The 288,358-nt window shown below is 40.4% G+C and overlaps 5 protein-coding genes and 1 long non-coding RNA gene across 7 annotated transcripts; 2 read left to right on the forward strand and 4 right to left on the reverse strand.

The window, feature by feature from the left end:
* Positions 1 to 247: 247 nt before the first annotated feature.
* On the reverse strand, positions 248 to 129,671 carry LOC109639463 (junction plakoglobin-like). Of its 2 annotated transcripts, none has more exons than XM_020102944.2 (17): positions 129,290 to 129,671; positions 40,488 to 40,542; positions 39,829 to 40,062; positions 29,858 to 30,111; positions 29,533 to 29,771; positions 26,768 to 26,969; positions 26,162 to 26,306; positions 25,971 to 26,074; positions 20,866 to 20,985; positions 19,980 to 20,198; positions 16,748 to 16,900; positions 15,608 to 15,727; positions 14,673 to 14,823; positions 13,921 to 14,042; positions 11,960 to 12,002; positions 5,779 to 5,918; positions 248 to 4,519 (listed from the first exon to the last, which is right to left on the reverse strand). In XM_020102944.2, the coding sequence occupies exons 2-16, from the start codon at positions 40,501 to 40,503 to the stop codon at positions 5,782 to 5,784; spliced, it is 2,259 nt and encodes a 752-aa protein (XP_019958503.1). In that variant the 5' UTR covers positions 40,504 to 40,542; positions 129,290 to 129,671; the 3' UTR covers positions 248 to 4,519; positions 5,779 to 5,781. The 2 variants fall into 2 exon arrangements, with proteins under 2 accessions (XP_019958503.1, XP_069381279.1); XM_069525178.1 differs by lacking the exon at positions 129,290 to 129,671 and adding an exon at positions 128,554 to 128,731.
* A 48,464-nt stretch (positions 129,672 to 178,135) lies between these two features.
* LOC138407659 (modulator of apoptosis 1-like) lies at positions 178,136 to 180,424 on the forward strand. The gene is given in 3 exon segments (XM_069524576.1): positions 178,136 to 179,048; positions 179,050 to 179,326; positions 179,837 to 180,424. Coding segments are annotated over 3 exon segments (1,707 nt in total). The 5' UTR covers positions 178,136 to 178,206.
* Positions 180,425 to 219,232: 38,808 nt separating this feature from the next.
* On the reverse strand, positions 219,233 to 225,392 carry LOC138407660 (uncharacterized). The gene is made up of 6 exons (XM_069524577.1): positions 224,378 to 225,392; positions 224,230 to 224,298; positions 223,563 to 223,697; positions 223,196 to 223,300; positions 220,511 to 220,677; positions 219,233 to 219,241 (listed from the first exon to the last, which is right to left on the reverse strand). The coding sequence occupies exons 1-6, from the start codon at positions 225,390 to 225,392 to the stop codon at positions 219,233 to 219,235; spliced, it is 1,500 nt and encodes a 499-aa protein (XP_069380678.1).
* Positions 225,393 to 225,798: 406 nt separating this feature from the next.
* Positions 225,799 to 230,371, reverse strand: LOC138407823 (uncharacterized). The gene is made up of 8 exons (XM_069525397.1): positions 230,010 to 230,371; positions 229,318 to 229,422; positions 228,950 to 229,112; positions 228,636 to 228,829; positions 227,964 to 228,068; positions 227,035 to 227,139; positions 226,714 to 226,779; positions 225,799 to 226,360 (listed from the first exon to the last, which is right to left on the reverse strand). The coding sequence occupies exons 5-8, from the start codon at positions 228,042 to 228,044 to the stop codon at positions 225,986 to 225,988; spliced, it is 627 nt and encodes a 208-aa protein (XP_069381498.1). The 5' UTR covers positions 228,045 to 228,068; positions 228,636 to 228,829; positions 228,950 to 229,112; positions 229,318 to 229,422; positions 230,010 to 230,371; the 3' UTR covers positions 225,799 to 225,985.
* A 36,675-nt stretch (positions 230,372 to 267,046) lies between these two features.
* Positions 267,047 to 268,172, forward strand: LOC109643438 (uncharacterized). Its single transcript, XR_002203739.2, has 3 exons — positions 267,047 to 267,086; positions 267,611 to 267,666; positions 267,846 to 268,172. It is a non-coding gene; the product is annotated as an uncharacterized lncRNA (long non-coding RNA).
* Positions 268,173 to 282,147: 13,975 nt separating this feature from the next.
* On the reverse strand, positions 282,148 to 283,594 carry LOC138407755 (zinc finger BED domain-containing protein 5-like). The gene is given in 1 exon segment (XM_069525165.1): positions 282,148 to 283,594. A coding segment is annotated over 1 exon segment (1,329 nt). The 5' UTR covers positions 283,496 to 283,594; the 3' UTR covers positions 282,148 to 282,166.
* Between the last annotated feature and the right edge of the window lie 4,764 nt (positions 283,595 to 288,358).

The following is a 288,358-nucleotide window of genomic DNA, read 5'->3' on the forward strand; positions in this document are numbered from 1 at the left end:
AGTTGCAGTTGTCGAGCATTGCTGTAATTTATCTGAGGATGTAGAAAAAGAAATTTTCAACTGACAGTTAGCACACTGCCCCGCCCCCATTGACTTCTACAGAGCACACTGAATGTGTTGTGTCCAAATTGCACCAAAATCTGCACTACACATACTCTGGCAATTTATAATAGACATGCCAAGTGTGAAGTCGATTAGATTAATAGTTCTTGAGATATGCATTCCAGATACAGACAGAAAGATGTTAGTGGAATTAGTAAGTAGATGCTGTCCTCATTTGCTTTTATATATACTTGAACCCTTGTCCCCTCAGCTGTCTGTGCATAGTCTCTCCAGTCTCTGTTCAGAGTACTGCTCTTCCTGCTTGGTGAGAAAACAAGCAGGCATAAGATGATTATCATCAGAAGATAAATCTCTTTGGCATTTATCACTTTCTTCTACCTTTAATTTATCTATTCCTCCACCATTAATTCCTTTTTTTTCCAAAGTAACAGTTTAGCTATTTTGCCCCAAGTTGACGGTGTCACACTGATGAGTCAAAACATTATGACAAGCACGGTCATGGTTACCTGTGTGCAGCTATACAGGCTAAGACGTCCTATTTAGAGTTTTCTGTGGCATAGCAGCCATTCTGTCTGTTTGGGCCTGTGTTGTCCTTGGGCATAATGGATGCAGCGGTTTGTGTTTTTTCCCTCTTCAGGCCAGCATTGATAGTTTTGCACCACTGCTGACCGGGAGCACCCTGCAACCCAGTCGTTCTGACCCCTCTCAAAATCGCTCGGATCTTTACACCTACACATCTAACACTGTGACCGAGAACTGTGTGCTCAATCATTTCCAAAGGCATCATGGACCTTGACATGCACCGTTTTTATGAAACAACAAAGATATTCACTTCATCTGTGAGGGCTCATTCAGTTTTTGAGTGTCTCTTAAAGTGACTTGATACATAATGTATTAATTTATATTAAACTCTGGAAAATGTATTTACCAGCAAAAGAATGTGAATTAGGATTTTCTTCTGTATGAACAGGATCAGCAGGTGGCACCACTGGTAATGCTTCCTCCCCTGAAATGTCTCCCTCCCTTTGTTTAACGGTGTAATGAACATATCAGTGTAACACAAACACACGGACAATGTACTGCAGGATAGCACATCTCTGATTTCATTATGATCTTGTACTATACTGTCTCATCAAGATCTGCTTGTTCATGTCACATGTCTGTGGTTTTACTTTTCAAATGCAACATATAAAGCGCTGAGTCACTTCTTCAGTGAATGTTAAGAATACAGGGATAAGGAATCATCCTCTGGTTTCCATTAATGCATCTCTCCAATTCCTCGACCTTAAAGAAATCATTTTGGTGAGCATGTTCAGTGGAGTGGTTCATACTCTGTCCTGGACTGAAGCAAACCCCAGAATACAGAGTACCACACTGCAGGAACTAAAGTAAATGTGACATAATGTCCATCCATTGTTAACGGCTCCACTTAGTGTTAATCAATCAAGCAGATGTGACATCACGTCACTGAAAGGATTACTAGAACAAACAAAAAACCCTGTCGTGTCTGGGATACGACAAAAAGCCAAACATTGCAGAACACAAAAAAAGAGCAATTAAAGCAAGAGTGAATGAGAATGAACGATTGAAATGCTAAAATGGACACAGAGAAGTAGGGTCATGCACTGATGCATTACAGACAGAACATAAAAACTCTTAGTGGCACACATCAGAAATATTCGGGTGAGCGACAGAGAAAACGAGGAGGAGTAACTCAGCATCAACATCAAGTCCTGTAGTGAAATCCGTTACATCTCAGGTTCTATTCTTGTTGTGCTTGTTACTGCACAGTGACTCTTCCTTCACTTCTCATTCCATCTCAACATAGTGTTTTTAGAGATAGCTCTAGAGTGGGATTCAAATAGCTCTTGGCAACAGTATGTCCATGATATTCAACCAGTACCAACTGGCCTACCAACATTCTAACTTGCCAACAGGCTGAAACTAACAAAATAAAACCCAAATTGTGATTTTACATTTCTTTGGGGATGAGTGAGATGATGGAGATCTAAAATGTTAAATCAGAAATACAATAAAAAAATTTGTATGTCCTTGTATGCATTTACTTTGTTTATTATATGAATGAATAAATTAAATGAAAATGATCATTCAAAGGAAGATTATTTACCCATTTGCATTAAATAACTGGTTTTAATTGCGGCATGACTCCTCCATGCCACAGACAATTTAGTGAAGAGGTGTATTGCATTTTTAGTGAAAAACAATTGATTAGTTAATTCAGACAAAAGGCCAAATAATTATCCTTTAAACAAATGTTTCCATTCAGTTGTGGCAAAGTAAATGTATACACAAAAGTAAATTATGTTTAACGATGGGAACTGCATTTATATCAATGATGTTCAAATTCAAGAATAGCGTACGGTGGTAGATTACCACAGCAATTAATAAATCATTGTAGTTGTGCTTTGTTAGTGAAGGCTGTAAATACAGATGGATCACAGTTCCACTTCCTCTTACACCGAAAACATGAAGCCTCAAACCATCTTGCACTGGTGGTGTCAGAGTCTGTATAGTAGGGATTACGTGGATCGGTTGACGTCCCACAGATAGACCCACCTTTCTCTGTCTATCACATCAATCCATCAGGTCAGATCAGAACAATCACGTCGACCTATTCAGCTGTCAATCGTGACGTCTCTGCTTTTATATCATCAAAAAACGAATTCAAACCAAACCTATGAAAAACATGAACAAAAACAACATTCAACACCTTTTCTAAAATCTCTGATTACACAATAAACTGGAACAGATCCATACTCCCACTTTCTGAAGATGCCTGGGATTCTGCAGGACGCAACTCATTACTTCCACTTTGCATTGGCAATATTACTACACTCCATTGTTAAAATCTGTTGAAGATGACCCTGAACATTTGTCAGTGTGATAAGAGCTACCTTAAATAACAGAAACCATCATTGGGAAAACTGTATTTCACTTTGAGTCTTTTATTTTAGTCATGTCCCATCAGCTAACGTGGAGGGGCCGGATTGAGGACCTATACCCTAGCCAACCACCAGGGGACCATCAACTTACTCTGGCTTCACTTTTGGGGGCTGTCATGTCATCCATCTTTACATACAGTCACTGAATGGAACAACACTGTTTTACTTCAAGCAGAGTAGCTCCTGGTGCACGGAGCATGTTCTGCTGTAGTAAGTGCTGTATGATGGTGAGACATTTACACCTGTCACAGTAGGAATCACCCTGCTGTTCCTTTTTTCAAGAGTCCCAGTGTTTCCTACCAAGACGAGTCAAAATACCATCTCTGAAAAAAGCTTGTATTAGAGCTTCGTCATTGACAGAGTTATGGACGCGTTTCTAAAATCATATCTAAAATCAAAACTGCTTTAACGCAAAAGTAATGTGTGATTATGTCTACAAACAATATGTGAGTACTTTTGTAAATGGACTCTGCAGTATTGTCCATGGCACTCACATAGTTGTGTACAAGCTGATCAGAAGGCTGATGTGTAGGTCGAACTGGGAAGTTACATTTGCAGTCTGATCCTGAATATCACAATCTCATGTTCATTTCCAGCGGACATTCTTACAGAATATCAAATCAGTGCAGAGCAGGACCACAAGTCCGACCGTGTCACAGCCTCACTTTCTTCCACCAAGGTTCTCAGAATGGTTTGACTTAATCCAAAATGGTTTGTAAAATCCAAATCTCACTTGTTTTTTAGTAAAGGTGAAGAATATTTCAATGAGTACACAATATACTACCATGCAACGACCACACATGGACACTCTGGGACATGTGCACTGTTCAAATACACAGAGGAGACACCTAAAAGACAGCAAATTAAGGCTAGGATACACGGGTAGCATTTAGATAGCAATGGTGACTGGAAGTTAATGCCAATAAGGCTGACATCTTGCAAAACTCTCAAAAGAGTCGTGGATAGTTATTACAGTGAGTGTTTTAGTGATGAATTGTGTTTAACTTCTCATTGACGAATATGTTTCAATATGTGGGGCGAATATCTGCACATCACAACTAATATTACAGCTGACTGGTTTCTAAACCTTTCAGATGAAAAGCTAAAACATGTGGTTGACTGTCAGCCCCCCCGTGTGTGTCCTCCATGTCTTAAACTCTCAGGTTAAGGCTGTTTTGCCTAATTTGATTGCTTCAAAACGTTACCCGTGTAACAGTGCCTCAAAACGTCATACAACCCCACTTTCACCCCTCAGTAAAACATTATAACAAAGGTACAATTTTCATTTACAGCAACGATAAACTTTTTTTTAATGAGCGACCTTTTGTGATAGTTCTTGACTGCCAAATGGGATTTATTTCCACCCATCGGAAAGGGCTAAATTCCCTTTGTGATTAAAACTTCTATCTCTATCATCCATCCATTCTTTGAGTCTTTGTTCTGGCGATTTATTCATCTCTCTCTCAGCATTGTTCTCCTGCAGCTTTGTTTTCCTGCAAAAAACAGATTCAAAAAGATAAAAAGAAATATGGATTATCTGCATTCAATGTACGAGTGCAGCGCCTGTTCAAAATGTGCAGTGGCAGCCGTTGATGAAATTATTATTTATGACATTCGTGTTTTCTTTACATCAAGACAACATGTAGTGATGTTCTATTACGACACTGCACTTCCTGGGTCCTCCGAAACGCACGTGCCTAGTTTAAATTGAACACATAATGATTTTTGAGGAAATGGAAAAACAGAGAGAAAGAAGGATATTTCTGGATTTATTTTAGATACTATGCAGGATGTGACCCGTCTCAGTCACCATTTATGGCACAATATATTTGAGTGGCTGTGTATTTATCTGCCTGTATTTTCCTGTTTCCTCTTTATTTTGCTGTGTTCAGGACTTTTCTGGGCTGCCGCATTTTGCAAGTGGGTGTTGGGCCCCGGGCCAACAACAGCACACAAGGTGGGAGGGTGGGACTTTATAAAAACACAGCAACCAGGTTTCATTACTGTCACTGTGTCTCTCTGCTGTCTATGTCATGGATTCATAAAGAGCTGCAGGTCAGAGACTTTTTCACAGAGGATGGAGCTGCACACATGCAGAGGCCACAGTTGTGAGGAATAAACATGTAGGAGTTGACGTGATTACAAGACAAATCAATAACGACACTTAATAGTTAGCTGAAGAAATGCATGTGTCATGATAAGGTATGATGACTGTAGATATCTCAGTGTCCACATTTGTGCTTTTGCTCAAGACTAGGAGAGATTCATAATTCATATTGAAGTTGAAGAAGCAGGATTTCCAGTTCTGCTTAAGTTATCATACTGTGTGAAATTTGCAATTTGCTGTATGAATTGTGTGGGAGAAGTGAAAGATGAAAGCTACCAGAGCTTAAGCACAAAGGAGCTGAAGTTTTTAGTCTTCTCTGTATGTCAGTATTTCCTTTATTTAAATGAACTTTCTACCATTTTGGGCAATTTGCTATAATAACAATAATAATAATAATACTATTCCACCTCTACCACTCATGTATGGTGGCCTTCATGTTATGTAAAAATGCAAAAGGCCCTCTGTAGAGCAAATATTTGGTTTGTCCATTCTGGGCTAATGTAGAGACATTGTGGTGTAACAAGGTGGACTCTGTGAAATGTTTCCCTATGTAGATATTAAGTAATAAAAACACAACACAACCTAATATTCACTCTTTTTTGACATAATGAAGTAATAATAATGTGCGTGTGTGTCTGTGTTCACCTGTTAGAGTGGTTCAGGGTAGGCCTGTCTTGGGTCATACGCCATATCTGGGATGTAGGACTCATGAAGGTCAGGGTCTAGCGGCAGGGTGTCCAGAGGCAGATCAGTGTAGCCGTAAGGAGGGTAAGCGCCGTCTAATTCTGAGACACAAAGACAGATCTGGTTCATTTAAACATCTTGTGCAGGTGCACTTGTGGATTTCACAGTTTATCAGAAGAACCCAGATGCAGCAAGAACATGCAAACATGGGGGGAACATGCCAAAACCACAGGGAAAACCCAGTATTAAAACCAAGAAGCTTCTTGTCGTGATGCAGCACCATCCCTCTATTTATTTTCAGCTCTGTGATGAAAATGAAATGAGTTACAGACATTTTACTAATAAGATATATGTTGTCAAACTGGCACCATTACAAGTTGCCAAATGAGTAATTTGCATCTCCTCGTTGCGGTTTCCTCATAGATGTACAGACAAATGGATGGAGATCAGAGATGAACACATCTCATCGGTGTAAGTTACCCTGAATGATCTCACCATGGCTTTCATGTGGGTGTCTGTGGCTCAAGAGGTAGAGCAGGTTGTCTGCAGACCAGATGGTCAGCTTTTTGATCCCCTGCTCTTCCATTCCATGTGCTGTGGTGTACGCCGATGCACTGCAGTGTAGCAGTGTGTGGGTGTCAATGGGTAAATGGCCAAACTGCGCTGAAGGGCTCTGAGTGGTCAGAACTGAAAAGCACTTTATACACACAGAACATTTACCATGTTCGTGCGTTCAGAGACATCACCTCACCTCAGCCTCTTTGCCTCTCCTGTGCACCTCTGAGGGCCTTTTGTCTGCCTCCTTTGGTTTCGACCAAGTGCTTATTCCCATTTATACCTGGAACACTGTCGATACAATAGGGATCCTGGCCAGACAGATAAACCTGCTGTTTTGTGTTTACCCTTTGTGTCTGCACGCTTAAGACACAACAAGGAACAATGAGATTGGGATTCATATGTTATGCTACAACCAAGGCTGAACAGGATTGCTTAAACGTATACATTGTAACACCTACTTTTATCCTTTTTCGATATATTTAGTCTATGATAGGATAATTTTTAGCCTGTTGAAATCCCATTCTTTCCCAGTGTTTTAGTTTGTAATAATATACTTGTTTTTAACTTGTGTCTGTATGGGGGTTTTGCTACAAACCCCCCCAGTAGAGACCATGATAGCTTTATAGGAACTTGAGAATTGACGCTGTCATCAACCAGTTACTTATAACGGTGTAGATTTCAGGAGATACACACATCCTCACCTCATTAAAAAAAAAATCAGCCATTGTTGTTGAATTATTAATATAGCAAAGGACAAATGTGTAAATCTTTTTTTTACCTGACTCTCATGTGTTGAATGAAACTGTCTCTTGTAGATGGGTAAGTAGAGATAGTGTAACTGAACAAAACGGAACGCTCAATGTCAAACTGATTAGCTACGATGTGGTCGCTGCAACAGTATGCAGTCTGTTTTGGTGCACTGGCAGTAGAAATGAATGTAAATTGAGTCCTTCCATTTTTCAGCTGGAAGCAACATCACCCCCATTTGTTCAGGTGTTCCATATTTTCCAGAGTAGGTGTGCACCTGACCTCATTGAGACATATTCCGTGTGGAAGTTGGAGGTGTGTGTGGAGGTCTGACTGACACTGAACAAATGAGCTCGTCTGGTGCTGACGAGCGCACTGGGAAATCAGCCCCTTCCACTGAACTCTATTACAACTACTGATAGTTTGACAGCTCTCTCTCCGTATGTGTGTGAATGAGAGAGAAAGAGAGAGAGAGAGAGAGAACGGTCAAGCTATAAGTGGAGGAGAGAACTACTGCAGTGGATTACCCCCCCCCCCTTTCCCTTCTTTGTTTAAACAACTTTCCTTCCCTTACTTTTTCTTCTCCCCTCTTTCCAATATGATCATCTTATTTTTCAGTCCTCATATCTGCTCTTTCATTGTCTTCTGTCGCCCCTTTTGTTTCTGCCTCATCTCTTCCTGCCCTACCTCCTCTTTTCCTCAATCTCTCTCTCTGATAAAGACTTTTTTGATATGGGTTTAGTGAGTGTGTGTAGTATCGCCCTTTCTCTCTCCTGCATGTAGACACCCTGTGTTGTTCTGTCGTCATGACAATGTTGTATTCTTGTTCTTGTCTTAATGGCTGCACATTTTAAACGTACCGCTGTTTGTCAACTCATGTCTTTGTGAGATGTTGTTTGTTGCTGCTGTTCTGAACTAACACGAATATACATCTACAGCAAATATTACTGCTATCAATTCAGTGTAGCAGAGGTAGAGGAGGTAAGCCTCCTCGGGAGAGTCCAGACAGTTTCCGAAAGGGGTGAATGGAGGGGAACACACTATAAACTAGTGATTAAATGTGCTTAGTTTGCATTGTCTAAATGTGCAAAACAATACAGTAGTTTGGGGGAATTTTATCTCATGCCACTACTCACAGAATCTGAAACGAATATCTGCTTAGTACAGATCTTTTTTATTTGGTATCTAAAAAAATAAGCTAATAAACTTAGGTGAATTTGGGTGAGCAACACAAAGTCTCAGACTTTGATAAACCCTGCCAAATATTGATTGCATGTATTTTTTTTATGCTGCTTTCACGTCTCTAAACAGCATATTGAGACTATTCCTAAGACTAGTTGAGTCAGCTGTATCACCTTGACACCTCTCTGAATAATGCAATGGAGTTAAAGTGGACCCAATCAATCTGGAGTTTCAGCAGCATTTATTTATAAGCAAATAAATATGATTAGCAATGTCACAATAATCTCAAGGGACTATTTTTCATGTCTGCTGGAGCCTTATGATTCAACTAAGATACTCACAAGTCAGAGAGAAATACAGTTTAAACCCTTTGCCCCTATCAAATATTTTCTGCCAAAAAGTGATTATGCAGCCTCGTAAAGCTGTATTTCACAATTTATAAATCATTTATATAGTATTATGCATAATTATATGTGTTTGGTAGCCTATGTCTCATATCTTTTTTTAGATTTAAAAGCTATACTGTAATAAAGTTATATAGTCATATGATTTTCAGATGGGCTTTATTTAAATATAAAGCAAATAACATTAAAACTCCATGTTTATTTTATTACATTTACATTTAAAACCATATATTTTTTTTAACCAGTTTACATATCTGTATGGTGCCAATACAGTTTGCAGGACACACCCACTTTCCATTGAATCTCTTTAGTGGCTCTCTCTCTGTGCTTGTCATTTTGGGTTTGCATGAGAGCCCCCCCCCCCTGTACTGGTAACATGACTGCATCACATAACACACAAAACTATCACTCCGATAGATTTTGTCCTTGTTTGAGAATTAAAAAAACAATAAATGTTGATGCATCACTAATGACTTTGAATAAGTATTTCTTACATTTAGGGGGGGTTGGTGTTTTGTGGTAAAGTATATAATAATAAAAGTAATAGTAATAATCAGTTACATTCAAACACAGATTTGGATGGTGAAGCATTATTTTGGGCATCTTGGAATCATGACGTCACTTTATTTAATTGTAAGGATCTTTACTGAGGATGATTTCCCCCTCCCTCTGTCAGACACACATCATGCAGCTAAGCCTCTTGCGGTTTTGCATGTGTGTGTGTGTGTGTGTGTACATCTGGCTTGAGGTCATATATGGCAGGAATACTAATCCTATCTATCTGTATGTGTGCAGGCTGGGTGACTGTTATGCATTTTGATGTCCAGCTTTACTGCCATATTGTTTTTTGTTGTTATTCTGTTTGTTGCTCTTTCCTCCCTTGGGACATCTGTCTAATGAGCCCGCGTGGTGTGTTCCAGGATCTTGTTGTGTATAGTGAAGTTGTGAGGGCTAAGAGAAAAGAAGACGCAGGGGGGCCTCTGTTAGACACAGCAGTTGTGTCGGGGAAGGTAGCAGGTAGTTGCGTATGCTAAATTGTAACATATCCCACTGAGAATACACAGTTAATGTTTTAAGGTAAATTAGCAAGACTCTCAGGATGAGCAGTAGCTGTGTCTTTAACTGGTGAAAGGAGCAAACATCCCCAGGGACGGATTATATCAGTTTTAGATTAGATCATGCTGAATACTTCCAAATGAAAATGGAACTGTATGTGGTCTATGTTCTCTTCTGTACAAAATATAGTTTACAATACAAGTATGCAGTATTTAAAATCATTTGGCTAATGGATTTTGCCAATGTCTTACAGTGATGTTCTCAGTGTCATGGGTCCTGTGTTTGGTCCTCTTATATGAAAAGAGTTTTCATTTCGATTATGGACTGTGTTTTCCTTTTAAATTTTGTTCCTGGTGTTTTTCCCTCTCCTGTGTTCCACTCTGTGTTCCTCCCTGTGTTCCACTGTGTTCCTACCTGTGTTCCACTCTGTGTTCCACTCTGTGTTCCACTGTGTTCCTACCTGTGTTCCACTCTGTGTTCCTCCCTGTGTTCCACTCTGTGTTCCTCCCTGTGTTCCACTTTGTTCCTACCTGTGTTCCACTCTGTGTTCCTCCCTGTGTTCCACTGTGTTCCTCCCTGTGTTCCACTCTGTGTTCCTCCCTGTGTTCCACTCTGTGTTCCTACCTGTGTTCCACTCTGTGTTCCTCCCTGTGTTCCACTGTGTTCCTCCCTGTGTTCCACTCTGTGTTCCTACCTGTGTTCCTACCTGTGTTCCACTCTGTGTTCCTCCCTGTGTTCCACTGTGTTCCTCCCTGTGTTCCACTGTGTTCCTCCCTGTGTTCCACTGTGTTCCTCCCTGTGTTCCACTCTGTGTTCCACCCCGTGTGCCTCTCTGTGTCCCCCACTCTGTGTCCCCCACTCTGTGTATCCCACTCTGTGTCCCCCACTCTGTGTATCCCACTCTGTGTCCCCCACTCTGTGTATCCCACTCTGTGTCCCCCACTCTGTGTATCCCACTCTGTGTCCCCCACTCTGTGTATCCCACTCTGTGTCCCCCACTCTGTGTATCCCACTCTGTGTCCCCCACTCTGTGTATCCCACTCTGTGTATCCCACTCTGTGTATCCCACTCTGTGTGTTCCACTCTGTGTGTTCCACTCTGTGTGTTCCACTCTGTGTGTCCCACTCTGTTTCATATTTTATTTTGTAGTTTCTGCTCCTTGTGTGTTTTCCTCCTGGACTTCCTGCCCTCATCAGTTTCACCTGTTCATCCTGTGCCACCTGTCTCTAGCTTGTCATCAGTTCTGTGCAGGCACGTGCACAGACATTTTTGGGGGCAGGTGCTCAAGCCAAAGAAAAGTGCACCCATCCTTAAAATGATTCATAAAATTAATAAAAAACACAGTAGGATATATTTAACTTCAGACTAACTAACACAATCAACACAGTCTTATCAAATAGGGTAACTCAAATTATCAAATTGAATATAATATTCTATCTTAAAACCTATCAAAACTCTGCTCTGGATAAATGAAATAAACATACAACTATTTCCCCAGTAGAAAGGACAGTAAAACTGTCTTTAAATTCTCTGTCTGTCTGCTGCAGCTGTCTGTACCTCTCTCCCCCTCTCTCTTCATTAAACATGACAAACGTCAGTAAACAGCTGGACAAGGATTTGAAAACACAGATTTCATAAGTACAAAGCATGTAGGCTATGTGTTATGCATAGATGCTCTTTGTATGAAAAGGCAAGTGTTTTCAGCGGGTGTGACGCCCTTGATCAGGTCGGGGCAGAATTCTCACAAGAACTCAAATAAATGCCCGTCATTTATATCAAAACACTTTTGGGGGGAACTGATGACAGAGAGGGATGATTTTTATTTTTTAAATATTGATGAATGAAGAAAAAAGTTGGGCTCCAGTAAGTTCTCTAGTGCCTCCTTTTGAGTTACTGTTGATTTTGCATTTTGTTATTATTCCCTCCCTTAATCATTAAAGGACAGTTTTTGTTAAAACCTTTGGTTCTGCCTTTTGGGTCCACCTGCTCCCTCACCCTCTCCCTCCAAAACGTAACACTCAGGTCTCAGTCGTTACTTTGAAGAGGACATTGTTTTGCCTACTTAAAATGACAAAAACTATGAACCCAAATAAACATGTGTGATAAAGACGCACGGATACATGTTAAGTCTATGTATGTGTGATTGAATGAAAACATAGTACTGGGAGTAATTTCCTTTAAATCAGAGTACTCACCATCAGCTAGGTAACTAGGCTCCAAGGGAACTGCAGTATGGGCCTGGAGAGAAACAGACAGAAACAGACATGAACACAATAATGTTCTCAAGTCGCTATGGCAACAAAGCACACATGTCAATAAAGTAGCACTACAGGGGAATTGGAGACACATGTACACACACACGCACACACACATACAAAGGAAACCTTGCCAACCAGCAGAGAGCCACAATTAGCTGAACAAGTGAACAATTGCTATAACTCACATATGTGCATGAAAAACCTGGAGCCAAACTGAAAATGTTGATTCATAGCAAAACCAACGAATGAATGAATTTCTCTAGACCAAATATAAATGAAAGACAAACGAATTAAGAAAAAAACCTCACTGATTTGATTGAACTGTTTTACAGAGGGAAACCAAAATCTGGCAGAAACTTCGAGTCAAGTATGCATGGGTCTAAATGAAGAATATAAATGATGAGGAGAGTTTGGAGTCCTTAAGGATTTGATCATTCTTATGAGAGCAATAATGACAGAGGAAGGTTTTAGCCATGACTGACGATGGCTGAAGGGGACACTGTGGTGTCAGCGGGTGTACTGTTGGAGAAGCCGTACCTCAAGTGGTTTTGCGCCTCAGAATATTAAAACAATTAAATTATTGGTACTCAATTATTTTAATTGAATACAATATAGGTGGCGTAGCAATCTGAATTGCCATCGTACAACAACGTTCAGCCTTTCTGTTATGAGTGTGCATGTTCTGTGAGCCTGAAAGAAAAGTGAGATGTTGGTATATGGGAACAGTCCGTCAGGTTTACAGAGGCTGGTCTCTGTGAACAGGTTGTATTGTTAAGTAGATAACATATAAGGGTTTTGCCATTTAATTTTTATTTTCATTCTTTAAATTATCGGATGAAGGATATAAAAGTTATCAAAGCCCCTACACAATTGTGGTTCACCCACACAGTTGTTTTCATTTGCGTGACTAATTAGACATCTGCTGCCTTGAAATGGCGACGCGCCGTGTACACAAGAAGACGCAATTAACCACTTGAACGCCAAGTACACTGTGTACCCAACCTCCCAAGTTGTATCTACAGGCTCGTGAGTTCCATTTAAAGCAGCAGTCCTCTCAGAAATATGTGGGTGTGTGGCACTGCTTGTGGCAACAGAACACAGTTAGGGTTTGAGGTCCGGCTTGGACTTTCACTTCTCCAGATTGCATAGATACAACGGGAAGTGATAAGTAAATATTTTCTATTCCTGTGTCCGAGCTGACAGGTCGATGCTGGAGGGGCCGAATCAACAGGCAGCAATACGTCTCAATGGGCTTCTGGCTTCATTATCGCCTGGGTTAATGAACATTGGAAGAATGTGCATACTCCATGGCATGGACGGGCAGGAGATGGTGAGGCGAGGGGAGGGATGAAGGGGGTCGAGGAAAGAGATGAAGGGGGTCGACGAATGAAGTTGTGAGAGAACCCGTAGGTTGAGACTCAGGGGGCTTGGGGCTGCTCTTGCACCTGAAAGTGAGACGGTAGGCACCTCTCCACATGTGGTAACATGTAATATTCTGAGATCGGATTGGTATACTGGAGGCTCATCTTCCTTTTCACTTGTTTGGACCAATGAGGACCTCTGTTTGGACATTTCTCAGCTGTAGAAGATTCGATGAGCCATTAGTTGATGGAGGCTTTTTTTAAAGGAGAAAAGGAGACTTTTGTTCTAAGGGCCAATATAGCTATACAGGTTTTAAGTGTTATAAGCATAGCAGTGAAAATCAGTACTCTGCTTATTAACCCCTGTGGTAACACATGGAGTCTGTACAGTGGTTAGCCCAGCACAAAGCCCTTTGGTACTCCTAATGGAATGTCTGTTCTGAGAATTTTGGAAATGAGACAAATCAGTTGCGGTGTGTCAGGTAGAACTGAAACTATGTGTGCCCATACACACACACACACACACAGCATTTTTACCATTTCCCATGCGGCAGGGTCATGTTTGAAGAGCGAGTGTGTTAGCTCCACAGACACTCTCTTCCTGTAGTCCGAACTCTTGTCCTCTGAAATTCGGAACAGCACTGCTGCAGCATAGGTGGCTACAGGGAGACAGTAACATCACAGCCATATAAGCATGATTCAGTTAGAAAGCAGATTTTTTTATATATGTATTTATTTTGCAGAAATGATGTACTGAAAGAAAACGTTTTAATAAAAGAACGGGAAAGTTAAATAAATATCAAGCTTCACTTTTAACAAACCTAAATATAAGAACAGAATGACTCCTTCTCACTAACAAATTCTGCTCCAGGTAAATCTATTAATAATAACAAAACAGTGTAGCACTATTGTGCAGATTGTGTCGAAGCTCTTTATGAGCTGGATTTTCCAATTTCACTCACTATGACTTCCAGCAGATGGCAGTCACGATTCACCAGCTATATATATGCCTTCTCAGTCTCAGGAGCAGCCACACAGGTGTATGTTTCCAATAGTTATATGAAACTTAAAAGAGAAGTGTGCTCGACCAAAAAGTATGTGTTCTAAGTCTCTTCTCTTCTCTTCTAAGCCTCTTTTAGTCTTTTATACCTCTAGTTTTTGATAAATCAAAAACATTTGATTCCAGGTCATGAGAATTAACACAATTTCTCAAAACTAAACAGCATTCAAATCTATAAATTGATAAAATGCAATTATGTGTTGCATAATACTGGATACAAGGGACGTACCTATTCCTTCGTTGCTGGAGTGTAGCAGCTCCATGAGTGGTGCTGATGCTCCCTCTGCATCAATGAGCTCTGCAGACTGTTTGTCCAGAGCCAACTCACACAGGACGCCCGCAGACACTCGTTTCACATTCTCCACATAGGAGTACAGCAGCTAGGCGCACACACACACACACACACACACAGTGAATGCATTTTTAAACAGATTTCTTTCCTTAAACAACCATATGGAAATGCAAATTTCGTGTTGCCTGGCTAGTGACGTGAAATTTGTGGATTGCGAAGCAAAGCAATAGACGCAAAGATGCAATATTCGCATCATTTGCTTGCCAGGGCGAGGCCACACACTGTTACATCCACTGTCAGCCAACACACAGATAGCCCTGATACCTGTCCAGTTCAATATTTCTCAGTCAGAGCGATAGAGTAATAGAGTGATATCCTGCGGCTCCCCAACTCTACGGACGATATGATTATATGAATGATGGATGGATGGAAGTGCAATAGTTAATGCATCCGAATTATGTGTATGTGGAGCTTTGCTCCATAGTTCCAAAACCATTCACTGAGATCCGTGGACAGCAGTGGCAGAAAAGCAACAACTCAAGCTGAGCATGATGCTCATTCAAACCACAATGCTTGAACTCTGGCAGTCGTGGTTATAGCATGCAGGAAATGTTGTATAATCTTGTTACTTAAATGTGCTAGAAATGTGGCTAAAGGAATGACTATGCTGGTTCACGATATAGGATTAATATGAAACTAGGATGGGCCCTAAACTGATCCCTGCGACTAATACCCCAACTTACCTCTAGTGCCATTATCCACTGGCAGAAGGCGGAGTGTGTGTGAGGGTGGAAACGAGCTGACTCCTCACTTCCATGGTGCTGATATCACATCAGCAGCCTAGCATTGTCTCATATGCATTTTGAGTTTACCTGTACAAACAGTGGTATGGTTTGCATGCTGGCGATCTCTCCTCTGTTAATTGGGTCTCTGGCTAGAATGTGGAGGGCTCCCGTGCAGCCCTCGACTATTTCCTCCATGCGAACGCCATCCTGGAAACAGAGAGTGACAGAAAGGCAGAGGCAGAGATGTCGAAGAGAGAAAATAACAAGTTAATTACCAGTTACCGTTCATGAATCTGCTACATTCAGACTGAAATTCTTCTTTTTGACATTTTCACTTTTCCACATGTAGAATTAAACATGCAGCCTAATGGCAACTTTATGGCTACAGATCAAATCTCACCCACATGCACCTCTTCATGGGCACATAGTTCAAAAGAGTGATTAATGATAACTTTGTGTAAAGAGTGTTTTCGGAGCCTGATCTGGCAAAGTCAGTATAGAGGAAAACCTGACAGGAAACAAAACAGAGATTTACGTACAAAACACAAGATACTAACGTTTTGGCCTAATGGTGTTAATGTATTGTCACTGTAACTCTGGTTTTCTATTCTACTCACAGCCTCGCCCACTGTAATTATTATGGTAAATGGTAAATGCTCTGTATTGATATATTGCTTTTCTAGTCTGGATGACCACTCAAAGCTCTTTACAGTACATGTATCATGATGCGGTCAAAGTATTAAAGAATCTTCTCTGTCCCTCCTGATTGAAAACTAACAAAATATTGTTGTTTAGTCATTTGATTCGATTTCTGTCTAATCTAAACATATTTAAATCGATGTGGAGGAATTATCCTCAGTCTCACATAGAAGTGAAGTGATCTACTATTGTCAAAACATCCACAACAATGACTGTGTTTCCCTTTCACAGAGTTTAATTCAAGAGTTTAGCCATCAGTATCACCATGGCATCATCATTACCAGTTAAATCAGTACGCAGTCACATCATTCACTTCCTTCCGTTCATATATTCCCGTCTGCTGCAGGTTAAAAACGTAAATAATCTTATCTGCAGCAGAATGTTCACACAGTGATTGCTTGTGCGGCTTTCTGTTACCTCCGGTGGCTCATGGCTGAGCTGACAGGTGAATATTTATGTGTGTGTGTGTGTGTGTGTGTGTGTGAGTGTGTGTGTGTGTGTGTGTGTGTGTGTGTGTGTGCTCCAGACCTGGTATGTCTGCTGCGTGGAGGAGGCGTGTCTCTGTGTGTCCTGGTGAGCCTTTAGTAGCAGGTTGACCAATCGAGGAATAGCACCTGCCTCCCTCAGTGGCGCTTGATTGGCCGGGCACAGTGCCAGGTTCCGGATCAAACCAACTGTGGCCTGAGGAGAGAAGAAGGATCAAAGAGCTTTCTCAACAGGATGTTCCGTGCTGTATGTGGGTCAGCTTTAAAGGCAACATTAGATGTGGCCCTCCAAACGGCAGCGCTGCCTCCTGTTTTGGAACATCCAGCAAACTGCACTCATGTTTACCAACCAGAATGTGATACTTTATATGAAAGGAAAGCCCAGGGAAGAGAGGGAAAAGATCCAACACTTTTCTATGGAGGGACAGCTCACCCGCTGCCTAGGAGACAGCTGGGTCCACTCCCAGCATATGGGCTGCCTCACTGCTACACCAGCAAAGTGTTCAGAAAAGTTCCGATTTTATAGATTATATAACCCTGCAAATATTTGCAACTTTACTGAACATACTTCTTCTTACTCATCCTCAGTCTCCTTTGTTTATAGGTGTTTGCTGAAAACACGTCTGCATTAAATCAGCATATTTACATTGTGTCATACATGAATCTCATGTTGCATATACCCATGATGTTCTGGATTTTGTTCATTGCATCTTTTATGCACACTCATTTTGGACATTTTTTTATGTTGTTCATTATGATTCTATTATTTTTACAGATATTTTATAAACTGACTTGACAAAATGTCTCAATGTAAATTGGGTAAGTAAGGTGTATTGTTGGGTTGTTGGTGGAAGTAGATTTACACTCTATACTGGAGACTATAAAACGTTCAAGACATCATGTTTGTATGTTTAAATCTCTTTAAAAGGTATGTACAATAATAATGTGAGGTGTAACATGTAATGTTTGGTTTTTGTGACCAGTCTTGCTCTCTGTGACCAGCAAGGTCACTATTTGAGGAAACATGGTAGTTATGTTTCTTACATTTTAAACACCAGCTGTGCAGGTTTTGGGTGAAAAAAAAATCAGTGTTTGTGTTATTGAGTTACATTTATTGTTTGTATTTGGCTGCTTTTACTTTTAGTTCTCCAGTGACACTAATATATCAAAGCCAATGTTGTGACTTTGGATCAACAGCTGCAGCAGTTCAATGATGCCTTAATTCCAAACACCAAAGTGATTTAATAGCTTTCGGCCCAAATCCTGTGCAATACGTGCTTATAGTGTCAGTGACATTGTTGTTAATGAGTTTTGATGTCCACTCCGCAGCAGGAGCGGTGGTGTCATCTCTCAGAGTTTATGAGTCCATTGAAACAAATATTGTTATCTGTGGTATCTGAACCAAAACTCACCAAAAGGTAGGACATTATTGTCAATATCTGGTCCTGGTATTGAACATGTAAGGTTCCGATTCTACGCTGAAGATCGATGAATAAACATAGGGCTGAAAATTGAATGGTTCATTATCATGACATGACATCTGAGGATAAAAAAAAAACATTCCGGTTTCCTTCACTGCCTTTCTCTCTCTCTCTCTCCACCTCTTTTATAAAGTCACATTCTCCATTTCTCTATTCCACATCATTAAACACCAATACCTCACCTCCTTAATATAATGTGTTGGCAGGGCTGTCTGACTGAGTGGGAGGAATGTCTGTGTGTGTGTGTGTGTGTGCGTGTATCATTTCCCACTCTAATCCCACTTTAATGGGAACAAGCTGCAAAAGGTCAGTGGTTCAATTCCCAGCTCTTTCACTTCACGTGCTGAAGGATACTGAACCCCAAATTGCTTCTTATAATTTTAGTCTGGCAATGTGAAGGGAGTTAATTCTCTTTTTTAGTGAATAAACACCATCTCACAGATACAAAATGAATCTGGAATCAGTGGAATCAGTGAATCAATATCTACCTACCAATTGCTCTTGCGAACTTGCGATTTTATTGGCTTCACATTTGGCATGTCTATTGTTGACGACCAAGTGAAGTGCAATGCCAAATTTGATGGGCTTTGGACATGTGATATGTTCAATATTTACATAATGACAAAGACAGACATTCATGAGAGTAGCAGGAGCCTAACTCACAACATTCATCTAATCACTCCCTGTTTGCCAATTTGTCTTCACCTTTATTTTGTGGTTGCATTGCTTTTTATCAAGCTAAATTACAGAGATTTTATTTTGAAAAGATAAAGACAAACTCTACTAACTTTACTGCACCATAGACTGTATAGAAAAGGCCCTGCACACTATGTCCAGCACGCAAACAATACAAATGCAGGATTGTCTGTTTGAGGAGGGCTCATTAATGAGAAGGAATCATTCTGAAGTAGCGCCGCAGTATTAACACAGGCAACGCAAACAGTCCATCCCAAACAGGCATGTTTAGAACAGGTCCTGCACTATTAAAGAAACTACATCCAGTTCCTCTTGTTCTGCCGAAATTGTGTCAGTCAGCCTGGTAAAGAGCCAGAAACTGCTGACAGGCAGCGTCTGAGACTTGTGTCTGGATTTCATTGACTGAATGCTACAGTTACACTTAGAGAAGAAACGCCAAGATACGCTCTCCTCTGTCAGTGTCTACTCAGGATGCTTTCAGCCACAGTACCGCTGTGGGCTCAGGCACTGTTTAGCAAAAACAGTTGATGTTTCGTGTTAAAGATGGGGGTGCAGCTACTGGACATATACATATCTAAAGAATTCATTCTGAAGCATATTTGTAATGTCAGATATGCGTAAGATGGACAATCAGGAAAATGAAACAGAAACATTAGTTGAATTAATGTAATGGCCAAGTATACAAATGTTTTTCAAAGGCATCAGGTTATTAAAATATTATAAATGATTCTGTTAGTACACTACAGGCTAAAGTAAACTGTATCTATGTTGCACATTTCCTCTTATACCTTTTTATTGTATATTATCAAACCTCTACAAGATCCTTGCAGGGCTTCAGACTTCAAGTCTTGTTCATTTTACTTGGGTTAAAAACAACCAGATGTATCTGGAGCTTCCAGCCTGTGTCTCTCTAGCTGTCTGTCAGTGTGTCTCTCCAGGGACCAGCTGAGGTGGTCTGAGAGTGGAGCATGATGAGGGTTGTGTATTTATGGTGTGCTGCGTGACAAAGCATGTCTTTGAGTGCTGTTCGGGCTGTTTTGCCTATAAAATATTTTACACTCCGAGATATATGAGAGAACAAAACAGTGCCTTCCTCACCTTTACTACCGGCCAGTAGTGTGGCTGCCCCAGCAGCTTGACGACAGCAGGGATACCGTAGTGCAGACGCACAGCATTCTGGGCCAGCTCTGCATCTTGGTGCCGGGATGTGAGGTGACGCAGGGCACAGACCGCCGGCTCAGCAACATCCTCCTTCTCCCCTGCTCGAAGCACAGCATGGATCAGTGCTTCCACACCGCCATACTGAGTCACGAGAGTCTGAGGAATAAGGAGAAGAAGAAGTAAAGACCGTCTTATGTAAAATGCAGCAGAAGGGCTGTGAGGGATCATTGACATGGATGGCACATAAATTCATGTTTTAAAACATGGATGAGAAGACAATTATATATCTTAATGGTGTGTGTGTGTGTGTCGAGACGATAAAGTCCTTACGAGGACAAAAGGGAAAGCTGAGGTTAGCTGTAAATCATTACCTTAAAAGCTGATGACATGTTTAAAGGGTTGGTGTTGTCATGTATAAGTCATGTGTTATGTTGAATGTAATGCGCCCTGAAGTGAAGTACAAACAGATGCATGTCGTGACTGTTATCTGTATCGGAAACACTGAAAACTTTATTCAAGCCTCAGACCATTATAAACTAAACATCACAACAAAACAATACATTGGTAAGTCAACTGTCTAAAGCTATTTCAAGAGCAGGAGGACTTTTAGTCTGCACAGATTATTTATTACTTCAGAGTTGAGTGTTTGTGAATAATTAAAGTATCAGTAAAAGCACTGATGCAGCTGATGCCTCTATTGATGAGCTGTAGTTTTGCGGTTATAAAGTACTTGCTTGTCAAAATACCTCAGTGCAGATTTTTCCTAAAATAAGTCGGAGGTTTAACGCCCATGGTTTCAAATTAAATAAATAATTCTGGTTACCTTGTTGCGTGAATTGTTACAGGTGAGGTTGGACAGGATGCCAGTTGCACAGGTCAACATGTTGACATCATCTGAGCCCAGCTGGGTGACTAATATCTGCAGCAGACCATCTAACCCCTCCTTCAAAAAGAGACCAGAAAGTAGGTATTAACACAAAGCATAACAATGCAATCCGTTTATTCCTGTGATTTCTCAGATGACAAAAATCTGTGAGAGAAATATACAGTCATCAAAAGTCATGACAACCTTATCGTGAGCTCTTGCAAAGTGTACTAGTTTTCTTATACCTGGTATATACTGCAGAGGGATATAGTGAACAGTATGAAATAATTTTGTATCCAGAGCAGAACCTTTCAATTGTGTATTGAAGTCATGCTTCTGATATTAAGAGTGTTTTTCTGCAGAGTGTTTTTCTGCAGTTCCATGCCAAAGACTTTGACCTTGCCAAATTGAGAGTTGGTTTTGTTTCCGATTAAAATTCAAAACAAATTTCAGATTTTGTTCAACAAACTTTAGGTAATCTTAATCAGGTAAAGTGATAAAGGCTTAAAACATGGTGTAATTAGCCAATCTAGAGAGAGGAGGATTACTGCTTGAGAATCGTGAGAACGGTGAGATCTAACATGGCAGCACCCTGTCTCCAGCAGTAGGCAGCAAGACCACAGACAACAACGCGGAGGAATACTAAACTTCCAAAATTACTGTACAGCTCTTTTTGTGTTATTTCTTTTTCCTTGTGCGAACGAGACTACTAACACAGTGGATTTATTGGAGTTGTAATTCATCGACCATTGCTACTACCAACAGGACAATGTGGACACTGTCAAAGACAACGCACTCACCCCATCAGCCAAAGGGAAAGAAATCAGCTCATCTACAGAGACAGATGATCTTGAAACGATTGAGGTTGAGGTCAGTATTCTCTCTTCTAACAATTAAAAAAACAAGAATTTGCCCACAACCACACAGCATCCATCGATGAAATAAACCAGACAAATTGAAACATTCACTAAAGAAAAACAAATCAATAATGGAAACTAAACTGGACTTACAAACAAGAAGTAAGCGCAAAAAATCTAATCTTCTCCGGCATTCCTGAAACTACACCCGACAACCCCGAGACAAAGATCAGGGACTTCATGAAAGCACACCTCAAACTATTTCCGGACACTGTCAACAGCATCACCTTCCATCGAGCAAAAGGCATCGGCACAGCATCCTCCAGAGGACCCCGGTCAATCATCGCAAAGTTTGAACATTTCCAACGAAAACAACTGGTCAAGAGTAAAGGCACAAAAGGAAATGTGAAATAAATGAATGCCACAAAGTACTGTATCCATTTATAAAAGAAAACAGAAAAAAACTAAAGTGTGCATACTTGGTGGTTGACTTTACATTGACGGAGACTCTTGGCTCTTCTGAACACTCCATAAACATGACCAAAAAAACAGCATACACCCGTTAACCTCTCCTCAGCTCTCTTCTTTTCTGTAACTCCTTAACAATCTTTTGTCATTCCTCTTCTCTTTCTCCCCTCCCACTACACAATCATTACACACACACGCACACAAAGACTGTTGCTCCCTATACAGATGAACACACACACCAATCCCCCCCTACTCCCATTCCTCATGCCTCTCCTGTCCCTCCTTGTCTTTTTCCTCTGTTTGTTCATCGTGACCTCACACCAGTGCACCTTCATGTTTTGTCTATGCAGTTGTGCGTCACTATATTGTTTTCCCATAATAAGACAGATGTGTTGTCAGTAAGATGTATACACCCCCACACATGCGCAAACAAATCAATCACACACATACATTCAACTCTTACATGACACTTGACTTAATAACTTAAGACAAACAGGTGTATCCATTTTAATTGAGAAAAGAATCCCATTAATCCTCCGTTTCACAACCGCTGATGCTAAAGGACGATAAATCATTCACTGCATTAATTAATGACAAAAAAATGCAATATAGCCAACACATACGGCCCTGACAGCCACGATCCATCTTATTTGACACATTCTTCTCTACTCTACAAGAAGCAACAGATATCATAATTGGTGAAGACTTCAAAACGGTAATCAAACCCACAATCTTCCGTTCAAGTGCACCTGGTAATCAAAGAAATTGGCACTCGACAGAATTATTAAAACAATACATGAGAGATTTTCGTCTTGGCGACAGTTGGAGAATAAGAAACCCATCATCTCGAGAATATTCATATTTCTCTCCACAACACCAATCATTCTCCGAAGGATTCTCTCTTCTTTATGATCAGTAATTCATTTATAACCAAAGTATCTAAAACCATCATACATCCAATCATCATTAGTGACCATGTACCAGTATCCCTTACCCTAAATATTAACTCCAACACTAAAAAACTTTCTCCGTGCTGGTGCTTCAGTACCTCATTATTTAACGACCCAGATTTGACTACTTTGAGAGAGAGTGGACATCCTTTATGGAATTGAACAGCTTCCTAGAGATTCCGTCAACAATACTCCTGTTTTGACAACCTCAATTGACCCAAATAAGATGCAGATAACCTGGACGCCCCATTAACAAACTACGCAAAGCATTACTTCAGATGCCAAATGAATCACCAGGACCCGATGGCTTCCCACCGGAATTGTATATACATTTCTGATACATACTATCCTCACTTTTCTACGGACTAGAAGTAGAAAGAAAACACAGCACAAATGTTTACATCCATCATATCGATTCTAGCTTAACTGAATAAAGATCCGACTCAATTTACCAGCTACCACCCTTTGACTTTAATGAAAACAGACTAAAAAATCATTACAAAAGCATTAGCCATCAGATTAGAAACAATAATTTCCACTTTAATACACCTCAATCAAACAGGTTTCATTATTATCTTAAAACAGAAAGCCAAAAACTCAATAGATACCATCCACTGGACCAAACTCTTTTTAGAATACATATCTATGGACAAATCACCACCCACAATATCAACAATATGAAAGACTTTATGGAAACATGGTCCCCAATTATGTCTTTGACGGGACTAAGCTAGTGCCGCACACATTCCCACACACACATCTTATCCCGAAACACAAATCAACCTGGATACACACAGCCATGACACATCCCACCACACACACACACGTCTCTCTATAGTCTTGAGGACACTGGTGGACATAATGCATCCCCATACCCCTGCACCCTGACCCTAACCAACATTACAAAATGCCTAACCCTAACTGAAACTGCATTCCTTCTACCTACTTGAATTTATAAGGACCAACCAAAATGATGTGGCGTATAACCAAACTGGGTTGGCGGGGGAGGGGGGGGAGGCAGGTTTGGCTGCGGCTCACCTCGCCGGTCGCCTGGTCAGGTGCCAAACCTCATGACTAAAGAGATGTTATATATTAATTATTATGATGGTTTTCAGCATACTATATTATAATATATTATTATATTATTATATTGTACTATATTATAGGGTATATTCAGGTATTTTATGAGGTGTTTGTATTTATTTTAATGTTATTCTATTATTATACATTTTATATATACTTTTATTATTGTTTTGGTAACATATATAAAAATCATGTCATTTTTTTACTACTACAGTCAAACACCACATCCTTTTGTCTCTTTGCTCCGCGCTCCTCACTTCAGGCCACAGCTTGTCCAAACCAATTAAACATGGACGGGGTCCATTTTTTGGTGAACTATCCCTTTAACGGTCACTTTATTCAAATTCAAAATTCAAAAGACTTTATTGTCATTGCACGGTCGTACTTCATACACTAGCCCAATGAAATTGTGGCACAGTCCTCCTCCTTGATGCCAAACATACAATTAACAAGACACAAACCACTTCACAAATTGAAATACAAATAGGGGGATTCCGGGACTAAAGGCATTTAACGAAGTGGATGTACTATACAAAAAAGAATAATTGTACTGATACATGCAGATAATATGCATATTTGGAGAAGTGCAAACTGTGCAGAATAAACACTATATACTATATACCGATAATGTACCGATATATCTGGATAATCTGGGTAATATATAAAGTCTTTTATTGAAAGGACACAGTTGAATTGTTCATAACTAAATGACATAACAACGGTCAATGGAAACCAAAATCATCAACATATTGAGGGCTGGTTTCCAATCCACACCGAAAATCAAAGTAAATGGTAAATGGTCTGTATTTATATAAGCTTTCTTAGTCTTGATGACCACTCAAAGCACTTTCAGATTTTACTTTGAAAAGTTGTGAACTTGATACTGAAAGATACTGTTTAACAGACCTCCGAATTAACTGAAATGCAATGTATGAAAAAGTTTCAACAATTCAGCACTTACATATTAGCCGTACATGTGAGAAACCATTACACTTTATAAAAACATTGACTATAAAAACTTCATGCAGATAAACCAGATATGATAACTTTCCGAACTTCACTCTGAATCATAGACTGTATATTAACAGCTCAGCATACAAATGAATAAGTGACAGTATATTATAGAACTGTTTGAGGAGAACACACTAATGACAGGGAATCATTCTGAAGTAGCTCCAGAGCATAATCAATGGCCAAAACAATCTGCCTGTCCCACACAGGCCGGTTTATTACAGGCACTGCACTAGTTCTAGAAATTGTGTGTGATAAAAATGTTGCTTGTCTTTAAACAGGGACACAGTTCTTTGCTGTGTTTGGCTAAACACGAGTCCTGCTTTAGTAAATTATGTTTACCAATCTGTTCCATTCCTTCCCCTGAGAGTACTCAGAAATTGAATTTTCTACCACCCCCTAAGCTGTGCTCATATTTACAGTAGCTCCAGAATCTCACCATCAATGCAGGCTGAGGAAAATACAAACAGAAGCAGCACTTGTGACACAAGGTCTTTACAGCGGCCTACTGGGATGTCTCCATGCAGGGAGAGAATGAGATAAAATCACTACTTGTCAGGAGCACTGATGTATAACATTGTGAGGTGGGCGGCTGCATAAAGGACTGGTCTGTCGTGCAAAGATAGAGCAGGAAATCCTATGGTGTAGTGGCACTGGTAGTGGTTGTAGGAGCATTCAGTACAGCAATACGTGCCTGTTTAGTCGCAGCATCTGACAGGTTGCGGAGTGTCCACAGACAGTTCTGGATCAGACGCTGGCTTGAACCTGTAAGGTGTTGGCCCAAAGCTTGCATTCCACCTGGACACGGATGTGAAAATACAGTTACAGACTTTACAAACATCTATGCATCAGCATTTGCACTCATGTTCAGTGATGTGAACATACCAGCCTCCACTATGGCTGGCTTGTTGCTGGGACACACAGACAGTACTTTGAGAACACGACTAGTGGTCCATAGTAGCTTCTCATAGTTGTAGTTCCTCATGATGAACACCAGGCCCTCTGGGCCTCCATTGGCAAGGATGATAAGCTGACAAGAAACAGGAAGTAGGAAGTGTACTTATGTTATAAAAGGTGGACACAACATGGGTTTCCTTCAAGTGTTAAAGGTCCAGTGTGTAAGATTTACGTGAAAGGGAACTTTTAGCAGAAATTTCATGTAGAATAATCCTCATGATGTTTTCAATAGTTGGTTTCATCTAAATTGTATGAATTGTAGTTTTCTTTACCTCAGAAAATGCCCTTTATATTTAAATACTTTATATTTACATCAAGGGGACACTCTCTATGGAGGCCGCCATGTTTATTAAATTAGTCCAGACTGAACAAACTAAACACCTTTTGAGTTTTTATGACAACTGAAGCTACCACAGGTTCTTTTTCATGTTTTGAAGGAGAGGGTGAGGTGAGGGGTGTTCAGCTGCAACATGCAACTTCACCACTAGATATCACTAAATTCTACCCACTGTACCTTTAAGGTCCTGTCCTCACCTTGCTCTCCTGGTTGCCGTAGGAAAGGAGCTGCAGACAGTCAGTGGTGATGGCCAGGAACTTGGGATTGCTCTTTTTTAGTAAGGGAACCATTCTTTGCAGGCCATCAGCCAGACGCACCGCCATCTTGGCCCCCTCTTGGTGGAGCAGCAGGTTGTGGAGGGTGGTGATGGCGTAAAACAAGACTGATTCCACTGGTGAACTGAAACAGAGGAGAGAGAGAGAGAGAGAGAAAGAGAGAGAGAAACTAAGTGAATAAGAATAACACTTATTTGGCAAAATAGACCTAAAACCATGGACATTTCCATAACAGTAGGAGGGGAAAAAACCTTTTTGGTATTGACACTATGGAAGTCTTGCACCATGTAATTTGTATTCAATCAAAGGTTTCTGTTTGATCAATTGACCATTTTGTGTTAGGTTGTGTTTTAAAGCTAAGGTCAGCTAGTAACTAATATCCCATCTAAACCTGACATTAAAATGTGTCTTTGGTGATTGGACTGTGATCAGATTGAGGTTGACCACATGCCAGTAGGTGTAAATGCACCCAAAATAGATTTAGGATTCGTTTAGATCTGAATGGCTAAACCACCACCGGGTGGTCAGGGACACATTGTGACCATACTGAATACAAATTCAGTAATGTGGTTTTAGTGGAAGTGCTATAGAAGAAAAACAAAGGGTGAATTGCAAAAGTCTTGATTACATTTGCTTTTGTTTCTGCTCTTTAAATGCCGTGGGCATGCTAAATTCACTTTAGTTTAATTTGGCTCATGTCTGTGTGTCTACATAAAAATGAGAAACACCCAAAGCATCAGATATGTAGAAATAAAATTAAAAGAATGACAAGAACAAACAACAAGTAAAAAGGTTTCATTATGTAGGAGGTTGCAGAAAGTGGCAAAGAACATATGCAAATGTACTCAAAAATCAAAGAGGTGGAGACAAAGTGTGGGAGTGGGCATTAACAGGCAGAGGTAAATAGGAACAGAGGGAGAAAACGTTGATAGCATTAATACAAGTCACGCACACTAACCTAGCTGGTCTCTGTGAAGCACTTTTAGGTTTACCGTATTCAATTCTTTCAATTTCTGTGTGAATTAAGCTCCAAATCAATTAGTGGTATGATTTATTCTGTTCTGTTAAGCCCCTGTGTAAGGGATTAACTCTGCCTGCCCGCGGGTTGCAAAGGCCCTAAATTTAGCATTTAAAGTGAAGGCATGACTGTTAGCCTCATTTGGTACAGTTTTCAGATGACCTCTTATTAGCATATTGGAAGCTGAAAGCTTTCAATAGTTTACCATTGACTTTACAAAAAGTTTTACATTTCTCCTTCACTTTGATCCTCCATTTACTTTGATCAGCAACACAACTCTGCACATGTTGAGAGCTTGGCTTTATTTACTCTGTCTCCTTCCATCATACCTGTGGCTAACTAAAAATACAATGTACTACTGGGTCAAAAGAATCTGCTTGTACAGACGACCTATGGGGAGGAGATCTCTTTTTTTTTGGTTCTAAAAATATATTTTCACACCTAAAGAAATAATTTCGTGTATATTTTTGTATGTATATATAATCATTATAGTTCAATATAACAATTCTGAACCAGATTATCAGATGAATTTACAGCACCCTTCAGCATTACAAAGCATTCAATTAGTTTCAGCACTTGTTTTATCTGCCCTAACGTTCTCTGTGCTCATCTTCCTTTTTAACTGCACTCATCAGGTAACCAGGAGCATCCCCAAACATGAATAATAATGCCGTTGATGTTGTGTTTAGAACATATTTACTACCCCCATAACCAAAAATCTATTTTGGTTTTAGTATTGAAGCCATTCGCTCGTATATTCAAACTACTTCCTCACTTTCTACTTCGATACCTACTGCTGCCATTCTAGTTGTATGTAAACACACAGTTTTATATGCTTTATGCATTATATTTGTATAATATAATTTGGGGTCACCATAGTTTTTCCAAATACTAACATATAATTAAAGGTCCAGTGTGTAAGATTTAGGTGAAAGGGATCTATTGGCAGAAATTTGATGTAGAATAATCCTCATGATGTTTTCACTAGTTCGTTTCATCTAAATTGTATGAATTGTAGTTTTCTTTACCTCAGAAAAGACCCTTTATATTTAAATACTTTATATTTACATGGAGGGGTTCCGCTCTACAGAGGCCGCCATCTTTTTTACATTTGTCCAGACTGGACAAACTAAACATTTGTTTTAGTTTTTATGACAACTGAAGCTACCACAGGTTATTTTTCATGTTTGGAAGGGGAGGGTGAGGTGAGGGGTGTTCAGCTGCAACATGCAACTTCAACACTAGATATCACTAAATTCTACACACTGTACCTTTAAATACCTAATAATTATATATTATTATATATATCATATACGTGTTTAATTTGGTCATAATTATTCAATATTGATTGGTTTTCCCACTTTCTCTGTAGGCTTAGTAGACAATGTGGCATACACATGTGGTTAGGTTGTGAAATTGCAGTATAAGGTCCATGAAGGCAATGTTAAGTGTTGTATGCTGATGATGGTGTCCTGTCACCAGTGTTAGAACATGTCTTATATTAATTGATATGGAGATTTTGAATAAATGAAAAGTCAAATAAAAGTGAATTTGATTTTTCCATATTAGCCCATGATTATTTTAGTTTGATAAGCCCCAACATTATTTTGTCCTGATTACCAAATTTTTTGATTTGATTTGATTTGTCATCTCAATGAAGTATATCTACCTCAGCATGCGGACCAGTGCTGGTATCCCTCCAGACTTAAATATGGCCAGTAGCCCCTCCCTCTGGTGTGACAAGCTGTGGAGCACACTGGCTGCACAACGGGCTGTCTCCATGTCCACTGCTGCTGTCATGGCGCGCACCACTGCACCCACCATGGTCGGGGACTGTACTAGCACCCGCCGACTTGCCTCCTTTCGGGTCAGCTGATTGACTATCATGGCCGCCTTGTTCACCACAACCTAAATGTGTGAGACAATAAAGTGGTGAGCTTAAATATGTGGGTATGTAGAATTGTGGTACAAGTGAGATAGTTGTGGCAGTGTACCGGATCCTCATCTGCCAGCAGCTTGGTGAGCTCTGGCACTGCCCTTGTCGCCAACTCAGCATCATCCTGGTAGTTTATCAGGTGGACGATTGCTGTCTTTAGCAGCTGAGAGGGCTCAGCCAGTCGTTGCACGTTGCTCTGCTGTGACGGATCAGATTGGAGTGGCATGGCTGCCTCCCCCTCCACCAGGGTCTCTGGGAACATTGCGGCCCTGACGCGCTGAGCCCGCGTTAGCGAGTACTGAGCTTCTAGATCTGTCAGAGGGAAAGGGAGACAAAGAGAGAGAGAGAATCAAAGAGTGAGAGACAGTCAGTTCTTTTTTGTTACTACATCAGTTAGTTTACAGGAAAAAAAACACTCTGGACTGTTAAGAGATGAAGTTTGATGTGTGGCTCACTAGTCAACATTCAAATTTTTTGAATTTGGTTTAATCTAGACTAAACAAACTGCATCTGCCTCAGGAGCAGCAGTAACTTTAAAAACGTTTACTATTCAGAAGTATCTTTTTTTTAAACTTTGTCTCCCGGAGTGTTAATATGTTTGTACAAACCATCTTTAACATGCAACATTTCCACCCTGACCATCTCCTTCACGCTCGTTACAAACTAAAAGCAGAGGGGTTCCACTTGCATCACATCACAAAGAGATTATCACACATTACCTTCTTTTCTTTTGTGGCTATTAATAGTTAAAATAAGTTTAAACCCAAACAGTCGAAAAAACTAATTTCAAATACGGGATGTAATGCTGCAAATTAGGATAACAAGTGCTATTTATTGTTTTTAAGCTTTAAAGGTGATAAAGCTGTGGAATAATTGCTGAGATAAATTGAGAAGAATTCCTACATCTGCTACTGAACCTGGAGGGGAGGGTGACTTTTAGTACTTTCTAACTGGGTGGTAGATGATATGTCTTGTTGAGCCGCAGGTGTTATCATCATTAAAGATGATTGTAGTCAGCCTAAAGAGGAATCTTTGTTTGATAGATGGCACAATGATCTCAGAGCTGGTATGAGACCTGATTACCCTCAGCCTTAGAGGGTGATAGTACTTGTGTCTGAAGAATGTTTCTCTGCCAGCAACACTGTGTACAGCAGTTTGTGTACTCAGGTCTGTGATTGATCCTAGAATTACACAGGACTCACACACGCGTTTGAGGCTTCAACTGTGAAAAGGAATTATTGTAAAGCATGATGGCAAAATATTTCCACTACACCATTTGTCCCATTTACACTTAAGTTTTTTATGTAGCATTGCAAACACACACTATCCCAGATGGGTTTGTCTTTTGTTGGTTACCATCAACATTTTTTAATTAAATCAAGATACAGACTATACTTGAGTATTGTCTCAATACAAACTATTAAAGCTATAAGTTTTAAAGATGCCATGAGCAGTGGGGAGAGGCATTATGTTTTGTTTATTGGTAACAGTTTGTTTTATATAATGATTATAAGAGTTTTGTGCTAGCTATGCATGCAATGCTAGACACTGTTTTTTCATATGAATGCTGCTAATGTTATTATTTTGTTGATATGCTCTCTTAATAAGTTTTTGGGTCGTTTTTCCTCACACTATAGTCCCGGTTTAGGAGGAGAGGCCTAAACCCTATGAGGGAAATTGTGATTATGGTCAATACAAATTTGATTGATCGGTTGAATGAGGCTTGTTAGTGTGTACTCAAATGTACCTGTACATTTTTCTAAGAACATGAGACACCTGACTGAAATATCTTCCTTCCTAACTTGTTTCTTCCACAAAAGAAGTATGGTCTGCAGACAGTGATGAGACAGAAACTGTGAGCCTATTGTTCCACTTGACAGAGATTGAAACAAACTGACTGACTGTTAACATTTTGATGTCTTTGAAGACAGACAAATTCTTACACGCAACCTCCTACACTGTCACTTAATCACTAAATCTTGGCACTGGATGACAATAGTGACATTATTCGATGTAGACATGACAGTCTATCTAAAAGCTTAAGGAGTGATTCATATTACGATTTATTCTATAAGTCATGTCCATTTAAAAACACAAATGTGATGCAATTTAAATTCCCTTTTTTGTTAATGTTCATACAATATACTTTTGCTTTTTGTCATTTAAAGGAAAAAACATGAAAACATGGTCATTGATATTCCCTCAAGAATGGCAACATAAATGTAGAAGTGGCACAGCTGTGGGTATTTCTGACAGCATGCTAAAAAGAGATGTTTGGTCCACAAACGGCTCCAGCAGCCTGTATCAGTAGCAGACAGGGCTCAAGAAATTGAAGTTCTGGAATAAGTCTTTCCTCAGGGGGAAACAATGATTAGAAAGTGTCTGGGAAGCAAAGCAAATAGTCCCCTCTGTCTGGTACAGGGATCCTACAGGCTCACCTGTGTCCTCAAGCTTTAAAATAACGTATCATTCCGGATTCAACAAAGAGAAAAGAGTCAGAGGAAAGCCCAGCCGTCTTGGGTGATCCCACCACGACTTCAGACCATCCATGTGTGTTTTCTCTCCAAACTTGCAGGCTATGAGAATCTGTTCAGTTCCCATGGGAGGGAAATGTTGTTTTCCCTTACATTTCTTATGCTTATACAATCTCCGGAATGTTCTGTAGCATTACAGGTGCTTGGCCTTACAATTCATCCAAATATTTTTTAGCACAGCAACTACAGTACTTCTTCATTCAAACCTGTTTCTGTGTACTGAAGTATGTCGAGCCTCTTGACTGGTCAACCGAAGACAGACAAAGACAACCTTATCAGAAGGTTTAGACGGGAAAGTTATACACTACCACAATTGTTAGGGGCCACGGCTGCTTCATACTACTGATTAAAATCTGGTGCAGTGTTTTTCTGTTCTCCCTCAGCTTAACCACTCCTCCACCATATGCACCTCAAGGGGATTCCTCCTGGACCACTGCCCTGCACCGCCCACTGTCAGTAGAATCAAGTATTCCCCAGTTCTAGCTGGGTCCTCCTCCAGTTTCGCTAGCTCCCAATTATGCACCTCTGTACTCGTTGCCGAGAGGATAACAGACCCTGTGCAATGTTGCCAGGGGTGGCTGTAATTGAATGTGATCACTCCGCCTCAGTGCCTCTCATTATCTATGTTAACTCGACTGTGTGTTTGTTAACGGTTGTTGACTTAATCTTACTGAAATTCGGTGAACATTAACTAGCGAGGCACTCGTTCTGTGATCTTGTTGGACTATAGTTTAGTTCACTTCTTCTCTTTACTTCATTGTGCACCTAGCCAGACAGGATTTTCCTTTGCTCTTTTGTTGGGGACTGTCATTCAGGGGAGTAGGGACTGGCAAGGAAGGGATTTTGCCTTTTACTTGTTATATCATTTGGCATCACCCACTGCCGCTCAGCCCATTGTTCCTTCAATGCTGGTCAGTATTGCTGTTGTGGATCTTAATTTGCACAACTACAATTAAAGGCTACTCTTTGGCACTTTGTTGCTTCCCTTACTCCCAAATGCTTACTGGGTTGTAACCACAATAATGCAGGTTTATGCTCATTAACTACAAGGGACTTTTCACACAATTCCTCCTAACACATTTTAAATGTCTCTATTTTCAGTCCATGAGTTAGTCTGTTCATTTCAATATGAATATAAATATTCCACCAACATATTGCTTTTAAAAAGACACAGTTCAATAGCTCTCACAGTGAGCAAACATCTGGTGATAGAGAAGAGGAAAAAAACTTCAATAAAACCAGACTCAGGATAATTACATTACAATGCAAGTGTAGCAAGGATGGTTTTGGTGTGTTCAAGGATGCACTTGAATCCTCTTGACACCTCCAGGCTAGTCTTTGTTCCACTAGCTCCAGTCACTCGGTGCATTGAGAGTTTCTTTCTTCTGTCTTTCTGAAATTTTTCCTGGATTGTTCAAGGCATATTTAGAGATAAATGATATCTAGTACAGCACTTTGCATTATTTTAGACAGATACTTCACAAAAAGTTTTGCTAATGGCATAATTTGTAACACAAAAATAAATAGGCATACACATGGACAACAAATATGCATGTGGTTCTGTTTATGCTACACTGGACATCTGTATACATAATGTTTGTAGGTATATGTGGGACATATAGTCATTCCAAAAAAGCAAAGGTAGGAAAACGTCTACATTGATGGTCAGGAAAATTGCAATTTGGTTTGGTTCTTTGATGAAACACTGCTTCTACTGTATAGTTTTACTTCCTAAAAAGGGTATATGTAATTTAAACCTTTCTTTAAAGACAATTATGAGCTCGCTCATTGATCTAGGGGGTATTTAGGTCTTTTCTTATTAACAGAATCTCCCCCTATGTTATATATATATTACCTGCCCTAACGGGCCCTACTCACTCTCACAGCACATGACAGGAATCTTCAACCAGGGCTACATTCACAGAGTACAGCAATCACTGCTGAAGCAGAGACAACAGCCAGAAGTAAGCAAGCTCGTCACAGAAAAGTCTGCTTCTAGCAGTGCACGTTCATATGGGCGTGTGCTGATAATACTCAGATCTATTCACAATGTCAATATTTGATTTTGGAATGATGTCAAAGGTCTGCTAAATATGTAAAACCAAAATCTTTCTCTCCAACAGAAAACACTATTATTGAAGAGTCTGAAACACCTGCCCCAGTCTTATTTGTAAAGGTGGTTTAGGTCTGTCGGCTGCTTGATCGTAACTTTCAATATCCATCTTTTGAACGGTAGAACCACCACCTTTGTTGCCATGGCTACTGTTGCAGCTACACCTGATGAGGACACCTGGGTTGCGACCTTTCTGACATTTCTTTTAAACCAATGAATGTGATACAACTATGATGTTGCGCTGCTTTCAATGTTGACTGCACAATGAATTGTGGCTGGTTTGGTGTTTCCAATGTTAGATGAGTAAGGAAGCATCAAAGCTTCTTCCACGTCATTTCACTAAGTGAGGAACCTTCCTAAGCAAAACAATCCATTGTAATGCAATGTGTGACTCATCAGACACTATATTGACCTGTGGATAAGTTGAATACTTGGAGGGAGAGTTTCTTCCTCAGTTTTGATAGGCAGCAATATAAATAAGTGATTTACATAAATGTATCATCTCTGTGTAAGTTCTGCAGGAAGGTTGAGAAGTTTGAGGGAGAATATTACAGTTATATAGTTATAGAATATTGTAAATAGTTCAGTTGTGTGTGTAATGAGCGGTTGGCACGGAGAGAGAGAGCAGATGTGTGATGTGAGACGACTGCCTGGAACAGATCATTAGAAGTTAGCAGTTTAGCTGTGAACTAGCAGTGAAAAGTGCAGTTCAGGCCAATGCTACAACTCCTCAACACCCAGTACTCTCACTGCTCTCACATACTCTGGTGCACCTTTATAGATGCTGACAAATGTAACTGTGAAAACCAGATGATGTATTTTGGTGTCATTCACTCATTGACTTACTACTGTTATATTTCAACCTATAGGATGAAAGGACTACTTTTGCACAAAACCAATGGTTTTTAAATGAACATGCTAACTGTTTTGTTCGACAACAAAAAGACAACGATATTTGGTATCTTGTCTCTGATATTTTCTCTCCCCACAAGAAAGTAATAAGACAGAAGACTTTGCTAAAAGTAACTTATTTTGGACAATATTCTAATCATGATTATTTTACAGGATACGGCATTGACTCATCATGCACTTATTGAATTTAAAAGAAAAAATAATTTCTACACCCTCTAAGTGAGCTGCGCGGTTCAGAATTTCTCTCCTGAAGAACTTCTGTCCTGGTGTGTGTGTGTGTGTCTATGTTTGTGTGTGTGTGTTTCTGTCACTCTTCATACACAACAAAGATGATCACATGTATTTAGTTATTAATAATGATGTTGGATCATGAATCCAGATCATTCCAGTCACTTTAACCCTGATGTCCTGGATGTGCACTTCATTTCTTATCTCGTTTTCTGTGTGGCAGGTGACTTTTTTTCCCAATGTGCTTAAATACATGTCTCATCAATTCTAGAGAGAATCAAACCAACCCAAAGCAGCTTCTGATTATTGAAGGTGTTTATTGTTGACATGTAAAGTGAGTGCAGCTCAGCAGGGGAGTTAGGAGGGAGGACAGGAGGGAGGACATGCAGCAGGGTAATCCGGCACAGTAAGCTACAAGGATACCGGGTTTATAATTTGCATTTGCCATAATCCCGAAGCAGCAGACGCAATAATTTTGCAGCGGGGAGCCGCTATAGCGTCCTGGCATTCAGTTGGGTACAAAGCCCAACTTTTATTTGAGGAATAGAGTCGTTACCTAACACTGCTGCTCCACTGCAGACACTCAGCAAAAGCGCTGCCTGTGTGAACAGAGAGACTCATCGCAAAATGAAAAGCAGGATAATAAGTGTTTCATATCGATTACTTTGTTTTCAAAATCGTTGGAAGCTACAGTCCTCATTGAAATTCAATTAATTGCACAGCCCTAGCGTACAGATGATATGTTCAGAATGCATGGTCATAACTAAATGTAAAACCGACCAAATTATCACAATCAGTGGGAGATGATGACATTTTTAAATCCTGCAGCCTAAAATGTGTTAATGTATAATTTAAACATCAAGGATAAGACACAATCAATATTTTTCTTGTTCCTAACAAATACAATGAAAAGAGTCAAGGCGAATTATTATTATTATTCTATCAGAACCAAGAATTATCAGTGAGTCCCTCAGTGCTAAACCTCCCAGCCCTGCATGTTGATTGCTGCCTCAAGCCAGTGATTCCTTCTACTGTCATAATGAAAGGTGGGCATTGGATTTACGATGCAGTGAGAAGAGCATGGTCTCCAGTGAAGATATTTATTTGAATGGGAAGAGAAGACATACCATTTATATAACATTATTGTTGAAAATGTCTGGTCACTTTGGCTTTGACTAGGACTAATGGACCGTCCACATATGGACCAAAATCACTACATAAACAATTTAGTAGGACTGTTTGAAGTAGATCGCCTTGCAATCTCCTCTGAAACCTCACTGCCAGCTCGACATATGTCACCTGGGACAATTTAGTGTTATCTAGTAACCTATCCTGTTTGGACAATCAGTAGTGTGTGGAAATATTTTGGGTTCCACGCTGCAAATGGCAAAGTAACTCATAAAGATATAGTTATGCAAAAGCAGCTGTCTTAATCTTCAACAGCAAAAATCTTACTTGGTGGTCAAGTGGTCTATTGGAGTGGGCCCCCGAATGATTTAAGAAGATAAAAAGAAACTGGAAGGTTTTCTACAATCTGGAAAGTTTTTCTAAACAAATTACTTATAACTAGTTAATGAAGCATTCAAAATAATCTATTAACTATGAATGTAATCATTAATTATACCTCTATAACCATATAAATACTGCCATATCGGACAGTGGTACCATTATTTGCACATGTGTAAAGAGCCCCGATGTCTTTATGGACATTAGGAATGATAGCAAAGAGGGAAATGTGTAATTTGAAAGGCAGGATAGTAAAACAAGCTTCCACACAGTGACTATTCAGCTGCCCTGGGCTCAAAGACACACCACAAAGATTAAGAATGTCGATCCAGTATCATGCAGAGAGCGAAATGATCAGCAAAACCAGGCACAAGCACATTGTTATTATCAAGAACAAAGTAATGGCTTCACATTAGAGGAACATTAGCCGGTTAGGCTTTCTGCTGAGTTTGAATATTTGGCTCAGTGAATATTTGGTAAAATGTTCTCAGCTGTTATTTCATTCCATTTCATGTCAGCTGTGCATTTTTGTGAAAGTAACATCAAGAAATTTAACAAACACAACAACAATCACAAGTCATTTCTGAAGTCGAACCTTCCTTGCTGATAGGCCGGTATGATGGAGGACTGAGGGGCGGCTGGTGTAATGTCCCATCCTTCCAAAGATAGGCTGTTAGAAGAGTTCAGCTTATTATCAACTAATCGATAACAAACTCCTGGATTTTCTTGTGGCGTTTCTCCCCATTCAGATCAGTTTCATTGACATGCTTTGGCTTTACAAGCCCTCAGGGGGAACTCATTGATGTGTAGAAGCCGATTAAGGAAATCAAGAACTTATTTCCTACTCGATGATTCCTCTAATTGAATGAGTCAGAAATAAGCATGTTAGAGCTTCTATTTATTATAATGGGATACATTGAAGTCCTGAGGAAACAGTGTTTTGTGTAAATATGAGTAATACGAGACACACAATGTCGTATGAGCCGCTGTGAGAACGAGGAGGAGAACCACCTGCATCCAACCCACTTTCATACTCATGATAATGTGCAGTCACTTGTCTCACTTGTATACAGCATACAGTACATTCCCTTTGATAAGCCAGTGTAGCAGCAGGAGCTGTGGCTCCTTTAATCCTCAGAATTCATGTCAGTTTGAAGTATTATAACAAGTTTCTGGAATTCAACTACATTTACAGTAGGTGTGAAACAAGGCAGAACGACATCATGTCTCCCTGCGGGTAGATACTAAACCCTCTTATTCCTTTTTCAGGCTTTAGACACTCCAGAATAGATACAGCATACATGCACACCAGTGGCCGCTGGTCAGTACAGGGTGCTGTCATGAATTCAGCGGTGGCGCACATACTTATTTTCTGCGGAGAGTAATGATATTTCTGCGCACATATTAGTGAATGAGGCCCAAGAGGCAAAATGTTTGTGGCAGGCTTAGTATTGCTCAGCAGCTCGATAGGATACAGGGTTGGCTAATTGTGTGTTGAGTTGTTTTTGGTGAGTCTGGCTTCAGCTTGTTTGTCCCCCCCCAAAAAAATACAAAACTGTGCATCCCCCATACATTTTATCACTAGCGGCCACTGATGCACACAGTGGGTTAATGCACTGGGTGCCTGCGCAAATGAGCAGATGAAACACAGTGAGAGCGGCTGACATTTTGGGCTGCACACATCATGCATGAGAACATTTACTGGCACAGAAAGACTATGAAGTGTTTTGTATGTTAACCAGACCCTCAGGGCTACAAGGATGCATAGAAGCGTAAATGACCTGGCCTTACTTTTGTCAAAAGAATCCCATGAAAAGTCCAAAACAAACAATGCATTAGTCTCTCACTCTAATGCATTTTCAGAGACTATTAATCCTCATCTGGTGCTCTGTTGATTATTTGTGTGTATGTCACTCAGTGCGTGTTATGTAATTTAATAATTTCTGGAAAGGCTTTGACACATATAGACACACTTCTTGTTACTGGGGTGTATTTGTTGTGGTTTATTGTCTTGTGGTGGGTTTGGTTGACAATCAAGGAATTCGAGGAGTTAACTTTGGGAGCTAGCTGGTGCCATCTAAGATGTGGGATGCCGTTGCCCACTTATTATTTAAGTTTTGTTGACTTTTTTAAATTCCAAGCACCACTCTGTCAAAATAACGTTGGAAGGGAACATGTCTGTGACGGTTTGTTACACTTTAAATGTCTTCCTGTGGGTGTCAGGTGACTGAGAGGAGGCCGAGCACGACAGAGTAAAATGAGCATAAAACACAAAGAGTCTTCATACTGACTGTGATGGATTATCAGGCACTGTGGAAACTGTTTTCATAGTGAATACCTATAAGGGTAGTAGTAGCAGGAAAGGTTTTGCACTGCAGGAGAAAAACAAACCATGCAAAACTAACTTTACATTACCACTGTGTTAAATACTGATATGTGTATCACACCATTAAAGATGCACTACCAAAAAGTTTTTAACAAAGGATCAAATCAATATCAGATTGTAATCCATTCAGTATTTTCTAGATTAATCATGTGTGTTGGACACGCATACAGAGTTTCACGACTCTTCCTGGTCTTCCCCCCCATTTACACCCATCCCATCCCAACCTGTTCAGCCAGATGGTTGCCTGCTCTGAGTCTGGTTCTGCAAACCCCAGCACCAATAAAGACAAAGACAGTTTCAAGGACTGACATAACAATACAAACCAAATGACTATTGGTGGAACATCTCACCTGAAGGGCTCTCTAGTCCACCAGCTGCTGTGTCCCCTCCTGCTCCAGCAGAGGCAGCGTTGGGGGCAGTGGTAATGCTGGTTGTTGTACTGCCGCCATACTTCTTACTGCCACTGTACTCTGTGTTGCTCTCATCATCCCGCACTGTGGTGGCTCCTGATTGGATGCCAGAATCGGAGGCGTAGTATGTCTGCTGCCACTCGGCCACCTTCACCATACTGTCCGCCTCGCTCACTGCAGAGAACACCACAGGGCTGATGTCAAACACTGGTGATGCAAGCACCGCTCCTACTGTCACTGCTGCCACTCAAACTATGACTGTTTGTAGCAATACTGCCAGTCCTACCTCTTCAACTACTACTGAAAATTGTACTGGTAGTGCTCATACTACACATCTGCATGTATTGCTTCTACTGAGTAGTAGTAGTACTGCTACAGCTACATCTTAAACTACAATTCCTATTTGTACTTTCTACTGCTGTCAGTAGTAATACTAATACTCTCACAGTCCGCACTACAACTGATTTTTAAATCGCTTGTACTAATAATGCTGCTTAATTTGGATAATAAAAACTTCAAGTTAGCGAAGAAGAGGACTTATTCTGCCATGTGTCATAAGTGTTAACAGTAGGTAACAAATAATGCAACACAGCACTCACTTTGCATGGACATCATCTCTGTCCACTGGTACCACTTCCTTCACAGACTTTTGACCTGTAGAGAGAGAGAGCAATCCTTAACTCTGCAATTATGATTATTGGACGATTAATGCCGTCAGGACATTTAGCTGATCTGTACTCATGTAAAGTATTTGAAGTATTTTACTCACGTAAAGTTATTCTCATATTCCTCTAAGAGATCCTGCATGTATGTGCTTAGTGCCTCACATGGGTCCAGCAGGGCTACATTTGCTTGCTCAAAGTAGTAAGCTCCCAGTCACATGACTACCACTACCACTGAGAAGTATGAGAATTCATACAGTATATTATTGCCAACATTTTCAGTCAGTATGCTCTGGTCAGTGATGTCAGCTGCATCGTTATAGCTGCATTTATTAATATAATCATTCAAATGACTGATCATAAAAATTCATTATGAAGTGGTTTAGTGATCATTTTAAAGTGTAATTTCTGTCAGTAATCCCTGTACAGTAGCGAAGTATAACATGTAAAGATCCTGATAAACTTAAAAATGTTTGATAAGAACATCCTCGCTACTGTATCTGCATTGGTAATAGTATTTCTTTCCAGGGCACCAAGAAGTGCCTGAGCAGCAGCTGCAAGTCGCAAATGTCAGTGATGTGAAGCACAGAAAACTCCAGAGAGCACACTTATCTAAGTCCCAGGAGCCAAGGCCACATGAAAGGTCAAAGCTTTTCATCTTCCCTGCCAAAAGCTCTTCACAGACCTCACTGTTTTATGGGAATTCACACTAACACTCAAAAAGAGGAGGTGTGTGTGTGTGTGTGTGTTAATTCACAAGAGATAATAAACAAACGTCCCACACAACTATCAGTTAAACGAATGAAATAACAGCTCTAACTCAGCATGTAATGTATAGGGCACCACTAACCATATAAAGTACAAACTGGACAAGTTGTCATTCTAAGGGCGAACATAGAGACAACAATTACACCTATGGGTCATTTGTGTAAAATGTCTTTGGCCTGTGGAAGGAAGCCAGAATGCTAAGGGAGAACATGCTTGACTTTTCAGTTGAGCTTTATGCTAAACAACAACAACCATTGTTACTGACCATATATCCATACTAGTGCTTGTGCGTGCATGTGTGTGTATGTGGTTGCTCAAATGCGCAGGCGTACTACACCAGTATCAGCAAATGCAATCATGGAAGAGCAATGACACCTTCACTGCTCTGTGTGCAAATAAACAGGACATTTGTGTTGGTGAGTTTACAGATGTGTCCAATGACACCGTGTTTGCGTGTGAGTTAATGTGTCATGTGTATCTGCGTGTCAGCATGAGAGTAAAAGAGGGGAAGACAGCGAGCGACGTCAGGAGGGGCTGGGTAAATAAATGAATGTGCATATATGGAAAAGAATCAGTCATGATGTGGGGATCAGTGTGGATTTTGTGGTGGTGGTAGCAAACAAACTTAAGAAACACAAAATATGTTTGAACTGTACAGTCATACCACTCTGCTACTCTGAGTGTGTCTCTCTAACTCTGCTGTCCTTTTGTTCGGTGTTTAACTACACTTAATAATATGCAACACTTCCTGCACAGATGTTGGCCTGTTGTCATCAGGGTGTGCCAACACAGCTCATTAAATTACATCTTGTGATGTGTCACCTATTTTTATTGAGCGTTGACTATGGGGCCATTATCGAGCGATTAAAAGATGTGAGCGGAGAGTTGTGTATCATATATCATATTGGTAAATGTGAAAAAGAAAAATTCTCAATGGTTTGTCCAGTTTCCGTATCTAGTGTATAGAGATTCGTTAATGTGCAAACCACTCTGTACAGACAAGTCATCAGCTATACTGCTGTATGGTTAGCACCTTTATTCTGTATTTTTTTACTTTCCAAAGCGTGTTGCAGCATTGAAGTCCTCCCTGAAGAGAGGCAATGGAATCTTAATTCTACCCAAGCACAGTATTCTGTGCAATACAATTTACAAATCCAATTGGATTTGGTCACAGTATGGTCAATTTAACTCTGGCCCTGGCATCACCTAATGTCATAAATCTTAAAGCCACAAAGTGCTTTTGATCTAAGTTGACATCCCATGATTTTGGACTATCATTGTTTCTCTGCCTGCCTGCCTCTCCAGCCACACTCTGCAAACCAGTAAGTCCTCCCTTCAGCCAGTCCAGTCAGCATCATTAACTATTTTACACTGGGGCAGCTGTGGCTCAGGGGGCACAGCAGGTCATCCTGCAACCCAGTGGTTTGATCTCAGTCTGCCCAGTCCGAATGCCAAAGTGTCTTTTGGCAAGATACTGAACCACAAATTGCCCTTGACGACCGCCGTTCTCATAGAGACAGTGCTACACATAGATGCACTGTATGAATGTGTGCGTGAATGGGTGAATGACAAAAACTGTACCATAAAGCACGTTGAGTGGTCATCAAGACAAGAAAGAGCTATATGAATACAGCCTATTTGCCATGTACGTCACTTACACACTCTCGACACAGGGGCAATATGGGTTTCATTTGCTTGCCCAAGGACGACCTGCTCTGCGTCCTGAGCCAAAGCTGCCCCAGAGATGTCAGAGAGCACCAAAAGGCTTCACATATCTACTTAAACTGTGAAAACTGTCTTCTCTGGAGAAGAGGCCCCAGGAAAGGTTCAGCTTCACAGCCGTAATCCATTTCATTCCATACAAGATATTACCCTACACTAAATCAAGAAGGTTAAGCCCGGTGTATAGTTTATATTCATGCATATTTTTGAGGGACGTCGAACCTGATTTACCTCCGGCTGCGCTCCACCTGCATTCATCAAATGGTGTGATGACAACTTCCTTGATCTGAATGTCACGAAAACTAAAGAATGAATTATAGATTTCAGGAAGGGCAGTTCCAAACCCAAACCCAGCTTCATACACAGCAAAGATGTACAAATCCTACAGACACACACAGACTCACAACTCAAATCTGATGAGAACATTGCCAAGCGGGGACATCAAAGAATTCATTTGCTGAGGAAGAAGAGGAAGAAGACTTTATGCAATTTTTATAGAACTTTTTCATGTGTGTGCTGGTTCCATGGGTCGTCTGTGAAAGACAAAACCTGTTTGCGCCAAGATCACTGTTCTGTTCAGGGAATCCTCTGTAATGCCCTCAGGCCGGCGTTATTATGCACCAGCACGGAAAAACAAATCGTTATGGAAATTCCTTCATTCCATCTGCAATCGGGCGACTAAATGCTGATAGTAGACAACCTGCAGACATCTAAGCCACCCTTGATATCATGTGAATCGTCTTCTTCCTCAAACTGTTCTCATCTGGCTCCTCTTGATCTGAGCACTTCTCACTGACATGTTGATGCTGATGTTGATTGATAGTTTATTAGATTTTTTTGTTCTGTTTATTCTATTTACATTACTAGGACTGACTGTAAAATGAAATGTCCTTTTGGGAATGATAAAGTTTTCTGATACAGATAATGAAGATGGGAATTCTAACTACTGTGTAACTGCAGTGACACATTAACACCTGTTCTTATGCACTGTCTGTTTCTGAATATCTCCAGTGGACCAGGAAAAATGACCATACAAGTGTAAATGTAGAACACAACAGAAATCTGAATGGCTCCATTCAAATTGGCTCCATCAGAGCACAGCACATCAGGACATGGTCTGGTTCACATTTCATTTCTGGAACTTCATGGAGAACTTTCATTATAAATACAGACATGGTAGTATGGGGAGAGACAGAGTCATATAAACTGTAACAAGCTCCCAGCCAGATTTGAACCTGGGCAGTCACATGGTACACATCTTTACCGCTAGCGACCTGACACACGTGACCACACTCTTAAGAAAAGAAAAATCAAGTCGGATAGTTACAAACAAGGGCTTCCTCTCCCCATAAACAGACACAGTAAACACACTTTCATTTTCTTTTTTCATTTCTATCATGTACGTTGTCAAAATGTGTCCAATTCATTATAAATGTATCACTATCGACTCCTATGGAAACTTATCAAACAGCTTTGATCAAATGTTTTGACATATTTCTAAAATCCTCTGAAGGCCACTGAGTGCCAAGCGACCACAACTACATTTAAATTGCTCGCCCACATGTAAACACAGTCAGCTGTGGTCAGAGGTACTGCTATAATAAACTGCGAGGGGTTTTGGTAGATCTGTAAAATGTGATTTGTGTCACGTAAAGGTCACCTCACTGGGCCAATACACAGACACACCTGCACTCTCTACAGAAGTCGGCACCTAGTAATACAAACTGAGGTGATGACAGTACAGGTACAGTGATGCACCATGCTGTGCAATTTCACTGGAGGTTAAAGTGAACCACCATGATGTGGTTTTGTCTGGCAACACCAGGGTTTGCTCAGGTTGAAGACTCTCTGAACCTTATGTGACACAAAGCAAATTAAGTCCTTTGTTTTGTTTTTAATGTCACTAACTGTTGGCATTATAGTACATTAGTACCACAGATCATTTTAATACAATCTCTGTACTCTGGACTACTACATCTGTCAGTATGGTACATTGGATGTGTGCTACAGCTGTCAGTTGACTAGACTGGATGCTGTTCACGTGTTTTGCACTAAACTGATGTAGTTTCACTGTTAGTCCCTCTGAGGAATATCACAGGGAAGTGGACATGGAAGAAAATGTAGAGCCAGAGACGCATGGCCAAACAGCAAGTAAAGGTATTTTAAATCCTGATTTGATCAAGAGGAAAACTGCAGATCAACATAATTCAGATTAATTAGAAAAAAAAGTCAAATAACATAACATCCTTTTCCCTATTCCCCTTCATATTTCTGTGTAAACTGTATAACCTGTTATTCTCTGGAGAACAGACCCCAGTAAAGGTTCAGCTTCGCAGCCATAATCCATTTGATACCACTTGTGTTCACAAAACCTTCAATGTGGTGCTCCAAGCACCTTCCTTATTTTCAACAGCCAGTCAGCCAGACAGTGCGCTGCTTGGCCTCTTGAGCTGCCTGTCAGTGAGGTGTAAATTGCTCTGGGCCTCCATATGTTTGTTGGAATCCCTGCCTAATTAAAACTGAACAGACTCTGTAGGATGTATGAGGAGTTTAAATGTCATGGAAAGTTTTCTCACTGGATGTTGGAGCATTCCCCCATCGCTGTTTAAGTACAGCAACATTAAGTCTATGAAGGAAAGAACTTGCTTTGAGCTGAGGAAAAGGAGAATGCAAGAAGAAGAAAGGAAGGGAGAGGGGACAGAGGGCAGGTGAAAATGAAGAAGACATCCTGTAAGCTACTTGTGGGTCTGCATCCATTTGTGTGTGTGATAGGCTGCATTTGACAAACTAAATACCATTAAATAAAAGATGCCTTGTCCATTTGGGGACAAAAGCTGTCTTTGCAATTCAGAAAACAGATTTTTGGGTGAGTGGTTAAGGTCAGGTTTAAGTCTCTATCCCTGACTTAGGGTAAAGTTCTTGACAACGTTCTTCTGCTCCATTCTCGGTTTTTAGAAGTTGTTGTTGTGATTAATGGAAATCTGCGTCACAAATGGTGGTTTTGGTTTCTTGTCAGAAAATGCTACCGCTCTGTACGAGATCCAGGAAGTAAGTGAAGACTCTTCTGCAGATTGTTACAAGTGAGGTTTTTGAGTACATTTGTACGTTTGTTGTTTTTTTGGCTTATAACCTGCTTTGTAGCTTTAACTCCTCATATCAACATTATCGTCTTTAACACCACTGACAGCCTGTTGAACTTCAACTGAACTTCTCTGACCCTGTCAATGTTAACTTGACAACTTTCTGTAGTGCTAATCGGCCTGGTCTCCCTGATGCATCTGATATAAAAATACACACAAGACATCATCCATCTCCAGAAAAAACATAATTCCTTCACCCACAACTGTACAGTGCGGTCCACCTGCAGAGCAGCCTCTTATGTTCCATAACTGATTAACATACAAAACTGCAACAATTTTATCATTAGTTAAGGGTCTAGTGTATTTTGGATAAAGGTACGTCTTAAGCTGGAGTTGAAAAGTGAAAAATGAATCCATCATCTAAGTGCATCAGTGGAAATTCAATTGGAATTGAACTTTGAATGTGAAATGGTGAGCAGAGACAAAACAAAAGTGAGGATAGTAGTCGTAGTTCAGTAATAAACTCCTTGATCCTCCTTGACGGCCCCAGACAGTGCTGTCAGACGGAGACTGGGTGGGAGCAGCTGGTAGTTCAGCCTTCTTCACGAAAGTTAAGCACCTGAGCTTAGAGCATCAGAGCAGAAACAGCAACTAATGGAATGAAACTATTCTGTGTCTCTCTGCCCCTACGTTTCTATTACCTCCCATTGCAGTTTGTTTTGTAGCTATGTGATTTAGAGACAACAGTGACCCCTCATGTCCACAGCATCTGGCTGTGCTATTGCTCAGTTATGCCTCAGTCAACATTGTAATGTCCACTTTTACCAAAATCGGTTTATTCAGGACAGAAAAGCATGTACTCAAACACAGAGACACAAGGACGCACAACATGTGGACAAGAGGACAGGGGATCAGCCACTAACCTTCTGGTTAGTGACTGAAAAAGCTCTGGTTAGAATATAAACACACAGAGAGAGGAGTGTGTGTGTGTGTGTGTGTGTGTGTGTGTGTGTGTGTGTGTGTGTGTGTGTGTGTGTGATTGTCAATGGTCTGTATTTATATAGAGCATTTCTAGTCTTTATGATCCATCAAAGCTCTTTACAGTAAAGTTTTACAACCACATTCATATAGTGCAGCTATGTGCAGCAATCATAATAGTATACACAGCCGTCAGAGGCAGTTTGGGGTTCAGTATCTGGCCCAAGAACATTTGGCACCCAGAATGGAGATGGGGTTAGAACTGCAAACTTTCTGGTTAGTGGAGGACCTGCTCTACTTCCTGTGCGTCTTTTGATGATGTATTATTGACACCATGGATCAAACTATTGAGCAGGTTCTACTCAACATTTTTCCCCACTCTCCCACTTGAGTTTTACAGGCCTCTTCCACATTTTAACAGCTCCAGCAGCCATAAAATATAAATAAGTCTTACCCCCTTCATAATTTAATAATTACAGAGCCCTGTATTGCTGTCCACAAATTTGGCACAAATGAGAACAATAAATGAGATGCACCTTTTCAGGCACTCAGTGTTTTGCAAGTATCTCACAACACTATTATGTAAAATCATTCACTCCCCATGATGCTGCTTGTTTACACTGCTGCCTACGATGATTTAATAGAAGTTCACAATATCAAACATCACTATTGTACGCTGTATATAGTCATAGCATCCGCGACAACAATCACTAAAAAAAGATTTTGAGTTATTTAAATAGTAAAGGAACCACATTATTTTATCTTCAAAGGTTGTATCAACCCAATCACAGATGCCATTGCTTACTATGCCCCTCTCAAGGCTGTGTAATATATGGCCACAGTGAATCCAGCTCTGCTAGAGGTGTCTTCCTGTTAAAAGTGAGTTTATTTCTCTGCCCAGTCGCCAAGTACATACTCAGTGTGGGAGCTGTTGTGTTTTACTACAGTTCAATGTCTTTATTTATTCATTCATTAATACCGTAGTATCCAAATCATTTTTGGAAATGTCATCGACAAACATTTTGATGAGAACGTAAATATTGTTAAGTTAACTACTATTTATCCAAAAGACATCTCCAGAACAGAACACAAACTTTATAATGACGAATGTCATAGCATACTGCAATTCAGGTCTTAACTCATTTAGTCTGTTCACCAATGTTAGAGAGGTCCTGTAGAGAGACAACTGTAAAAGTAAGAAGTCCAGAGTGACCTCTTCCTCCTCCTTACCCGATGGGATATATAATCCCATAATACTTATGCAACCATTATTGGCAATACCTTTATCATTACAATGACACTTCTGTCCATCCTGGGAGAGGGATCCCTCACTTATGACATTGAGGTTTCTATGGTTACTTTTCCTCCTGTTAATCTGTGTTTTTTCATTTTTTTCCTGACTCTTGCTGAGAGCTAAGGGCAGAGGATGTTGCACCTTGTTAACCCCTCTGAGACAAATTGTGAGACAAAAGTGCTGCTTGCTGTGAGAACTGTTGGGTTTCTCCATATTAATATGATTTGAAGGTCTTGACCTCCGATGTAAAGTGCCTTGAAATAATGTATATTATGATTTGGCGCTATACAAATAAAAATGAATTGAAAATTGAATTGAATTTATAATATTCCGGGTCTTCTGCTGAGTCTCCTCCCAGTTGCATATGCTCAGCGAACCTCAAGAGGAAGGCATCCTAATAGGACGCCAAAGCACCACACTGGCTCCTGTCAAATGGAAGTAAAAACAATTCTACTCCCAGCTCCGTCCAGGAGTCTGAACTTCTCATTCTTTCCTTGAAAAAATGGATAGGAACCTTTTATCGTAAAACATATGAAGATCATCTCATTTTTGCATTGCTCCTCTACATCGATACCAACTTCAGTTTTCTGCCACATTCACCTGTAAACCAAAGGGCATGCTGGACGTCACATTCTGATGAAGACATCAGTGCAGTCCTGACATTATAAATCTCTTTCGTTGACCCTTGTCTTTCACCGTCTGCTGTGCCCTTTTAAAGGCTGTCCTTTTAACACCCCAGTATTGAAACTCAAATGGGGCCAGCAGTTCTAAAATCTCTGTCCACAAGGCTACTGGTATCAGCATTACTGTGGCAAAAGGTAGGCTAGGGTTGGGCGGTATGACGGTATTATACCGTGTGACGGTATAAAATGTCTACCGGTAGAGATTGTGCAATACCGTTTATACCGGAGAAAGAGCAGATGTCTGCGGCATCTCTCTGAGTCACTGTAGTTACACCGCCTCGACACACGGGGCACTGCAGGCACTGCAACAGACTGCTTGGCGTGGTTGCATGAGCACATGAAGAAGAAACAGCTTTACCGGAGTGATAACAATCATGGCGGAGGCGGAGAGTGAACGGAGGCAGCCCGACCCACTCATGACGAAGAGGAGGAGGAACTCGTTCCGAAAAAGGGCGCTACGTCTGTTGTGTGGAACTTTTTCGGATTTAGAAAATCAGACAACGAACAAAACGTGATACTCTGCAAAGAGTGTCGCGCGACTGTTGCTGCCGGAGGTGGAAACACCAGTAACCTCTTCCACCACTTAAAGATAAAACATGCTAAGCAGTGTTATGAAAGCCAAAAGATGCGTGGCGCACCTGCTGCATCAAAAACAAAAGTTGCAGCAGCTCCTCTCGTCCAAAAGAGCTTGGCAGAGTCTTTCGCCAAAGGCACCCCGTATGACAAAAAATCACGTCGATGGAGGGAGATAACGGAGGCCATACCAAAAGCCATACCGTGATATATACCGTTACCGTGATATGAAATTACTCATACCGTGATATAAGATTTTGCTCATACCGCCCAACCCTAAGGTAGGCCTTTTAAAACTAGTGTATTAATGTGCCTTTGTAACAGAGCCCATTCAGCAGTCTTTCCTTCAGGCTTGCTGGCCCCCCATGACAAACCACGGAGTAGTGTTGTGTTAAGGGGAGTGTTAAAGTGACACCTGCTGGGCCTGGTTTTTAAAGCTTCACCTCACTGCTTGCTTCCATCTACAATCCAGCTTGTTGGAAATTCAAGGTGGCTTTTTGATTAGTTTTCCCATTTTCCTCCACACATTTGGACTATTTCTGTCTTGCCCACACACCAGCTAATCACTAATCTCAATCTGTGCTTTGATGTGAATCTCTACCTCACCACCTCCAGCATCAGACCCCTCTCAGAAAATACTGCAGTGGGAGGCTAATCTGTGGATAAGCAATTTTTAAAACAGGGATTCATTCACACAACGCAGACACACAGAAAAACTGTTGTCATCACTGCAGCATAGAAATACTGAATTTAAAAGAGTGTTTCTGAGAAACACCATTACTATTAGGGACCATCGCTTTTGATATTTTGCAGTAAAGTGCATTATCATGGAGACTGAATTGCAATTCAGTGTGAAATGAAAAGCATCAGAAGTGTGATGCATATCCTGTGTGAACTCTGCCCCAATCATGCAACGCTCACTTTTTCGTATTCCAACAATGCCATTTCATAATGATGTCATCATGATGTCATTTATACCATATGATGGCGAATAACTGGTTAATGAAAATAAACTGTAGATTATGTCTTTAATTTTATTAATTGCATTTCACATTACTGACTTACCACTGTATAATGTAATCTTAAGACATTTGTACCATATGATGCCAAGTTATTTTTCCATCTACATAAGCTTAAGTTTGTGTCTATAGTGGGAATACCTACATCCTAGAGCAGGGGTCACCAACACAGTGCCCGCGGGCACCAGGTCGCCCCCAAGGACCACATGAGTAGCCCGCAGGCCTGTTCTAAAAATAACACAACTCACCAGTGAGCTGCGTCTAAAATTTGATATGCGTATCTAATTAAATTGAATTATTTATTTTCTATACTGTCACATTTTTATTCCCATATTGAAGTTGACTATTGACTATGATTTGTTAGAAGGGTTGGTCAGTGGCCAGTAATAATGGGACATTTTTCTTATGAAATGTTGTAGATGGGATCGTCTGAAAATTTAAACAATTGCTGATATTAATAGAAATAAAGTGTTGAATATTGATATTATCTGTTTCCCATCTTGTTAAGTCATTGTTGATAATTATTGTGAGAAATCATTAACGCGATCATTGTCTTCACAGAGATGAGTGTCATTTATCATTAATAATAATATATAACTAAAGGAAAACTGAGCTAATGTGTTATTGCAGAAGAGTGGATCAAACTGGTAGCCCTTCATATGACTCAGTACCCATGAAGTAGCTCTCAGTTTCAAAAAGGTTGGTGACGCCTGTCCTAGAGGATACAATACCCTGCAGCACCTGTGCAGCACGCTCGGTAACAATTTGTAAATGTTGTTTTGATTATGATATGCTGTATAATGTTATGTAAAATTACATGAGTTACATTGACATCAAATTTATGTTTCCTGCCCAATGTGACCTATTTTTGGTGATGATCTTATCTCTCTCGATCACAAAAACGTGTCTGTGTGTGTGTGTGCGTGTGTGTGTGTGTGTGTGTGTGTGTGTGTGTGTGAGACGGTAAAACATTGTTCTCTACTCCAGAAAACTCACGGTCATAAACCTGCCGAGATATTTCCTGGTGTCTGAGAAGACAGGCTTTTGTAGAATTTATGTTTTTTAGTCAAACATGAACAGTTTAATTCAGCAAAAGACTAACAATGCCTATTTCTGCTTTTTGTTTTCTTCAAGGTCAAAATGACTCTGTTCTTCTTTGCCTCTACACACCCACCAACACACACAGAGCACTGAGAGCGATTTCACTTGACGCATTGACCCTGTCCGCTCTATCGTGATGACCCAACACCTTATGTTTGTTCTTGTCTCTGTGTGAATCATCTGCAGAGCCAAATGTGTTGGCTTTTGAAAGGAACACACACTCAGCTAGTGGACACTCAAGTGTTGATTTGTGCACTGTTCATGCATCGGTGTGTGAAGTGCTGATACATCTATCTTTGTGATGGTCACTCTTCTCTGGGCTAGTGCAAAAATACGGTGAATACCTATGTCTCAGTGCAAGATACTACAAAACCTCTTCACATATGTATGTGTGTACTGTTTATATTGATCCCTCTTGTTGTTTGTATATTAAAGGGGGACACTACATTTCGTTGCACAGCTGTTTAATGACAATAAAGGCATTCTATTCTATTTAAATGGTCTGTATTTATATAGCTCTTTTCCCTGACCACTCAAAGTAGAGTTTTTAAAAGAGTTTTACCATACACACATTCACACACAGGCTCGTACAGAGAATTTAAGTGCATTACATTCTCTATCATACATCACTCGTACCCGCAGCGCTTTCTGCCACCTCTCCACCCTCACTCTGTTGGACTCAACTCTCAGGGTTCTCTCTCTTCAATCATAATAAATGTGTTAAATGTTCTGCGTGGTCTGTGCCACAGTCCAAATCCAGACGCTCTGACAGAAACATCCTTTTCAGCCCGATGACATGACAAGGATAGCTTATAAAAGGTCATTTGTGTGCTGAACCTTTCCTGCCCCGATCTTGCCTCTGATTAGTAAAGAGTGATGACCGGATTGGGTTGATGTAAGAATATCATATATACCAGTCCGCACATAACAGTTAGTTTTTGTTTCCTTCTGTCTTTATGTGTTAGCAAGCTACTTTTGTTGTTTGTAATTTTCCCATTCGAAAATGCTGAGAGGCTATGATGTACATGTTAGCATGTAATAGCTCTAAATTACAATGATAAAGTTTGCTTAAAATTATCAGGCCATCATATTAAGACTGCTACGCAAGACAGACCATCATGACACCATCTTCTACATTTGAACACAGCAGCCTCACTGCAACTCACTCACATACTCAGAAGTTGCTGTAAGAACATGTAAACCCATAAATTGTTGTAGTAGTAGACTCTTATTGCACAACTCAACAACCATTGTTTCTAGCTGACGCAATGCCGTCTTTCTTCCGTGAATGAAAGGGTTGTCGCGCTCGTGGCAGAAATTTGCCAGGAACAAACCTGTGACAGTTTCAGGCCTCTTTGATTTTTCATCAGTAGAGAGAGTTGGGCTCAGAGACTTTGAATATTTGACTGACAGATGAAAAGCAGCATGTGATCATTTCTTCATCAGCATCATGGCTGAGAGATTAAGCGAAGCAGAATATCATCCTGGATCACTGGCAGTGAGATGTAAGAGGGTTTCAGACACACGGACACAAACACATGAGAAAATATAAAAGAGTTGAGAGAGAAGAAAACTGAGGGAAGGGCAAATAAACAGATAACTAGCTCAAAAATGTGATTAAAAAAAGAAAAAAGGGGGAAAGTAGAAAATAAGACCGATATAAAAATGATAAAATAGATGAAGGCTAAGGAAGAGTACATTTACTCTCAGTTACTCCACAATGCTGCTGTCTTGCTGCCTAAAAACTCTGCATAGAACTAAAATGTATATTAACAGAGGGCCAGACATCAGACACAAGACACAGTCATCATCCCTTCTGCTTTTCTTTTCCATTTCCATTTATCTCTCCATGCAGTTCATCCTTTCCTCCATCTGTCTCCAGCCTTTCTTTCTCTTTGTAGCACTTTCTCCCATCAGCTCGCTTCCCCAATGCAAACACGAGGAAAACATTACGATGTGCATCGCCACTTTATCATCACAACACATTAGCACATTTTCACATGTCATTTACCAGGCAAATGATACGACAACCGCCAGTGACACATCACGGCTGTCATGGAATAAAGCTTCGGTTTTACATTTTTAGGATACCATGTATGAAACGGGGTTCCCAGCAAGCCAGATGTAAAATATCATGCAGGTTTCAGTTCACAGCAGAAGAGAAAGCTAAATTGCAGCCGAAAGGTTTTTTCTTTTACAGCAGCAACACTTCCCCAAACCGCCTTCACCCTGCTGAGGAGAGATTTTGATATGTTTGCATATTTCATAAAAGAACTGTGAACTCTTGTAAGAGGACTCAGAATTAAAGGTACAGGAACTATATTATCATATCTTGAGAATAAGATCCCGGTCCATCACTGGTTGTTTTTTTTGGGGGGGGGGGGGGGCATTGTTGGATAATGGTCTGCCTCCTTAAAAAAACAATTCAACTGTATAAATGAACAGATGAATTGGCACTTATTATATATTATATTATATTGATATTCATTCACACTCCATCCTGACTCCGCTCGCTGACTTTTCTCTCTCACTGTCTTTCTCGCGCTGATACACAAACACGTCTCTGACCCGCTACAGTTTAAACATTGTGCTTAGTCACCTTACATCACTTTTTTTGCCGCCGCCAAATCTCTCTTCACATATGCATGCATTCATTCATTCATTCAGCACCTCCTGACTCCGCTCGCTCTATTCCTCTCACTCTCGGGCTGACACGCAGACATCGAGACGCACAAAAGCACAGTGTCATCAGACACATCTGTGAACTGAGCCTGGGTAAAAACAACATAATTTGGTCCTCAACGAGAGTATTCAATGGGGGGGGGGGGAAATACAATCATAATTGGTCACAGCTCTTTCATAATTGTGTTCGCTAATACTGTCATGCACCCCTGCGTGTGCACACACACACACTTGTATAAATCATTCTTCGGTGGTTGTTAGCTGATGGTAGCCAATTGGAACATTTCAGCATATTGCTCAACCCTAGCGGAGGGTTAGCAAACAAGCTGCACTACTTTTTGTGTTTTTGCCCGTGAAAACACCAGTTGTGTAAAATTAAGTACATTTCTTTAGGTACTTACATTTTCTGCTACTTTATATTTTTACTCTACTTTATTTATTCAAAACTAATTGTAACTTAAATAAAGAGTTATATAAACATGTTATGTTAGAAATCGATTCTTACAGTTGATGCACCTCAATCTTGTACCCAATTTAATAAAGTCTTGTGTAATTCATATGTTTATGATTATTCATTTGTTGTGTACTTTCCCTTACTCAAAGTTTGAATACACTAAAGTCATTTACAAAAATTCGACCTTCAGGATATTTTTGAGAGAGACAAATGAATGTTATGGGATTAAAGAAATGTAAAAGCAACAGTATCTCCTGTGTCATTGAGATGAATTGCTGTTGGACAGGAGGAAAGGATGGGAGGAGACAGTGCTCTAACAAGACGTGAAAGGTGAACAGATTGTGGGAAGGAAGAGAAAAACCATACCGTAAGAAAGGATGTATAAAAGGAGCATCAAAAACATGAAGTGATGGACGGCAAGATGGATGAAGTAAATGATGACTAGAGGGACAGATAGAAATATAACAGAGATAGAAGGCTGAGTGAGGGACAATGGAACAGACAGGGAGCATCTTCTGTTCAAGAGCTTTGGTAACTGGATACTTATTTTATTTTAACAGATATTTTTCATATGTAATCATGGTAATATTATATTTAGAGTCAAACATAATCAATAAGAATACATTTTTATATCATGCCTCAAAAGTTGCATTCACACATGGGCACACACAACTCTGTTGTTCATCAGTGCTGAAAGAGAGGTAGGGTACAGCACAACAAAGGCATAGGTTACACATTAAATCACATTTTCAGAACTGTCGGCATGGTTTGCTTTTTTTTTTTTTACATCTGAGCTATAAAACTGATTGAAGATTTTGACATAATTCAAACACATAATAGAATTGCAGAAAATTGCATTGTTATTTGTATGGCCCCCACTCTGAAAAACATAAGGAAAAGGAGCAACAGCATTACCAGTTTCCATGTACTCACAGACAACCACAGTCTAGTATTGAGTGAGCTAATTAGGAGATTGTGTGTGTGTGTGTGTGTGTGTGTGTGCGTGCATATTTGAGTGTGAATCAGTATATACAGAAGTGACAGCCAATCTGACTTTAGAGTCTCTGTAGTAGAAACTATCATCACCCACATCAATAAGAATGACAACATCAAAACACAGCTCCTGCAGCTCAAACCTCAGGGCATCTTTTCTCACTAATTAACTTTGCTGTTCAGGGAAAACACTTGCATCTAAATTCAGCAATGGAGACGGATTATGGATTAACTCATTAGCATTGAGCCACAGGAGAGGGGCTGCTCTGTAACTGTAGACTCATAGATCTCAAGTCCCTGAAAGGTTATGGACATTTGCTGTGCAGGCTCTTAAACAGCTGGTCTGAAAGCAAGCTGTTTATAACGGAGGGTTTTGCTGAAAAAAGACATGGGGGGGGGGTCACTAAAATCAAAGTCATTTCTTCCAATAAAGAGAGAGTTCAATTTTCAGTGATTAACAAGTACAGTTTCAGAGCAATTTAATTCAAAGTCATAATGTCACATTCAGATTCAGTTTAATTGGAAACAATTACTTCAATTCGAAATGATGTTATCCAGTTTTCAATTCAATTATTCACGTCGAGCATTTAAAATTCAAATATTATTTCAATGGAGTTTCTAGGAACACATGCTCAGAGTCTCAGTCCCATATTTAGTTTGAAAAGGGAATAGGACTTTGGGAATCCATCCCATTGGTCTGAAGGTATGTAAAGCAGCTCGAGAACTGTTTGTTTAGATGGTCATTGTTTAGATGGTCATTGAATAATCGCTAAAGAAAGTCAAAAAAGAAAAAAAAGAAAAGTTATTAGTTTCAGCAAAGTCAGAGCTGATCAAATCTTACTGTTCAAACCTTGTGGTAACAGAACCATGGACTCATCTTAGCAGCCGAATGAGGATCTGGACATGAAGGTAATTGATGACTTTAGAGATCTATGAAAATCAGAAGCTCTTCCAGCTTGAAACCTCCACTGTGCTGGGAAGAAAGTCAAAGCCAAAATCCCATATGGCAGTAAAGACGCTACAGGAAGGACACATGGAATGATGGAGCACTGCTTCACAAGGTCTCAATGAAAGAGTAATGCGAAGGAAACCTTACATGCAAATGTTATCTCAAAAGGTAGCGTCTCAAGTCTGTAAAGCAAAAGCTGAAAATGCCGCCTTGGTTTTGGAAACAAGTGGACAGATTCATTTAAACTTGAGCTCTTTTGGGGAGAAGCATTCAGTTAAGAAGAACACCTTGTAAACTCTTCAGCATAAAATGAAAATATCTGAATTGCCTCAGTGGCATAGGGAGAATGATTACCACTAAAAATCTGCTGATTCAGGAAGTATATGTCATGGAGTCATCAAGAAAATGACGGCGACCTCACAATCCACCATGAAATACAATTAACACAAGCTGAAATGCCCTCAGTTCCCTGACTTCAAAATCTATGGGGAGATCTGAAACATGCTGTGTGTGCCAGACTTAACTAAAAATACCTTACAACTTGAAGTGATCAGCAGGAAGAGAGGAGAGGAAAATTAATAAATCAAGAATAAAAAGACTCAGCTGCTGCAAAAAGTGTTTTGCAGCTGTAATATCTGCATATCTAATATCTGCATTTACTTAGCATCACGGTCCAAACAGGTGCACACGCCAAAACTAGTTAGGATACGTGTGTGTATATATATAGTCCTAATCCCAATCCTAATCTACAGCAAAAGAATGGACATGAGTAGCTGGAAAAAAAGCGCCAGAAGATGAGTTATAGAAAATGTAGAATGCAAAGGCCACAGTGGTGCCAATGGTCATCGGAGCATTCAGCTGTAACTCCCAAAATGGTACAGTGGCTCCATCAGATTCCAGAAAGAACATCTGACACCTCTGTCCAGAAGGGCACAGTTCAAGGAACAGCTATACCCTATGTATATATGTTTAATAAAATACATTTCAGTCAAAGAGCTTCTTCGGGTATGCACTTACACAAACTCAGAAATCTTTATACAAAAGGCAGAGTTCACAGTGATAAAAAGCACAAATATTTCATATGTAATAGGCTGCATCTTGTGGGTTTAGACCCTTAGAGGTCAGAGGTTGTTATATATCCATAGGCTTCACAATTAAATTAGAAGAAAATGAGTTTGCACTCATATTTGAAGACAGGCTGTTTTTGTTGCTGGGTTTGTATTGATTTTATGTATTGTGGCTAGGGGTGCTCAAACTAGGGCTGCACGATGTATTGAAAACGTACAGTCATCGCTATATCAACATGTGTGATATGAACTGTGATTAATGGTGTTCCATGCGCCATACATTCACATGTATGCTAATATATTTGGAAAACCAGATTTAGCCCTACTGTGCTAGATAATAAATTAAAGACATTCACAAATCATTGACAGGCCCGTCAATGATCTGAACAATTGCGAGCAGCATATTTTGTGCCACTTCTGCCTTCTGACTAAATTTAAACAGTGGAAACTACTAGTGATCCTGTTTTTTATGGGTCAAATTGATGTCTATAAGCAGTTTATTACTATAAAAGAATTGCGTAGCTTCTTTATTATAGTCTCAGAACCTGGGGGAAATGGTGTTATGGGTACGTTTGGGTTCTACCGGCTTGGTGGTTGGGCAGTATGCTGGTGATGGAGGTGGCTGAGGCAGAGTTTGTGAAGCTAACCCACCATCATGCAGCCAAACTGGTGCCTGCAGTGGAGGCAGGGTTAGCTGTCAGCGTCAAGTCAGCTTTCCGCATAAATGGAGCCAAAGTGATATTTCTAGATAATCCGCATTAAGCATGGGATGTGGTGGAATCAGGAGTCGAGATCCATGACACCTCCAATCGGGTTCTGCCACTAGTTAGTCCCGCAAAAAGGATCATGATCTCAAACGCTCCATGGAGACTTACAGTGCAGGGTGCTCCACGCCATCATGGCAGTGAACGCTTTCTCCTTGTAGAAGCAAACAGTGGAGGACAAATGTCCATTCTGTGGCAGGAGAGAAACTGTCTTTCGGAAGTGTCTGAATTGTTTCTGTTTTTTAACAAGCAGGTTTTTATTTATGGTTTTAGATACACTCGCCAACACAAACAGAAAAGCCAGCTTTTAATCTTTGTTTTAGGGCAGGCCGAGATTGTATGTAACCAGGAAGAGGACGGTACAGGAAAATCTCCACATTGGGTCAACATGATTAAATCCAGAATATTGGTTGATTTCAGCTTTTACAAAGCAGCAGGAGATCTGGACTCTTTAAATGATCTCTGGTGCTTTCAAAAGATTGTATGTTCTGTGGCAGCTGGAGAACTTGTTTATGCTCAATACCTTGTTTGAACTATTTATTTACAGCCGACATGTGTTTTTTTAAATAATGTATTAGGTCTACAGTTAAAAATAGTGCCAAATAAATGTATTTCAAATTCAATTAACACCACAATATCCACACTGATCTCGGTGCTGTTCATTTCAAAGTTTTACCTCGATTACAATGAATGAACAATTATTCTATGTTTTGGTTTTTCAACAGCACCTGAAGGCAGCACCAAAATTAAACTTATCGGATAAATGTCGTTGGTTTCTAAATGGTAAATGGTTTGTATTTATATTGAATTTTGGTTTGTATTAATTTTTTTAGTCTTGACCACTCAAAGCACTTTACACTACAGTTTGCCATTCACAAATTCACACACACATTCATACAGTGCATCTATTAGCTGCACTTTTCTTTTCTTTGAGGGGCAATATGGTGTTCAGTATCTTGCCCATGCAACTGGGGAAGACTAGGAATGAACTGCCAACCTTCTGGTTGGAGGACGACCACTCTACCCCCTCAGCCACAGCCACATTTCATGCGTGGTCCTCTGTAATGGACAGGGGAACAAAACGAAATGAAAAGCGGTCCTTGGTGGTGTGAGATGACTGAAATGTTGCAAGTGATATGAAAGGCTGTGAGGACCATGTGAAGGAAAAGTTACAATTGTAGTTAAAAAAGTGTTGACTGTTTAAGGTTGTCAGCTCTGAGAAATGCCACCATTTGTTTTTAGGTGCTCCTTGGTTTGACATGTGTGATGCACAAGCCAACGTTATTTCTTGATATTCTGCCAGTATTCAGTACAACCTAATATTCCATTTTGTGTCTTGTTGGGTTGATTGAGCTGTACTGTTTGCTGCATCTGGCTAAAATACTGCACAAAGGCTGTGGTATTTGGATTCACGTCTTAGCTTTAAAGTGTACTAAAATCGTGTAATGCCACACATCCTACACTACCTGGCTTCAAGTTTGCGTACAACTGTCCTGGTATTGTGATGTAATTTCTGGTCAATACAATGTCACAATATGAATGTCACTATATACCTTTTAATCTGCACTATAATCTAATGTGTGCTGAAGTATAAGGCGAAACATAATTACTGATGATTACAACAATTTTAACGCAGCAATGACGAATCAAATAATATACTCTATGTGTAACAATCAGTATTTAGTGTATGTATAACTTGTGTGAAGAAATGTTCTTTTAATCTTTTAAAAAAGGGCAGTCTGACAAAATGAAATATTATGGTGTCAAATCAGAGACAACTATCTAAAATAGTAAGTGGTTTGGACAGATATAATGGTGTCAAGAGCAAATAAAACTTTGACAAGAAAAAGAGACTCCTCATGGTACGGTGGTGGCCCTCCATGAGGAGTCCCTGCTCCAAGGCAAAAAAAGCAACCCAGGTGTTGGGAGGTTTTCTAGGGGTACACTTAAGTCCAACGTACTAAAGTAACCTCGATGCTTGGAGACGTTCCAGGGGGAAGGTCGCAATGTTAGACCCTCCTCCTAACCAATAAGATTAGATCACGAGGTCAGACCCTGATTGATAGATGTAATGATAGACCAGTTAGATTAGTAACAGGCGTGGCCTTTAATGATAGATAAAGCGGAGCAACACGACTGATAAGAGTTTTTCTGATGCAGCTCCGGCTCACTACTGAATGCTCTCGGGTTTTCTTGTCGACAATAAAACTTTGCTGCTTTTAAGTTGACTTCTCCTGCCTTTTATTGGACTGAATTTTTGGGACTTTTGGACCACGATTGGAACTTAATTTTTAACCACAACAAATTGGCGAGCCAGCCAGGAGAGGAACAGAGTCGAGGATCCAGAGCCTGAAGGCGGCACAATGCTTCACAGACCCACAGCTGCCAAATTAACAAGGTAAGTTAAATTTTTTCTGCAAATTCCAAGGGTGTCTGTGAACAGAGTGCGTCCGCCCGGGTAAAAAGATCTTGTTAAGACTCACCGCTACTGAACCTAACCCATACTAAACTTATTCAATCACAGGAAAAAGAAGTAAAAACTTAAAGGCAGCTATATGTGTTGCATGCAATTTGTCTGTGTCCCTGATTATGTATAACCATGGTGCGCAAAGTGTGAATGAATGAGAGAGGTTTCTGCTTTACGTGGGAGTACTGCATGCTGACTGAGAGCAATGTTGGTGCTTGTTGCAGCCCTATCAGGGATGGCAGTAAGCCAGTAGGACAGAGAGCTAGGAGGCCTTGTGTAGCTTGCCGTGTAGTAAAGTTAGGGAGCTAAAACAACAGAGCTAAAATCCTTGTGGAAAGTTGAGCAAATATCTTTAATGTTGAGGAAGTGTATTTAAAGATATAAAAACATAAATCCCTGATGTCGAGGAAGTGAATTCAGGGAAGGAAAAGCTCATAAATCCCAGATGTAAGGTGTCAGGATTTTGTGGTGATATAACTGTATCAAGTTAAACAGGGCACACTTGTCTCATTTGTCTTTTACGTTGTTCGTGTTATCTCTAGAGAATAAGGCGTTCGTGGATACCGCTTTTGTCTTCTAAGAGGGCTGAACAGGCGAACGACTTAAAAGGCCTAAAAAATGTTTGTGGATATCGCTTTTTTAAATTTTTTTAAAAAGATAAAAGGGTTGTATGGGCAAACGATCTAGAATAAGACAGTAAGGTGTTTGTGGATACCGCTTCTTGAAATACAGGAGGACTGAACAGGCAAACAACCTGAATAGCGCGCTCTGCCTGAGAGCAAGGCAGCCGTCACCAGCGTGTGTGACAAAGATCGCTAAGGGGCCTTAGGGACGGCGATAAAGAGAAAAGTGCACAAAATCACTCGAGAGGCGATAAGAGCTCAGAAGTAGTATAAAGTAGAAACAGAAAAAAAATTTAAAATTTAAAAATAAAAACAAAATAAAAAATTAATAATAATAAAAAGCAAGGTCACGGAGAGTAGTCAGCACACACACACTTGCTTACACACTCTCACACACACACACACTCACACACACACACAGGCGTACTGGCCGACCGCCCGATCGTTCTGTTCAGGGGCACGGGGATCCGGCAGAAGGAGTAGCGCTCCTACGCCCTGCATACACAGGGAGGGCACAGTGTTTCTAATAACCTGACACACTGGGCTAGTGGAGAAAGAATTATAGACAGTGCTGGAAGGAAAAGAATAACATATAAGTATAAAATAAATTAAAAATTGATAACCTACAGCAGCTAGAGAAATGAGATTACAGAAAGAGGATTTATAATATTAATAAATAATACTAGTAGAGAAATAATATATTATAATTATTGATTAATAACTGATAACTTTCAGCAACCAGAAAAGGAGACAACAGGCGGACATGTATTCTGGGGTATATTAACTTTGTCCCTTTTTTTGTCTTTCAGTGGAGTTCTGTGGAGATTAATAAAAGACCTGAATTAAATAAAGTGGATGAAATAGATAATAATAATAGTAATAAATTAATGGCAGAACAAAGGGAGGGCAGTAGTAGTGAAGAAGAAATTATTAATCCTGTAACACAAGCAGATAGAGAAACACGGGGTATAAGAACACATTTCTGGCTGGAGAGAACATATTATGATGAAGATGGTGTAGAAAATTGGCAAACTGAACAAGAAATTTGTCAAAAACTGTGGCAACTCACTAAAATCAGAAACTTAACACAGGAAGAATTTCCTGTCATCCCGTGGGAAACTATAATACGTAGCCTATGGATTCCATACACTCAATCACCTATACTAGAATACTTGTGTAATCAACCAGCTGTAACAGCCACATTCCCTTTGCGTCCCTTTTTGGGGATTCCAGAAGGACTGACTATAGCAGGCAGAACTAGAGCAGCAGTAGATCCAAGGCTCGACATAAACATCGTCCCCAGGAGTGTAGAGTGGGAAACAGGGAAATTCGGATAAATAACTAAAACCCCGGCCGGAGACGGGTCTGACAATTTGAGATTCAATCCCACGAGACAAGCTGTTATAAAGAAAGGAATAACAGTTAGTAAAATATTAGTGTTGATAAGAACAAAAGCTCACCCAGAGCCAGAAATTCCTAGACTAGTGAACAGCGCTAAACAAGGATTTATGGGAGTTAAAATGGGGAAAGGAGAAGGATTACTGACCCCAGTGGAGCTAGTGATAAGACAGCAGCCCGACCATGTTAAACAAATAAGACATTGCATGAATAAATGGCACAGGCGAACATCAGGACAAGTACAGTGGCCAAAAAATGGAACCTTTGAAGCAGTTTGCTGCAATGAAGTAGAGGCCAACATTAAACATTACAAAGCTAAAGACACGAATAATCAGAGAGAGGGAAAGCGCGCGAGAGAGACGGAGGTGCTCAGATGGTTCAGACTAACAGCACATACTGGACATAAAACGATTACCAGCCTTGTCGGCAATTGGCAGCAAGGACGAACAGAAACAACTAGTCATGCCTACCGCCCCTGCACAGCCACCTCCCTACTCATCCCCTGTACAACAAAGTCCAACAGGCCTATATCCAGTACTGCCAGCAGAAAATCTGCTGAGGGACTGCTGACAGGCAAAATCACCGTAAACTAGTGCACTCAGCCCGGCCAAAAAGAAACATCACAAGTCGATGACGCGAGCAGCTCCTGTTCAAGCGACGAATCCTGCAGCACAAGCTATAAAGGAATTCAGCGACCAGATAGCGAAGCTGAGGAAAAAGAGTGACGAAGGAGGAGAACAATGAATAAAGAAGTGAATATGGAGCTTGAGAGTTCCTTGAACTGTAAATCACCCCCACAGCTGATAAACAGCACACCAAAAGAGACTGCCCTCACTCCCAGAGCGAGGAAGGTATTTGCCTTTCAAGGTCAAACAGAGACGCTCAAAGCAAAAATAACAGCTGAGACAAGAAGCTGCAGAACTACAAGTCCCAGCAAAGTCGCCACAGGAAGTAAACCTGCAGTTATCAGGCACCATGATGACGACAAGCGAACAGTCATTGGAGGAGCGACGCCGGCGGGAGGTGGAGGAACTGCAACAATTTGACCTGGCTCCCAGCCCACGTTTCCTCAGCAATTTGACAGATAAGCAGGCAGAGCCAAAGCCAGAGGAACAGAATAATGTAATGAGAGTTAGGAGTGAAACACAGATGAGAGCACATCAGAAAACAACGTTGTGCTCTTAGGACGTGATATCCTGTGTCCCTTGAAAGCAAAAATCCTATGCACCCAAGGTGGTCTGGAACTGGACTTCCTGGATGAGCCAGCACATAGACTGACGTTGTGCAAACAAAGCGACCAGCCGCACATGTGCAGCCGATCGTCTTATTGGATTCAATTGCCAGCAGAATCTGAGCTGATAGAACAGTGGCACAAGTGGAAGGATAAAGTACTGCAACAGCTGGGACCTGTCTACAAGCCACAATCACCATTACATTGCATTCTTCTGTATGATGCCACACAACAAAGCACGGACTACAGAGAATGCTGGAGGGAGGAAATGACAAACAGGACAGCCAATGTTATATGACACAACATCTATGTGGGACCACAAGGATTGGCAGTGGCAACACTCCCACCAGAGATTCATCAGTGATTCCAGGTGCGTAATTCCACTCCACACGTCACCCCGCTGGTCACAAAATGTGACTTAGGCCCAATGGTGAAAGATGCAGTTCAGGTGTCTGCCTGGCACCCCACGGAGGATACGCGCATCCATGTTTCCTCGGATGGACAATATCTTTACGAACTTTTGATGAAGGCACAGCCAACCAGGTGCTGTTGAGCAGAAGACCCCTGGCACAATTATCTCTCTCAGAAGAACATAGCATATTGCTGAGTAAAATACCTCACATAGTATGGTCACAACATAAAACAGACATAGGGCTAGTACAGTCAGCACAACCACATCTTGTTAAACTAAAACCAAACATAGTATTACCATACAAAAAGCAGTATCCATTAAAACCCCAACAAATAGCTGGTATAAAACCCACTCTTGACGGTCTAATAACAGCTGGTGTATTAATAAAAACTAGAAGCCCCTGTAACACGCCCATTTATCCAATCAAGAAACCAAACAGAAACCTATCGATTAGTGCATGATCTGCAGGTAATCAATTCCATTATAGATGCAGAGACACCCATCGTTCCAGATCCACATACATTACTCTCAAACATTCCACCACAAGCATGTTGGTACACAATGATTGATTTATGTTCTGCTTTCTTTAGTGTGCCGCTCCACCCAGACTCACGACATTTTTTTGCTTTTACATATCTAGGACAGCAGTAAACATACACTCGTCTTCCACAGGGATACATAGAAAGCCCCACAGTATTTAATAGAGTGATAGCACATGACCTGCAAAATTTGAAAGTAACAAGCACTGTTATTCAATATGCCGATGATGTTTTAATATGTAGCCATGCTAAATCTCAGTGTGAGGAAGACTCAATCTCAGTCCTGTCTGCATTGGCTAAGGGGGGACACAAAGTCAGTAAAGATAAACTACAGTTCTGTTAGCCCCAAGTTGAATACTTGGGCAGATTACTTTGTGGTAATAAACGTGCTATAGCACCCTCACAGATTTAATCTATAACAAAAGCTCCCAAACCGCAGACAGTGGGACAAATGTTGTCATTTCTGGGGATGGCAGGGTTCAGTCGACCATGGATCTGCGACTATGCTATTAAAACTGCCCTGCTGTGAGCCCTGAAACAGGATATACAAACGGCACCTGTGCTTGGTAACCCTGACTATGATAAAGTGTTCCACTTGTATGTTGCAGAAAAGGCAGGATATGCTGTTTTGATGCAGGAAACTCCTACTGGTAAGCAACCACTTGCATATTACAGTACCAAATTGGACAACGTGGAAACGGGCCTGCCTCCCTGTTATCAGGGACTGGCTGTGACCATGGGTCACCCTACCATTTTGTATACATCTCACCAGTTACACGCACTGATCACTAGTCCCAGATTTGTGTTAACCCAAGCGAGAAGAACAGGCTATGCCACAGTTAATCCGGCCACACGAATGACAATTCCTACAGAGGGTACACCACATGACTGTGTTCATGCTACAGATGTGTTCTTAAAGCCTCATGATGATTTACATAACCAGCCTATAACAGCACAATTTACTTACTTTGTAGATGGCTCTTGTTTTAGAGATGCCACTGGTACTCATGCTGGTTATGCTATTGTACAGTTATTATCTGACAACTCATTCACAGAAGTACAAGCTACCAAAGTTCCTCAACCTTGCTCAGTGCAGCTCGCTGAAATCAAGGCTCTGACAGCAGCATGTCAATTGGCGGCAGGTAAGACTCTCAATGTTTATACAGATTCTCAATACGCATATGCTGTGTGTCACCTACATGGCATCATCTGGAAGCAAAAAAGCTTCCTGAGAGCAGACGGCACCCCTGTAACACATGGGGAGACTATTTCAGCATTATTAGATGCTATTCACCTTCCAGTCGCTCTAGCAATTATTAAATGTGCGGCACATCAAAAAACAGACTCCCTCATAGCAAAGGGATATAATCTGGCGGATGAAGCTGTTAAACGTGTAACTACCAGCACCTGTATAGGACCCATATTAGTAGCAGAGGACTGTGAACCACTCACAAATTTAGCATCTCTTATATTAGCTCAAGACAACACTGGTACTTATGAACAATCCATATGGCTCAAAAGAGGAGCCCTTAAAACTACAGTTGCTGGACCTCAAAATGGTCTGTGGCGTAGCATGCAAGGACATTTTGTTCTCCCACACTCATTGTTGAAAATTGCTATTAGAGATGTGCATGGAGCTGACCATTGCGCAAGGGGGGAGGTTATAAGACGACTTCAGAAAGTCTGGTGGACGCCATTTTTAGCAGCCTCAGTAGATAGAACATTACATGAATGCGATGTGTGTGCTCATTACAATGTAAGGAAAGCATTTTCTGCACCCCTAGCACACATACCACCACCAGAAGGTCCATTTCAACATTTAGTGATGGATCACATAGATATGACTGAACGGGTAAAAGGATTCAGATACGTCTTAGTAGCAGTAGATAGATTTAGCAGATGGATAGAAGCCGTTCCAACCAAAGGACCCGAGGCCTACGGCAAGATTTTTGTGCAAAGAAGTTTTTCCAAGATTTGGACTCCAAGACACCATCAGCTCAGATAATGGAGCAGCCTTCGTGGCTGATACAATTAAGATAGCCCTGAAAATGCTGGGCATCAAACAGAAATTTGGGTGTGTATACCACCCACAATCACAGAACGTTAAAAGCAGAACTAGAAAAAATCAAAGCTGACAGCCAATATAAAGTGAATTGGGTAGATGCATTACCACTGGCTTTAATGTCTATGCGCTCACAAACTAACCGACTAACACACTTAACACCTCAAGAAATGCTTACTGGGAGGTCAATGCCAGTGCCGTATCTTGGATCCTTATGAAGGCCCACCATTTGAACAATGCAAAAGAGAATTGACATGTTATTTGAAACATCTAACCCAAAAAACTGTGTCTGAAGAGAAAGGTGCTGAGATTCCTGAACAACTACAGATAATCGAACCAGGCGAGTGGGTCTATGTAAAGGTGTTGAAATGAAAGTGGGACCAACCCAGATGTGAGGTACCATTCAAGGCGATCCTAGCCACTCCATCTGCATTGAAGATCGAGGGTAAGAAAGTGTGGTTCCATCTAAATCACTGCTGCAGAGCAAGAGATCCAGGGGAGTCAGCACGTGAACCAGAAAGGGATGGCGACGCCTCCCAACTGGGAGGTAGACAGACCCAAAGACCGCAAGGAGACAGACGCTCAAAGAGACTGGCAGAAAGGCAGAGACGTGAGAGCAGAAGTCCAAGTAGTGGCTCCTTGCCATCCAAACAGAGCCAAGGACGTAGCTCAGACTCCAGTAATGAGGGTGGATCTCCACGGACAGAACCAGATCCCGGGGGTGAGGGTCCAAGCACAGACCCAGGAGAAGGGACCTTAACAGTACCCACGGCCCCACCAGAGTGCGACCCACATAACGTGTGGAATTGGGACACCCTTAGATGGGAAAGGGGGGAGAAATAACAGAGACAGAAGCACTCTATGGCTAATCTTTGGAAGAACATTAATTATGTTACTAGCTTTAGGAATAACACTAGTACTGATAGAGATGAATAGCACTACCACTACACCTAAGACAGAACAAGAACAGCTGGTTCTTGTGCCATGGCCGCCGGACTGCTAGCAATTGCAAGAGGCAAGATACCAGTTGACAGAATGATCACGCTCACGTATGTACGGTCAACCCAAGAAAATCAGACACTCTTCCACTCAGTGTACAGAAACCAATTCTGGACAAAAACTGACTGCTGATAAAGCGGCCAAATTGATGAAATTACGAACTATACGACATAAACCGAGAGGTTTGAAGGATATAGTGCAGCAGGTCTGAAAATTTAAAATACTAGGAAGACGTGGGAGGAGAAGAAGAGGGACGTCTACATCAAAATCGCTATAGGGATACAAACCGGGTTTGCAGAAAGCATCAAATAAACTTCCATTCGGTTTAATTCCTATTGTAGCATAAAAGACACATATCTCACATTCAGGTCAATTTGCTCACTCCAAAGACTATATATATTCTCATATTCATCATTAGTTTTTGGGATGTTCACTATTTTGTTGCATGTTCACATTATACATCTCACATGGTTTGTGTCACACATTCACTATGTTTGCTTATGATATACTTATGTCACTAATGACCGATTTTGGCTGCTTAGATTTTGATCTCTATGCCTTCATGTGCGAGGATCCTACCGTGAAATGTGGTTGATACCAGTTATGACAAGTGCAATAGTGACTATATAGTCACTAAGGGGGGATATTATCCTACTTTTTCTGCAACATACAAGTAAAACACTTTATCATAGTCAGGGTTACCAAGCACAGGTGCCGTTTGCATATCCTGTTTCAGGGCTCACAGCAGGGCAGTTTTAATAGCATAGTCGCAGATCCAAGGTCGACTGAACCCTGCCATCCCCAGAAATGACAACATTTGTCCCACCGTCTGTGGTTTGGGAGCTTTTGTTATAGATTCAATCTGTGAGGGTGCTATAGCACATTTATTACCACAAAGTAATCTGCCCAAGTATTCAACTTGGGGCTGACAGAACTGTAGTTTATCTTTACTGACTTTGTGTCCCCCCTTGGCCAATGCAGACAGGACTGAGATTGAGTCTTCCTCACACTGAGATTTAGCATGGCTACATATTAAAAGATCATCTGCATATTGAATAACAGTGTGTTGTGGTGAAAACTAAGTTTCACTCGTGGTCCAAAAGTCCAAAAATTCAGTCGAATAAAAAGCAGGAGAAGTCAACTTAAAAGTAGCAGAGTTTATTGTTGACAAAAAACCCGAGAGCATTCAGTAGCGAGCCGGAGCTTCACCAGAGAAGAACTCTGCCTGACAGTAGTGTGGTGCTGTCTTATAAACCCTTTAGAGACCACACCTGTCGGCATTTCATTGGGTATCATCATTTCGAGGCCACACCTGTCAGTAGGTCATTGGTCTATCGTTTTATCGTGGGCACACGTGTCATCATTTCATTGGTCACTTTTCTAGCTCTGGAAATTTCCACTGGGCATGTTGGGATCTCACACTAGTTTTGCCCAGACATGTCCAGGCATGTCTATTTTACTTTTAAACAGCTTTGCTTATTCTTGACACCATTATCTTTTGTTTAATCAGCTTACTATTTTTTTTAAAAGATATTGTGCTCACATTTGACACCATTATGTTTCAATTCGGTCAGACTGCCTTTTTTAAAAAGATTAATATTTCTTCACACAAGTTATACAATCACCTCATACTGCTTGTTACACACAGAATATATGGTTTGATTCGTAATTTCTTTCACAAACTTATTGTAATCAGTAGGAAATCATGTTTCAATCATACCTTAGTTTGAAGTGCAGATTTTTAAAGGTATATAGTGACATTCATATGTGACATTGTTTAATGACCAAAAATTATACTACAAGTGCTTGTTACTTTCAAATTTTGCAGGTCATGTGCTATCACTCTATTAAATACTGTGGGGCTTTCTATGTATCCCTGTGGAAGACGAGTGTATGTTTACTGCTGTCCTAGATATGTAAAAGCAAAAAAATGTTGTGAGTCTGGGTGGAGCGGCACACTAAAGAAAGCAGAACATAAATCAATCAATCATTGTGTACCAACATGCTTGTGTTGGAATGTTTGAGAGTAATGTATGTGGATCTGGAACGATGGGTGTCTCTGCATCTATAATGGAATTGCTGTTATTAGACCGTCAATAGTGATATTTTATACCAGATATTTGTTGGGGTTAAAAATTAAGTTCCAATCGTGGTCCAAAAATCCCAAAAATTCAGTCCAATAAAAGGCAGGAGAAGTCAACTTAAAAGCAGCAAAGTTTTATTGTCGACAAGAAAACCCGAGAGCATTCAGTTGCGAGCCGGAGCTGCATCAGAAAAACTCTGACTATCAGTCGTGTTGCTCCGCTTTATCTATCATTAAAGGCCACGCCTGTTACTAATCTAACTGGTCTATCATTACATCTATCAATCAGGGTCTGACCTCGTGATCTAATCTTATTGGTTAGGAGGAGGGTCTAACATTGCGACCTTCCCCCTGGAACGTCTCCAAGCATCGAGGTTACTTTAGTACGGTGGACTTAAGTGTACCCCTAGAAAACCTCCCAACAGTATCTGCACTTGTGAGGTGAAAAAAATCTAAGGCGACATGTAGGGCTACCTGTTATATGATGTTTTCCATAATCTCAAATGTTTAATGGTAAATGGACTGCATTTTATATGACCCTTTTTCAGTCTTAAAAGGACCATTCAAAGCACTGCACATCACACTTCACATTGATTCACACACATTCATACAACTCTTTCTATATCAGGCACTTTGTTTCACACTCACACATCCCATTCACACACTGACAGCACAGCCATCATGGGCCTTTTGGCTAAGGACACTTTGACATGTGAATCGAACCAGAAACCTTCCCATTAGGGGGTGGCTCGCTTTACCTCCGCACCAGCCCTTGTATAAGATATAGAGGAAGAATGTAACAACACAATTGTAGGCAAGAGTTTGGGCTAGGGCTGCAAAATAATAGGAAAACGTGATATGCGATAACATTGTTTAAGGTTGCGATGGCGATATGACTTGTGATAAAGAAACAAAGGCTTAAGTATGGCTGAAAATGTATCGAAACAGGTGAGTATTAACCTTTAAGTTAAAAAAATACAAAAAAAATACAAAAAGCGTGAGTATAAAATGTAAGTTATGTATTTGTATGTGCAAGTATATATAAATATATACTAGGAAAGAAAACAGTATTATTTATTAACCAGCATTTTGTGGTTTTACATTAAGGTGGCTATAAAGGAGTTTTTTTCTCCCCGGAAATGCCAAATAAATAGATTTTGAAAACCAAAACCACTCCAGTCATCTTTACTCTTTTCTCCTCTCCTCTTCAGGCATCGTTTTTGCTTGTCGTCATAGCATTACAGTTTTATTGTTATTATTCAGCCAGTTTACAATTCAATTTATTGGGGGGGACCATTTGACCAAATTTAAACATTGGAGGGGACGTGTCAATGACTATTACGACAACAGCACTGTCATGAAACCATACATCATTAATCTTTTACCAGCTGCTAAGCTGGCGTTGATAACAATAAACTTCTATTAAGCCCTCTGGTATCAAATATCCAAATGTTAGGTGAGGATAAGAAAAGTCTATTTGGAACTTTAAAAACGTAGCAGACATTTTGACAAAGATTTGAAGCATTAAAGGCATAAGGAAACCTAAACTACCGAGGTTAGGCAGTAGCGTGACAGCTTTGATCTCTATGGACTTTCTGTCCTTAAGTGTCTACTTCAGCTCTTGGCTGTATGTTACGTAATGTTCACTGTTTGCAAGACAGACTCTGAATGGTAATCTTCAGCTTTGGAACTGAGGCAGAGCAAGGGATAATTGTGGACTCCACAATAAGAAAGTAGTATTTCAATCAAACTCTCACTCATACTTTCAAATGTTGGAACCAGCTGTGGTGCAGGTGTAACTGTTTGAATGTGACGTGAGAGGAACCGCGAGCAGTGTCATCTGGCTCAGTAAATCACTGTAAAATGAATGACACTGAAAATATGTCTCATGTCTTCACAGGGTTATCATTGACAGGAAGTCTGATGGCTGTGCAGGTTGATCAATAGAGGCAGCCAGTGAGGTGAAGTTAACTCATCATTAGTAATAATGTTTGAAATGAATTAATGAGATGTGTCAACGTGTTTCTTTCACTGAATATGTTACAATGATCAGACAGAAAGCTGATTGGCTCTTGTAATTAAAACTCATCTCTACATCACGACATGCATATAATCTAATAATTATTTTTCTAGCCTGTACTATCAAGTGCCATGACCTGACACAACATGTAGCTACAACAAGCTACAACAATAATATGTTGTGATCCAAGACAAAGAAGCCTTTATTATGAGATAGGTGACAACTTCAGTGGGGGGAATTCAGATAATCTGGGACATTGGGTAATGTGGGACACCTAAACGTAAGTCTATTTATTTCCTCTTCCAAAACAATTTTCAAACAGAACTTTTAAAAACAGGTCAGCGTGGATATCATGTGACTAAAATCCCATGACTTCATGGGGGGCTGCCACATAAAGGGGAAGGGCAAATGTCAACCAGAAGCATAGCATATGATGTAATGATGTATGATGGTAAATACACTCTGTCCTCTGTTTTAACTAACTAGCACATAATCAGTGAGTCTGTCCTGTGGTCTGCAGACATTGGTTTCACCAAACTTGTGGAGAAGACGATGGGCTGTTTGAGTCGCCCCAGTAGAACGGTGGATTACTGAATGAATGATTTGTTATTGCTGTTTGCTGTTGATTGAATTGGAATAGATTTTTTAAAAAGTGATAAACCATTAATTAAGTGTTTTAAATTAATTATATAGTTTCTTTATCTAAAATAGGGTTCTTTATACAAAAAATAGGACTTGTATGTCAATATAAATAAATGAAATTTCTATGAATCATATAGATTTTCTCATACAGCTTTGTTTTCTTTTTTCATAATGCTTTTAAAAAATGTATATGAGATTATGTTTAGTATAAGTAAATGTTGTTGATATCCTCACTACGAATCCATAACAACCTCCAACCAACAAGTCCTTCAAATCAAATGAGTGCAGTGTCAGTGTAGCCTAGATAAACACATGCAAGTGATTTACAAATATTTATAATGTTTTATCACAATGATAACAATGTGCTCTATTTTAAAGTGTGAAATGATTTGATATCTCAGTTATGAAATACAGAAAAAAATATATATATCAGATTTTGAGAGAGAGATTTTTAAGAATGATGTTAAAATCACACAATGCAACTTTAGTTATGGGAGCATTCCAACATGAGAGCCATAGTTATGAGATCATGAGATCCTTTGTTACGCCTGTGACCGTGTCAGGAAGGCTGAGTGGTCTAAGGCAGTGTGGGGCTGCCAGGGGTGCTAGGGGGGCCTCAGAAAATTGGAGGGAAGATAAGAAAAAAATAAGAAAAAATAAGAAAATAGAATCAAATTTTTTCATTATCATAAAATATAATATATAATAATATTTCGTATTGAAATGTTATTTGCCTTGCTCATCTTTCTGATTGCCTGCCAGTCAAAACATCATTCGTGACATCGAATATTTTTATGCTAAACAAATGTAATAATTATTGAATATTGAATAAAAGTAAGAAAAAACATTCTAAAAGTTGATGTTTCTTTACATATTTTGTAAAAAAAAATGGTTGTATTTATATAGCACTTTTTTAGTCTTGATGACCACTCAAAGCACTGTAGCATTGTCTGTGGGATTGCAAAGGGGGTCCCCAGCCAGAAGCTAATGCTGTTTGGCGGGCCATGGCATGGGAAAGTTGGGGAACCCCTGGTCCAAGGCATCAGACTCGAGGATAATTTTCTCCCACAGTGACGGGACTTCCGGTCTCCGAACAGAGGCGTGGGTTCAAATCCCACTTCTGACACTTCTCTTTGAGTTGCCCTCCAGGGACAAATATTTTTTTGAATTGAACATAACTAAGATGCTAATTGGTAAATGCAGTGTCCTTCTAGCACAACTACCAGGCCAAAATTGTGACCTTATCATCACCACAGTATTGTCAGTATTTAAAATGTTGCTATGGGTCATCATAGAGAGTCACAGTATCCACCTTTCTTGTATTGCCAAACTTTTCATCCATACAATGGATTTACCTTGTATTTGTTTTTTTTGTTGTTGCCATGCAAAAGCACCTTTCTTAGTTCTTAGCTTAATGATCTAATAACAAACATCAGCATGCTGCCATGTTGCCTCAGAGTCACACAGAGTATATCTAACTTTAGAACCTAATCAATGGAGCTGAAATAAACCTCATCACACATGGTTTAAATAACTCTGGGAAATGTACATGAGTCTCTAGCCATTTTAGAATGCCACCTATTAAATAACTTTCCTTGAAAACCTTTTTTTAATTAAAAGCTAATGGTTGTGCAGGTTAATCAGCGGAAGCCGCAGGAGGAGAGTATGTGAGCTAATCATTAGCCGATGATTAGGAGCTGACTGGAGACTCTTATGATGACTGATGAAGCTATTAGGAGGATGGATTAACAAGGGTAATATAGGGTTGGGGTTTGGGGTGGGGGGCTATCAATGTAAAACTGTAAGAGAGAGCACTTCTGCTGATGAAGATCGAGGAGGAGTGGAATGCTTCATGGATAAAGCTGTGCTTAGGACATTGCAAAAATTCACCACCAGAAATGATCTGCAACAGCATTCAAAGCAGTTAAGGAACAGGTGACGACGACGGTCTCTTGACAACCATTGACCAACAGCTGCCATAAATGTTTGTAATACTGTATTAAACAGGAACATATGTAATACTTAATATTATTGCATATCAACTGACTGCAATAAACCCCCATCAGGAGAGGCAGCAAACTAAATATATGTATGAGGAAGTTGAAAATGTAAAATTGCCTTTAAAGTGCCAGCAAATTTGTAGCAGGGTGGTGCGTTTGTTTGTGTGTGTGAGTGAGAGTTTTGACAAATGTATATTATTATTAGCATAAACGTTAAAACCCAAAGACACGCACACACACACTCAGATGGCTGTAAGAGCAAACATGGCCTCTGTTTAATGCAGAGTTTTAATGGACTTCTAATTGTTAGTTTCACACCGGCCCTGTAGGTTGTAATGACACGCTCACTGATAACCACAATGGCGTGTGTGTGTGTGTGTGCGTGTGTGTGCGTGCACTTGCGCATGCTTGCCTTCTCTGCCACTTCACATTGCTATCAAACTAAGCTGGAGGCTAAGAGACAATTCAAATGTGTAGAGCACCGCCATGTCTTCTGTGTGTGTGTGTGTTTGTTTAAGTATACAACTATAATTCATTTTTACATGCTAACTCACAAACATTTGTATTTAAAATGCAGGAGAGCAATGAGACATGAAAATGTATCTTACAAACAACAACTAAAATCTCCTTAAATATGTCCAAATAAAAGATGATATATAAATGTTACGTGTGGGGACTCAATATTCTGATCGTTCCCTTTTCTTTGTAAGACTACTAAGAGCATTTAGACATGTTCCAAAATGAACATATGTATAATTACTAGTAGGTCCACTGTAAGCTGTAAACTCTCTTCAACCCTCACTTAAGATTCTAAACCTGCTGTCTCTCTGTGAAGAGTTTTGTGTCATCACAAAGTAATGTTTTAACATTTACAGATTTTAAGGTCACACAATGTAATCTGATAGGAAAGACATCATGGAAATACAAAATCTTCTCATGGGCTCCTTAAGAGCAAAATGATTTGTGAAATGGTGACAACAGAAAGTGACATACGAGATAGATAAGATCCAGATATATTTACAAAATGAAAGGACAAACAGACAGAACATAATGCAAAGTGATGAATATCAAATCAGGGTTTCTGGAGTAGAGATGAAATAGGGTGTGTGTGTGTGTGTGTGTGTGTGTGTGTGTGTGTGTGTGCATGCAAGCGATGTCTGCATGAATCCATGGTACATGTCCAAGTTTAATGGGCTTGAACAAGCTGTTGTCTGTAGTAAGGAAGGCTGAGCTGAGCGAGATGAAAGGATGTGGTGATTAAACTAGTAATACTAAACATATGTTGTATCAACATTGTTCTATCACCGTTATTGTATGTATTGTATATATAAAACATATATATATATATAAAAAACCAAAACAATGAGTAAAAATAATTAAATAAATAATTACACCCTGTATTATACCTGAATATACTCTATGATAGAGCATATAATAATATATAATATAAGAAAAAACAGTAGAGGAGCCACGCCCAGGCCTGAGGAGGACGTTGGCCCATGCAGATTTTATGCCTCTACCTAACTTGGACCACACACACACTGCTCAGGAGGGGGTCTGTCCACTGAGGAGTGACATTCTTACACAATTTAAGGTTTTTGTGAATATTTTGGTTTGGTCAATTTTTTAATTTGATTTACTATGTATATACCTTTTCAAGAGAATTTATATGACCAAATTAGGAGGGGAAAGATTGGCACTCACTCTAATTCATTAGCTTTGACCCTTTTGACCCTAGAGACCCACATAACTAGTTAGTGAGTGAATTCCACTGTATGACTGAAGAAGAACGTCCAGGTACTGTTCCAGCAGTGGACAAAATGAGAACTCATTTAAAATGAATTTGACATTTAGTAACTAGTAAATAAATAAATATTTCAGCCGCACAACAAAGCCTGACTTAGCATGTCTTAGCATGTGGCTAAGGTTGGAGTATGGAAGTTGTTGTTAAGATGTTTGCATTTGTAGGTGAGTCTCTGTGTTTTCTGTAGGTATTTTCCTGTGAGGGCAGCTGATCCCAGGGGAGAGGGAGAAATCCTATTAGCACCTATCTGCAGAAAAACAGGCAAAACCGAGCATAGCGTCAGAGCGTCTAAATATAAACACAAGGTCCGCGGAGAGAAAGAGAGACATGAAGGTGGAAATGGAGACTGGCAGAAGACAGAGGAGTAGAAAGGGTGATAAAAAGTGGAAAAAAAAATAGAGAGGAATAACAGACAGAAAGAAAAATAAAAGAGAAAGACAACAAATGGCCCTACACAAGGATGATAACAGTGATCAGTACATGTCACACTGTGTGGGATGGATGTTGCATTGTTCAGGACACCTGGTAAACCATGGTGCTGACGTAATGCATCGGCCATTCTTTTATGAGTCATTTCATGCTGTACTCTGATTGGTTGGTTTGCAGTTGTGTATCATATAGCAGCACTTCCTTCCAATACAGTTTGAACTGATGACTACAGGGTAGGGTTGCCAGGTCTGTGTGCCAAAACCAGCCTGCAATAATTTGTGAAGCTCATGTGCTTGGGGCCTGCTTGCTGACAATACTTTCATGTTGTCTCAGAAAGAAAGCAAGTACTTAATGGTGATATTGTAACAAAGTATAGCAAATAGGAAAAAGAAGAATACATTTTGCCATTTTGCAGTTGATCAGGCAATTCAGTGTGACAGACGCCTTTCTGAAAATGACCTGACGAACATACAGTCTAAGGAGCAAAACAGAAAGTGCGCGGAAAAAGAAAAAAAGAGAACGACGAGGCAAGATGGAGAGAGAGAGAGGGCAGACAGGACAAGAGAGACAGAGTGAGAGAGGAAGAACAGATAATTACTCACTTTGTCTGGCTGCTATTTTCATCTTTGACAATGTACCACAATAAGCCCTTCTAACATGCACACACACACACACACACACAAACATACAGTATCACATTGAGCGAGAGAGAGAGAGAGAGAGAGAGAGAGAGGGAGAGAGAGAGAGAGAGAGAGGCAGCTCAGAGGGAAATGGAACCTCTTTCATCTTCACTGTGGATAATCCTGCACTATTAGTACTGCTGGGTAAGATAGAGAGGAAGAGAGAGGGGCGACTGATCTAACAGAAAAAAAAATGTACATATATAAATCTAAAAAATTCTCAGCAACTTCTGTCCCAGTTTTCATCAAACTTCTCCACTGTCACAATGACGTCACAGAGCTGTCACAAACTACATTCACACACCGGCCACCAATCAGACGAGTCAGGATACAGCCACACCCTTGCTGTCTCCATGGCAACAAAGGAAACCAAAGTGACAATGAGGTTTGTTCGATGTCAGTGTTTCCATTTTAAATAAAAATACAGGCTTCCTACATAAGCTATATATTGATACATGCTCCAACACAGGATGATTCATACAATACATATCACTCCACAGGCCGCAGACACATCACTGTTCCTGTCAAATGACGAGAATGTGAATTAGCTGCTTTCTAGAGAAGGACGGTTTAATACAAACACAAAACACAATTCATCCATGTTCCGTTTGAGCATTTACATCATCATCATATCCTTGATATCACGTGTCAGTTCCCTCCACTAGTTGGGTCTCTGTCAGCAGTGGTGGTCACACTTGTTCAGTAAGAAACATGGTCAACACGTTTGCTCAAAGTCCTTACATGTTCGGTAACAAGTGAGACAAAATGTCTTCCACTGGTTAACTAGTGAGGACAACATCAGTGTCATAAGTTAACTAGTGGATCTTTTTGGACCTAACTAGTTCATGAGTAAGATAATGTGGCTGTAACTAGTTAACTAGTATGGACAAAAAGACCCCAACTAGTGTAACTACTGGACAGTTTGGCTCTTACTAGTAAACTAGCAACGTTTTTAGCCTCACTAGTTAACTAGTAAGGTCAAAAACACCCTCACTGGTGTGAACAGTGGACATTGGTGTCACTAGTCCCACTTTAAGTGTGGATGCGTGTGTGCATGCAAATGAAGCAGGCGGGACGCAGTTTTGATTGGTCAGTGCTCAAACTGTTTCAAAGCCTTAAAGTGCCTGCTCTGAATTGTGATGATATGAACCTTTTAGCAGCATTCTTTAATGGCATACGCTAGTTACTTTAGCAGCCATGCCTGAAAACTTACATTTGATTTAATGTTGATTCATTGGGCTACATTATATTATTCAGATCATAAAGAACTATTGTCTCTTCCAAAATTAAACAGATAAAAAAAAAATATATTGAATTGCAGCTTTTCAGTTCCACCAGAAGCCGAGGCTGATTCTTCAGATCAAAAAAGACTATAATAATAAAACTTGATTTAACCCCACCCAGCTCAAAGTGCTTTCCAATAAAGTGAAGAAACGACGAAAAATAAAAACAGTGCAAATGCTGCGCGATAAAACCAAGCAATAAAAAAAATAACAAACGTAAGACGCAGCAAATAGCAAGGACAGGTATGGTTAGAACAATCACATATGTAAAAGATAGAAATCAAAGAAAGAAAGACGTAAGAACAATTACAAGTGTAAAGGATAAGGACAAAACAAAGGAAACATAACAGCTAATAAATACCTTTTCAATTGCCATTTAAAATTGCTCACAGAGCTTGCATCTCATATGGCCTTAGATGGAATATTCCATAATTTTGGTGCCTAGTTAAAACATGGAAGACCATTAATAAGAAAACGTATACACAAAAAGTAAACAAATAAAAGAACCATACTATTTGCAGCAGCAGCAGGGTCAGGAATAAAGTTTTTTTTTTTAACTGAAGTCAAGCGAACACGTCTGCAACGAGACAGGGTTAATATCATTCATTTCATTGGTTGACCAGTGGTCAACACCACACCTGGCTTTCTATTGGTTGGGGACTTTTGACAGGGTTGTAACACAAAAAAATTCCGAGCGCACAAGAGAAACTCAAGAGCACAGAAAGCAGCCAGAGTGCGGAGAAGGGCTGAAGCTGGAGAGCAGGAAATCCGTGCAAACAGGATATATTTGATTGCAAGTGCAGGGTTTTGATGAAATGTAATACACATTCTGAACAAAAAGTCAACAAGACCATGCTCTTGATTAAATATATGAAAAAAAATCCATATGTCTTCACCACTAACGCTCCACCGTGAGTGTGTGTGTCTGTGTGTGCTCATATGATACAGTAAATGGATGACATCCTTAGATGTGTCAAATAATGCTCTGGATGTTTACAGATATTGTGTAATGCCTCGTCAGTGAACACAGTATGTTACCACTAATTTAGTCATTACCTTATTTGTCTGTATATGACAGGTTTTCAATTGAAACAAGCTACTCAGATCATTTTGCACTGCCATCTACTGGTGATAGTAAATGCGGCAGCAGCACCCATACACTGACCTCACATAAGTCAGATTAGTTGTTCACAATATAACAGCACAATACCTTCAGTACAATGGAATATTCATATATTTGGATAATGTCTGCACCTTCGGATTCATCTTCTTTTATTAACAGTAAACGAAAAGAGAAAGAAGCCTGTAATGTCAGCAGAATAAAACTGAAATGATGTGGGATTGTCAAAGAGGCATGTTTTGAGAGATAAAATAATGCGTGATCATTTCTGATAGCTAGCCAATGTTTACTTAATGCAGTTTGTGCGTATGATTTGTGTTTTCTGTAGATGACCACTTTTTATTGGATATTTAGATTAATTATGTTCATGTAGAGCTGAGGTTGAACTTTTTCTCTATATCTATTAGAAATCTATTCAAAATAAATGTTTTTTAAACTGTTTTTGAATATACTACATGAAAAATTGTAATATAAATTGTTATCTCACATTGTTTATAATTCAGTTTATAAACAACAAGTAGTACATTACATAAAACATTATTGTACAGTATGTTAGATGAATTACTGCAATAGTATAGTATATTATCTCCCCGTGGTTACATGTCTTAAAACTTTGCATTTAAAAAAGATTTAACCATCACTGCTGTGGCCTTTTATTTTTGAATAAGAGTGAAGGTACTTTCTCTTCTGGTATTTCTGTTGATAAAATGTTCATGTGACCATGTTGAAAGGAAAGAAAGAAAAGGCAATGAAGACGAAGAGCTGCTCTTCTGTTGTACTCACTCACATAAAATGATTTCATAGCTTTGTGTTTCATTGTTAAAAATCAGGCAGTGAATTTACACAACAGAAAAACTATTTAAAAGCTTTTGTTTCATTGTTGTTGGAAAAGAAATATTGAATCCGACACACACACACACACACGCACGCACACACACACACACACACACACACACACACACACACACACACAAACAAACATTTACAGGCTTTATTCCATATGGATAGGAAGTAGGGAGCTGGCAGTTCACAACAGTGAAGCTCATCAGGCTTTTTACATTTTCGCTTGGTGTAATTCTCGCTGGAGAGCCAATTGGAAGGTTCAACTTATGCCCCTTTCCTGCCTCCTCATTAGCATTTAGTGCAACTAGTATAACTACTAAGCATTTTGGATTTCACTTTAATAATAACTAGGGTTATTAGACCATCATCTTCTCAACCGAGGTGTAGTTGGGATTTTTGTGAGCTGCTAGCTGTCCCTCTCCTGTAAGGTTTAACCATGTCCTGGAGTTAGACTGGACCTGATCCCTTCACAGCACGGTGTGCAGGTATTAATGTTTTGAAACAGATGCAGGCAGCCACTGGTAACCAGTGAAGGGAGCAGAGGAGCGGAGTAGTGTGAGAGAACTTAGGTAGGTAGAAGACCAGTCGAGCTGCTGCATTCTGGATGAGATGCAGTGGTCGGGTAGCACTGGCAGGAAGACCAGCCAGGGGGGACTTGCAGGAGACTGGGCGTGAGATGACCAGAGCCTGGACCAGAGCCTGGACCAGAACCTGGACCAGAACCTGTGCCGCCTTCTGAGTGAGAAGGGGACGTATTCTCCTGATGTTGTGCAGCATGTTTCTACAGGATCGGGTTGTTGCAGCAATGTTGGACGTAAGGAATAGTTGACTGTCAAGTGTCACACCCAGGTTCCTAGCAGTCTGGGTTTTGGGACAACAGAGTTGTCGATGGTGATAGTAAGGTCATGGGTGGGAGAGCCTTTCCCTGGATGGACAGGTAGTTTGGTCTTGACATTGATAACTGTACCGTAAGAACCACTTTCTCTCCTTGTTCTTTCTTCCAGCCATAGACTACACTTCCAACTAATATGTTTTGCCCTTTCGCTGTGAGAAAAAAAAGGTGCTAAGTTTGGGGAATTGACTCATGAATATGCTTCAACGGTGTGAGAGCCTGAAGGTGGTCAAAGACTGGCTCAAAAACTGGCTCAAGTCGCACAGTGTATGTCCGGCATAATTCCTGGCAGGCTTTGTTTTTTGTTTGTAGAGACAGTGAACATGTCATAATGCAGGGACAGCAATTTATATTGACATGTAAAATGAAATTAGCTGAGTAGGTATGAGTAAGTGTTAGCATTGAGTTTCAAACAGCAGGTGTACTGCAGTACCAGGCCAGCACACAATCACCGTTACACCTCTGTTGTCTGTTTCTCCCCCACTGTCACCTTCCATCTCCCCCTCAGCGTCACCCTCACTCTCTGTTTATCATTACCTTGCTCTTCCTGAATCTCTTTTGGTTTTTCTCTCTTTTCCTGACTCATGGTTTCTCTTTCCATTTTACATCATCGCACAAATAATTATAAACCATGAGAGGTCTGCTCTGTCTGCCAACACCCACACAGGGCCAAAGCAATCACACACACACACCACATACAGAGAGTTGGATGGACAATGTGTAGCTGACTTTGAGATAACCTACAGCAGGGAAAGCCTGGCATCACTAACATCAACCACAAACCAGCATTTAAGGATTTGTTATTGCTGCAACCTGAACACAAACACAAAAAGCAATGTCACCGAAACAGTCTGTCATACAGATTTTATCTCTGAAAATGTCCAGCGTTCAGGTTTTCCGCAGCGTGACAGAGAAAATCCAGATGAAAGCATTATCAACCAGAACAGGTTTCCAACTTGCAAAGCAGATAACGGTTTATGTTCACAGGCTTGAGCGAAAGCAGCTCAGAAGTCCTAGAGTCCGATTATGTGTACATACAGTAACAGCGAAACCTAACCGAGTGAACTCAGACACCTCCGTCTGTCACTGTGTGAGATACTGGTACTTATTTTAACAGTGATAGCAACCTTCATGATCACTGCAGGAGGTAATGCAGAGCAGCATCCAGGGCTTATCTGGCAGGAGAATTCATGAATTAATAGGGGGGAGTTGTGTCTTCAACTACATAAGCCAGAAGCAAAAGGAAAAAGCTGGCAGACATTCTTTGAACGTTGAGCTCTCAGAGACCTCTCAGAGAGAAAGCCTCAATAAGCGAAAGAGACACAACAAATTACAAACATTTATTTAGAGACTGAATAAATTGAATGTTCCCATATGCTCCTCATCCGTCACGCAATGACTGTGCCCTGCTCCTTTTTCTCTGACACTCTTCCACCTCATTACTGATGGCAATGCAACACTGAGAATACATAAATCAAACAAACCTGTCTATGTTGAACTAATCTCAAAAACACAATCATCCCAATTAGGGGTGTCACGATGTGAAATTTTGGTGCCATGATTATTGTCAGAGGAAATATCACAGTTTCACGATATTCTACGATATATTATTGATACTATAGAAGGAAAAAGACACACAACTAGGGATGGCATGATATGAAATTTTGGTAACACTTTATATTAGGGGAGTGTAGGGGAGGCAGTAGCTCAGTCCATAGCGACTTGGCTTGGGAACCGGAGGGTGGCCGGTTCAAGTCTAGCTTGTACAGAAGTTGGAGAGGTGCCAGTTCACCTCCTGGGCACTGCCAAGGTGCCCTTGAGCAAGGCACCGAACCCCCCAATGGCTGCCCACTGTTCCGTGTGGTCACTGTGTGGATTGTGTTCCGTGTGTTCACACAGATGGGTTAAATACAGAGGTCGAATTTCCCCATGTTTGCATGTTGCATGCTGTGTGTGGGACCATAAAGAGGAATCTTAATCTTAATTTTATTAGGGAACACACAAAGTGAACATATCCAAGCATTTGATAGTAATTCATGTACAACAAATTCCTTACTTACCATCAATAAGCAGTAATTAGGAGGTTATGAAGGGAAAACTGTTAATCAATGGAGTAGTTGCAGAATAAGGTCATTAAGAATAAGGCATTGATAAGTGCTTTATAATGACTAATAAAGAGCCAATATGCCTCTGATATCCATGCTAATAAGCAACTAGTTAATGGTTGAAATGTGTTCCCTAATATAAAGTGTTACCAAAATTTTGGTGCCACGATTGTCCGACGAAATATCACAGCTTCAAGACTCACAACAAGCAATAGATAGCTAATAATATAGCTTATGAACTAAAATATTTATTATTATCATCAACTTTATCCATTTAGTTTTCATAGTGTAACGTTTATCTAGTTAAAAGTAATTTATGTATTTTATTTAGTTGCCTTATTGTGGATGGTTGGTCACTAAATTCGTGTTTCCTGTCATAAGCTGTGTATATGTGTGGGAGTTTTATTTTAAGGTTATGAAATTGTGACGTTATCAAACCGCGGTCATCTTAAAACTGGTTAATCCTGACATCTCTAATCTCAATACTTCATGTCTAGGCATCCTGTGGAGCTCAGCCCAAAACCCCCCAGCCTATAATGGGATGTATACAAATCCACTTTTGTTGGTTTCAATGTTGGAAGTAGTGTTGCTGTGCCTGGTGTGTGGTGTTAAGAGGTTTGTTTGGTCACATTGGCTGTAAAATGCATAAATCAGAGTACCACTTAAATCCAGTTTAGCTTGAACCTTAGCGGATCATAGAATGGTAGTAAGAGAGAACCTGCCTCTTTAGAGGACATGGGTTCCCTTCTCTGTTTGTGTTAAAAGCAGAGAACACTCTTTGTCAACACGTGTATTTAGATGTATATTAATCAATCACTTTCTTTCACTCTTCTTCCAAAAATAGCAATGCTCCAACAATGCTCCTGACCACACCTAATTTAAAGATACTTCTTTGGATGAATAGATAGCTCTAATGGATTTGCTATTTAAACAACCTGTATGAAACTAGCAAAGACACTTAGTGCTCTGCATCGGTTTGTGCCAGGTTTATGAGAGGCCCGACTTTTCACTTTGAACAGGGTAATGTCATACACTGGTGAACTGCATTGTGGGTCTATTGCTCCCACTGTGTGTTGAGCAGACTTGTCAAGTTTGTTAAACAAATACATGTTAACGAAAAAGAGGAGGCACAGGCAGCTGGTGAACCTGGTGTGTGTTCGCCTGGTTATGGATCTTAGCATTGCATTGATTGCTAGTATGGCACATTAGCAAAGAACCTGGCTATGTTGTGCCCCAAGCATGGAACTGCGACGGTTGTCGTTATAACGATCCAGCCAGAACCACCCAACAGGCACTCCCACAGTCAAATGTTATCTGTGAATCCGTCAAATCTGCAGCGTTAGTCCAGAAATCTGAATGAACGTCTCTTATTTAACATTTTTGCTTTAATACAATTTCTGCAAGGGTAAAACTATGAAGGTCTATTTATGACATTGAGTTTGATAAAGATGAATTTGTGCATTTCATCTCAAGCTGGTGTAACAATTTATTTTGGGCAACTTCAGTGTGTCCAAAAAATAGCTGCTAGAGTTGAAAATTGTTTTGCTGATATGCTTTCTCCATATGGATATGGATTTTAGAGTCAGTCTGCTGTCTGTGCCTTGATCTAACGCACCGTGCAGTGGAAGCTACACACACTGTTTTTCTGTCTTTTCACACATTTTACTTATTTCGTTATGGATGATGTAATTACCCTCCTTTTCACTCATGTATGTGTGTGTGTGTGTGTGTGTGTGTGTGTCATGAAAAAGTTACAATGAAGTCAGGAAATAACATCATGGATAGTTCAAAATAAAGCTTATTAGCTGAAAAACAGATTCATTGTCATTCATAATGAATCATCACACAGCATGAATGACTGCAAAGTCTGAAAATGGCATCATATACTGCAGCAATTCATAAACCTTAGATTAACCAATCATTCGTGGTATAAAGGATGTCACAATGACTTCATTATGAAATTGTATCATTACAATTAGCATTACCTGATTAGGCTATATGCAGGACATAAGCAAGGAAGCCTCTGCTCCTGTTTTGGTTTTCATTTTTCATGGTGTCTCCCACTCATTTTCAGTTTAGTCTCTGTATTACAATTAGTCTTTCAGCAGATTAAAAAGTGAGCAAAACAGAAAGAGATCTGTGGATGCAGAGAGAGAAGAGGAAGATGAAATAGAGAGAAGAGCTGGAGGAGGAATGACAACAGAGTCAAAGTGAAAAGGGGGTAAATAGAGTGTGTGAGGAAGGGGAGGATGAGGGAATAAAAACAACTCAAGGGTTCTGAAAGAGAAGAGCAATAGTTACAGTAGCCTTGGGTGCACTGAACCGTGTGTGTGTGTGTGTGTGTGTGTGTGTGTGTGTTTATGTATGTGGTAATACATGCAAATAAATTATTATTATTACATCGGGCGTTCAGTGCATCGTGTTTAATGTCAGTGACTTATAGTATCTGGGGTTATGCGTGTCATGACGCTTCTCCTCCGATTTATATATTTAGCAAAGAACTATACACTCATCTTCAGCTACCATATACCTGAGTTAGCACTGACTCAAATACTATACATTCTTATATTCAAGCCAATATTGAAATAATTGCATTGCATAATGGCTGTTCATTGAAAAGGTTAGGTAAATAAATAGGTGGAGGGGGTACGACATTACAAATCACGTGATGAATTTAGAAGTAGTGTTATTATCTCACTACTCTGCTGCTCTCACATTTGCCTTTTTACAACACTTAACTCATTTAGGCTTCTGCTTTTTCTTTCGTGAAGTGCTGTTCAGATACAGACAATCAAAACCACTGTTTCCACCACAAAAGCCTGTCAAACAAGACCATTCAAAAGTTACAATGTCTTCAATCCAAGGGAATGCAAGGGTACAATAAGTACCTCAATGTCTTTATTGTCTGAGAGGCAAAGTCTGGGACAAGAAATCCCCCCTGCATTGTGAGCACTCAGTAATACCACTAAAAAAACTGGGGTGTGATGAGCACTATGATGATTTTAGTGATCACATTAAACTGTACCTCTATTCATGCACTGGAGTATTACAATACAGGATTCTTTTTTTTGTGTCACAATTCAGGGGGCATGGTCTAATTGGCCCAGGAAGGAGGCTGCCTTCATGGCCTTCATGGTTCTTCGTGATCCAAAATGAGAAAGTCTGGTCTATGGAGGATTTTCGTGATCAGCATCATCAGCTTGTCCCACCCCTACTGCTGTTGCCTAGCAACAGAGCTGCAGTTGGACATACCAGGTTTTAATTCCATTAGTTTTTTTTTAAATGTTTACCATTTGCTGTTTGATTGAGTTGGAGAGTGATACTGTGGCATATGAGGTCTCTTTGAAAAATGGTCTGTCACCAAAGTGCAATGAATCCTGGGATAGGTTGCCCTGAGAAGGATCCACCTGTTAGAGCCTTAGTTTCATGGGGATGGAAGAATGCATTAGTCGGTCGCATTTGGTGAAGCCTTAAATGGGACGGTCAAGTTGTGCGACATGGGTCCTCAAATCCCTGAATTGAGACACAGCTTATGTGCTCACATCAGAGTTACTTGGTGTGGCTATGATCTCAATACATCTGAACACAGCTAGAGGGAAAGTTTAAAAAACTGGACAGTGTTACCTTGGTAACAGTTCAACCACCCCTGACACGCAGACGACAAGAGAGGAAATGTAAGGGCAGGAAACTAAGATATAAGATGACAGGTGCAGCCAAGAAAGACACGAGGATACGAGAAAGGAAGAAAAGGGGGAAGAGGTTCTGACAATTAGCGGAGGAAGAGGTGAGTTGGAGCATGAGAAAGAGAACAACAGGAAGAGAAGGGAAGTAACAAGAATCAAGATTAACCTGTTGCTCCCAGTCCAAACTGTCCAGAATCCAGTTGCAGAATGAGGTACTGAAACCCAGAGTGGTCAGTTTACCATTCAGTCTCATTGAGGAGAACATACTGAATGCCGAGCAAATTTTTATTTATTTTTTTGAACCTGAAAAAGTCAAACTTTTGAGTAAATTTGACCAATGTGATCAGGTTGGGAGGCCCATAGTGACCATGTATGTTAAAGTGAGGCAGGTAGGGGTTGAGATGGTCAGTTATCTATTGTTTAGGCTGCAGGTAAGCTTTTTAAGCAAAGAGTTGGATTGGTGGGTCTAGGTTATGCAACATATGGCTGTGGGGATGATTGTCGCTGCGTAGCTGTGCCATTTTTGGCTGCCTGGCAGGAGCATTGTTTGTTTCCCCCAGGCTGTGGAGCAGTCATCTCACAAGGAGAGGTTGCTTCAGGGCTGTTGTCTTTGCTGTGTGTTGTCCGTGTGGGTAGAGCTATAAGCTCAGGAGCACCCTGAAGTATTGGCTGGGACAAGACGGTTTGTAGGTGCATACATACCAACTGCCAGTACACACATTAAGACAAAGGTGCAGTTGGTCAGCCTGGGCTAGAGGTGGCTCTCCACAAATCAATATCCCTGTGCTCTTTTATTCTGATGCAGACCGCCTGATTTTGCTCTTTTGTATTTGCTTGATGTATTTGTTTTTTGCTCTGTAGTAAGTGAGACAGTGTTTTAAACATGGATTCTAAACACAGTAACACTTTAGTCTCTGAGTTTCTTAAAATACCTTCTCGTAGTACAGTTCAAATCTGGCCATATGATAGCCCTGGATCTGCCCTGCCTGTGTTTTCTGTCAGAGGCTCTGGTTGCCTGGCTCCTCCCTCCTCATTGAGGAACGGGCCGCAACTGCTTGGAGTCTATATAATCTAGCTGTTTCAAGGTGGCTCCCTCTCTCTCTTTCAGGCTCCACTTGGTTTTTGGTTTGGTTTTGCTTGTGTTTAGTTTAGCTTTGGTTAGGGATAGTTCAAGTCACACCTGCAATTACACAACACCCACACCTCACCACTGATTACTGATCAAACCTTATATGCTTGATAAGTTTTTATTTAAATCCAATGATTCATTGTTTATTTAAATGGTTACTTGTGTGGACTTCCCTTCTTTGTTGTGCTCTCAAACGAGGTGGGCATAAAAAGTGGCGTACTATGATGTAGGTGTTATTTTCTCTGTTGTGCTGTTGATTGTGAATGAAAACTGGTGAAGCTAATGGCTGCCTGCAATGTGGTCTGCGATGAATATGTGACGAAGGTGAGAGCCACAGAACCATTCGGCAATGTGACGTTTGAGATACAGAGACTATGGTGACCGCCCTGCCATGTGACAGATGTCAGTAATAACACCAGCTTGCTGATTTACTCGTGTGTTCAGTTCATGAGCAGGGATGTTATCAGTCCCAGCAGATTTTACTCAGATTCACCCTGGGTATGGACAGTGGCAGCTCCTCTGAAGGTGGAGTAGACTTTACAGCTTAACCTTTGTATTGAGTAGAGATACAATGTGTTATGCTCGTCAGGCAATGTTACATGAAATATTGTGTTGTTGCCTGCCACATATCCTTTGTGTTGTAGGTCTGATGTTATTGTGCTATGCCTTGTCACTTGACAACAAGGCCCCTTTTCGACACTGACCTTTTGGAGCTGTTCGGTCAAAGGCCAACCTCAACAAAAAACAGGAATAACACATTTTCCATGATATAGCCAACAATAGAGCTAGAGAGACAATCTGGAGCTCAAAATGATCTTATTCCCAATCATATGATATCATATAGGTATTTTTGAGGTATTGCTATATCCAGATACTCACAACTTTAAGCTTATATACATCAAAACTCCTCTATGATCATGTAATGTCGTTAACATGAAGTCAGAATCTTACATCATATAGCTTAATAATGCACAAAGTTTTGCAACAAAGAAGATCAGGGACACAATTTATAGTTTAATTAGATTAACTAATCATTTGTCATCATACGGTTGAGTTAGTATTAGCTGACATAAACAGCATGTGCAGGGTATGCATCACTAGCTTTTTATTGGAGTCCTGTTTTCTGTCTGCACTCGACATGTTCCACCCACTGGCCGCAATAGCTTGATGCGGGGATCGATGTAGCCACCTATGCATCTGAATTTTTTTAATTAAAATTCACAATTATGTTGGTCAGGTCGTGAAGTGGTGCCTTTTCATAAATTAGATCTGTCTGTGGTATATGTCATCTGCTGAAGGCGATGTCTCTTCCTATGACCCAGGATCAGCTGGAGGTAGACTGTGTAGAGGAACAGCCTATAGTTCCAAGCTAGCTGTCCTCTAATCCCAGCTCTCATCCCTGTCATTCTGGGTCTGGGTGGTGAAATTTGGTCCAACTGCTCTGGCTGCCCGATCAGAAGATACCGTGGGCAGATACGGTCCGAAGGTTTGCTGCATTCAAACTTATCCCTGTGCTTCTTTTTCAGACACGTGATGAGAGTATTTCTATCAGTAATAATTATAAGCTTCTATATAACATGTGCTTCAGTAATTTAGGTGCATAAATGAATAATTTTAACGAAAATGTAGAAAATTCTGAGGCATTTCAGGGGGCTACACTGCATCAGCATGAGCCGCTGTCACTATGGTGGGATAATGAGAGGGGGGTGTGATGGTTAAAGGAGGAGACAGGCTCTTCAGTCCTCCTACATGCCCATCAGAGCAACTAAATCTACACACACACACACACACACACACACACAACCGGAGGCTTAGTATTTTTCTGAGGCCCATTTGATCATTATGTGATCTGCTTTCACGTAACAGCATGCCTCTCTCACACGTGTCTCTCTCTCTCTCTAAGAAAGATTATCTTCCCCTGTTCTCTCCTCTTCAGGCTCTGTTTGTCTAGACCTCTATCTATCTACCCATAGCCTGCGCTACCTCACATACTCTGTTGTGCATTTCCATGGTGCAGCCTGAAAGCAGAGGGGGGGTCATTCTTTAAGATATAGCTAATTGCTTGACAGTTGTCTATCAGAACATCTATAAACAGGATTGACTAAATTGAGCCAAAATTAAGCTTCAGTTAAGGAGTAAACATATCTGATTGGCAGTTTCATACATAATAATGGCTTTCATTTAGGATGCAGACTGCTTCTTTAGGGATCCGAAGCTGCTACGCCTAATGTTTTGACATTTGAAAAAAAGGAGCTAATAAAGCCACACAACTTACCAAAGTTTCTAAAACTGTGTGCACTTCTAGTGTTATTGAACCATCCAGAAATTGACACCTTTATTGTGCATGATGAAAATAATGACACTCATCCTGGAATAATACAAGGCTCCGCTCTGTTATAAACGGAATTCATCTGTCCAGTAAATCCAGAATTCTCTTTTTGTCTGTACGTGGTATGCATATCTCAAGAACAATTCATCTTATCATCTTCACACTTGGCTTGTGTATAAGGGCCCACGGAGTGCAGTGTCAAATTTGGTGTGATTTCGACACGATAAGTTCAATATGAAGTCAAATATTGGAATGCCAGCAGTGGCTGAGACTCATCAACAAGCAAGTGACTTTGTTGATCAACAACAGCTTAAGGGTCCATTCTCAGGCCTCTATTTAATATCTACATGCTCTACATTACAGTGTCAGCAGGTTACAACAATCTCTTACAATTACTGAATAATTCCATTATCCAATGAGCGGATAATGTGTTTTTTTAAATGACAACCACACTTGTTAAGTCACAGAAATACACATTTATCGACATTGGAGCTGCACGTTGGCTCGGGCCACTGCTGAACTGCAGCATTTCCACGCCTTGTCAAGATGATTTCTTAACACTTGGCTTCACATCCTAACACTCCTACCACACACACACACACACACACACACAGAAAAAGACAGAGAGAGAGAGAGAGAGAGAGAAAGAGAGGGAACTCCATCCTGCCCCAAGGGCTACTTCTCTCCTCCATCTATTTTTCTCCATTTTTAGGCCCCTTCCCACTTCACTTCAATCTCATTCTCTTACCTCCTCCTCTTCTCCTCTTGTGACACTGTGACTGCTTTTACAAACCTTTGTAAGCTGCACACACACACACACACACACACACACACACACTGTAAATAGAAGCAGAGATACTGAATGCATTCAAGAGAATGAGAAGTGGACTGTGCATGGCTGGTGAGTTGGCACAGATAAAGCAAACGAGTAGAGTAGGCCAATCTGACAGCAAGGGCACAAACATGCATGTACACTCACAGTGGCTCGTGTGTTCACTCAAGAGGAATAATGTGTGTGTCCATACGAATGCATGCACATGCGTGTGTGTGTTTGCCTGTCAGCAGTGTGGACGGATGTGTCTCTGTATGTGGCGCGTGAGTGTGATGAGTGCATGTGTGTGTGTGCACACTTTAGTGAAGTGAAGAGAGGGCTAATCTCTGAAGCTCAGTGACAGAAGTGATAAGAAAAGAGATAAATGGATAAAAAAGAAAACTCAGAGACACAGAACAAACATCCACGGAAAGCTCTGAAAGAGCTTAACCGCATATGTCAGGTGGAGCCCTTCTGGACTTGATTCCGCAATGGAAGCAGCTAGAGACAAGAGGACAAAGGGAAAAGTGTTCCCGAAAGGGAATTGGTCGTGGAGCCACAAGCAAGACATCTAAGGAGAGAGGCCTGAGCGAGGGCACGGTTGAACCAAAGGTCTACGCCATTTGTGGATCTATCTATGCAACGAAAGCAGCTAGAGACATGGGGAGTGTTCCCGAAAGGTCTCGAGGCGCTCGTAGACATGTCTGCCTCGTCTTTGGACCAAAGTTTGCTCAAATTATATTTAATTCATAGCCCTGTGTAGCTCTTGATTTGAGTACAGATGCATTGACAGCAGCTGCCTGAGTTGCATCCTTGCAGAGATAAGTGCAAGAATTCAAACATGTAATGGTAATAGACCAATATCTGGAAACATGAAAGTTCCATAGATGTAAATTTGGAAGTCATTTTGAAAGGTCATGGTAGCAGTTTGAAACCTGGGACCAGGTTTGTCAGGTTTTTCCTTGACAGTAAAACCTTGTTCACATCAGCTGGCCCTGAATTAGTTCTAAATCCTTGGAGACTTTCTTCATAGTCTGACCTGTCACAGAAGTCAGGCACTTCTCGCAAGTAAAGTGGCAAGTACATATACCGCCTGGTGCGCGCTAGACCGCAGTTCCATTCCCCTGTCGGGTTAAGTGAATTGAACCACGTTCTTTTGCTTGACACATACTATTATTCGTCGTGTTTTTATTATTTTTTATATATATTTTTATTATGTGGTTGTGTGCCTAGTCTAAGTCCTCTTCCTTTAACCTTCTTCATACTATGACCTGCGACTTAAGAAATCCTCCTTTCAAGTAGAAAATCAAAAACATTTGAAGTATGTGCGCCTATTAAAGAGCACAATGCAATAAAAGTCAGAAGCAGTCGTGTATAGTGGCAAGTATATCGCCTGTCACAAGGAAGCCTGCAGTTCAATTCCCTGTTGGGTTAGGGGTCTTGAACTGCAGGCTTCATCGTGACACATTTAGCTCTTGCAGTAGGTAGAGAAGCTTGTACGCTGAATATGGGATTGTAGGTTCAAGACCAGCTCTGGACAAGAGCCTTATGATGCTATTTACTGCTGCTCGCCTTTTTTTAATCACCCAAAACTGCAGGATTATTAAATTCAGAGACAGGACTGTGAATAATATATATATATATTTTAATAATTAAAATAGGCTGTACATAGAAAGGTAAATATCATACAATGTTAATCATACCACACACATACCTGTGGGCTAATAAAACAGAATGGGGAGTACTTGTGTTTGTACTGGGACGGTTTGGTTTAGTCAGGTCGATCTATGTAATACTGGAGTCAGTTCAGCACAAAGATCTCAGATCACAGATCTATAGAATCATCATGGGAGAAAAAATATATGTGATCGCTGAACACTACCTGATATTATACAAATAAAAAATCAGTAAACGATAACTGATTTATACTGATTTATTATACTACCTGATAAATCCTTCATACACTTCTCTATCAGTGCTGGTGCATCCATCACGCATGAGTGTCACCACAGTATTTATATATTTAGAGCAATTGGACCGATTACTTTACACATCAGTTGGATCCTAACCTTCACTCTGGGATATTATTTGGAAATAGAAGTTTGAAAGTGAATAGTTAATCTTTATTTTTTGTGAATGATCTCCAGTGAGCTCTTTGCGTCTGATGGCACAGTCGTGTTCACTGCAGTGATTTTACACAGACTCCTTAATGATAGATAAATCCCAGCGTTTGCGTGTCCTCAACACACACACACAGGCCCCTAGGCTCCTCCACCACTCACTCGCTCAGAGATGAGAGGATCATTCTTATGAAGCAGCCGGTAAGGGACTTTGTTGAACAACAGTGGAAACAAACAGTGAAAATATAGAGTTTATCTCGTGTCGCATTTAAACCTCATGAAAAACCCGTCGTAAACATTTTGTGTGCACTCAGTACAAGAGATGTGACACACACAGTTAGGACTCATTCAGGATCCGACACCATCGATTAATAACTAAATACATGCACTGTAAAAAAGTGTGACTGGGGTGAATTAATATCTAATAAATAAATAACATTAAACTTTATATAATAAAAAAGACTTTGTGCAGTTTGGAATCACATTAAGCTGAATTCAACAAATTAGATCAGTATATTAAGTGCATTTTACTAAGTTTTGTTAGAGTAAAATCGGCTGTGAATCACGTAGTAGAATTTAATTGTTATTTTTAGGAAAGTCAAAAGGTGCAGAAAATGAATACATTTTACTCATTGGTAGGTCTTAGGTTTTAATCACGTTACACGTCAGCCACATGGACATCAGTCATGATCCGCCGCACATTTCAGGGACTGCAGTTTCCCCAAAGGTAAGACCTGTTCAGTTATTTTCAGTTAACACTTTAAGGTGCTGTAGCAGTGGAACATTGCTTTACATCATTCAGAGTTCTCAAACATGTCAACTTCACTCTGCTGTTACCAATGTTCCTGCCCCTCCCCCCAAGCATGTGACAAGCTAGCTAGCTCGCTACAGTAGCCGACCTTAGAGACCACATTAATGCACAACATGCTTGTTCATAGAGGTGACTACTTAGCATAGAGCAGGCTCTGTAGCTGCACGTGGGTCTTCAGCCTGCTGCGGTGGCTCCCGGTACAGTTTTGTGCGTGAGCGCGTTCAATAAACACTTCATAGATTTCGTGAACTAATCGGTTTTTAATGTGATGAATGTGAACGTTTATTTTTTAAAATCATCATCGTATCAGATTCAGGTTCCTGTAGTAGTTTTCCTTTTGTTGCGTGTATTCAGTACTTTCCTGACTGAAATGTGCATAATACACTTTCCAAAACTGCAAACGTTTAGTGTTTGTGTAGTAACTTTTAATTGTTCTGTGTGTGTGTGTGTGTTCTTGTGTGTGTGTGTGTTCTTGTGTGTGTGTGTGTGTAAAATACTAATTTGTCCAATTGAATTAAAGTAATATGAATTCATTTCCAGGTGCATGAAGAATCTTTGACTGAAACCTATCAAGAGGTATGTATCACACTTATATGCATGATACTAAGCATAACACTATGCTGTGATATCACATTTCACACACCATACATGTGTAAAGGTTTATACACCGTTTGTTTTGCAATACAACATTTGATTACTGTTCTTTGTATCAACTTTTGCGGGTGAAAAAGCAGATTTGCTGCAGTTTTGATTCGAGTCAGTGATGATCCAAACCTGTAGCTCCAACCTGAATTTGAAATGAAAGCACCGGACAATATAGATATACTCATCACTTGTATCTCATAGACATGTAATTAAGCTAAGATGACACCTGGTTTGTACATACTCTTCCACACCATAGTTACCATTTACGCTAATTAATCAAACTTTTTTGTAACGGTGAAAAAAGTTTGATTCTTATTATTCTTTTGATGTCAGAAATGTCTATAAATTTAAATTTAAATTAATATGTACAACTTCAACAAATACTAACATTACATTACATCATTTAATTATTAGATACATTACTGATGTAGGCTACTTTTTTCCCCTATGACCTTAGGTTTTCACTTATGGGATGGCAGTGTAAGATCTGCAAGTCTTTGTCTGCCACAAAGCGGAATCTACTAAAGCAGACTGCAACACGGAACCTTTGGTCGTGGGCGATCCCAACCGTGTCTACATGACAGTTGCCCTTGCACATTTAAAACACAGAGTGCCCTTTGCACACACTTGTCCAGATGCCATGCAGCTGAAAGTCTACAGCCAGGAATCAGCTCTGCTTTTAAGTGTATAGTTTGCGATGCTTGTTGTTATACAGAAAAGGATTACTTTCAGCATATTGGAAATCATCTGAAGAGTCACACAACTGTCTTTTGTGTATTTGAAGGATGCAACTTTAGGATAAATATATACAATACATTTCTGAAAGACAAAAGCAGAAGACATAAATCCTATTCTTTGAGTGATTTTAAGCAAGAAGTGTATGCAGGTCACCATAATCAAACTGTTGACCATTCTGATTTACCAGAGGCCAGTGATGGTGAGGGCACTAGTTTAGATTGTGATCAGGGAAGTGCATCCTACTTAGTTCTTCAAAGGATTGGCTAACTACTGCTGAAGCTAGAAAGCATCTATAATGCCTCAGTGAGTTGCATTGATGCCTTGGTTGAAGACCTTCAGTTCATTTCATCTTCAGCACCTGTTGCAGTTGTTAGGAACATACTTGATTCAACATTGAAGTGTAATGAATGCATTGTTGACCAGGCCATCGTAACTGACTTGACAGAACAGTTGTGTAACTTGCATCCCATTAGTACTGCACTTGGAGCAGGTGGTCCACTTGGTTCTGCTTTTAAGATGAGACGGTATTTTAAGGAGCATTTCCAGTGTGTTGATCCTTTTGAATATATTCTTAATTCTCAAAAGAAGAAGACCTTTCAATATGTGCCTGTTCTCGAGACTTTGCAGGAAGTCTTGAAGAATAAAGACATTGCAGAGGGAATCTTATCCAGACATTCAAACAGTACTGAATATATTAAGTCAATTTTTGATGGCAAATCTTTCAAACAAAATGACTTCTATGCTGGAGAAGAAACAAGACTCTCTATAATTCTTTATGTTGATGACTTTGAGGTGTGTAACCCACTTGGAACTTCAAGAAAAAAACACAAAATAACAGCAGTTTATTGGATTTTGGCAAATGTTCCGTCCAAGTTGCAATCTGCATTAACATCAGTACCTCTAGCTTTACTTTGCAAAGCTGTTGATGTCAAACAGTTTGAATACAAAACAGTTTTGGAACCACTCTTGAAAGATCTTGCCACTCTAGAACAGGAAGGGATTTTCATTTCCAGTGTTGGAAAGAATATTAAAGGGACTGTGTTACGGCCCCAGCCCATGCCTGTGTCCTGTCTGTGTATGGTGTGTATGCTGTGTGGGTGTGTCTTGCAGGTTGCTGATTGTTGGACGGCTGGAAGTTCCTGTGCATGGCTCCCTGATTGGCTTGCTGATATAAACCCCCTGCTATGGGCTGTCTGGGGCTCTCACTCATCCCTGAGATCTCCATCCTGCTGCATTTACTTTTGTTATGTTCTGCACCTGACAACATGCACCACACATACTACATAGCACTCAAACACCCTCACACACTACTGACGCTCACTTTCACACTCCATCGCTCATTTCCATTTATGTTAAATCAATAAAGCATATTGTAATTCGCTATCACGCTGCCTTGTCTGTGTTGTTGCGGCCTCAGAGCCAGGCGTAACACTGTACACTGTGTTGTAGCCGATAACCTTGGTGCACATTCGATCAGTGGACTAGTTGAAAGTTTCAGAGGGCCGTACATCTGTAGATTTTGTCTTGGACATTCTTCAGAGTACCAGACACATGAAGTGCGTACTGGAGTGTTTCCACCTCGGACAAAGAAGGACCATAGCTTGCATGTGCAAACTGTAAGAGAAACTCCAAATTTAACGCATTGCTTTGGCGTAAAGCAGTCATGTCCATTGACTGATAAATTGAATCACTTTCACTTTGTTTCTGGGTATCCCCCAGATATTCTACATGACCTGTTCGAAAGGCATTGTCCCAAGGGAGCTAGCATTGTGTTTACAAATTTTTACCAAGAAGAAGTACTTCAGTTTCACTGTACTGAACGAGTTAATAACAAGTTTTCCCTATCAAGGCTCAGACAAAACCAACAGCTCTCATGCGATCCCTCAAAACTACATTAATCGCAGAACTATAGGTGGAAATGCCCATGAAAATTGGGCTCTAACAAGGTTGCTACCACTCATTGTTGGTTCGCGGGTACCTGAGGGTGATTCTGCCTGGCAGGTTCTTATGACATTAAAAGACATAGTTGAATTGGTGGTTGCACCTGTTCACACAGTTGAATCTATTGTGTACCTTGACTTTAAAATATCTGAACATCGTGACAGATTCCTTGCAGTTTTTCCTGAAGAAACATTGACACCCAAACACCATTTTTTGGAACATTATCCTGCATTGATTAAAGAATATGGGCCTCTGGTTGGTGTATGGACAATGCGCTTTGAAGCTAAACACAGCTTTTTTAGTTGTGAGGCACTCACAATGTTTTGTTGACCCTTTCTACGAGACATCAGATGTTTATGGCATACCGCTTGCATAGAGATGTTGGAAAACAGGCATTGTGTGTCACAAAAATATCTGTAGTGCCAATAGAAGTGCTGCATTCAGACATACAGGAAGCTTTAAGAGAAACATCACCGCTCCTGTCTACTGTGCAGTTAGCTAACACTGTCACCTACTATGGAACAAGGTACAGTGTAGGGATGATATTGTCTTATGGCTCTACTGGTGGACTACCTGACTTTGCTGAGACTATTCAGATAGCCATTTTGGACAACTGTGTACATTTTCTTGTAAAGTTACTTGCTGCCTGGTATGAAGAACATCGAAGATCTTTTCAACTGGAGGACACTGGGAAAATGGCTCTTTTGGAGCAGCAGAAACTCAATGATGTGTACCCCTTGGCTGCATACAGTGTGAGAGGAAAACGCTTGGTTGTACTCAAACGTCACATCTGTTGTTCATTTTAGGTAATTAATTATGTTAACCTGTTTATCTTATAATCTCTGTATTTTTAGCCATTTATCTGGAAATATAACAATACTGTGTATTTTATCATGACTTCCACAATTTGCACTTGAATAATTATAGACTTCTTCAAACTGATACACTTTTAAAAAGTCGATATAAATTGAAAAACCATTTGCATATTAAGTCAAATAATTAAAAAACATTGAATATGCCAATACATAATTATATTTCCTTATATGTTCTTGAAGGATGGATTAATAATTCCATTTTTGAATATAATGCAATCTTTTTAAAATGGTTTTCACTTTCATATTTAAATTTAACTTTAAATTCACTTGCATATTCCTGCCTGTTGCATACATTTTCACGATTTATTTGTTTCCTACTTGTACATTTAAAGACAGCTCTTAAATTGTGTGAGGCATAAGCAGGGTGACACGTAAAACATAAATCAGTCCCACACACAAGTTAGCAGTATGAAATCTGATTGGACACATAACTCACTAACCCCTAACGTTAACATACACGCCAACACAAAAAGTGGCCAGTTAGATTTCCTGTTGCTTCCTTGGTGGTTGGACACAATTTAATTGGCATCCTGCTGACACAACCTTTAATTGAATAGAGTTTTCTTGATCACAATGGAAAACAGAAGTTTTGCAGGAAACAAATGTGTTGTGAAATTTAATATGAAAGGCAGACAGATGTTATATTAAACCTTTTTTCTATTTACATTCTTGTCAGGCTGACAGAGATGGAGGCAAAGCTCCAAGTATTACTTGAAGACCGAATTGAGAAGTGGGTCCTTCCATTAGGAATCCCACCCACTGTGGAGGAGCTGCAAACGGTTGTGAAGGAGACATTTGGAATTTCCGATGAGTTCAGTCTTCAGTATTTGGACTCGGAATTTGAAGATTTCTTCACTCTTCATAAAAGTGACCAAATTAAACACAAGGACACCATGAAGGTTGTTCAAGCTGCCCCAGTTATTCTTAACTTACTTCCGCTTTACGAAAGTCTGGGTAGTTCCTTTGGTCAACAGTCAACTGACTGTGACTCACTCGCATCATATGCAGAGTCAAATGCAGAGTCATCTACTGGAACATCTTCTTCACAGGACACCATTATCCTGCCGAGGCAAAGTACCACAGAACGATGTCAGCCATGGCCAAAGCAGTTCCCCATTCCACAGTTTACATATGAGACTGAACTGTACCTTGAAAGAGCCACTGAAGACTACAAGAAGAATGGAGCACTTCTGAGTGTTTAAGAAGTTTAAGGCAGACATTCTTGAGAAGCTGGCAGAAGCTATATATACATATACAGCCTATCCATCAAGTGCACAGATAAGTGATGTTGCGGAGGCGCTTGTCAAGAAATATCCATGTCTCAAGGAACCTGGCTCATTCTCAGGTTACTATGGCTGGCAACAAAGCCTCAAATACAAGATGGCAAATTATCGCACCAAACTCAGAGGCTACAGTTCCTGAGGTGATGTGCGATACACTGAAACGCAAGAGCCCTGCGGACCAGAAGTCAGCAAAAAGTGTAAAAAAAGGCAGAGGTAAACTTCCTCCCCCCTTACCCAGCAGGAGAAGATGAAGAAAGCCAAGAACAAGTTGAATTACATATAAAATATAAATAAGGTGATCTCTATCTCTCTCATGTCTTCCACCTGTTGTCTTGGGAAGGTCACAACACAAGATACAGTCACAAGTAACTCCCAGTAATTCTTGGCAAGCTACTGATGTTTGTGGAGTCATGTAAGTAATCATTGAGCAATGTTCATTTGTTTTCCATCAGAGGGTTTTAAAGTACTACTACAGAAACAAGAGGTGTTACTTAATCCTCCCCATCTCAATCTGATTCACCAACTGGCAAAATTCAAAAGTTATCAGTAGTTTACTCATTGTCTTTGTAACATAGCCCTAAAGATAGCCTAGTTTCTTCCTAAGAATTATTCACAAAGCAGTTGAGAGACACTTTTAGAGATACTGAGGCAACCTCTACAATAAACAAAGGTGCAGAGTTGATTCAGTTGCTCTGGATGACTTCAAGCTTCAAGAATGAGCAAACAGTTCTACATAAAGATTGGTTGACAGATGACCAACCTTTGCAAGTCATTGTAAAATAAAGTATTCATTAGGGATGGAATGGTATATGAAAACCATCCGAACCGTTCGGTTCGACTGTCTCGGTTCAATTCGCGTGTGTTGCGTTCGGTTTATGCGCTTCTCCTTTTTCTCATAGGCGAAGCGTATACACTCCAGAACAGAAGGTGGCGGTACTGCGCCTAAAGCCAACCACCAGTAGTAAACAACAAGAAGAAGCGAAGCAGCGTAGCCGGGTGTAGCAGATAGAAATGGAGTATTGGGTCAGTTGTTGTGGAGAATTGTGTGGGTATGGCGAGTGGAAAAGAGCCAGAGTTAGAAGATGCGCCAGCAGCACCTTATAGGTCTGCTGTGTGGGACCACTTTGCATTTAGAGTGATCTACGACGACGGTGGTAAGAAAGTTGTCGACAAAAGTGCGACAGTGTGCAAGCATTGTGCAACACGTGTAGTTTACGCTAACAGCAACACGACCAACATGTCAGCTCACCTGCGGAGACATCATCCCAGTGAGACAATTGGCAGCGCAAGGAGGAGAGGGAGAGAGTCGACAGGACAACTTCTACTCCCCTCAGCTTTTAAAGCTTTTAAACAGCCATACGGTGACGACATTATTTTTGAGTTAATTTCAAACAAAGGGACCTAAGTCTAGTGTTGATAGAGCCTATGCTTTTTTGTTAAAGATACTTAACAATGCATGATACGATACAAAACTTTGTTTGCCTAATATATGAAGCACATGTTGGAACTAGCAATGTCTCCTGTCTTGCAGTGCCAGAATCTCACCTACGTTTAACCTAAGACTGTCACAATGATGTATCAAATGTCAGACTGCTTCATTCTTTCAGTTTTAACCTGACTATACAAGACATAATTGATTTTCCTAACAATCAACATATACTGAACCGAACCGAAAACCGTGACCACAAAACCGTGAACCGAACCGAACCGTGGACTTTGTGAACCGTTCCACCCCTAATATTCATCTATACCTAAGTGTAAGAAAGAAAATAATTTATGTAGCAAATCCATCATTTTAATTTACAAATATTTACAACTGTGACTCAGTTCAGACCATCATCTCTGGTGTTATTGAATTGGTATCATTTGATGGTGAGCTGGTTTGATCACTTTAACTTATATAGATGGCAATATGCTTTAGCAAGTATATGATCTCAGATTTTTAATAGTTACAAATGGGAAAACGGGCTGTGACAGCCCAAGATTTTATTGTCCAAAGGGTTCGAGGCACTTTGGGAGATAAAACATTCACATTTGGCTGTACAGTCTGAGAAACACAATGTTTTTGCTCTTTCAGGATGCTGACGAAGACATTGTGTCGCAGGACCTTGCTGTTCAAAGAATGAAAATCTACAACATCAAGACTAATACGTCAGAGGGTCCCGACAACATTGGTATCGTGGTGGAAGGCATGAAAGTTCTGACTGCACTGAGTAACTTTCCAAGTGCTTGCTCCATGCTTGTTGGGTTGACGTATGCAGTGAATCTTGCCTATCCTAAGGAGCTCAGTGTGACAGTCCCCTGACTGTTTATAGATCATGTCCTGTGTTCTTTTGTAACAGGTACCTGGGAGGCGGAGTGCCACTGATGATAGTTGCGAGCACCTGGGCCCGGTGCTCTGTAACTATATAACCCCGCCTACCTGGAGCATGGTGCTCTCTCCTTTTGATGCCTTTGTTGCTTTGTTTGCGGACACACATCTTCTTTTCACATTACAGCTACACTCATGCATACACCCACCCACACTACTGGCCTTACTGATAATCACACCTCATTGTACCTTTGGTTTAAGTTTTGATTCATTTGTTGAACTGCTGTTTGCCTGCATTTCCCAATCTTTTGTCATGGCTTTAGAGCCAGGTCGTACACATTTGAAACCTTCCAGAAACTCTTCCTTGAACTGGACTGTTCAAAGCTGTCCCCAAAAGTGAACACCCTTAAGAACAAGCTACTAGCTTAAGAAGAGGGACCCTTTCAAAATGAGAGAAATGTGTTAAATCACTGTCAAAATTGTTGTGTTTACCTTCAAGGATTTGTTCAATCCTTGAGTTTCAGTGTTGGCGGTGATTGTTCTGAAAAATCCTATCAACCATACTCATTTGAGGGAAGTGGCATTGTATTTTTTTTACATGATATTGGTAGAGGCAGCTGTTCTTAAACGTTGTCCACTGTGCACACCAGGGATGCAATTTTGAGATTTTTCACTGAGGAATTTAAAGTGAGTCCCGTTTTAGCATTAAAAAAGTAATCCAAGACCTTATCCCACACATATTTTTTATTTTATAAAGATTTTAGCTGTTTAAAAAAAGAAATTGGCCCTGATCATTTCAATTGGCGCATGTAATAAAAACAATATTTAATATAAAATAATATAATAGTTTTGCAGTCTGAAAATATCGTTGTAATTATGCATTGATGCACTGTGATGTGCCTGAAATGCCCACAAGTGATGGCCAGATGTTACAGGTCATTGTGCAGTTTTCTTAAACTTATACTGGGCCTTTTCCAAACTAAAATTACACCACTTAAGTAGCGTGATATAGCTAAATTTGTATCCCTAATGTGCTTCTGTTTTTCTAGACTTTTTTATTGTATTTTGGCATTTGCAAACAAAGTTGCACAAATAAATGTTTACCTTGCTGTTCATGTAATGCATGGAGATCTGTTGAGCCTAATTAAGTAAACTGGGGCACCAAAAGGCTTGGTATTGAATGGATTGGACATAGAAAAATTGTGGCAAAAAAGTGACATTCAACATTATTGAATCGATTTAAAGTCCTGTGATACAATTTAAAACTTGAATTAAAACATTTAATGTATGTACAGATAAATAAGAATAACAATGTAATTGTGTTGAATTAAGCGACAATGTGCTAAAATATGAGTTGATATCATTTATTTTATGAGTTTTATAAGTGAATACAAATCAATTTCCACCAGATATTCAATAAATATAAATCAATTTCCACCAAATATTAAGTAAATACAAATCTATTTCCATTATGACTCAGAGTATTGATCAGCAAAATGCATGCATATTGTGTCATGCATACTATACATGCACTATGAGCGTTGTACTAGATTGCACCAGTGATCTATTGCACTAGCACTTTGTGTGTATGTCTTATTGGCGTTTTTTTGTGTTGTTGCACTGTAAAAATGGTAACTAGTGATTGTTGATCTCATCAGAGTTTTCAAATTAAACTGACTCAGAAATATGGCTTTGCAATATGCAATCTATAAACTCTTGTCTGTCCAGCAATTTTCTCTCATTGTTGTCCTAACTACTATTTTAAATCAGCACAACAAGGATTTCTAAATCTTTGAGCAGATTTTTGAGTTGAGTTGGGCCAACTCTGTAGATACCAGTTTGAACCGGTTTTGACGGCTCTCTGCTGAACCTGAGTGCCCATCGCACAATTTCTGGACAGACAACGACTTGGAGCCCACAACCACTTTGCTCAAGCAGGTACGGTAAGTGTGTTTTTACTTTCATCACATTAAATTACGTTAGCTCTGGCATAGACTGGCATGTTAATAGCACATCTGCTGTGGTTAAATTTGTTAAGAAAGTTTGTTTTGTATTTTGCCCATGCTTTTTGTTCGCACACAGAGACGTTTCTGAACCTATATACTATATATATTCTATATATTATGGAGTTATATTCGCCACATTTCTATGATGTCATTTACTGCATTTACAGTTGAATGAGTGATGCTGACTGTGAGTTATGAAAATATAATACTGTATTTGTGTCAGTTGAATATAATGCAGCCAAACATTATGAACTACACAGCCTCATAATTAATGTTAGATAATTTTTAATAAGATGAAAATACCCAGGAATATCCTGTACAGAGAAATCCTGACATTATGGTTATGAACAAACGACAATATTTTGTTGATTGTCTTCTTTAGATATCTGAAGAATTTCATCAAATCACGAGCAAAGACCCCCTGGGGACTTTGAATGCATCCCTTGACAAATTTGGACCTGGCCTGCTGAAACTGTACCGGTCTAAGAAGGGAGCTTTTGGTCAAGAGATGGAAGACCTCCTGGATAAACTTGATGATCAGGTGAGTGAAGTGCTCCTTTGCCTGGCATTTTTAGAAGAGCATGAATATACTTTCTTATAACAGAGACACAGAAAAAGATGTTGGCTGCTGTAAAAAAATACCCTAGTGGACATGCTTCAGTAAAAATGGATGTCAGCAGTCCTTCCTTTGTGTTTTTATTTGGTGGCATTTGGTTTAACAGTATTTTGATTTGTTAAAGTAAAGTTGTGTGTGCTTCATTTTCAGTACAATAAAAGATTTCAGATTTTTCATTATGTACATGTTCAGTACAGTACTATACTTATTGAAATACTTGTGATTTCCACTGGATACTCTCTAGACATCCGACATTGTGTCCCACCGAAAGACAGCAGCACTGAGAGGCTTGCCCATTTTCCTCCGAGAAGATGCAACAACGTTTTTCCTGAAGTGCTTGGTAAGTACTAGTAACTGTAGCAAAAAGATAAATAATTCAGGTCATGTAGCTAATTCCTCATTCTCATGAGTCGTTCATCCAAAATGGAAATATACACCTCGCTAGTGCAGTTTTTAGCTCCCTTTTTTCTGCTGAGGCGAATCAGCTGGTCATTGTTGGGTGGTGTTCCTTAGTAGATCCTCAGTTGATTAAAGAAAAAGATGTTTTTTTTCTGGTTAATACCTCCACAAGTTGAATGGCATGTCAGTAGCGTGGCACTAATGTTCAAGTTCAAAATCAGTAGAAATGTATTTTAGCCTGAATGCTCTGGTTCTTCAAATCTTTCTTAAACAAATTATTAGTGTGAATGCTGAAAGCAGAGACCTACAAAATTCGAAGGATGCTTGGTTCGTTTTCTGATAAGAGCTACCATTTCGTAATGAAAAATCCAAATGCAAGACCAGTGAGGACACAGAAAACTGCACTGTCCTCTCCTGGACATTGGCTTATGCATCTCTCTCCTGTCCAACAGTTTCAGCCCTTTTCTCACTCATCACATTACATTATTGTCTCTGATTTGTTTATATTTGCATACGTGGTTCACACTAACTTTTTTACAATTCATGTAAATCAACCTCCTTTTCACAAGTTCTTCTTCTAAACTATTAAATCTATTCTCAGCTATTACTTCAGCTATGTTACCATTGCTTCATCAGTTTTCTTTGGCTGTCAGGTTCCAGTGTATGTGCCCATTTTCCTCTGCCTTTTTAACATTTCAACAGTTTTTAGCCATTATGAAGCCAATCATATCTCAGCCTACAAGTTATACTTTTCAGCTTTAGCATGGACCTTCTCAGCATTCACACACATTTTCTTCAGAAAATGCTCTTACTAGTTTGTCTTGGTTTTTCTAAACTATGTGGTTATTTTTCCTCAGGACACTGACACTTTGGCACCAGTGCTGGAAGGTGCGTCTCTGGCCATCCTCACTGTCCTACGAGATGAAGCCGACATCTCTGTGCGGGACCAGGCAGTTGAGTTGGAAGGGGACATCGTGCTGCATGACATTGCAAACCTCTCCACTGCCTTCGTGTACCTCTTTGGCCTTCTGTATGCCCTCAACATTAATTACCCAAAACAGATGAGGTACACCTTCCAAGCGATCCAGACCATCTTTTTTGAGCTTGGTGGCTCTCGATGCTCACAACGCACAAGGTCTCTCAAAACAAAGCTTTTACTTTGACTGTTGTGGAAGCCAGACATGACTTTAGCCTGTTCTTTACCCTGTTCTAGTGTATTATGGTTAACGCTCATGTAAAAATCAGCAGCTAATCTCCTTGGCCTCTGAAATAGAGCATCATTTGTTAGTTAACAAGAGGTTCATATTTAGTGTTGTTAAATTCACTATTGCTCAAGTAAAACTTGAATGTGTGTATACAAAAAAATTGTCAAATGGCACAAACCAGTCATTCAGTACTAATTTGATTTTCTCAGAGAAGTTCTTGTTATTTTACAAAGGAGCTTAACCTTTCTGTTCAAAATAGAAATAAAGAAATATTTCAGATAACATTCAACTGTACTGTGTTTTATTAATTATCCATCTATTGAATATTTTTCAAATAAAATTACAGCAACATACATTTTTCTTGATTTATAGAGGTAAAATGTATGTTTATTCAACAAGAATATTTGTGTTTGGTGAATCTAGGAATATATGCCATTGAAGGGATAACTACGTTTATTCAACAAGAATACCTACGTTTAAAGAAGGTAGAAATACATGGCATTCAAGCAAGAATTTCTTTATTAGTCTCACAGCATTATCCTAATTAGGTGAACAAGAAGATCCAAGTTGGCAGAACTCTTTGCAGAACTTGAAAACCTTAGTTAGGTCAACAACAGCAGGCGAAAGTTGAGAAAACTCAAAAATCTCGCGCATCATGTTGCCTTGATATTTTACGTTCTCTCAACTTTTTCTTTTTTACAGTGTGGTGGTTTGGTACATTGCAAAAAGAGGGGCGATAAAATTATTTCTAGCCTAGTGGCACACGTCCACGTGCCAGTCTTGTGCATATCATATCACTGTTTTCATTTCACAGATAGGACTTAAAGTTTTAGATTACGAGCGAGTCCTTTCGGCAATAAACTGAAACTTGGTTGTTAAAAAACTGAACTTCCACATTTCTGTCTGTAAACCTGGAATTCCTGGGTCACAGTAGCTGGTGAGAGCTGGCCGCTGACCACACGGTGAGTGAATGTCATGAGCTCTCTAGATATTGGATTGAAACTCTTTCAAATCTATAGCAAACCTGTTCAAACTTATGTTAACCTATAGTTCAGCCACAACTGGCTGCTAGTCTATGCACAATTATCTATCAGATGTGTGAACTGCCTCATTGAGGTGGTAGGTAGATCTCAACGGGGAGTGTATTGTAAGACATTTTTAAATTAGCACATCATTTAAAATGTTGTGTCTCCTTTTTTAACAGGGTGATTAACTGTGTGGACTGGGCTACTGCAATTACAGCAATTTAAAGCAACACCAGCAAGTTTCACACAGTGAAAAACCAGCAGGAGGGAGCTCCTACTCAAATATGGAACTGCATGGTAAGATAAATATTCTGAATTTAATATTTACCATTTTCCTAGACTTATTTTTTTATCACTTCCCACCACAGAACTACAGAACGTCTTGACTGCCCTCTGTGTGGCAAGAGTCAGCTCAGCAGGTTGGACAAGCATCTTATTATAAAGCAAAATATGGCAGATTTTAATTTAAGTAAATATGAATTCTATTGTTTTGATAAAAATGGAGCTGGAAGATCTGTTGCACATATACTGCTTTACTCATCTTTAGTTTCACATTCGATGAAACCAAATAATTTTTTCTTAACAGGACGAGAACCTGTCATGACAACTGCCAAGAGACGTGTCTGCGTGAAGGAGCTGGCTGCACTGAGGAGGTCTGATCCTGCTGGGGCCATGGTGTCATCGCCGGACTTGGTGCAGCACGATGAATTTGGCACATTCCTGCTTGTGTGTAATATGCTACATTACCTCTCTGACCTATCTCTCTCCTCAGTGTCTCTACTGTCACTGTTCACTAAAGCAGGAATTGATTGGAACTCATGGACCTTGATGATATTGAGGAGGAGGAGCCACAAAATCCACACACCCAGGAAGAAGGGAGTTCTTCTGCCTTCCAAACATGTTCCACTCCTGCTCCTTGCCCAAGTCCTTCCAACATTAGTCCAGCATCTGCAGCATTCACATTCATGTGGAGTTGGGCTCCTCTTCTTTCTCCAGTGGCTGTCCAATCAATCCCACTGCCCTGCTTCCTTCCACCCCTGTGTCTGTCTGGCGCCCACAGTGAGAGCTCCAACTCATCTGTGTCCCAGAACTGCTGCTGCAGCTCGCTTGCTGCCAGGGTTCAAGTGCTTGAAAATAAAGTTGCAGAATTGATGAAGCGGAGACTCATCACACCCCAGAAGCCGATATTCACAAAATGTGGATCAGCACAAAAAAGGGGGACCGTGTGCAGATGGGGGAGATGTCTGGTTCAGCATTATAACGTAAGTTCTCCACTCTTTTTTTAGTTATTGACAGTTACCCATGCCACGGTAACCAGATCAGAAAAGTGATTGCTAAAGGAAAAAACAATGGAAAAGACACACACACACACACACACACACACACACATTGAGGTGCAGCAGAGAGCAAGTGAGCATTGTGAGCAGAGGAAAATCTACCCCTGTGTAATCACTCTCTTACCAAGCTGCCACACATTCACACACCTGCAGCTCAGACCTGCCAGGGTTCACCATGGTAACAGAGCAGTGGTAACAGAGCAGTGGTAACAGAGCAGTGGAACCACTCTGTTGTTCAGGATCATTTTCTCAGTGGGAAAATCACAGTTCATTTTGAGAACCTTTTTAACGGGACAGCAGAGTCACAGGTCTGGTTCCATATGCTTGTGGCGCCCTCTCTGTTTGCAGTGTGTGTTGTGTGTTTGTGAGTGTAAATTGTTGCTTCGATGCCCCGTGCTCATCGGGCTGGGTGCAAAACGACTGCTGTGTGTTTGAGGTGGGGGCAGCAGAACACATGCTGGATTTACTCTCGGTATTTGTATAAGTCGATGTGAGGGAGCTCTGCATGGTGGGCAGACACTGGATGTGATGGATTCAGTCCATCTACCACCTCCAGCAGCCATACGGGTGCCAATATGACCAGTAAAATTAGTTAACACAAATTGAGTTAACACACACACACACACATTGACTGTTGTCACTGCTGGGGATCAATAACACTTTGTTAATATTATTTTACAGAGCGCACAACATGAAAAACTCTACAAATAACCTCCGTACGATTAATCAGTTTAATGAGTCGATCATTATCAGCTTTTGTCCCCTTCTGCCCAGCAACTGCTGAGTCACCAGCAACTAAGCCTCTCAGAATAGCAGGTTGTCTCAAGCAGGGCTGTGAACTCAGTGATTTCAGGGTGAAGGTTGTCAGACACAACTTAGCTGGTTCCACAATAAATGGATGAACAAATATGTAGAGTTCCTTCTACCTGAATCTTCACTTTGGTTCTTACAGCTGCACAGCAACAAGGCTCTTCACGGATTCTCCTTCAGAATGAGGTTTTCTCATCCTTGTGTAAAGTGCCCTCAAATAATGGATGCTGTGATTTGGAATAAATAACATTGACTTGAATTGAGTGACACTCTTTTTGTACACTGGCCTCTAAAGTTTCTACATGTGGAGCATTTGATAAGTACCGAGCCAATATATATTCACATTTAAAGTAGCAGACACATGTGCATATTGGCAAAGGACACACACTGACACGCACTGATAGCATTGATGTGGCTTGTCAGCTCATTAGAAGACGTGTGTGTGTGACTCACTCTCACCCAATCAGAACACTCTGAGCCCTCGGAGACAAGCTTCCCTGCTTTAACCCCAGATTCACTAGCACTGCAAATATAGCAGAATGAATAAAATATGATCCACTTGATGTGAATATGACACTGTGATATTTCCATTCCCCGTTGCCTTATAAAGATAGCAGCAGCAGATTATGTTTAGGCAGCACTGAGCAGACCAGTTCCCCATTGCACATGTCAGGGTTGCTATTGTGAATGTATTTGCTTCACACAGCACTTCTCCACACAGCACTTTTGCTTTCACACATTCACACACTGCCGGCTCAGGCAGAACTTTGCACATGTGACACGTGGTGAAAACATGCATGTTCTTGCACACAGCTTGTACATCCTGCATATTGGTGTAGCAATATAGCTTGATTACCCCCCCCCCCCACCAACTTTCAACACAGTAAAGTTGTGATACATCAGCACCTATATGTACAAATATCCTATACCTAACAGGAAGTCAGCTATTTTAAGAAACTCTTACAGTTTAATCAGATCATAATATATAACACGGTGAATTTCAATGTTTTTGCCATTGAAAGGTTGTGATAGTGTAATGTCCCGTAAGAGCATTGCAGCAGCAGAGACTGAGTTATACAACATTTCCATTTTTATTGGTCGTGCATATGGAGCTGCCAAAAAGGCTTAATAGTGCAGTGCTCCCTACAAAATTTCAAAACAGAAGCAGTCAAGATTTGTTTCACTTGAAACAAAATGATGTGAACACTGCACAGTGAGCATCTGTTTGTTCAAAGCAAACATGGCAGCAGCGGGCTGCTCCTTTAGATTCCTCCTGAAGACCCTCAGGAGAAGAGACATCTTCACACTTTACATTCAGTTTTAGACAAAGACAGCTTTAGCTCGGGCGATTAAGAGTGTCGTTCCACTAACCAGAAGGTCTGTGGTTCGATATCCGGCACCTCCAGTCTGCAATCCAATGTGTTCCAAATAGCTCCTGAAGGCTGTGCAGACTGCATGAATAATGTATAATTCAAAAAGCACTGTGTATGGTCGCATTATAATAAGGTGAATCTGATTTGAACTGTAAAGCGATTTGAGTGGAAAAGCTCTTTCAGTCCATTTCACCATTCCTCTGGCTTTAGTCTACAGGACAATGGAGGGAACTGGTTGAAAGTCTTGCTCAAACTAGGACAAATCCTGGATGTTCTTTGGACTAGTCCTACAATGGTGGCATGCATTCCTCACTAAAGTCAGGACAGCAGAATAACCACATCTTCCGTACACTATGGTCATGTTCCTGTTTGGATGAATAAATAATACAAATGAATGTCAAGAATTAATGTTTATTTTAATGTTTGTCGTAATATATGTATCTAGGGCTCCTTGAAAAGCAGTAGTAAAACTAGGGCGGACATATAAAGCAGATCATTTCGTTTAATGCTGCTGTCATCTGGTTCTCTGCACACTCTCTCTCTCTCGCACACACTGTCGTTTGTTACCCACACATTCACAAATAAACACACAAACGGCTGCATTTCTATCATAAACCTGAGCACATTTAATATATGTCAGGTTAAAGACGGAGACTTGACGTAAATAGCTTTGGCAAAGTGCCACACACTTTCTGTTGTCTAAATTTAAAGGACACCTATGTTTCAGGTTTTGCCTTGGAGAGGTTTTCCTGTATTTATGTTTGAGCAAGAAACAGTGAGACAGACTTACAAGGCCCCAGAAGGTGATTTAATTAATTTCATTTCATGTTTGTTTAATTCATATTTTGTTTTCATACATTCCCCCTTTGTTGGCGTTGATAAATAGGATTTAAAGCTGGGGTTTTATTTCCTAGGATCACAAGGGTTAACACCACTAATCAGTTACGCCGGATCCACACAGGAGGCGGGAGCATCGAGAAGCGTCAATTCTCATTAAAGCAGCCGCCTGGATGTTCACACAGGTCAGCCGGTCAGCCCGCCATTCTGCTTCTCCTGGTACTTTGTAATCACACATATAGTAGAAGGTGTAGGAGTTCCGGGGTAAATGATGATGGTCTTCACAAGGGACTGACCTACGCAAGCCTATATCCCCCCCACCCCTCTCTCTCTCTGTCTATGTCTGCCTGTGTGCTTGTGTGTGTCTGTCTGTTTAGACACAAATGACAAATGTGTGGAATAAGTACATCATTTAAAAAAACACTTACAGTGGATGGGCAGATGGGGACATTTCATCATGTGGAGAGGGGGATCTGGGAAATTGAAACTACAGGAGAACAGCAGGAAAATCTAAAGTATGGGTGCATTTTTGATCATTTATATCGTTTAGAATCGATTTTCAGTGGGTTCTCTGGTCCAATAGTACAGACGCCGAAACCATCGCTGCAGATCGCGAGCCGGCCGCGGGGCTTCGCTGCCGATGTGAACAGCCCAATTGATTAAGATGGCCATTGAAATCAGTACATATCATAAACAATTCATAGTAGTTGTATTACAGGGATTGGTAAGGAAAGAAAAGAACCCAGTGTTTAAGATCTAATGCTGATTGAGGCCAAGAAAGCACCACAGCTTCCATTCACCAGGTCAAACATACACCCACTTACACTGATGGGAAAGAGTAAGCAAGGTGCTGACCAGGGTTCAGGTCCCGCTCAGTGTCTTGTCCCAAGACACTCGGAGAAGCTTGGGAGGGACTCCCATTCCCTGAGCAATCACAGCCTGGCACTTTCTCTGTGCTGCACACATGCACCACATATGTAGAGCTGAATTAGTCAACCTGCCGGTGCCTGGGTGTTATCTGAACTGTTTTCCCAAGAGACACACAAACACACAGTTAATCCACAGAAAAGCACCATCTATATTTCATTCAAAATAGCAACTTTACCACACACACACACACACACAGGCCGGGGCTGTGCTGTCTGTTATCAGGGCGGCCTCGGGCCTGTGAATCTGTGTGTGTCCTCACACACTTGGCAGAGCTGCCCACAGTCTCTAGCTCTGTGAGATTCTGTGTTCTTGCCAAGCCGCAAATTGGCGTGGACCTCAGCTAAAATGGATTCTAATGTTACACTTTGTGATAACACTTTCACATCCAAGTACCTCAACTGGTACTCCGCTATGCCCAACACAAGCTCACACACCATCAGCTGCTAATGTATCCCACATAGATCTCACTCACGTTCCTCACAGAGGTTTTAAGAAGACCTTGAAAGAAAACCCACACGAGGAGACCTTGTGAATCCTGAAGCTGTCATTCCTCATGTGTCTGTTTGGGTGTTAACACTTTATCCATATGGCATTATGTTGTTTGAGGTCGAGTAAGCATCACTTCATGGTTCTTATACCAGTTTATCACTTTCTCACACATCCCTTACAACAACTTGCTCACAGAAAACACAAACACTTTCCTCTTGAAATTTGAATTTTTTTCTCTTTCTGTGACTTCCAAAGACACAAACCCAGAAAACACACCAGTCACGCACCCGCCACACTGCTGCTACACCATATTTTCATACAGTCTGTGAGCTATGAATGACACAACTATGCTAACAATGTCAGCCATGCTAAGGAGCTGCTAGACGCCATGCTGGCCTGCTGATGCAACGCTGTGAGAGCAAAAACATCCACCTGCAGATTAGAGCATTCTGCAGCGCAGCGACCTGGATGGTTGTTTACTGTACACATAGTGATGTTATTCAGTTGTGCGTCTGAGTGTGTGTTTAGCTGCCACTTTCCAACACCCATAGACGACTGCAGGCAACACTTTGCTAAGAACACTAAGGGAGAAGGACGTGTTGCAAAGCAGTCATTTTGGTCTGGGATGGTGGTGATATTGTGACATTTAATGGTAGTGGATATTATATATATATATATATAAGTTAACCAAGTGCACTACGCTACGGTGGCCAAGATAGCTCAACGCACTGCAAATTAAGAAACGAGAAAATTCACAACACAAGCAAACTCAGAAAACATCATCGATATGATGACATATGAAAACTCACAACACATACAAATGAAAAAAAACTATGGGAATGTTTCCAGGGGACGCAAAGAACTGTTTTTTGCTGTTCATCATGGCCGTAGTCAGCTATGAGGCCAAACAAGACGGTAAGTAGAAGGTAAAAGGTTAAGTGAAAGATATTAGTTAGGTAAAGTTATTGCTAAGAAGCTTTCATTCACAACATTAAAAGCTAGTTACCTAGTTGACTAGCTAATTTGTTGTAACATGTAAACACATATTAACAGTGGCCAGGCAGAGAGTTGGTTTTCTCAAATTAAATTCTGTAATTCATATATTTTTTACAATGAAAAAATGATTTGGCGTTAGAAGTGCCCGTCCTGTCACATTTTCAAATGCACAGATACACATTCAAATTAATAAAAAATTAAATCCCCTCTAAGTACTCAGATTAGTTCAAATGTTATATACCTAACAGACCCTGAAAGTGTTTTTTTCTTCTATTTTTTTATCTGTTATTGTATTACTCTTGCAATATTTTCATAATAATTATGATTATAATTAACTGATCATAATGTATGTGTGTCTGTATCTGTCTTATTTATGTCATTTCAGTGAGCCATGAAGTGGAGGGAAAGACATGAGACATGTATGCAGGAAATCAATACAAGGGAGGCTCGTGAACGGCCTAAAGTTTTTTGGTTTTTGTTTTACCGTGGCAACATTTCTAAGCCTATAACTACCTCATTTCTTCCCTACCCTCCCATACTGCTACACACACACACACACACACACACACACGAGTGAGGGTAAACAAACTGCAGCTTTAATAAAAGTATTTTTTCCAACAAGACCCTCTGTATGTATTAAATTATAGATATTGAGTTTGTGTGTTTGTAGGTGTCATTGTGATAAACTTTGCTCTTCCTTAAAAACATAAGCTCCATTGAAAGAAAAAATTCCGGGCCTCACTAATTTCTAAATCCTGGCTACGGCCCTGACCTTCATCACTTTTTTTGGTCTCCTGGAAAAATTTCCATTGTCATATTGCTATTTGCAGCACTTTTCTATATTTTTGCAAAACATGTCATCAAATTGATGGTTTTGTTAATTTGCATGTGTTGTCTCTATTTGCATGTGTTTCCTTAATTTGTTTAGCTCTCTCGACCACCGTACTACTTGGACAAGATAAAGTAAAAGGAAAAAACTGTACTACAAACATTTTCTACAACAATACAAAGATTGTAAGCACATATCCACTTACACTTTATACTACACTATACAGTTTGCACTTTCCTCAAGTCAGCGTCAGTGCAAATTCACAGAGAGTTTCTCTGAGCAGCAGCCCAAATTGTTTCATCAATTCTTCTGGTTTTAATCTGGCAGAAATCTTCTTTAAGTAGGCAAATAGAGATGCAGTCCTGTGGTACCTCAAGTCAACCAGCGCTGCTACTCATAAGCATTTAATACACCTGAACTACTCAGTTACCAACCCGTCATAAAAAACAGCAAAGTGATATGAATACAACCTAATTAAGAATCAGAAATGTAGCTTAATTTGGACTTTAAGGGCTGCCCCATTGTCTTCCACATAGTAGGACTATGTCTCTTTACTGTATGCACCTGACAACACTTACTGGTAAACCTGGAGCACAGAGCACAAACCTCCCCACAATGTAAACTAAAGCTAAAGTCTAAACACTGTTCGGTGCAGTAAATCTGGGCAGACGGCTTCAGACAGGTGCTGCATGTCATAAGTGACGTAGTACTTTTATTTTCACATGCCACACACATCCCCACACATACAGTTCCCTAAAAAAACCTCAGGAGTGAAGGGAAAGTATCGATGTACTGTAGTGAGTTCACTGTTGTCAGATTGGTATGATTTCAGACAGAACTACAATTAGACACAAGGACTGAGATGGATGGCGTGTGCCAGCTCAGCAGTTCTTATGAGACACTAACATATTTACACGCTTTTGCTTTTGTGTGGAGCCGTAAAATGAATGCATTGACTTTGCCCCACGGTCGCGGCACAACCTTTCTAAATCACTGCTGATCCGTGATTTGGAAAGTCACGATTCACAAAAGACAGGGTTTTTGTATTTACTATACTGTGGTTCAGTGAGTTTTAATAATTCAGACCCTGTCTTTTGGAATTGACACATATTGACCAGTAAGGGCAGTGAAACAAACACCTAAACAAACCGAGCTGACAGGATTCTTCACCTCGTGTTGTTTTAATGATGCGGGGAGCTGGCTTTCCGATAGCAGTTGCGCAATGTCGGCATGCAGCTTTTGTGCGATTTGCTCATCTTTGTCCGTCATCATTATATGAAAAATACAAAATTCAATAATGAATGGTTTGGATACATGCACTCCTATTTATAACCTCTAAGCGACCTAATTTTGCTCATCGGTTAATTTGGTTAATACTTCGAGTTTCATCTATGTGCTGTGCTGTATCACCCTGGTGCATCTTTTCACTCCCCCACTGACCTGCACTCAAATTACACGTTAACGATAAACACTTATCAGAAAATATTAGGAAATGCAGGCTACAGGACTTGAAGTTTACTCGTGTGTGTTTTTTGTTTGTTTTTGTTCTTAGGTTTAGGAGACACAAACTTTTTGCCTTGCACACAGTTCACACACAGCACAAGATCTAACGTGACACGCACGGCTAGGACATCAGGGTTTAAGTGACAGAACGGGTCCCGGATTCATGATTCGACACCATCTATTAAAAACCACACAAAACTAAATCATTGACCAAATAAATGGTAAGAACTTCTCTTCTGTCTGCAGGAGTGACAGAAGAGTTCTTCCCACAGATTATGACGCAGCGCCGTCTTCATTGCTGCAGAAGAAACAACACCCCGTTTAACATAAAGGAACATAAATATGAATTCCGCAGGTTTTTATAAAGATCAGTTCTACGTGTGAGTGATTAGAAAAGAGCAGAGAAGCAGAGTCACTTATTGAACGACACCCTAAGTAATGCACAGAGTGATGCACCTTACTGGGGTGTTATAAAATAATCATGAATTAATCGTAATCTTGGTTGAAGTTTGAAATAATGGTGATATTGATTTGGAGTCATATCAGATAGTTATCTGGATGAGAAGTCGTAGGTGCGCAGCCTGTCACCTGCAGGCCTTTACCTAAGTTCCACTTCTCCCTGATCCACTGACAGAGAGAGCAGACAAGTGTCACGACCCGGCTCAGAAGCCGTGACTAAAAGAGACGGGAAACGAGGGTTGAAAGCCAGAGGATGAGTGATTCATTTAAATTGTCTGACAACAAGTAATGGTGTCCAGCTCTGTACATGCATCTGCATTGAACTCTGTGAACATGTTGCATTTCCTGTGGCTGATACAATCCACCTTGTGGTGCAGCAGCAATTTCAATCAGCATTATAGGTGTAATGCAAACCACAACTTATCTCTTTATTTCACATAAATACCAGTTTTTCTATGATATGTAAACAGGTTGTTTATCCTTGATGGACACATTACTGCCAACTGGAGCTCTGTTTAATTGTGGCAATGATGTTAAAAAGCCCAAAATCCAAACATTGTTTTGTGTGTGAGTTCATGCTGCAGCTGCACAGGCTCCTGTAAACCCCTCATGCTGAAGGCCACTTTGTACTCTGCACAGTTACAGCTGACTCCCAACAAGAGTCGAAACCACTGCAGCCACTCAGCAGCCGGCACAGAACACATGTTGCAACAACCCCGATTTCATTTTGCATATTTGTACCATTTACAGATGAAGCAGCCACACAGCACGTGTGTTACCCTCATTGCTGCACAGTGCAGGGAGCACAGACTCGATGCCTGGTTGATTTCTTTTTTGAGTGATTATGTGATTAATGTTTCACCCAAAACTATCAGCCTCATTCATTTATCAACCATAACACACAGTAACTAGTTTACCTTAAAACAAACCTTTTCCTCATCAGGTTCTATGTGAAATTCAAATACATACCATAGTTTTCTTTGGCTGGTTTTAATATTCTCCTCCTGCTTGTTTGTTGGTTTGTGGACCTTTCTGACATGAGCGTGTTATGATGTTTAGAGAGGAAAATAAAGTGTCATTCATAAAACATAACATCAATTAGTGTGGGAATAACAATAATTATTATTTTAATTATAATATAATATGGCAATAATAATAATAAAGCACAGTGACCACACAGAGAGTAACACCTGGCTTTGTGTGTGGGTGTGTGGAATCATTTCCTCTCTCTTTCTCTCTCTCTCTCTCTCTTTCCTACTATAGTGTCGTTAAGACCTCACCATATGCCACCATTGGTTGTTTACAATGAACTAATTAAAGCTGTGTGATTAAAGATATCATGCCGGTGTTAAGGAATCACGTGCACGACACGTAACAGAAGTGGCGTCCTGTTCTCGCTCTTCTCTATAGATTTTGGCTTTATGGCTGCTTATTGCCTGAAAAACATGTTCTGTGTTTATACTTTTTATACAGAATGGCAAGGCATACTAAAGGCACCACATCCCCACCTTGAATAGGCTTCGTGAAAGGGGTCTGTCCCCCTCACTCATACACACATATATACACACACAAACCCACACGTACACATACTGATACACGATACTCACATCCAGAGTCTCAGAGATGAGAGAGACAAGACAAACAAATAGAAGATAAAAAGATATCAAGACCCAAAGCAAGGTCAGTGAGAGGAATAGAAAAATGATTAGACAAACAGGGCAAAAGTCACTCCCACTCACACACAAACCCACACACACACAGAAACACACATCAGGGTGAATGAGAGCGTAGACTTAGGAGTGGCATCTCTACATCCTCTGCATTGATTTTTTATGTCAGCCAGTTAAATATGCTGCAGCCGTCTGCTCATTCAACCTGTCCTCTTTGACAAACACACCGCTCTGTCACACGGTCTGGAGCCATGCCCAGTTTACTCATGTGACGTTTCACACCTTTCAGATGGACAATGAATATGATTGTTATGATTTGAAGACATTTGGTCAAGATGTCTAGACTTATAATTATGGGTGGGTGATATATCGAAGATACTCGATGTATCGCAGCTTGTTCCATGTGATGTATTAAATGACTGTACGGCGACTATAAATTGGGTATAAATTGTCACATGAATGTTTTAAGCAGCATGAAATTCTCTTTGAGTTTCACTTCTCTCTTCTCATGCCCCTCTCACAGCAGACAGCTCACTCCCCCGCCCATCCAGGAAACTCTCCTGCACGCGTTCATATTTTTGCATCGGGAGGAGGGAAGAGAGAGGAGGGAAGAGAGAGGAGGGAAGAGAGCGTGGAGAGAGAGAAGGTGAAAAGTCTCGGCAAAGTTTACACGAGGTCAGAGACAGTTACTGACAGTGTTGCTCATATTCTTTGTGAACCCAATGAAGCAGTTTACAAATGATGATCGTGAACGTGAGCGGCGAGAGTAAACGTGTGTGTGTGTGTGTGTGTGTGTGTAACCTCCAACTCTCTCCGAGCACGCACACACAGGCCCCGGGGCTCCGCCCCCACACACAGTGAGATCAGAGGAGCGTTAACGTGAAGCCAGTAAGTGACTTTGTTGAAGAACAGTGGAAACAAAGAGTGAAAGTACAGTTTCCTCTATGATCCACAGCTGCTCAGTGTTCAGAAGGTTGGTCTGTGCCGAGCTGGAGTTTCTGTCTCTCTGACCTGCTCTCACTTTAACTAATATAACTCATCAGTCAGTAAGACCTGATCAGTACATGAAGTTAACTTAGTGCCTGTGATGCGAGTGTTATTGTTCAGTGAGGTTTTCATCCTCACAGCCCAGTGCTTGACAATGCTATTTATTATTTACAATTTTTGAAATGATCTGTTGTTACAGAAAACTGTAATTAAACTTACATGGTACTGAAATATCTTTCTCAAGGATTCTTGTTGAATTCACTTTTTTGTTGCTTTGAGCTCAGTTTTTGTTCAGGAGAACTAGGCCACAGTAGGAAGGAGTATACCTTATTTATTTTGATTTGTTAAAATCTTTTGAGTGCAGCTGCCTGGTTCAAAATAAGAACTTTGCTAAATGTTACTTGATTGTGATGTTCCCCTTTTAAATAAAAAAAAATACAGTTGTGCATCAAAGGGTTGAATTTAGCATTTGTACAGTGATTTAGAGGAGAATTCAAAATATCAAGATATATATATATATAGTGTACTGTGATATAGCCTTAAAATATCACGATGTATATTTTGAGCCATATCGCCCAACCCTATTTATACTCTGCTTTCCTCCACAGAGCTGTTTTCAAATTTCTCAGGCCCTGAAGCAAAACCTGAGCTAAAAATGAAGCAAAAGCTTCTGCTGTAGGAGAGACTGTTAACAAACATTTGCATTTTTTACTTCTCACTAACCTGCTGAGGGGCTTAAAGATTCAGTAGATTTAGATGAACGGATTGTTTGGCAGAAATTGAATATAAAATAATTCTAGTGATGTTTTCACTGGTGTGTTTCATCTAAATTGTATGAATTGTTGTTTTCTTTACCATATAATGAGTTCTTTATTTCTGAAAACTTATATCTGAAAACTTTAAATTTACTTATATCTCTGTGGATCCCGCCATGTTTTTTACTGTTGTCCAAACTTAAGACAAGCAGAATCTCTTGTTGACCTGTGCAGTAATGTGCCTCAGTGCAGTGGTGCTGATTTGATTTATATTGACATATATATTGACATCGACTGTTTGAAAAAAAATGATCGTTTTGATCCTTATCACCCAGCCCTTATTCTCTGTATGTATTTGTTTTTAAAATGGTTTAATCTGAGCCTGGCCATATAACAATGATAGCAACCATCACTTCCATACAGGGTTAGTAGTTAGTAAGTTTTTTATTTTAATTCACTGGTATCTGATATGTACAAGGCACTGGGCCAATATGTAGAGTCCAGGTATCTGAATCAATATTGGGAAGAGAAAAATGGTATTAGAACATCTATAATAAAATATAATAAAAAATACATTTAATTTTGACAACCTAGATGTGGCCGATTAAAGGTCCAGTGTGTTGACATTGGACCTTTACCAGATTTAGGTGAAAGGAACTATTAGCAGAAATTGAATGTAGAATAATCCTCATGATGTTTTCACTAGTTCATTTCATCTAAATTGTATGAATTGTAGTTTTCTTTAGCCCAGAAAAGACCCTTTATATTTGAATACTTTATATTTACATGGAGAGGTCCTCTCTACGGAGGCCGCCATGTTTTTTACATTAGTCCAGACTGGACAAACTAAACACCTTTTGAGTTTTTATGACAACTGAAGCTACAACAGGTTCTTTTTCATGTTTGGAAGGAGAGGGTGAGGTGAGGGGTGTTCAGCTGCAACATGAAACTTCACCTCTAGATGTCACTAGATTCTATACACTGAACCTTTAAGTAGTAGGATGGAATACAGGCTTGACTCAATGGGGCATCAACAGTAGTTGTGATCAAACGTTATGGCTGATGGTTAATATTTCAAGAACAGGGTAGCTAGTGGTTGATAATGCCGATATACTGTTGTTTTTAACCTATGAAATTTAACATAACACAGCATATTATATAATTAATGGTAGCCAGTAACAGGTCAGTAGAAACGTGGTAACATAGGTGTTTGAAGCAGGGTGCATGAGAGCTACAGTACAAGGCGCTAAACATAAACTCTACCCCACGTTCACAAAATAGTTTGTTTTTAGATAAATGCAGTTCAAGTAAAAGACACAATCTAATTTTGTCAACATGCATTACACAGCCTGCTTATTTACCAAGTCACTAGAGGAGACAACAATATGAGCAGAGATTCTTTCTAAGGAATACACTACCTGCCTCATCAACTTCTGTCCAACATTAGTTTGAGGTTTTGTGCACTGACACACACACACACACACACTGAGGGTGAGAGACATGCACACAAGAACAGATATATAAATGGTGTGTATTTATATAGCGCTTTTCTAGTCTTGATGCCCACTCAAAGTGCTTTACAGTCCTTTTTTTTATGCCATTCACACACACAGTGCATCTATGGGCAGTAGGCTTAGGGCGACCGGTCGATGTAATCAACGTCATCAATTACGTAAATACGTAGAATTGTGAAAAAATCACCTACGATCATCTTGCATATTTCACTAATAGGCAAACCGCGGTCCAGACCGGGCCCAAAAGCCATTCTATACGGACTCAGACCTGTGATTGAGATTGTGAGGGAGCGTTTCTATTTGAACCTGCACAGCCTTTTCTGTCTTTACGGTCGTAAATCCTGGCAGCACACGGTAGAGGTTACTTCGCTGAACAAGAGAAAGTGGGAACAAAGAGAAAAGCTAAAGCTGTTTAGCTGTTGATGTTCGTTGAGATTGTTTATATGTTATATATTAATAAAAGAAGAAACGTGGAAACTCAACTACATCTTTTTATTTATTCTTTCTGAAACCAAGCACTGTATTTTTAGATGCCTTTATCAAAAGCTCTTTATTTTGTTTTTAATTGCAAACCTTATTTTACTTGAAACGAGAAAATATATATATTTTAAATTATTTTATTATTAGAGCACCCTCCAGTTCAGTGTGAACATGAATGATACACACTGTTGAATTTCTATTGAATTTAACTTTTGGAAAGACGTGTGACTGTAAAAGGCAGATTATCAGTTCAGACTGGGCTTTTTTTATTTGTGGAATAATGCCTTGTAGTGCGTTTTAGTTTTTTGTTAGATTTGTTTATATTTGAGAGAAGATGATACAATAAATATAAATGACGTAAGTTTTTAAATTCTTATTTTGTAAGAATTTGTTATCATATTAATAGAGTGATAAGAAATAATCGTTGAAATTAATCGATAAAAAAATAATCGATAGGTGAAGCCCTGATGGGCAGTACTATTCTTCTATGAGGGGCAATTGGTTGGTTGGTGGTTCAGTATCTTGCCCAAGGACACTTCGGCATTTAGATGGGGAAGACTAGGATCGAACTGCAGACCTTCTGACGACCGCTCTATCCCCTCATCCACAGCCGCAAATGTTATATATGCTAGACATTCATAATTTGTCCAAGGGACAACGGTTCAAAACTTTAAGAAATTCCCTAAATGCAAACTTGACATATCATCTTCAAGAAGCCAAAACTTGTTTTGTGAGGTCAGCATGACCCTGACCTTGGACCACCCAAATCCAATCAGTTAATCTGTGAGTCTGACGCTGCTTTCAGAAATCCACTGAACACCCCTGTTTGTCTGTGATTTTTCCAGGAGGGTGCATGTGTGAATGCAAACGTCAGAGTGCGATGCTCCCCAGTTTCTGCAGACTTAACAGGCCTGGTTGTGCATGTGTGAAAGACAAACTCTGGGTAAACTCTGTATCCATTTCTCCCGATTTTACCCACAGGTCATGTCTGAAAATGTGTATAGTAAACAACTGTAGCATATTTGAAAGGATTTTCTCGAGGGTTTCTTAAGAAAATGCAGTCACAAGGCAAAGAAAGGTTTTGTGAGGTCAGAGTGACTTTGACATATAACCACAAAATCAGGTCTAATCAGGTCATCCTTGAGTAAGTGAATGTCTGTGCCAGCTGAAATGAAATCCCCTACAGGTCACCTGTCAGTCCAGGTAAACATTCGTACCAAATCTGAAGAAATTCCCTCGACACGTGATTGAGATATATTGTGAATGGGATGGACGGATGTACAGTTCATACTAGGGCTACTGATAAATGTTGCTCGACAAAGAAAACAGGAGGTTTTCTACAGATTGTCTAACGGTGCTTTTACATTACTTTACAGTGGTCAAGGCAGGAAATGTAATATGATTGTTTCTTTGGTAACTTTGTAGAATTGTAAAATCCTACAACTTGTTATTGTAAACTACAGCACACTGCAAATACATGCAACCACAATCTGTGACGTGCAACTAAAATGTATGTGGGCTGTCTGTATTTTAGTTGAGTCATGTTGCTTTCTCATCTCATTTTTACACTCACACACAGGCTCCGCCCCCACTCACTCACACACAGGAGAGATGAGAGGTGGTGTAGGAGCTGGTTAATGTCAAACAGTGGTTTCCATTAAACACCGCTAATGATAAATGATTAGCTGATTCAGGATCAGGGCAGAGGCAGTGGTTGGTTTGTACCATGTCAGAGTGACCTGCGCTCACTTAGGGTCAATAAACACTAATAACAAGTTATTAGGGCCTGAACAATACTGAAGTATACTTTGTACTTTACTTCTTCTTCTACTACTTCTTCTTCTTCTCTGCCTAATTCCAGTGCAAGTTTAAAAGATAAAGGAGTCGTGCTGACATCACAGTCGGTGGGTTCAATGACTAATCCGTCAAGCATAAACGCAGCTTGATACCTGCAGTTTCCATCTGACAGTTAATATGAGTTCAGCAGGTTTTTATGAAGATCAGTTCCACCTGTGAACGATTAGAAAACTGAAGACAAGCAGAATCTCTTGTTGACCTGTGCAGTAATGTGCCTCAGTGCAGTGGTGCTGATTTGATTTATATTGACATATATGTTGACATTCGTTTTGATCCTTATCACCCAGCCCTTATTCTCTGTAAGTATTTGTTTTTGAAATGGTTTAATCTGAGCCTGGCCATATAACAATGATAGCAACCATCACTTCCATACAAGGTACAAGATGTGGCCGATTAAAGGCCCAGTGTGTAAGATGTAGGTGAAAGGGATCTATTGGCAGAAATTGAATGTAGAATAATCCTCATGATGTTTTCACCAGTTCATTTCATCTAAATTGTATGAATTGTAGTTTTCTTTACCCCAGAAAAGACCCTTTATATTAAAATACTTTATATTTACATTGAGGGGACCCTCTCTACGGAGGCCGCCATGTTTTTTACATTAGTCCAGACTGGACAAACTAAACACCTTTTGAGTTTTTATGACAACTGAAGCTACCACAGGTTCTTTTTCATGTTTGGAAGGAGAGGGTGAGGTGAGGGGTGTTCAGCTCCAACATGCAACTCCAACACTAGATATCACTAAATTCTACACACTGTACCTTTAAATCAGTAAATCATTCATCAGAAAAACTATTAGTAACATTCTTAGCACCCTATTTTATAGGTCGAACATGTTCGGGTCAGCTTTCTACAAAATATTGCAGGTTACAGGCTGGGCAGGTCAAACAGTAAAAACTATAACTGGTATACACATATGCAAAACTAGAGATTATTGGTCCAATCTCTCTCTATCTCTTTCTCATTCCCGCATACACACAAATATACACATAAAGAGTGCACGTCCTCTAATGTTCTGTTCTGCATGACTGAAAAATAACTAGATTAACATGCACATTTCTCAACACTCAAAAGGAGGGGTCAGTATCAGCAGTGTCAGTCCATGTCACTTCAGTAATGGTAGTATTCAGTATATGTTCCCGTGGAATTGCTCAGGATCCAGCAGTAGCACAGTGTGCATGTACGGTTATTTCCAGCTGTGAATATATACAATATGGACAATATTAATCACAATGGTCACCGAGCTGATTTCTGGGGATTATGTATGAGAATACACCTTGCAATGTTTCTTTACACTTTGCCTGAACACAAAAGCACAATCTATAATTTATGCAATGAAATCCAAACCTGTTTTGTAACCTATATCATTTCTCAAAGCAGCCCCATAGCTGCAGCATCACCGGTGCGGAAAACGTTCTTCTTCACCTGTCAAATGTCCTGGGAGTGTGTGTGTGTGTGTGTGTGTGTGTGTGTGTGTGTGTGTGTGTGGACGACATGATAGGATTTTTTTCTTACTCGAGCACCCTGTGTTGCTACAAACAGACCTGGAGTGTGCTACTGTCCTGAAAGAGGAACTACACCGAATGACCTCAAGGAACGCTATGTGAAAACCTATGAGACATTATTATACACTATGTGTGTACCGGGATCAACCATTCTCCAGAGGACCATTCATTCTGAATAGAACTCCATATCTGAGGAAGAGGAAGCACGACTGCTGAGCCAGTAATGGTCAGAGGTAATTTTGATTTGTGCGATTTGTGATTTTGTTGCAATGGCTGCATGTTAGGCACCGATACAGAAGAGAGGCAGATTACTGCAGAGAGTACCAGGGATTTGCAACATTACTTTGGAGAACTAAAGAAGTAAACGTGACCTCGGGTGACATTTCTTTTTGTGTCCATGTTCAGGAATTCTGCAGGGGATCTCCGCAAAGCACTTGAAACACCTGTGCTTGAGGCGTGACGTAAGATGTATTCTCGCCAGTAGGAAACACATGGCCAATTTATCAGTCTTTTAAATGTTATATTTAATCTCTTTCAGTGACTATTCTCCTCTAATTCTAATTAAACCCTCGTTTCAATCAAGTTTGCTTCAGAAGTGAAAGGGTTACTGTCCTCAAACTATGAAGACAGTTATCCAATCAGATTTTTCTTTTTTGTTGTCTGGGCAGAGACGGTTAGCTGCCTCACTCATTGGTTAAGGCTTAAGAACATGGGCACAAGGCTTGATTTCCCCTTGTTATCAAGCAATGTGTGTTGGTTTAATAAAGTGGCAAGCGAATTAACCAATCACATGTTCATTTATAGTGGGTGGCACCTTCCTGAGGGCTCGGAGCCAGAGCTCTCTCACATGCTTTACCTGTCTTCTGTCCACAGCACAGACACAAACCAAACTGAGAGGTTTAAAATCTGCTTCAGCAATGTTTCCATTTTAGTAAATGGTATTAAACTTCAATGGAAAATAGTTTATAGCAAATGACCTCTAATCTTTTACAGCCCGCTGGCAAGCAACTGTCCAGGGATGTGATTTTACTGTCAAAAGAAGTGAAGCAAAGAAAGTTGTCCAACAGTCTTCAATGGACTTGACATGACAATGTTCAAAACTTGGTATGACACATATTAAACCCATTAAAAGACAAACTTACATTCTTACTAGCTACAACGATGCAGGGAAACTGATCTAAACCAAGATATTGTTCCAATAAAACTAACCTGCAACAGTAGACACATTTCATAGGAAAAGTAATTGCAGGCTGGATTATGTTTCAGAAGTAATGCATTGTATGAAATATAGCCATGTCAGCTTCAAGTTTCAGCCTAAACTATCCATATATCTCAAATGAAATGAAAGAATATTCATCATATGAACTCGGTGTCCTCAAAATAGAGAATATATTACAATATCACTAGTATTATGCTGTCATTTGTTCATGAGATGAATTATGGTACCATCTTCACTTCACATTCTACCAGAGCCTGAAGGCCGGAGTTCCCTTGGAGGGAAACCGGGCTTCACCTGATGAAATGGTGATAAATCTACTATCCCTCACAAGCACACACGCTGACAGAGCACGACTGGAACCTGCGGGAGGACTGGTGCGAGCAGAGGCTGTCAGACTAACAGGGGACGACTGCTGAGACGGTGAATTATATAACAGCAATGAAGAATAGATAGCCAAGCTTTTACATATTAATGGGATCTCTAACAGGTGAGGGGCGGTAAAGCTCCGCATTGGTCCTACACAGACAGGTACACAGTGAGCCAGGAGACACACTCTACACACACACACACACACACAGATACTGAGCATTTACTGACAGATGTTAGGGTGCAACCACCCAACCACATGCACTGATGCTGACAAACATAATTAGCTGCTATGCACAGCCAAAGAATGTGGAGTCAAAACCACAGACAAGGAGCCAAGTGTGTGTGTGTGTGTGTGTGTGTGTGTGTGTGTTGGGGAGATAATAAATAATAATACATACCACTGGAGGTAATTAATCTGTCACAGGCTCTTCTCTCTCAACAGACAAGATGCATTTCACAGTAATCTGCTAGGAATGAGACACTTGCTCCAGCTGCTGGTCACGGAAACAACATACAAGTGCACGGCAGTGATAGAAGCATGCTGAGATTCTACCAGTGGATTTGTTTTGTAAGAGATGCAGGTAAAGCGGTGTGTGGGGGGAGGTGGGGGGGGAGGAGGTGGAAGTCATGCAGGGAGAGAGTGAGAGAACAGCAAGAGCTGAGATGGAACGACTCACTGGAGGTAGTTCAACCCTTAAATCTCTCTCTCTCTCACACACGCACACACGCACACACACACACACACACACACGCACACACTCCATGTAGCAGCGCCAAAGCCCTGATCTGATGGACGCATCATCCCTCACATCAGCAGCATCCTATACAAATACACCCTTGGAGGATTCAAATCGCGGTGACACCCACATCACGGAGCTCCGTGGGGACAGAAGTCAGAGTTCATGTGGGATTTGATCGTGGAAATGAAACGCCGGAGCCCCGCACCCCGGAGACGACGGTCACACTGAAGTTTAACGGAGGAGAAGCAGTTTGCGTCTGTAATGATGCTGCATGCTGACCACCGACTGGAGGTCACTCTTCCGCCCCCCTTTCATTCATCACATCCCCGGTGGCTCGTGCGTAAAGATTGCGAGCTCGGGGATGTGGTCGCCGTGCTCAGCCGGTGCTGGTTACCTTGAGAAATGGACAGCAGTCTGGAGCGGCTCCCTGTCGCGGCAGTGACGGCTTCAACTTTCCCGTCGTCCCTTCCCTTAAATCCAGTGTCCGCGCGGTCCAGGTGCAAACCGCGGTCCGCTCGCCTTCTCGATCCCCTCAGTGTCGCTGTGTCGGCCGCTGCACACGGTGAGCAGGACGCAGCCGAGCGGAGTGAGGAGCGAACCGGCGGCGGCTTGTCTCGGCTGCTGTAGCGTCACAGAAGAGGAGGGGAGAGCGGAGAGGTCTCACTCTGATGGCGCGGGGCTTCGCTGTCATGCTCCCGGTCTTATTCATGTAGTGCTGCCGAGCAGCGCAGTGTGGCACAAGTGGTGTAGTGCAGCACCTCCACTCATTCACACGGCACCACCGCACTGACTCCACCAGCCTGGAGGGTGGAGGACTGAGGACAAGTGATTATTGACATCTTCACTCCACCGCAGCCAAGTAGAGACAGGTCTCCATCACATCTACACATCACCTCCACACCCCCATCTCTACACCATCACCTCCACACATCACCTCTACACCATCACCTCTACACCATCACCTCCAACATCACCTCCACACCATCACCTCTACACCATCACCTCTACACCATCACCTCCACACCATCACCTCTACACCATCACCTCTACACCATCACCTCCATCACCTCCACACCATCACCTCTACACCATCACCTCCACACCATCACCTCCAACATCACCTCTACACATCACCTCTACACCATCACCTCTACACATCACCTCTACACCATCACCTCTACACCATCACCTCCACACCATCACCTCTACACCATCACCTCCACACATCACCTCTACACCATCACCTCCACACCATCACCTCCAACATCACCTCTACACCATCACCTCTATACCATCACCTCCACACCATCACCTCCACACCATCACCTCTACACCATCACCTCCACACCATCACCTCTACACATCACCTCCACACCATCACCTCCAACATCACCTCTACACCATCACCTCTACACCATCACCTCCACACATCACCTCCACACCCCCATCTCTACACCATCACCTCCACACATCACCTCTACACCATCACCTCTACACCATCACCTCCACACATCACCTCTACACATCACCTCCACACATCACCTCTACACCATCACCTCCACACCATCACCTCTACACCATCACCTCCACACCATCACCTCTACACCATCACCTCCACACATCACCTCTACACCATCACCTCCACACCATCACCTCCACACCCCCATCTCTACACCATCACCTCCACACATCACCTCTACACCATCACCTCTACACCATCACCTCCACACCATCACCTCTACACCATCACCTCCACACATCACCTCTACACCATCACCTCCACACCATCACCTCTACACCATCACCTCCACACCATCACCTCCACACCATCACCTCCACACCCCCATCTCTACACTATCACCTCCACACAATCACCTCCACACCATCACCTCCACACCATCACCTCTACACCATCACCACACCATCACCTCTACACCATCACCTCCACACCATCACCTCTTCACCATCACCTCCACACCCCCATCTCTACACCATCACCTCCACACCATCACCTCTACACCATCACCTCCAACATCACCTCTACACATCACCTCTACACCATCACCTCTACACATCACCTCTACACCATCACCTCTACACCATCACCTCCACACCATCACCTCCACACCATCACCTCCAACATCACCTCTACACCATCACCTCCACACCATCACCTCCACACCATCACCTCTACACATCACCTCCACACCATCACCTCCAACATCACCTCTACACCATCACCTCTATACCATCACCTCCACACCATCACCTCCACACCATCACCTCTACACCATCACCTCCACACCATCACCTCTACACATCACCTCCACACCATCACCTCCAACATCACCTCTACACCATCACCTCTACACCATCACCTCCACACATCACCTCCACACCCCCATCTCTACACCATCACCTCCACACATCACCTCTACACCATCACCTCTACACCATCACCTCCACACATCACCTCTACACCATCACCTCCACACCATCACCTCTACACCATCACCTCTACACCATCACCTCCACACCATCACCTCTACACCATCACCTCCACACATCACCTCTACACCATCACCTCCACACCCCCATCTCTACACCATCACCTCCACACATCACCTCTACACCATCACCTCTACACCATCACCTCCACACCATCACCTCTACACCATCACCTCCACACATCACCTCTACACCATCACCTCCACACCATCACCTCTACACCATCACCTCCACACCATCACCTCCACACCCCCATCTCTACACTATCACCTCCACACAATCACCTCCACACCATCACCTCCACACCATCACCTCTACACCATCACCACACCATCACCTCTACACCATCACCTCCACACCATCACCTCTTCACCATCACCTCCACACATCACCTCCACACCCCCATCTCTACACCATCACCTCCACACCATCACCTCTACACCATCACCACACCATCACCTCTACACCATCACCTCCACACATCACCTCTACACCATCACCTCTTCACCATCACCTCCACACCATCACCTCTACACCATCACCACACCATCACCTCTACACCATCACCTCTACACCATCACCTCTACACCATCACCTCTTCACCATCACCTCCACACATCACCTCCACACATCACCTCCACACATCACCTCCACACCCTCACCTCTACACCATCAGCTGAACCTGCTGTTGTCAATCAGTAATAATAATAGTAGTAATTTTCAACCAAATTATAAGCTGACTGTTGAATATTATAAAGCATGGTGAAATACTATTTTATAACTATCAAATGATCAGTTTACCCTATAAGATTTAATGAAATTGGCATATGTATCTCAGGGACATTATCTGAGTCATCATTTAGAATCACCCACAAACAGTAATTATTTCTTTCTTCTATATGACTCTTTGTGGCTGATAAGAGAAAGGCTGGCCTCACTGTGCAGCTTGCATTGCCTCCCTGGGTGAGCCTTCTTCTCCAACATACAGCATCTCTGGCAGCGGCGCGCAGTCTCCTCCCCACGGTCACACGGGTAGAGGAGCACAAACACCCTGAGTCCAGCGATGGAGAAGGATGTGTGAAGCCTCCTGACAGTCTTGTATTGATGTAATGTTCAGAGAAGGGATTCATACATTGTGCAACCTTAGCACAAGAAAGTGCTAATCATGTAATGTGAATATGAAATGATTATTGGAGGATGTTGATATTTGTATTAATTGATAGTTAAGAAACAGAATTCGATAATTTAAGAACAAGATTGGATTGATTTAATTTGAAATGCATCTGATTTATAGATAAATGAAATAACTGAACATTGTGTACAGCAACAGTAATCCTCCCAACAGCACAGCCACTATTAATCTGTCACTGGGAACAAATCTAAAATGTCACTTATAGGCATAATATTCCTGAGACAGAAGAACGCAGACATGAGTCATTTCTGTCCCTCATCATGTCCTTTGTTCTCCTTCCTCTGCTGATGTGATTCACTTTCTGCAGGTGGGGGGACAGCAGTTTTTGTCTTAACTTACGTGTGTGTGTGTGTGTGTGCACGCGCCACATTTGGGTCTACAGATTTGAGTCATTTGAAGCAGCCTCAAGAACACAATGTCCAAGAACTCATGTCGTTTTTTTATTTTGTAATTTGCGTGTATGTGTGTGTGTGTTTTAGTTCAAAACCATCATTGTGAGGGCATTTTTGGTCCATTCCTCACAACGTCCAAGGCTAAAGTAAGTGGATAAGGAATGCGTTGTGCCCTCACTGTATATTTACAGAATTTCAATGCTTAATTAAACACCAGCCCCTGTGGCACATTTCACCTAGATGCATGAAAATGGATAAACACACAAAATACATGGACCTTGTCTGAAAAAAGCTGTTGGAGTCAAAGCCCAATTATTAAAGTGGTCTTATAGGAATATAATGGTTCCACAGAATTAACCAGACAACTTCAAAATCAGTGTGTGAAATCTAGAAACATCTTTGTTCAAAATTAATTTTAAGAATTTAATTTTACAGGGAAAGTCCATAGCATGGTCTTGAGGTTTCACTATGGAATGGGAGGTTTTCTGTATTTTAAGTAGTTTGAATGTTGATGGTCAGATCTGCACCTATGGCTGAGGGGTAGAGCGGTCATCCTCCAACCAGAAGGTCAGCAGCTCAATCCCAGTCTTCCCCATCAGCATGCTAAAGTGTCCTTGCACAAGATGTTGAACCCCAATTTACCACTCATAGATGCCCTGTATGAATGTGTGTGAGAATGGGTGAAAGGCAAACTGTACTGTAAAGTGCTTTGAGTGATCATCAAGACTAGAAAAGCTCTATATACTGTAAATACAGACCATTCAAACCATTTACCATAACCCCTGTTATGTCCTGAAGACATCCATGTCACAGTAATACATCAAAGTCACAGTTCCACCAAGTGGACACAGGAAATGACTTGTTTCATACTTTTGTGTGCGAGAAAGCCTGATCATCACTGCTTGCAGTTTTAATTATAGGAATTGAGATGGAAATTCATTTATTTTATTTGCTACTAGAAACATTTTTTAATTCTCACTATCATGCATTACCACCATGCAAACCCCATTCAATTTTGTAAGACTACATAGAATTATTTTAGATGATAATGTACCAATTTACTTAAACAAATATTTCTACAAGGTTTTGTTGATTATTGCACAATTTGGAGAACTCTATGGCACTCAGAAGAGCCGTACCTCCACCGAAGCCCAACATTCTACTTAAATTCAATCAAGAAACACTTGGTCATATCATATCATAGATATGGGTCTTCTGTATGCCTGATTTTTTATTTTGTCAACATGCGTGAATCTTTTTTGGTGAGTATGTCGAAAAATGCCTCTCATAATGTTGAAAAATGAAGTGAAAAAATCAGCCTTTTTTGTCTGGATCTGCATCAGATATTACGTAATGGGTTCCTTATAGTTTCACGTCCCATCTTTCCACCGATTTTTGTAGAGATCCGTTCTGGAAATGTTGCGCTGACAAACAAACTAACAAACAAATAAATACAGAGGGGCAAAAAACAGAACTTCCTTGGTGGAGGCAATATCAATAATTGTAAAAGATTAGAAAACAATGAGATAAGCCATTAGAACACAATAATCAAGCAAGCAATTCAACCAACACACTCCCATACTGATGTCCCACAGCTGAGGAGGCAGGACAGGCAACGCACCTGACCTCTACCACAGCTGACTGACTTAATCCAACACAGCTCCAGCTAATGATTAATTACATGAACACAGCATATCAAAATCAAGTTATTCAATCCCGACCAGTAATATTTATAAACAAAAAAACATGACTCTGGGAGGTGCGGGTGCTGAGAGGGCACTTCACACAGAAAAATCTGCAGTGATTGATGTAGACAGGCGGGAGAGGACAGGTAATGATCATCCTATTAGACAGATCTCTGCAGAGAGACACATTAAATGCAGCCTGCATTAGCTGCACTGAAAGTCTGAGGCACCGGTTTTAGCAGTAATGTTTACTCTACTGTATAATTACTGTTGCGGTGCAGTAGTCAGTTATAGACCACTTGTGCAATAGACCACACTTCAATAATATATGCTGATATGTTGTAGCTCTTCATTCTGAGAGACATCAAGTTAACTGAACTCTGAGTGTGTGAGAGTGAGAGAGAGGAAGTGTGCATTCAGACAAAAAGCAGAGAAAAACAAAGGAACAATTCATTGAATTAACAATTAAATTCAGTGCAAATCACTGATTCATCAGTGAAGTGCAAGAACTACTACAATCATAATTAGTGAAATAATAATTAGTCAAACTGGCTCCTTTTGTGATATCTTTGTACTTTTGTGAGGTGGACAACTGCCCACTATACATCAGACACAACAGTCACTGGCCGTCATGGATGAGCGACTCCCACGGCTGACAGTCTGAGTGAAGACAGCTTGTTCTCCTAGAAATATGTTACTACTTCTCCTTAAAGTCAAGGACAAACATGTACTGCTGAAATGTGTCTATGTTTGAACGGTGTGAGGACTCTGTCCACATCCGACTGTAGTCGTTCTAATCTTCTGTCTGACAAACACTTATTTCATTACACCCTGTCTGAACAGTTTTACTGACTCGGTGATTGATTTGAAGGCTGTTGAGGTGACGGTGAACAGGCCTATCACAGCCTGTCAGTTGTGTTTTATTGTTGCACGACTTACTTCATCACAGTGATGATAGTACAATGTCAGTTGTCTTGTCCGTCACTGTCACAGACTCAGCACCACTAACATAATACAGCTGCTGGCTGTGTGCATTAACAAGGCAATTTAAAAGAGACTACAACAGTGCTTTGCTTAGTAACTGATTATTTTCTCTGCTTTTTAAATGTTATGTCTAACTTGCCCAACACTGGATCGTGCTCTGGGGCTACTTCAGAATTGTGAATCCTGCTCAAAAAGGCCCAGAGTCACATTTTATTATTTGCATGCTGGACGTTGTGTGCAGAGCATTTTTGTAAGCAGCCTAAGTTTGTGTTCATCCTACCTGTTTTATCTGCTATGGAGATTTTATTTGTCATAAGATAAAAAAAAATAAATTTGCTTTATTACTGTTCAGGTGTATGGCCTTTTCAAAATAAAACCTCTGTTATTCAGCATTGCAGCAACCAAACTTACGTTGAGGACAAATTGCCAAACAGATCAGCACCTGTGCTGTGACTCTGTCACACTGTCCCCTGTCCCCAGTGACTCATCCTTTATTAAAATTGACTGTATCGCATGTGCAAATCACACCAAACTCTGAACTGCACTTTCTCAGGCAATTTACAAACGGAATGCGAGGTGTGAAGCTGATTAGATGAACAGTTTGCGAGATATGCATTGCACATACAGACAGGCATTTGTGTAAATAGTAGTTTATTAATTCCCCAATTCATTGACCTTCATGCTACAAACTATTTACTCTAACCAATGCTGTAAGTACCCTTCTATTTCTCTGACGTTGTCCATTACACGTGGCATCTATTGCACTTCTGTCCCTCCTGGGAGAGAGATCCCTCACATGTGACTCTCTCTGAGGTTTCTACCTTCTTTTTCTCCTGTTAAAATGTTTTTGGTAATTCCTCACTCTTGTTGAGGGTAAAGGGCAGAGGATGTCACAGCTTGTTAAAGCCCTATGAGACAAATTGTGATTTGTGAATATGGACTATACAAATAAAATTTGATTGATTGACTGATTTATAGTTAGATGATAGCCTTGTAACGGGTATGGTTTGAACCCAAATGCAGCACAACAAGCATGGACAGTTGGTAACAGTCTTTATTCTCAGCTCTCAGCCGATCAGGTGGCAGGCAATACAGACAGCAACAGGCCGAAGACTTGGTCAGGGACGGAAGGCAGAGGTGATTACCAGGTTTCGGACGAGGCAGGTTAGTCAGGAACAGGCAGGGTCGGCAACAGAGAGTCAGTCCGGAGATAACTGCTGGAAAGTCTTGCATGAAGGCGTAGAACAATCTGGCAACTGACTGAGAGTGGAGCTGGTGAATATATACTGGGCTGATTGCAGGTGATGAGGAGCAGCTGTGTTGGATTGTGAGAGGGTGTGGCTTGGCTGGCAGATGAAGCAGAGGCGGAGTCCATGGAAAAGTACTGAGAGGTGGGAGGATGGGAGACTGACTGTGACAAGCCTGGTCGTGGCCCCCATGTTCTCAAGCAACTATCGTTTCTTCTCATGTGTTACATCTCGAACTGCTCCTACCACGCCCTCTACCTCTCGTTCTGGGGACTGCTAACTGGCTACCACTCCCTGAGTGGTTCTTCCTGTGTGTGATGACCTGCAGGTGCACTGGAGTCAGAGCAGAGCCTCACCAGCTGCACCTCATCTGTCATCAAGCATCTACAGCTACTCCTCCTGACCACCTCCACGCTGCCAGATCGTAGTCTCAGCTACCAGTTAGTGTTGCTACGCTCTCTGCCATTTATTGTGTATGCTATAGAGAATTGAACAGTTGCCCGTTCTCATCCTGTTCTCCATTTCCCTTCCAGCTCCTCCTGTTCTGGCTCCGGTCCCTGCTCCTTGCCACTTCCCTTAGCTACAAACCTGCTATCCTGGAACCCTGCCTCACACCCCTTACCAGGGACAAGCTTCGGGACCTGCCACCCTTACCCCCATTGCTCCAGCCTCAGCCTAAAGTTCAGCCTGGCAATAAAATACCTTTCCCTACTCCTGTCTCAACAGCATCCTTCTGATTTGTGTCGGCAATTTCCGGGTACAGTAGAGTTGCTACGTGGATCTAGGATGCTTGCATCTGAATCACCTGGATGGTATAAAGAATACAGGGGAAGGTGCGGAATTCATTGTGCTCCTGTAGACACAGGCATTCAGCAGAACAAAGCCTAGTTAGAAAGACACAACAGCAGAGGTAAAGATACTGCAGAGGTGCATCAGTCAGAAATTGTACTACTAATGTACTTTATGATGTTATGATTATCTCTGATGTCTGTTCAGGAAAAAAAACTCAAAAATGTGCATAGAAAAATGACACTTCAGATCTCTTATCACACTAATGTAAATGGTAAATGGTTTGTATTTATATAGCACTTTTCTGCTCTTGATGATCACTCAAAGTTCTTTACAGTACAGTTTGCCATTCACACACATTCATACAGTGCATCTATTAGCAGCACTTATTGTTCTATATAAGGTCAGCATCTTGCCCAAGGATGCTTTGGCATGCAGATGGGGGAGGACAAGGGGATTGAACTGCTAACCTTCTGGTTGGAGGATGACCGCTCTACCCCTCATGTAAGTGTTCTGGACCTCCATAGGTACACTGCAAACTGCCAATATTTAATCAAGCAACTTTAAATGAGGGCAATTTGACAAAATATAAACAAACCTGACCAGTAGCTGACATCTCGGGGGTAAAGAATTTCCAACATACGCAGTCAGATGAGGCATCAGTGTAGAGAATTGCGAGATGAAGCACTGTATGCATGTGAAATGCAATGTAAAGTGATTTGAGTTGTTAAGACAACAAAAGTGCTACATAAAAAATATAATGCCAATTTCTAATAATTTAACCATATATTTATAGTGACATACTCTCTGCATTACCCAAAGGTCCACTATAGACAGCCTGCAGAGTATGTGTGCTATAGACAGCCTATAGGGTCCACATAGATTCTGTAGACAGCCCTCTCAGCCACTCTTTTGTTTGTTACACAGTTATCATAACTCAGACTTGGTGGAGAATTTAGACTCCTGGGGGTTAGTCATGGCCTTGGTGGTTGGGTAAAGACAGTTTTAGCAGTTGGATTGCTGTCAGCACACAGGTTTAGAATAAAAGCATCCAGGAAAAGCTACCATTATGCCTAAAGGTTCATCGTGAGTGAGTGATTTATAGAGCACCAGCCTACTCTAATGCAAACAAGCCAACATATATTTTAACATTGCAGCCATTTACATGCTTTTATCCTGTGACTTACAGTAAATGGAGCCAGTCACAGATCACTAAAATGTTTATTACATCCAGACATCCTCAAAAGACCTCCCATCATAGATCAAACAATATCTGGAAGTTAAAGCTAAAGGAATAATTAATGTTGGGAGGATGGCCTTCTAAGTAGACCTGGTGTGCAGTTTGACTGAGCTATTCCCTTTGCTCTAAAAGGTAGAAATACTACCACATCCAGAATGCACTGAGCTAACAGGCCTTTTTCCTATTGGATTTCGCTTCAACTTCTCACTCTCACAAATGTCACTCTTCCCAACTTTGACAAATAGGTAATTTTTTAGCACAATGGAGGAACCAAAGCAAAGTGACTTGCATAATTAAAAGGTCCAGTGTGTACGATTTAGGTGAAAGGGATCTATTGGCAGACATTTAATGTAGAATAATCCTCATGATGTTTTCACTAGTTCATTTCATCTAAATTGTATGAATTGTAGTTTTCTTTACCCCAGAAAAGACCCTTTATATTTAAATACTTTATATAAACATCAAGGGGACCCTTACTACAGAGGCCGCCATGTTTTTTACATTAGTCCAGACTGAACAAACTAAACACCTTTTGAGTTTTTATGACAACTGAAGCTACCACAGGTTCTTTTTCATGTTTGGAAGGAGAGGGTGAGGTGAGGGGTGTTCAGCTGCGACATGACACTTCAACACTAGATATCAATAAATTATGCACACTGTACCTTTAAACTACAAGCCTCATAGTAGCAGGAATACCATCCAACTGGCCTAATCCCTGTTTGAAGCAGCTGGAACTAAGGCAATGAAATTATAGCAACCATTAACCACAGCCTAATGAATGCTTCATCCCATTGCAAACAAATTTGGCTTCAGTGTAATTTCAAGTTTAGCTAATTCTCCAAAATAGTGATGCTACAACTAATACAAACAGTAAAAATATATAGCATGACCTGGTCAGCTTGTCGACAGCTTAATAATATTGTAATAAATGAGTCATTCTTTTTTATAGAGTGCATATAATCATATAAAGTATTTAAATATCAAGTCTACAAAAATGAAACTTGGCAGACAGCTGGTCACTGTTGAAATGCTTCACATAATGGACAGTTTGTGATGTTTTGAGATCATGTCTAATCATGGTTTTTACCACATTAACCATTTGGGGTGTTGCATGTGGATTGCGTGGACCATGAAGGTCTACAGATGATTCTGTTTTGTGTCACCAGCTTATCCCACCCTTAACATTGCATTGTTAGACACCCCATTTACTGCAGACCAGCAGTCCATATGGTTAGCTCGCTGGCTTTGTTACTGATGAGCAGTGAATTTAGGATAGGTTGACCTGAGCATCCACCTATTGGGTTCTTCATCCCTCGGGATTGGAAGGATGCATTTTTCACCCATGTTTGATGACATCGTCTGGATGGGGCTGCCCATAATATGTCTTCAAATGCAGCCTGTAAAGGATGCGGCTGCTGAATTGGGTCACAGCTCGTGTGTTTTTCTTCTTTTATTCAACAGGAATCCTGCAGGAGCTGTGAGACTCCCCATCAGATATCAAATGTTAGCCTCTTAAATATCATTTTACCACATTTGTTACTGACATGGAGCTAGAGATTTGTAGCATTTGAACTCAAGAACACGATGTCCAAGAACTCATGTTGTTTTGTAATTACTGTGTATGTGTGTGTGACAGAGAGATGGGGTTATCTGATTGTAGTTTCTCTTCTCTCTGGATCTTTAAGAATCAGTCCAATCATGAGCTGCTGATTGGCTGTGATTACTACTGGCTGAGCAAGCACTGTAAATGTGTGTGTGTGTGTGTGTGTGTGTGTGTGTGTGTGGCTGTGTATGCATGTGAGTTTTTAACATAGTTTTCATGGCAGAAATATCCCTCATCCGCTCACCGTCGGCTCGATTTGAACACATATTACATTTAATAGTAATTATCACTGAATAAACAGGTGACTACTGTTGTTATATGTTACGTCAATGGCATGTTCACTTTCCTAACAATGGCAATGCTAGTTCAGGATTCTGCACTGATTATCAACAAAGCCCTTTATCTAATAGCTTTATCTAATAGAACTAAAAATGAAGAATTTCCAGCATCAGCTGGAATTAGCATATTGTTCATCTCTTTGAAAAGTGATGAATGGTGTGTTTGTTCCTGTCTAAAAACAGCAGTCAGTTGTTCAGCAACAACTAGTTTAAACCTTGGAGACAAAGGGCAGAATATTGTTCTGATATAATGTTATTAATCATGTCTCTGTGTTTTAAATGTAATGGGTTCTTCCTTCCGTAATGCCTCAATTCTCCACTAAACCATGGAAAACAACCTCCTGGGCAAAGGCAATACATATTTTGAATCGTACCGTATTTAGATATTTTTGCATTTGTTTTTTGTAAGTGTGGTCAGGACATTCAAATCACTCTCAGACCTGGATCACGTTTACACACATTAGCAATAGCAAATAGTTATTTGTTACTATTGTGCATGATACTATGAATAACATTAAACCATCTTCCTAAACCCCACAAATCTGCTCTCAGATGCTTTGGGAGCAATGGATGAAGCATAAAAGCCAGGTACACCCTAGTTCCTTTGTCTTTCACCTGGCAAACACATTTGAGCTCAGAAAGTCATTCAAACATTCAGTCATGCAGGTACAGGAGGGACACGCAGTCAGAAATAAAAAGTTAATAGGCGAAAACTGCAGCTGTTCCCAGATCTTAAATTAATTGAATGGAAAGTAAATTTGCACCAGCTTTGCTACTCTCAAGGGACCTCTCTGCTTTCAGTGCTGCTTTCATTTTCTCATTATTCACAGAGGAGAGGACAGAGTGTGTTCCTGATGGAAGTGGAAGATGAGGGCACTCAAACCATAAGGTGATGATAGCTGAAAACATTAATAAAAGTGAAGTTCAAAGGTGAAGAAGAGATCGGAACAGAGCAGGTTCAGAGCGTCATGTGTTGTTTGCCGGCATCACTACTGTACTAAACACGACAAACATTACAAGAAGTGCCAGGGAGGACTAACATCTCAGCAAGGTCTTTTCCTCAAAGCAAAGAATGCTAATGCTGCGGTTGAAGTAAGTTACGTGGTGAGTGAATGAATCACCAAAGCGGGGGAAGCCATACACCGAAGGACAGTTTCTGAAGGACTGCATGTTGCAAGCTGCTGATATTCTATGTCCATAAAAGAAGAGCTTGTTCAATAATATCTCGCTCAGCAAATACAGTGGTGGAGCGGAGCAACGAGTTATCAAGTAACATTCATGAACAGTTATGTGACAAAGCCCGACACTTTACCGCATATTCTGTGGCGCATGGCGAAAGTACAGACCAAACTGACAGCACTTAGCTGGCCCGTTTCATCAGAGGGATTAATGAGGAATTCGAGGTGACAGAGGAGTCGCTGTTGCTGATGTAGTTCAATAGATGTGTGGCGGGATGGAGTTTGCTGGTTTGCACTGGAACAAACTGGTGGGCATTACCACTAATGGAGCCCCGTCCATGAAAAGGAAAGAAACAGACTGGTAGCGCTGGTGCAGAAAAAGAAAAAGAAAAATTGGATCCAGTAGTTGCTCTGCACTGCATTATACACCATCAGACATTGTGCAGCAAATGCTTGTAATATGTAATGTCCGTCGTCCTGAAATGTATCAACTGCATCAGGTCAAGGAGTTTGCAGCACTGCCAGTTCCGGGTCTTTTTAGGAAAAATGGATTCAGAATAAGGTGATGTACTTTATTAAAATGAGGTGCGCTGGCTCAGCAGGGGAAAAGTGTTGAAAAGATTGTTTGAGTTTAGAGCAGAGGTGAAGAGATTCATGGAAAGTGGCAGAATGGATGTTCCCGAACTTGGCGAACCACAATGGGTCGTGGATCTTGAATTTTTAGTGGATATGTCACTGGAGCTGACATCCTTAACCTGAAGCTCAAGGTCGTGGTCAACTCATCACAGCAGCTTATGAAAGTGTAAAAGCCTTTTCCACAGAACTGAGACTGTGGAAAACCCAGCTGTCTGCAAAAAACGTCAGTCATTTTACAGTGTGCAGATCTGTTGTGGAAGAGGGCCCAGCATTCAGCGGTGATGGATATGTTTCTGCTATTGAAATCCTACAGCAGGAGTTTGATGAGCGTTTTTGCTGAAGGCACACCGTGACCCTTTCCAGATGTTTGCAGCCTGTGTTAAGACTCCTGCCTCCTCCTCACTTTGTCTTCCCAATCACTGTTTAGCTTTGTTTGACTTTTTTTTTTAAATCTTTTGCTTGTTAGCAACAGCTATTGTCAATTATGCATTTTACATTTCAAACTTTTACTCAATCTGCTCGGAGCTCAAGTTCTGCTTCTGAGTCCTCACATCTGCATTGAGGGCCTGCTTAATGTGTTGTCAGAGCCCGACTCTTCCCAGACACCCCTCATGGTGACACTAGTGTATGACAAACCAACTCAGTTTAATGGAATGTTTTTTATAGTTATTTTAAATATTGGTAATAGTCTCTGACCTTTTGCCCTAAAGCAAGGTCTGTTGCAGGAGCATTGCCGTTCGCATCGCTGTAATTTACATCTCTGAGACTCAACATATCAGCTACATGTGAGCAAACCAAAAAATATATGGCTCCTTACTTTAGCCAGGGTGTTGTCAAGAATCTGTGGACTTTCCTGTCTAAAATGTGTTTCTAAACACGCACATTGGCATCATCCAATGATTACAAGATTTTCTCCGTCATGAATACTGATAGAAAATGTGAATGAGTAAAAAAGGTTTAAGAACAGTAGGAAGAAATGAGGGGCCATTTGCCTTTGGCCCTTCACTTCTGGAGACCTTTGGGTTCTTGTCAGACCTTTGGGTTCTTGTAATAATTTTAATAATCAGCCTTGCTCAATCTCTGGGATCCATCTCTTGTCAGCCTCAACAGTTGGTTTCCCCAATCCCCTTAGTAGAACTGACAGTTAGAGTAGGTTTATTGTAACAATCACAACAGTCAGTTGGTGATGGGAAATGCTTGTCATGCTGTAGTTATTTATTGTTTGTAAGGGATGTGAAGCTTTCCCATTTAAAAGTGTCCTCAGAGACTTCCGGTTATGGCGGCAACATAAGAAGACCTGTCTCAGAGGGCTCTGCTTTAGCTACTACAATTCCTACTAAAATACTCTAATTTGCAACCAATTTTGAAAACATAGGGTTGGTGTAGATATTGTAATGGTGAAGGCTGGCAAATTAAGTAAAGAAAAGAGCAAAGAGTCAGTGTTCGTGGTGAAGCATAGAAAGCTAATGGTGGCATGGCGGAGGCCAATACCGACTGCAATAAGCTCCATGAAAACAGAATTTTTCAAGATTTGATGGAATTATGGTGGTAATATATGAGGAAGGAGGTAAGCGATTACATGGAACTAATTTCACATGCAGAATTACGAATATCAAGTGCCGGTAACGATGTGACTAATGAGCAAACTAAAGTGCACACGCTGCAGTCGAAAAATAAAACTATGGAGAACAAGCTCTTAGAGCTCGCTTAAACAACTTGAGACAAGTGGCACTGCCATAGGGTGCCGAAAGTACTGGATGCTGCTACTCTACAATCAGTCTCTATTGAAAGGGCGCACCAGAGCAGACCGATGAGGGACACCAAGGCGCCACCGAGAACACTGATAATGAAGTTTCTCAACCACAAGGACAAGTTGGCTGTCGTGGCTGCAACACAGGCTAAAAAAGATTTAGATAAGGACCAGCAAGTAAGGTTTTATTTGAAATTGGGTACGGGAATACACCTACTGAGGAACCCGGTCCGCAAGGAATTGCGCAATCTTGGTATCTGACATGGATTGATTCAAGAAGACAAGACATTTGGTCACACATAAAGAATGAAAGTACACTTTCAAAACCCCAACTGAAGCACAGGAGTTTATTAGGAAGATTCAGAGGAATGCCGGTGGAAGTTCAATACAAAATACTTAAATATTTGAGCAATATGGTAATTCTTCAGACTTTGGAAGCAATTTCAGTTGTATAGTTTTATTGAGATATTAAACATGTTCTAATTAACATGTGGGACAAAATGTATCATGCACACACATGCACAGGTAGACATTTGTATGCAAAAACATATACTAACTAAACACACTACTGTAGGAGTGGATGGGATGGAATCGTTGAGAGATTTCTTGTTTGCTCCCAGTGCCCTGGTTCCCATGGTAACCCCACAGCTCCTCACAGGAGTGATGGACAGTGCGCAACAACATAGTGCAAATCCAATAACAGTGTAATCCACATCAACATCACCTGTCTACTACACTACACAAGGTGACAAAAATGTATCTAGCACACACATCTACTCACAGACATTAAACATACACTTATGCCTGTGTTATATTTACAATGTGGAACAAAGATATTTCAAACTGTTGCGGTATAGACTATAGAGCAAATCTATTACATATGTTGCAGTTGAGTGCTAATTGATGTTGCGACATGGATAGCAACAGAGATATCTTGCTATTGAAAAGTAGAGTGGACTGACTGATCCTCACCAAGTGTTGAACAGACAAGCAAAAGCGAGAGGGAGAGAATGTTTTTGGGGGGCTCCTACGAAAGTGGGAAAAGGGGAGTGGTTCAAATATTCAGTGTGTGGGTTCTAACATCCAAGTTTTTTTTCTCAATTTTGTTTCTTGGAACTGCAGAGGTCTGCAAAAGCTGAATAAAACGATATGGAATCGAAATTGTATTTCTACAAGAAACTCATCTTTTAGAGGAGGGCAAGGCAGGGTAGTGTCTTCATCATTTTTATTCAGGAGTTATGACTCTTATTCATAAAACAGTCTCATTTCAAGTGAAGAATGTAATTAAAGATAGACTAGGAAGATATTTAACAGTCATAGGTAATTTAGTAAACTTGTATTGCCCTGACATAGAGGATCCTAATTTTTTTGAAGACCTGTTTCTTACTCTCTCCACACTTGCAGGCCACTACATAATAACAGGGGACTTTAATTGTACATTAAACCCCAGTATGGATAGAGCCACAGGACTAGATCAATCCCAAAATGGTTTTATTAAAGAATCATGGCTGTTAGATATATGGAAGGGATTGAATCCACGTGCCAAAATCTACTCTTGTTACTCACATATTCAAGATACGCTGTCCAATAGATTACATTCATGACTGCTTCTCTGACAACATTGTGATCTCGGATCATGAAGCATGTTGATTACCAAAAGACCCACCTAGATGGCATATTCAGAACAAATTGTTACTGTGAGAGAATTTCTGTATATTTCTATACATGTATATTATGTATATAGTACATTACACTTTATCTGCACAGGAGAATAGCTGCTTCTAGTCTTTTACGACTGTGGGCATGCATGTGGCGGGGAGAGCACCTCCACCTAAACCCACAACTTCTTTCTTAGATCCCATTCCTACAAAGTTACTTAAATAAATTCTACCCCTAATTATTACTACTTTACTGAATACAATGAATCTATCATTATCATCAGGAATGTACCACAGTCCTTTAAGTTAGCTGTAATCATTTCCCTTCTGAAATAACCCACCCTGGACCTGGAGATTTTAATCAACTACAGACCGATATCCAACCTCCACTTCCTGTCGAAAATCCTCGAGAAGATTCAGCTGTGTGAGTTTCTCCAGGAAAGTAATGTATGTGAAGACTTTCAGTCAGGGTGTAGAGCTCATCACAGAGACAGCCTTGGCTTCTAGTAGCTTCAGATCAAGGGTTTGTGTCTGTCCTCGTCCTGTTAGATCTTAGTGCAGCATTCAACACTGTTGATCATCAAACTCTATCACAGAAGCTAGAACAGTTAAAGTTGAAGCTGAACACTCCTCACCTCACCCTTCCCAATATGAAAAAGAACCTGTGGTGAACTTCAGTTGTCATGAAAACTCAAAAGGTTTTAGTTTTTCCAGTTTGGGAGACAGTAAAAAACATGTAAATATAAAGTTTTTAAACATAAAAGGCCCATTCTATGATAAAGTTTATACAATTTAGATTATTAAAAGTAAAAACATCACTAGGATTATTTTATATATTCAATTTCTGCCAAAAATTCCTTATTGCTTACACACTGGACCTTGAACTGGCATTAAAGGAACTGTCCTAAACTGGTTTAAATCCTATTTTTCTGATAAATTTCAGTTTGTATGAATTAATGATGAGTCATCTGTGTGCACCAAAGTTATCCTTTGATTCTCACTTAGGACCGCCTTCTTTCACTTACAAAATATCTCAAAAATCAGACATGTCCTGTTTCAAAGATGCAAAAAATGAGTCCATGCCTTTGACACATCCAGACTTGAGTATTGTAATTCCACATATCAGGCTCCAGTAGTAAGTCTTTAAACACCCTGCAGCTTGTCCAAAATGCTGCAGCATGTGTCCTGACAAGAACCAGGAAAAGAGACCACATATCTCTTGTATTAGCTTCACTACACTGGCTTCCGGTTAAATCGAGAGTAGAATATTAAAATTCTCCTCTTCACCTACAAGGCCCTTAATAATATGGCACCATCATATCTAAAAGAACTCATAGTACCATATCACACTACTAGAGCACTGCACTCCCAGAATTCAGGCTTAAATGTTGTCCCTAAAGTCTCTAAAAGTAGAGTAGGAGCCAGAGCTTTCAGCTATCAGGCTCCTCTCCTGTGGAATCATCTCCCAGTTTCAGTTTGGGAGACAGACACCCTCTCTACGTTTAATAGTAGGCTTAAAACCTTCCTTTATGATAAAGCTTATAGTTGGAGCTGGTCCATGCTCTTAGTTATGCTGCTATAGGTCTAGAATGTTGGGGGGGCTTCTCTTTCCTCTTCTTCCTCTTCATAACTTGAATGTTTCCTCAACGCATATTACTGACTTGACTTCTTCCCCCAGAGTCCCTGTGCCTTATCGTTTGCAGATCCAGGGATCCGTCATCATAATCCACATCGTGGATCGTGAATCAGAGATCATGATCGTAATGGCGGATCCTGTAAACAGATGTATCGTGCTGGCGTCTGATTGTGGATAGCGGTGGTGGACCATGATCGAGGTGGCAGCTGATGGTGGATCTTGATCGTGGTGGCTGCTGGTCATGGACTATGATTACAACAAGACTGCTCGATATACAATATGTCTACTCTATTGCACTTCTGAAAAGCAATCAACCTGAAAGAGGTTATGTGTTAGACACTTTAAGTTTGAGTTCTGACTTTAAGTTTGTTCTCTGGCTGTGTGTGGGAGACCCGACTGGCATCTGTGCCCACTTTTGGGCACCACTGTGAGGCGCTGACGACCCCTTCTCCTGTTCCTACTCCATGGAAGGCGGTGAGGCAAAGATCCTGGAAAAAGGGCAGGACCAGATGGTCTTCCAATTGGTTTGTATAAAAATTTAAAAATTCATGAACAAATGAGTGACACCACTTTTGGAAATGTTTCTAAAGGTGTTTCAGAAAGCCAGTTTTCCACCCTCTATAAAAAGTGTTTTAATAACTTCACTCCCAAAAATAAATAAACCTTCTAACTAATCTGGGAACGTGAGGCCCATAAGTTTGTTGAATTCTGACCTTAATATGTAAACTCTTAGCAAAACTTTTATAAAAACTATTGCCAATTTTTATTAATAGAGATCACAACCGATTTATAACGTGAAGGCAAGGTTCTCACAGTATAAGAAGGGTACTGAATATTTTATTATTCAAAACAACAGGAAATGTCAGATACAGCACTTCTGTCATTAGATGCTGAAAAGGCCTTTCATAGGGTCGAATGGCCTCATCTTTTCAATGTGCTAGAATGATTTGGGTGCAGAAATAACTTCATAAAATGGGTTCAGGTAATACATAAAAATTCTACAGCAGAAATGATTTAAATAAAAAAATATTTCAAAACCAATACAAATCAGTAAAGGTCTCCGACAAGGATGACTCTCAGCCTGATTGTTCACACTGACAATTGAACCTCTTATGATAGCAGTACGTTCACACCCACAATTTAGTGAATTAACAGTAGGGCCAACAGAACACAAAATATCCTTGTATGCTGATGACATCATTTTGTTGTTGTCAAATTTAAATAAATCAATTCCAGCATGGTTACAGTTGATAAAAAACATTTGTCGATATTGCAGGATACAAAGTAAATAATACTAAATCCTCTATATTACTACTTAATGCAAAAGAAAGAAAGAATCCAATTCTTGAGGTACTTCAAGTTAATGTGGAACAGTGTGCAGATTTTCTCTGGCCTCCTGAGACCCTGCATCCTCATATGAGGACATGCTTCACATGCACAGTGCTGCACCTTCAACTTCATTCTACTTAACTTAGACCTGTTGTCCTCATTCATAGACACTTTTACTACCACTAGGTGAGTAAAAGTTTCGACCGTCAAGTTTTATGGTTGAAACTTGTTCATTTATACTTAATAATGTTTGCAGTTTAATATGACATGCAAATTTGACAAATTTTAGGAATAGTAACGAGCTACAATAATGCTTATTATGAAGTACTTGTTTGAGGACATTGGGACTTTGTTATTGTTCTTGCTAAGTAAAGGTGTGAAAGTAAGGAGCCATAGTTTGGAAAGATTTGGGAAGAAACCAATAGTTAATAAGTGAATAAATTGCTCTTGCATGTGGAAAAAAGGATGGCTGGTGTTGACTCGGTAGAAAGGATGAAGCATTACTACAGAATGAGCGTCCGCAGCAAGAAGTGGATAATTCTCTGATGCACTTTACTGATCTCGCTTTAGCCAACAGCTGGCTATTGTATTGCAAAGACAACACTAAAAGTGGTACGCCAGGAAAGGGCATAATGCAGTTCCTTGAGTTTCACATGGCTGTGGCCCAAGCATACTTGACCAAATGCAACACTGATGTTTCACATGTACTTGTAACTGGGTTGAGTGGTCGTCCTCCATCCAGAAGGGCAGTCTTCCCAATCTGCATGCCGAAGTGTCTTTGGGATACTGACAGATGTTGAATGTATTAACTTTAAGTTGCCTTGGATAAAAGCGTTTGTCAAATTACACGTAGTAGTAATAATAAAGGAAGAGAGGGCCCACCTTTCGCAAAAAGGCAGGGAAAATAAATTTTTTTTAAAAAGAATTTACTACCTAAATGACTTATTTCAAAACATCCCTCTACCACCACCTTCACAGTGGTTCTCAAAAAAGTTTTGGGGGGGTTTATATGAAACAATAGGAGGGCAAGACTTTGTTTATCTATACTGTATTTACCATTTGATGGTTTAAAATATCTAACTTTAATTTGGTATTACAGCTGAGATCTCTTATGTTCTATTTTTCTGCAAAATTTCTCCTCATTGGACGGAAATGGAATCTCACGGTCTAAAATTCCCTCTTCCCTTATACATATACTCATATACAGAAAAAAGACTCCGGAAACAAACTAAAAACCCAATTGTAAAACACATGATAAAGATATGGTATGAGGTAAAAAATCTTTTTGAAAGAACCACATTCATTATCACAATATAGTCCAATATGGGATAATCAGTTCTTTATACCAGGAAGAGCAGATGCAACATTTACATGATGGGACTCTAAAGGACTTCCAGGACCTTTATTTGACAGATTTAGATATTATGATGGCTTTTGATGAGCTGAGGTCTAATTTCAATCTTGATGAAAAAAAAAAGGTTCAATTACCTGCAACTTAGAAGCTTTGGTAAAGCAAGCAAGTCAAAGTAATGCACTTACCAGATCCCTACACTCGCCTTTAGAAAATGTGATGATAAAGGACAGCTTGGTAGAGGGTATCATATCAGAGTTTTACAGTTTACTCACATCTTACTCATCTGATTGAAATTCACAGTATAGGTTGAATGCCTGCAAGGAAAACTTGCAATCTGAAATTTCTGATGAAGATTGAAAAGCTGCTTGTGCGGATATATGTAACACTGTTGGAATTAAATTGATACAACAAAAACAAACCAGACAGTACAAAATGTACAGAAACTAGAGGAACATTGCTTCATTGTATTTGACAATGCAGAGAGATCCAAACTTTCTGGGAAAAAATAAGAGCTATAATCAAGAAGATTATTTCCAAACAAGTCTGACTGGACCCTCAACTTTCTGTTGGCCTTAAAACCAAGAGAAACATAACTTCATATGAAAGAGCATTTATAGACCTCAGTGTTGCACCAAAGAAAATGTATTGCACAGCTATGGAAAAATATCCACAGACCAAACAGCACTCAGTGGATGAGACAGATGTTATCAAGCCTTCCATTAGAAAGGATAACCTACATATTAAAGGCTAAACAGTATATAGTTGAAAGTACATGGAAACCCCTCACTCAAGTGAATGACTGTGGACAATGCAACTTCTGAGCTTTTTAATTTTATATCACAAATATTTTTTCTTTTAACACAGGAGGAGAATCTTTGTTTAGAGTTGGTGTTGTTTGTTTTTCAGCAATTATATATATGATACATATAACAGGATATACAGAAGTGCAATGGGAAGGTTAGATATGGGAGCAGTTAAGAAGGAATGGGTTGGATATGGGAACAGTTAAATATGGGAAGGTAATGGGAGGTTATACTGTATATGTGCAGTGGAGGTAGTCATACACTAAGAGGTATAAACACTATGTTCATATGTACAGCCGATTAACTGTATATTTTGTGATATAGTATATCGATGTAAAAGGTTGTATTTCATGATGTTAAAATTGTAAACTAAAAAGTGTCCTCAAACCGAGCGGGTCTCACTTATGTGAGGGAATTGCTTGTTTATCAAACTTAGATCGAGGTACTGCTAATCCTCCAGCACCCATATGGTTCTCACTTTCTGTTATCATCTGGCCGAGACCGCTAAATTACCACTAGATTCTTGAAAGCCAAGTTGGGTTTAAGATTTCTGAACCTCTACCATCTTGCTTCAGAAGTATTGATGGTGCTATAGTTTCATACAATCTCTGGCAGGATGAGCTTCACAGGTATCACCACGTTGCTTTCACTTGCTGACAGTGATTATATTAAGGTATGGTGGTGGATTTGACAGTGACATGATATTTTGTGGGTGGGAAATGTAGCCTTTTGAAAGCACCTTCATGTTCTCATCATCCGTACTGAAGGATAGCGTGTTCCAGAGAGAGCTGAGAGCTCAGTGATTAAAGTTAAAAATAATTCTGCCGGAGCAAAGAGAGTCACAGAATAGAAAAAGGTTTTGTGTGAGTGCAACACAACAGCAAAGAGGACACAGTGACCTGAGAGAGCGAGAGGAACAATCACACTTCCAGCTGACAGACACCATACGTCAATATACCAATTTAATCACTATGAAGCCAGAGGCAGTCACATTATGTAACGACATCCAAAGAACCTAAACATCAGGATGTATAAGAATGTGAATATATATATGACATTACAGCTGACCCTTTTATGCAAAGCAACCAATACGTCCATTCAACATCTATGAGGGGCCATTTGAGGTTCAGCGTCTTGCACAAGGACACTTCGGCATGAGTTGGAATTCGAGCGACTGCTCTACTATTCAGCTACATGGAAACTAAAAGAGCCAGTGTCCCGTTCACTGAGTCATTATTTGGTGGCTGTGAATGTATGTAGAAAATGTCATTTGTTGGCCACATTTGAGCTGTTCTGACATTGGACAGTTAAGTTTGTGCCGCTATGTTGTATTTGGGATGAAAATAGTTAAAAGTTCTACTTTAGCAAGGTTGAGGAAATATAGCAGTAATGATATCAAAATGCATGTCACTATAATATGTTCATTTCTGTACTGTCACACAAAGAAAATCTGGAAATCAAAACACAAGATACACACACACACACACACACACACACTTACCTTTCCACAGGGCGATAACATTTCTGCTTGTGTGAAAGTACCTGTCTACACATGTAAATTGATGCAGATGCTGGGAAAAAAGCCTAGATTTAGCTTTAGTGCCTCAGCAAGGTGCTGCTGTATATATGAATATGATGCATGAGGGTACAAGCTGAAACACCCAAAGAATCGGAATGGATCGCTTTCTAGCTATTGTTTTAAATTTAAAAAACTGTCCTGAGTTCATCTGTGAAATGAGCTAAAAAGAGACCCAGTTCCACATCAGTGACTTTGTGCCAGATATTCAGCAGCACCCTACTGGGGCAGGATTTTATCTCAGTAAGATGCTGTTGAATATGCTGCATGAAGGAAGCAGCCATCAGTTGAAAAGCCCAAATGTCAAGTATTCCATTCTCTTTTTAGCTCATTTTTCAAGTTTAAAAACTGTTCAGAGCATCTGTAGAATTAGTCAGAGTAGCTTTCTCACAGTTCAAAGCAGCCTGCAGGATTTGTGTGTGTCTGTTGTGCCACAAATACTCCACATGAAACACTTCTTTTTTCTGTTTCAGCCAAAAGTACCTTCCAGTGGCTCAAGTGTAGAATATGTCTGTCCGTTGTCTCTTTCCTTTATTCAGAATAAATGGTGAAAATTTTTAAAAACGTTTAATGTAACAGAATTCATCATATTGAACACAGAACACTGTTGTGCCCAGATGGTAAGACTATTTACAGCAGTAGTGTCAAAAATCTAAAGTAAAAACACTGAACCGACTTACCTTGCACACTATATTACTTATATTATCAATATTTAATTATTTGTAAAACCCAATTATCACTTCAGAAGTTGTAATGATTAACCTGTTTATTCATTTAGTCGTTTAGCAGACGTTTTTATACAAAGCAACTTACAAGGAGACATAACATTCAAGCTACATAGCAACAAAGATCTTAGTGTAACAATAAATACCACCCTGGGTTTAAAGGAAAAGGAGAGACCAATAGTGCTAGAAAGCAGAGGAGTGGTAGAAAGAAGAAGAGTTCACCATTATGTACTCCTGCCTGAATTTCACTGGGGATTGATTATTATACCCTGTATACTGCACTCTCACTATAAGCTATCCCGCAATGCATCGTGAAAAGTAGTGGTCACTTATGAAGAAATAGAAAGCATCATGCCTTGTGCTTGTCGTGGATGAATGAAAAATGGCTGTGAGAAACAGAAATGACAACCTATCAATTGAAAGCAATCTGGCGCATTTTAATTGTGTGAGAGCAATGATGTTATTAGTGATGCAGAGAAAACATTGATGGGCTCACTGTATAGTCTGCTATAGAACTCCCCACAGGGTGAATGGGGAGTACATTGAATCATTTCAGACACAACCCTGGGCTCTTACTTTTTATAATAACTTCTACCAAGCCACAGTAATTGTTGAGATCTGGAGCAACAACAAAATGTCAGACAGGACGAGCAGACTTTTTATAGGGAGGTCAAACAACAAGTGATTGCACCTGCGATGACGCTAACTGAAAAGGAAAAGGCAGTGGGTCTTTAAACTGTCATATGAATGTTTGAGAAATAATCATAGAGTTCATTTTCACCTGCTTTCCCTTTTAATGCATTTCACTAAAATGGAGGTTTGCCTCCAAAAACTCTTACCCAATCTCTGTTCATGATTACAGGCCCATTATTATAGAAAACCAAACTAACCTAGTCATTTTTTTTTTTTGCATCCCTGTTGCAGCACCTGTCTCATAGTTTATCCGTCTGGACCGCAGGGAGGACGTTACCGCTCGGCTGTACACTGTGTTTTTGGATCTGTGGTTTTGCTCCAGCAGCAGCAATATGTCTGGCTTTAATTGGTATTCCTGAAACAAATTCCCAGCTAATGAGTCAGAGTTATCAATAGAGCTTGTGCTGATGGGTGGCAAACACACTGCGTCAATCTGCTGCACAGGAAGAGATGGAGAGCAGAGAGGAGCAGTGGGAGAGGCGACAGCCGAGGAGGTGGTTTGTTTTCTCTGTCACGAGGCTGCTGTCAGGAAACACACACACACACACACACACACACATTTTATCTCTAGGTAAGGTGTATGTGCTCATTGTGTGATGTGTGCTTTGCTCAGCTGTGGAAAAGAATTGAACGGAATATAATGTGAACATTATCATTCACTTGACTAATTTGAAATAGTAAAAATTTGAAGAATTCACAGACAATCGAACATTCGTTGAAAAATGTTTCCAGGTGTCACATTAGGAAAAGCAGAATGACGATGGCCGCATTCAGTGCAGGTGAGGGGGTGACAAAGAGCTGGTCTTCTGCATGCTGCAGTCAAAGGAATGGAGACATTATTGTTATTAGAAAGACCTGAGCTGTGACGGGTTGGCTGTCAATAGCAGAGCCCTGGAGCTGACAAGCCGAATCCATCCATCGTAGACCTTTTGTTATTAATGTTGATCACACTGCAACTCTGTACCCAAATAGAACAGAACCTGCTATTCTTAGAAACCTGTGCTCATGTGAACACTAACAGGAGCAGTTTCAACGTTCTCGATTCATTTAACATTGCAGTAATATCATTTCACTCACAGACGACAGTTAAAAATGGAGCAGACCTGGAGATATTGTCTTATTTCATTCCATGTATTCTTCAAATCAGCTAAAAAAAAAAAAAACTTTATTAACTACCAACAACTTGGTTTTAGATTCACTTGTGTTATCTCTGAAAAGAGAAATGATTTTTACCCCTTATTTGACTCAGGGTCACGGTGGCAGCAGGCTAAGCATAGAGGCCCATACAGCTCTTCTGCTTAGCCTCCAGCTCCTCCTAGGGGACCTGAAGTCATTCCCAGGCCAGATGAAAAATATAATCCCTCCATTTTTTTCCTTACTCTGCCCCTCGGTCTCCTCCCAGTTGGGCATGGCTCCTTTCAGTGCGAGAGAGCAGCAGTTCTCCTCTGAGCTCCTTCCAGATATCTGAGCTCCTCACCCCAGCCCTTGGGATGACCCCAGACCCCTGCTCAGGAAACTCGTTTTGGCAGCAAGAATCTGCAGTGTTATTACTTTGGATTATCTCATGACTATCCATGAGCATTACAATGTTAATCCCTATCCACAAAAGCGCAAAGTTCTTCTAATAGACTTTATTAACTCTTGTATTATTTCCTTGCAGGGGAGAAAAAAATTAATGATCAGTGAATGAATGAATACAAATGCTCACTACATTTCAGACATTGGTTTTTTTTTTACAATAAATGCTTCTTCATTCGGCTCATCTGTCTGACTGCAACTAAAACTAAAAATGAATGACCATGACAAGTTTGGGATGCCCACACAAAACAATCCTACTATGTCTTTTGTTAGCATAATGTGGCAGTATCATTCCTATCTCCACACATTTACACCTGCCTGGCCCTGACCCAGCCATTTACATCTGGCGAGTCACAGCCACAGCGTCACTTCCTCCCTTCCCCTCTCCAGAGTTCCCACTTTCCATATAGGAACAACGCCACACGGCAGCACCGTGCGCAAGCTAATGGTTTATCCACGCTTTAATACACAGTGACACACATGCCATGTCACAGAGATCACATCACATCGCTCAGGGGCAGCTGTGTCCTAAGCCCATACAGGTAGGTGCTTTTATTTTTCTGACCTCACTCCCCTGTATCTATACAAAGTAGTGCTAAGGGTTTTAATATATGCAGATTCCGCTGAGGTGGTGCTTGGCAGTCGAGCCTGAGGTAGAGGCAGACCTTTTTGTTTTATCCTGCTTTTGCCTTGAAGGCATCCTCACCCACAGTCGTTTTGATTAATTTCAAATTATTTTTTAGCGTTAATTTGAATTTTTTTACTTTTTCCTCCTTAGCATGGAGCAAGCCTGGCATGTAGAGCCGTTATCTTTTTAAACTTAAGTATACTGTATATTGTAGGTTTTATACTATTCTAATGAATTAATTGAATACATTTTAGGTGACCAAATTGATTTCTTGTTAAATAAATTATCGACCATTTGACCTGGAACTCACGTCTCTGACCATTGTGTTTCACTGATCTGTGATCTTGGCTGGTAAAGTAACTGAGGGACCCAGGCAGAAGTGTATGGTGCTGTCACCTTTTATCCTCCAGTTAGTCGGGTCACAAAGACTTGGTAGTTACCTGTTATTGGTGATAGAAGTGATAATACTGTTATATCTGTGTTGTAAAGCACTTTGTGTTTAAAGAGCAATATAAAAAGCTGAAGTTGAAATAAGAGATGGGGAGGGTCCCTTCGTTGGGTAACACGAACATCATTTTGTAGCTACATGCACACAAACATTGGGTCCACCATCATTTTCTCCTTCAATAATCAACATAACAACTATTCAGCATTTTCTTGGAGCATGTTAACATAGTATATCTTCTACTGAGTACATCATTTTCACCACCATGGTCATCCACAGTACCATTTTACCTCAAAGGTAAAACTAGCTTGCAGATAATAATTTCAACATACACCTAAAGAATGGAGGAGAAAATATTTTGGTCATGTGACCTCAGTGAGCTTTAGTTTATCGTTGCCTGTCATTTGTACTGAACATCATTCACTTGTTATTCCTGTGTAATCACTGTGTCCCAGGGACCCCCTACACTCGATAATCTGAAAAGTCCCAACCCAGATAGCACATGGATATGAGCCACTTCAGCCAATGATATGGCACTTCTGGCCTTCTTGTGGCCGAGACAAAATGGATGTGAGCCTAACGTTGCCCACGTGTAAAATAGCGAAAGTGGCCCAATTATCCCAAAACAAATATGAGCCCCTTTCTGGCAAACATGCAGTGCTCCAAGCATGTGGTGAATGGTATATATGGCCCAAATAGCACAAAACAGATTTGGCCACCTTTGGTTGACATGCGGTGTTGCTACTGCTTACTTGTGGCCCAGAGCTGGCAAACAGGAGCGGACCCCCCAGATGCCATGATTCCATGCAGCATGTGGGCCAGATCTGGCCATAAACAATTTTACTATGTGGAAATAATCCACCTGTAGTCAGTGGACAACCTGAGCCAGGAGCTCATGTAGCACAATGAACCAGACTTGTAAAAATCAAAGAATGGGTTCTCAGTAAGGACAAAGAAATTAACTGTAATGCATGTGCATTAATATTAATAACATCCCCTCTCTTTATGTTTTCATGTACACAATCTCACTATGTTATTGAGAAACAGGGGCTAGAACCACAGGGCTAGGACCACAGGGCTAGAACCACAGGGCTAGGACCTGCTAGAACCACTGTGTTCAAAACAAGGCACATTTCTGAGAAGTGGGACAATGATATTACCATTCATTTACTCCATTCTCCTCATGCCGAGTATCTTCTCGACCTCTATCTTTCTGTTTCATCTTCTCCCTTCTTGCTTTTACCGCCTCAAAACCTCTTCTCTCATCCGCTTACCCCTCCCTCTTTACATGTGTACTTTAACTACATTTTTCCTCTTTTTTGCCCACCTCTGTGCATACGCCTCCATTTTTCTCTCTGTTTCCCTCTGTTTTTTTTACCCCCCCCCCCCCCCCTGTGAAGGATTACCCATGGGGCCAAGCTTAGCAGCTTCCAAAGCTTTCATTTCGTCTCTTATTTACCCAGGGAAGAGTTTGCTTAGATGAGCGTCCAGAGAGGCATGGCAAAATCATTTTTCTTTTGTGTATTCTAACCTTTACTTATGCTGGCAAGGCTGACTTAACACATACAATTTCATATTCATGCACATCAGTACCTCAACACAGTACAGCCAAAAAGTTAATTCTGAAGATGACAATGTTACTGTAATTACCAAGGTGAAACTATAGCCAGCTATATCTTTGAGGAAGGCTACTCATACAAAAATTCCTGGCTTTATACTATACACTCTGTGGTCATATTGCTGATTGATTTAGGGAAATGGTCTGGTGACTATTTTTCTTAATCCTATAATTAAATGTATTCTCTTTTGATAGAGACTTTTTTTATTACTCCCAAAAAATAAAGCCACATCAGTGAGTCACACAGCGGCTGATATGAAAGAAAAATAAATTGTTCTGATCTGTCTTAAAAAAAATGTTGATCTTCTAAATTAAAGGTCAGGTCAAGTCCAAGTTATTGTGCCAGATGCAATTAAATTCCCTACAAGTAGTCCTGACATATTACATTCGCAGGACACTGTGACCTTGACCTTGACCTTGATCTTAATGCCCCAAATCTAATCAGTTCATCTTTAACTCCAAGTGACCATTGGTGCTAAGACAGGAGAAATTCCCTCAAGCTGATTTTAAGATGACAGGTTCAAGAAAAACAAAAATAATTTGTGAAGCCACCATGAACTTGACCTTTGAATACTAAAATCAAATCCAAGTCCAAGGGGAATGTTTGTATCGAATGTGAAAGGATTCCTCCAGGTGTTCTGATATTTATATTAGGTTCACAAGGTAAAACATGTGCCATGTCAAAAAAGACGTTAGCCTTTGAACACCAAAATCTAAATCACTTCATCTTTGAGTCTATCTGAATGTTGAACAAATTCCTTCAAGGCATACCTGAGATATGTGAAGCCAAGGCATCCAGCCAAGATTACTTGAAAAACTTTTATGTTGCACTCCTACCCGTCTAGACAGGGGCATAGCATAGCATAAAGCTGGGGCTTGTTTTTTCTTCTCATCTTAGCTTTTTTGGTTTTCTGTCTATGTGCAGGTGTAATATCTCCTTTGAGGTGAATGACGATTAATGAGAATTAATCCCATTTGGTGATTTGTTGGATTGGTGATTTGGTTTGTTTGAGAATTCCCACATGATAATTTCATTTTTTCATTTATTTATTTATTTTGACAGGGACAATGCTGATTAATCAACAGCAAAATGACTGTAAATGGGCCAGAGTTAGCTCAACAGGCTTATTTTAAAATGTCAGTCATATCTCTGTCCCTTTGAATACACACAATGGAAAGATGAAACAAGTTGAGAGGGTTGTAGTTGCATAAAAAGCATCAGATGTTGAGTGCACCTAAAGGCTCATACAGGGAAATGGGAGCAGCAGTCGCAATGACCACACAAGTCCTAAGTGGCCGGGTGAAGGCAGGGACAGAGGCTCCTGCTCTGACTCAGGTTCATAGCACTGATGCAGTAACTCTGTTGCAGGGTCAGATGTATCTGAAGCTGGCTCTCTGCCTGACAGAGGTGGAGCTCAAAACAAAAACCCACAAGGTGAAGCTTATGCATCTCCATATAAGCACTTTTGAGCTGGATCCTGTGTGGTTACTTAATATTACATTTACCCCTTTAAGAATGTCTCTCTCCACTTCTGTTTCTGAGCAGTTTGACGTGAGCAGGCATATTGCCTTAGTGCCACCATTTTGAGACAGTGAAGTGAATAGTTTAATGCTTTTAAGCACGTTATCTTCGCTTCTTTTGGCTCTGAGAGGACGTGAAGTTGGTCGGCAGCTTCTCACGGACTGTGTGGCGCAAATCAAGACAGAAGGCGATGATCCGATAATTCTGATATAACTAATCAGGCTTTAGACAAAGTTGGGCCATACATAATTAACTTGCAGCTGCATGAATAAATAAATAAATACAAGTTGGAATGTAGAAATAACTTAATGAGGGAAAAATGAATGTAGAAATAAATAAGTGGACAAATACATAACAATTTTGAAATAAAAGTGAATAAATACATGCAGATATACTGTATGTGTAAATGCTGTATTTGATTATTTAATCATCTATGTGTACTTATGTACTTTATTTATTATTATTAATTAAATTATATGATTTTCACAAATCACAATTTTTCTCATTGGGCCTAAAGATGACATCATGTGTTTTTCTAACATAAGTGCCCACAGAAATCTCTGCTAAACCAGGGTTCCTCAATGAAACAGGGTCATCAGTTTGACCAACCTTAAACATGACTGGAGCTGCTGCGGCCTGTTTTACTTTAGCAAGTTTTCAATCATTACTGTTAATCCTCCTTCCTGTCAGTTTCCTCCCCCTCTCCTTAATCTCTTGTTTCTTCTCGCTCCTCGTCCCGAACTCCCTTGATCCCACCAACTGCCACCATCCTCCTTCCTTCCCTCCCCTCTTCTCCTTCCATCAACTACTAAACTTCCTAACTATTCCTAATTTTAGTTTCTCTAATCCATCATCCAACTCTGCACCCATCCTCTTCCCCATGACTGAGGTTAATACATGGGGTTTCGAAGCACGCACACAGAGACACAGGGAGAGAGGGAGATACGTATGTGACACCCAAAATTTGAGTACACAAACTCGAACAATTTAAGACTCTTTATTTGGGATCTTACTAGATCAGGCCCCTAGTGGTGGCTCTCTCTGGATCTGGATCTCTGAACCTTCAACCGTTGCATTCGATTTTTTGGACAATGGCTCTAAAATAGGAATGTTAAACTCTACAGTTGTAACAATGTTAAAATGTGCTTTACACACTTGCTCATCAGCTTGAACTATTGAAATTGCCGATTGAGATTGCTCCACAATCTACCAGCATATTAGATAGTGCTATTAGCTCCAGCAGTTTATTCAGAGGGGCTGGTAAAAAGTCAAGTTGTTGCTGCCTGTAATTTAGGATGTTGATGTTTGATACAGTAATTATATGGCCTGATTGTGTCTGATAAGCATAAGTGTGAGTCATGTGTTGTGGAAGAAGTAAACTGATATGCTATGCTATTTGTGTTGTCCAAAATTCCAAAACACTAAACTCCTGCACCCAATGGCCAGGGTTGCCATAGTTACAACAATTCCTGTTTCTCTGTTTGATGTTATTTTTGTACGAATGCTGTTTAACCCCCTTTTGAGTGTTTTACCAGTGATTATGCTGAACCATCTTGGAAGGACTTGTTTAAGCACCACTCTGCAAGAAAACCTGGTTTCTAATGCCATACGTGGGGACAATTTGTAAACTGAAGCAGTGTGAGGCTCATTTCCAGCATTGTCCCATGTTGTGATGAATCACTGAAGGAACTGCAAGCCCTCCTGACACTGTGTATTTTGTGACAATACCACTGTGTTGTAAGAAATTGGGTTGCAGGTTGGTTATGGAAATAATGGTCTCGACAAAACAAAATAAATGTATGGTATGATAACACAGCACACACATTCGGATTTGGATTGTCCTCCCTGTTGTCCATCCTTTCTTACCTCTCCTCAAGTTGTGTGCAGCCTCATCGTGTTCATACTTTTTTTATACTATAAAACAATTTGTCTCACAAACCAAAGCTCCATTTGGCAGAGCTGCGTTTGTTCCACTCCGCCTATCTTATGTTGCAGGACAGCAGAAGCTTTGGTAGCTAAAGAGAGAAAGGAGCTTTGGACACCAATTTCCTCAGGATTAAATTTGGCACAATTACATTTTTGCTAATCGTTTTTGGACAGCATAATTCTCTTATACTGAGCCCTTCTCAACTTCCTCGCACTGCTACTTCCCTGTCTTCCTCTTTCTGTCTCCTTCTACCTTCCGTCTCCCTTCCTGTCCACATCAGCCCTACTTCCATGTCTTTTTCTCCATGTTAGTAACTGTCTCTCCAACCAGCTTCCTACAGCCAGTATTTTTGATTTTCATTTCTTCATGCACACTGTCCTCCATAAAAAAAACACATAGATTACCCTCAGTCCTCCGTGCTGAACTTGGCATGTGGGAGTGAAAACACTGACACTTAGCTGTCAAATATGATACGCAATCTCACATGATAATAAACCTTCTCCAAATGACTCAGCAGTTAGTTTACTGAGCCTGGAAGTACATTTCCTGTACATATTAATTAACCCAAGTAAGTTTGAAGCAAAGATGGGATTTTAGCAGATAGACAAACTACTAAAAATTCAGTTTGCAGATTGTGAACTATGATCATAACAAACATGGGGTTAATGTGACACAAAAACGACCATGATACAAAAAACGACAGGACTCACAGAAGGTCAGTGGCTCTGCCATTAGCTCAAATGTAATCACTGTAAACCTACAATGTCTAGAAAAGACATGTTTTATTGTAATAAACCTCACTATTACGTCTCGTACGGTAAACAAAGTCAATGAGAGATTTACTGCGAATAAAATCTAATTTATTTGGCCACATGCAACAAGGTTGCCTGTATGGCCCTTAAAGGCTTTATGGCAAGAGAACATCCTTTATTGCAATTTTGATGCTCAGAGCAACTCCTCTGGCCATCCATCCATTCACTCCATTATTCTTGAATTAAAGCGTTTTGTGACCAGTGGTGCAAAGTGGTCTGTCCGTGACTCTCTTTACAAAACAGTGCAAAGAATTCATACTAAAACTACAAAAACACTAAGGGGTGGCTGTGGCCGAGGGGTAGAGCAGTTCGATCCCAGTATTTCCCATCTTCATGCCGAAGTGTTCTTGGACAACATACTGAACCCAGAATGGAAAGTGCTGTCCATAGATGCATTATATGAATGTGTGTGTGTGAATGGGTGAATGGCAATTAATTGTACTTTGAGTGATCATCAATAGTAGAGAGGTGCTATATAAATACAAACCATTTACCATTTAAATGTCTACAACTGTTGTTATGGACCAGTTGTGCACAAGCACAAATAACATTGCTTCTTTAATATTCATGATAAAGAGAATCCATAATCTGGCCTTCTTTCACATCACGTCTGCATCCTAGCTTTCCCATCTTCAAAATGTTGTTTATGAATTTGGCAGAGTTTGTGTACAGGTGAGTAAATCCTCCCGTCAAGTTTGTTTTTGTAGATCCGTAGGTACACAATGGTTATAAATGAGAACCCTGGTCTCCATAGCAATGACAGTTGAAAATTACGGGTTGTGTAGCCTTCCATGATCAAAAACAGAACAATAAAAAAACCCTTTATCTCTCAGAATCGAAGGAAACATACTTAATAGGATAGCTATAATATTAACCTATCGCACTGTTGATTTATCAAGGCCAATTTTTGTTGCATGTTATACTCTCGCTCTGGATCAGGAAGTAAAAGGAACTTTATCTTTTGGCTCTGAGAGCACGTGAAGTTGGTCGGCAACTTCTCACGGACTGTGTGGCCCAAATCAAGACAGAAGGCGGTGATCCGATAATTCTGATATAACTAATCAGGCTTTAGACAAAGTTGGGCCATACATAATTAACTTGCAGCTGCATGAATAAATAAATAAATACAAGTTGGAATGTAGAAATAACTTAATGAGGGAAAAACGAATGTAGAAATAAATAAGTGGACAAATACATAACAATTTTGAAATAAAACTGAATAAATACATGCAGATATACTGTATGTGTAAATGCTGTATTTGATTATTTAATCATCTTTGTGTACTTATGTACTTAGAAATTTACACAACCTACTGTTGTTCATAAAACTCTTCTTCGTCCTGTCCCATGTAAAGTAACGTCATTGTATTTTAGAGGTTTTCTCTTTGGTCTTTATCCTGCTGAAGGTGTTGCACATGATATTTTGTAAATGTAGTTACTGTCCAGAATGATAAACTAAATTATTGAGGAGCACAGTTGGTATTTCACTCATCCCCCTCCCAGTGATGTTCATCAAAGGTTTTTCTTAAATCAATCACATTTTATTTATATAGCCCATTTTCACAAATCACAATTTTTTCTCATCGGGCCTAAAGATGACATCATGAATTTTTCTCATGTAAGTGCCCACAGAAATCTCTGCTAAGCCAGTGTTCCTCAATGAAACAGTTTTCAATCATTACTGTTAATCCTCCTTCCTGTCAGTTTCCTCCCCCTCTCCTTAAGCTCTTGTTTCTTCTCATCCCGAACTCCCTTGATCCCACCAACTGCCACCATCCTCCTTCCTTCCCTCCCCTCTTCTCCTTCCATCAACTTCTAAACTTCCTAACTATTCCTAATTTAGTTTCTCTAATCCATCATCCAACTCTGCACCCATCCTCTTCCCCATGAGGTTAATACAACGGGTTTTGAAGCACGCACACAGACACAGGGATAGAGGGAGATACGTATGTGACACCCAAAATTTGAGTACACAAACTCGAACAATCACAAAGGAACAAGCAAACATGTTGTGTGTGTGTGTGTGTGTGTGTGTGTGTGTGTGTGTGTGTGTGTGTGTGTGTGTGTGGACTAGTCATGCGCAACTCCACTATCTCAATTTCTGCCTCCTCTCTCTCAATCTCCTTTTCTGTTATTTTACCTTCTCTCCTTCCCTTTCTTCCCTTTCTTTCCTCTCAGGGTCTTAGTATCTCCCTTATTTTCCTCTTTCAGGGAAGAAACCTTCAACAACAATATTTAATGTTGTCTCCAGAAACCCACCCTTGGCTACAATTACCGATTTCAGCCAGCCTTCCTTTCATTTTCAGGGTCACTGCTCCATTTAAACTCCATTTTCAAAGAACAGGAAGACACAGAATCCAGACCGTTCTACCTCCGCATGTTTACAAGGCCTCAGCAAAGGCTGGATGAGCTGCAAGCATTTTGTTCATTTTGAAAATAAATGTGAATTTCTGTTTATCCGATACCACATACTGTATCTTGAGTGGTCTGGAGCCAATCCCAGCTGAAATTGGGTGAGAGGCAAGGGTAAATATTGTTCTAAAAGTAAATAAGTTCAATACATTTGTGAAGAAGACCCAAACTCTTGCCAATGCACCGACTCTGTTCAGGTCTGTGAGGAACATTTACCCCTTTGGATAAATCACAATAAAGTTTAAATTAACAGTTTAAAAGCCTACTTACTTTACATGACTTTATCCTTTACATGTTATTAAACAATGCTAATTTGTATTGCTGAATGAATTTTGACAGGAAACAATTATCTGCTTCATCGTGTTCCTGCAGCATTTTTTGAGAGCGATAAATAAATAATAAAGTAAATGTGTCATTGAATTTAAATTTTCAAAATTGATTTTCGGTATCTAACTAAGACTATGATTGTTCACGCACCTTAATCTAGAGCTGTACACATCATGACAATGCTAACATTGTGATGTTTCAGGATAAGTTTAACACCTGTCGAATAGCCACCCAACGTACACTTTATTTTCTCCATATGTAGAACCCTCATAACTTCATAACCAACAGGACATGGGTGGGAGAGGCCTCCTGCTTTCACGTCGCCTAGCAATTAAGGAAGCCAAAGCAATGTGCCACAGCCCTTCAGTGTTTCCCCTTGTCCGACAGGTGTGTGCCATCTCCCTCTGATGACTCTGCAGAGGCGCGGCCACGGACAGCTCACAACCTTACCGGCAGTTCATCCATCAATCACCTGCAGCATATCTACCCTGGTCGTGCTGCCAGTCACCGCCAGTCCGTCCTCGTCACCACAGTGATAGTTATTTGTCCTCGGCCACTCCAGTTCCTCATCTCATCCTCGTGCCACCATTGTGGATCGGACAATTAACTCCATTAAACGTTGCAGCAATGAGCAATTTTCAGAAAGCTGAACGAAGTCGCTTCCATTAGGTTAATTATCTGTAAAGACTGTGTAAGAACCAATCACATACTTAATTTCAGACAGTGTATTTAATATTTAATTTATTGTGCTCTCAAAATTTCATCATGTATCTCCCTTTCTTCAGATGTGGAGGAAACTGTGTGTGTGTGTGTGTGTGTGTGTGTGTGTGTGTGTGTGTGTGTGTGTGTGTGTGTGTGTGTTTGAGAGATATAGCACAAGATATTGACAATAGACCACACCCTGGGCGGCTGTGGCCAACAGGTAGAGAGGCCATCCTCCAACCAGACAGTCACCAGTTTGATCCCAGTCTTCCCCATCTGCATGCCGAAGTGTCTTTGGGCAAGATGCTAAACCCTGAATTGCCCCTCATATAAAATATATTGCTGCCAATGGATGTACTGTGCAAATGTGTGTGTGTGAATGGGTGAATGGCAAAACTCTATTGCAAAATGCTTTGAGTGGTCATCAAGACAAAAATAAGTGCTGTGTATATACAAACCATTTACAATTTACCCACTTACAGCAATTAATATGGAACTTGAGATTCAGATTTTGGTTTAAACTCTCCTCTAGAGCATTTCAACAGGGGTTTGAAGTACATGTTTGACATGGCTGGGCTCAAAATGCTTTGGTGGGTTTATTTCCAACCGAGGCCCAAAGATATCCACCAAGATTTGTTATGATTGGGAAATGTATAGCCAAGTTACAGCCAAGATTCATTTTGGTGGATGGTGGCCGTGTGTTTCTGCCGATCATGCTGATCAGTGTTATACTCTGATAAATATCAGTGGTATTTATTTTGTTATTTTCATGGGAATAAGTTAAGGGTAAAAGGCCAGTTCATGGTGAGGTTAACATTTACATAGATAACTATTTGAGATGTAAATAAGGTATTAAAATGTATAAATCATTTATGTTTAAATGAGCGACTTTAAAAACACAATTTCATGGCGTGTGAATGCTTTTGGAAAAGTTAAAAGCAATTCTATTAAGTTATATTACGTGCGTGAGTTCATGACCTTTGAATGCTTACACTTCCGGGGGGAAGCGACTCTGAAGAAGAAGAAGAAGAAGAAGAAGGGGCAACGTGCTAATGGCGCAGAGCAGAGACTCCGGGACTGCGTGTGTCGTTCGTGTGGAGTTTTCATTGGTAACGGACTGTGAGCTGTAATTGAACGACGTGTTTAAAGTGTGGGGGTCGGACTCGCCACCACCGCTTGTGTTTTGTAAACGAGAGGTCCGATCGGCTACGTTGGCTAGCGGGAGCTAGGCTAACGCCACGGTCCTCGTTGGAGGGAGGCACCACGTGCACGGACGGAGGACGCTTCGCTGCTGTCGAGGGAGACGGAGGTCTGTCACTGCGAGCTGCTGCGGGTGGAGACGGAGGCTACCGCGACCAGCGAGTGATTCATCAGCGGCCTGGTTTTGTGGACTTCACCGACACACGGAGGTAGTTGTATCATGGGTTTCCTTCATGAGCTCCAACTAAAGCGCGCCAACGCCATTAAACAAAGAGTGCACTCAAAATAATATTAGACAGTTTGACTAAAGACAAAACCTACACCCCGCGGTTCTAGTTAGTTATTTTCTATATTCTGGTTCCATAAAGAAAGGTTTGGCTTTGTGTTTCCCTGCAACGTGTTAATACGTTTCTTGTGTTTGGTTTATTGATTTGTGTTTTCATTGAAGTATTACATGAGAGTTTACAGGTCAAGTGTATTCCCCATAGTCTCCAATTGGTTATTTGAAAGTGAGAATCATACATTACCCTAGACTGATACTTACTATTTGAAATGTGTCTTTTACCATAGAATGTGTATCAAAGGGTCAAAGCTTCATCTTTAAGCATAAGGTGGGTTTTAATCAAGCGGCAACACCCCGGGCTGAGCGCTGAGGCCAATGCGGAAGTGCAAAAAGCTGCAGTTCACTGGGTGGCCACTTGAGGCTGGCTCCAAGAAGGAGTCAATTCCCATTGACTCCCATTATAATAAGCCCGACTTTAGAGCAGAATGAAACCTGAATGAAAACGGTTGTAGTCTAAATCACTAAGTTCTTCCTTCATGACAACTCGGGGGGGGGGGGGGGGGGATTTTTTTCTAACTCGTTTAAATTATATAGAAGTTTGAAATTATGCATAATTAAGGGCGTGGTCTCTTGAGTGACACCTGGGCATTGTCCGTGGATGATGTGACATTTGTCACTAGCAGACCGGAAGCCATCTGCAAGCTGCGGGGATCACTCAACGGTTCAAATCCAAATCGTCGTCCTCTTTATATACAGTATATGTTCGCGTCATTACATTCGACTTCTTCATGGGTTAAGTGTCTTTTTGGAAAATGTTTCCATGCTAATTTGGACGACTTGGTTAACAATATGGCTTCCTGTGCAGTTAATTGTACTAACAGACCGTGTAAGAACTCTGTTTTCCAGTTCTCTCGGTAAGTGAAAATATATTTTTATTTCATTTATATATAAGAACCTTAGCACTTATTAGCAGGTATGGTTTCTCACCATGCATGGCTTTTAGCTTATGTTGGGATCAAGCTAATTAGCTTCTGTTAGCCGTGGAGCCACACAGCCCGATGTGGTTCGGATGCTGAATAACGAGTGTCACTGCTTGTCACAGTAAACCGGTACACATTCTAAACATAGTCTAGAAGTGTTTCGATGTAGAATTGGGGATTATAATTTACACAATGTGAAATTTAAAGTTGTGGGCAATGATGGTGTGTCATATATAATTATTAATGTCATATCACGGTCACAGGAGTAACAACTTAAATGTTGCCCTATATTAACTGTTTAACTCGAGTTTGTCATTGATGCTAACCCTATTTGTTAATGTCAATGCTATTTACATCTGGCATGGGTAGATGATAACAATAATTATGTATACTATTTAATTATAATGTATATAATATATGTAATATTTATTGTGTCATTTTGTGTGGTTTCATTGAATACTATGTTTTTCTGTTGCATTGAATTGTCCACTTTCACACTCACTAACTTATTAAACATATGTCACTTGTGTGTTACAAACGTGAATATGGCATGAAATAGTATCCATTTGAATATGAAATCAGTTCAAATATAAGTGTAAGAAATAATCCCAAAATAATACAAAAAGAGGCAATGCAACAGATGGATTATGTGAACTGTGATATCTACCAAGACCAAAGTTAGTAACTATTATTTTATTGATTGCATATAAATAAGTCTGTGAAGAAGGTAACCTGACAGATAAATTATTTTACATATTTTTTGTCTGTCTAGTTTTCCTCTAGATGATCCTGAGAGGCTCGACCTGTGGATGCTCAATATGAAGAGACAGAACTGGACTCCGCAGAAGAATTCTCGTCTCTGCAGTGAACATTTTCAGAGAGATCATCTGAGCATTGACACAAGGGTACACATAAATGTTTTAATAACTTCTGAGACAACAAGCAACTTGATTAAATTGATTAATTGTTGAAAATGATATGGGTTAATGATTAATTGCATTACATTACATGGCGCACTACTAAACACTTGATTAAGGCACAGCTTGCTCTGAGCCATCACTGTTAAGGCGGGTTCACTGACACACCAGTGAAGTTGAATGTCCCCCTGATGCAAATTTCTATATGAAGACTTTACCAATAAAGCAACATGATAATGTTTTTCTTTGCTAATTTCCAAATTTCATAGCATTTAATGCAAAGATCCTGTACCTGAAAATCTTTTTTTCACCCACATATCATACTCTTTGTGACATTTTGTTTCTCCAAGTGAGACAGCCAAACACTGTGCAAGCCCAAGTAATCTTTGGAAGTAATTATTAATATTTACATAGCAACTACAATTTTAGCATGAACTGTGTATAGAGTTTTTTTATCTACAGCACTTGAACACACAAGCCTTTTGTATCAATGACACTCAGTTACTGTGCAATAACAGAATCATTTCTTGTAAATTTTTTTAGGGAAGGGCATGCCTGAAGGACACTGCTGTGCCTACCATTTTCTTACACTCCAAGGGCAAAGAGGACAACCCAGAGGGAGAGGTATGTGAAATGGTAGGTATGAATGAGGAGGTAAGTGACATTCCTATTTCTGTTGGAAATAGCACTAAGGAGATTGCAGATGTAGACAATGGCAGTAGTGGCAAAAATCTTACTGCCGATCAGGACAATGTTGCTATCATGGCAGACACACCTGAACAGGCTTCTTTTTTTTTTTTTTACACAAGATGACAACGACAGTGCTCTTACAGTACATGTATGTGACGATGTTGTTGTGGGTACCAGCATTCAGGCATCTGACTGGAAGATGTACCGACTCAGCATTAGATCACTCTCATACAGTTTCATCACAGCTGTCTGGCTGCTTTAAGAGTGATCACAGCTACACCATTTTTGGGTCTCCAAGAGCCATTTAAAGGAAAGCTTCTGCTGTAGAGAATAAGCTGTGTGCAGCTCGCAAGAAGCTGAGGATGACATACCAGATGACAAGGAGACTGAAGGCAAAAGTTTCTTTCTTGAAAACTGTTATCGAGGTTCTTCAAAACAAACACCTCATTTCAACTGAATGTGCCTCTCTTCTTCCTGGCCTTGATGATGTTCCCAGAGACATCTTTCAGAGAATACATGGTCTTTTCAGAAACATTAAAGCAATTAGCAACTATGCTGCACTTTTACTCTCCAAAGGTTTATGAATATGTCCGAGAGAAGTTTCACTTGGCTCTGCCTCATCCTCAGACAATACGAAATTGGTACTGTAGCATCTCTGCACATCCCGGATTTACTGCTGCATCCTTCATAGCTTTAAAAGATCATGTTGCTGAGCAGAAGAAAGAAGGAAAAGAAAAAGAAAAGACACAGTTTGTGCATTAATGATGGATGAAATGTACATTCATAAGCAAACAGAATTCGGGGGAGACCAAATTCATGGCTACGTTGACATCGGTGCTGGTGAGATGTAAAATGTTGTGGCAACACAAGCGTTAGTTCTTATGGTTTTCGCAGTCAATGAGTCCTGGAAAATTCCGATTGCTTACTTTCTTATCAACAGCATGACAGGAGCGGAGAGAGCAAACCTCATCCGAGAGAGCCTTTTTAGGCTCCATGAAATTGGAGTTAGGGTTGTGTCCTTGACATGTGATGGTCCCTCTCAAAACAATTCAATGATCAGAGAGCTTGGTGTCAACCTAGACATCAAGGACATGAGATCTTACTTCATCCATCCTCAGGATAACACACAAAAAGTCTTTGTGCTCTTGGATCCATGTCACATGCTAAAACTTCTTCGAAATGTTTTGTCGACAGTTGAGGTTCTGGTTAGAGAATATGGCCAGCAGATAAAGCGGCAGTACATTGAGGAGCTCCACAAACTTCAGGAGAAGGAAGGCTTGTGTCTCAGTAACAAATTAAAAATTGCGCATATTCAGTGGCGCAATCAGAAAATGAAGGTCCATCTTGCAGCCCAGCTCTTCAGTCACAGTGTGGCTGATGCCCTTGACTATTGTGAGCAGGAGCTTAAATATTCACAGTTCAGTGGATGTGCCGCCACCGCTCAGTTTCTGAGCACAATTGATGCAGCCTTTGATGTCCTTAACAGCCGTAACCCACTTGGAAAAGGACAGAAAGCACCAACAAAACACCGTGCCAAATCCATTCTTGATGAAACTGAGTCACTTCTCCGAGGGCTCAAAGTTAAAGACAAATGCAACAGACTTGTTCCCTTGTATTCCACCCAGAAAAAGACACCCATCTTTGGGTTCATTGCTTGTTGCAGAAGTGTCATGGGCATCTACAAAGATCTGATATAGTAGCCAGCTGCCCCATGCCGATACATTCTTACCTACAAACTCAGTCAGGACCACTTGGAGCTTTTCTTTTCTGACATCAGAGCACATGGAGGTTACTACAACAACAACAACAACAACCCCAATGTAAGGCAGTTCCGAGGGGCATTTAAGCGCCTCCTTGTGAGGCACCAGGTGCAAAGAGGCACAGGTAACTGTCTCCTTCGTGACAATACCACCATCCTTGACTCAACACCTGCAACCATTAATATTGCACAAAGGGTGGATGTGGAGCCCGTGGAAGTGCTTGTGCCTGAGAATGATGTGTTTTCTCACCTTCCAGATGTGGACACTGTCTGAGTACAAGGAGGCAGCCATCGCTTACATCACAGGCTTTATTGTTAAAAAAAATGAAGCAGAGGATCACCTGTATGCCTTGCTCAGAAGCACTCACCTCAGAGGATTCAGTGCATCAATTTGTGACTTTGAAGGACAGAGGTGGTTTACAGAAACCTTCACCAAGCATAACCGCAGTTTGTCGAGCTACAGAAAGATGGTTCCAGTGGCTTCTTAAAAGCAACAAGGGCAAGAATCCACATGGAAAGGGAACAACAGCATCTATTGTTACCCAGGTTCTTTCTGATTGTTCGGAAAAGAATCTCTTCCCACAGCTGCACAGCCACATGTTTGACATGTGTTGAAGCTAATCATGTGCATGTTCTTGTGAAGATGGCTTCTGCGAGGTATTGCAAAATTAGATTGAATCACATAGCAAGACAAGAGACAGAGAAAATAAAAGAAGGCGAGGTCGTTCGCAAAAAAACTGACAATTAATCAATTTTTATGGAGATTAAGTTGGTTGGTTATTTCTGAGGCTGGTGGCTTGCATCTTAATGTGTGGTTGAACCATAGATTGTATCTAAATGTGGTTATATGTATGTATATTGAAATGATAGAACATACGAGGGATATTCCTTATCTTGTCCTAAACTGGGACATCCTTTTACTTATTTGCCTGTGACAGTAGGTGTTTAGTTTGAAGAGGCACATTGGTAATGATGTCTGATCTACTGAGCAGGCCACATGGCTTTCATAGTACTGCCATACAAGCCAGTAGCCAGTCAGATTTACCTTTAGCCTCAGTCTACCCTCAGGTTAGGTCTGTAATGCTATTACAATTAAAAGCCCGGAACACCTGATGACACAAAGGTACACAAATTAAGATATGTCACTAACATCCACCGCAGTCTGCATAAATGGGACCAAAGGTGATATCGATGTATTTACTGTATCATATAAAATACATATGCAACCTCCCTGTTCATGTGTATGTACATAGTTTCAAGAATTGTTTCAGTCAAGGAACAGTTCAATGTACTGTATAATAAAAAATTCACCCCAAAAAATATATAATGTAAAGCACCTAAAAAGAATATATTTTTCTGAAGTTGCATGCAAACTGTTAAGTTTGCTGCTTGCACAGTTCATATCCACAGCTCTGTGGATAATGTTTTACAGATATTTTTGTTATTGAAGTGTTTTATATTAAAATAATGAAATTTTCTAATTCAAGTTTTGGGTAAATTGTAGATATTCTGTATTGTATCTTTAGATTTTGTGACATTCTGTGTTATTTAATTTTGTCAGCTCCCCCCCCCCTCTTTTCTTCTTTGTATATGTGTTCTCCAATGTTGTGTCATTGTATTTTATTTTATTTTTCTCTCTTTATGTCCTGTACATATGTATTGTGCCCGCATTTTTTAGTTTCTTGTATGTTTGTCCCGTGTTATATGTTCCCACTCGTGGCCTGCACCTTGTCGTGGTGAGTGGGCTTTTAACTGAGACAGGCCAAAGTGAAAGTTTTACCGTAGTGATTTTAACATGTCATATTTGTTGCATGGGACACCTGAGTTAAAACATTGAGACCAACATGATGTGTACCTTAGGAAAAGAGGTTGAGTGCATCAATTGTTTCACAAGACATTGAGATTTAATGTGGAAGAACTCCATTCTGTACATTCATTGTCTTGGTGGTGCACTGTTGAATCCAAAACCATATTCAAATACATAGTTGAATATCCACAAAATATAAGGACACAAGCTTTGTTTACAAGTTACACGTACGCAATAATACCATACTGTTATGTTTCCTTTCATTTTATTACGGACGGACGAATCTGAAGGACACATGTTCTGTCTCTTTTAAAAAATTTAAAACTGGGTTTTTATCAAAGGTGTATCAAACCAGAAAGTAAAAGATGAACATTGCTATTAAAAAAGTGGTTATCTTTTTTACCAACCATAATTAATATAGAAATTGACTCAATATTATCCATGACACTTTGCAATGACTGCCAACTGTAAACAGCTGCAGGTCATCTTTAGTTGAGGGAGGAACACATGAAGTGTTGTGCAGATGAAGCTTGTGCAGGTCGTCCTCTTGTTGACCAGCCTGAAGCTGCCGATCTCCACCATGTTGCTGCTGCCCCAGTGGATTCTGAGGACATCAGGTGCTGCAGTGCTTCATAGATGAAATGAAGAAAATCACTATAAAGGATTTTTTATACTGAAATCACTGTCACATGTGTAGATTAAAGAAGCAACGCTTCAGATTAAAGACTGTCTGTAAATACCTTTTACAGATGCTGTTTACTTAAATAAACATTGTACAAATATATAAAATGTCTTTCTACCTCATCTGTAATATTACTCACAGTGCTGTTGATAACAGTCCACATCAAGTCCCTCAACTTCTCTCAGTGTGAAAACATAAATATATAACTAGAAAATCTCTCCTGCTGAGACATTTTGAATGGGTGCCCTTTGGACGCCGCTCCTCCGCACAGAGAGACACATATTATCCAGGTTCACATGAAATCCAATTTCAGAGAGACATTACGTATAAGAGAGACAGAGAAGGTGAGAGCAAAAGACATTTCCAAAAGCTGCTTGATTTTATAATCATGCATGACCCAGGTCGGTGACAGAGAGACTAAACCAATTTCAGAGAGAAACCATGTAAGGTCTTATCACCATCCATGGCATTTAATCTTAAAAATTCAGCCTCTTTCAGGCTTCCTGGTAAGGTCTTGTCATCATCCAGGACTTTTATTTTGAAAACCCAGCATCTTTTAGGCTTCCTGTCAACATTCTGTAACTATTTGGGCGTTTTATTTTGAAAATCCAGCATCTCTCAGGCTTCCTGGGAATATTTTGTAACTATTTGGGGGTTTTATTTTGAAACTCCAGCATCTTATGTGCTTCCTGGGACCATTCTGTAACTATTTGGGAATTTTATTTTGAAGGTCCAGCCTTTTATGGGCTTCTTAGGAACATCCTGTAACTATCTGGGGTTTTTATTTTGAAAATCCAGCATCTTTTAGGCTTCCTGGGAACATTCTGTAACCATCTGGGGGTTTTATTTTGAAAAACCAGACTGTACAGACTTCCTGGTAACGTTCTATTACTATGGGGGGGATTTTCAAATTAAAGGCTCTGTACATGTTTCCTTGTAATATGGGGGGGGGGCTTTTTTCCAAAATAAAGGCTCATTACATGTCCCTGGTAATATCCAGTTACTATGGGGGGGTTGGGGGCTTATTTTTATTTTGATTTAAATGTTCAAAAGTGAAGCAACATGTCCCGCCCTCACCCGGTCTTGAACCCAGACTCACGTCACATGATGCAAGGTCCTTAACCACTAGGCCTCTGTCAGTCTATGGGGTTGCTATGGTTACTCACTGATTTGATGAGAAACACCTGTTGTCCCCTCACTTTAGAGAGCCCAACAAGCTTCAGACCACCGCTCAAACAAATGCTTCTAACTCAAAATCTATAACTCCTGTCTGAGAAATGAACACATTGTGAGAATCACAAGACTTTGGCCGACGTCCACATATGTTTTTATTTAATAAGAGTTAAGAAATGAGACCGTGAGAGCAATTTAGAAATTTAGTTTTCTCATCAGGAATCATATTTTGAGATTAACATTACACTGTGTTAGCTCTGTTAGGTTCATTTTAATATTAGAGCAGTCGGACCTTGCTGTCTCCCTGATGGGTATATTGTGTGTGTGTGAGGAAACCCGGACTAACCATCTGTCGATCCTTCTGCCAGATGTTAAGAATAAAAGGCAAGTTTGCCAAAAGTGACGGTCTTCTTCTGTGAAATACACAACGCAACGGAGGAGTACAAAGCCGCTGGCAAGGCACCCATAATTAAGTGACAACTAAACACACAACTCTTTACTAAAGATGCGAAAACTTAGTATGAGGTAGTTAACTTGCTTCAAACTGTTCATTAGACGAGTTAAATAAAGGTAAATTACCACAATAACATTAAAAACCACTTGAGGCATGTACAGTTATGTTCATAATAATAGCAGTGTGTTTAAAAAAGTGAGTAAACCTCAAAATTCTTCAAATAAATTGTATTTTAATGAACACAAATGCATTGGGGTCACTGCACATTATATTTCAAAGCAATGAAATTGGGAAAAGTAATTGAATTTGATAATTTATATATATTTTTTTTGACAGAAAGTCAAGAAATATGTTCAAATAAATAGCAGTGTTGACATCTTTCTTTACAAACTCAAAAATGTACTGTATAAACTAAGAAATGCTTGAAGATTCAACTTTCCTGAGAATCATAAACTAATATTTAGTTGCATAACCACGGTTTCTGATAACTGCTTCACATCTGTGGCACATGGAGTCGACCAACTTCTGGCATCGGTCAACAGGTATTGCAGCCCAGGACAATTGTACTATGTTCCACAATTCCTCAACATTTCTTGGTTTTGCCTCATGAACAGCATTTTTATGTCAGCCCACAAGTTTTCTATGGGATTAAGGTCCGGGGATTGTGCTGGCCACTCCATTACTTGAATTCTGTTTGTCTGGAACCATGATTTTGCTCGCTTGCTGGTGTGTTTGCGGTCATTGTCTTGTTGAAACGCCCATTTCAAGGGCATTTCCTCTTCAGCATATGGCAACATGACTTCTTCCAGTATTCTAGTGTACTCAAACTGATCCATGATCCCTGGTATGCGATAAATAGGACCAACACCATAGTACGAGAAACATCCCCATATCATGATGCTTGCACCACCATGCTTCACCGTCTTCACTGTGTACTTTGGCTTGAATTCCGTGTTTGCAGGACGTCTGACAAACTGTCTGTGGCCCTTAGACCCAAAAAGAACAATCTTGCTCTCATCAGTCCACAAAATATTACGCCATTTCTTTTTAGGCCAGTCAATGTGTTCCTTGGCAAATTTTAATCGCTTCAGCACATGTATTTTTTTTAACAATGGGACTTTGCGGGGGCTTCTTGCTGGTAGCTTGGCTTCACATAGACGTTGTCTATGTTTCTGCACTTCTTTATAGGTTTTCCCCTCTTTTATTAATTTCTTAATCAAAGAACGCTCTTCTTCTGAACAGTGTCTTGAACAACCCATTTCACTCTGTTTTTCAAGGTCAAATGCACAGCCAGCATTTGCAGAGTCAGTTGCCTTGATCCTTAAATAAGAGCCACCTGTTTGACACCTATTTTTTTCACGTAATCAAGACCTCACTAATTGAACTCAGCAGTGCTATTTTTTTTTTTAGTGCTATTCAGTTTCACAGAATCAGCAGCATGCACGTCATGCCTGTTGGGTCTGTTGTTTTTCTATACCTTTACTAAACCTTCTAGACACTTACTTGCAGTGTAGAAGTTGAAATTCTAACAAAAACAGTGATTTATCTTGCTAGTGATGTGGGACTGCTATTATTTTGAACACAACTGTAAGTATATGTGGTATGATTATGATAATAAATAAATCAATAGGTTTTGTTGTTGTAAAGTTTCAAGGTAACTTACCTCTGTTCGGTTCGTTGTTAACACCGCAGCGCTAGCCGGTTAGCAGCAGAGGGTAGCTCCTTAGCCTGAGCTAACTAGGTAACATTGAGCTCCGTGGGAGTGGCTCAGTTTTCAGTCTTCACTTAGCCCACCTTAGCTCCACTCCTGCTCCTCCTCTTTGGCCATTTATGGGTTAACCAGGAACTAGAAGGAGTCATCCCCTGGCAAGATGACGCTGGGTGAAACGCCCACTACGAGCCTCATTTTCACTCTTCAGAAACAGGTGACGTCACGGACACTACGTCCATCTTTATATACAGTCTATGGTTTTAATACACGAGCCGGTGGTTAAAGGGTTACATTTTTGGGGGCTCGTCCGGGATTTATTTAGTAATAACTGACCTGTTTTCTTTATTCAAAGAAAGTTGAGACTGCTAATGCAATATCCCATTGCTAATAACGGGGAATTGTTAAGTGTGGTTACATTTATTGTGATGTCTTTTACTGTTTTGAAAAAAAAAAGAGGGAAAAAAATGGAAGCAGTTGAAATTGAAGCCTCGTGCAAAAAGGAGCAGATAGCTTATGAAAATGCAGTTGTTTTAAGTGATGTTGACCCAGATGTCACAGATGCATTTCTGCTAACAGCTTTGTGTCAAGTTAAAGTATTTGGGAAATCTGTGATAGTTGATCGTTGTCTTGATGTAGCTTCTAATACACAGTTTATACTGATCAAGACTTCCACTGACTTGACAAATCAAACCCTACCTGACATTGTTGGAATCCCTGTGGAGGCTGGTCCATGGCCTGCTCATGTGCTTACTGCTCCTGCAGACAATGAAGAGTTTCAAGCTAAACTAATGTCGTTTCTGAAGGCTGAAGGTAAAACTCTCACTGATGTTGGCAGCCTACTCCAACCTTCACCCCTTGACATGAACACTGCACTGATACACGCCATCAGCTTTCTAGTGGATAAATGTAGCACCACATCTGCTGATTCTCAGAGTTATCGCAAGCTACGCATTTTCTCCGGTGTGAAACCTACGCCCAATGGGGAGGAAGAGTATGATGCCTGGGCAGAGCAGACAACACATTTGCTAGAAGAGTGGCAGTGCAGTGACAATACAAAGAAACAGAGGATAGTGGAAAGCTTGACAGGTCCAGCTGCTGACATTGTGAGATTCCTGAGGGTGCAAAAGCCCACTGCAACTTCATATGACTACATGCAAGCTTTGGAGACAGCTTTTGGAACAACTGAGAGTACATCTGACCTGGTGAAATTTAGACACATATCAAAATGTTGGCGAAAAACTGTCTACTTACCTGTTGAGGCTGGATAAACTGCTGCACTGTATCTTCAGGAAAGGAGGTGTGGTGCTGTCTGACATGAATCGATTACGGATGGAACAGGTTGTGAGAGGAGCACTGCAACAAGACATGATTGCTCTTCGTCTCTGCATGACCCACAAGCTGCGAGAACCTCCTTCTTTCAGTGAGCTGCTAAAAGAGGTAAGGGAGGAGGAGGATATGCTCCAAAGCAGGAACGATGTCAAGAACCCAGTGATGTGACAGTCTGTAACTCCTGTTTCCAAGCCTGCACCTGAACCGAAAGGCGATTCTGAATTAGCAAAGCTGAAAAAAGAGATCAGTGTCATGAAAGCTGAAATGATTAGTCTTAAAGCTGCTACAGTTGCATCGCATCCAGACACCCTGAGTCCACAACTAGAAATTCCTGCCAAGACAATCTAGAACAAAAATGCTACCCCACAAAGGTCTGGCTATCAAGAGGATAAACCTGGGATATTTTATCTATATCTATATTATTCTATAGATGTGGAGACGATGGACATTTTAAGAGAGAATTTGAAGGTGAAGAAAATCTGCTCAAAGTCAATAAGCGCCTCATTAAACTGACAAAGAAATTGGGAAACTACAGCAGGGTCTAGTAGAGGAACGACCTGGCATCCCGGTGGTTGCAACACGTTCCACCAAGTGCAGAAACTCAGAGAGAAAAGTGAATGACACCGTATCTGAGGCTTAGTGGGCCCTAGCTCTGTTGTGTCAGTACAGATTGAAGGCATCTACTCTAAAGCCATGCTCAATTCTGGTTCTCAAGTAACTCTGCTGTACAGATCCTTCTATGACAGATATTTGACACACCTGCCATTGACGTCTATCAGCACTTTGCAGATATGGGGTCTTAGTCCTGCTGAGTACCCTTATGAAGGCTATTTGTCACTTAGGCTGGAGTTTTTGGAAGCAGATGTAGGAGTGAGTGAGACCATTGAAGTGCTTGTGTTGGTATGTCCCTACCCAGCTGTGAGAGGTGAAGCTTCCATGCTCATGGGCACAAACACACCCACTGTGAGGCGACTGCGTAGCCATTGTAGTGATAAGGGAGGAGAAAACTTTGTGAGAACAATGCACCTTCACCCAGTTTTCAGAAAAGTTCTCAATGAGATCTCACGCCTGTCACCTGACACTGACGCCAACAAGAGAGGAACTGTGTGGTTCACTCAAACTAAACCTGTAACTTTACAGCCTGGGGGAGTCGCCAGAGTGACTGGTGCACCAAAGTTTCAGGGAGCGCCGAGCACTCAGACCCTCCTCGTGGACTCACCTGATGACCCTGCAAATGAGTCACGGTTTCCAGATTAACACCTAGTGAGACCAGAGTTACAGACATCTACTGGTGTGATGGCTAAGAGAATCACTGTTCTAGTCAGAAACATGTCAGCACGAGAAATTACCTTGCCCAGAGGAATGCCGATAGCTCATCTGTTTCCAGTCGACGTCGTGTCATCTCCGCCTGAAAAAAGAAAGAGTCTGAGTCACCTGGAAAGTTGAAGCCCTCCTCTTTCAACTTTGGAGACTCACCAGTTCCTAACGAGTGGAAAGAAAGATTGATGAGAAAAATGATGGAACGGAGCGAGGTTTTCTCTCTTCATGAGTTTGATGTAGGATGCAGTAAAAGCACCCAGCACACCATCAAAACCACAGAAGACAAACCATTTCGTGAGAGGTCTCGTCGGCTGCTGCCTGCAGATGTGGAGGCATTGAAACAGCATCACTGGCGTTATTACAGAGTCACGCAGTCCTTATGCCTCACCCATTGCGGTTGTGAGGAAGAAGAACGGGAAGATAAGGATGTGTGTGGATTTTCAGGACGCTAAATCACGCTGTTCTCAGTTGGTACTACCAGAAAAGTACAGAAACACAGTAATGAAGTCACTGCATGATGCTTCAGGTCATTTGAGCCTAGACAAGACATACAGCCTGATCAAAGATCGGTTCTACTGGCCTCGGATGAAGTCAGAGGTCGAAGAGTATTGCAAGCCTTGTGTGAGGTGCATAAAAAGAAAGACTTTACCCAAGAGAGTTGTACCCTTGTCTCATTTGCAAAGTGATGGACCGTTTGACCTTGATTGTATGGACTTTCTGTCCATTGAGCCCGATTCGAGCAATACAGAAAATGTCATGGTCATTACTGATCACTACACTCGCTACTCTCAAGCCTTTCTAACAAAGGACCAAAAAGCCTCTACAGTGGCAAAGGTGTTACTGGAGAAATATTTTGCCCATTATGGATTGCCCAAGAGGATGCACAGTAATCAGGGCAGCGATTTCGAAAGTCGCCTTGTCCATGAAGTGTTGAGTTCACTCAGAGTGAAAAATCGAGAACGCCCTATCATCCTCAAGGAGACCCCCAACCCGAGAGGTTTAATAGGACATTGGTGGACATGTTAGGGACTCTGGAACCAAACAGGAAGTCAGCATGTTGTACACTTGGTGCATGCTTACAATTGTACTCCGAATGAAGCTACGGAATTTTCTCCCTATTTTCTGATGTTTGGGCATGAAGCCAGATTTCCTGTGGATCTATGTTTTGAGACTTCCAGTGACGGCACACAACAGAAAACTTACCTCAAGTATGTTGCTGACATGAGGAAGGAGTTGAAGGCTGCCTATGAACTAGCAGAGTCCATTGCTAGAAAATAACTAGCAGCAGCTAGGCTAACGCCACGGTCCTCGTTGAAGGGATACACCGCGTGCACGGATGGAGGACGTTGCGCTGCTGTCGAGGGAGACAGAGGTCTGTCGCTGCGAGCTACTGCGGGTGGAGACGGTTGCTACCGCGACCAGCGAGTGATTCATCAGATGCGGACTTCACCGATACACGGAGGTACTTGTATCATGGGTTTCCTTCATGAGCTCCAACTAAAGCGCGCCAACGCAACTATACAAAGAGTGCACTCAAAATAATATTAGACAGTTTGAGTAAAGACAAAACCTACACCCCGCGGTTCTAGTTTGTTATTATCTATATTCTGGTTCCATAAAGAAAGGTTTGACTTTGTGTTTCCCTGCAACGTGTTAATACGTTTCTAAAGAAACCGAGATCTTGTGTTGGGTTCATTGATTTGTGTTATCATTGAAGTATTACATGAGAGTTTACAGGTCAAGTGTATTCCCCATAGTCTCCAATTGGTTATTTGAAAGTGAGAATCATACATTACCCTAGACTGATATTTACTATTTGAAATGTGTCTTTTACCATAGAATGTTTATCAAAGGGTTAAAGCTTCATCTCTAAGCATAAGGTGGGTTTTAATACACGAGCCAGTGGTAAACGGGTTACAATAGCAATGTGGTTACTCACTATGTTCCTAACCTTAACCCCAACCAACTTGCCAGGTTTAATAGAAATTGGATCAAAAATGCCGTCATTGCTGTGGAAAACAGTCAATTAGACAAATGCCACTCATTACAATGCATCTTCTTGCTGCCATGAATTCCTAATTCCTGACAATGTTTGCTACATGATGCGAAAAATATAGAATAAATTAATTAAGGTAGGTTTTCAGTACAGTCCATGTTAGCAACTGCACTACCACGCATCTATTAGTATACCTACCTGTAACTTACACCAACTTAAGACAAGGGAGACAAATGCATAAGAAAATATTGTAATACAAAAGAGAAGGTATTCTGTGAGAGTGGAATTAACTAAATATGACTGACATTTAACGTATTACAGTAAAATTTAATAATCAGACATTTTAAGTGAAATATTACAACATTTTAAAGTTCCAAATGTTATAATGTTAAAAATTGGAAGGGGTTTCCTTTATTCATTTCATAATCTGCATTCCAGTGTCCTAGATTAATGTAATTTGACCAAAAGTTGAAAATTAAAACTTTTTCTTACTCTCATCTCTGCCATGTTGCTTGACTGTTGGACAGCCTGTTGTTTTGTTCAATTTAATAATGTGTTTCTAATCTTTATTATTATAATCTGATATTTGTCTGGCTCACATGCAAGTTTATAGTCAAAACCTAATAATTTTCATATTGGAGGTACATCTTGATATATAACTCTTTAATTTCCATATATTTATAGTTGGCTGTTTGTCCTTGGCTGTATGTCTCACCAACATAAAGGCCAGATCATATTTTGTGTCTTAAATATGTCTAATCTGTATTGTTTAGGTACTATGGCATCAGAAGATGATGCAGAGACTGACCTCGATGAGAACTGAGACTTCTGTACAGACGCCCGATACGCAAGGGGAAGGACTTGGTATGGTGATGACAGCAGACCAACAACAGCCAGTGACTGGAAGACAAGAACACCTTCTCATCAGAAAGATGGAAGGAAGCCAGACATCAGCTGTTGGACAATATGCTCAGAGCAAACCGCATCAAACCACAGCTCTGAGAAAAATGCCTAAATAAGAAAGTCATAATCAGATGTGCTGAATGCATGCCCATACAATATTACTGCAGTGATTGTGACATTATTTATCAAGCACTTCACAATCGGGCATACAGGATTCATTACATTACATTACATATCATTTAGCTGACGCTTTAATCTAAAGCAACTTCCAATAAGTGCATTCAACCATGGGGCTACAAACCCAGAACAACAAGAATCTTGTAGCCAAACTACAAAGTGTTACATGTAAGTGCAACTTAGCCAAGGTCTTGTCGGAAAAGATGTGTCTTCAGTCTGCAGTGGAAGATGTGTAGACTTTCTACTGTCCTGATATCAATGGGGAGCTCTTTCCACCATTATAGAGCCAGGACAGCAAATAGTCATGATTTTGTTGAGTGGCTAGGTGTGGCAGTGAGGGAGCAGCAAGCCGATGCAGAGTGGACGGACTGTGGTGTAGGGTTTGCAGCACAGTACACAAGTACTAGTGTCTTGAAGCAGATACGGACAGCCACTAGTAACCAGTGAAGGGAGCGGAAGAGCTGAGTAGTGTGAGAGAACTTAATTAGGTTGAAGGCCAGTCGAGCCGCTGCATTCTGGATGAGCTGCAGATGTTGGATGGCATTAGCAGGCAGACCAGCCAGGAGGGAGATGCAGTAGTCTAGGCATGAGATGACAAGAGCCTGGACCAGAACCTGTGAGAAGGGGACGTTCATGGTTTCTACATTACAATTACATATTACATAATGCTGACGGGCACTTTCGCATTACACATGTGGTACTGCATTAATATATTTCCTTTTGCTTTTTAAAAACCTTATCTCTATATTCTAAAGAGTATAAGATGATTTGATGTTTTTTCCCAGGGCGATATGATCTGAACCTCCCAGAGCTGAGCTGTGGAAGCTGCTAGCTGGACACCAGAGCTCTATGATGTCCAAGAGTGGCTACTGGACAGCTATCATCAATTTTAACACACTCGGTGATGTAGACATATATTAAGGGTTTAAGAAAATGAAGTTGGTAGCCCCAGGGAATTCTCGCTTGATCTTTATGAGAATGCCAGAAGCGCAAACAACAGAGTGTGGCAGGATGGGTTGGTATATATTATACTGTATGTTGACAATATTTATTATTAACTCCTTTAATTCTGCATACGTATAACAAAATATGGGTTTGAGGTTTATATATAAAACACTTAACTTATTAACTCTCATTAACAATTTGTAGTTGCAAATAGTGAGCAGGATTACTTTGCAGGATTAGGTTCGGTTCATTGGCGGGTAGAAACTTACGTCAACGTGCATTACAGAATATTACCGTAGTCGGTAGCATTGACCCCACACAACATCCACAGCGCCATCAGAAAACGGAACCAGCCTAAGTCCTGATGTGACTTATCCCGGCCCACCCTATTCTTCTCCTGGGACGGGTTTATCATCCTCTGTGGTGTTTGGTTCAGCCATTCAGCGTCCTGACTGGGTAGTTCAGGTTTCCTGATCTAGATTTCCATAAAACACTAAAATGTTTTCAACTTTCACATATAGCATTACATATGTATTCAGTGCTTACATGGAGGATTAGCAGGTTCTGAGTTTCTTTGAGTTACGTAATCTAGTAAAAAACGTAAACAAAACACTATGAATATGTTTTCCACACTGATTGGTCCGTATGGTGTGTCAATCAATCAATGTCTCAATGTCAAGGCTGTTTCTAGCCTATGAGCTTGCAGCTCTCTTTGACAGGATGATACTGGTTAACTGGCAAGCCTGTCAATCACTCATTTTCATGGCTGTTGCTAACTAATGGTCTTGAGGCTCGACGGACCAATATGCTGATGCTAGCAGTTAGCTGTCATGCTAAGGCGAAGGTCTTCCAAAGAGCTCTAGGACATTCACTTGTTACTTCACAAAGTACCCGTCAATGACAAGTGCATCGACACAAGGTACACTTAATTATTTACATGATGAAAATGTTTAATTTCCCATTGAGAATAAAGTCAATGTCGGCCATGTTTTTTATTTTCACTAAGAAAGAAAGAAGCGCATAGGTCACGATTACATACGAATTCTAGTGCATTACCTTTCGTGGTAAATCCTACGAAGCGTGCATAAGAGCAGCTGGTTCAGCTCTTATCATCTGAAACTATTTTGTTGCTATGTGGATCAAACCACTTTTTCATTCAGACATAGGCCTACTCGTTTTCTGTGTCACCTCACACTGCAGAGTCTCTCTGCCCTCCTCAGTGGCTGTGATTGCTTTGAGCAAATGTTATCATGGTGAGCACAGTGTGATGAAAAATACTGTCAAACGATGTAAAGAAAGAGAGCTGGTGGAGTTGGCTGAGCATGAGATCTACAGGCAGAAAAGTTTGAGAAATGTTCCTTATATTTTCACAACTACTTCACACACACACACACACACACACACAAACACACACACAGTTGACCTGATTTTAACCTGACCCCTTAAACCAGAAAACCTCAAACAGACCTTTGAAGTTGTGAGGACCATTCAAGTGTGTGGTACTGCACTCACATACAACATAACATTTCAAACTACAGCCATCAAGTCAGAACCCTGAGGATATACTGTCTGCTCTTCACTGGGCCAAGACACACACACACACACACACATTTTTTTACATCTGTAGACTTAAAACTGCGAGATGACACTTACCCTCAGTACCAGGGACGTGCACAGATGTTTTGGGGGGCAGGGGCTCAAGTGACAAAAAGGGCACTTCTCATAATTATTTATAAAAAAATAAATAAAAACTCACAGTCATACGCAATAGTTAAATACTCAACAGTTCACACAGAGACAATGGTCTTCTTTGCTATTCACTAGGTTTATAAGAAGAGCAGACAAAAATATAGGAAACAACAATATATCTTGATGTATTTCAATATATCACATCCACAATGAGAGGTCAGTGTTCTCCACTTTGATTTGACATTCAGTCAGTTAAGTTTGTGCTGGACCAAAGGCTTAAAAAGACAAATCCTGATAGTACTCAGGGAGGATAATGTTGATGAAGCGAATGAGAGGAAAAAGCTGCTGCATGCAGACATGGCATTTGAGGCAGAGCAACGTGACTAGAAAGCAAAAGTTTTCCCTGCTGAGATTAGCCTCAGGGGTTTCCTTGCAACATCCACCCTCAGGTTGCCCAAAGATCTGGGGATCCATGGACAAGTCCTGTGCCAGACCACAACAGAAACATCACACACTGGAGAACGCTGCAGCCAATGGCTCTGGATCAGGAGGAAAGATCCCAACTGGGCCCCAAGTTGCTTGGGACATGCACCCAGGTCGGATCAGTCTGTGGTGGGCCTGCCTTAGAAGAGAGTGTCTTGTGATTTTAAGGCTGAAACACCTGATGACATCTACTGGTAGCTGAAAACCTAAATTGTGTTTTTGTCCTATATATTTTTAAAAGCCTGTATGATTGACTTCAGGTAGAGAGGTACAGACACAGAAGTCACTGTGTGGGCAAATATATGTGACTCAAATTTGATTTGGGCAGCCATCGGTAGCCAGCTGGAGCTCTATGAGTGACATCACCCTGAATGTCCTCAATCAGCCCAAGTGTCTCAATAGCCACTTTTCCATTGTAATTTGCCAGATTGTCAGGTTTGCTGAGATGACACTATGGTTATTCCTACCTGGATCATTATTCCAAATCCTCCTCCTTGTTACTGTGTGTATTCCTCGAGCATTTTACACAGCACCTATATTTATACACAAATTTATTTTACCTGCTTTCTTCTCAACCTGAAGTTTGATGACCTGTCTGTTTTTGACTTGTTACCTTTGTAAAGCACTTTGTAACATAAGTTTTGAAAAGTGCTCTATAAATAAAGATTATTATTATAACTGTATAATTACCCGTGTTTATCTATCTGCACCATTATGCAACTATTTGATCCATAAATAACTGTTTTAATATCATTTTGATGCTACACTAACTGATGACAAGAAGAATGGGGCCTCTTTCATTCTCACTACGCTCCCAGAATGCTGGTTCTTGTGCTAGGTAGTTTTGTTGAGCTGTGACTTTTTCTCCTCTGATATCTCGTCCAAAATGAGTGATAGTCAGTAGCTTGAGCTGCCAGAATGAGATCAATAATGCCAGACGTTTTTTAGCTTTTTAACTGAACAGTTAAACGTTTCTAAAGCTCTGAGAGTAAAGTTCAAACAAAATAGTCTTGTTGTTTATTGGTTTAACAAATGACAATAATGAAAATTGTATATTTTGTGTGCTTGTAACCTGGAACTCATTCAGACGTATCCTCAAAGAATGCATCCTTTAAACTTTACGACATGTCACACCAATGTGACATGTCGTAAAGTTTGTCAGCAGAAATGAGATGAGTTGAGAGCTGGCTTTTGAAGAATTGAATTGCCAGGTAATTCATAACTGAGGCAATGTTCATCCTAATGGTCTTCCATCAGTTGGAAAACCATTAGATTTGTTCACTCTTTTTCTCTGGTGTTTTATTACTATGATACAGTGTCTCAAAAAAAAAAAAGAGACTCAATTGACAACAGCCGGGAGGAAATGATGATACAATATGATAATTTCCCTCAGCAGTAATTTCTAAGAGAGTGGTATTTATTGCAATTATGAGTATAATGATTAAACATGAACTTGATGTTGCTGCTTAGCTGCCCAGATGTTCAGCTTCTAAGAAAACTCATTTTACATAATTGAAAATGTAAATCTCTCTCAAACTCTAAACTCTCAGAAATATCAACTGTAGTGGTTAGTCTGCTCAAATAAAGGAAACATTTAGGTAAACTGATACTAAGAGGTAAGAGGTTAAAAAGATAGAATATATAGAATATAGTACAAAGTCCAAACTTAAGTTATATTTATAACATAGAGCTTATATCAGAGTTAACCTTGATCTAGAGGAGACTATTCAGTTATATATTATAAAATTCAGCAACATATTAATTTTGGAGGGGGACTTTGGATAATATTGGACATTGGGTAAAGTGGGACATCTTAGCTCATTTTATAACAAAATGTAGTCACATGACCTTTACTCTAGGTTAGCATGGATATCGGATGTGACGGAAATCACATGACTTCATGGGGGGTGATGTCACAGAAAGGGAAAGTGCAAAAGTCAATCAGAAGCCCACCCCTTGCAATTGCATGACATAAGATATAAATCTGTCATTAATAAGACAATGTTGCTCATTGTTATCAAATTATGTTTGTGATGTATTCAAGAAACAACATGATTGACAATGTGGGACAGCATACTTTGGGTATTCTGGAACAGTCACTTAAGTTCTCTAAATGGAGAAATATGCATTTCATGATTACTGAAGTTAAAAAAAGATAAACTAAAGAGATGTAGCACATGGGCTGCAGTGTTCAGACTGGAGTTAATGGTAAATACAGTCTGTCCCTGTCTGTTTCAACTGATTGTCTGGTACATAATCAGTGAGCTCTCTAAGACAGAGATGATCCAAGAAGCACAGAAGAGTCTGTCCTCGATGATGATGATGATGATGATGGTCTCTCACCCTGAGTCGCCCCAATAGAATGGTGGATTACTGAATGAATGATCTGTTGTTGTTGTTGCTTGCTGTTGAGTGAATGTTAATTGTTGTTTTTTATAGGATACACTCTTAATAGAATGTTTTTAATGAATTTCATAGTTTTTTTTATTTAGGCTAGTGTTCTTTTTGAAAAAAAGACGCTTGCATGTTAATATAAATTATAGATATTTTTATGAATAACAATCATTTTCTAAGTAATTTTTTCATAATGCTGTTATTTTAAATTGGTAATATTGAGCTTGCATAAAGCTCAATATTACATTTTTAAATCTGTTTTAAATCTGTGTCGTGTCTTCTCTCGGTATGATTCCTCCATTCTTTCTTCTGGTGTGGTTAGAAAACATTTTAAGGATTACATAAAGGTATAATTTCTTGATCTAATGTATAAAACGTATAACTTATAAGACTTATCTGAATGAGTCGTAGAAGTCAAAATTGCAGAAAATGTCCCAGATTACCTGAATTCACCCTATTTATCACCTCGGGTCATTGGAGCCTGATTAATAGAGCATGTAGAGCAAATGCATCCACATTATTCCTTTAGAGGGATTATGGTTGTGGTTTTGCTGCCCCATTTTTGTATCTTTTAAAACATTTACTCATACTGTCTCCACAGTCACTGATTTTATTTGAGCAACCTTTGTCAATGATCATTTCACTATTTTCAGGATCAAAAGTAAGCCATCACTCATTTTATGACCTTTGAGTTGGTTCACCGATGGATCAGAACAAGCTGACAATGAGCCAGGCAGACAGAGTGGAGCTTCTTTTGACAAATGTTCAGTAAGTTATTTCAACTTGTAATGACTTTGTTTCAGTTTCACCTTTAGTCTGATATTGAATGGAATAATTTTTTTAATACGAGGGCACATTGCTTCTTATAATGATCCTTCCATCCAGCTGCTCAGTGCTCTGCTTTCATTATTATGATTACCCTCTTATTTTCTCATAGATGAGAAGCACAGGTTCACTCTCAATCCATTGGAAATTATTTTAATCATATGGGGATGTATTGATGCCTCAACCCTATTTACAATATGTACATATTATTCTCATAAAGTATGTCTACACAAAGATTCTTAATTGGAGAGTGATATGATGAGGACCTGGTAGTATTTTAGCCTCTTGGATGGCACCATTAGAGAAAGAATGGGAATGTAAATCTGGCTGAATTAGCAGCTGCTAACTCGTAATGTCAATAACACCTGTATTCCTGTCATGCACCCCAGGCTCTTCATGGCAGTCACCTGAAACTTTTCAAGTCATTTACTTGATTTGACTGTTAAACGGTAACACTCCACAATGATCATTAAGTGTGGCAAACTGACATGATTTCTCTTTTTCTCAATTCATTATTGCTCGCTTTATTATGTCCCTGGGACCTGAATTAGGGTTGTAGTTACTTCTTAAGTTACGTTAGTTCTATCTAGGTGTATTGTAGACATTCGTTTTACTTTTAAATGCATGCAAATAAATCGTTATGTTCACATGATTTGTAGAGGTTGTAGGTTGTAGAACCTTTTACAGAAAATAAAAAACAGCAAGCACAACTTGTTACATAACTTTTGTGTTACTCTGCAATATTACCTGTAATGCATAGTTTCTATGAATGAAATTAAACCAAAATAATTACTAAGAGCATGTCTCAGAAAAACTGTGTGAAAATAAAGGGGGCAATAACAATGGGCCATAACCGCCCCAAAACGATAGCAATGTATAGCAATAACAGTAATAAGCTGCTTTCAGATAGCACTGGACTACAGAGACCCTCCAGACATTCTCTGTTTTTATTCTGGAGAATGTCAGAATGAGCCGATGTGAGATCCTCTTCAGAATTGTTGTGGGTGAAAACTAAGTTTCACTCGTGGTCCAAAAGTCCAAAAATCCAGTCGAATAAAAAGCAGGAGAAGTCAACTTAAAAGCAGCAGAGTTTATTGTCGTCAAAAAACCCGAGAGCATTCAGTAGCGAGCCGGAGCTTCACCAGAGAAGAACTCTGCCTAACAGTAGTGTGATGCTTTCTTATAAACCCTTTAGTGACCACACCTGTCAGCATTTCATTGGTTTATCATTATTTCGAGGCCACACCTGTCAGTAGGTCATTGGTCTATGGTTTTATCGTGGGCACACATGTCATCATTTCATTGGTCACTTTTCTAGCTCTGGAAATTTCCACTGGGCATGTTGGGATCTCACACTAGTTTTGCCCAGACATGCCCAGGCATGTCTATTTTACTTTTAAACAGCTTTGCTCATTCTTGACACCATTATCTTTTGTTTAATCAGCTTACTATTTTTTTAAAAAGATATTGTTCTTAAACTTGACACCATTATGTTTCAATTCGGTCAGACTGCCTTTTTTAAAAGATTAATATTTCTTCACACAAGTTATACAATCACCTCATACTGTTTGTTACACACAGAATATATGGTTTGATTTGTAATTACATTCACAAACTTATTGTAATCAGTAGTAAATCATGTTTCAATCACACCTTAGTTTGTAGTGCAGATTCTTAAAGGTATATAGGGACATTCAAAAGTGACATGGTTTTAATGGCCAAAAATTATACTACAGAATTCATGTGAGTGAGTGTGTGTTTTAACATACACATCTGCACATATTAAGTTCACCTTGAATATTGCTTGAGTGGGAATTTTGCCAACCTCTCCTCTGTCAAGAACTCCATATCCTTCAAATCTGCTAACTACTGACGTGGTCATTTTGATTAAAAAGGGTTATTAATTTAAAGTTATTAATTTAATTATTAATCAGAGTTCCAAGTCTGTAGTCAGTACTTTCATGAGACTTCATAAAAAGATTGGCTATCTTTTCCCTTCCTTTGAAGCGTGGTGCCCCGACGTAGCTTTAATGTCGATTCAAGTTATTATTTAATATTCATATAAGACAGCCACATTTATTGAATGCCCAAATGCACACCATTTAATGGTGCCACTCTTAAGGTATAACAATCCCAACACATCTATCAAGTGTGACAAAGGCCTTGTTAATCAAATACAAACTCAGTGATAGCCAACAAAATGTGATACTGTTGTATGAAGCTTCATGTCACTGCATGTCAACATTGTATCCATTTGAGTTATTTGTGCTGCTTTCCACAATGACTTTCAATGATGAGTGGATTTCTAAATCACTTTCACTGTTTGTTGGCACAATGTAGCTTTTTTTAGAAGGTCAAATCTTTGTGCTGATGGTTTATCTTGCTCTTCTACGGTTGAAAGAGAAAATATCTGAGCGGAACTTGATTATCATGCAGAGCAGAGTAGATCAGAGATCAGATGAATAGATCAAAACCACTGGTGTGAGGTGAGTGGTGATTGTGTGTTTAGCTTGTCATCCCCTTTAATCTGAGCTCTGTGCCCTCTCTTATCTTCTTGCTACCTGCCTGCACCTGTCTGAAGGGACAGCTGCACGGACCATCAGATATCTGCAGGGTCAGAGGTTTAGCCCTGACATCAAGTCAAGCAGTATGTTAAACCTGTCTGGGGACTCACATTTGTAAAGTCTCATGAAATGTTCATTACTCAAGCACACTGAAAAGTACAGATATATAGGTACTTTCCCCTGTGTTATATATAACTGGGGGGATAGGAAAGACATGAATATATCAATATATCATCTTTTTTAAAATTTATTTTTTGTTTCACTACAGTTCTACTGACATAGTTTTTCTTATCATGTCCTGCACTGGGTGAGGTAAAAGATGAGAAAGAGGTGTGGTTATGTCCTTTTTCTGAATATACAGCATACTATATAACAGCAAGGGTCACATATGATATATTTGTCTTTTGTCGTATCAACGGCAAATAAAATGAAAATAAGAAAACATTAAAACATACAACATGCAATACAACACGACTGCATCACTGATGACAATGTAAATCTATACATACCTGGTCTTTATGTCTACATATGTATACCTTTTATTTCTTTCAGCCTTACTTGATTTTTATATTGCTATGTTTATACCTGCTTTTGCTCTTTCACCTCTTTCTCAGGGGCTCTGTAATGTTTGAATTTCCCTACGGGGATTAATAAAGTACTTCTGATTCTGATTCTGATAATTGAGCAAAATAAACAGCAACACAAACAAGGGGCCCGCACTATATTACTGTCTCAGTGAGGCATGTATGCAGATTATCCATTCATATGATTGTTTGATCTATAAATTGCACCATAAATTGTATATATAATAGATAACATATCAATTTGATATGATGGGAATTAAGATTTTGAGGGAAATAAAAAAGTGATTTTTGTTGTTGTAGCAGTAATCTATTATATACCCGATGTAGCTATGCAGCTATGCTGGTCACCCTGACCAGCATAGCTGAGTTCAGATAGCTAGTCACTCCCCTGTTCAAATGTGGCAGGGATAGCTGCAACATGGAGATAGATGCACACACTGACAGAGAAAGATAGAGAGCTGCCACTGGCAAGAGTTCATGGGCTTGAGAGAAGCCACTCAGATTTGTGTTTGATTTATTGAATTTACGCTTGTTTTGATTTGATGGAATAAAGACATGTACTGGTGAGCAGTTGTGATCTGGTAGTGTTAATGGGGACCCATACAGGCAGGCGACTTTGCCACACTGATCTAGTTTTGAATCATAAAAACGCTGTTGTTTCATCCTGTGGTGGTGGATTTGATTACAGGGCTGCAAGTGATAGTTTCACTATATATGAGACAGTAGACAAGTACGTATATAACAAAGCCGAGTATTGCATATTTACTGAAAGCTGGGGAAACCGATGGCCTGTTCTGTCCAAAGTGAAATCATACTGCAGTTTATACATTATATGATGTAATCGGATGTGGTTAAAAGCGGCAATGCTCTGCTGTTCATATATACCACGTTGGCCACATAATCAAGCAAATAACCTGTGATTAAGTCTTGCTTCGCATTCACAATGGCCTTATATGATAATTAATAACCATTAAAAGAGGTGATATAAAAGTTGATTGCAGTTTCAAACATTTCAAACATTGTCAAGTAGTAGTAGTCATTAAGGTTATTTGTGTAGAGTCCTTGTTATGTTCTTATTAAATATTCTATGCTCATGTGCATCACTTCAAACACAAACAGGAGAACAAAGAGGAAAAGCATGGCCAAAGTAAAGTAAAGTCTCCAAGGAGCTCATTGTTCCTATGACCACAGCCGTTAAAAGTTTAAAATCTATGGGACAATAGTCCACCCGACTGAACTGAGGGACAGTTTGAAAAGACCAAAGCTTAAACCTGACCTAAAAAATCAAGGTACACCACCTGTCAGGCTCGTCACATTGCTTTCTGACTGAAAGTAGACTTGATGGAAGACCTGAGATATGGGTGATGGAATTAAAACAGAGCTTTTTGTCTAATAATTTCCAATAATAATATTGTTCATTGGCTCTAATAATCTAACTTATAATGTTCATTGGCTCACTTGGCCTTTTAAGGGAATGAGATGTGCCACTTGAATGGTCTATTCAAGCAATAGATTAGGCCCTTGACCAGGGGTGGACTGGGACAAAAATTCAGCCCTGGCATTTTCTGTCCAGACCAGCCCACTACATTATCAGCGGACACCACATAGAAGTCCACAAATCTTGCGGCGTCTTCTCTCATGCATACTACTGTTACCACCTAGCTCAAAGATGGCAACAAGAAGGGAGGCCACACACAAACCTCTCGAGCCAAAAGTACATTTATTTAACTCCAAATCAAGATAGCTCTAACTACGTAGTGGGATGTGTAAAATATGTTACGCGTCAGTGGTGTTAACAGTGTTTGGATGTGTGAAAATAAGGTGTGATGTATGTTGTAAGGTGCAGAAGCAAAGAAAAACAAAGGCTGAGGGCCTGAGTAGCAAGTCCTCCAACATGGACGGAGGGGGAACAACTCCTCAGGCTTTCACATGTCAAGTGGTTAACCTGAGAAGGACATGGATACATTATAATGTCTGAAAAATAAAGAAAATGTGTTCCTCTGTCCTGCACCTAGAGTTGAGAACGACTCCTCAAATATATCACAACAACCTGTAATGGAGAATAATTGATCATTTAGTGTACATGTTCAACACATAAGCACAATAAAACTTCTGAAAAGAATTATTAAAATGACAAATAATGAATTACTACATCCATAATGATTATAAATGATTAACAATGACCTTGTGTGATAATAACAATAATATTAAATATTTCGCGCCTTATCAGTGGAGCAGCTTTTTAAGCAGCTCACTCTTCTCTGCAAGTCTGTCTATCACCGAGGCCAAGGCCATGAGAATGTCTTTCTCTGTGGCCATCAACATAAATGCCTCCAATTTGTCAGATGAGAGGGTGCTTCTGAGTCTGCTTTTAATAAACTTCAGGATTGAAAATGTGCGCTCACAAGCCACCTGCATGAGGTATAATGTAAGCAGGTATTTATAAGCAAGGTCTAGGACAGGGTATGCATCTGTGAGCATGTTGAAACAGCGAAGTATCTGGTAGCAGCACAGAGGGCATTCTTTGCAGGAGCAACAGCTTATGGGAGTTATCTCAACCTCTTCTGTGTTGTCCTCCTCACCACCTGATCCATCTTCTACTGTTCTTGCCTTGTACTCTTCCAATGAGGATGCCTTCAGCCTGTTCCACTGGAGTGCAAAGCTTTTCAACTCAGCCTGCATATTATCCTTGGTTGCCCTGCTGTCAAATCCTTGCAAGCACTTGCTTAAGTCTTGAAGGGCAGACTGGGGAAGAGCACTGGTGCAGAGCTGAGGGAAGTTTCTGGGATCCAGACATGCCAAGTCAGCATATAGATTGCCGTGTGTTAAAAAGCGCCTATGAATGGCTTCAATTGCTGTGTCCATGATCCGGTTATGCACATTCACCTCATAGGATTTTTCTGCATCATCCAGGGTCTCATCCTGAGCCATCTCTCCAGGCAAGACTTTCTTCCTCCTCCCCCTCTTTTGTGGCAGTGTGGCCTCCACTTCAATGTCTGTGTCATCTCTCTCTTGGATTTCTGTGTTTGTCCAGTTGACAAATGTGTCTGCTGCTTTTTTTTACAGATTTAAAATCTCTTCCCAAGCTTTTCAGCGTATCCTGTGTCGATGCCACCATTCTGTGAGCAGAGAGGATATCCAATCCTGCCGTCTGAAGGTATTTAGACGATGGAGAGGTATGTTCAAATATGCGGAGGAAGATTTGAGCCGTCAAGATCATCTCATACCTGAGCAATGACTCTGCATATCCTCTGGCCATGACACGGACACATGGTTTCACTGTTGCCTGTTTCTGTATAGCTGATAATGTCAACAGCACATCAACATACAGACCATCTTCCGGCTTTCCAAAGCAGCCAAACACCTTCTTCAGTGCCTCATGCTTGGCCCACCAGCGTGTCTCGCCAATAGGAGCAAGGTGTTTACGTCTTTTGTTTCTGCCTGACTCTTCCCACACGTTCATTCTTTGGTATGACTCTTTGATGAATACCGCAATGCCATTGACGAGAGCAAACAGGGACCCACTCTCAATAACAATCTGGGTTGTGTTTGCAAGCACCAGATTTAGTACATGTGTGTAGCACCATACATGCACCTGGTTTGGAGATTGTGCAGACAGCAGTGAGGAGAATCCTTTGTATTGGCCTTGCATGTTTGATGCCCCATCAGTCGCATTTCCAATGCACATGGTCTTGCTGAGGCCCATTTTGTCCAGAACTTCTGACAGCATGTCGACAAAGGCCTGTCCAGTGGATGAACTGCACTTCAGCACTGCAACAAGCCTCTCATGAACAACATCACTAACATACCTCACAATTATAGAGCATTGATCCTGAGAGGTTATGTCCTGTGTGGTGTCAAAGTTGAACTGAAAACATTCCTGCTTTCTTGATATCACTGGAGATGTTTTCTTGAATCAGATGGTGAATTGCATCCATCACTGAGTTGACTGTGGTTTTAGAGAGTAAGGTTACAAGGGAGCCTCTGCCTCTTGTGCCACCAGTCAAATGCAACTTTTTGCTATTCTCAATGCAGCTGTCCAGGTGCTCTTTTAAAAAGAAATCATACTTTCCCAGTAGAAGTATGAGTTCCAAAAAATTACCATGATCAACTGTGTGGTCTTCCAGGGTATATGCTGCCTCATTTTCTGACCTCCTGTATGCAAGCCTCCTCTTCCCAAGAACCTTGGTGACATCTATGATGCGCTCCAAAACTATGCTATCTGACTGCCACCAAACACACTGCTGATATCAGCACTGGCAGATTTCAAGAGGTAAGCTTCAGCACAGTTTCTGTGTGCGCTGCTTCTCTCGTGCTCCTCTGTGCGCTGGTGTATATGCCTCCAATCTGACATTCCACTGATTAACAGACTGTGATCAGTTCTCTTACCGAATGCCATGCAGATGAAACAATACAGCATGTGACGCTCTGGACAGTACATCAGCCACTTTCTACTGGTGCCATCTCTGTTACAGAATACTTTCTGCACCACTGGATTACTACTATTTTGCTGAGGGTGATAGTTTAAAAATGACTGGAGATTTTTCTGATCAGGTTGTGAAAAAAAATCAGTTATTTGACTGGCACACTCACTCTACAGCTGTTTCCCTCTCAGGTGATCCTGTCTTTGGGCTGCCTGCATTGGCCTGGCTCTCTCCCTGAATTGACCAGCCTGACTTGCCCTGAACCTGTCTGGTAGTATTTATCATTGGATGGGGAAACTCAAAACCACAGAATCATGTACAAGAAATTCTCACAAAAAATAAGTACACCACATTCATATTTTTTTTCTTTGCTTCACAACATTAACAGTGCATTGAGTTTTCACAAAGTAGTGACAGGCAGCTCAGGGCACGTGACAAATGAACGATCCGAATGACGAATGAACGAACAAACAAACGTACGTACTGTTCAGCATGAACTGCCTGTCACGTGACAAATGAATGAGAGACTGATCCATATGAATAAACTGTTGTGCTTACTGCTCGTCACACAGCCTGAGTGGCCTGGCTAGCTTATGCAGCTGCCTGCCATGTGGCGAGGGAAGGTACTGCATGAAAATTAACGAATCACTCACTGAGATGACACATAGGTCCGTCAGTTTGGCATATTTAGCAGCCTCCACCTCCAGAGACTTCAGCTTTTTTTCCCGATGCTTCTCAGCGCCACCCAGGCGTTTTTTACTCTTATTATCCATTTTAAGTTTCTGTCTCAGCAGCAGCCCGTCACGTGACTCCCCTCGCCACTGTCATGAGGTCCCGCCCCACCCTGGTTTGTGTTGTGATTGACAGCACTGTCAGGGCTCTCTGAGCCTGTCAGCCCATGATTGATTGACAATGACAAACAATAGACAAATAATATGTGTCGATGCTGGCTACACACTGCTAGCCCTCTGTAGCCAATTGGCCAGCCCAATTGGAGGGAATTTAGAGAGGAAGAAAAAAAACAAAAAAAAACATAGCGGACCAGACCGGCCCACATCGGGTCAACGGCCCACTGGGATGATGCCCGGTATGCCAGATGGCCAGTCCACCCCTGCTCTTGACTAATACTTGACTTGACACACACTTTTGAACCACACACCCGACGTGGATTTGGACCCATATTAAACTAACTTGAACTATGACCTTAGACTGTTAGAGTGAGAGTATATAGTGTCCCAGTCACAGGTCCTGGCTCCTCCAGCATGGTTATGATGGAAAAAACAGACACAGAGAAAACGTTGGACTGTTCTGATTTCAACTGCAATGAGTCCTGATCAGTTTTCCCAAGAACAGTGGGAAAAACCAGGAGCTAAGGAAGTGTAGAAGTTTTATTAAGAGCTACAAAAGGGTCCAATTGTCTCAAAAGCTATGAAATATTATTTTTTTAAATGTTCAATCATTGTATCATTTAAAATTAGTGCTGTCAAGAGATAAAAAAAATTGAGAGATTAATCAATTATGATCTGAAATTAATTGATCTAATTAATCTCTTTTTTAATCTCACCTAAACATTGCTGAGAAAAGCCCTCAACTTGAGGTATTTTCATTTCAATTCATTACATTAATGTAGCAGATCAAATGATTGATAAATAACAAAAAAAGTGGCTTTATAAAGTCATTTATTGTTTTTAACAGATTTGAACAGATGCAGTCCTAGCCATTTACATTCCACTGTATTTGAAACTAGTCCCAAGAGCTGTCTGCAACCTTTAGTTTCGGTCTTTTGTCAATCTCCAAATAATTAGAAAATAAAAATAAAATAAAACATCAGGTCCATATAAAGTGATGTATGTTAACACATCAAAAAACAGTAAGAACACTTTTCTGAGCATTTCAAGTATTGAACACTGAACTTATTGCTTTTCCTCTGCTTCAGATAAATAATAAATAAATCAAATAAATAAAACAGTGTTTTATCACAGTGCTGTTAGCACATCAAAAATAACATTGTTCATCATCACAAAATAAAGTACTGAAATAACATCAAGCAATCACTTCTAGTAGTCTACAGATGACATAGCAGCTATGCTGACCTCATGCTTCTTATTTCTTCTTCTTCAGCCAGTCGCTGAGAAAGACCAGCTTGGTCACATTTTCTGGGAGCAAGGCTGCCCTTTTCTTTTGCACTATGTGGCCTGCGAGGCTAAACAGTCTCTCACAAAGGACGGAGGTTGCCGGGGAGGCCAGGTACTGGCGTGCCGCGACTGACAGCTTTTCATAGGCTCCTGAGTGACCATGCCACCACTGCAGGGGACAGTCATCAATACTGATGCTGGGCTCTGCTCTGTAGCGTTGCAGCTCTCCAGACTCCATTCCACCTTCTTCTGAGTCAGACCCCAGCAGGAGAGCGCTCCTCCTCTTCTTCTGAGCTGGTTCATCATCCTCTGTGGAGGGCTGGAGAGCTGCTCTTCTGGGCTCTGCTGCTTGGAGCATGTTCTCCAGACTGGTCCACACCTGAATGAATGATTGAATGAATAGATGCATAGATGGACGGGTAGATTTATTTTATTTTGTGAAGCACTTTGTGTTGCATTTCTTATGTGTGAAAAGTGTTATAAATTAAGTTCGATTTGATAAAATTGGACTCAATAGTCCAGCTTATCCTTATAGTCTTTACCTGTTCCCTCTTTTCTCTTGGAAGACATTTCAAATCCTTGAAACGTGGATCCAGTGCTGTGACCACCTTGAACCATGTCTCATTGGCAACAGCTCGCCGTGCTGCCAGGTCCTTCTGGAAGGTATTCTTGAACTTCGCCTCGTAGGCTGGATCATCATCAGTGAAGTCCATGACACGGTCCAGATGGCGAAATGCAGGCAGCACTACAGAGCAAGAGACGTAGGCCTCGCCACCCAGCAGCTCAGTCACATATCTGCAGAGGTGGATAAGTTTGAAAAATAAACTTAGCTGGATATTTAAATTTAAGTGTAACTGATTTCCAATTTAATTGTCCTTAGAAGTAACTACCTAATGTTCATTCATTTTTTGATTACACATGTGACAGTAGTTTATTTCATTAAAATGGACAGGTGTTTATTTGGGCTTACCTGCATGGTTCGAGCAGGACCTCCAGCCTCTGCAGTTTCCCCCACTCAGCTTTGGTTGGCATGACCGACCTGTGGTTGTTCTGTTGGCCTGGACAGCCTCTCGGTTGCGTAGGAGGCGTGAGACCATTGCGAGTGTCGAATTCCACCTGGTTGGTACATCTTGTACAAGTTGCTCGCTCTTTTTTCCAAGTGCAACTTGTTGCTGGTTAAGTTCTGTGGTACTCGCAGGGCTTTGTTTGAAATGGCCAACAATCTTGCGGCACTTTGCTAGTACACCGTCAAACCCACTGCTATCGAGGCAGACTTTGATGGTCCTCTGGAGGATGTGAGCATTGTAGGCGATGTGCTTGTATGGAAGGGCTCTCATAGCAGCCAGCATGTTTGCTGCGCTGTATGTACTGATGGTGGATATCTTGTTTTCAATTCCCCAGTCATTTGCCACCTTGAGGAACTGTTCGGCGCATTTATCAGCAAAGTGCCGGGTTTCTGTTTTCATGACAAGTTGAGGTTCCACTCACCATCAATAAAGTGTCCGGTCACGCCCAAATAGCTGTGGTTGCCAGCTGAGGTCCAGTGATCGCCGGTTATAGCAGCAAAGTTGGGCCAATCCTTTGTTTTTATTTTCGCCATCGTACATATTGCTGATTTTGGTCGTCACTGTAGTCCTGCACGGTGGCTTGTATGATGGGTCATTGGACGCAGTTTGCAACACCTCTGTTAACCCCTCGTCTTCCACTATGTTGATAGGCCTGAAGTTCATCGCTATCCACTTGGCAAGAACATTCGTCAGCCTGTCGGTCGCAGACTTGCTCATACCTCGAGTTTAGTTTGGCGAAGAGCTTTGCTATGGCTCGATAAATTGCTAACGTTTTCGCCGCTAACGTTAGCTTTGGCTGCACTCACTACTGGGCGCTTTCCGTTGATGTGGTAGGCTAAACTTGAGCTGCTTCGGTGGTAAGGCAGACTAAAATACAGACACTTTTGACTAACATGAGAATAAATATACAAATGACCAACAGTTCATCCATCTCCACAGCCATGAACAGTGGATGAGGCTTAGGATAGTGAAGGCTGATATTGGACTAACTGTTGTACTACTAAAGACAAAGTTATCATTCATAATGGCAATTCTATGGACTGATCACAAATAATATCCTGCACAATGATCATAAGCAACACAAAACTGAAAGTAGGCAGTCTGTTTGCCATAACCACAATTAAGTGTCATATTGTTGTCATCAGACAATGAGCAGAACATCAAATGAAGTACTGATGGCAAATAACAAAACATAGCAGTTGCAAACAAATCGCACTGGTAAAAAAAACAACAAGCAGCTCATAGTACAACATAGTAGGCCAATACTACATATGCTGCAACCACAATACAACAGCAATATTTTTTGCATCTGCAGTTGGTTTTATTAACCAGTTTTTTTTCCCACGTATATTTGGCAAATACCCCCTCCTCTGATTGGCTAACCCATCTGACCCTCAGCCTAACATAACAAACGGTGAAGGGAACATCAATGGTGTATTTTCTCATTTAATTCAACCGCTATGTAGTGCAGGCTGCACAGCCCTCAATCTGTCTATGTTGTGGTACTATCAGTGAGCACAGGATAATGATTCTGTATCTGTACCCAAACAAAGAACAGAACAGAACCCATCTCAGGTTAAGACAAACACTACAGTCAAAGTCATCATGTATTGGTCAGTGAAAGAACTGCAGCTCACGGGCACCAGCAAGTACGTCAAATGACGTCAAACTGTGCAGGGCTTTTGTGTAGAATTCAATACTGGTGAACTCTGACAAGCATAGGTGTGCACACCACCTTGACAGTGTTCAGGGGTTATGTTTTCCGAGAACTAATTATGTAACATATTGCTTAGTACATTGTTACAGAGTGGTACACTGTACTGATACTAAGGTCCCAGCAGCACTTGGATGCAAAAATAAATGTAGCTGCACAAACTGGCATCTGTTCTCAGCCCTGTCCTTTAAAATGTGATGTATTGTTCACTGCCCCACTGGGCTTTTACGTGCTGTTCTCTGCCTGATGCTCATCTGTCGCATGATTCCTTCCATTTTGTACATTTGTCTTTGTCTTTCTTACAATGTGTGGTTGCCTTCTACTCTCCTTCTTCCTGGTCTGCTTTATTTGTGTTTTTGGCTATGGCTGGTTAATAAGAGTCTTTAGGGTGTCATGAATAAAATATAATCCAGATCTCCCTGCCAGTCTCCAATACAATGATACATTATTCTACGTGTGTGTGTGTGTGTGTGTATGTGACTATGTGCGGGCAGGCATGTGTGTCTGTGTGAGGCAGATTAAGAGCTTTACCAGAAACTGACAAATTGTCCTTCCATACACAGTAAGTAATCCATTTCCCTCCTGCAGTCAGATGAACATGTTGAAAGTGTTGGTAATATATGTCCATTTAGCTACAACCTTTCACTATTACTTTGGCAATGTCATATTCTAGTTGCGTTTTATATTCAATTTGTTTTTGTCAGCAACATGATGAATAAATCAGTTTGCACGTGCACACTCCTCAGCACATACTAGTTACTATGTAAATTGTGGCACACAGAGACATACATACTCAAACTAACATTTGCCAATTACAGTAGCACTAAACTAAAAGTACACCTTAGACTGGACGGAAATAATTCTCCAGGCATTTGGTCATAAACAAGTGTTAACGTTTCCACTGTGTCCTGTCGTTAAAATTGATTGAAGTCCCCTGCTACCATGATCACACAGTCTGGGTAAGCCGTCATCTGTTTGGTGATATCATTCAGCTTTTTGAGCGCTACCTGAGCATTAGCTAGTGGGGGAATGTATACTGCCATATTGTTATTATTGTTAATTCCCTTGCAAGAAATAAAAGTCTGCACCTTACCATGAGGAGCTCTAAAGGCCTGTACTATGAAGCAGTATTTGCAGATATCATGGTAACTTCAGGTTTAGTTCAGGGTTTCCGGACCTACGAAGTTCGTTCACTTCTTATCAGGGTAAGATCAACCTGTATAAAACCTCTGCCCACTGACCAATCAATTCCTTTAAATAAAGAAAAAGGATCCCATGGAGCTCAGTGTGGATTGTTAGTCTCCGATGAGGAAAAGGATCTTCAGAGACCCAAAAAAATCCTATTACCTAAAGCCCATTACAGAGGCTACATCATGTGAAACTGTCCAATTTTAATATTGGACAGTTTCATAACCAGTTGAAAACTCCTTGTGCAGGCTTTAACTAATGGTTAATGGTTCAATGGTCTGTATTTATATAGCACTTTTCTAGTCTTGATGACCACTCAAAGTACTTTACTGTACAGTTTGCCATTCTGCCATTCACACACACATTCATACAGCGCATCTATTCGCAGCACTTTTTTTCTGCAGCATCTTGCTCAAGGACACTTCAGCATGCAGATGGGGAGGACTGGGATTGAACCGCCGGCCTTCTGGTTGGAGGACGCCCTAATGTGTCTATTCTTTATACAAGAGAGACACATGGAAATATCCTTATTATACCTTTATTAAGGATGTGCAGAACATACAGTTATGATTGGCGTTGAAGGCTCCATTCCTTGGATGTTCCCTGGATTAGCCGAGCAGCGCGCTAAAATAAAACAGGGAACATGTGCAGAACCCCCTGTTGGGTGTAGCAGGCAATGTGCCTGTGTTTAGGATGAATATCGTTTACCATGACCGTGTTTGGACTTGGTGCTAAAAAGGTGGAGGCTGGGGTGGTGGAGGCTGGGGTGGTGAAGGCAAGTTGCTGGCAGCAGGTGTGGGTGACAGTGTAGCTGAGCAGGGATCAGTGAGGATGAGGTCGTATTTAAAGGGACCGCTTTGGTGAGAGAATGAGCTGTGATTGGTGGGTGGCTGACGAGCACCCGTAACTATCGGTAGCTGACAGCTGAGCACATAACTCTGTGTCCTGCATGAACTAACACAATGCTTCATGTATTGTATATATTGACTGCACACAATATATTCATATTCTTATTTTTTTTTTACCATGAAAGACATGTGCTCTAATCTGCATCTTTTTGGATACAGATATACAATATTAATGCATGCAGAGGAATCAAATGTTTAAATAAACAACAAAGGTAATTAGTTATTGTCTCTCTCAGAAAATGCAAAAAAAAGGTAATGCAAATTACAGCAGCTTTGTTTTCACATTCCCATGGTTAAGGGTCTAGTTGGATAATTAGGAGGTCCTGCCCTTGCAGCTCATACACACTTTTGTTATGCCTGAGGAAATGGTTTTACACAGAGAGCTCTGCCTGAAGGCGATTCTCAAACTTCCACTAGAAGCTGTCCACTGCAACTGGAGGGAACACACACACACATGCATGCATTTATTATGCATTCAGTTACACCACGACAGCCTGGTAGTGATGGTGACAGGAGCATAGCTGTGAAGTGAAAACAGCATGAGCTAAATGGCCTATAAATGCTGCAGTGTTTACTACCAACATTAACTAGACAACATGTCCATCACGGAGGATGTTTTCTCTGCCTACTACTTCCACAAACGCCTTTCTGTCTTTCTCAATCAACCAATCAAATGTTATTTGTACAGCCGATATTCACAGATAACAATTTGTCTCATAGGGCTTTAACAAGGTGTGGCATCCTCTGTCCTTAACCCTCAACAAGAGTGAGGAAAAAAAATATATATATTAACGGGAAAAAACGTAGTAACCTCAGAGAGAGTCACAGGTGAGGGATCCCTCTCCCAGGATGAACAGAAGTGTAACAGATGCCGTGTGCAGCTGAACACATCAACTGTCTGGCTTCATGTGGAACAAATATCTATTGTTCATCTAAGGCTCTTGCAAGGATTTGTCTGACGATCAGAAGACCTGAGTCACAGCACCACAACGTGATTGTCATCATCACAAGCATGATCTGCTTGAAAGACATCACGTTAGAAAAGACGCATAAACAGAGCTATGATCCATATTTTACTATCCTGATTAAAACTGATAATACTAAGTGTCACAAAATGATGAAATTATCATACATGATGCCTTTTTGATGGTACTGAGGGATAAGTGAGTGTACAAATACGATAATTATTGTACATCTGGCAACACTGCATCAGCTTCACACTGGCATGTCTACTGTAAATTGTCAGAGAAAGTGCAGTGCCAGGTTTGATGAGATTTGCACACACAATATTTACAATGTTATTAAAAATTTAGCAAACAGGCGAGCAGCAATTCTGTAGCAGTCAGTGGGGGCAGGGCAGCGTTTGTCTGCGGACTGAGTTGAACATGTCTTCTTCTATGCCCTCGGATATACTTCGCAGTGGTCAACTACTGCATCATTGATCGTTTTGATTATTTGATTATTTTAATTTCACCATTTTGGTAAAACACATCATGGCATGCATAAAACCTATTTGTCTCCAAAGTAAAAGAACAATGTTTATTTTGTTGCTGCAATGCTTTATTAAGAGCGATAGCACAGCTTTTATTTTGAAAGATTGCGAACTTGCGCCTGAAGATTTTATGAATTTTTCAACAAAACTTTTGAATTATTAATGTATTGTATGGAAAAATAACACCAGTTAAGTGAAATCATTCTAACTTATATTTTGGCTGTGGCTGCTGGCTAGAGCTCGGGTGAACCTCGGCGTGTTCTCCCACAGTGGATCATTTCAGCTCTGTTCAACCACAGAACAACCAAGTTCTACTCTTGCTAGTCTTAATTTGGTTTCAAAGTGTCTTTGCAGTAGAGGGGGCACTCGCAGTAGCAGGCCCGTCTAGCAAATAGACAAAGGCCACCTAATAGCACTGTTGGAAATAAGGTTTACAAGTTATGTATGAAACAAAACAAACCCTGAGGATCCTAAACTTTTTATCCCCTCACACCCAAAATAACGGTGCCAGAGATTTGTGATTCCCATCATACATGTTTGATTGATTTGAGCAAGATCGCAAAAGATTACCAGCATCCACATGTCCTAACGTGTCCTGTGGCCTGCAACCTCAACACGACTCAGACCACTGCTGGCAAAATAATAAAAGTTTTAATGTGATTATAAAGTCTGAATTTAAGGTGACAGTCTCTGACCCTGGAAATCACAGACGAGGACCATAAGCTGCTGTGGTGTGGCCATTGCATCACATGGGGTGTGATAGCGGCGAGACAGCAGGTGAAGCCCGGTGGCTTCGACAGGAAACAGACAGAACAGACTGGTAAACAGGAGATGAGCGGACTGATGGACGCAATACAGTCAAGCCAATATAATGATACAACGTAGTCTGGACCTGTAGAGGTAAGACACGCCCATGCCCAAACCTGCCGTGCCAATCACACTGACACACACACACATGCTGCACTACCGAGAAAAACACAGAAACTCATTCATGCTCAGTTCTACATTCACACACAGAGGAGGGGGGGCGGTGGCCTCGGAGCAGTCCGTGACAATTTCAAAGTTTTGTTTTTTACTTTTTTAACAACTGTGGCTAAACTATGCTGTGTGGTGACTTACTCTCACTGTAGCAGCAAAACGATTCAACAATGGGTTTGACCTGCAAAAGCCTTTTCTCCATGTCCTATGTTTCTGTTTTTGTTTCTGTATGTAGAGTGCAGGGCAGTTTGTCAGAGCCACAGCCAAAACATCAGAGTCAAAGTTAATACAAAGGTTGTCAGGTGTTAATACACAATGATGTTACAATAATAAAATGGAATGCATTAGTCCAAAGTCCCTTGATCTGCCATTGAGATTGAGGCTAATGCTGGGGCTGAAGATGAGCCTGAGGTCAGTGACTGCTGTCAGTTACCTTCCCCTTCATGTGTCAATCTTACAAACATCAACAAATAATGTAAATATAAATAAACTCAGATCCTGCACTCACAATCGATGGATAGATGGAGAGGTCCATGTATAGGTACACAGAGAAATACTAATTTAATGTTGAACATTTCTTGATGAAAGCGTCATTCTTAATAGAGAAATAATGTTGTGAACCACAATCATCGTCAAGTGAGAATATCAGATGGCGAGAAAGTTCCTGAGCATTGCTAGTTCTAATCCTGTCTGTGAACTTTGAACTTCAAAAGGACAGACATACTGTTGCAACTGAAACCAAAGAACCTTGTCGCAGACAACAGACATCCTGACTGTCTCTCTCTCTCTCAAAGCCTCCAACATCCCAGCTACAGCTTCCCTTCTCGGACAGAGGTCTATGCGACAGTAAGAGAATATTCTAAAAATGTGGAGTCAAAGACTAACAGAGGAGGAGGTAGAGATGCTGCAGGAATACAGCGCTGGAACATTGACTCCTGATGACAGCGATCTGTTCCAGAGCTGGGATTTGCTCCCAATCTGGACAGGCTCACAGGAAATAAATAAAACTGTAGATGTGGACTTGTACACAGCCAAAGGGAGCTGCATAGATATTGTGTTTTAGCCTTAAACAAAAGCAAACTGGATGGGAGGACTGACACTGTGTGGAGGAAGAAAATAGAAATGGACAGCAATGTGAAACCAGTATGGAAGGTTATATTCTGTATAAACCACCTTTAAAGAAAAAGACTGCAGAGCTGCAGTGGAGGATTTTACACGGTGCAATAGCAGTGAACACTTTTATCTTCACCATCAACCCAACAGTTTCCTGCAAATGTCTGTTTTGTGGAGAAGAGGAAATGATTTTTCACAGTTTTTATGATTGTAAAAGACCTTTTTAACACACTAGAAGATGTTTTTAAACAATGGCCAAAAAACGGCTTCATTCTAGGAGTTGATATAAGAGATCCAACTGGCAGCTTTTGAACTGGTTAATAGGAGAAGCCAAACTTTCTATCTGCAGGAAGCACTTCCTATTTTATCTCATTGATGAAAGCCAGAGTCTGGGTAGATTTGAGATATTTTAAAGTAATGAGCAACTTGGATGGGTTCATCAAAAAGTGGTGTTATAACAACACAATATGTTCAGTGACAGAGGATGGATTAAGATTTCCATTTTTTAAGGTAGATGTTTTGATAAATGGTCTTAACTGTACAACTGTATTTACTGTCATGGAAATATTTGTTTAGTTTTTTATTTGTTTTTAAAATAAAGGTTTTAAAAATCTAAAATCTCTCTCTCTCTCTCTCAAAGCCTCCATGCACTAATTTCATATTGTATTTACAGGAGTGCAGGCAGTCACTGTGTGTGAAAGCTGGTATCAGCAGCAGCCCACTCGTGTGTGTGTGTGTGTGTGTGTTGTGATAAAGAGATGGAAAGTGGATGACAAAGGCAGAGCAGGAATGAGGGCAGCCAGAAGAGATATGAAAGAGACAACAGGCGAGCAAAGAGTGCAGAGATAATGGACACAAAGAAAAATAAGTAGGACAGCAGGATGTGTGTGTGTGTTTGTGTGTGTGTGTGTGTGTGTGTGTCACTGATGGTCATATACTTGGTAACTACACAGGTATATGGACAGCAGTTTGAGAAAAACAGTGCACAGTCACAACAACCAACGTAGGAGGCATGGACGAACCCTCTGAGAAACTAGGTTTCAAAAAACAGGTTTAGTCTAAATCTGTAAGTTCTTCCTTCATGACAACTCTGGGGGGGTGAATTTTTTTCTAACTCGCTTGTTTAGATGATATAGAGGTTTGAAATTGTGAATAATTATCACTTGATTGACACGTATATAATGAGGTCAGTAGTGATGAGCAGGTATCATTGTCTCTGTACCTGGCTGGTTAGCTTAGCTCCGCTCAGTGGCGGTTCTACATTGAGTTACTCCCGCCCCTCCCCTTCTCACACAGCTTCTGTGCACTGTGCGGCACCTTCTCAGCAAGCAGTGGCGCCTGCAGCAGCTGCAGGGGGCACCAATTTGCCAATTTCCCACACACTGTGACATGATAGATAATAGAAAACCGTTTTGCGGCGCAGATTAGTTTTTTTTTCTAAGTGCTTGTGCCGCCCCCCACGTGACATGAAAAAATGCTGCCCGGTTCGCCCGTGCCTAAAACCGCCACTGGCTCCGCTAACCTCCAGGCAAGATACCAGCAGTAATGGCGATGCTAACGGGAGGGATGGGAGTTATTAAACCGACATGAAGCGTCCACACAGCGGAGAGAGGAGTGTTAGAGTTCATGGTGATAAATCTTTTAAACTGAAGTCGACTGTGTGTTTAGTGAATATCATCAAGTTAGATATCTAACGTTATGTAAAGTTGTTCAGCTCCCCAACCTATTTGGCTTGACTACGTTACTGTGAGTAACTTCAGTAATAATGTTTTATGAGATTATTGGTTCAGAAATAATGTTAGTGCAGCTGCTGCAGTGTGAAACCTGTTGAGCTGGACTTTATTTATGAATGAACAGTTTACCTACCAGGTATAGACCCAGAACTTACTAACAATTAAAGCAAATTATTGCACATGATGCATTACATTATATATGCAATACTTTTAATGTGAAAGAACTCCATACTGCACATTCATTGTAGTACACTGTTTAATCCCAAACCATATTCAAATACATATTTGAATATCCACAGAATATAAGGACACAGACTTTGTTTGAAAGTAACACTTATCTCTGCAATAATGCCATACTTTTATGTTTCCTGTCATTTTATTAGGGACGGACAAACCTGAGGGACACAGCTGTGCTGACCGTGTTCTGTCTCTTATGGCAAAAAAGAAAAGACAACACTTTTTATCTAAGGTTTATTAAATCAGAAAGTAAAAGATGAACATCGTTGTGATAGTGTTAATGTTACCAACCATAATGGATATAGAAATTGACTCAATATTATTATCATGTTGACCAGCCTGAAGCTGCCGATCTCCACCTTGTTGCTGCTGCCACAGTGGATTCTGAGGACATCAGGTGTTGCAGTGCTTCATGAAATGAAAAAAGTCATGTTAAAGGATGTTTTATGCTGAAATCATTGTCACATCTGTAGATATTAAGGAACAGAGGAGAAACATGATAATTTACAGATACTGTACAATATATTAATTATAATACTTTTGACACATGTAATATCAGCTGTGTTAAGCAGCCAAGACGGGTACTTACAGTTTATTCTGTGTTCAGCAGGTGGAAGCACCACAGATTTCAGCCAAACTGATGTACTGAAAGAAATAAACATTGTATAAATATATAAAATGTCTTTCTACCACATCTGTAATATTCAAGGTGATAATCTCTCACAGTGCTGTTGATAACAGTCCACATCAAGTCCCTCAACTTCTCTCAATGTGAAAACAGATACATATAATAAATATGAGCGCTGTTTACAACAGTGGTGTGTGGAGATTATAATCACATCTGCACTGAGTCTAATTCACTGTGAATTCTATAACAGGCTAAAAAAAAAAGGTTGTGATAGTAATGGTGGTTCTACGAGCCTGTATCAGAACATTTGTGAAACATAGTTACTATCACATGCAGCTTCCACATGCAGCTTATTAGTATTAACTTGGTAAAATTACAATAAAATGACAAAACACAACTCTTTACTAAAGCTAGTTAACTTGCTTCAAACTGTTAGTTAGACGCGTTAAATTAACGGTAAATTACCACAATAACATAAAAAACTTATTGAGGCATGTAAGTATATGTAGTACGATAATAAATAAATCAATAGGTTTTATTGTTGTGTAGTTTCAAGGAAACTCGTTGTTACGACCGCGACCATCCCGGAGCAACGACACTGCAGCGCTAGCCGGTTAGCAGTAGAGGGTAGCATTTAGCCTAGCTCCTTAGCCTGAGCTAACCAGGTAACGATAAGCTCTGTGGGTGTGGCTCAGCTGTCAGTCTTCACTCAGCCCACCTCGAGTCCACTTGCGCGCCTCCTCTTTGCCCATTTATGGGTTAGCCAGGAACTAGGAGGAGTCAGGCCCCGGCAAGATGGCGCTGGATGAAACGCCCACTGAGAGCCTCATTTTCATTCTTCAGAAACTAACAGGTGACGGACACTACGTCCATCTTTATATACAGTCTATGGTTCAACTTCATTCATAAGGGTTGATTGAACTTATTTACTAGGTTTGGGTCCAACTTAATTTAATTGTGTTGGGTCAATTAATTCATTAGGGTTGATTTAACTTGTTTCCTAGCGCTGAGACTGACTAAATATAATAGTATTGGACCCACTAATTTGACAGTAGTAAAATTACACCAGTATATTAAGTTGGCCCAACAGAATTGCTTAATGCTGAAAAAAAGCCTTTTAATCACATGGAAATACTTTCCATGATTTAATTAAGGTCATTCAAAGAATACAATTTGTGTGTTAACACTTTAAGGTTTGCAGTGAATAGTAACTGAAACTAAGTTTCAATAAAGTCTACAGGCTGCTTGGTGTCAAGTAAAGAAACATATGACAAATGGTAGATATTGCCATAAAATTGTATTTTCCAAATTAGTCAATGACTAACAATGCACTGGTAGTAACACAAATGGAATGACAGTTCAACAATGTTTTACACAAGCAACAACACAAAAATTGTTTCTGACAAACTGGTAAACACAGCACACTGCTTCCCCTTATTTTTGAAAGTGCCAAGAGAATTAATCACAGTACCTAGTACTTCATTCATAAAAAGAAAAAAGAAAAAAAAAATCCTAGGGGAAACACAGAACTGGATTCAATCCAGGTCCCTGGAGGGCAACTTAGATGCCCAACGCAATGTGTATTATATTTAAAAACACTGAGAGCATGTACAAGTTTCCAGACAAACTGAAAAGAGGCTTAATTGATAGGTAGAACTTATGTATGTACCAGTCGGCCTAATCAATTGTTATTCTATGCAATGCAGTCGGCAAGTAGGTAGATTTCAAAGAGGTTTTTAAGACCATATCTTTCCAAATTTTACAGCTGATTGGAACCCAGAGGAAACCCCATCCATTCCAACTGCTCAAAACCTTAGTAAACATAAAAGGTATATTAACATATCACCAGCTTCTCCGGATCTTCATTTAAGTAGACACAAAGACCTTTGAGGATGCATTCTCGTCTAACGTCAATGCTGTCCGTCTAAGTATGCAGATCAGAGAGAATAGAGAGAAAAAAAACATTAGGAACACTGTAACACGCTCCTGCCACCGCGGGTTCCTCATCACAGAAGATGCAAGTCAGTAGTCGGTTAACTTAGCTTTATTCCTTTTCACACACATATACACATGCATATCTCCTTGTTCGTTAGCTGGGCTTCTCCGGGTTGCCTCCAGCCTCTCCTCGTGTGTGTGTGTCGTGTCCCAGCACACTACTGATGATATAAGGGGGGTAGAGAGTCATTAGCCAATGCAGTACACCTGTACACAATCAGACTCTCTCCCTGGCACCAATCCCTGAGCCACCTGCCCACTCTCTCCCTCCTGCCACCGACACTAACCACCCCCCACTACCACAAACACCATCTCAACCTACCAGAAGAGGTTTCACCCAGCTTAGACAACTTTTAAATAGATTCACAGTCGCAAGCTCATACCTTTTCTTATGTAAATTTACCCCCTTCAGTTAAATCTATAAAAATGTACAGGAAGTGATATGAGTGAGTGCCACCTTTCTTTGCATACGCCTTGAGCAGATTTGTAGATTTTGCAGACATCCAGCTCAGAGAAGAACTTTGACTGCAGATGCATTGTTGTGATTCTCTTGAATTCGGAACTCACCTGTAATTTCAATAAAAAACAATGGTAAACAAAACTCAACTCTGCCTACTTTCATGTCATTGTCACATTTTATATGGCAGTTCAGGCCATTTAAGACATGCAAATGCATGATATGTGTATTTATCTTTCTCTATGTCTTTTCTATGGCACATACAGTCCAGTCTGTAAACCTTGGTTGAAAAAAGTTTCAGAAAGAGACAGAGGGACTGACGCAGCAGACATCTCACTTTGTTTTGTATTTATCTGTAATGTAGCACAGTGTATTAAATTGGTATCAGTTTGTTCCATCACACATTCATTCACTTACCTCATGCACATGGAACAGAGCCGCCCACCTTGTTTTGAAATCTGCTATCATTGGTGCCTCTCGAACTACCTCTTCTCTTCTGAGTGCAAAGGTGCTGTCCATCATCTTCGCCACCTTGTCATCATTATTTATTTTCTTTACTTCTGACAGTAGGGCCACTCTTGTCTTTTCTAGCGTCTCTGCTGTTTCACCAGTTGGATAGGCGGGGCAGTAATTCACTCCTTCTTTTTTCCGCTTCTTAACACCATAGGCAGGATTGCATTTGCCATCAGGTTTGGGCTTCAGGGCCCCTGAGCTTTGTTCTGTAGTTATAGAGTTTATATTTCAAGCTTGCCTTCCATCCGCCGTATCCAGAGACGGAACCTGGCTCTTTTAAACACGGGTGTTTTAATATAAGAGCTTCTGCCACATTCTCAAATTCTGAGTCAGAAAGGTACACTTTGTACTGGATGATCGTTTCAGCTAAGCCATTAAGAATGGCGGATTTTAGTTTTGTATCAGGATTCAACAAAGTTCTGGTTGCTATGAAAGTAGTGTTGGCCCTGTCCAGCTGTAGCTCAGTATCATAGGAGAACCTGGGAACCTGGAAGACCACAGGCCATGCAGATGACCTAGAGGAGGTGGACTCTGGAGAAGAAAGTATGTCTGTATCAAATGAGCACCCAGATGAAAGGGATGAGGAGTCATCTGGAGAGCAGGAGGAGGCTGAAGCTGAGGAGGGAGGGGGTGCAGAGGGAGGGGGTGGGGAGCCACCAGGCTGGGCAAGTGCATCTGAAATAGAGATGACCTTAATGGTACCTTTGCCCTGAACATCCAATATTGACAGCAAATTGGTGAATTCCACATCCATGAATTGAAACCTGAAAACCCTATCTATTCCACAATGTCTCTTTATTTGCTGTGCGAGTTCATCGACAGATTCTGGTATCCCATCTGGAAGAATCAATCTCTGGGAATTATTTTCTCCTAGTATGATTCTTAGTTTCACCGGGGAAGCCATTCCATGACAGTCTGTGGAAAGAGAAAGAGAACAATGTGGAAAGAGAATATTATATGTTTTAACAACAGTAGATCTGAATTTTAACAGAGCAATGAGAGGACAAAAGAACCATTTAACATTTAACCCTCCTGTCAGGAAGAAGGTGGAAAAGAAGGAAGGAAAGAAAGAAAGAAAGAAAAAAAGATGGAGGAGGGGAACAGATTGAATCAAGGGAAGGAAGAAGAATATAAGGATGGAGGGAAAGAAGGGAGGAAGGAAGAGAGAGAGAGAAAGATGGAGGAGGGGAACAGGTTGGGTCAAGAAAAGAAGAAGGAGGAAGGATGGAGTGAAAGAAGGGAGGGAGGAAGAAAGAATGAAGGAAGGATCGGAAAAGGGATGGTGGAAAGAAAGAAGGAAGACAGGAAGGAAAGAAGAATGGAAAAGGAGAACAGATTGGTTCCGAGAAGGAAGGAGGAAGGACCAAGGGAAAGAAGGGAGGAAGGAAGTAAAAAGGGTGGTGAAAAGAAGGAAGACAGGAAGGAAAGAAGAATGGAAAAGGAGAACAGATTGGTTCCGAGAAGGAAGGAGGAAGGACCAAGGGAAAGAAGGGAGGAAGGAAGTAAAAAGGGTGGTGAAAAGAAGGAAGGGAGAAAAGAAAGAAAGAAGGATGGAGAAATGGAGGAACAAGAAAGGAAAGGAGAAGGGAGAAGGAAAGGAGAGAGAGAGAGGAGGAGGGATAGACGGAGAGAAAGAAAGGAGGAGAGAAGGACAAGTCAAAACAGAGGGTTAATCTGAAAGTTTCTCCACCTTATAAGTGTATGTGTCGTTTTAAAGTAACCATTCTGAGAGGGCCGACAAAGTAGTCGGCAAGCAGGTAGTAATCAGCCAGTTCACCAAGCTCAACCAAAACCGTTTCTCTGGCAAGGACATGCACTTAGCTCAAAGGATCTGAAATGTTCTCTGTACCACCCAGACAGCCTTTTCAGCATGAAAAACAGTCTCTCATGTACAACACTGAAGAATCTCCCCAAAGTCAGGCAGTCCACTTGTAGACCTGTGACCAACTATCATCCCATTTCTGAAATTTAAACCTTTGCTCGACATGCACTTAGAAGGTGAACTTCAGTTGTACCGGGGAAGTTCTGTTCAATGACTGAGCTATTTCCTGTTTTAAAACCTCTACAGGAACTGTTGACACATTTGTAATCTCTAGGCCAGTTTTTTCAAAACTGGATTATGTCAAATGATATGAAATCATTAACTGATGCTTAATAGCAAGTGAAAAGGGCACATTTTTAAAGCAATTGGTGTGTCGCACAACCTGTTTAAAAAAACTGTGCTTGGCCTCAAATCTCATGGTCCAGAGTTCCACAAGAGGACCAAACATCCTGATCAGTTGGGGATAGTGCTCTAAATAATGATGTTTTGGGAGCAGTTTCACGTCAGGGAAGAGTTCTTGGTACTTTTGTCTGTGCTCTGAAATGTTTTCCTCAAGATAGGCAATGGACTCATCGGTGTGTTTCTGCGCAACCACAAGCTCTACAATGTCTTTTAAGTCCAACAGTATTCGCCATGCCATTTCATCCTCAGGCACCAGATGCCCAATTATGAATGGCAGTAGTCTTAAGAGGGCCCAGTTTTCATGGGCGTTCCCACCTATTGTTTTCCTTGTTGAAAACGTGTGTAGGATCGCATGTAGCCTATTTGTCTTGTCTGCCCACTTGTAGGGGAAATGCAGGATAGATTTGTTGAGGGTTTCAAAATATTCAGATATTTTTGGGAAATCCGCAACGCCAAACAATGTGCGAGCTCCACAGGCACGATCCCCTCAAACACATTGTGCATCACATCTGGTGGATAGCCTGTATGCACACTGAAGTGGGCAAGAGTTTTAGTGATAACAATGTCTTTTCAACAGCTTGAGCCATTCTCCTGAGCTGATTTCACATGAGAGTCATGGAGTTATTTTGTCCTGAGACTGAATGCACCTTTACTTATTTGTTTGGATGTCTGTTCTTGTTCCTGTGCAAAATCGGCAGATATACCCACCAGAAAAGCTCTCATTAAAACCAGCTAAACTGTGAGCTCCCAGGTTATCTGCTGCAACCAACTGAATCGTGCCTTTAAGACATCTGCCAAGCAATGGAACGAAAACTCCCTCTTGCTCCAAAGTTTTCATATCTTGAAGAAGAGGATGTATGATACGGTTATAACCAAACTTGTTCACATCCTCAGTTTTACACAAGACTGCCAAGTAAATTGAAGACAGTGATGAATGTTAGCATATGAGAAATATGCCCTCAATTTTGTAATGATATGTTTGTTTTGTCACAACTGAACTAACAGCCAATAAGATGTGCTGAGTGAGTGTGTCAATAAAGTTTTTCTGCACTGCGCGAGTTCCGGTTAGCAGCACTGATGCCTCACTGAGTTTTTATTTCCTCCGTTATTATTCCACGGTCTATCACTGGGTTCGCACGCCAGGATCGTTGAGCAGTACACCTCTGCTAACAATGAATGCAATCATTTAAAGTCCAATAGATTCCACAAAGCTTGTGTTTCTTACGAGAAGTAGGGTTGCAAATCTCAAAATCATTGATGTATAAACTTACTCAAATTCTCAACTCATCCCCTGACAGAAAACTGTTTTCCTGGAAGAATGAACCATCCTGAGTAGATTTGTAAGTATGTTGCTCACCAGTCACCCTATTACTCTGCTGTGCTTTGTGATTATCAACTACCCTTGTCAAAGAGCATCTCTCCTGTCAAAGAGCTGCTGCAAAGACTTCAGTACAGGCACATACTGAAAACTTCTTTTTTCCTTGGCATCAAGTATGTACTATGTACTATATATATATGGGTTCTACAACCTTAAAGCTTTCTTTATAATACTGTTTGCGGAGATAAGATGTGCTCAGGGGACCACCCTTCCCTATGGCTTTGAGCAATGGGTTAGATGCGCAGAGAGCAGTGGCTACTTCTGTTATCAAAGACATATCAGTTGTGGGACTATGCACCGAAAAACAACTTCAAGAATGTTCATGGAGAGAGGTAATGTTGCTGAACTTAGCAAGTAGTGCAGTTCCTCTAAGAAGTCATCAATTTTTGTGCCTGGCACATGTGCAAAATGCTCCAACTTGAGCAACGCTGCAGCAAAATTTAGCTCAATTACTTTAGGCAAGTTCTTAGTTACATCCACATCACTATTCGAACATACATGGTCAGTTTCAACATCAGAGTCTTCTTGATTAAGTGCCTCTTCCTCAGGATCATCAGAGGATTCTTGTGAAACTCCAGTGGTTATAACTACACCTGGCTTGAAATCTTTCAACGTATGTGGGTTGTGTTTCCTATTCTTGTGAGAGTGAAATGTTCCGTATATATTTGTTTGAAAACTGCCACCCCCAACCATACAAGCAACAGTTTCATTGCTCCTCAAATGAGTGCCAATGTGTACAAAATAATCCTTCTCTGTAGGCAGATCACTACAAGTGCACAAATGACAACTAAATGTTGACAATTCCAGCAGCTCCTGAGGGTTTTGTTTAGGATGGACTGTACTTAAATGAATGTGAAGAGCATTCCATGTATTAAAAGTACATGGGCACTTTTTGTGTGGGCGTGGGTAGCGTTGCCTATGACGGTGCTGTAGTCTAAAATGTTTTAGTAGCTCAAATCTACAGGACAGAGATAGATTACACTCCTTACAACTCCACATCTCCTCACCTAAAGACATTTGCTGTTTTCCGAGCAGGCACTTATTCAGTTGAACGGCCGACACAGGTGTGGTTGGATGGAGGACACTCTTGTGGTCAGGAGTTGCTGTGATAAATTGAGAGAACAATCAATTAATGCCCATGAAAGTTAGCATGTAATCACTGACAGACCTGGATCTGGACGAGTGGAACAGGTAGCTAGCTCACAGACAGACTAGGAATTGATCAATCAATTAGATATGATTAATAAGTTCAAAATATATACAGCGGGATATTTGTGTGATTGTGTGAAGCAGGTGTATGCTGGTATGATCATGTCAATATGACTATCAAGAGATAATTTTCACTGTGCATTTTTTTTGCATAGCTCACACAGGATGTGTGAATAGAAATACTCTGTCACAAATAAAAGTACTGCACTGAAAACGTTACTTAAAAGGACAAAAAAGCAGCAACCCCCCAACACACACATACTTCATACCTTTTTCAGAAAAGATGCAGGCACCAATGCAATGTGTGATCGGACAGCACCCTCTCACAGTCGGATGACAGGACAGGACACTTTTGTGACAAATTGCTGTAATAAATTGAGAGAGTAATCATTGACAGACATGCAAACTCAAGTAGTGGAAAAAGGTGCTTTTTGAGATTAGAATGAGAAAAATGTAAACGTGTATGTATTAAATGTTTAATTTACAGACATACACAGTAAAAGTGAAACTAGTTACCTGCATAGCACAAAAACATACATTGTGCTTTTTTAAACATAAGACAACAAATAATAAATTAACAAATGTAAATATAATGTATGTGGTCAATACATTACTGTCCTCAACCATCTTGACATCATAATGTAACATCATCTCAACACCCGTCCTTTAAACCCCTTAGCAAGTCAACAATGTGCGAGGTATGTCAAAGAAATTAGCAGGCAGCACACCATCCATACAGCCAGGCAACTATCCATGAAATGCACCTGAACAGAAGCTATGTATTAGTTAGGACTAGGCTACCTGCAGTGAGAGGGATTAGGCAGCCTTACATCTACATCTGTCATCATGATCGGATCTCCTTCTATGGTTCTTTATGAATATTTTGCCTTTTTAATCTTAAAGTTTTATTGTTCTGACTCACAGTTCACGTCAGCTCAGGTGACCTGCAGGTTGTTGTTTCACTTCACTGCTCCGACGCTGCGCCCCATGTGTGCTTGTGTGTCTGTGTGTATACAGCACTGACACACACATACTGGTTTCCATGGTCTGTGGGGCCTGCACTTTTTATCATCATCTGTGGGGACCACCCTTTCTAGAGGTTGTAGAGGTATGAAAAAAATCAGGGACACTAAACATAGCTCTGTTAGTACATACAAAACTTAAAATATCTAAATTTATGAAGTAGTGTTTTGACTGTGCAAAATGGGGGCCTAAGAAAAAACGGGTAGGTATGGCTGATGGGGACCTTATTTACATATCATTTGCATGACTCACACAACTTGCTATAAGACTGATGGGGACCTTGCTTCAATAAAGCATTATTATATACATTATTACTGATACTGTCAGTCCTTCCATTATTACATTTGTTAGGGCTGTTTGTTTAAAACTAATAAAGTCTAAAACAAAAAAGAAAAATCAATCTTGGCTCAGTTGTTGATAGATAATGTAGAGATATAACATGAGGCCTGTAAATGGTGATAGGGATGCAAAGCATCACTTTGCACAGAACATCTTGCTGTTCATGAACTCCGCCTTACAATGAAGCAGAATTTGATAGGACTATTGGTGTAATGTGGTTGAAGTGAATATTAACATATCAAACAAGCTATCTATATCCGTACAAAGAATAAATCTTATTCGGTCAAATTTGTAAGATATTTTTAATTACAGCCAACCACAGAGCAACAGCTTACTGCTATTCAATCACTTTCAAAATATTTGGTCGAATAAAAGACAAAATTCAAGTTACCTGAGTTTTAGGGAAAGACGGGATTTTTTGTAAACAAATAAAATCTCAAGTTTAACCAATCCTCCCTTTTAACATAACTCTTCTAGTAAAAAATATATATATATATTTTAGAATTTAAAATAACAAAAATGTTGGCTATTATTGGCACTTCAGAACAGATCAATAAAGTAAAAAATGATGAAATACCTTAGTCATAGTAAATAAACATTTTCAGTAGACCAAGTTAGTATCTGCAATACCAGATAGGTGGTAATCTTCCCATTATTTACTAAATTTCCTCTTGTTGGCCGTAATGCGGTTATATACGTAGATTTCACATTCTGCCAGCTCCGGTCCTTAAGAGCTTCTGGTTCAGCTGTTATACACTTCTCACAGTCAAACTTAGCTGGAACAATACAAGATGTGATAAACCGATTCATGTGCCTTTCCACTGCCTCCACCTCTGTCTGCTTCCAGGGTGTTTTCTTCTTTTGGGCAGTTGTACCTTTAAGTGGTCAGAAAAACAAATTTGTAATGACAAGGACTCTGAAGTGTGTAAAAGTTATAATCCAAAGTTACAAGTTTTATACAGTATAAACTAGCTTCTACAGTATAAGAAAACTAATATATACAATTAAATTGACAAGAAAACACTGATTTGTGCATTCTGCCTGAAATTGTCAGTGGGAAAGAGGATTTTGATTCAATTTTCGTATAAGCTGTACATGCTGTGTTATATAAAAAAATAAACTGTTAATTCTGGTCACTGACATGGACTCACATTTACTGACATCAATTTCTCAAAATTGTCATGAAGAAAATAATTTATTTATAAAATTTTGGATCTGTTGGATAAATAAATCCATGTACCCATTCACTCATTAATCTAACTAACTATGGATTTGTGAGTACCCAGGACAGGTGGTTGGTATAGGGGCTAGTTGTTGTTTGTATTTTTATACTATTGACACAGCTATTACACCTCTTCACCCCAGCCTGGACAAAGACTCAACCCCCCTCCCCCCCATCACACCTCTCTCTATTCAGGAGAGAGATGTAAACAAGCTCCTGAAGAAGTTGAACCCCCGCAAGGCACCTGGACCCGACGCTGTCTCCCCCTCCACACTGAGGCACTGTGCAGACCAGCTTTCTCCAGTGTTCACGAACATCTTTAACACCTCACTGGCTGAATGTGTTGTACCCGCCTGTCTCAAAACATCCACCATCATCCCCGTTCCCAAGAAGCAGAGGATCACAGGCCTTAATGACTACAGGCCTGTCGCCCTGACCTCTGTAGTAATGAAGACCTTTGAGCGCCTCGTGCTGACCCACCTCAAGACAATAACCAACCACCTCCTCGACCCACTGCAGTTTGCCTACAGAGCCAACAGGTCCGTAGACGACGCAGTCAACATGGGACTCCACTTCATCCTCCAGCACCTCGACTCCCCCAGCACCTACGCCAGGATCCTGTTTGTGGACTTCAGCTCCGCATTCAACACCATCGCCCCAGCTCTTCTCCGTGACAAGCTGACACAGCTGAGCGTGCCTGAGCCCACCTGTAGGTGGATCTCTAACTTCCTGACTGACAGGAAGCAGCGCGTGAGGCTGGGCAAGCTTGTCTCTGAGTCCCGGACCATCAGCACTGGAGCCCCATAAGGTTGTGTGCTCTCCCCTCTACTGTTCTCCCTCTACACCAACAACTGCACCTCCAGCCATCCCTCTGTCAAACTCCTGAAGTTTGCAGACGACACGACCCTCATCGGATTAATCACCAATGGGGACGAAGCCGCCTACAGAGAGGAAGTTAACAGCCTGGCTTCCTGGTGCAGCCAGAACCACCTGGAGCTGAACGCTTTGAAAACTGTAGAGATGGTGGCAGACTTCAGGAGGAGCCCAGCCCAAACTGCCCCCCTCAGCCTGGGGACCATCATTGCACAGGACTTGAGGTGGGCGGAGAACATCACCTCCATCACGAAGAAGGCCCAGCAGAGGATGTTCTTCCTGCGGCAACTGAGGAAATTCAACATGCCGCAGAAAGTGATGGTTGAATTCTACACAGCCATCATTGAGTCCATCCTCACTTCATCAATCACCGTCTGGTTCGCTGCCTCCACTGCCAAGGACAAGGGCAGACTGCAGCGGATCATAAGGTCAGCTGAGAAGGTCATCGGCTGTGACCTGCCGGCCCTCCTAGACCTGTTCCACTCCAGGACCAGTAGGAGAGCAGGCAAGATCATTGCTGATCCTTCACATCCCGGTCACCACCTGTTCCAGAGACTTCCCTCCGGAAAAAGGTTTCGGGCCATCAGGACTAAAACCTCTCGCCATCTGAACAGTTTTTTCCCCGTGGCAGTGGGGCTCACAAACAAGCCCCCTGCATCACACTGACTCTGCACCGCACTGACTCTACCCCACCACACCCCACCACCTGCACATAATATAATTTATTACTACTCTGTTACTGCATATATGTATATACTTTACTTTATTTTATTTTATTTTATTTTATTTTATTTTACTCAATTTCTTATATATTGTTGTTTTTCTACATTGTTGTTTTATGTACATAAGCAGTGCACCAATTACACCAAGGCAATTTCCTGTATGTGCAAACATACCTGGCAAATAAAAGAATTCTGATTCTGATTCTGATTCTGATTGTTTATATTATATAAAACTGTTACTGGTATGAGTCCTACTTTAAGCACCTAATAGACTATAGAATCAGGCAAACAACCCTCTATCTGACTATTGCAGGCATGAATATACAGATAAAACAAAATTAAATGGGGGCAGCAACAGTTATGCGGCAATGGTCTGAAATAAAGTATTGGTGGCAACATCTTAAATGGGCAACACCGAAAACAGACTCTGATCTGGTCTTTTTTTTTGACTGCTATCTAACAAATTTGGCAATTTCTAGTTTTATGTGTGCTGTGAAAATCCATATCCATGAGAGAAGCAAACATAATAAATACTGACATTAAAAAGACGAGAGGTACTGTATGTCAAACGTTTACCTTTAGAGGTAGGCCTCATCGTACTGACTGGTTTCGGTTTATTGGGTGGTTGTGGCTGCATTTCATTCCTCTCAGTGGGAGGAAGTGACTCCTCTGCTGGTGGTGCTATAAAAGAAAAAAAAGTAGTAAAACTTTATCAGGATTTTCCAGGGACAATTTTTAAATGATAAAATTATAAACAGCTTTAACATGGTCAGGGATTTGAAGGTGTGCTGTTTCTTTTTCTGTGCCCATATGGCTGCTATGACACATTTTAAAACATTTGGCCATTTCTATAATTTAAACACTAACAATTCATGTAAAAAAAAGAAGCATACATAATCACTACTGACATACAAAAGATAAAAGAGAAGTGTCATGAGTTCACCTCTTGAGGAAGGCCTCATTCTGCAGGATTCTGAAGGTACCTCATCATTTGATGAGTGTGGATTTTGTCTCTTGGGTGGTTGTGGCAGCATTTCATCCCTTTCGGTATGAGGAAGTGTCTCCTCTGTATGTGGTTCTATGAAAAAACAAAAAAAGAATTTCACTTATTTTAAAGACATATATGTACTACAGAATAATGATAATACAAAATTGAAAATTTAATTTCATTAATAAAAGTGTATTCAACCGTTAAAGTGTAGAATTGAATTTATGTATTTAAACTACATATTACGAAAAAGATAAATAAATAATGTTTGTTTATTTTTATTTTCGATTGATTTCGAGATGAATGTGTGTGTCAATGGGTGAATGACAAAACTAAACTGTAAAGCACTTAGTGGTATTCAAGTATAGAAAAGTGCTATATCAATTTACCATTAAAATTCACACAGTACAGATCCGCTTAGAATGTAAGTCTGTCATGGAATTACAGTATGTTTAATTATATGAATTAGGGTGGATTATTTTACATTGTTGAGCGAGTCCATATGCAGGCCTAAGTATATTTACATTCTATGAAAATGTAATGATAATTCACCCTTCACCACCAGCCTATTACAATCTGTAAAACGGCATGAATTAGACAGCAACTTAGCGTCACTACATACCGTCAACAGTAGATGAAGAATTTCCCTCCTGTGTTCTCCTGTCTTCCTCAACACTGTCCTGAACTTTCTCTGTGGATGTCACACAAACATCAGTGTAACCATGCGAATGAAAAAATGATAAACAAAAAAGTGAAATAAAATAACATACCATTTGGATCTATTCCAATTTCGTCCAAGTTCTTGCCATGAAACTCAGCTAATCTTCCTTTCTCTAGTGCCATTAGAACTTTGCTTATCTTGGCAAGTTGCAGGGTCTTCTCAGGCAGTCGATAGAACTCACGGTGGATTCTTATGTCGTGTCCAAGAAAGTTTGCAAGCTGGTCCATCTCTGTGTCGGTCATGTTCAGCACAGTTGAAAGGGTTGCGGCATGTTTTCGCAGTTTGGTAGATGTCAGTGACTTGGGACACTTTGCACCACAAGAGTTGGCAAAGCCCCGGAGACAGTCTGAACCTCGGAAATGTGTCATGGCTTCTGGTCTTGCAAACATATACCCATTGTCTTTTAGAACCCCACAAGCCTCTCTCTGGTTCACCAGGAGTTCTAATGCACGCAACATATTTGGAGTCAGAAGAATTGGAACTGCGCGACCCCGTTTTCCCCTGATGACAATCCTTGAGAAGTGTCTGCAGAGGTTTTTTTCCAGTTCAGAGAGTGCCCAGTCCACATCTGTATGAGGATCAGAGGTATCTCTTGATAAAAACGCAGATAAGGGCATGCTCGCCACCTCTCCTTCCCTGCGTCTGTTAAAGAGAATGATCTGGGCCAGAGATATCTTTGTCAGCTCCATCCAGGCTTTAGTAGAGGGATCTTCAGAGAGTGACTTGTACCACTCGTCTTGCTCTTTATTGAGATATGCATGCATTTTTTGGATATCGTCGGTAAAGGGCATGAGAGAGGGCACATTCCACTTTGCTTCCCTGATGTTTCTCAAAGCAGTAGCTGAGATCATCTCATTCCACTTTTCCTGATGGACTTCTTGAAACTCACTGGCATTCTTCACAAGTTCTTTGTTATTTGAGATTAAACCTTGAGCTTTTAGGAGCTTGCTCACTTTAACAAGGGCATTCCCAAGTTTGGTTGCTAGTGACGGAATGAGGAACTTTTGTGTTTCACTGTCATACCCACATGTGTGTTTAACGGCTTTAACAGTCTCCATGTACATCTTTGGATTTATGAGATCTTCAGCATTTTTCAAGGTGGTGACTTTCCTAGCATTGTAAATCAGCCTTCCCAATTCACGCATTCTCTCTCGTACACACTGTTGATTCTTGTCTGATGCGCCACCTTTGTTTAACAGGTGCTGCCCAACTTCAACAATGACTCGATCATTTTTTATTATGCGTGAGATCGAATCAGGATTCATGGCACTGATTACCTGCCACAGTTGTTTACCTATGTTTGAAGGTACAGTCCCGGTGTATGTACACATGGACTGTACACGGTTCTTTCCTGGCTTGGGGTTGACTCCGGGACTAAGCTTACAGCTACGCATATGTCTCCATAAGACCTTTCTTGTGAACAGTCCTTGACAGTATGCACAGTGCATGAAGTCATTTGCACTTCTTTTGGAGGTCGTTTGAATGGCACTAGTTTACCCTTTCCAGACTCCATAACTGCTGCATTGTGAGCAAAGTGTCCTCTGTTGCGAATATAATCCAGGTGTCTTTTCCTCTCTTTTGAACCTTTTGGAAAGCTTAGAGCTTTAGCTACATCTGATTTTTCTTCATGTGCACGCTCTAGATGCCTCGCAATTTTTTAATTAGGCTTACTGCAATACAAGCAATAATGTTTTTTGTCATAAACTCTCTTCCCACCTTTTTTTTTAAATGAACTGACAACTACGATGTCGTTTATGTTCTGACTTGAACAGGGTTCTTCTACTGCTCTGGGGGTTTCAGGTGTAATGTTGTGACTGTCCAAAATCATGTTGTCTGGTGTTGTGGAATCGCAGACAGGGGGTACCATTGAGCTATCCGGATCATTAAGAGGCAGAAATGTTTTCTTGAAGTTTAGCTTAACTGAAGCATCACTGTCACTGTCACTTTCGGAAACGGTATCTGGTACGTAATCATCTGCACTCTCTGATGACGAATCAAATAGTTCAGCTTCTTCCAGATCTGAGTCTTCCATCTAAAAAAAAGAATGAAAACATTATAAATATGTAGAGCTGTAACAGTTAGATGAGAAATTAGTCAGTAACAGAACCAAATTAAATTGTTGATGTATCAATTAAACAATCATCTCATTTGGCTGTTTTGCAAGTTTGTGTCATAATTTGATTATTTTAGCAATTTATATTATAATAAACAGAATATTTTGACTGTTCTGAAAAAAATACGATTTTATCAACTTGCATCAACTTGAAAAATTGATGTGCAACGTTATTATACTTTACAGACTACATTATATATAATGTAAAATTATAATCCACTTAATTATTGCAAGTTATTTGTGATTGATGTCAACTCACAGTAAGTACTTACCAGAATACTTTTAGTCCGTCTTAATTTTGGTACAAAAGTCTCAGTTTCATTTTCGAACTCTGTAATCTGTAAATAAAGGCACATGCACAAAAATAATATAGTAAAGTGCATATAAGAATATTTGAGACCAAAGTTGTGTCTGCTCTGCGAAACTAAGTCTGAATTCACAATCTAGAAAAAACATGTTTCATACATTTTACACACACCATTATAGTTCATTGTGGGGACCAGTTTTACTTAATTGTTTCCACACAGTTTCTACACAAACTCTGAACATAGAGTCACAAAACAATGATAAAATAGTGATGAACATGAATTTACCTCTTCAGGTGTGGTCTTTGGCCCAAAGGCACCATCCATCAGACTCTCTGAGTGGACAGGATCAGAGTCATCCTGCTCCATGGTGTTAACAGTGATGCTGGTCGTCTGTAAACACAAATTGTATGACTATTTCAAGAAATTAAAACATAAGAACCTAACGGTCCATTCAATGTATATAATACATTGACATTCAAAAAGACTGACCATTGAGATTTTACCTCTAAAATGAGATACACTCTGTTGTTAACATAAAACAAACTCCAGAGAAAAGAAGCTTGAATTCATTTTCAAATATTTCTTCCTGTCCAGCCAAGCTCTGTCCCGTTCACACAATTTAAATAAAACATGCTTTGTGGGGACATTTTACACACAACATTATAGTTCATTGTGGGGACCAGTTTTATCTAACTTTTCAAAAACAGTTCGTACTTGCACACTGTCAGAAGGTGTGTTGTGGGGACCTCGTGACTCCAAAATGTAGAGTGATAATTTATCAAGAAAGAAAATTCTGTGAAGTTTGAAATCAACCATGAATATACCTCTAACACTAACCTTCAAGATGTATGACTTGAAATGTCACTGTATACCAATTTACATTACTTGTGACCAGTGAAGCTCTTTCTCGTTCACACAACTTAACACAGGCTTTGTGGGGACATTTTACACACAACATTATAGTTCATTGAGGGGACCAGTTTTATCTAACTTTTCAAAAACAGTTCGTACTTGCCCACTGTCATAAGGTGTCCCGTGGGGACCTCGTGCCTCCAAAATGTAGAGTGATAATTTATCAAGAAAGAAAATACTCACACCCAACATTGCACTTCCTTGTGTGTACAAGTTTTACCTAATTGTTCACACAGTTTCTACACAAACTCTGAACATAGAGTGATAAAACAATGATAAAATAGTGATTGATATGAATTTACCTCTTCAGGTGTGGTCTTTGGCCCAAAGGCACCATCCATCAGACTCTCTGAGTGGACAGGATCAGAGTCATCCTGCTCCATGGTGTTAACAGTGATGCTGGTTGTCTGTAAACAGATACGATAAAGGTTTGGCTGGGGATGTCATTGTAAAAACATTGTTGAGATCCTTAATGAACCAAAGTTAGTGACAAACCTGTAATATCATAATCGCATCTATGCTAATGCAGTAGAATCAATGACATTTCCATTCATCCAATGGAAATTGAAAAGCTTGGACACTCTGCACTACTTCACATATAAATCAAAAGCACAGCTTCAGGCTGCTAGCAGAGGTTTGTAGACAACCCTGCTAGGATGCAGTGTTAATAAAGGATCATTCCGTTCAGTAACATAGTATCTATAATAATCTAAACTGACCTTCAATAGCTTCTTAAAACTTTTGTAAATTAGATTCCTGTTTGTAATTACATGTTCCTGTTATTTTCACGATAATAAGTGGTCACTCATGCATTGCAGCCTAAAGTCCAAACAAGTTGTATCAATCCTGGTCATGTATCGTGTACATGGTTATTACAAATATTAATACAGCCAAATTAGTTCCACATATTTCTCATTCTACTAAAATGTTGTGATACTTGACTCATTGTATTTACTGTGTTCTGTGCAACATACTTGTGTTCGCCATGGGCAGTCTTCACCTCCATAATCATAGGTGATTTCTTCTCCTTCTTTGATGTCATCCAGGGCAAATAAACAAAGGTGGGGTACTCCATTAACATCAATTTTTTTTCATTTTGGAGTTAGGACGTCTGTGTTCATCATTAACTAGTCGCCCAATTGAGCCATCTTCTCTGGAGGCATCAATACTTGAAAAATTGGAAAAGAAAAAATACAAATGTCTCAATATATCACGATAAAATCAGAGCCCCACTTAGTAGAACTTAGTATAGTATATGGAGTGTAGTTTAGGTATTCTTCAGTCTTACCACCATGTTTTCCCTCTCCACTTGAAGGCAAACATGAATGCAGCACATGAGGGGTGGTAAAGTTTTCTCCTTCTCTGGGATTCTGCATCATTTATCATATCCCCCCTATATTGTACAACAAAGTCTCCTTTGCAAATTGTACCCTTTGCAAATATACCACGTCCTGTAAACAATAAAAACATTTTCAATAAAACAGGAAGATCCATTAATTATATTTGTTAACAATGAGTTTATGCTAATATATAATACAAAACAAACCAAACCTGACCACTGCAGCATTCTAGTCCATATGAAATGTACTCTGGAGCTTTTCTTTAGATTTTAAATGATAATTATTGATTGATAATTTACAGCAGATACCACCTCACCTTTTACTGCATTAATATACTGGACCTCTAATTTGCAGATTTTGTCAGTCTGTGAAATAACATGTTGAATTGCATCCTGAAAGGGGCTGATCCGTGGTGCCATTTCTGCAGGAAAAGATTAAAAAAAAATTAGTTTACTTGCTTAGTAAGATTGTGTGGTATTAAAAAATGTTGTTGTTGCCTAAATCCTCATGAGGGTTGTTTTTCTTGCAAAATTCCACTACAGAAACATTCTCCTTCACTCTCTGTCATGAGTAAAGTTTCTGCCTAAAGGGTAATGCATACTCTTGTGCATTGTTGCATAAACTTTACACACAAACAAACATATATGTACTGTATACATGTCTTGTGCATGTGTGAAAGGCAAACAGGGTCTATTCATTAAATTAAATATACTAAATATAACATAACAGGACTTATATTGATCTTAAGTTCATCATACCAAAATGACACTCAAAACTCAGAAATGCTGTTAGCTTTATAACTTGATGGCCTCCTTCAGTTAAAATAAACTCCTTCACATATGCATCATGCTGGCAAGTAATTAGAGAAATGCTGTAAAACATTTGAGGTCATACACTTAGCCTTTGTAGCTAATCAGAGCTATTAATCATGCTAGCTAGGTACAGGTAAGTAATGTTATTTGAGGGTTCAACACTGCTTATACTTATTTAAGATACAACTGTGCTTACCTTATGCCTTACTTTTGCTCCTCTGCACAAGTTCTTATCTTCTTAGCTAGTTTCTCCAGCAAATAATCTTCTTTTACTGTTGATTGCCAGCTCTTGATGCTGAAAATGTCATCGCTGCTTGAATCATTACTAATGGGGACCAGGAAGTGGGTGGCAACCAACCATATTTGGAAGATGTGTGTGTGTGAAGCAGTGGGTGCAGTACCAGCTAGAAAAAGTAGGGACACTAATGAGCAATGCTCACACACTCACACTCACCAAAAAACATGTCATATGGGCCAATGCTAAAAACTTCACAGGCACCTTCAGAGTAGCTCTAGTGTTCATTTAAAAGGGTTATCCTCATGGGGACCGGGATTTTGGTCACCGTCACATATGAGATGTGTTACCGCAAAATAAAAGACACAAGAAGCTCATCGTTTCGACAGTCGGAGTTTTCTCCTCCGGTGCGAGGCTTCAAACACGTGACGACCCGACACAAGCGAACTGACCGGACCTCGGCGCTCCACACGTTCACCATCACTTTAGCGGCCACTTCTACTCATTTCCTCCCTCTTTTCCAACTTTAACCTTTTCCTCCTTCCCTTTAGCTTTATCTGCTGCAGCTTAAACAAACCCACACACTCAGGACTTGTCAGACGGCAGACTGACAGGCTGCTGTCCCGGCAGTGTCATAATTATGCGGCGGTGGTAGATGTTCAAAAAGTATAGATAAGAGTATCCGCGGTCCAGAATCTTAACGGTACCCAAGTAGGTACCGGGACCAAAAAGTACCGGCCCTCGGTTTACATCCCAAGCTAACATCCACACGAAAGTAAAGACATACCGGTACAGAAAGTAGGAGCTTTTTTTCCCACCAGCAGCACAACTGTGTGATTAGCTGGCGGGCAGCTAACCTGCTTGTACTGTGACGGCTGCGCAGCAAATAAACACAAACGTTCATGCTCACTTGTAAAATACACTAAACAACGTGCACACAATTCCGCTGCAAACCACACTTCCCGGAAATTCACCTCAATTATTATTCCTCCCAGCGAGTTTTCCCATTTTTAATCATCAACACCACCATGATAGTGAAGAGGCACATGCACATGGTGACATCGGCTATTTAGTCTAATAACAATAAATAACAAACTATCACTGTGACCAAATGTTGCTGTAAATGATGGACTTTGAAACATGAAATTATAGCTTACATAACACATGTTGCACTTTAGTTAACGTAACAGCCCACCAGTTTCCTTTTTTTGAGTGTACTTTTCCATGGCCTCCGCCTCTGCTTCATCTGCCTGCCAAGCCACACCCTCTCATCAAGCCAACACCACTCACCTGCTATCAGCCCAGTTTACATTCACCAGCTCCACTCTCAGATTGTTCTGCTCCTCGATGCAAGACTTTCCAGCACTCAACTCCAGACTGACTCTCTGTTGCCGACCCTGCCTGTCTCCGACTTACCTGCCTCGTCTGAAACCTCTGCCTTCCGTCCCCGACCAAGTCTTTTGCCTTTTTGTCTTCACTATTGTCTGCCATCTCATCTGCTGTGAGCCAGTGAATAAAGACTGTTACCTACCTACCGTAGCATATATTCCTCTTACATGTCCACCTGCACATCCTCCCCACACTCTGTGGCCATGTTAGAATAGCAGTAAGTAGATATATTTTTTAGTACCGACGTTAACATTTTTAGATTTATTCCATTTGAATTAGTCTTGTCTTGCTTTTCGGCAGGATGTAGTTTATATTTAGAGAGTAATTGATGATGAATGTGAGATGAGTCCTGGCTGTGCCTGTGTGTGTGTGTTCGTTTAGGCATCGTCATGTAGTTCATTCATTGTTGTACATAGTCAGAGCATCCTGAGGTCCAGGGAACGACTCCTGTGTCAGAGGCCTGTCCATATCTGGTTCTAGGCTTCATTATTTTTTTAACAGCCAATTTGTACCACACGCTTGTTGTGCTGCATTTGGGTTCAAACCTCACCCATTTCAAAGAGGCTCTATAAGGCTCTGTGCTGTGAGTGCAGGGAGACAACATGACAGATCACCACCCAGAGTTTAAGATTTACTATTAAACTCTTTTTTGTTAAAATACTGGAGTAAATGTTTATGATTATATGATCAATGGCTTTGCTTCAAATAAGGTCAGAAGAGAAACAGCTTTTTTTGATATTTTTAACATCTTTTGTGTGGCCATATGTTTTCTATGATAATCTATGTTCATTAATGTAAACTCCTAAAGATGTACGTACTGTGCTATACATGACATCTATGATATACCTGAAGTAGCTGGGACTTAACATATCAATTACTGTGTCCAGGACCCATGGTCAGTGTCACATTCATTTATTATTAGATCCCAGTCATGAAATGAGGAAGAAAGATTCAAACCAATTTAAGGAATGAGGGGAATCATTTAATGACAGAAAATTGTTTTGGGGATGTATTTGGCTGCTGGAGAGAGAATTTAATTAGTTTGCCCCTTTTGCAAAATGTCAGTAATTTATTTTGAGGGCATTGATAGAAAGACTCAAAGAGAGTGTCCATGTGTGATGACCTAACTTCCCTCAGCCCCCTACGGTCTGTTAGTAACATGCTTCCTTCTTTTCTTTATTTTGGGTGGATACATGCTTTCAGAACAAGTCTGGAATATTAAAGATAACCTCTCTCTCTATTTCTCTCAATGTTCTGTTCTTTCATCCTGGCTAAGCTGCAGGGAGCTGCGACATGGTGCTGGATGATTTGGACATATTTGTATGAAGTTTGTAAATGTTTGTAAATGTGTGTGTGTGTGTGTGTGTGTTTGTGTGGTTGCTTAGCCTGAACATTTGGCACAAAGCAACACGCCACCTCCACAGGACAAAAGGGAAAGATGAAAAACAAGAAAGGAAGAGGTTGGGGAAAAGGTAAGCTGAGCAGAAGACCAGAGGAGAGGAGAAGAGCAAGGAAACTGGTAAGGAGAGGTAAAGTGTGGGTAAAAGAGAGGAAATGATATGAATTTTAGAGGACCCACCCTCCACAAAACAGGACATACATTTAATACAGATTTAGTTCAAATTTAAAAGACACACACAAATCTAAGTTCCACCAACGGAATTTTGTTTGGATATACATCTACAGCTATTACAGCTGTATTTCCAAACCACATTTACCAGGATGGGAGACATAGAGCCAGCGACAGCTTCCCTTTTTTTTGAGCAAACAATGATGCTCTATGTCCAACAAACAAAATTCCAATAGAGTATCGTCAAAGGCTCTGAGGTTCAACAGCAGTCAGAAAGGGAATTAGACTTCTAACTTTTAACTCTGGTGTCAGCTCTCTCTTCTCTCTTCAACACACTGTGGCTGTCATTTACCTTCCATCTTGTTACAAACTATTTATTCAAACCAATGGTGTAATTACTCTTATTTCTCTGGCGTTCTCCATTACACGTGGCGGCTATTGCACTTCTGTCCGTCCTGTGAGAGCGATCCCTCACATGTGGCTCTCTGAGGTTTCTACGTTCTTTTTCTCCTGTTGCTCTTGTTGAGGGTTAAGGGGCAGAGGGTGTCACACCTTGTTAAGCCCTACGAGACAAATTGTGATTTTAAGTTGTTGACCTTCTATGTAAAGTGCCTTGAGATAATGTATATTATGATTTAGCGCTGTACAAATAAAATTGAATTGAATTGATTGATTGAGTCACACTGCACCACAAAACTTGTCATTTCTGTCGATATGATTGACTTGAAAACTGTGGCCCTATAATAAGCAATGAATCGTCCTTGGCTCCAATCCTCATGTCCAATATGATCTTTATAAATAACAATGTAAACTATCTCAAGGCACTTTACATAGTAGTCTCAAGTCATCAATGGAGTCAACCTCCAATCATCTCTCGAGCCCAATGCATCCCCTAACTTGAATTTCCAAAGCCCTGTAAATGCTGTAGCCCCTAAAACCAACTGGCTATGGGACACACACTGCAGAGCCCTTCTCAGGAGAAGACTTCTTGTCATAATAGCAAAAAAGAACTGTGCATCCTGTATTTGTGAAAGCTGGATATGGATAGAATAGTTATGAGAGGGAGTGAGAGAGCAACTCTGTGGTCTAAATCTGTCTGCTTTGAAAAAACAAAAGCCACTAAAGGACTGTGTGTGTGTGTGTGTGTGTGGGTGTGTGTGTGTGTGTGTGTGTGGGTGGGTGGTTGGGCATGTCTATCCATAGAAATGAGGGCCAATTTTGGTTCAATACCAAAATTGTCAGGACATTTTGGCTGGTCCTCACAAATCAAATTGGCTTTTTGAGGGTTAAGACTTGGTTTTCTGCATTTAGTTAGGGTAAGGGGATTATGTCAATGAGTGTCCTGACAACTATAGAGGGACACGCATATGTGTCTGTGTGCGTTTGTGTGTGCGTGTGTGTGACCTGGAAAAGATTGCCTCTGAGTGATGTTTGTGCTGTTTGGAGACAGTAACAGGCAGAGCAGTGGTGGAAGTGCAGGCACCTGGCTGTTCTCCAAATATTTTAATTATAAATTAGAGTTTTGGCTGTAGGCAACCAAGTCAACAGCTGCAAGATGACTCTACAGTACACGTGTTAGTGCAGTGGTTAAGGAAGTATTTCATTGCCTTTAATTAAATACATGGGTGGTATCACATTGTAAGCAATACTTTATGACAAGTAAAAGTCATCAGCTTGACCTTAGACCACCCAAATTATTATTTGAGTCTAAGTGAACATTTGTGGTACATTTTAAAGGATTTTCTTATGGCAGTCTTGAGCTAACGCATTCAGGCAAAAGGGGGTTTTATGAGGTCACATGAGGCATAAGTTATTATTATTATTATTGTTGTTGTTACTATGACAAGAATCCCTTCATGGCCTTAAAATTGTCAATGAATGTGAAGCGGGAACAGCAGTTTGAACAGTAGTTTAGGTCAGATTGTGGCAAACGAGCCTCAATTGATCCTGTGCAGTCTTTTAAAAAAAACAAAAGAAATACAAAAGCAATGGTCCTCCTCTCCTCAACAGAGGTCCCTCACAGAGCTGATATGAAGTGATGGGCCACAGATGATTCAACGTTGACATAACAGCACAGCCATGTTTGACATGAAGCCTTATCTGTACACCTGACAGCAGTTTCACAGTGATGTAACTACTGTAGAGGACTGTGACCTCCGACTGTGTGAGTAAGGAGGGAGATTAAGAGTAACTGAAGGAGAGATTGGGATGCTACCCTTCATGAATGGGTACATACGGAATTGACCTTTAGCATGACAGCATATACTGTATGTGTGTATGTTTCTTTATGTGTGTGTGTGCGTGTTTGCACACCATCTCACTGTGATACGTCTCTTCTCCATGCCCCATAAAGTCGCCTTATTGCCTCATCCAACTGCTATCAATCTCTCCTGTGTGTGTGCATGTGTATGTAGTCATGTGGATTCATATCAGTGTGTAAGTGTACGTGTGCAAGAGACAAGTGAGAGGGAGTTTGTTTTCCAGTGTGAGGCTGCGGTACCGTCTGTGTGTCTCTGGATGTATTTATGAGACTGTGCATGCTTTTTTCCACGTTTGTGTGTATCCCCTGCATGGCTGCACATTTGTGTGCAATGTTCTTATGGTTGAGTGAGTGTCCGGACCTAAGGCTATTTGCTCTTCAGTCTCCATTCTGCATTCCTTTAATCTGCAGCCCTCAGAGAATGAAGGAGTGTTCTTCTTTGTCATAGAGCTGCAGCAGCTCCTCCATCTGATTCAACCTCACCACTCTATTTGTACAGCAGCTAGCCTTATTGCTGTTGAACTCCTCCAAGCGGCCAAATACAAACCAGGATTAGATGTGAGGCGTGTTAGGTAGGAGGGAGCTAATATCACCGGGTCATCAGATGGGCAGCACGAGTGATGCAGTGATCAGACATGCCCATTATCCAGAGGATAAGGATCCAGACTGCTGAAATGTTCTCGAACGAAACACTATTATGCTAGAAACTCCAACTCCAAATGGATGGCATTAATGCATCAATGCATCAATTCATCAATGCATGGTATTATTGAATGGGATTTAACCAGGATGCTCCAGTCACAAAAAAATAAATCCAAAACCTCCTCTTCAGCACCATGGACAGTTCACATTGAAGTAGAAACTCTTTTCAGTCGTGAACGTTTCTTCCTGCTTGTGTTTGGCGTAAATGTGAGCACCTTGGTTAGCTGGTGGGGACAGGGCTGCACTGGGCCGGGCCTCTACATGGGGGAGAGAAATAAAGCAGAGAGGGAGGGGCTGGTGGGGATTGAATGAAAAGAAAGAAGGAAGGGAAGATGGATGAAGGACTGCTATCATTGCAAATAGATAGGAGTAGAATTCAAATGAACAGAAAGCGACAGAAAGGGTGCAACCTGGAATGGAGGAAGAAAAACAAAGCTGCCGTCAGGTGCCTCTGTGGGCACAAGAGAGCAAACACACAGGAGGAAGAAAGTGTTTCATGAAGGCCCCTGGTTGTTTTCTGCACGGGTGGGAGGAAATGATAAGGGAGGAAGCTATTCAGTGTTTGTGTGTGTGTGTGTGTGTGTGTGTGTGTGTGTGTGTGTGTGTGAGAGAGAGAGTAAAAGAAGGAAGGAAGGCAAAAGAGAAGAAAGGTGGAAAAATGACAGAGGAGACTCGATAATGAATATCTCCACACACAGCACCACCTGGTGCGTTATGTTGGAAATGCACATGCATAAACCTCCACCTTAATAATCAGCAGGCTACCGCATGGTATAATCTGGCAGCGAGTGAGGTGAAGACAAGGTATTTATGCAGCATTAGGATGATTAGTGGTGATCCGCTGCAGGTCTGCCAGGGACCCACAGAGGGAAACCACGCCTATGCCCAGACCTGCCAAACCAACACACACACACACACACACACACACACACACACAGAGGAGGAAGGTGCAGACCACAACAAAAGATGAAATTTTCCCAGCGCCTTTGTATCCCATAGGACTACAGACACAACCTCACACAAACCTATATAGAATAAGGTAAAATCACATGTTGGAAAAGATCATGATATCACAGTGAAATTAGAAAATTATGTCATAAAGATTACAGATGATATCTGCAGCTTCGGTAGATTCATTTATTATTCCTCATCATCGACCTGTCCAGGGTGCATCCTTGGCTCCTCTCTACCCTTTTCACAAATTTCACCCTCCCTCTGCCTTAATCATTTAAATGTCCATAAACATCATGTCCTGCGATATCTTCTATCTTTTCTGCATTGCAGTAACTCTAGCATCAGTTGTTCAACGTTTATCATCTCCAACTCCAACATGATCTACTCAGCATTGTTACACAGACAGTGGCATAGATATCCCACTGGGTATAGTTGCAGAGTGATACACACACCAACCAAGTTTAAATACTCACAACAACATAGGTCACACATAAGCTACAGCATGGGCTCTGTGATGATCCTATGCCGAGGTCAAAACCAGGCATTACCCACATGCTCATAATAATAATAATAATAATAATACATTTTATGTGGAGGCGCCTTTCAGGTCACCCAAGGTCACCTTACAAAGAAAATAAAAGATTAAATATTCATAAACAACGTTAAAAAAGAAAACATCAACATATAAACATAAAAACAAGTGAATTGCACAGTGTCAGGTTATAGGGAGTATGCCAGTTTAAACAGGTGGGTTTTGAGTTGGGACTTGAATGATGTGATGGAGTCTGACTGTGTTATGTGTGGGGGGAGGGAGTTCCAGAGCCTGGGTGCTGAGCAGCTGAAGGCACCCATGGTACTGAGTTTAGACCTGGGGACGGTTAGCAGTCCAGCAGAGGTTGAGCGGCGGTTCCGGGAGGGAGTGTATTCATGAAGGAGGTCACAGACCTGTGTGAAAATGAACCCCATGGTGACAGAGGAGTGAGTCCAGGGGGAGGAGGTAGATGGTGAAAAGAAGTGGACCCAAGACTAACCCCTGGGGGACACCCAGTGAAACACCTGAACACCCAGACTTGTGGTTCCTTAGTTGCACGAATTGTTGGCGGTCAGTGAGGTAAGATGTGAACCAGGAGAGTGCAGCACCAGTGATCCCAATGCCAGCCAGGCGGTCCAGGAGCAGAGGGTGGGAGATGGTATCGAATGCTGCGCTGAGGTCGAGGAGGATGAGAATAGTGAGTAGTCCAGAGTCAGCTGCACAGAGGAGGTCATTGGTTATTTCGACCAGGGCTGTTCCGGTGCTATGTTTTGGATGGAAGCCGGATTGGAAGGGTTCATGGGGGTTGTTTGTGTCAGGGTGGGACTGTAATTGTGCGGCAATTGTTTTTTCAGGATGGGTGTGATGGCAGCCAGTTTGGGAGTGGGGGGTACAGTACCAGTGATGAGGGAGGAATTAATAATGTTGGTGATCATGGGGGAAATGGACGGCAGACAGGTTCTGACAAGGGAGGTGGGAATAGGATCGAGCTGACAGGTGGTGGTTTTGGCTTTTAGGATGAGTTCTGAGATGGTGTGCTCTGATACTGGGGTGAAGTTGGAGAGGGAGCTGATGAGAGGTTGGTCAATGGTTATCGTACAGGGTGAGTCGTTTGAGGGGATGCAAGATGAGGCCAGTTGTTGGTGAATGGTGTTGATTTTGGAGTTGAAGAAGTCCAGGAAGGCAGTGCACTGATCGGTAGAGATTTTTAGGGGGCTGAAGTATGTGGCTAACTGTTGAGAAAAGGATCCTGTTGTTACCTGTACCAGTGTTGATGAGGTTGGAGAAGTATGAAGATTTGGCAGTGGTGAGGGCGTTCCTGTATTGATGGAGGCGGTCTGAGTACATTTGGCTGTGTACAGTGAATCCAGTCTTTTTGTAGAGTCGCTCCAGTCGACGGCCAGTGGCTTTGAGCTGGCCGAGCTCAGGGGTGAACCAGGGAGCAGTGTGAGTAAATGAGACTGAGCGGGTTTTCAGGGGGGCCAGGGTGGTAAGGGAAGAGGAGAGGCAGTTATTATAGTGAGTCACCAGGTCAGCCGGGGAGGATGCTGGGGGAGGGCTGGGGTAGGAGCTGATCAGGTTGGAGAGATCTGTGGTGTTGATATGTTTGATGTTTCTGAAGGAGATGTCCGTTGTTCTTTGGCTTTGTGTAGTTGGGTGTGAATGTCAAAAAGTACAGCTTTGTGGTCAGAGATGGGGAAATCAGTGACATCAAGGTTAGTGGGAGTGATGTCAGTACAGCAGATTAAGTCCAGTATATGACCTTTGTTATGGGTTGGGAGGCTGACATGTTGTGTGATACCAAGACAGTCCAGAAGTGATGTAAAGTCTTTAGCAAAGATACTGAATGGGTTGTCAATGTGGATGTTGAAATCGCAGAGGAGGATAACAGTGGGAGACATTGCACATACAGATGTTAGTAGTGATGAGAATTCTGTGAGGAAAACAGCAGAGGGTTTAGGTGCCCTGTAGATGGTCACAATGATAGTGGGTTTGGCGCCTGTGAGTTTTACAGCTAAACATTCAAAGGAGGTGTGATGGGGGACTGTGACAGCAGTGACTTTGATTTTATCACAGTGAAGGAGAGCGAGGCCGCCCCCCCTCCCAGTAGCACGGGATTTACTAATAAAAGAATAACCAGGTGGCACAGCCTCATTAAGCTGGGAGAAGTCGTTTGGTTGTTGCCAGGTCTCAGTAAGGCATAGAATGTCTAGGTTACGGTCAACAATAAAGTCTGCGATCAGCAGAGCTTTGTTGCTGAGGGATCTGATATTCAGCACACAAAGTTTCAGAGAGGTGAGTGGTGTGTAAACGGTTGCTTTGAGCAGAGGGGACAGTACACTGTGATTGACAGGACGGACAGGGCGGGCAGTGCGAGGAGGGGGGCGGGGACCAGTGGACCAGAAGGAGCGGATGTTTGTGTTGCTGTTGTGTTGGTTGTATTGAAAGTTCCGTCCAGAGCCTCGGTGGATGTATTTTGGTCGTTTGAGAATGTAATGGTGGGATGCAAGCTGAGGTGGGGGGGTCCTTGAGAAGGTCCGGAAACGTAACATCTCCAATGCCGAGTAACGGAGCAGCAGAGCTGCACTTGTGAGAGCAAAACATAGTGCAATCCAAAGGAACAGGTTATCCTATGTCGAGGTCAAAACCAGGCATTACCCACATGCTCATCATGCAAATGAAATTCCAGGGCACATCGACTGTGTCATGGGGCATTTGTCTGATGTGGTATATATATATAATATATACAAGATATGGAACACCGCATCTGGCCCGATTCCTATGGTGTTCTTTATTATTTTTTGTTTGTAGGTGTTTAAATATTTGCATCATGAAGTTCTTCTTTCGATATATGGTTTTCACAGCACCCCATAATCTCCTCATGCGATGCAAATGTGTGATCAGTTATGGAACTGCAGCGAGACCTCATACACAGACATTTGGACAGAAATAAATCTTCCCCTATTCTGTAACATCTTGAAATGGATCTGTCACTCTACCTTGAAAACTCAATGATTCCATTCATGTGTTAGATCTGCATTTTAATTGGTATTCCTTCATGGATTATTGGATTTTGATAAAAAAGTTATTGACACGTTTGTCCAGACGAAAGCTCATTGTACATGTTTAAGCTATGCACGTCACTGGCGCATTAATATATGTATTTTGTCTTTACTTCTGCTGCTGCTGCAGGAGCAAGAAAGAAAAACAACATCACAAGTCAACTAAATAACAAACAATAGCAACAAAGGCATTTGGAAGAAAGTAAAGATGTATTTGCATAAATACCATAAACCTTTGTCACCCACTCAGTTATGTGAAAGCTGGAAGTTGCACCTTAGAAATTAGAAATTGAACACAGAACCTCTTGCAATTTACACACTACTCCCTTGGGCTATCCATGGACGAATGTACCAGACAGAAGTTCATCTTAACAGTTTAGCATTTAGGATAAGAAAAGTGTGTTACAGTTTGAGTGACATGGAACGTGAGTAAAAGCGTTGTTTAGCTTGTAAGTTTAATATCTTTGAAGTCTAGTCCACTGTTGGACCGACACAAAATAATTTACACTAAATTAAAAACAGCACACAACAACTGTTAAGAAAGACGTGTAGACAATCATCAAATGACAAAGTGTGAATTAATACATGTTTAATGCTAAAAATGACCAGAACAAGAAAACACAAAACTGTGTGAGCCTCACAGTGTCAAAGCTCAATATCAAGTGCGACACTGAATCTGAATTCACATTATATTGATTAAAAAGGTTTTTTTCTTTAACTCTATGATATGTGTAGATAGACTTTGAGTATGATCATGACAGTGTTTCCACACAAAAGAAAAGAGCCAGTTTAATTTTAGGAGAAAGCAAGCCTGCAGTTACAAGTACTATGTGAGCTTGATGGTGATTTATTTGTTTTAATTAATGTTTATATCCTAGATATCAAACATCAAATGATTATCACATTAAGGAAACTTCTGGCTAAAAGGTTTTTCAATTTTTCTGACATAAATAAATTAAGAAAATGTTTTCTAGTTAAGGTCAGAGGTCAGTGATACATGATGTGGACCCAGACGTTGTCCTATCTGGACCTGGCTCTATGACTTTCAATTGCATGTGTTGTAAATCATCTAATGTGATGCATTCCGACTGTGAGCGTGTCTCAGTCAGTGAGTGAGATACAAACAGACAGGAAGAGACTAAAGGAAAAGAACAGAGGGATGAGCGAGGCAAAGAAAAGAAAGACAAGTAACTTCACATTGTGTGCTCTAAAGAAAACAGAGTTTTTAATCGAGACTCTTACATGTTCGTTCTTCTGATGGGCTGTTCAAAAACAGAATGTCTCATATGTTCCAAGACACTATAACATCCCAGCCCAGATTTCAAATCTCACTTCTCTCACTGAAGGTGGGATATAAGAGGAAAATAAAGGACGAGGGAAGCAAGCGTTGAAGTTTGTTGATTTTAGCTCTTCTTTCAACATGAACATTCTTTCATCCCAAGGCCCAACAGTCCCTTTAAATTCAAGCTGCACCAAATTCCATATACTTTATGAGAATCAGTTCCCTAAATGTGCCTGATTTTTTGATTAAGAGAATTATTCTCTGACAAAAATGGATAAATCTGGAAATGTGAAGTAAAGTGAAAAACAAAATCCTGGGTCCACGTCTAATTGTTGACCAAGTTCCACCAAAGTTTTGCTCAGGTTCTGTGATCTTGCTTAAAAACAAACCAACAAACTTTGTGAGCAAGTATTTCCTCACTCGAACCGAGGGTCTAAGGACAGAGGGTGTCACTCCATGTACAGATTGTAAAGCCCCCTGTGGCAAAATGTGTTTTGTGAATTTGGGCTGTACAAATAAAATTTGATTTGATTTGATTTTAATTTGAAACAAACAAAAGGACAGGGCTTAAAAAAACAACGCAGTATTTTTATCTCAGTATCATAGAATATCACTGCATTATACTTTTCAATTTGACAGCTGTTGAAAACACTCATCTAATTTTTGAATATACATTGAATCAAAATTCTAGTTAGAACTTTGCTTGAGGAAATGTTCTCCATCCTGACCGCTATGAATTTTAATTGGATACCCCCTGGAAGAAAATTCAGTCTTTGCTGCCATAGTATCATATTCATTTTAAAATCATGAAATATTTGTATAATACGAATCATTAGAGATAAAATCACAAAACGTTATAATACCCAGCTTCTACAAAACGCTTGACATTTTAGCTTTGCAGTCATGTTTTTAGCTGCAGGACAAGATAGTGTGATTGCTGCTTCCACAATAAAATTATGATTCTGATCTGAATTTCAGGCCCCATAAATATAGTGAAGCATGCACAGACACACTCACACACACACATACATATAAAGCACAGGCACAGAGTCACCGGAGGAAATATTGAAATGAACTGCCCGCCTAAGTAATGCCATCCCTGCTGGCCCTGCTGGAGAAGAATATAATAGGAAAGTAAATCAGTTTGAAACAATGAAAAACAGGGAGGGAGAAGAAAAGCCAGAGCATACCCTGAAGAAAAACTCCTGTGGTTAAATGCCATGCAATTTCTGTGGAACTGGTACTTTGTGGTCTTGTCATAGTGATAGTCAAATGATTATAGTCAAAGCAAAGGTTAGTTCTTCAAAAGAAATCAAGGAGAAATATAACATGTACAGCAAAGGCTTCATTTGAACTAAATATAATTTTCATATCCCGACCAATATGCCCAACTAGTGATTTAATACTGGGAAATTAACATAAAAAAATCGTGGATAATGTTGGATCATAATGGTGGATGGTGATTGTGTTGGCAGCTGATACTGTATACAATACTGCTTGATATACAATGTGCCTACTCACATACTCCACCATTACTGACAATAACTGCTCAATTCATTGGTCATTGCATGATGTAGAAAACTGTTTCTTCTAATCAGTGTTGTCAGACGTTCTCCATTACATGTGGCATCTATTGCCCCTCTGTCCGTCCTGAGAGTGATATCCCTCTCATGTGACTCTCTCTGAGGTTTCTACCTTCTTTTTTTCCTGTTAAAGTTTTTCTAAAAACAGTTGTTCCTCACTCTTGTTGAGGGTTAAGGACAGAGGATGTCACAGCTTGTTAAAGCCCTATGAGACAAATTGTGATTTGTGAATATGGGCTATACGAATCAAATCTGATTGATTGAAAAAGCTGGCAAACATATTGAAAAACCTGATCGTAAACCCAACAGTGTGTGCATTGTGTGTTTGCTCCAAATGCAAAACAAGAGCCATGTAAGGCTGCAGTCTCCCGGCCTGCTGAGAATTGCATGCCAATCACGAGGACAGTTGAAATTACAGTTAGAGACCTCGTATGGTCTAATGAGTGTGTTAAAGGAGTTTGGTCCATTGTGAAAGTGTGGTGTGTCACAGGCTAGGTACTTAAAGTAAAACACTGCAGGTCTTATCAAGATGATGTTCCCACATGCATTTTTGCCACTGGCCTCTAGGGGTTTCAGTGAGCATATAGAACATTTACCTCGGGAACTGTACCTCAGGCTCCGTGGTAATAGTACACATATTATGAATATATATATTACGAATATTATTTTTTTAAAGAGTGCAGTAATATTAACATGAAGAGAACATGTAAATGTATTTGTAGATGTGTATAAAAGGTTCAAATAAACATTTTGAATTAATATATAATATAAATTAAAATATAAATTAAAATGAGTGGACAGAGACCCAATCTGAATTAAATGAAGAGTGGATTGGTCCTTGTTACTTTGTTTTACATTTTGTTACAACCTAGGTTTATGCTCAAATCTGAAAAAACCTACCTCAATCTGCACTTGAAATCTCAAGTTGAAGAATGCATTCAGCGACACTGCGTTAGCATCTGCCGATTGACTTGTTGCAACGATTGGAAAAGAATTGTTGAAACATGACATTTAGTTTAGGAATGTTTGGCTTTTGAAGCCTCAAGGTCGGGGGAGCTGAGAGCTGGAGGACACTGCACCCCCACTTTGACTGCACTGCACCAGGCTCTTGACTGCCTCATGTGAGTCACTGCTGACAGTCAGCTTCCACAGTTCTAGTTAAACTCTATAGCTGTGTAATGTAATAGTCACTCTATTATAGCTGAAGTTAAAGTGTTTCTATTAATGTTACAGTATATATCTTAGTGAGTCTTAACAGTAACCGTGGGATTTTAATGTTATTGAAAAACCATACACTGGGCTAATACTACAGGACTCAACTCCCAGAGAAATGTAGTTTGGAAGCTTGGTTGGTTGATGTTTGGTCAAGATTATCTGTTAGTGTGAGGAGTTACTGAGATAATCTTATACCTTCCAAACTGGCTGCAGAATCATCAGGGCCATAAAGATTATTTTTGACATACATGTTTGACATTCAAGATTTAAAGGTCCAGTGTGTAATATTTAGGTGAAAGGGATCTATTGGCAGAAATTTAATGTAGAATAATCCTCATGATGTTTTCACCAGTTCATTTCATCTAAATTATATGAATTGTAGTTTCCTTTACCTCAGAAAAGACCCTTTATATTTAAATACTTTATATTTACATGGAGGGGGTCCTCTCTACAGAGGCCGCCATGTTTTTTTCATTAGTCCAGACTGAACAAACTAAACACCTTCTGAGTTTTTATGACAACTGAAGCTACCACAGGTTCTTTTTCATGTTTGGAAGGAGAGGGTGAGGTGAGGGGTGTTCAGCTGCAACATGCAACTTCACCACTAGAAATCACTAAATTCTACACACTGTACCTTTAAAATTGGGATGCGCACATCAGCACCTCCCAACTCCTAACGTCAACAATCCAGAGTTGGATGAAAAGCTTGTTAATATGTGCCTGTACAATGTGCCGAGACCAATCACAACCCTAAAGACAAAGGGCCTCATTCACTAACATGTGCACAGAAATGTTCTTACTCTCCACTATTGCCATACTGCCACGCCTCTATTTCTTTAAATAAGGACATCTGTTCCGTGTCTCATGAGAGCGGTGTGCTGAACAGAGAAGTTGACGTCAGATTATAGATCGCCCCAAAAGGAAAAAACTGAAGAATTTCACCACAGCAGAAATTGAAATACTTGTGTCAAAGGTGGACGCCACAAAAGACACACATTTCTGAAGCCTTTCCTCTGGAGTGAAAAATCAAGCCTGGGCTGCAATGACTGAGGCAGTGAGTGCTGTGCCCCCCCAGGTTCAGACAGTGGCACAAGTAAAAAAAAAATGGTTTGACATCAAAATTGATGCCAAAAAAAGAAAAGACAGAAGGAAACAGGAGGACAAGGAACATCAGATCTGACAGGATGAGAGGCTGCTAGTTGTTATTGGACAGTCATTATGTGGATTTGTTCAAGGAATGAGGGAGAAAGAAAGAAGACCCGTTACCCAGAGGTAATGGAGTTCATGATTGTTAAGATGATATTTGCAATTTCTTGTGTCTTCTGTAATTAACATGTACAATTCAATCAGAACAACATTTTAGTTCAATGAAAATAGCATTGCTGCTTGCAACAGTTAATTAATTGGGCTAATGAATATAATTTATTGGCCCAGATGATGCAGGAGTGGAAGATGAAGTGCAGAAGTCCTCTCACTCCCAGTTACTAGTTATCTCAACTAGTATAGTTGAATATTTTAATTATGACAATAAATGATGAGGATGAAAGGGTGTCCATTTTTATGTTTATTTAATACATTTGGTCCATGCATTAGTAATTTAAATTATTGTTGTCTATTCAAAGCTTTTTTTTATTTCAATAAATGGAGTTTTAATATACTATTCATTTAGTTAAAAGGTGTGTGTGGGCCGGGCCTTCATTTGTGCGTATGCTTGGTCTGAGGAAGTTCGTACTCTGTACTCTGTGACAAATTTATGGAAAAACATATTGATGTGCGTCAAACGTTCGTACACGCAGTTTAAGCACAGATTTGTGCGTATGCACTGTTTGTGAATGAGGCCCATGGAGAGGAGACGGGGAGGAATCCCCAAGCTGCTTTGAACGTACCAGGTGAGAGAGAGAATAATGTTCCTCCACTGAATTGTTTAGTTGTGGTGTTGACTGGGGTTTTTCTGTGTATTGTCAACACCACTGTCATCTTCTATCAGACTGTAATCCTAGCCTATGATTAAAACACTTGGCCAATAGACATATGGCAATAGACATATTTGGGTGTTTTGGGGGAATTTATTTAGAATAGGATATAGTGTTAATTAAGTTAGTTAATAACCTATTCATAATAACTCAGCTAAATGAATGGCCATGAGAACAAGACACCAAAGCTCTCAAACCCGAACCAAGTGGTAGTGGAGAGGAAAGATTAACACAGAGGCAGTAATTGGCTGTTGAGGTCCCTGGAGTTTCTTAAAAACATGTTGTCCAGTGCCCCAGTGACACCAGGTTTATGGACAACCATGACTCGTGTGCATGTGTGTGCTTGATAATATAAAGCTGCATCATGCATAATTGAACAATAGTGCTGAGATAGTAGTTTGTACAAACTTACGACATTTATTTTTCTTTTTGAAATATGTGTGTGGTTAGTCAAAAGAAATACTCAGACCACTGAGTGTGATTCAATTTTTGGACTCATTCAATTGATAAATGGAGATTTTGCAATTTTGCAAAATAACCACTTTAATTCTCATGCTTACCCACAGATGTAGAACATCCCATTCAACATTGTGGGGTCAGGACTAGAGCTAATATAAAGTCAGTGGGTGACGAGCTCCAGGCTGTGCAAGCACTGAAATTAACACTGAACTACTTTGCCCTGTCAAACAAGTTTCACTGCTAATGTCAGGGCTCGATTATAGAGTGTGGAGCGAGCATATTTGATTTTATGACTGCACACAAATGTATTGTAGTTTTGGTCTTGAAGGCAGAGGGGAAACACATCCCCAGTATTATGTTGATAGATGATGGATGTGAACACATTCACTGCCCGCTGACAAGAAACTGATCAATCTGTCAAGAACTGGCTCAGTGAGGGACAGTGGATGGATGACCCCACCAGAGACAAGTCTGAAATTGCCTCACCAGGTAAAATCACAATTGTAGATGTACTGTGAGATGCAGAAGTATAAGAACAGTGACGACAAATTGCTTGTTTTGATATTAAGGGACACAACAATCTCAAGTTTCAAATGAGAAGCATCACGGTCCTAATACTTCAGTAGCATAATGTCAGCATGTCAAAACACAGTAACACAAAAACAATTTCACTGACATGATGATATGGACAAGAGGGTGCAGATAAAAACCAATGTAAAGTGTTATGCATTAATTATGGTCTTAAGCCATAAATACATACATACATACATGTTCCCAGAAGAAGGTGCCAGTAGAAGTTCAGAAGTGCTTCAACTAGATGACCATTTGTTGTGTCATTGTAGTATGGGTCCAGCAAGCTTTAGCTTGTTGAGGAGTTTTGACTTCTTACAAGAGCTCCTGCAGCAAAATGGCATTTCACTACAGAATTGTGTTCATACAGAAAAGGAGAATGCTGTCATGTGTGACACTCAACAAAGCATTTCTTAAATGTATTAAAAGTCTCAATAGTCTTTGTGGAGGTGAAGGGGCGGAGAAAGCACCTTCACCTGCACCACTGAGGATCAATCAGCACAGGTGAGAGCTGTTAGCTGATTGATCCTCAGACTTTAAAAGGAGGCAGCAGAGCTGCCTCGGGGGAACGCACTAGGGAACGCACAGAACGCACAGAACACACTCGAGAAGACACTCGAGAGACACACTCGGGAAGACACTCGGGAGACACACTCAGGAAGACACTCGGGAGACACACTCGGGAAGACACTCGGGAGACACACTCAGGAAAGGGAGAACACTCAAAGAAGCCAGAGGTCCAGCAGATAGGGCTGGACCGTTTAAGTTACCTGTTTTGTATGTTCTGTGCGTTCTCTAGTGCTTTCCCCCGAGGCAGCTCTGCTGCCTCCTTTTAAAGTCTGAGGATCAATCAGCTAACAGCTCTCACCTGTGCTGATTGATCCTCAGTGGTGAAGGTGCTTTCTCCGCCCCTTCACCTCCACAGTCTTCATTGATGTCAGCTCTCTGTTGCAGTAGCAAAGAAAGGTTGAGGGAAGGTAAGAAGAAACAAATGAATCATTCAGAAACTGTAAATACTTCATCATCAAAAACACATGTCAGCTCTTGTCAGGGGAGGTATATTGTGTGTGTGAAATGGTTCCTCCACAACTACCTGCATTTGGTCTTGCTTGGGGTCGTGAAAAAGCTATTGACGTACCTGATGCTTAGACAACATGGTTGTAAACAACTAGGAAGGAGGGAGGAAGATTCCTCTTTATTGTCCCACAATCATGCACACACAGCACTACATGCAACATGTGGAGATGTGACCTCTACATTTAACCCATCCGTGTGAACACAGCACACACGGAACACGATACACACAGTGACCACACGGAGCAGCGGGCAGCCCGGGGAGCAATTGGGGGGTTCGGTGCCTTGCTCAAGGGCAGTGCCCAGGAGGTGAACTGGCACCTCTCCAACTACCAGTCCACCTTTCATACTTCGGTCCATGCTGGACTTGAACCAGCCACCCTCCAATTCCCAAGCCAAGTCTCTATGGACTGAGCTACTGCCTCCCAAACTCCTGAACTAAAGAGAGGGATCAACTACACCACAACAAAGCGGAGCACTGCGGCATAGTTTTTAATGCAGCCAAAGACAGAGCCATGCTAGTTTATGTTAATGACAATTTTCTCTGTGTTGTTCATGACTATTCTTTTGGATGTTACAGATGGGAGAAGAGAGACATAACTTGGATGTGCACACAACATTTTGGAGTAAGTTGGTGATGGGGCTTGTAATTACATAAATACTCTGAAAGATTGCATAAACATCTTGGCACCATAACACAACAAATCAATTCATAGTTTTCACTATTAAACTTCTTCTTCATATGTCATAGAGCCTTGGTCATCAACCTTTTCAAGGCCAAGTTCACTTCTCACTTCTCGAGTGTAGGCCGAGATCTACCATTCAGAAATATAAGAAATTAAAATCCACATTATTTACATAATCATGTCTCTTTTATTTTTTTGCACCTGGTACAATAATATTTTTAATTGCGACAATATCCTTTGTCAAGGCACAGTATTAACTGAAACACATTCACCGTCTCTAAAACAGCCAAGAAGGCTGAGATTAATATTTGGATGACTGCTGTACATGTGAGAGCAACATCAATCTTTAAAAAAAATTAATGTTTAACAAGAACTTGACTCAGACACAGAGGCAGAGTGAGATTCAATGAATAACATATACTGTATATACCATACCATACCATAGATCCTTCTACCAAGTTTTGTATTATCCTGCTAACCAACAGACAGAAACATACAATAACAGTCCTGACATGAAGTCTGCTCACGTAGACTTGTGATCTGCTCCCTCTCATGTGGTATCATACTGAGATGTTTGAGATTATTCTACTTCAAGCTGTTTGGTGTTGCTGGCTGCATGCGAGCTGTGATCTGGTTGTGATCTGTGTAACAATAAACTCAAATATTAAAGTAAAAACTGAGGCTCTTTAATTTGACCCTATATTCACCACTGTAAATGCCACCAAGAACATCAGCCATTCTCAGTGCTTTGTATTGGATTTAGGATTATCACTTTAATAAGTGTGCACTCTCCTGCCCTCTTCTGAACCAAAACGATTTGAATGTTTCCTATCTACAGTTAAGTAAAAGAGTTCAGGGCCGAGTGGTGGCTTTTAAAATCCCTTTAATTGAAAACAATCTCATGATGAAAGAATGAATTAGAGAAAGAAAGGTGAGGAGAGGAGAAACACTCAACGTCTGTCTCTTAATCACACTCCATTCTCCACTTGAAGCTGGTTGCACTTGAGGCTTATTTAACTCTAACGCCCTCTTCCTGATTTCTTTTGTTATATTTTTTTTTTTTTTCGCAAACTGTTCTTTTGATGAGGTGCTGAACAAAGAATTTATAGAGGTACTGACTGAATTACAAACAAATTTAAAACTGTAATTATATAGCAGTTTGATTGATGATGACCACTTTCAGACATGCACTGAAAGCAGCAGCTTTAAGCTTCAAAAAGATTTCAACCAGGTGACAAAATATAATATCTATCATGAACAGTCAGTTTCACATAATGCATTTACTGTGGTAATTGTATCACATCCATCAATGTAAAGGACAAACATTTCCATGTCCCTATTTTTCCCACATACAGAAAAAAATACCTGAGAAGGGGCCTGGTGTCTGCACGTCGGTTTACCCGTATGCATGTTATTCTCTTTCCTCATGCACATACTCCAAATGCATGAAATGGCTCTTGCCGTTAAGCAGGTGGTGCCTGAGTCTTGTGTTCCCTGCTCGAACAGATTGTGATGGCTGTCTCCAAACCCAGCAGAGCTACCCACTCATTGCAGCTTATGCGACACCTGTTGCTGCTGGTTTTTTCCACACTCTAAAAACTCTACCTATATATGACAGCTGCCAAATCATATAGATTTACCTTAAATTAATTAAGTAAAATTAATTGAAAGATTGCAGCAGATCTGGATAACTACATTGAGTACTATGAAATATAAAATTGAGTAGATATAATTAAAATTCTAAGTCAATGGAATAGTAGCCCTAAGTCCAAACCACTCAAAAAAATGGTTTGGACTTAGGGCTACTTAGAACATTGAAATGTTCGGTAGAAGCAACTGAAAGTGAGACTATTATTTAACAGAACAAATCTGCTGCATTTACTTCATGTTTTTAACAAAATTTAATTCATACTGGACTATCAATTATCAGAATAAATATGTTACATTTACTTAATTTTTGAAAATGTATTTACTCTTTACTGTAGGAGTACTTTACTTAAGGTCAATATGAAACAACAATTAACATGAAGCAATTCTACAGACATTAACATTTTTCAATAAACATTTATTTGTCTAATTTGACAAGTATAAAACATCAGGTGTGAATCTGAACTTCTTTCATTTGCCAATGACATGTAAAAATGTCCATGCTATAAAAACAGCAAGCTGAATTGAATTAATTAAATTGAATTAATTGAATTAATTGGTATATTATCTATATTTCAACATGGTTTATTCTTGCCAGTGAACATGTGACAATGCCCATGTGAGCATATGGCTGAAACGCACCAACATTTTTTATTCCAACAAACACTTGGAATTTCACAGGAAAACAGCGCTGCAGGCACCTGGCACATGAGTTTACACACGTTTAATCCAAGTCTCCTAAAGCCCCCAAATGCCAAGTTGACTTGGGAAAAAAAATACAAAATAAACAAAAAAAACATAATTTTCAGACCTTGCAATTGAAAAAATTCTTGGCCCTACATACTGAGGTAATTTTTCAGTCTCTGGACCTTGTTTGAAAGGTTTCCAGAATCCAGCTCCAGCAGTACTTTCTGGAATACCTCAAAACTGAATTTGAGGTTCTTGGGGTATCTCAGATCCAACGCGTAGGTCAGTCCCAACAGATAGCAGCAGGCTCTGCTACGATCCCCAAGACTGCTAAGCACAGTGATGCCCTCATTCACAATCCCGACATCGACTGACCCATCTTGGTTTCTCAGCAGGTAAATGTTCATCACCTTATCTGCCAACTCCTCTTGAACACTGGCAGATCCATCAGCAGCATCCTGCAGACATTGTAAAGATAACCATTTAGAGCTCACTTTCAACCTGCATGTTACAAGACAAATACTATCACCTACTAACATAAAAAAGCGTAACAGGACATAAAGTGGACAACCTGAACAATACTACTGTGGTGGTTCCAAATTTGTTTTTGATCTCCTTTTAAAACAAAGAAAATAAGTAACTAATGCTTCAATATAATTTATTTCTCTCTCCAAACAAAACTGAAACAGAAGATAACATTTGATGTATTGATGTATGTAAGCAGGACAGCCAGTTAAATCTGTCAGCATCGTTCTATAAATGTGGATGACTCGTACAGTATCTGATGTCCACAGCTGCTTTATACTATATGAAAAGCAGCTTCTTCTTTTTCATTAAATGTATAAAATTCTAGCATCAGAAGGCAGTAGGACTATTTCCGGATGAAGTTGCTGCCTTTAAGTGTTGCTGCGGAGCGCAGTGCTGTTACACAGGGCCTGTTCACTGCATTTAACGTCATTTAAAATGATACCAGGCTGCTATGGTATTACCATACACACCTCTACACACATTTTTAAAATGGTTACAACAGTTTGAATGGATTTGCCAACGTGTGCGGTGTGGAAAAAACAAACTACACTGCAACAACTCTACATTCGCTAAAACTTTAACCAAAAAATTAACACTGTTAAAAATGACGATAACAACAGTATTCTACTAACCTCAAAGTCCTTGAACAAGGCACTGGCATCTTCTCCCAGATGGTCGATTAGACATTGGATGACAACCTCCTGTCCCAGTCAGTCTCCCATCCTCCCACCTCTCAGTACTTTTCCATGGACTCCGCCTCTGCTTCATCTGCCAGCCAAGCCACACCCTCTCACCAATCCAACACAGCTGCTCCTCATCACCTGCAATCAGCCCGGTATATATTCACCAGCTCCACTCTCAGTCAGTTGCCAGATTGTTCTACGCCTTCATGCAAGACTTTCCAGCAGTTATCTCTGGACTGACTCTTTGTTGCCGACCCTGCCTGTCCCTGACTAACCTGCCTCGTCCGAAACCTGGTAATCACCTCTGCCTTCCGTCCCTGACCAAGTCTTCTGCCTGTTGCTGTCTGTATTGCCTGCCACCTGATCGGCTGAGAGCTGAGAATAAAGACTGTTACCAGCTGTCCATGCTTGTTGTGCTGCATTTGGGTTCAAACCATACCCGTTCCACCTCCCGTGTCTGTTGAATGGGGTGAAAGTCACAACTAATAAAATGCAATATTCATATGCATTAAGCAGAGTTTTGCTCTATTGGAAAAACTTTGATGTCAAACCTTTCAATTGAATTTACATTAGATACATTTATCTGTGGAGTGTAATGATGTAAGAATAAAACAAAACATGAAAAATTTTGCATATGGCAAAGAGGAGGAAGCCAGTGCAGATGGACGAATATAAATGGACATTGTGGTGCAGTGTGCAGAGGGTGTGAGAGATTGAGGGGCAGAAAACTAAGGGGGAAAAAAAGCAAGAACTGTTAAGAAAGGCAGGAGGATAGGAGAGGGAATAATGAATAGGAGGGAGAGTCAGAGGGGATAAAGATAAGTTGTCTGATTAGGATATGAATATGTAATTATTATTGGTAATTAACTTAACTTAAAGGAGAGAAATGTGAATGAGACAGGTGTGATTATGATTGATGCAGTTAAGATAGAGACTGAATAATAATAATAATAATAATAATACATTTTATTTGGAGGCGCCTTTCAAGTCACCCAAGGTCACCTTACAAAGAAAAAAAAATAAATGAATAAAAGATTAAACGATCAGAAACAACATTAAAAACAAAACATCAACATAAAACAAGTGCACAGTGTCCGGTTATACGGAGTATGCCAGTTTAAACAGGTGGGTTTTGAGTTGGGACTTGAATGATTTGAAGGAGTCTGACTGTGTTATGTGTGGGGAGAATAAGTAGAGGATACATTTTTAATACCTGAAGTAGAACACTCATTTGTGCCCGATGTCTCTCTCCTGCAGCACCTTTCTTTGCTTGAAACAAGGACAGCAGTTTAGGTGTATAGAAGTCCAACATTGCCATGAATTGTGGCTGAAGATTCAGCGTGGTGATCCTCTGAAACTCTGAGCTAACCTGAAAGAGAGATTCAGCGATTAGCTGGTTTCGGTACAGTTCTTGTTGTTCCTTACTCTCTCCTGCAGGATAGTGTGGGAGAAACACCACTTCTCCTTTCCGTGCTTTCTTTATGTTCTTTGCAGCAGACTTGTCATCCGGGCGCTTGTTCTTAAGTGAGTTGCAGGCAACCTCAGGAAATCCAAGGTTTTGGAGCTTTGACCTGTAATTTCCCATCTTGTATTTGAGACTATACATCCATCCAATCCAGCCATTACGACTGCCTAGTTCTGTCAGACATAGATGCTTTCTGACTAAAGCCTCTGCCACCTCACCGATCTGAAGGCCTGTGGGGTAGGGTGTGTAGCTGTAGATGTAGTCCGCTAATTTTTCCATGATTTCAGACCTGACCGAGTATTCTTCAGCACAGTACCATCTTTGACATTGTCTTGATTGGCATTCCTCAGTACTGCCTCTGTTGCCACAGAGAAAAGTGGAATTATGATTTAATTGGGCCATGATGTCCTGTGAGGTCTTTCACGTGGGGATAGGATAGTAGTGTCTTGCGAAGACACCGATGTGTCATCTCGCTGGTAATCTGATGTTGTATCAATAGCAGAGCTTGAACTGTCATTCATTACTGTCATTCATACATTGATCACAACTTTGATTGTCCCCTTGTGTTTAATCTGGTTGGTAGAATGGAGAGTGAAGTAATCGCCAAACTCCTCATCCAAGTAATGCAGGGTGAAATCCTCAATGAGTCCAAATGTCTCTTTCACAGTCTCATGTAACTACAGTACTGGGTATTCCTGAGGACAATGTAAGCTTCTCACTCCGGTGTTCTATAACAACTTTCAAGGCAACTGAATCCATCTGGACAAAAACAGAAAAAAATCATCAACCTGAAGGAAGGTGTTGGACATTTAAGAGTCAGTCTTATCACCTAACACTGGCAAACAATGTGACGTTTCAATGTCACCATGTGTTTTCCTCCCACAAAATATGCTGTCAAGGGATATGTGTCCCCAACTTCACTATGCTGTACCAGGGTCATTTTCCCAGAGTGGTCTAACATAAATGCCCTAAAATGTTCATCATACCAGCTGTTAAGCATTTTCACAATGAAACTTAGACTGCCATCTACAATAACAATCTGTGAAATCATAACAAAATCAGGTATACCACCAGTTGACCCAAAAGGCAAAACCATCCCAGCAGCATATTTCGTTCCATGGTGTACGGCCACATTGGTCAAATTCACAGTGGTTTGTGTTGGATAAACTGCCTTGAAAGACTGCTGTATTCCCATATCAAGTATTTCTAATGGAAGAGATGATATCATTGTGACACATAACGCAGGTTTCAAAACATTTTCTTGTGTATTGTATGCAACCATCATTTGGTGCTTTGAAGCAAGTGACATCAATACATTTCTGAAGCTGTTAGTGTGTCTAACAACACGCTTAAAGAAGCTATGTTTTGCCTCAAATCGCATAGTCCAGAGGCTAACCAAAGGACCAAACCCTCTTATTAGATTAGGATAATGCTCCAAAAAATGGTGCTTTGGAATTAATTTTTGATCTGGGAAAAGTTCCAAAAACCTGTGGCGATGTTCTGATATCAGTGTGTCGAGGTAGCAAATACTTTCCTCATTATGAATGGGGGCTACTACAAGCTCAGTTATATCTTTTAAAGTCATGAGAACCTGCCATGCTGGATCATTCAGTGGTATCTTTGTACCAATAATGAATGATAATAATCTTAACAATGTCCAGTTTTCACTGGCATTCCCACCAATACTTTTGCGAGAGGCTAAATTTGCTGGGATAGGTTGGGGGTGATCAGTTTTATCAGTACATTTGTATGGAAATTGACTTATGGACTTGTTAAATTCTGTTAAGGTGAAATACTGCTTCTGGATGAACACATTCAGACATAGTGCCAGTTCCAAAGGAATTATACCTTCGAAAAGATCATGTAGAAGGTCAGGTGGGTACCCGATTACAAAATGGAAATAACTTAATTTCTTCACACCACAACAGTGTACCAGAGCAGGATTTCTCTTTATAGACTGAACATGTAAATCATAGTTCTCTTTTGTTCTTGGTGGAAAAGCTGCTGAATGCACTTCCTTTTGCTGATATTCAGGATGGTCCCCAATACAAAACCTACAGATATAATGTCCACAAAGGTTTTCCACTCAAAGAATGCGCACCAAGGTTGTCTGCTGAAAACACAAAAAACAGTACCTCTGATATTTTCGCCAACCTGGGGCAAAAAAACTCCTTCCTTCTCCAATGTTGTGAGGCTCAAGAACAGTTTCATAGCCAATTTTTTTTTACATCATTTGCTTTACAAAGGAGAGCCAAATAAATTGATGTTAGCTGTGATCTCAGTTCAGTTGGTGTATTGGCTAGTGCCCAGTACACTGCTGTGACTTTATGTTTTTTCCGTGAAGTTCCAAGAGGATTGCAGATTTCAAAATCATCTACATGCAGTATAAGTGAAATACTGAACTCCTCATTAGCATGAAATTCATTGAGTTTGAAATATTTACCATCACGGAGGGATGCCAACTGTGAGAAGTCTGAATGTTTAGTCAATAACCTGTTTACAATGTCTTCATTTTTCAACAGCTGCTGTAAGGATTGAAGAACAGGCACATACTGAAAGCTGCAATTCTCCTCTGGATCCAAAATATACTCCACTGGCTCAATTACACCGAAGTTTTCCTTATAATACTTTACCCTCTTAAATTTAGAAGAAAGGGGACCATCAGGACCCAAGGCTGCAGTAAAAGGATTAGAGTGACAGAGTTTGTCTACCAATTCACTAACAATAGCTTCATCAACAGCACAGTTATTCTTTGTAACAATATCACTCACTAACTCAGAAATATACTGAGTGGATGATGTGCAGATAAACTGAAGCTGTTCCACCAAGTCATCAACACATTTGCCAGAGACATTATAGATGCTTTCCAATTTTAACAGGAGAGAACCAATATTTTTCACTATTTCACCTAAAGTATCCCTTTCACCCAACTCTAAGGTGGCATCTATGTCCACGTGACCATGTGATTCCAACACAGGAAGGTCAGTTTCATTCTCAGTAGCAACGGGATGCTTTGCGATCACATTAGTCTTTAAGTCTTTCCATGAATGGGACTTGTGTTTTCTACTTTTGTGTGTTGCATAAGTCCAATATATGTTTGTCTTGAATTCACATCCATTAAAAGCGCATTCTATGGTTTCATGTCTTTTCAAGTGGGAATTAATATGCTAAAAATAGTCTTTTGTACTAGGATAAAATTAGTCACAAATTTTACATATGAAAGATTGCACACCTTCACACTCTTTATTTTCCTGTGAATTATGGGATCTAGACAAGTGTGTACGCAGGCCACCCCATGTCTTAAAAGAGCAAGGACAGCTTAAATGAAGACAGGGTACTGAATAGCCACAACCAAAAGTACCGTGCTTGACTCGATAATGCTTGAGAAGCTCTCCTTTTGAAGAATCCTCAAATGTGCAGAGCTTGCATTGCCATCCCATAAGCTGCCACCTCAAAAAGGATGATAATCAGTGTTACAATACAGAGCAGAAAGACGTGCTAGGAACATTTTTTCAAAATGTAAACACCTAAATCCTCCTTTAACACTATAAATGGATGGCATTTACCTTTTCTGTTGTGATGTCTTCGTTCACCTTCTCTTCTTTAGCGGTGCTGGTGCTGTAAAACAGACATTACAGTTTTTAACATGCTTGACAAAAAAATTGTACCTTTACTTGCTCTAGGTATCATCAGTATCCGCGGCGCACAGCTCCACAGACATGGACGCGCATGATAAAACAAGCGCGTCTCACAGACGTGCGCTGCTACGGTGTCACTGTGGGTTGTACGCGCGCATAACAAGCATCTACATTGGAAGTAACGGGTTATCAGTACAAACAGCGAACCACGAATGAGTTCGGTTCAGTTTCACATGATTGTCAGCCTCTTATGAAAACATTTTATTGACCCGACCCAAGCTCCCTCCGCCCCCCTCAGCGGCCCAGCCGCAGGTGTCTAGGTATAGCCGTAGGACCGATGCGGATACAGTACACAGACTTTTACCCACGGATGCAGCCATCATTCAAGTAACGTTAAACCAGCAGCCACATAAACACGAAGCTGTGTATGTTAAGCCACAATAGCACGGAGCATATTACCCCCCTCTCCCACCTCACCATGCTTGCTCAGCATGCGCCAAAGAAAAACTTCGTCATGCCTGCGCATGTTGTGAAGTGCTAAGATACGAATGAATGACTCGTTTTACACCCATTTTAGGTTACATTAGCTGTATAAACTGTGTGTTAGCTTAATGAACTGTGTGTTTAGCTGCGCAGTTTGGTGGATAGAGAGCTGTTAACTAGCTAGCTAAAGTAGAACAGGATTGTGGCGACAGTATTAAAAAAATAGATGCTATAAAGTTATGTGCAGGAGACAGGGTCAGTATTTAATTACATTTTTACAAGCTTGTATGTAGTCCTCCGAGTGGTTATCACCGCGGTGTCTCGGAGCCCGTTGCTTCGCGTTTTGCAGCAAGGTAGACTTCCCATGAATCCACTCTCATGAGGTTCTGCGTAAAAACTACTCACTTTCTTAACTTGTTGTTCAGAGATTAAGACTATTGAGTAAGAATGAGTAATAATTAAAGTTCCTGAAACTGATTGGTATAATTGCTCCATACTCAAATATTCTGACTGGTATTTACTGAAAATATTATGGATATCTTAAAAATATAATTTGTTACTCAAATACATATTTCTTTTAGTGAAATAAACTTAAATAATAGATGTAAATATAAGACAAAATTAACTGTTGGATTTGTAAGCATTTATTTTGGTATGTCCAACTCAAATATTCACTTATGTGATTTTCAGAGATTTTATTAAGGTAGTATACCTTTTTACTATTGTGATATTTATTAAGGCCCTGAATTACTTTTTAGAGTGTAGCTTTGAGTCTGCGTTCAGTCAGAGCGGTATATACTCCAAGTAAGCAATAAGGCTGCAGACATGATGTCCCAGTGGGGTCCATGACAGGGTGAATGGATGCAGAATTCCATTATCACCCAGATATTTCCATGAGTCAATCAATCATCAATCAATCCAATTTTATCAACTTGTCTCACAGGGCTTAACAAGGTGTGACATCCTCTGTTCTTAACCCTCAACAAGAGGAAAGAAAAACTACCGAAAAACATTTTAACAGGGGAAAAAAAAGGTAGAATCCTTAGAGAGTCCACAGAAGCCTCAGGGTGGAAACTATATCTCATCACCTGTGGCCTAACGTCTCTACTTCCTTCCTCCTGTCTCCTATCGGTGGTCCTGGTTGTCCCAGAGTGCACAAGCATGTCATGGTTCCTCTAATATACAACTGTTGCCTGGCCAGCCATAGGAGCTCCCGTAGCACAGAGATGCTTTCCCATAAATTGATAATTTAATTCAACATTTCACCATAATAGGCCAGCACCTGTGAACTTGACCTCTGATCGGGAGCATTTGGAAAGCTTAGGATTATGCCCCACAATTATACACACCATTCATACAACACTGGTACACATCAAAATGATCCATCATTCTGTTCTGGTGTGTGGAGAGGGGTATGGATTCTACATCCTGCCCCTTGTCTCAGGTGCTTGTAGACAGGAATCTAGTTCTGTTTATGGGAGGAAATCTTTTTTTGCTGCCATCTCATCTGACATCTGTTATTGTTGTTTCAATGTTGTCTACAACATTCTACACAAAAGACAGTTATCTGTGATGTGTGTAATGGGCCCTAAATGGGAATAATCCTTGGTTTTACATGCTCTGAGTAAAAAAGCCTCCATTCGAGCCAAAGTCCCAAATGTCTTTAGAGGTTTTCCTCTTTAAAACAGTCCTCAACGTCATCTAAAACAAAGTAACACAATTTAGGTGTGCTCTCTTTCTCACCATCAAATCTGACAAAACCTGAGAGCAGCAAGTTTGAGGCCAAGTCCTGCATTCATGCTTAAAACTCCCCCTCCTTTAGATCAAAGTGATTTCTGAGCATCAATTTTTTCCTCCCCCTCATAGAAACAAGATGGGGGAAGCATCTCATCAATTTCTGCCACCAGACAATTCTAGCTGTGTATTACAGAGAACATTGTCTGGGGAACCTTCTGACTAAACAACTGCTCTCTCACTGGTTATGCGAAGCCATATTCAGACACCTGTTGCTGCAGGGAAAGATCCTCCACATGACACCAACACTCCCTAACAACTTGTGATTGATTATAATGGTGATGTTATATTGTTATCATGTTATAATCAGGTCTGAACTGAGACATGGCAGCGAGTTGTCAAGGTCCCATGGGATGAGATGAGATGAGAATGGGTGTTGGCCGGCAGCTGGCTGAGGTGGCGGAGCAACAGCCTGCCACACCAAAGGCTTCAAATCTCCCACTGTGAGAGGGGAGACCCAGGAGAAGAGCCAGCAATGGATGCAGCTGAGTCAGAGGAATCTTGCCCTGCATCTGCTCACTAAGAAAAAATTGGGGCATGTGGATTCGGGGTGAGGGTCATAACTTAAACACATTTTCTAGCCAGAGGGCCGGCGGTTCAATCCCAGTCTGCATGCTGATGTATCCTGGGGCAAGATGCTGGACCCCACAAGTGCCGCTGATGGCTATCTGGCAGTGTGTGAGTGATGTTTGATGGAAGAATGTATGAATGTGTGTGTGAATAGGGGAATGGCAAAACTGTACTGTAAAAAGCTGTGAGTGGTCATCAAAAAGTGTTATATAAAAACAGACTATTTACATTCCAACCTAAATTTAGATATACTCACTCATATAAAGGGACATAAGCCAGCAAAAAAAGGAGAGGCAAGAGGAGGAAAGAAAAGGACGATATTATTAAAATAAATGATTTGTTATATATTGGTTATATTATGATGTGATTATTGTTTCTTGGTTTTATTGATTTGCTACTTGGTATTGATTTTGAAAGGTTGGCGTCCCACTTGAACACATCCATGACCAGCAAACATTAGATTGTATTAGGAATTTCAAAACACAATCAATGATTGATGAGGACAGGTTCTGTCAGGGACATGAATGCTCAATAACAACATATTTCCTGCCACAACAGGTGTTGTCATTGTTCATTTGCATGGACACACCTAAAATCCATCTATTAGTAAGATATCTTGGTATAACATTATTTACATGTATAAAAGAGAGGGTAGGAGGCAACTGAGGAAAAGGAGAAATAATTCCCCCTTTAACCACCCCATCTCAAGTCCTCCACCGAAGCAGAAATGCCATAAAAATAAATCAGTTTTTTCTGGATATAAAATTACATCTAGTTATATTCACGCTGTCGGGGAAATGGCTTCCTTATCTGGGCTCTCTGTAGTCTGGAATTAAAGGAAAGTGAAATACAAGCATGCAAAAATGTACAAACTCTGGAGGACAAGCATATATCCAAATATACACTGACAAACTCACACAGACACATACACACAGAAATACAGCCTCAAAACAAGTTCATACCCAGAATGAGCATTCACAGACACACACACACACACACACCACTGTCAAAAACAAGATAAAGCCAGTTAATGGGAAGCTAATTATTTGTGCAGCAGCAATCTGGTTCCCTGCCATTCCAACCTAAGGCATTCTCCATCCAACAAGTCATATCCTGACTTATTAACAAGACACCCCAAGCTCCTGCAAACCATGTGATTAGGTCTGGGCCTTGGTCCTGCCAGAATGCACCGCAACCGTTCTATGTCGACTGTCAGAGTTTGGGTAATTTAACAAGAACACATGCACACATCAGAAAAAATATTACAATTAAATGAGCTGTGGTGGTTCATCTAAATAACCACAGGCTGTAGATTCTATTAGTCCTAGCCAGCATTAGTGTTAGTGTTCCATTACTTACTAGCAAACCCCTAAATATCATAAAGTATATTAAATAATGTGTTACTGGTTTCTAGTGCTGAGGACTTAAACAGTAACCAATTGGCCTGAGACTGAGAACACTGGCCTACCTAATGGTCACTTGTGCATTCTTTACATTCATTAATGAGATTTCATTTTGTATTTTACGAAGGATACAGTTTATTTTATAATAGTTAAATTGATCTTGTGTAAAGTGCATCATGTATTAAATGCAGTCTGATTCTTGGTTACTTGTATTTGTATGTTCTTACCAACAAGCTACCAAAATGTAGGAAATTAATTTGCATCATGGCATAATTTGGCCTATATATTTTATGACAACACCTTTCAATATGGAATTGGATGCTTAGTTGTTAGTCCCATGCAGAAAACTAAATGAAATCCTTTCAAACATGATTTTAAGATATAACTTTAAACAACTCTCACAGGGTAAAGGCTCAGTGAACACATGATCAGAAGCTTTGTTCACAGAATCTTCACTTTCTGTTCAACAGCAACATTCATAGAACAGAAGAAGCCTCAGTTGTATAATTGTTCAAATAAACATGACAATAACTTAGTAAAGACAGACAATTGTTCAAAAAGTCCCTTAAGATATCAGGAAAACTCCCTGAAAACTCTAAACTGCAACTGTCACTTGAAACTGAAATGTGTGCCTAGTCTTTTTATTTTTGCGTCTGTTGCGCTCGTTTGCTGTGAATCTAGCGTGGGATCATCTACTGCAGGGGTCTCAAACTTGAGGCCCGCGTACCAATTGCGGCCCACTGGACGATATTTTGCGGCCCCCTACTTGACATCAAAGTTTAGTGTTAGTGCGGCCCGCGCGCTTTTCTCAAACACAACTTTTTGACAAGTCGTTGCGCGGGCTACTTCCGGTGGCGTTTGTTGTCAAGTTAGCCAAAGCAGCAGCGTTAGTCACTTGATTGAAACGTGATTCGGAGCGACACCAAGTCGAAGGAAAATATATCCTGTCACCCAGCCCCAGTCATGTCTTTCTCAAAACCTGCCGTGAAGAGAAAGGTTGGCGATGAGCACAGACAATTTCAGGAAAAGCGGGAGACGGAATATTTTTTTGTTGAGCACAGGGGCACGGGGGGGGTCTGAAACCATTTTTTTGTGGAGTACTAGATGCAGCCCAGCCTCACCCAGACTCTACCTCCAGCGGCCTCCAGGTAAATTGAGTTTGAGACCCCTGATCTACTGTGTTCACACATTGACTTCTCCTGGATTTCTACAGACTTTATATAACAAAGCCAGGCAGAGATTGTCCACAGAGACTTCGGAGCATCTCACTCAGACATTTGGGTTCACACGTGCGACTCCTTCGGGGAAAATACTGAGGGACTGCGGAGTTCAGTGCACGTCTGAAGCAGCTTGTGTGACCTTTAAAATGCCTGAGGCAGCACAAGATGTATCTTCTCACTGTAGGTCAGAGGTCACATCAGTGGACCAGGAGAAAGAGGGATGTATTTTCAAACAGTTTTCCAACCTGTATGTGGGTGTAATTGTTTAAATCATTTTATTCAGCTCATAAGTAAGCCTGTAAATAATTATTTGTGTGAGGATCAAAGTTAGATTAATTTGTTTTCTTTAATCACACCGTTCACTCAACTCCTCACCCTGGCAATAAATGTTTAGTGGCATTTATTGTCATCTAAAGTGAATATATATATATTTTACCAATAACTAATAATAATTAATTCACTAATCTGGGGCTTTAATATATTTCATGAAAATACTTGGGTTCTATGACAGCTACATTTGACATACGTTTATCGTTTCTGCCGTGTCTCAGCTTTGGTTGTCTCACGTCATGTAAGCCTGTATTCTTTGTCTCCTTTAGAGTGATGTTCTGTTTGTATATTTCACAGTTTAGTGTTGTGCTCAGTTTAAGTTTCATAGCCGTTTTGATAGCCTCCTTAGGAGTGAATTTTCGTTCTAGTTAAAAAAGTTTCATAGTTAGTAGCAGAGCCTCCGATTTTAGGAGTGCGTTTTCATTTCTGTCTTTTTGAACGGAGTTTGGTTTTCCTCCTTAGGGAGCGTTTTGAGTTTGTAGTTCTTTTCCTCCTAGTGGAGTGATTTTATGTTGATACATATCTCTTTGTTTTGTGGTTTTTCCCTCCTTCACGGAGTGGGTTTTTGTTTATTGGAAGAATTATATTCCAGTTTATTTTCTTGATAATTCTTCATAGACCCGATAGCTATATTCTTTTATAGCCTGTTATTTTGTCACTCTGTCTGAGCGGTTGAAGAGAATACAAAATAAAGTCTGATTTAATGGTCATTACTCTGCATCTGAGTCCTTCTTCAAGTCCAGGCCTGACAACAACCATGCAGAATTTCTAAACTAACCAGTGGCGGCTGGTGAAATATATTCTTGGTGGGGCTGTGCCGTGCCATACTCAGTTTTCAGTAACCATACCACTACGATTTAACACAAACTGCAGGATACCAGTTCTTCTTCTCTAGGTATTTATTTAATCATTAAACAATAATAAACATGTAACACAAAAACAGATAGCTAACAGTATACTGCATACTGCACAAACTAACTTAAAAAACCTAAACTTAGAAAACTAAATCAAAATAACATATACAAAAATAATGATCAGCCGATGATACATCATGTAAATTATTAATAGTTTTTGTCCTTGTGCTCAGATAGTAAGTAGAGTATGCATCATTAGTCTGGCTACTAGTGTTTACTAAGTACACATTCCTGAAACATACACAGTGCTATTAATAAACACTATTAAAACAAAATAAAAGGAAGTGCCATTTACTGCTGAATATCTTATGACTCATACGCTATACATCCTGCTAGCCAAGCCTTTCTGCTGTACCAGCCAGGGTAGGGCTTATTTGGGCTATAGCCCCATCAAGAATTATGTTAGCCCTACCGTTAGCCCTACCATAAAACAAAGAGAAGTGCAGAGTCCAACAGCTCCTCCACGTCGTAACGGCATTCAGGCAGCTGCGATGACAACTGTCGCTCACATTACGTACGTCACTCATGTGAGCGCGCATTGAGTGTATGCTCGTCACAGAGACATTTGGTTGGTTTAAGCTCAGGTCTAACTTTATCATGGATGCATTTGTTTTTAAACTTCGTTGGACGGAACAACAGATGGCGGTGGCGGGCGTGTTGGATAAACTACGGACACACCTTTGACACCTGCAGGGGAAGACGACCACTCCGGTCCCACGTTTTCCAGTTGCTCGCTCTCGCTCTCTCTTTTTGTCTGTCTGTCTGTGCGTGTGTGTGTCTGTGTGTGCGCATGTTTGAATCCCACCGTTGTATGGGTTAGCCCCACCGTCGTTGAACCAGAAAAAATACTCTGGCGCCGCCACTGTGTACCAATGATGGGAAAATCCTCGGTGTACGTTTTCCCTTTTTCACAGCTTGTTGGCTGATTTTAATATCAAGTTAATCAGGTCCAAGTTTTTCATCCAAAGTTCTCCTCTCAAATGGAGGTTGGAGAAGAGATTGTACTGATTTTGGCAGCTGCGATGCTGTTTTGTGCGTACGTGGCCGTAATTGTCGCAAGTACCGTCTGATTTCCTCCACCACGACACTGAGGGACTGGGCTTGGGGCGCTATCAGAATCGCCCTTCTGGCATTATTTTTGACGATGTTGATTGGTCAAATTTACTTTGCCGTACGCGTAGCTTACCCAGTAACAGTCCCTTATTGGCTACTTGTCTCTGCATTACAGGCGACTTTTCCAGCGCCCCTGAACCATCGACTGTGTGCCCGAACACTCATTTCCCACACATTTCCACTGAACATATTTATGTATTTGTACTACAACACACGTTATTGTGAAATTTAAACACATACATACTTAAATAATTTATAACTATAAACATGTCCAATATGAAAATTATTTAACACCTTAAAAAATTTAATTTAGTCCACATAGGATGTTTTCAAACATGTCCTGCGGAGGATCTCCTTGGTATTAGGTCCGGACTTTCTCTGCGGGTTGCCCTTCACACATGCACAACCCAGCAGTAGATTCTCTGATCACAATAACAACAAACACTCCTCAGGATAAAGGGGTAAGGCAGCAGGCGGATCACGTGATGTTGTTTACAGCACATCGACAGCAGCGTCAGCTCTTAACACAGCAAACTCTTTTTACATCTTGGTCAGTGTGTCTTCTATGTGTCTCTGCTTTTTCACCCAGAGATATATATATATTTTTTTCATTTTTTTCATTTTTGCTCCTGTAGCATGTTAGAAACGTCATCTACTATATCAGCTCCAGCTTCTATTGCAAACAACATGTGGCTCATGTCAGTTTTGACAGAAAGTGGTCTCAAATAGCTTCACCTTCAGAAGGTTTGCACAATTTCTTTACTATAAACATTAAAAACAACAAAACATTTAATTTCTACCATTTATATCGTAACACACCTCCACTGTGTGGTGGTTCAACAGCACATATGCTTTTGGAGCATGAGATCCATTTTATTTCTTGTGGTATGCTACAAAGCATTACTGGTTGGTGTTCAAACTATAGACCATATATAAAGATGGACGTAGTGTCCGTGACGTCACCCGTTGGTTTCTGAAGAGTGAAAATGAGGCTCGTAGTGGGCGTTTCACCCAGCGCCATCTTGCCGGGGCCTGACTCCTCCTAGTTCCGGGCTAACCCATACATGGGCAAAGAGGTGGCGCGCGGGTGGACGCTAGGTGGGCTGAGTGAAGACTGACAACTGAGCCACGCCCACAGAGCTTATCATTACCTGGTTAGCTCAGGCTAAGGAGCTATGCTAAATGCTACCCTCTACTGCTAACCGGCTAGTGCTGCGGGATGGTCGCGGTCGTAACATCGAACCGAACAGAGGTAAGTTACCCTGAAACTTTACAAGAACAAAACCTATTTATTTATTTATTATTATAATCATACCACATATACTTACAAGCCTCAAGTGGTTTTTGATGTTATTGTGGTAATTTACCGTTTATTTAACACGTCTAATGAAAAGTTAACTAGTTTTAGTAAAGAGTTGTGTTTTGTCATTTGATTGTAATTTTAATAAGTTAATACTAATAAGCTGCATGTGATAGTAACTATGTTTCACAAATGTTCTGATACAGGCTCGTAGAACCACCATTACTATTACAACCTCTTTTTTTAGCCTGTTATGGAATTCACAGTGAATTAGACTCAGTGCAGATGTGATTATAATCTCCACTGTTGTAAACAGTGCTCATATTTATTATATATGTATCTGTTTTAACACTGTGAGAAGTTGAGGGACTTGATGTGGACTGTTATCAACAGCACTGTGAGAGATTATCACCTTGAATATTACAGATGTGGTAGAAAGACATTTTATATATTTGTACAATGTTTATTTCTTTTAGTACATCAGTTTGGCTGAAATCTGTGGTGCTTCCACCTGCTGAACACAGAATAAACTGTAAGTACCAGTCTTGGCTGCTTAACACAGCTGATATTACATGTGTCAAAAGTATTATAATTAATATATTGCACAGTATCTGTAAATAATCGTGTTTCTCCTCTGTTCCTTAATCTACAGATGTGACAATGATTTCAGCATAAAACATCCTTTAACATGACTTTTTTCATTTCATGAAGCACTGCAACACCTGATGTCCTCAGAATCCACTGTGGCCGCAGCAACATGGTGGAGATCGGCAGCTTCAGGCTGGTCAACATGATAATAATATTGAGTCAATTTCTATATCCATTATGGTTGGTAAAATTAACACTATCACAACAATGTTCATCTTTTACTTTCTGATTTGATAAACTTTAGATAAAAAGTGTTGTCTTTTCTTTTTTGCCATAAGAGACAGAACACGGTCAGCACAGCTGTGTCCCTCAGGTTCGTCCGTCCCTAATAAAATGACAGGAAACATAAAAGTATGGCATTATTGCACAGATAAGTGTTACTTTCAAACAAAGTCTGTGTCCTTATATTCGGTGGATATTCAACTATGTATTTGAATATGGTTTGGGATTAAACAGCGTACTACAATGAATGTGCAGTATGGAGTTCTTTCACATTAAAAGTATTGCATATATAATGTAATGCATCATGTCAGCCAAAGACAAAATATCTCCTGTATTAAATGGCTCAAATCAACAGATATTTTATTTCATATTCTCCACTTTAGTTGAATAAATGGTGAATTAAGTCCTTGGAGGCACAAGGAGTGAGACTGTAGGGAAAGACATATAGCCTAAGTTAACCATGGAATTAGATCACATAATACAATCATTACATGTCATTTAGCTAATAGTTTTATCCAAAGCAGATTCCAATTAGTGCATTCAACATCTAGGGGTCATGCAGATTCAGCATCTTGCCCAGCATCTTTTGCATGGGCTGGGATTTGAGCCTTTGACTTTGTGGTTGGAGGACAACAACTCCACCCCCCCAGCCACAGCCACCAATCATCAGCTCAACGCATGATTCAGGTCCAACCTTGAATGAAGCATATATCTGTGGAGAACAGAGAAAAATAAAGTGAGTAATAACACTCGACAACTTTAAAATGGAAGTGTCATATGATAATGTCCTTCAATATCTTATCTTACATTCAACATCACTTTTTCAGCAAACAAAACACAAAACAAGTGTTCAAATTAAATTCTCTTGCCCAGTTATGATTAATGGTGGAAAATGCAATATGATTTAAGACCAAAAATATGCTTCAAATTGAATGATTTCATGATTCTTTGACTTGCAACAATACAAATACAATTCAGCCTGATATGATATCAATGATTTTAACATTTAATACATCTCCCCACAGAAAATGATCTTCATTGTTGGTTGCTGTTCGTATTTGCATAAATACATTTACTGTTTCAAGCTCCATGACCTGCTAGCATAGCATTGATAAGAGCAAAGAACTACTCTGCTTGTTCTCAGAGCCCAGAGGCATGATGGGAGTAAGAGTAACACTGTATATTCAATCAAACTGAAAGATGCATTATTAGTCTGGTATCCAGGACTTCAAATACATCTATGACCCAAACTCAAACACGTTGATGATTGAAATTGAAAAACAATGACAAGCACAGAGGCTGACGTTGACTGACATTATTAGTCACTCCAGTCTATTGTTTGACATTTTGTATTCTGCTTTACTTGTCTCTCTTTCTTTGTCCTCCACTGTCAGTGCTTTCTTTCCTCTTGTCATTTTTCTCCATCGGTTGTCATTCAGTCTTTATTTTCCAATTGGAAACATTGAAAGCATTTGACAACGCTGGCATGACATCATTCACTCATGTTGTGTTTGTATTCTGTCTTTTCACAGTCAAGCAAGTTCAGTCTGTTCCATCTTTAGGGTTCCTCTATTTGTCATTCTTACTCTCCTTTCTCTGAGATCTCTGGTGGTGATTAGTTCTTTGGAGGATTGTCAAGACTGAGTTGACACATTAGAGGCCTGATCTACTAAGATCCAAAATAAAGAGTGTGCATTGCACGTTCGGTTGGTGGGCGTTTTGCAGGTGATCTACTAAAAATAGTTGCGTAAATGATAATAGGTGCAAACATGGTAGAGGCAGTAGCATTTAAATGAGTGGTTTGCGTGCGTTACTGGTTTCCGCCATGGAGCATTACAGAGAGCAGAGTGACCAGAAGCGCAAAGCGAAATTCAATGCCATGAATTTGGAGGTGTTAGTGGAAGAATCAAACAAACATGTTGTCGAGCTACAGCAAAGAAATATTAATATAAATCAAAGAAATGCGGGAGAGTATCTGCAAGAAAGTTAACGCTGTGGTTAAACAAAAAAATTTGAAATTAAGAGAAGATGGCTGGACATAAGAAAAACAAAAGAAAAAATAGCTCTTAATAAAACCTCGGCAAATGAAACAGGTGGGGGGTCGGTGAAAGAGATGCCTCTGACCAATATTGGGCAGCAGGTGAGAGCAAGGTCCTCTGTGGCATGGGCGCTCAGGCGCAACACTCCATTGTAGCGCACACCCAAGAGACGGAACCCTAAACTGCCCCTGTGTGTGAGTGATGTGTGATGGAGAAAGTGCAGCATATAGATGCACTGTATGAATGTGTGGGCGAGTGTGTAAATGGAAAAACTGTGCTGTACAACACTTGATGAGAGCTCATAAAGACCAATCATGCTCTAAATAAATACAGACCATTAATTCTTGGTCTAAAATCTAAATGAGCCAGTTTGAAACAGAAGTACCAAAACAATATATAGACACATTTATCCTATTTATTTATTAATGCAGCATGCATCAGCCTGGCCGTTTTTGTTCATCTGGGAGAAGAGTTAACCAGATTACAAAACACAATCAATAAAAGATGAAATGATTACAACTCTGACCTCTTGCATCTTCATGTTGGGTTGTTTTCAGTGTGACTGTCTGTAAAGTATAACCCAGCTTCAGATGGCACACAGTGAATAGATGGGTTGTTAGCTAGTCTGTGTTTTGCAAGAACAAAGGTTTAATGAACGGTCCTGTTCAACCGGATGAGTCAGTGAACTCTATGACAGAGTCTGAACCCGACCAAAGCCTGATGTAGTAAATGGAGGTTTCACGTATAAGCTTCACTGACTTTGTGTCACTCTGTCCCTCACATGCATGGTTATTGTCATATGGTTAAGCTTATTGAGTTTTACTTTGATCTTCTTAAATGTAAAACATAACATTTCCTGTTACAGGTAGGGGGCGCTATGGTACTATGATATATGGTATTACTGCTCAGTAGGCATGGTTTATATGTAGTGAAAGTAAACTTAAACAGGTTCTCTCCAGAAAAACACAGTATGGTGAATTGCAGAATGCTGATTCATGCAGAACCCGTTACTCGAGTCAGGACAACTGCACTTGAATGATTGGAATGGAAAACTATTGCGAGAAAATGACAAACATATTTTGATGTAATACAAAAGTATTCCTCAACACAAATATGCTGACCATTGTCTTTCAGTCCTATTGTCTGTTTACCATTGCCTTTCTTTCAAAATGGGAAAATCAGAGGTTAACAGGCCATGTTCAAGTTTTTTTTAGGACTGTCTTTTGTTTTTTCATAATAATTTCTTATTCTTGCTTAGCTTCATCCCTACATTCCTTATATTGCTGTCTCTCCCTCCCTCTGCATTTCTTTTTAAGTGACAGTCATGTTTTTGTGCTATTTTCACATTTTCTAAATGATTGTTAGTGCCAAAGAAAAGCTTATTCCATCCCTGGCCTCTGTTTTTTTTCCTCTCATCTCTTGCTTTCTGATTTCTCAGAAACCATTTCCTCTCTCCCTGCACGCTTTCAGAATAATGTGTGACTGTTATCGAACTGTCTCTCTGAGTGTGCCCTATATAATGTGAGAAGCGGTTATCAATCTGTCTGTCTCAGAGTGAGTGTCTGAATAATATGAAAATGAATGTTCCTCCATTAAATAGTTCTTATTACCTTCTCCCTTCAGCAGTCTCGGACTGAAGTCATCACCAGAAACAAAGACGGGCGGCAGATAAATTAAAGATCACCAGTGAGCTTCTCAGCCTCAAGGGCAAAATTGAAAAAGACCTTGTTATCTCACTTTTCTCGGTGTTTCTAAAAATCCAAGCAGCCCTCCCCGACACAGGTCCATTACAATTCGTTTCATGGTGAGTGTAATTTTGTGAAATATCACATATCCATCTAAGGCAGGAAAAATTCCCCCAAGAGTCATTCAGTATCTCTCAAATCTGCAAAAGATTGTGAAAAGTGACATCATTGTCTTCTTCTGACTTAAATCACTTGCAGTCCTTGAAAATGTTCCTAAATTTGTGTCAATTTTGCTCTCAATCATTTTTGTAACAGTAGATGTGAGTTTTCTTCAATAGGCAAGATCTCATTTTATTGGAATGAGAACATTTATCTCTCTCTCTGTGTGCGTGTGTGTGTGTGTGTGTGTGAGAGAGAGAGAGAGCCTGTGAGCATTTTGTTTCCAATCAGACCTGTGACAGAGCGATGTCTAAATCAATGTTGCGATGATACTGGCCACACAGGTGATGATCATACCAGTACTGCAATAATGTGTGATGATGTGCTGTTAAAGTGAGGTGCTCTTTTAAAAAGGTATGAAACATTACAAACAGAATTCTTTCAATAACAGTTTTTTTAAGGGTTACAGATCCAGCGGTCTAAATTTTTCAGTGTGACTTCCTGAGCTGCTGGGGTTTGATGATGGTGAAAAGTACAGAGACATGAGAGTCAGTTTCATCTCTGACAATATTCAGGAAAACACAGGAAGCAATGCTCCATCTATCTCCAAGTTATTCCCCACCCACTGAGGGCCGAGTGACTGTGGGCACAAAGCTCAGTGACAGCTTCCCACAGTACAATCAAGCCTAAAACTTCTCCAACACTGTCACCAAGTGGTGGAGCTCTGTAGCATCAACAGAATACATAGACAACATACACAGTGCACATTTCTCAAAGAGTTTATCTTCTTGGAACTTTCAACAAATGACAATGGATCATATTTACCAGACACTTTAAAACACTAGGCTCTAAATTGACTGAATGAGGTGAAACTCTTAAATAAACGGAGTAATTTCACATCTATAGGTTTTTGGTCTAAAACGTAACTCATCACACAGTCTAACATGGAAATATATTCTGAGGCTCAGAGAAGTCAGAGGTCTAGAGGATTCCTGAGTCTGAAAGATTTGCTAACAGGCAGCAATGTGCTGCAGGTATTATGCCTTTTGTTTTGAAAAAAGCCCAAAGGGCAGCTGTGGCTTAGGAGGTAGAGCGGTTGTTCTCTAACCAGATGGTAAATGGTTTGTGTTTATATAGAGATTTTCTAGTCTTGATGACCACTCAAGGCTCTTTACAGAACAGTTTTCCATTCAGCCATTCACACACACATTAATACAGTGCATCTATTAGCAACACTTTTTGTTCACTGAGGGGCAATATGGGGTTCAGCATCTTGCCCAAGGAAACTTTGCCATGCAGTTGGGGGGGGCTGGGGATTGAGCAACCGACCTTCTGGTTGGAGGATGAGCACTCTACCCTTCAGCCACAGCCGCCCCAAGGTCTATCCCAGTCTCCCCCATCTGCATGCCTGAGTGTCCTTGGGCAAAATACTGAACCCCAAGTTGCCCCATAGATGTACTTTATGAATTTGTGTGTGAGTGGGTGAATGGTAACAAAAAATCTTTTCTGTAAAGAGCTTGAAGTGATAATCAACCCTAGAAAAGTGATACATAAATACAGACCATTTACCATTCCTCCTTGTTAGTGAACATGAGAGGAACTTTATGAATAACTTGTAAATATTTTTACAATTATGTAGCCTCCACAAACCAAACAAACTTTTCTTTAGAAAGCCTGAGATGAACACTACGGAAAGCACAACATGCATCTAGTTTCTTCACGGCGTCAACTGCCAGGTAATAATAATTATATTTTAGCAGGCCAATATCTAACCATTGTTTTTTGTGATGTTCATTTTCAGTTTAGGACAGTTTAGCAGTGGTAGTTGGTTAAATAAATATCCCAAATAAAATCTCTGATTTATTCAGTGGTCCTAAAGACAAGTTTGCTGTGTGTTGTTGTGTAAAATGTTCTAAAACTGGCATACAGTGTTTTTGACCATCCAAATTAATACTAACATCTTAAATTGATTCACAAATAGAAATAAAAGATGTTTGATCTGCATTTAATGGGAATAGATTAGGCAATAGACTTGACCTCATCACCCCCAACTGATTTCCAGCATCCCTGTCATTTGGTCTTTGAAATGACATATGGGTTTATTTCCATATAGAGCGGGGGAAGTGACATCTGGTGGTTGCTGGAGACGCATTGTAATGTCAGGTTTGAACTGAAGTACTGAACACTGCAGGTGATTGGATCTCTTAGGACAGATGTTAACATCAGGTCTGAACAGGGCCTGTGGTTTGAAGCTGAAAACTGATGCTGCCCCTCTGACCTGCTCCACAGCAGGTTAACTTCAGGCGATCAACAGCCCAATATTCACCTGGGAAAGCCGCATCATCATCCGGATCCCGTGCTGAGAGTCAGAGGGTGAGTTGAGAGGTCATACACCTCATTCACCTGAACCAGTAGAAAGATCCAGATCCAGTGAAGCTGCTGGTTCTTTTCCCCAGTAATAATGATAGACACTGTTTATATAATTCATTAGACAATCAGCCTTTAACAAAGACACTATTTAAGTAATTTGATTATTACTGATTTAGACAAACCTCTCTCTCTCTCTGTCATGGCGGAGTGTGTGCGTGGAGCTGAGAGCTGGTGGTGGTGACTGAGCATTTAATCGTCTCATTTGCTTTATTTTCTCACAATTAATGTTATATTGCTTACACAGTTTAATAATCACGTTGTTTCACAGTAGTTTATAGTTTGGTGTTTGGTGTATTTGTAGGTTTTTTTTCTCTCACCGTCGTCTTGCCCGTAGCGTGGCAGGCACCATGGCCAGCGGGAGTTTTAAACATCTCCCCCGCAAACAGGTGTTAAGATCTCTGCCACCTTCCCCTGCAGCGTGGAGGACATTGGTGAACAGTGCAGTGGTTGTTTTCCTGGACCGAGTGGAGAAGGTGGAATCACCGTGAACGTTTCGCACAGGTACTACCTCTGTCCCAACCCACCACCAAGGTAGTCGGATGTTGTCTGGATGTAAGTCTCCATTACTGAAACAAGTGGTGTCTCACCGAAGACAACTATGGCAAGCCATTTGAGCATTTGTTCCCTATCCTTGATATCACGTCAGTCCCCTCCACTAGTTTGCGCTTTGTCAGCACTAGTTGAACATTTGGTCACACTAGTTCAGCATCTTTTTGTACTAGTTGAACAAAAACTCTACTTTGGCAATTAGTTGGACTTTTGTCCGACTAGTTCCAACGGCAACCTTACTAGTAACGAGTAAAGAAGAGGGAGATAACAGCAGAGAGAATACAACCTATCATATGAGTAGTAAAATATCTCCCACTTCCCCCCTGGCTGACTGCCGCACACCTCTCCAGCCACTAATCATTTGCACTGTACCCCCCCCCCCCCCCCCCTCACCCCCACACAAGTGACAACCACTGAACATTTGCACAAAAATGTCTTTTTTTACCTGTACTTAAAATACTATTTTGCTGTTTTACTGTATTAACCGTACTTACCTACCTTAATTGCTGCTAGTCCCAATTATGTTCTTTTTTTCACACCCAACTCTTACTGTATATATCTTATTTATTCATTTATTCCACTTTACATATGCACAGACTCTGCACTTTTATTGCTATTTTGCACTCTGGTTAGATGCTAAACTGCATTTCGTTGTCTCAGTACCTGTACTCTGTACAATGACAATAAAGTTGAATCTAATCTAATCTAATCTAATCTAAATGTATATGTATGGCTGAGGACATAACATGAGAAATCCATAGTCATGTGGTCATTCTAAATCATAATGGTGGACTGTATGTGGGACGATAAGGTAGAGCAATTGAAACCTACTACAAGGAAAAAGGTCACGCATACGTTTTCTCCTGGTCAAACTGTACTCAGCAAAGTTACAGTGAAATTAAAAAAAAGTTGTATAACAGTATGTAATAGGCCACATTATTTTTTGTACAGAAACAAAAGCATCTACAAATAGGACACCTGGAGTTTGGAGAGTAAAGCTCTTCCTATTGCCAAATGCTGGTCAAGTTGTCATTCCACCTTATTCCGAACACTGTCAACTAAGCAGAACTGGCTGAGGTTACATTAATGTACACACTGTGTTGATTTCATATGTGAACATGCACTTGAATTTCATTTATTTACACATGAAATGAACTCCCATTAATATTACTGTTGACTTGCAAGTCTTGGATATGAAGTGTATTTGTGCCAGTGTGCAATGTGTAAACATTAAAAAACAGTAATTTTGCTCCACTTTTGGCGGCAAGAGTTAAATGCATATCATAGTATAAATATATTAAACATCAGCCTACATATGTACAGTATGGCATCTTTAAAGTCAGGTGATCTCATTGTCCCATTTATCTGACATGTATAGTGAGTCTGACTAATTGAGTCAATCAAACACCCTAAATATCTAAACAATACATTTTATCATTAGGTAGTTGTGTTGTGTTTATAGCACAGATATTGACATCATGTGCTCAATACATGACACAGTGCTGCTGCATTTTGAATCAGCTGCAGGCAAGACAGGACTGACTCCTATATAGAGTTGCAATAGCCGAGACAAGAGAAGATCAAAGTGTGGACCACAGTTTCCAGATGTTTAACGGACTGTAAGGATTTCAACTTAGCAATTGATCTGAGATGGAAAAAGCCAGAGCTGACAACTGAGTAGATTTGTTATCAAATTACAAATCAGAATCAAAGATAACACCGAGGTTTCTGGCATGGGACTAAACATACAATGACAGGGGCCCGAGGGCATTGATTATGGATGCAGTGTTGTCGGCCGGGCCAAATCTTAAAAAGATCCAGGTAAATACGCTGAAGGAGCTGAAGACAGCAGTTGGCAGAAGCAGGCTTTATATTATTCCCCAGGCCAATATAACACTGCCTTTACAGGTACATTCTTGTTGTTCTTTTGGTACTCCTTTTGAATCTTAGCACATTGATAATAGTTACTAATTAGGCCCTTTGTTTGGTCCATCAAGATCTCAGAATCTGAAACCACCCTACCAGAAACATCTCAACCGGGTAGACCTGTTCGTACAGAACAAATATTTATGGTTCATTTAGAACTCACAGAAGCAGAAATCATAAGAATTACACAGTAAATGACTTAAAGCCTGAAATACTTGTGAAACAGGGGTCAAGCGGAGGTATTTCGGTAGAAAGCCATGACAGTGTCCAGATTGATATTGAGCCTTCAGATGTAAGTAGAGAGGACCTGGATGATTCAAGTTTTGATTTAAATGATTTGGCACATAAAACAGAGCTCAAAGTTGCTTCACTCTTACTGAAGCTTGAACATATCTATCTGTTGCTGTAGATGAACTTTTACAAGAGTTTAACTATTTACTTGGCACTGCTTCTGTATCCCTTGTCCATCAAACCATATCTCAGCACTTACAGAATGAAAATTTTCAAGTAGATGAGATTATTATGCAAGAGCTAGCATCTACTATTTGCAAGTCAAATCCAATTACAGCAGCTTCTGGTAGTCGTGGCCCTCTTTCCACTGCCTGGAAGTGAAAGACATACTACAAAAAACATTTTAAAACTGTAGAACCCACAGAATTTGTTCTTGATTCCGAAAACAAAAAATCCTTTCAATACATCTCTCTACCCAAATCTTTACAGCAGATCCTAAGTTGTCAAACTTTTTTAGATTTATCAATCAATTTGAAATCTCCCCATCAAATTCAGTCTGATAAAATTCAGTATAGATGCTTTTATGATGGTAGTAAGTATAAAGAAAATTTGCAGTTGTCAAAAGAGTGTGCTATTTCACTTATTTTGTACATTGATGACTTTGAAATCTGCAACCCGCTAGGTACTTCAAGAAAAAACACAAAATCTGTGGGGTTTATTGGACATTGGGGAACTTACCTGCTAGTTTTCACTCATCACTGTCTAATATATATTTAGCTGCACTTATTCGTAGTGAGGATGTTAAGTGCTATGGTTTTGAGAGTGTACTGAAGCCATTAATAGATGATCTCATTACCTTACAACAAGAAGGACTGTTTATTGCCAAGTTGGGGAAAACTTGTTCAGGGTTTGTTCATTGTGTAGTGGCAGACAATCTCGGCGCGCACAGTTTGGCAGGGTTTGTGGAAAATGTTTCAGGTAAATATGTTTGCAGGTTCTGTACAGCAGAAAATGTAGACATTCAAACAACAGAGGTCAGGTCTGGAGCATTTTGTTTAAGAAGCAAGGAAATTCATGCTTCTCATCTTAAAGCTATTGGAGAAAATTCATTGGCTTGTCATTTTGGTGTAAAAACAAAGTGTGTGCTGACAGAAAATCTGTCATATTTCAGTGTGACAGAGAGTTTTCCCCCAGATATAGCTCATGATCTGTTTGAAGGAATTATCCCTGTTGAGATTGCTCTTTGTCTTACTGTGCTAATTTCCCAAAAATATTTTACATTAGCAAATTTGAATGCAGCAATAACAACATTTCCATTTAAGTGGACTGATAAGACAAACCGCCCCCATCTTGTGCCCCTCACCTATGCTACAAAAAGAACAATTGGAGGGAATGCACATGAGAATTGGAGCCTGTTGAGATTTCTTTCTCTCTTGATTGGAGCCACAGTTCCTTCAAATGAACCAGCATGGCAGGTCCTGTGTGATTTAAAGGACATAGTAGAGCTTGCTGTTGCACCTCTTCATACTAAGGACTCTATTTCTTATCTAGACTTCAAGATATCTGAACACAGGGCAGTATTCCAAGAGGTTTTCCCCCACGAAAGAATACGGCCCAAACATCATTTTCTGGAGCATTATCCCCAGTTGATACGCCAGTTTGGCCCCCTTGTTGGACTATGGACTATGAGATATGAAGCCAAACATAGCTTTTTCAAAAGAGTAATCCGTCATACAAACTGTTATAAAAATGTATTGTGTTCATTAGCCTAGAGGCACCAATTTCAAACTGCATATAATCTGCACACAAACCATCTTTGGAGGTTACTGATGTTTCAGCACTTTCCCTTGATGTTATCAATCAAGATATTGCACTAGCAGTCAAAGAGAAATACCCACATATGGACACTGTGAACCTTGCAAAAAATGTATCCTACAACGGTTATAACTACAGGACTGGAATGGTGGTAGCCCATGGGTCTCTGGCTGGACTTCCAGAGTTTTGTGAAATAGTTCATATGATTGTTCTACAAGAGACACTCATTTTCATCATCAAAAAATTGGAAGCCTGGTACCTGGAGCATTATCGAGCTTATGACTTAGTCATATCTGCCAATAAACAACTACAGCTTGTTGGGGTGCAAGAACTAACAGATCCCTACCCTCTGGCTCACTACATGGTTGGCGGACGGTGCATCATCTCTCTGAAGAGATACATACATGCATAAGGTTGTATATGAATGGGTGTAAGTCTGGAAATGTAGAATTCTTCAGAAGTAGCTTTTGTTTTATCAGTCTGTTTAATTGTCAGAAAAAATGCATACAATTTGCCAAAAATGTCCTGTTTTTTTTCACCAGAATTGTAAATTAGATCTATGTTGTGGCCAATTATGTACTACAACTAATACTATTATTTTTTATTCTTGTTTTTACTAGATACTTTTAGGTGGACTGACACGATGGAGAGAAGGCCAGCTAAGCTGAGGGTTATCTTGAATCCTGATGACACCAGGAAGTTAATTCTCCCTGGTGGTATTCCAGAGACAGTGGAGGAACTCATCAATCAAGTTAGGAAAGTGTGTGGATTAAATTGCAATGTTAGACTGCAGTACCAAGACAGAGACTTTGGAGATGCGCTAGTGAACTTGACATCTACTGCTGAACATGAGGATTTTGCAACTATCAAGGTCATTCCACTTACTGATGATGACCAAACCATCCCTGTCTGTGATGACTTGGTGTCCACTGAAACTGATGACACAGAGCTCCTGTCCTCACCCTCAAGCTCTGTCTCTACAAGAACCCAGATGTGGCCAAGGAAGTTTCCCATACCAACATTCTCCTATGACACTGAGCTTCAGTTAGAGAAGGGAAATGCAGTATATATCTCCTCCAAGACACCATTGTCTTCAAGTCCTAAGACAATATCAGACATTCTGAGAAAGGTAGCTGAAGAGATTTACAAGTACAAACCGTACCCAACAGATGCTGACTTTAGCGATGTAGCTGAAGCGCTAATTAAGAAGCAACCATGCCTCTATGAACCCGGTTCATACAATGGTTGCTATGGATGGAAACAGAGGCTGAAGACAAAAATGGGCAATTACCGTACTCAGCTGAAGGGCCTTGGATGTGCTGAATTACTTGCAAATTCGCTGAAATCCAAAGCTCCAGAGGATGCATTGCCTGCCAAAAACGTCGAGAGACCTAGGAGAGGAGAAGCCAACCACATACCTGACATTCCAACTGGAGAGACCTCAGATAATTTGGAAGATGAGAGACTGTCACTTTTGACAGAAGTGAGGAAGCGAAACAATCGCACAGTGATAAAGAACAAAATGGACAAGACCTTTTCACTGCGAAGACAGGAAATTGTGGCAAAGGAATCAGGAGTGGAGGAGGTGAAAGAGAGATGGCCTGCATTGTTTACAATAAGTCAGTGGTAGCCTGTAAATTTAATGATATTAATATCTCCTATTATATGAAACCTGTGAAATAAATAGCCAAAGCAGTCACAAAAGATATTACACCACAGAGTTTTAATGCAATATGGAATGTCATAACTTACATATGTGATATTTTGTATTATAAAGATCAATGCTGAATTCAAGAGGAGTACTACTGTTCCACTTCAACCACGATTCCTGGCCTCGTTGGACAAGCACCACAGCAAGCTGATTGAGATCATCAGGAAGAAGGGAGGAGCTGTAGGAGAGAAGAGCCGAGATGTGCTGAAAGTTCTTGATCAGGTAAGTACTTAATACTGCAAAACTCGCCTTACATCACATAAATAGTAACATTATAGAAGCAATAGTGTTAATGTGTCATATTGTCATCACATTTGATTGTGGAGTTAGATTACATGTTGAAAGAAGTACAATGTGCATCTCGACATTTGCGCAAACCATTTGTTTGATTACTGGACAATTACTGTAAGTCTAAGTTCCCATTGATGCATTTTCGTGTTTGCATCTTCAGTCAAGTTACACAGTTCAACAGCATGATTTTGCATTGTTTATGTTTGCACTTACCTAGACCCTTGATGTAAGCCTAAGGAGAGAGTGTCTGCTGAAGTGCCTCATCCTTTACCTTGGGGAAGATGTACAAAAACTCATCAAGGAGTTTCTGGTAAGAAGTTAACAAGTTTTGCATTTATTCACTTAAGCCTTAGACCAGTGGTTCCCAAACTTTTTCTGTCAAGCCCCCCTTTGATGATAAAGGAACATTGTGAGCCCCCCCGCCGACTTTAGATTGCTTTCAGACATATTGCATTACATTCTTAAATATATTTTCAAGTAAAATTAACTTCAAATGTTTAAACTGAAGTTAGGAACAGAACAACAACTTACATTTGCCCATTTAATGGTAGGTTTTTCAAACTGAATTAGTGTAAATAAAAAACCCTACATTTAGAACATATTCTTTATATATATATATATATATATATATATATATATATATATATATATTTATATAATGTCTTTATATATTCTATATTCAATGTCTTTCTTTGGAGGGGCTACTTTTTGACACACTGGGGTCTCTCTTCTTGGCTGACCATAGTGCTTGGAAAGCCCAGGGACAGATATACTCTACTCCAGTGGTTCCCAAACTTTCTCTGCTGGCCCCCCCTTTGGTACATGAGAAAAAAAAGAAGAAAAAAACAGGACACACATACACATATTTTGCTTTCAGACTCCATTGCAGTTTATTTCACACATTGTAATTAATACAAACCTCAACCTTTTTTAACAAATAAAAGTAAACTGCCATAAACTACAGGTTGCAATGAATAAACTATATAATTATTTTAAGTTAACAACTAAGGTGCAAGCAAAACCAAACCAAGCGTAACTGTTTTCAAGCACCTTATTAACTGTGTAATTGTGTTCAGTGTAACAGGTTTCTTTTTTTCTTTTTTATATTAAACATCGCTATGAATGCAATTGTCAAACATTGACTCTCAGCAAAAATGGGTTTTAAAACATGACCAACTCCCTGAGAAGAAAAAAAAAAAACCTAAAGATTTGTTGTGCAAAAGTGACACCTTTAATCCTTACATCTTTTCAGTGACTGGCGTGGGCCTGCTTCATGCTGCAGATCTTCTCAAATCTGGGTTGCAGTTTTGAGATTGCCACTCTGAGTTAATTTTCAATGTCCAGCTTTGATCTGTATTTTGTCTTGATTGAGGCCACAGCAGAAAAACCTATCTCACATAGGTAGGATGTGGCAAAAGGAAGAAGTATGGCCAGGGCTCTCTTACCTAGCAGTGGGTAATCTTTTTCCACTCCAATCCAAAATGCAGCCAGTGTCTTTGACTGAAACTGCAGCCTCATTGTTGAATCAGAGGTGATATCAATGAACTGTTCCTCCTCTGATGTGCTGAAGTCGGCAGGTGGTGTTGCACTGAAGGGGTCAAGGATCCAGTCATATTCTTTGGGATCCTGCATCAGGAAATATTTCTGGAAATGTTTCTGAAGGGCAGAGATGTGTGCTTTCATGCATGGGGTCACTGTGTTCTGCAGTTTGTTGTCTTCAATGAATGATTTTAGGTTTTCAAATGAGTCCACATTTCCATCCTTCACTCGCTGCTGCCACATCTCAAGTTTTCTGGTGAATGATGTGATTTTATCTGCCAGATGTGGGAGGTGTGTATTTGTGCCCTGCAACTGCAAATTCACTTCATTGAGTTTCAGAAACATGTCACTGAGTTATGCAAATTTCATGAGGAACTTGTTACATTAAAATTTGTGGGCAAGATCATTGCCCTCTTCTTTCAAAAAGATGCAGATTTCATCTCGCAGTTCAAACACCCTGGACAGTACCTTCCCACGTGACAGCCATCGGGACTCGCTGTGAAATAGAACAGCTGTGTGGTCGGAGCCCATTTCCTCGCACAGTGCCGAAAAAATCCGGGCTTTGACAGGTCGTGTTTTAATGTAGTTGACAGTGGCAATGACGTCGTTCATTACATCATTCAGCTCGGGACTCAGCTGTTTAGATGCCAGTGCTTCGCGGTGTATCATGCAGTGCGTCCACTGCGCATTGGGGGAGACGCGCTTGATGAGCGCTTGCAGCCCTGCCCGTTTCCCAGCCATAGCCTGCGCCCCGTCAGTGTAGATCCCCACACAGTCCTCCCATTTCAGGTTGGCCTCTTTCAAGTACGAGTCAATGATTTTAAACAGTTCTTCTGCTGTGGCTCTGCCGGTGACTTGTTTGCAGAAAAGCAATTCCTCCCTCATGTCATCTCCATCTATGAATCTGACGTAAGTAATCAATAAACAGTCTTTGTTACTGTCAGTGGCTTCATCCATCTGGAGTGAAAAGCGGCTGTCACGCACCTTGTCATTAAGCTGCTCCTCTATGTCCTTTGACATGTCATAAATGCGCCTGCTGATGGTGTTGTTGGACAGAGGAATAGCCCTTAGTTTGCTGGCTGCAGTGTCATCAAGCATAGTTGAAACCATGTCCATAGCACAGGGAAGTATTAATTCCTCCGCTATTGTGTGCGGCTTTTTACACTGTGCCACTCGGTAAGCAACTTTATATGAGGCGAGTTGAGCATTTGCCGACAACGGATGCAGCTTTAGTAAATAGGGACTGTTGAGCACGGCACAACTGGCTTGTCTTTGTGCTCTGGATGTTTTGTCTCCAAGTGGCGTCTGAGCTTGTTCGGTTTCAAGCTGTCCCAAGCTAGCACTTTAAGACAGACAACACACTGCGGTCTCTCCTCGTTACCCACCGTTGTACAGGTGAAGCCAAAGACAAGATATGTGTCGTCATATTTTCTTGTCTTTGCCTTAGACGGAACTTGCTTTGAAAGCGATGCTTCATCCTCTGCTTTACGTTTACGTGCAACCCAGTCTCATCTGAAAACGTGTAATAGCTACGTTGGTCCACTTGGAAAAACGTAGACATAGATGTCTACGTTTTTGTCTTCCCATAGATTTGCATTGGCCTATGCACACGTCACGTGACTCTCAGGTTCCCGTCTGCGAAAACGAAAACATGGCCGACATTCCTTGCATTTTCAGATAAAAATGTCATTTTCTAACATAGTTTGGGCATTAAAATGAATTTTGATAACATTTCTAGCCAGAAATGCGCCCTTTACTTTCACAATCTTCCACCAGTTCATGCTTATGGACTATATCTTATTAGTTATCGCAGATATTTTTTCTGATCACGCCAGAAAATTGTAGAACTGTTACGTTTTAATCGTCGCTATGGAGTTGCTACGGACTCTGCGATCCCGGAAATGGCGTGGTCGCATGTTGTTTGAATCATCGTCCCTGCGTCGTGACGTTCAGTGAGCGTGAATGCTATTCCTGTTATCTGATATTACTATTTGATGATAGATTACACGTCTAATTACATTATTTCTAGCGATAAAAGTGCCCTTTCACAATCCTCCGCCACTTCATGCTTATGGTCTGTATCTTATTAGTTTACTTACTAACTAATGAGTAATTTTTCAGATCACGCCAGAAAATTGTAGAACTGTTACGTTTTAATCATCGCTATGGAGTTGCTACGGACTCTGCAATCCCGGAAATTACGTAACCACAGTCATATCGAGCCGGGCCCGATTGCGCATGCATGGGCGGGTTTGACGCCTAATAAATGCCGCACCTGGACTGTCCTGTCCATTTAACACAAAGCAACGTGATGAGCATGGACCACTTGGAAGAGTGTCAGGTAAGAAGTTTCTTCTGGGATTTTTTTATATTGCAATGTCTGGGTTTACAGTACAAATACCGAGAGAGCGCAAACGTGGAGATTCCGTCAATACAGCGAATTGAATGCTATTCATTTGCTGATGTTTTATTGTTTTGGCGCAGGCTACAGCCCACGATAGCCTTTGTTACTTGGGTTGTGAATAAATGGTTGGTACATTGTAGCGTCCCCCAATGATGAGCTAAGCGACTGGACGCCAAGCTCATCATTGAGGGACGCTACAATATAAACAAATAATGCAATGGTACAAGAAAACTTACAGGAACCATGAATAGCTTTACAAGGTACTGTGTAGGGCCTGCGGGGGGGGAAGGGGTCTGCGGGGTGGGAGGGGTTTGCGATGGGCCTATGTAGGGTCTTCACTATACACATACATTCTAGGTTATGAGAACTTCCCTATTTTTGGAGTGTGTAAAGAAGCTTGATTTCATTTTCTAAAATTAAGGATGGTTTATGATTTAACTTACATGTATGAACAATATAGATTAACAATTTGGTTGAATTAGTAGTATGCAATACGACAATGATGTTTCGTAACAAGATGTTTGTATATTGTATGAACATGTTATGTTACAGTTGGTATGATCTGTGTCAATTCTTTAATCAAGGAGAATCCAATTGAAGCTACAGGAGTTGCAGCAACGTCAACAACTGGGACCGAACAGTTTGTTTGGTTTGATGAGGACCAGGAAGGGCAACCTCTCCCAAAAAGGAGGAGAACTGGAGAGAAACGGAAGCGGGGTTCGACCACTGGTCAGTTGTTTTTTTCTTTTCAATCCATACTATTTCTGCCCAAGCAAGATATAAAATGCATATTCATACTTCTGCAGATACCTCTGGAAGCATAGACTCATCATGTGCTCCATCTACTAGTGGACAAGTGAGAGAGACTGGGACAATCCAAAACTTAGGTTGGTTTCATCCCCCCATACGGTTATTGTGTATTTCCTCATTAGTCATGTAGTCATACACTTTAGCTAGTGTTACTAAGTTACAAAACACATAGGCCATTTTATGTAATATAGTAAATGTGATTAATGCAAAAAATATGCTGGGTGAAATAGGTTATCACACTGAAAGAATACCTCCACTGATTAAAGTTGATGTTACTGGAATTGAATATATAAAATTATTTTTCTCTTGCTTCTTAGAATGTTTCTTACCAATCATGCTTCCCTGCGGTGATTGTTCAACTGATGCCACCATTAATGCACATTTCTTTATGTAACATGCTGTGACAAATGTTACTGATTACTATTTAATAGTCACTAGCTATCACTGACACAGAGCCATAAAAAATGTTTGTGTAGTAGACTTGATTTTATTGGTGTGATCATTTTGTACTGGGTACACTAAATATTTTGTTGTTTCACATTCTAGATGGCAATAAGCGGAGACATCAACTTAGGAAAAAGATAGCTGTTGAAAAGAAAGCCTTGGAGGATGCCATTGCTCGTTGTGGAGGAAGCCGACAAACTCCCTCTCTCGGAACACAGGCAGAGGTGGAGGGGTTGCAGCAATCTTTAAATCTGATCTATCTATCAACCCCCGACCAAAAGAGAGTTATAACTTTCGAAAATCTTAAAACCAGCCTCATCCACCCAAGCCTGACGTCACATAAACCAATTAATATAGTCATCATATATCGTCCAACCGCCCCTTACTCTGAATTCCTATCTGAATTCTCTGCATTTTTATCAGAACTAGTTCTTAAAACAGATCGGATCATTATAGCCGGTGATTTCAATATTCATGTAGATGTTGCCAATGACAGCCTTAGTTCAGCATTTAAATCAATAATAGACTCGTTTGTTTTCACTCAAAATGTGAATCAACCGACCCACTGCCTGAATCACACTCTTGATCTTGTCCTGACATATGGCATTGACATAGAAAATATAACAATATTCCAACAGAACCCGCTTCTGTCTGACCATTTTTTACTTACATTTGAATTCAGAATTGTTAATTACGTCAATTCTGGACGGAAATTCTATTATAGTCGATGTTTATCCGACAAAACTGTTCACAAATTTAAAGAACTGCTCCCCTCCTCACTTCCCTCTCAGCCATGTGTCAGTACAATACAAGAAGATTATCAAAACCTTACTCCCACACTAGTTGATAACTTTGTAAATAGTACTGCAGCCTCACTAAAAACAGCACTTGAAGCTGTCGCCCCATTAAAAAAGAAGAAAGTAAGTCAGAGGAGATTAGCTCCATGGTATAATTCCCAAACGCGCGTTCTAAAACAGACATTGCGGAAGCTAGAAAGGAAGTGGTGTTCCACCAATCACCAAGACTTCCACCTAGCCTGGAAGAATAGCCTTATAAATTACAAAAAAGCACTTAGAAATGCCCAAACCTCTTATTATTCATTACTAATAGAAGAAAATAGGAACAACCCCAGGTTCCTCTTCAGCACTGTAGCCAGGCTGACAGAAAGTCACACCTCTACTGACCCATCTATTCCTCTAGATCTGAGAAGCAATGACTTCATGAGCTTCTTCACTAATAAAATTACAACCATCAGGGATAAAATCCACCACCTCCTCCCAGTGAATAACACTGATACATTGTCTGGTCCTGAAACCATAGCACCAGATTTATGTCTAAACAAATTTTACTCTATTGATCTTCCTGAACTGACCTCGTTAGTTTCATCATCTAAACCAACTACTTGTCAGCTGGACTCTGTTCCAACTAGACTTTTTAAAGAAGTCCTCCCCCTAATTGACAGTTCCATTTTAAATCAGATTAATATGTCTTTGCTAACCGGCTACGTACCACAGGCTTTTAAGGTAGCCGTTATTAAACCTCTGCTTAAAAAGCCTACGCTTGATCCAGAGGTTTTAGCTAACTATAGACCCATATCCAACCTGCCCTTCATTTCCAAAATCCTAGAAAAAGCCGTTGCTAACCAGCTATGTGGTTACTTAGATAGTAACGGTTTATTGGAAAAATTTCTGTCAGGATTTAGAACCTATCACAGCACAGAAACAGCACTATTGAAAGTCACTAATGACCTTCTTATGGCATCAGATGATGGACTTGTCTCTGTCCTTGTCTTGTTGGACCTTAGTGCAGCATTTGACACAATAGATCAGGGCTCCTCAATAGGCGGCCCGCGGGCCGCTTTGGACTGGCCCCCGGCGTGTACTCTGGTAGCCTCATTCAGTTCATGGTAGGTGTAGCATCCCCGGCTGAATGATGGTCAGATTCTTTTTCACTGATGGTTCACAATCCTTTATTTTCTCTCCATGCATGCCGTAACATATGAACACACCATAAGAACTTGTGCCTTTCCCAGCCAGGTGCTTAAAAACAACAAATGGGAATACTTTTCATGCAACAGCGAGGCACCTGCCAGTCGCGCTCTTTTCCGTATTTTTCAGGAAGTGCCTTCTAAAAATAAAAGAAACCATTTCAAAACAAATGTATCAAAAACCCAATAGGGCATTAATATAGAGATATTGCATTTTCAGAATTTTACAGCAAATATCAAAACACATCAGGAAAATCAGGACATGAAATATACGAAATAGAAAAATAAATATGCGGCATCTCTGAATAAATAACATAATACACACATTGACAAC

Source organism: Paralichthys olivaceus, chromosome 5, assembly GCF_024713975.1.
Source record: "Paralichthys olivaceus isolate ysfri-2021 chromosome 5, ASM2471397v2, whole genome shotgun sequence".
Lineage (NCBI taxonomy): Eukaryota > Metazoa > Chordata > Actinopteri > Pleuronectiformes > Paralichthyidae > Paralichthys > Paralichthys olivaceus.

Bases quoted from the DNA above. Each gene is read 5' to 3' on its own strand.
- LOC109639463 (XM_020102944.2), bottom strand. The intron at 29,772-29,857 runs GTACACTGCCAC...TCACACATTTAG, and splicing joins TGCTGGCAGATGAGGATCCG to GTTGTGGTGAACAAGGCGGC. The intron at 15,728-16,747 runs GTCTGGAGCACA...CTCTGTTTCCAG, and splicing joins CCACGCAGCAGACATACCAG to GATGGCGTTCGCATGGAGGA.
- LOC138407660 (XM_069524577.1), bottom strand. From the start codon at position 225,392: ATGTACATGGAGACTGTTAAAGCCGTTAAACACACATGTGGGTATGAC. The intron at 224,299-224,377 runs GTATGTTATTTT...TGACATCCACAG, and splicing joins AATTGGAATAGATCCAAATG to AGAAAGTTCAGGACAGTGTT. The intron at 223,301-223,562 runs GTGAACTCATGA...TTTCTTTTATAG, and splicing joins AATGAGGCCTTCCTCAAGAG to CACCACCAGCAGAGGAGTCA.
- LOC138407823 (XM_069525397.1), bottom strand. From the start codon at position 228,044: ATGGAGCAGGATGACTCTGATCCTGTCCACTCAGAGAGTCTGATGGAT. The intron at 227,140-227,963 runs GTAAATTCATAT...TTGTGTTTACAG, and splicing joins CAAAGACCACACCTGAAGAG to ACGACCAGCATCACTGTTAA. The intron at 226,780-227,034 runs GTAAATTCATGT...CTTTATTTACAG, and splicing joins CAAAGACCACACCTGAAGAG to ATTACAGAGTTCGAAAATGA.